Raw genomic sequence first — 216,969 nt, forward strand, 5'->3', positions numbered from 1 at the left:
AGGGCTGTAACAGAGGACTATCTGCCCTGCACGAAAATCACACAAGATGTCAGAAGGGCTGTCACGAGAGAGGTGTCAGACAGCGATCTGTGCGAGAACAAAGGAACAAGTGTCAAAATGAGACTCAACACAGCAGAGCACGAAACTGATGAAGAGATGTTACCCAAGATACAGATGTGCCGTATCTAAAAACACATGTCAAGACATGTCAAGCATGTTTCTATGGGCTTTTCGTCTGAAAAAGGATGGATAGAATCTATGCTCCCCCCCCCCCGTTCGCTGGCAAAAGGCTGTTACAACATATTGTACATAAGATTTAAGCTTTATGTAATTCAAGATCTTATTTAGCAAGTTATTCAGTGTAATTTGAAGATTTTTCCAGATGTGCAGTAGAATCATTAAGTATAGATAAGACATAATAAATAAATTAAGATTTCGATGCAGTACAATCATGTGAGTGATCAGCTGACCATTACAAGCTTAAAAGCTTGATCTGTGCCTGGTGTTTCTCTGTAATCGTACAAAAGAGCTCCTGTATATTTCATACTCTCCTGAAGAAGAACACGTATACTAATATATGGAATATACGTCTTATTACTTACTATAGCTTTACATAATGCCTCCTTTAAAAATATTTTATCCCCACTGCCATTATGAGACTCCATAGCAACAAAGGATGATCTTAAGGATTCATTGAGCTGAGCAGGCACCCAGAACATTTAGTTTTTCATTTCACAGGTTAACTTTTACAAAATTTGACATTTTTACTCCAGTTATCATACAGTATTTACATATTTTTCTGAAATTTTATTCTGGGCAATGTATTGCATTGTGCCACATGCCAGTGAAATACACATTTTCATTAATGCCTGCATTAATAGCACAATACTTTTTTAAATCTTTAATATGGAACGGTTCATTTTACTCCCAATGAGACGCTAAATCCACGTTGTGAATTTAATTTGTCAAAGATTATGGTCAAGACTAATTTCATTAACGTAATCCAAGATCACCAATAATAAGCACCCTTTAGTTTTAAAAAGTAGCCCACTAAAACGACCACTAATGTCTTTTATAACAGCCCAAGATGAGAATGATCTCCATCAGTTACATCCACATGACTGCCACTGATCAACACTCGCCACTAGAGACCGCCAGTGAGCCGTGTGAGACTCGTGGCTCCGGGCGAACGTGAACGGTGAGTAAATGATCCTGTGCACGGGCCTGTTGGTTGTAATGGCATGATGATGATGATGATGAAAGCACGCGCGCTGCCCATGACACTGACACTAATGTAAAAGCTCGACAGAGTCTCAACACGCGATTCAGCGAAGCCCCTACAACTTCTGAAGGTTGTGCGTAAAAATGTGCGATTCTCACACGGATCCTATTGATTATTGATCTCACGGTGAAATCACAGCTATGGCAGTGGACGATACATAAGGGGGCGATTGTGACAAAGCATGAATTCGCGTCGGTGCTGGCCACAGGACCAGATATGTCTTTATACTTGTGGTTTCACGTGCGCTCTTTATTCTCACAGAGCCGCGGCACAGTTCCATACTATAATCTATACACTCCTATAGACTGACGCGTATTGATTATTGGAATCATCTCTCTGTCACAATTACTATTTTTGATCGAATGGAGTGGCTACAAGCAGCTGGGAGCTGGATGCCATTGCGTTTTGGTTGTATATATTAGCGATACTGGCCTTTGTAGAGATGCGAATTACGCATGGCAGCATCCTGATGTTGTTTCTGATGAAATGTGCTGCACATCAGTGTGCGGTGTGGTGTGAGAGTGGCTGCAAAGCGTCCCTGAGCTGCTGAAGACCTCTGGCGAAATGGTCAACACCTCTGAGGGCGCACCGATCCCTCGCCTCAGCTGCGAGGAGACGACCTCCTACCGACTTACTTCACGTCACCCCGCCCGTCTGCCAGCCGTCTCCTCCCTAAAAGCTCCGCCGCGACCATCCCTTTGAGCGACTCAGAGAGGGAGACACACTGAGGGAGGCAGAGGAGGGGAAGAAAGTGAGAGAGACCAAATACATGCAGACTCCCAACATCACCTAGACTACCTGCTCCGGCACAAAACAAGGGGAGGAGGACGCACAAGTGCAGGCGCGTCCATGCGTGCCAGCCGAGCGAGACAGTAAGCGCGCAACATTGGACCTCAGAAGAACTGGAATAAGAGTTTACGCGGAGAACTCTTTTGACAAGAGCACAGCTTGAAGCCTAAATGAGCGCAACACTGTAAGAAGAGTCATGCATCTCAACAGAGAAGAAGACAACAGCAAAGGTGAGGAAAAACAAGATTCCAGCGGCCATCTGTGTAGATGGATAGAGGCTCATTTCAACCCGGGCTCCCTGTGTAGTTCAAAGCTCTCGCGTTGGTTTGCCGGATGCCCTTGAGTGTGTCATGTTGATGTCAAGTGCTGATGCCGAGTGGGGGTCATTCCGGCGAGCCGATGGTGGTGGTGGTCCTGATGCTGATTGTATAATTCCTGTCTTTCACCATTTAAAACCGCACTGGATGGCAGCGAGGAGGTGTTGCATACACCCATCCAAGGTGGCAATGTGTAGTGACTGTGTGTCTGACAGCAGAGCAGCCGCCGGAGCACTTGTTGTACTCCGGGTGGATTCACCGTGGACGCGTTTTTCGCTCGAGGTGACCTGAGCGTGAACGCACAAGGTCATCCATCCATCGGCGGGGATGCTGGTGCTGTGAGCGTGCAGGCTGCCGTGGTTTTGTGCGGTGTTTGCACTGTTGTCTGTGTAAATGAGATGTGTGTGTGTGTGTGTGTCCTCGGTTGTGGTCGGAGGGGAGAATTAGGGAGCAGACGGTGTGGTAATGACACGAACCCCCCCACATCAGGATATACCGGTGGAGTAAATAGCTTTTCCTGCCTCTGCCAGCGCCATACATGGTGTGTTTTTACTCTCATTGTGTGAACCGAGGTCGAGGTCACTGACTAACACCTGATGCTGAAGCAGATGTGCCCCTGGATGTCTGTAGACATGACGCAGCCACTGTCTTGATAAATGTGATTAAATAAAAAGCAGCAGGACTTGACTTGTGTCCACCACACCCACATGAACTAAGTTAAACACAATTTAAATGACAGGGGACGTGGACTAGATATGTAATATGACCATCAGCTGCACTGTTTGACCTGCAGTCTTGGATTTGATTCATCAGTCTATTGCATGTAATGTTCAAACACGCTTTAATTGTCAATGTGAAGGTAAAACAAGTGAGATATCAGAGATATTTTAAAGTTAAAATGGTAAAAACACTGCAGACATCTCTCCGTAAACTCTTCTTTTATGATAATACATTTTATTTTACATTGCTTTTCTAGACACCTGAGGACACCTTACAATATATCATGTAGAAACACATGAATAATTAAAGTAAAACCAAGCATTGAAATCGTATTAGGAGACACAAACCCCCATCAATACAACCAAAGAAAGGTTAAAAAGTAAAGCCAAGAGGCTGAGACACCTAACGGTATGTGAACACAAGATTAAAGTCAAACCATAGGTTAAAAAACGATAAGTGAGGGATAGATGTTACGTGTGCTTGACTGATCTAGACAGATGCGTTGAGTTGTGATTTGAACGGTCCAATAGAGTCCAGCTGGCGGACGTGAGGTGGCAAAGACCTCACATGCTCAGGCCGATAATGATGTGATACCGCTGCCAAGGGACCACAGCATTTCATTTTTTTTATGCGCTACTGTCAAGTTTTATGGGCTGCTAATATCTTTGTTTTTAGCAGCTGTAAAACGTGCTGTTGTTCAGCGAGGAGTTCCCTCATGTGCCGAGCGGTGACCCACACACTGCATCGCCCCTCTTCCAAAATGTCCTGCGACCTCACTGCCAGACGTGTGGATTCACCGGGGACAAAAAGATGAGTCACAATCTGCAACTAGAAGTGATTTCACGATTACATGACAGGTGTGGCTGTGTGTGTGTGTGTGTGTGTGTGTGTGTGTGTGTGTGTGTGTGTGTGTGTGTGTGTGTGTGTGAGAGAGAGAGACAGAGAGAGAGAGATGTGCAAGTGAAAAGGCCGTGGTTAAAAGGTGAAACATTACAGCAGAGTCATCAGAGTCCAGCCACACTGAAGAACACCACAGTGAAAATACACAATACTGGAAAAAACATTGATATTTCAATCCATTTATTTGTGCTACTACTAATGATAATAACTGCAATAACAACTAGAGCCTGACCAATATATTTGTTCATTTGGATGGAATCTACTGATACGAGCCTTTCCCAGACATATTTGTAACTGTTTGCTGATATGAAAACTTTTATTTTCCAGATTAAACGATGCAGAAAAGATGTACATTATGTATTTTCTTATTTCAAGAATCCTCATATTTGGTTGCATTAGTGTTTTCTTATTATTTCTACTTATTTTATAATCAAGTTTACGGTTGAGCTGTAAAATATTGAGCCTCAATTACATACATTTTGAACATATATAGGCTATTTACACGTATATTTCGGTTGGGCTGTAATAACACTAACACTGATCAAATAAAATCATCATCCTAATCACTTATGGGCCGGCCAAACATCCAGCAAGCTATACCACTCAGTTGAACTCAATTCACTCATCCCTAGTGGAGAAAAATATAGCAACATTATGTATAAAATACACATGATAAATATTTATAAGTATGAAATCTATATAGTACATAGGTACAACTATAAGAGCAGATGTTGACATTTCCATGAATTATAAACGCACACAGCAAAGTAATTTAAACCTGACCATATTGTGGTAAACTCCACATCCATAAAACTGACTCATGATGACCTGAAACTTAAATACTTAATATAGTAATAATTCCTGGCTGACACATTAAAGATGTCTGAAGTTCTTTAATGTTTTGTGAGCCTTGGCGTCTTTAGGACTCAAGCTCTCTGCTGAAACAAATGTTTTTTTCATGCTTATGGGCTGTCTGCTGTGTCACAATGAATTGGATCAATACCCCAGATTCATTACCAAAAAATTTATAGCTCAGCCTCCAGCTTCAAGTGTCTTTATGCATTACCCTTCACAGACGGTGCAGAAATAAGTTCGACACGTTTTCCTGCAGACACAATCTACTTAAGGATTAATTTTTAAAGAAAGCATGAAGTTTTTCGTTATTTTTTACCAAGCCATCTGTAATTTATATTAAAATCAAAAGTGACTGTTCATTTCTAAGGATAAGGTTTTATCATGTTATCATTTATTTAGTGGGTGAAGTCATTTTTTTCTACTTGTTGCCCGAGAGACCACGAATGAGCTGTAGTTTTTTCTCCCATGGTAAATTTAGAATACAAGTGAATAAGTATGCCGCAGAAGTTATTAGTTATGTAATTTGAAAAGTTTCATGTTTGTTCATTACGATCAATTGGTATTTGTGTAAACTGTATTTTTAGTGGGGCAGTGATAACACTATTTAGTCAAAACAAGAATAGTGATGCACCAAACTGGAGCTGCATCTAATGATTGTTTTCATGATTTAATCTGTTCAATTGTTTGTTTTTTTCCAAGAAAATGGCAAAATGATTCCAAATCCTGTTTTCTAAAGTACAAGGTGACATTTGCTCTAGAAAAAAGTTCAACTTCATAGATGGGTAAAATGCAGAAAAGCATCAAATCATGAGAATAGAAATCTTGGAAGCAAATAATTTTGGCATTTTTTCTAGAAACAGCGAAACAATGATGACATGCAGGTTATGTTGGTGGGAGAATCTAAATTACGAGAAAATGCGAATATGAGAGAACAGTCTATACGCTTTAGCTCAGTAATGACGACCTGTGTAAAGTGTATCCTGCCTCTCACGAAGCATGAGGTGGGAGAAGCTTCAATCTCTTGTCTCCCAGCTCAATGGAGCTTGGATATAAAATGTATTTGTTTAATTTTTTTTGTTACTTTCCTTATTTTATGGCATTTAGACTGTATTTTTGTTATTATTAAATGTATTATGTAATATATTTAAAAATTGTTATCAGGATATCTGGAGTTGCCGGATGGTGAACTATAAAAAGAAGATAATGTAACAGTTGGCAGCTTCTCGTAGGGTAATTATTATTTATTAGAGAAAGTTAAGTACTTTTAACGTTGGTGTTAAAAATCAAAAGCATTCTGGGAAACATTTTGACAATGTCAATGAATGCTTTTATATTTTGATGCCATACTGTAATGCAACTCCTGTGGTTTCTGAATGGCTCATTTTCACAAATATTGATCATCTAAGGTGTAAGAATGAAATGAATAACCTGCAATCCACAGGTAGTTCAGGTGTGTTTCTGCAGAAGAGCACAGACAGTTGCGTCTCCAGAAAAGTTTGTGATGAATGAGAGGAATGACTGCATTGTGGAGCAAAGAGAGCGATACAGTTCATAGTGTTGTAGTTTGTATCTCCAGGTCTTTGTGCAGCTTTGTAGTAATCTCTCCACAACAGACTAGGTGTAAATGTCAGGTGTCAAGTAGGCCTCAGTGCAAGGTGCAACAGAGAATCATTATTAATCTGGCACATGAACTGTCAGAAATAATTGCTTAATATTAGTAGCGTTCACATTCGGGGAAACATTTAATTAGTATTATGATTCAAACGTAATGGGATGGAATCTTATTAGTAGTTTGAAACAAACTGCAGGAGAGAAGGAAGAGACAGAGCAGTAATTAATAGAGTCGGAAACGAAGGTATTTTTATTCCCTGTTTGACTCAGTGTTGGGAAGCAAGCCACTTGGATTTACAGACTCCAGGGAGCAGACGGTGAGGCCATGAAAAGGAAAATGCTCTGCTCTGTTCTACTTAGCTGCACACATATTTACAACCAAAGAGGAGGATGATAGAGGATCACATCACAAATGATGGCTGAATAGAAAAGTCAGACAGAAGGGCGCAAATAAAATGACACAAATGTGTCACGGAGAAGGACGGAGATGGGTTTTGTTTTTTTGTGTGGTGCGCCGGGTTGGACAAATAAATTCCTCCGCGTTTCAGAAAACTGTCACATCGATTTCTCTTGTGATGTATGATCCGGATCAAAGTCATCGTCCTGTATGTGTAAATAAAAACACCCAAATCATCAAGATGTGAGATTAATCTTACTTGTTTATTCAAGCTGTGGTTGTATTTGTAGACAAAGCTGCGATATTTGTCTTAAAAATATCTGTGTTCATTTATACCCCTTGAGGTTCTCTCATTTGCTTCATTTTCTGTTAAATTATATTCTTCCTCCATTTATTACTCACATATGTGCCGTCAATAGATAAAACCTGATCTATATTAAAACCCCAGCTTCTAAATAAAGATGAGAAAAGATGTGCACTGTGGAGAAATATTCACAGGAGGAACGGTGTGTGTCATACTGCAGGATGACTGTTACAATCTGGAGGTTATGTTTGGCCCATGACGAATGTGAAGTTTGTCCAGGATGAGAAATATATCCATCCTGTTTATCGTGGGTCGTAACGGGCTGGAGCCAATCCCAGCTGGAACTGGGCGAGAAGTGGGGAACACCCTGAACAGGTCCTCAACCTGTCATATGGCTGACATATAGAGACACACACAAGAAATGACAAAGCTATGGACAGAAGAATAAAATCCCTGGCAAATTGGGTCGTATTCACAGTGTTCTCCCAAGAGGAGCATCTGATGTCCCAACAAGCTGCCCGGAAAATAAGTTATATTTAAAAGATAAAGCGCTGTTGGTTGTGTAATGCGAAGGGACAATATCCACGACAATAAAGTTTCTTTTAAGTGTCGGTGAAACAAAAAAGCTCTGTTTGCTTTATTGCAAGCACTTTTGAGACGGTCCCTACCTCAGTTTGCAGCTAATAACGTTTACTCTAAATTGTATTCATATATGTTCAGATGACATTATCTGTCCATTACATTATATTCCTATTTGTTTAAATCCACATCTTAAACCTGTTCAGGGAAATACATTGGGAGAGCTATTGTGCGTGTGTGTATATTTGTGCGTTGTGTTTGCATGTATATTAGATTTGTCGTGTGTTTAGACGTAGGCCCAGGCTCTTACATAACTCTGTTACAGCAGCATGTCCGCGATAAAGACGGCTTTCTAATTGTTCTCTGTGTTCGCTTTGCTGCCGTCTCTCCTCTCACTTGACCCTGGTTGCCATCTTGTCTGGGTTTTTACTTTGTGCCTCACAATTATTGATAAGTAGCGGCGTGAGAGGAGAACAGAGATGGTGCAGTAGGTTTTGTAATCTGGATGAGGTTGCGTGAAGAGAAGTAGCCCACCCCTGTATCAGCAGTGTGGGTTGAAAATGGTTTTGGCAGATATATAAGGGGGTAGGTAGAGAAATACAGAAATAGATAATGGGAGACAGAGACAAAGAGAAAAAAGAGAGAGGCAGTGTAGATTTTGAGTGTATCTACATAATGTCTGTGAGTAGTGAGTACTCTTGAGCAGGAAGTAAAACAGAGAACCAGACATGCACTGTGCCTCTTATTCAGTGAACTCATTGAAGCAATGCTGGTCTTCACACACGGTACACAGAAACAGTGGAGAGCTGAAAGACGGAGGAAAGAAGGACGGAAACAAAAAGCTGAATGTGCCCTGTTTTTGATCCAGGTTGATTTGTATGGCTCTCGAGGATGATGCTCTTCTGTTTGTGAATAACAATTCATTTAAAGTCTCACTCCAGTAGCTTATTTAACCCCGTAAAACTCTTATTTGCTCCTCAAAATAAAATATTCAAAAGCTCCGTCGTTATAAAATCCTCCTCATGGCCTTAAAATGGCTCGGTTGTAACTTTACACCTTCCTTCCTCCCAGTCTCCCCACCCTCACAGCCACCTGCAGTTAAGGAGCCTTTCTCCAGATACTTGGCTCCACCCACAAGTTGTCAGGATTGGTTTTTTCGGTTTGTGACATCACAAACCCTGGTTGTCTGAATCTGTTGTCTTCAGACTGGCATTTGTTTACGGCAGCGTTACAGTGGATCTACTCAGCCTGTGGTTCTACTTTCACTCAAACTATGTCTTTTATCATAATTAAGGCACAGGGGGGAGATATGTTTACAGGTTTAAACACTTGATTTTCACTAGAGGGGGACTTTAAAGCTGCTTTCAGACATGCTCCCATTCTGGACATTCTCCTGACATTTTCCGGAGGGGAACGCAAATGTCAGAATCGGTTGCTCCAGACCACTTTTACTGCCAGCCCCTTAGTAAAACCCAGGAGAATGTCTGAGTGAGCCCATGCGAGAATACAGCAGGATATTGTCTGGAGAATTCACCTTGAGCGAGTGGGCGCATTAATGATGTTTCTAACACAAGACAGAAAAAAAACGGGAAAACAATACAAATATCTCAGGATGAAAAAGGGAAATCATAAAGACGCAGATGTAATTGTCAATTCTGAAAGACACGAGACTCAAGAGCTTTTGGTGATGAGAGCAGAATTTAGACATCACGTGCACCTTCCTACATGCTCTTCCCAGGTGTCACCCTTCACCTAAATGCTCTGGAGATTTTCCTGTTGTTGTTAATGCACTGACTCGGACAATCTCCTGCTTTGTTCTTCATGTGTGAAAGACACATTGTTGTTGTTGAATCTTCATGTGAACCCACCTTGTTTCTGACTTCTGAAAATCCACTAAGATACTCTTTATATGACTGTTACTTTTACTGCAATTTGATTGACTTATTCTGGGGTGACCAGTTCCCTCTGTCTCTAGCTCCCACTCCTGGCCTGGGGACGGTGTTGACCACCTCGTGTCACAGGTTGTTTACCGGTTTTTTTTTTCACCCGTCCGCTGTGAGCCTCACGAGGAGCGTGTGAAGGGATCTGTGTGGCTGCTGGAGGGCTTTGTCACTTTAACGGAAACATGTTGTTTTGGGACACCAGCAGAAACAAAGGATGGTATACAGTTCTTCTTGGGAGTACAGCTTGTTGTGTGTAGACATGTGAGTTATCACCTCCAGATCCTCTCCCCCAGCTCAGAACAGGTGCCCTCATTGTGTGGAAACAAAAAAGATCCTGACTGCCATTTGTTACCTTCATTACAACAGACATCGCATTTTCTGACAGCTGATTGAACAGTGAGGCATATTGGATAAGGACCGGCCCTCTGATTGACATGTCCCGTTGATCTCTTAGCTACCAATGGACTGAATCGACAAACTTAAGTCGTGATTACTTCCTTTTGGTGCTTCCGTAGGATCGGAGGAACAGATATATTTTTGGGGACTCCTGCCTCAAACCACAGCGGTCTCATGTGACGCTGAAAGGCTCTCAGGATGAGTAAGGCAGAGGGCTATTTGTGGTTTGTTGTCCTGCCCAGGATGTTGGCTTGACAGAGGGAGCACTGTCGCATTAAGAGTAGGAGTGCACCTTGGCTCTGCCTGTTTTATTGAACAGGACACTAAGATGAATTCAGTGGTATAGCTCGCTGGATGTTTGGCTAAGAGGATGGATGACTGATGGATGGATCACAACGATCAAGAAATGATCCAGATAAAATATATTTGCACCCCACCTAGACTGAGTGAGGCGAACGGGATATTATGGGAACAGATATCAGCGGTCTAGCCAGGAGCAGATGGTGAGACAGAGCTACGCACAGACAGCATCTTCCTGCCAATACAGGGCTGACAGAGAATGGAGTCAGCATGTACATGCACAAAGACGTACAAACACTCTTGGCCTTACAAAAGCTGTCAGTGATCTCACAGACTGCGTTGCTGTCACCGTCACACCCACAGCCTTTCATTTCCTCTAAGCTCCTTCTTCTATTTCCTCTTCTTTTCAACTCTCTGTTACTCTATCAACCTTCAACTTCTTCCACCAACTCTCTCCATCCACCCTCCACTTTTTTTCCTTATTGTTTCATCTGGGATGTCATGATAACGCATTGGAATACTAACGAACCCTGATGCCTATAACGTGATATCCTGCGCTTCCATTTGATCCAGTTTGGGATTCTAGTTCCCAGCAAAAACATTCATGGTTGCCTGGTAAATTATTCATTACAGGTAGCAGAGAGGCAATATAATTAAATAAGCCAATGCAAAGAAGCTCTCAGGGACTATTAAATGTAGCACAAATGTTTAGTTCAGAGATAATTAGGTTTTACTTTGTCTGATGCACATCAGACATTCTAACCTGAGCGTCACCCAGAGGGCAGAGCAGGAATCAGCCAGTGTCCAGGTAGCTTGTCTTCAGTCCTGGGAGTCCTGGGGGGCCGGTTGTACTCAGGGGTTGAGGACCCTGCTGAGAGAGCAGTTGAGTATACATGCTGAAGAGGCTTAGTATTTGCTTTATAATGCAGGAGAAGTACACTCCTCAGTTGAAATACCAACCTTTCTGCCAAATTTGTCTTAAACTACTCACCAGAATTGGTTTCTGTTAAATCCGGGGTGAGAAACAGGTCACACAGTTGCTGGAACGTGTTTGATTAGCTGTGCAGTACAACGGTATTGAGAATCAGACTGAATCACATCATCACCTCAATTACTCTCCAGTGTTTGCTGTTTGATCTGGCTTTCAGCTGCAGGGGTCAATAAATTATTCCAGACTAATATGGCAAATACAGCGGGGTATTATACTGTTCGATATTATACAGTACGTTTGTAAGTCTTAAAGCTGCTGCGATGGTTTTTATTATCAGTTAATTGATTGCTTGTCTTCTGATTTATTGATTTAGTATTTATTTAGTTTATAGAATGTATGTAAATAGTGAGAGGTGATCACATGTGATGTCCTCAAATTGCTGGTTTTGTCAAAACTCAAAAATACTCAATTTACAATGATAGAAATCAGAGAAAAGCTGCAAATCAGATTTTAGAAGCTATAATCAGTTTGAGCCACAGCGGCATGGGTGGGTGGTCGGTTTGTCAGCCCACTGTTGGTCCAGAATTGGCAACTGTTCACATGCTATCATGCTAAACTAAGTTGGTGACCATGATATACCTGCTTGAGATCATTCACTGTATATAAAGATGGACGACATGACAGCTCCCCAAAAGCATCTGGACCGCTCCCTGTTTGCTGGCTGCAGAGAAGGTCATTAACTCTGCCTCCTCCATGTTAACGGATGGGACATGGACCAAACTAAACAGTGAAAGTACATGTCAAATATTTTTTTCCCCCCAAAGATGTTTTCTGACATTTTAGGTAATTATTATCACACTGATAGGATTTGGTTTTAAATATTCGATGCTATAAAAGCAGGGGTGCAAATGGTCGACCCTGTGTATCGGTAGGACGTCATTACTGTGGCTTCATCCCCTGATCCCCACTGTGCAGACTCTGGCTCCAAATGTGCAAGATGGCGGCGTTTGTTTCAGGGATATTTTGGCTTCATTTCTGGATAGTGGGAGGAAGCGGAGATGCTCCGTTCATCTTTAAATACAATTAATGCTTAAGATAAGCATGTTGAGTGAATGTCATTGTGAGAAATATGTTAGCTTGCTGGTTAGCTTATATCCCAAAGCACTGCTACGCCTACTGTGTCATGGAGTTGCTCACATGGCTGTAGGTTGTCTGTTCGCTTAACGAGTGACTTGTCAATTAATCAATAAATGAATTGTCTCACTCGAGTGAAGCTATCATTTTGCCCTGTTTGCCCTCTCCGGCTCATCCCTGCCATCAAACACTCAGCTGAAGAGGCTGAAGAATACAAAAACCTTCCCTCCTCGCTAGTTCAGACAGAAGCACAATGTCTGACCTGATAATCCACCCTCTGCAGTGTCTGAGAATTTGAGCTACTTTCCTCGTCAACCTTCAGCTGCCAGTTCCACTCTGCTCTGACGCACGCCAACCCTGACTCTTGCTTCACCCCACTGATGGAAGCAGCGGTCTAGGTTGCTGGATGAGGTAGCTTGCCTCGCAGAGAGTCCTCGAGCATGATGTCGGCTGCAGCCTCCAGCACTTGGTCACTGTGCGGCCGCCGTGTCCGTCTCAGGGCCGTCGAGCAGCAGCTGAACATGTGCAGCAGCGCTCTCCTCCTGAGGCACCGAGGGCACGGAGGTGACTCAGCCTCGCTCCTGAAGAACAGACCGGACGGGCTGTTACAGAGGCGGTGAATTATTATAAGAAAATTCTGAGTAGGTTAAACTGAAATTTACTTTTCCCTATTGTTTAGAACATTGCTCTTTTTCACAATACCTGTGTTACAACTGTCTACAAATATAGACTTTATTCTCTTACTCATCATTTATCTGCTCACCTTTGAGCTGTTTTCAGACATGAAATATTCCGTTTGCACATGAAAAATACAGCATGAGGTCGTCAGAGTCAAACACGTTCACTACAATAGATAAATGTCCAGAGCGTTCAGGAGGCAGGACATTAAAACTTTAACAATTATGCTGCGGAAATAATGTGTTTTTGTTTTTGGCACACTGTTTAATAGCTGTTGAATCTCATCTTTCCATGTTGACACCCTCGTCTGCATCCTCTTCTATATTCCACCTCTTTTTCATCGGAAGATATTTGAATTATCTTAGTTTTTTCAGTTTTGCGTCCGTCACTAGTTAGTAACTCCGTTAACATGCCCACTTGCTGTCACTTCCGATACTTACCTGCTGCATTCTCACACTGGCTTGGACATTCTCCAAATATTTTACTCGGAGGGCGGCAGGGAAAACTCCTGCGTTCTCCTATACATCTCCTCCAGAAGAGTCTTGAGTTCCGAGCATGTCTTAAAGCAGCACCGGAGGATAGTTCTTATCGTCTGTAGTTTGTGTGGCCAGTCAGGATTCAGTGGTTTTCTGTTTGAGGACACACGGAAAGCTATATATAAAATTCAAATAGTTATATTAAGCATGTTTAGAATATCAAGTGCTTTTAAAAGCCAGGCGTGACCCAGCACATGCTCCCGGTACAAACCAGTCATACTTTCCATTACAGCTAAACGCCCACCACCTGCACACTGATGGTTGTAATTGCCTCGCTCTCATTACCAGCAATCTATATGTTCTCTCCCCTGGGGAACGAGATTGAGGAATGTAAGTGTGTGTTTGTTTACAATTTGGCATAATGGAGGGTCCCATCACTTTTGCAAATGAGGGTGCACATGCATACTGCAATGATGTGTGACAACCTCCACAATCAATGTTTGTATCAATGTCAAGCTGATGTTTTCCTGCTCCAAAGTCACTTGTGCGCCTCTCTCCTTCAATTTCCCTCCCCCTGCTTTTAATGCATTGTGTATATTTTCCCTGTGTGTCTAGATCCATCGACCATTTTTTTGTAATTCTTGAATTATAGTGATGGAAAGTGGCCACAAATGGAGAGGGAGGGAGAGGGGGGGGACGGAGGGCAATGATGACGCTCCATTGAGACTTTTGGAGAAAGGAGACCAGTCGAAGCAGAAGTGAATTTGAGAGTAAGAAACATGGGGATATATCCGCATTCATCTGGAATGTAAATGTCAAACTCCAATAGCCACATCAGGCCCTCGGCACAATTCCAGCCCTCAAGCTGATTTTTTAATTTTCTACTAATATTGGCCAAGTGCCATTTTGCCCATAATGTGGATATTGCAAATCCTAATGTCCACTGCAACGTCCTGCATGTTCAATTCCCCCAAAAAACCTGCATGTCCCCGAGCCCTTCTCATCAGCACCGTACGTCGCGACAACAGTTAAGCACATTTGTTAGCCAGTCAAAATCAGTGTCAAAAACTAAATGTAGAAAAGGAGTTTTTCAGGAGGTGGCTGGTTGTTTTGTTTGTTGTCACAAGTCAACCTGCCTACATTTAGAAGTTCTGTGTTTGAAATACTTTGGCATATTCTGACCAAAGCACTGTTTTTAACATGAAACATGGACTCGTGTGTGAGTAATTTGCATGTACGTGTGAGTCAAAACATGCATGTCTGTAAATTTCTCTTCAACTAAATGTAAGTCATCTCGATGTGTTTGACTCGGTGCAATGAAATGAAGCTTTTTGTCCTTTGAAAGGATTCGCTGTCAGCGTGCAGATACAATGAGTAAAAAGGAATCATGCAGCGCTCTCTCTTTTCGTGTCATTTTCCACTCTTTTAGATTTGCTCATTTGACTATTACACTTGTTGGGAGGAATGCTTCTTTCAAATTTCACATCTTTGTATGAATCATCATTTATAAACAGGATGTCTTTCAATGAAAAGAAGAAACACTGGGTTGAAAGCCTTGAGTGAATACAGGCTTTAATTGGTTGTGATTCTTTAACACGGCCCATTTAGTGATCGAGTTTGACATTTTGATGTAGAGAATGAAAATATAGAAGAAAAGACCCAGCTGAGACCCTAAATATGCATCAGTCTACAGTATGCTATACAGCAGTCAGCCACCAGGGGCCGATCAAGACATTTTGGCTTAATTTTAGGGAGCTTTCATCACTGCTCAAAAAAATGAAGCACAGGTGATTGTGAATCAATTGTACCTGCTTTGGTGCAAATGAAAGTGACAACAGGTGCAATGGAGGCAAAAGCAAGACAACCCCCAAAAAGGGAATGATTTTACATGTGTAGGCCACAGACTCTCCTTATCCTTCCTGACTGATTCTTCTCCAGTTTTGTGTTCTGCTAGTGTTCTTGTCACTACTGGTAGCATGAGGTGGTACCTGCAGCCCAATCAGGTTCGCACAGGTAGTCCAGCTCCTCCACATCCATGCATGCGGACGCAAGAAGGTTTGCTGTGTCTCCCTGCACAGTCTCAAGAGCATGGAGGAGATACCAGGAGGGCAAGAGGAAAAGTTAGAGGTTGAGTGTTCTCCTTCTGGAAACCATCCATCCATTATGTATACTGCTTATCCTTTAAGGGTCGCAGGGGAGCCAATCCCAACTGACATTGGACGAGAGGACGGGGTACACTCTGCATGGTTTCCAGTGAATCACAGTGCCAACATACAGAGACAAACAACCACTCACATTCATATTCAAACCAACAGTCAATTTAGAGTCTCCAATCAACCTAACCCTCCCACAGTCCACAGTACCTGGAGAAAACCCACACAGACACAAGGAAAACATGCAAGCTCCACACAGAAAGACCCCGGCCAAACCCACATTCATCTCGCTGTGAGGCGACGGTGCTAAACGCCACACCATCACACCAGCTCACCACCTGACCGCCTGACCGTCTGGAAACCATGAAAACCTTTCAATTTGAAGCCAATTCTTCCAATAGTTGTTAGACTATTTCCATCTGGACCATCAGGACCTGACTAACAGACTGACCAACAAATGTCACGAGCTCGGCTAAAGAAACCTGTGAAAGTAGTGTTTTGGGAAGGAGGGACAGAGAGGCAGACACAGTGAGATTTATGGAGAGGTGCAGTGAAGGCGACGTGAAAGGGGTTCGCCTGTTCACTTGTTTGGATTGATTGGTTTGCTGGAGGTTAGAGAGTTACAGGAGAGGAAACTAGACAGCTGGCTACAGGACCAGTCAGTGTTTATTTATAAGTAAATGCTTTGAATAATTTAGATGAGCCATCAACAGACCACGTGGGCTTTTTTTTCCCCCGAGTTGGATTAGCAGGATACAAAAACAAATCCAGAATTTTCATGGTGCTGTCATGTCCTCGGAAAAAAGGTATACACCTGAGGGAAGAGAAGCTGTGTTTGTTCACCGTGGAAAAATATTCAATTTCTCTGACAGAAAACATATCGATTATGAAGAATAACTCATACATCATTAGATTAATTGATCTACTTAAAACTATACAAGACAAGAAGTCATTCATATTGCAATCTCTCCACTCATCAGTTTCCCACCCCCCCGCCTTTCTTTCCTCCCTGTCTCTCTTTGTGTCACACTATCCATGTTCACCACAGTGTGTGCAGTGTTTGATCCTCGTGATGTTGTCCAAGATCGCTGTGGCACTGGGGCCAAGAATTATGAAACAATGGCACGCTGCATGGATCAGACAGCCGACACAGAGAGGCAGAGAGAAATGGCAAAAAATAGCACACGAGAAAGAATGAGTGTGACAGAAAGTGTGTGTGTGTGTGTGTGTGTGTGTGTGTGTGTGTGTGTGTGTGTGTGTGTGTGTGTGTGCGTCACTGGGCTTTTGTGAGAGGGACAGAGATCAGAGAGCTGGATATTATTGTAGAAAGAGAGCAGCCTGTGTATAGAAACTACTGTATAAGACTGAAGCCCCTTTTCCACTGGTCAAAAAAGCTGCTAACACCCGTCTGGCTTTTTGTCTACATTGCGAATGGATACAACCGACATTCATTCATTCATTCATTCATTCATTCCGGGCACAGGTTTTTTTATTTGCTCCTGCTGTAATCGACAGTGATGGAAACATGGCACCTGGGTGAATATGCTTTTTATTTTTATTTTGGGAGACCAGATGCTGACACTGCACCTTTTCCAGCGTGACATTATGTCATGCATTGAACTATTAGGCATTGGCATGTAAATATCCATGGATGTTTGTGTTCTTATTGATTTTTACATCTTTTGAACAACATGCAACAGTCCGTTATTTTTCTTCGTATCGTGCAAGATGCAACACGCGTTGGTTTCCAGGGGGTTTTGACGATTACTCACCTTGGGGGAAATCTTTTTTCCTGGGTTTACCCACGTTTAAAAATCTTGCATATGCCCACTAAATTTGGTGTGAGAGGTATGAGAGATGGGCAAAAGTCAAAGTGAGCTGCTGGTTGTCTTCTCTTTTGGCTAAACTGTATTTTATCCACAGCAGGTGGATGAACAGACATTAAACAAACGAAAAAAGTTAAAACTGCAGATTCCACATTGATCTACAGTAGATTAAATTTAGTATGAGACACACAGACGTCTATATTCAGTACTTTGTTTTCTTGTGTCTTGTCTACCCCAAAACAACTTTCAAATTCTGTCCAATCATTCGTCCAGATTCACTTGATCAAAGCTCTGATGCACTTTATAATTTATTTTGGTTTCACAGACTCAGACACAGTGTTTGCCTTGCCTATGTGATTCACTGAAAACTGTACATTAGTTGACAGAGTGAACAGTATATTGTGGAGGCTGTGTTATACATCTTCCCTCTCTGCTGTGGATTGAAAAACCTATACGGTATTCAGTATTCAGTGCTTTGGTGGATTAACTTTAAAACTGAATGGACGGCACAAGATAAGAGGAAATAAAAAAGAGAAGAAGTTATTTTTCAGTTAAAGGTGATCGCACATGTACTCTTTGACCCTCTGGCACAAAGAGGCTTTACATAAAAAGCCTCTTTGTGTTTAACCCTGTAGATATTCTTTTACAAGATGTACAGATGAGTGTAATAAGCAGAAAACGTCACAACTACAGTAAATATTTCCACCTTGGAAACGCAGTGTACCGATTGCAATCTCGAAAAAACTGGTTCAGACTGATTAAGTCTCACACATCACATAGGGAACCAATATAATTTTATTATAATGAACTAAATTTGACATTAGCATAGTTTGGTTGTTATCATCTCAGTTGGTGTAATTGGTTTCTCAGCCACATTGTGTACATGCAGGAGCCTATCTACATATTTATACAACTTAATAAGCTACTAAGATGATAATAATTTCGCCATTTACAGCTTCATTAAACCCTCCTCAACCAACAATTAGATTTTTTTTTTACTACTCAGGTCAATATTTATCTTCTCCTCCCTCAAATCTTTCACTACTCCATCTCTCCGTCCCGCTGTCTCTTCTCTTTACTCGCTCTCTCTTTATCTCCCACTATCTCTCACGGCTCTTTGGTGAGTCACCTTGCATGTCTGAGTAATTATACGCACCCAAAGGGACACACATGCACAACAATGCAGACATAAACAAAATCAGTAAACAACATATATTCAAAGTGATGGGATAAAAAAAAAAAAAAGTATTCAACTCACTAAATAAAGTTTCATTCTGGAGAAACCTGCATTAAAACAGACATTTTACAATTAAATAGGAATTTGAATATAATCCTGTGATATGAAAAATGTAACAGTATTTATTTTACAGAGGGATCAGAATGTCACAGCGTAGCAGAGTATTTGACGCATCATCCTGCAAAACACCTCATGAGACTGAAAACGGCTATATTAAAAATGCATGGTGAGGAAGTGTTATTTAATTTACTAGTCAGACAATAAGATTTGATCCAGGGAGCTTTGAGTCATACATACATGCATGAAGTAATGAGACAGAAGGTTATTAATGTGGAAACTATGTTTGCACGTTGGGCTGAACCATTTAGAAAAATATTTAACTGTGGTTTTACTTACCAATATTACAACTGAGCTTTAAATTAGGATTTTCCGTGAATAAAACTTCTTCCTTGGTCGCTTAAAACAATGATACTGAAGGTGTTAGGCTGAAAAAGAACATAGTAGGAGGAGGGGTAGTATAGGAGCCAGGTCAACATGTGTTTGTGCTCCTCTCCAATACTCTGTGTACCCCACGATACTTTAGATAACAGCACAGCTCCCCAAAACAGCCTCTGCCAACAGTTCCTTTAAGTTCAATAAAGCTGCACCAAATTCACTCATTAAAACCAATAAACATACACACAGACAGGGGGTGAAAACATAACCTCCCTGACAAAGTTAATGATAGTTTTTACTTCACTTCACAACAAGTAATGGGCATCCCATTCTAATTGATTTGAGACAATCACCTTTGTCATTAAAATACAAAATAATTTGTTTTTGAAAGACGAGACAACTTTCAGTCCTCAAAATCGTGATGAGCATGAAGTGTAAGCATTGAAAATGATTAATTAATTATATAAATATACTTGGATACAGATCAGTGTCAATGTAACAAATTCTTCTTTATCTCGAATCTCTTTAACTGATGTTTTTGTTCCACAATTTGAATATCACAACAATAATAGATGCACCTTTATTTTCCTTTATGTCCAACATCGGTGCCATTTTGTGTCTGTATGGAGCTAACCCATTTCCTGATTCCTCACAGACACAGCTTTAAAGAACACAGAAAATCGTAGCTAATATCCAGCAGCTCCGTGCACTTAATGGCGAGGCACATTAGGTTACCACTGTGATGCCCCCTGGCTGTTGGAAAGGAGAGCTCAGTGAGAAGATCTTGACTTCTCTTATGAATTAGATATGACATATTAGAGACTGCGTTGAATTAATCATGGCGAGGGATTTCAGCTCAATTCCATTTTTTTAAACGGTCTACCTTTAATAATTATTTACAGGGTGCAACAGGGCCACGGTTTTACAGAGCCAAATTCTGACGACCCAATCAAGATCAGACTCTTCTACCTAATGTCTCCCATCACCAGGCTTCTTCTTATATGATGCTTCATGATGTCATCAAGCAGCTTCGCCCGTAATCACAATCTCCTCCATTTACCTTTAATGTTATTTTAACAAATCCCATATTGTCTTATTTTACATCAGCCTGATCCAGAAGAAGCTTCAGAGGAGGCAACAGGAAGTTGGTACAATGCGGCCTACAGATTTTCTTTTTTTGATGAGATCAAAGAAAACAATGTAAATTACTTACCGACCTAATTAAGAAATGGGACAGAATAAGGAAAATGTAACTCTAATCTCACCCCAGTAAAGAGCTGCCAACGCTATGACACATACAACATTTTATAATTACACTTCTGTAACAAATGAGGTCAGCGTGGCTGAGCTGGGAGATGAGTTATCAGCAGGTCTCCCTCCCTGCAGCCCTCCACCTCCTCCTCTGGTTAACCAGGTTGTAGCTTCCTGACAAAGAACCAATCACCGGCCCAGTCAGTCGGGCGGCTCTCCACACACACTTAACGCACAGCAGTAATTCTCATCCGCGTCTGAAATATTTATATTTTTTACTGTCTTCAGTTACGAGTGTCTGGCTCTCAGATGTAAAAATTCATGTACTGTGAAACTCCCATTTTGGAACGAAATTTGTCATCTGCTGATGCAGCGGAGTGAATGAGGGAGTCATTTCAGACGCAGCCACACGCTCAGGGAAAAAAAAACATTTTTTGCAGATCAAAACAAAAGGAAAACACAGCTTTAGGTAAATGTATTGTTGCAAACAGGTCTCAAACTGTTTGTGTCCATGGTGGGACTGGTCGGCTGCAATCATACCTGCATGTGAGGCATACAGGTCTAGGAGGGATGGAGGTTTCCAGCTGATCGACGTCTCTGTAGAGCGAATGATCCGCTGCCCCGAAAACTACAGACAGTACATGTTGAAGGGGGAACACACACAGGACAAAAAGACGCGTAACATTCACTGATGCTGCCTCAAGTAGCAATGCAGCACGAAGAAATTTGAAAACCACAAGTAGATCTTTCTTCATCACAAGCGAAGCAAGGAAGTGTGTATATTTCAACTTAAAACCGAGGAAGGATTTGGCAAAGAAGAAGACAGAGATGTCTGTGTGAAAACTCTTCATCACAGATCACACTCTGCTCATGCTGCCGGCAGTAATCAGATCATGGTGAGTTAAAAATTCATAAGTTCCACGTTGAAACTGAGTGAACCTTGATCATAGTGAGGTATGAATGTGGTTTGCCGTGCTGTGCATCTTCTCCTTCTCCATAGAGAAGCAATGTATCGTGTTGGCAGATCACATGTAGAAGACCTGTCTGTGATGTCGCCTGTTCCTCTCGTGAAATACAGTCATCCGTGCTTGTTAATATCTGGTTATTAGAATAAATACTGGAGGAAAATGCGTTCAAACACCTCAGACAGGCTGCTTCCATTAACCACAGGGCTCACGCTGACAAACTCATTCACACTCGCATTCAAGCAGGTCAAAGATAAATGATTAATACCATATTGGTTCAAATTGTCCTTATGCAGAGACTTTCAAAGTGGGAGGCGGGTTCCTCCCCAGGGGGCTCAGTGAATGGAAGTTAACTTGGAAAAAAGCTAACATTAGTTATTAGATTGTAAAAAAAACCCAATAATGATTGCAAAGGTTTTTACAGAAATTGAGCGAAACTTAGCAAGTAAACTCAGGTGGAGTGAGGAAATGGGTTTTTATCCAAGCTTGTCTGAGGGAAGAGCCACAGCCTCAGAACTGATAACCTCTAATGTGAGGCTGAGGTTTTCGCATCTATTTGTCACTATTGTTTTAGTAAAAAGTTAAAATTGTGGAAAATGTCCGGTTCCTTCATATACATGAAAGGAACAGAAATGTGTAAAGACTGGGACTCTCGTAATTTGAGGTGACACTAATCACTATTCAGCTCATAATGATGATAAATCACTAAATGAATGGTGCTCCTACAAGTGAGTATTGTTTAACAAATGTGGTCGACTGTATCACATGTAGATGATCTTAGGCCTTACCTACACTACTGTGGACATTTTCCCTCCGTTATTAAAACTGTCCACACAACCTTAGTTTTACAAAAAACAGTGTATCTCCGTCCAAATGAAAACACAAACACGACAAGTACTGCCAGGCCAGTAGGTGGCGATACGGTTAACATCAACGATCCGTCAAATACCAGAGAACGTTGTGAGCATGCTCAGTGGGCTAATAACCGCCATGTTGCAGTGGTTTCTAGTGCAGTTTCATTACACAAAGCCACAGTGGGAATGTGCTAAATGTGACGTCATCGTTTCCCCAAAAAGATCTGTTTTACATGTGCACAGAAATCAGAGTTTTTGCAAATATGCACTTTTGAAAGCATTAATAGTAAAAATCTGTGTTTTAGTTATTTAAAACGCTGTTTGCTTGTGGACAAGAGGGTCAAACTCAGAGGAAAAGGTTTGTTTTGCAGGATATCTGTATGAGTGTGGAGAGGGCCTTAGCTCATTTAGCTTTATTACTGGAAACGCCTGGAATAAATGACGTGTGTGTGTATTTGTGTGCGTGTGTGTTTGGTTGTGTGCAATATGAAGGGGTGTTTATCACAGGAAATTATAGGAAAGTACAGAAGTTAATTATTCAAACATAGCTCCAGTCTAGAGAAACTATGTGTTACTTTCCACAGAGAAAACCAGGAGCAGACATATTACTGATGGTTGGTCGGACAAATTACATGCTGTCGACCTGATTAATTAGAGGTAACCACCCAGTGACCGATTTCTCCCAAACTTCAGTATTGATGAAAGTGGGTTCCTGTTAAAGCATTTGGAGATGAAATGAAAATGTGCCTCAGTGCACGAGTTTAAGAAATAAATTGCAGGTCTAAACAACTGTGAATGATTGAGCAATTTACACACACTTTATTGATATAAACGTTAGTATCAGACAATTTATTTTAGGCTACATATGTATGTATATATTTATATAACACCTCAGTTTTTTGCAGTTTTAATCAAAATGCTCTAGTCATGTGAATAATTCAAAAAACTGAAGATTACTATAACATATCATAAAATACAATATTCATGATGCAATGGAAGTACATGAAACCTGGAGGGTAATGCAAACTATTGCTACGCTCCCACTTTTTTCCATTACTTAGAAATCCTGTACAGAAGCTGTGATAGCACTAAATGGATGCTGGGTTCAAACGATGGAAGACCAGCACTGTCTCTAGAGTTAAACCTCATTGAGCTGAGCTATTTGACATAATACAGCACTGATGGATTAAACACAACACAGCATCACCACCAGTCTTTTAAGGGCAGCCTCTAATTCAGGATCAAGAAATATTATGTGGTAAATTTCATTATTATTTACAGCAAGAAAAAGAAAAGAAAACAGCATTCAGTCACAGCTATGCTGCTTAAACCGTTCAAGGGATTAGGGATTAGACGAGATTAAATAACTCAACAAGGCTCACACATTCAGAGGGTACGTCTCGGGTAACAAGCGAACAGAAGTGAAATCCAGTTGGTTGCGAGCAGAGAAGCGGAGTGGGCAAGAAGAGGCGAGAAAGGTGGACTGAGGCCATGAACAGAGGCATCTCCACGGATATTAGATTTGCAAAGATGAAGTCAGTGCACTCCAGTGAAATCTGTGAAGTTTCCAAGACTGTAAGCAGTCGCAGTATTTCAGCCTGGACTGGAAACACCTACTGATTTCTAAAAATACAGTAGGTTGGCAGTAGCACTATAAAGCATATCTAACCTTGGAGCCTCTCACATCTTTAGAGAGTCGTCTTCATGGCACAGAACTGATAGGTTTCACTGGATGTAATGAAGCTTTTTCTGTATAGGCTGAGTACCTGCATAGAAATCGGACTCGCATTTCAGACAAAAATGGGCTGAAGGGTGAGTGGAGAGGAGAGTTATGTATTGTGGTCGTGTTCCATCACTAACTCTTCAGTGATTTAGGCTTTCAAGCAACGGACCTCATACCTTTCTGTCCCAATGATAAGGTGGAATTGCTTTCAGCAAACTGCACCTACACTATTATAATTCTGTCCAAAGACCAAAACCAAACACCACAGTCAACACCACTGCTCTGGAGACAGCAACGGGGAAATGGTCTGGCTGACACACACAACACAGAATAAATGTATGCTGATGCTAACTATAGACTATAAATAAAGATGGACAAAGCATCACCACCTCCTCCCACCATCCAGAAACGAAGTCAAAATCCAGGATAGGAAGGTTGCCATCTTGCACTTTGGGAGCAGAGGCTGTGCAGTAGCCACCGGGAGACCCTGCGGTAGCAAGGTCCTGCCCATACACACGCTTGACCTATCACGAGTCAGTCTCAGCTGTCAATCATGAAGTTTCACCCTGTTTTTATAGCATTAAATAAGGAACTAAAACTAAACTTACTGCAAAAGTGAGGCCTTCGACTTCCATTGGTGTCGTAACAACTACCTAAAATGACAGAAAACTTCTTTGAGAAAAATATTACCTGTACTCTGACCTTTTAGTTTGGTCCATGTCCCACCAGCCTATGATTTCATCTATTAGGTCATAAAACCCCACCTCCTCCATGTTAGTGGATGGGACATGAACCCTAAAAAGTATAGAACAATTAAAGATGGGTTCGATAAGATGATAAACCAAACAAACAGTCCTTGGCATACATAGAAATATTGCTGCTTGGTCAATAGATAATTGCTGGATGCAGCAGTGTAAGTTGGATGGGAAGTCCATCTGTGAAATACATGCTGTATTTTTTTTAGCTTAGAATTGTTCTATTTATAAAATCTTAACTTAAATTCATAATTTCCAGAAGATGTCACACAGTTATTTTGGCGATTCCCTGATCTTTCATCTGGTGACACCATCAAGTAAAAATTCCGCCCCTGACCAGCTCCTCGGTCCATGGCAAGGTATCTCTGAAATGAAGGAATATAAATCCTGTTACTGTCACTGTGGATAGTCATCATCCACCGACGAGTAACCTTAATGTCGTAGGTGACCTGCAGCACTTCCATCAAAATCAAATCACTTTCACTTTTTGACAGAAGTCAGAATGTCACGGACAAATTGCTATAAAACTGACTCAACACGTTTATACTCAGCAGAGGACAAATTCTTTTTTTTTATTCTTCTAGTGATTCTCACAGGACAAACTTTGCATTGTTAGCCTCACTAGTAGTTACACTCTTAAATGACATGAAGTTCAGAATAACCTTGAATCCAGGAAGCGTTTAAAGAATATGAGAGTTTATAGTCTTATTGTGCTTTCAGTCTTTTCCACTTTTCTTTTTGCTGAAAATACAGTTACCTTATTTGTTTTAGGCGACCTCTAGTGGCTGAAGTAATTATGATGGGAGGAGGTGGGGGAGGTGGAGGAAGTCGGGTGACATAGTATATAACATAAGTAACATGGCTGACTGGACCGCTCCCCAAACATGAAGCCAAAGCATCTGGATTTCCCCCTGGTGGCTGGCTGCAGTATAGGTCATAAACCCCCCTCATCCTCCGTGATAGTGGATGGGACATGAACCGAATGAAAAAGTCAAATAACGTGTCAAATAATTTCTTCCAAACATTGTTTCTGTCACTTTAATTAGTTCTTATCACACTGATGGATGTTCATGTGTTCATTATTATCAGTAAGTTTGATTTTAATCACTAATTTGTTGCCTTTACAACGTCATGATTGACAACTGAGACTGACTCACGATTGGTCGAATGTTTGAGTCGGTAGGGCCTCACTGCTGTGGCTACAAAAGCACAAGATGGCAGTGTTTGTAACTGGGAAATTCATGTCGTCCATCTTTACTTACAGTCTTTTGTAGAGGAAGAGACAAGTCTATGGTCGGTGCTTTAGTTTAATGGACGGGTCAATAAATCACAGGATTTTCACAAAGGAGATTTCTGTTTCTCATTTCAGCCCCATGGCCAGTAGCTATATAATTGTTACCATGACGACAAAGGACAAAGAACAAATGTTGTGGAGGTGTGTTATAAGTTGTAGAACCAAAGTTGTGAAGTTTTTATCCATGCACTATAAACGTAATCGACTTAATTTGACATAAACCTTGGTTATTTGTCCTCCTCTTCAGGAGTTGGCTGGGTTTTGTTATTCACATTCTGCTCCCCTTTCAAATTATTTAAAGCTCTGACAGCCTCTTCCCTTCACAGCCTCACTCACTGCACCCTGGCAGTGCGATGTGAGGTCTCTGAGTAAACAGCCACGTGAGAGCCTTGTCACATTACAACATCAGGTTTGTATTAATAGATGTCTTCGGATCTTGGTCGCATTTGAAGACTTTATCTTTATTCGCCTCCTTCATAGACTTGTTTTCTTATGTAAATATCTTTTTATATAAATCTGTACAGCGTAGGTTCTGCTTTTGTGGTCGGTTGTATTCACTGTTTTTCTTTTCAAACAGAACCAATTAACACATCAAATATATAATGTGGCAGTTAAAGGGCTTAGACATGGGATACAGGGAACATAAACAAGGTTAGAATAAAGCTATATGATGTGAAAAAAGAAATATTAACTCAATCTAAAAATAATCATTAGTTAATAGACGGAGCACTTAAGAGATAAAATCTAACTGGCAGATGTGGAGGATATTGTGTGTCATGGGTCTGTGGTGTTTGAGTTGATATATGTTCTCATACAGTATGTGCAGAAATCTCATGGTCCTTTATTGAAGGATCCTTGATTCATCTTTTGACACTGGACTCACACAGATGTGCTGGAGGCTTCAAACAAAACGCCTTTCCTTTGAATGGAGGGATGCCATGCGTTTCCGAACTCCATTGTGGTTCCGTTTAGTCTCGTTGCTCGTGCTGCATGCAGACAGCAGAAGTTGTGCAGAGCTCAACTTTTCGTGTGGCAAAGGAGGCACCTGCCAATCACATCGAAAGAGGAGGCCTGAGGCAGCTGGTGAACGCGTTTAGTGTTCATCTAGTTGTGGATTTTATTTCCTGTGCATTGATTGCACGAAAGCCGGCTATGTTGTGTGTCCTGAGCATGACACTATGATTGTTGTTAACGCATAAATGTGAGTCCAGCGTCAGGCCACTGGTACAGTGATCACCTTCCATTCTGTGACTTTGAACCTTCTCCCCAAACTAAAGGTTGTCTGGGCCCTGTCTGCTTTCACTGCAGGGACAACTTTTAGACAGAGAGGGTCATCCAGAACAATCAGGCTTGTGCAGGATGGGATGTCTGATTTTAAGGATCAGTTTGATCAGAATATTGGGCTGGACCACAATTTATGGAGGAGTTTATCAAAGCTCCCATTCAAAACAATTTGCATTTAATACTATCCCTTAGTTTCACCCTGTGTAACCTTGAGTGGGAATTAACCTGCACTAATCTTGATCGAATTTTCCGAGACATTTTCTTTATAGTTCTTTAAGATGTTGCTCCACTCTGTGAATGAAAGGTCGAGGTCAGCCTCCCACCCTGACTTCAGATTATAGCCATTGATATTGGGAGTTTGTGGGTAGCAGGGAGTAAATTGTTGAGGCTTCATGGCCTGTTTTTAATCACAAAAGGAGTTGGAGCTGTAAAGGAACCGAAGGTTTGGGGGGTATAGGGGGAAAGGAGAACTGGGCACGGGGCGGCCCAGGGGCAGACACCTGTGGATACGGTGCATAGTGCCAAAGACATTATAACAGATTTAAAATACGATGGCCAGTCTGGTCCATCAGCCTTTGTACTTCATGTAAATTAAGCTTTGGGAATTTGTCATTCCAGACAAATGTGTCACAAAGCTTATCAAAAAGTTTGAAATATTTAAGTAGAATTGTAGCTGGAAGTGCCGAGAGAATATATTTGTGCGGTCACAGGTCATTTTCAAAAAATTGACTTTCCCCTTAAGTGATAAGAAAGACCCATCTTTCAATATCTGCTTCAGATTGATTGAGCAAAGGCTCAGCGTTCACCTTTATTGGGTTGGCTAATCTGGAGGGGAAAGCGACACCAAGCTGTTTGAAGCCATTGTTCAGTCAGGAAAAGTTTCCTCTGTGGAACATGGTCTTGAGGCAGAGTGAGGTGAAGAGGAGGGCCCCTGATCTCGGACAGTTAACTTTGTAAAATGGGAGGAGAGGGAATTTTAAAGAAAAGTGAATATGTCTTCTGTGTCAGCTTGTAGAGGGATTGGCCATCTGATATCCTGATGGAGCCAGTCTAATGGTCGTAGCCAGAGGTGCCAGTGCCAGCCCCCCTTCCCCATCTCAAACCAGGGTGCAACCAGATCATTAGTAAGCAATATTTAACATAATGAATTTATCAATAAAACTAAATGACTCCAGGGTCCAGGAAATAGATATATCCACCCAACCCTGTCAAATGGTTTTTCTGCCTCTACTGAAATGGCTGCTTCAGGGTAATGATCATTACATAATTATAACTAGACCACCATCAGCCAAGCAGTGAGATAGGCCTGCGGTTTTAATAATCTGTTGGATTTTTAAACATTGCCGAAACATTTGAGAACTGCTTCCGTCAGGGAGGAGCAGATTTGTCTCTGTGTATGTCTATAAAATTAATTGAGGCAGCTCCATAGTAAAACATGTAAAGCTCGGCCGTAAACCGTCTAGATCTGGAGCGTTTACAGGTGCCAAGGTTTCTCCACCAGCTCCTCCGCAGGAATGGGTGCACCAAATGAATCCTGTTGTTCTGCTTTGTTCAGGCTGCTAAGGGAGGATCTTTACTTGTTTGCCCATTTGCCTGAATCAGGAGCATAGAAGTCAGGATAAAAAAACCTAACTCTAAATGGTCAATGGGCCTCCCTCGATCTCTATTTGCTGGGATGGCACTCATTGTCACTCTCTCTGTTTTATTTATCTAATCAGCATTCTTCCTGCGTTAAATTTTAATGGCGTTGCATTTTAAGGGTGTCATAGTTAAGATGAAAAGATGATACAAAATGTAAACCGACAGGGAACTGTAATGCCTGAATGTCTGTGTCCTCATCTGGATTCATCTTTCTCAAACAACAGCGCTGTCTCTGAAAGGCCTGCTGGCTCGCCTCCAAGTGGCTTTTAACCAAAGAAAACCTGCGTGCAGGGGAGTGCAGTAAAAATGCAAAAGCAATATGAAATGTCAATAGGTGAGTCACCTTTTTAAGAAATGTTGTCTATCTCTGGTGTCTATTAAAATCCAAGCATTGCCTCAGAAATCCTCTTTGGAGATTAAATATTGAGAGCCTGTTGATTTGTTTGAGATCCAAGTATTGAGCGATGTTATTTCTTAAATAGAAAATCACCTTGTATGTGAATAAATTTCAAAGCCTGACAAACCCCCAAAGTGCTTTGGTTTAACCGAGTGGATCAATATGCAGCTCTTGACAGAAGGAAATAAATGAGATATTTTGAATCTTAATCAGTGGACAATGCACTAATTTGTCATCATTATTATAAGTTTGATTCTGTGGAAAATATGTCGATTTGTCACTTTCATACACTGACCGTGAAAATGTGTGCATCACAAAACTCCCCAAACCCACAGTATCACCACATTGCACGAGAATGACAAAGAGCTTGTGGTGCAATTATTCATTAACCGCATCAATGCATTGATTATGAATTTGGTTTATTCACCTCCAGTAATCAGCAAAAAGGGAAATGAGATGAATGATTCTCACTTCGGCAGCAGTCGGTGTAAAACGCTCGAATGAAACCATTGTTGAATTTTAAAGGAACGAGCCAGCAATTGAGAAGTGAGAGATGTGAACCCTTCATATTCAGAAGGAGCACAACTTACCCTGTGGAAACTGCTGTTTAAAGTCAAATGCAGGAGCTTTGTCAAGTATGAGAAAATCCACCAAATTATGTCATCGGGGTTTTATCGCCTTGGGCTGCGAGACTTTGAATTTTTAACAAAGACCCTGCAGCGTGCTCTTTGAAAATTGGGGAAGTTTACCCTACAAGGAATGGCTAATAAATCTTGTTTCTGCTGCTTTGATTTTGAGAATCTGACCACGATATCTCTTCTGTAAGGGGAGACATGCAACTAGGGTTCCTGGTCATCGCAGTTCAATGTCAGCGCCTTGAACCCTGAAGTGACCACAACACCTGGTCCCCCCGGAGAATCCTTTGAAGAAAACACTCTAACTTTTGATGCTGCATTTCACAAACACCAGTAACAAAAACAGTGACCAGCATTTGTGTAGAGTCTTCATCTTTATTGAAACAAGTAAGTTAGGTATATTTACTGTGACACCTTTCACAGAGTAAAGTCACAAAGTGCTTCACATAAATACAATTATTTAATAAAACCATGAAATAAAAAAAAAAAATAGAAGGGCGCTTCTAGAGTGCATATGTCTGCCAAGGCCAACATCTTATATCGAAAAAAAAAGAAAAGGGAAAGCAATTCCTGGATCCGCTCCAACATGGAATGTGTTCTTTGTTGGGTCGTGCCTCAGCCCTCCTCAAAGTTTCAAGGAAATTGTTTTTTGAGAAGTCCTACAGAAAGACAGGCAGACAGTAATGAAAACAAAGCCTCCAGAAAGAAAGATGCAGCAGAAGGACAATAAAATGTAAAATGCAATAACCAGGAAAACAACACTTGACTTTGGTTTTTAAGTTGAAGAAACTTCACTGTTCCTCTAAATGGCCTCTTCGGTTCTAATGGAAAGTGAGCTGGCAGCAGTGTTTTATTCTAATTTGGCATTTTGTTTATTGTTTTATCAATACCAGATATAGTCAGTGTTTACAGTCATGTTTCATTGAGGCTGCACTGTTGAAATAGCTTTAAAATTTCAATGTCAACTAAAGCCACTCTTGCATCGAATCTCCATGAATCTAAAAGCGTCTCTGTTAAGTTCAAGATTGATTCCTCTTCATGTCGCCTCATAAAACTTCTCTGATTGAAATGTTTTCCACTGTTGTGGCTCCAGTGCCATCAGCCTTTGCTTGGTATAATTCAGGTTCTGAGCCACTGAGTGGGTCTGGCTTTGCTTCAGCTATGGTTGTTCAGACAAATGAGGAGGTCACATATTACTGAGTTCCGGCATGTTTAGATATAATAGAAGGTCCTGATTGTTGCTTTTCAAAGTGTGTGTTATAGGACTCTTGATTCCCCCATTCACAGGATGTGTCCATCTTTTTTCCACTCTTTGTTTGTACAAAAGCTTTGTTTTCTCCTCTTGACCTCAAGCCGCCTCTCAGCAGCGAGCACATCATTTCATTTCTTATTGATGCTGTCACTGTCTAATAGGGATTAACCATGACAGCCATAACAACACTGAATCAGCAGAAAAACAGTGGTTAGTCCAGCTCTTGTCTCTGAGTCCGACCTTGAAGCTGTGCCGTGTCGAATCATGGCCGCGTTTAAAAGTGATCCTGATGCCGTGGGTGACGAGGGCGTCCCGAGTGCTTGTTAACGGGTGATAGCTGGAGCCTCAGATGACAGAGCAGCTCCTCCACGAGCGAGACCTTTGTTTGTCACACAGACACAACACTATCTGACTGATGATTTCACTGGTCCTGAGGCTGTGTGGGGTCCGACCCCCTCAACAGCACATCCACAATGACGCACACATCCACGTCCAAGTCTGTCCTCCCCAAAGTAAGACCCCATACCACAGACTGTAGAAGGATGGATGAGATGCCAGCTGCCCAAAAGGAAAAGCCAAAGTGTCCTGATGGCCCCCTGGTGGCTGGCTGCACTAAATCCTGCCTCCTCCATGTAAGTGGACGGGACATGGACACAACTAAAAATCTAAGTACACGTCAAATAAACTTTTTTGAAAGGTGGTTTCGTTTAAGGTAGCATTAATGCATGTTCAAGTGTTACATTTTCAGGTAACTTTGCTTCTCGCTCTGCTAAGTCCGGCTCCATCCCCCATATTCAGAGGACAAATTATATTGATAATGCATTAATGGCTGTTGAATGGATTGGGAGAACATCTGTTCAGACATTCAGGGGCCCAGAGGATGATTCCTGTTTAGTTACCTTGGCCATCGCCAGACATTTTCTATTGCACCAAGCGCTATAGATGATTAATTGTCTTTTTAATATTTCCCCAAATTTAACCAATTTTTTTATATTATTTATTGTTATTATTGTTAATTATTGTAACCAGGGCAACAAACGTCCAGTACACCTGCCAGAGGTGGGCCACTATTTCAGGACACACTTCTGAGAAGGAGAAATTACCTTTTCAGGTTGTAAAGCTTTTTACAGTGGTTTCTCTCTCTCTCTCTCTCTCACACACACACACACACACACACACACACACACACACACACACACAGTGCTCCTGACAGCTCCCGGTTTTCTGCACAGCTGTTTCCAACTTGCATCTGTCTTCGTGCATGAGTCACATTGTAGATTTTTCGGTGTCTCTCCTCAGTGAACAGGAGAGGTCACTGGAAAAAAAAAAAACATGTTGACCCATCAGGAGACTTGGAGCCACACAGGTGGAGATGAGAGGGGCAGTGACAGAGCCACCTAGTCAGCCCCCCCCCAAAGAGACAGTCAGACACAGGGGCCAGCGGAGGTGTGTCCATATGGACGTCTCTGTCAAACCTACTCAGCTCGGCCGTCCATCATAGCGCTGTGGGGCAGGGTAAACACTGTTCTCAGGTTTAAGTGCCAGTAATGAGGTCACAAAACGCTTCACACAGAGACCCTAAAGTGAGGACACTGCCAGAAACAACGACTGCCACCATCAGTTGTTGATCATTGTAGGACTGAGCTGAGAAGGCCTCCGCTGCATGTCTACACGAGGTGACCGGACCTCTGTGCTTTCTTTGGGGGCAACATGCTCCAGCTCGCTCTCATTAAGCTGTGCACGTGGCAGATCAGATGCGTAATGTGTGTTATTGGTCCATTTAAGCTAATTGTAGATCACTATCAGCTCATGGCGCCAGGAAGTTACAAGAAATTGCAGTGCAGAAAAGCCCAAAGCCCAATTTTTGTCACCGTTCATAAATAAAAACTTCCCTTTGTTTATCCTCCTCCAAAGACAATGTCATTTAAAACGTTTTTAGCTTTAATTAATCAGGAAGAACCTTCAAATGAAGCATTGGGAAATAGTTGTGGAGCATCTGAACCAAAATCTATTCATTAAAAGTCTATTAAAATCAGTACAATTAGTCATGGAGCCTGAGTTTTTCTTATCAGGCTGTTATCAAAAAGAGCACGATATGAGGAAGAGGGAAAGAACAGATCTCTGTGGACTGAGTTTGTTACATGAAAAGCAGATGATGGCACTACAGAGTGTTATCTGCATGTATATCCTAAAAGAAAATTGCCTTTTCTATGAAAGGAAAACATTGGTTGATTAAAAGAATATAGGCTCCCTTTATTAATTATCTTGAACAAGAAAACATGGACATTTTATTAGGTCGGTGGAGTGAATCTGGAGATGACTGATGGGCTCCTGCAGGGAGCAAAGTGCAGGCCGAGCAGCTTAATGTACTTTGTACTGTGTTTTAATGCGTGTGCTTATAAATGTGTTTTCTTTATTTTGTATTAAAAAAATAAATTTAACAAAGTGTAAAATTTACAGCTGCAGACTTAATGAATATTGCAAGAACCATTTTAATCACTAACATTTATAATAGCAGATTTATTACTAACTTCTGCTGCCGGCATATTAGACATTTAGAAACCTACGACCCTTTATTAATTATGTTATAAATAACTTGGATATTAGATATGTTTTTTTAAACAACATTTCCCCCCCCCCCCTTTTCTTATTAATGGTGTATAACTGACCTATAAAACATTTGGAAACTATTCATTTACAACCGATTACACGATATGTAAAAAAATGTCATTCAAATGTCTAAAAACAATTAGACCTATGTTATATATTTTGTTGACTTGTGTACTTAGATTAATCCAAAATGTTTCCAAAAAATATCAAACCCTGAGAAATCCCAGTTTTATTCAAGGAAATGGGACGTTTCCTTTTGGTCGCCTTTTAATTTCGTCATATCCACATTACCAGTGGCTTTGCCACCAACTTTTGGGGCCTGACGAAGGAAAAAACTCTGCCAGCCAGTTCTTAATTGATGAAGAACAAGAACAAGAACCGTTTGCTGCATGTTCTGTCACTGAATCTCTCCCAGTACAGCGTAAATGGTAACAGAGGTGAGGAAACAATTCCCATTCTCCCACACTGCTTCACAACACCATCAAACTATGTCTTACGTAATTGTTTTACTGAGAGACCCCTAGTGGTTGAAGTTGCGTATTCCATGTTTAAGTACGCCATAACTTGTGACTTAAAACCACTTTTAAAAGTTGTTTATTAGAAAGTGGTGTAAAATAAAAGTTCTCAGATAAAGTGTAATTTTTGACAGATTCTAAAAAAAATACTGAAATGTAGATATTGGTATCAGTGTCAAAAATATAAAGTTGTACATGCATATGTGTATTTTGTCATCATTTGAAGATCTTGAAATCCTTCAGACCAGATTGACCAGACAGTCTGTCTGACAATCCTCAAGTTCTTCTTCAACATTCTTTGACACATTAGTAGATTTACCGAGTACCATGTCCTGCATTTGTCTGGTTTATAGGCTTCATGATGTAGTGTTATGTAGTGTGTTATACTGCTGTCAGTGGTGTGTGTGTGTGTGTGTGTGTGTGTGTGTGTGTGTGTGTGTGTGTGTGTGTGTGTGTGTGTGTGTGTGTGTGTGTGTGTGTGTGTGTGTGTGTGTGTGTGTGTGTGTGTGTGTGTGTGTTGCTTGTTGTTCCCACCTCCCTGTTGTGTTTGTGTGATTAAGCTGACAGTCGGCGAGCACGGTTTAAAAATGCCAGTCACATTGCTCCTGGGCACACGCTAGTAAGTATTCTACTGAGCAGCTGTTGCTACGTTACCGCTGGGGGAAAAAAGCTGTAGGTGGGTGACAAGAAGTTGACAGAGTTAAACTTGGAGAGGAACACGTTTTCTTAAAGCCCTTTTCAGCCTGAATGCATTCGACCTGACAGGTTCTCTTAGACAAGCAGTGAGTTTAGGACTCCAGAGTGATGTTGGGAAACAGGTAGATGTAGAAAACAGGTTGAGTTAAGTGGTTCTCAGTCAGGGGTTGTGGTGGTTATAGTTTTGTACAGAAACATGTCTGTTTATAGCAATGCTAGCGCCATGGGGATGCCGATAAGTTAGTCATTGGTCTGGACTGAAATATATAAACAGCTGTTGAATGGGTCTGACATGGGGCAGCCGGGAATAGAGCCTCACAACAAGAAGGTCCTGGGTTCGAACCCGACTACTGCCTTGGGCCTACCTGTGTGGACACTGCACGTTCTACCCATTGGAATGTTTTCTGCAGGTACTGCGGCTTCCTCCCACAGCCCAACAACACACAGGTTAAGTTAATTGGAGACTTTAACTTGCCCATTGGTGTGATTGTGTGAATGGTTGTTTAATGTTGACCCTGTGATACACTGGGGACCTGTTGAGGATTTGCACCCCCTCCTCCCTCCCAATGTCAGCTGGCCTTGGCTCCACCCCGGGAGGAAGGCCTTAAATAGACAGGAGCTAAAACCAAACATGTCAGACAGGGGCTGAAAAGAGGAGCTGCAGCATCGAACAGTACGAGGAAAGTGATTTGGCTCCTTTGATGTCCCCTTTAAATACACTGGTACAAATGTGTTTTAACCACAGCCTTGTCTCTGAAGTGACTAAACAGGATGACTTGTTAGTGGGATATCGTTCTCAGGTTGATCTTTTGACCACGTTTTGACCTCTCGTAACTCATAATGGTCCGTCTGTAGCTGTGTGTGCTAAGAAGAGAGGGTTGGGATTGAGGCGCTGCTCAGTAATATTTACAGTAGAGTCTTAAGTTTGCTGTGGGTGTAAGTGTCTGAGGGTGTGGCCTGATTTCTACAGTCATTCGCTGTTTTTTTAATTATTTTTTACTTCCAACATGAAATGCTCCCGGGTGTCAAATCGTCAACACACGGTATGTGTTTACAGTATGTTTGTAGCAGAGTGAAGCGTGTGTGGGCTTGTGGGTCTATCTGTCTTTGCGTCTCTGGAAGATACAGAAGTAGACGGATCAGATAGGAACTGGACAGACAGCGGAAGAGCTGAGATGGAAGACTGATCTTATCTCTGCAGTGATGTTATACTGAGGAGATTAGAATTTGAATCCTGGCTCAGGTCCACAGCTCTGAAAATTAAGGGCACTGGGACGATATTGTGAAAGGAACATGATACAATATACTGTGGAGGAAAAAAAATTCTGTTTTATCCCAGACATTTTAAATTACAGTGGGGAAAGTTGTCGAGTGGCTGTGTAGAAACCAAATCTTACTTTCGAAAAAAGACATTTGTATGCAGCCCCCCTGCCGGATCGCAGTTAATTGAACGCTCTTTTGTGACGATCACCAGTGGTCTGGCTGCTCCATCTGCTCCTCGGCATGATTGACAGCACATATATGTGACTATGTGCAGTGATCCTCCTCCAAAGAAAAAAAAAAAGAAGAAGAAATCATTTTTATTCGAAGGCAGAAAAACACTAGACCAGATTTTACATTCAGAATGTGTGAGCACTGCAGGCAGACCGGCTGGATCCTGTATAAACTTTATCCGTCTTTTTCATTTCGCTGCCTCGACTGTTCCCACATTAAGCGTCTGTCACCCCAGTCAGTTTTTAGCCTCTGAAGGATGGTATTGTTGGTTCTTCGGGGCCTGTTAACCCACAGACAGATGACAACTGAAACTCAATTTCAAAGTAAAACAATAAAATCAAAGTAGATTTTATTTACATATTATCATCAGCTATTTATAGTTATAATAATATTGTTAAGCCCCACGAAGCCTTTTAACATTCACTTCATGTAAAGCCTTGAATTTTAGTTCTGGTAACTGCAAAATCTCAGGAGCGCCCCCAGGGAATCTCTTCAAATTTGGCCTCAAGGATGAACTGAGCACATTGTGGTGTTCAAAGGTCAAAGGTTTAAAGTTATGTCATGCCAAAGTGTCTTGATCGCCATCAGGTGGCTGGTTGCAGTATTTGTCATAAATCTCGCCTCGTAAGGGGATGGAACATGGACCTTAAAAAAACTCAATGAGTCAAAGTAGATCTTTCTCAAAGATGATTTATGTCACTTGAGGTCTTTGTCATCACACTGATGTTTGTGTTCATATATACTGTTAAGTTAGGCATTAATTAGGTTTTTGATCTAATAACAATGTGGTGAAACATCATGATTGACAGCTGAGACTGTGTCATCAATGGGACCTTGCTACCGTGGCTCCACCCCCCACTCGCTACTGCGCAGACTATCGCTCCAAAGAGACAAGATGGCGGCGTTTGTACTTGGATATTTTGGCTTCATTTTTTGACAGTGGGAGGAAGAAGCGACATGTCGTCCATCTTTACATACAATCTATGGTGATTTATTTTTACCCACAGTATTCTTATAGTGGACCTGGTAATGTGAGAGCTCGTCTTTACACACAGTTCATTAATCCTGCGGTAGAAATCCGGTCCTGAGCTGTGACCACGTTTAGAAGATGTTTGTGGGTTGAGCATGTGGATCCTCACAGAGAATATTTGTTCCCACAACAACAGTGGGCCCCTCCAGATAAAGCATGTTGTTGGCCTGGAGGCAGAGCAGAGGCTTTCCTGTTAGGCAAATTCTCTCCACACCAGAGATTCAAACTTGGCTCTGTGCATTCTGTTGCAGTGAAATTTATACAGTCCTATCTGCCAGTCTGCCGGCCCTCTCTCCACACCACACTGCAAATGGATTTATATGGTAAATGCATTTTCTGAGATATATATTTGGCTGTGATGTATTGTATACACAGATCTGCTTTTAGGAAAGGACAGGTCGTGCAAATATTTGCCTCTGGTTGCCACTAGAGAATAACAGTCTCTTTATAGTATATGTGTTTATTCTTAAATTTGGTTTTGTTTGGAGAATTTTTGCTGCTGTTTCACAGTCAGGTGCTGATGTGCTCTGGCCTTTTCACACAGTGAAATGTTTCCACAGTTCACACTATTATTTGAAATTTGAAATATGAGCATTCACTCATGACATTACAATCCTAGAAAGCTGAGTCTGATTGACTTGCATATAATTAAATAAAACATTGAATCAACTTAAAAACACTGAAGTTATCATCACAAAATATGTAACTTTGACTCAATATAGAGAATCAGTTTTTATTCATTACATCCACGCAAACTATTTTCTGAAGTTGGAGCACACCAATTATTTCAAGTTGCCCTAAATTTAAAAAAGTTTTCTTTCCTGACTTAATGTAAATATTCTGTCCAGTTGAACCTGGAATGTTTATAGCTGTGTCTGGACAGAGATATTCTGTAAAATGAAGTGGAAACTATCCGTTGACATTATTCACAGTATTATAGACATGGCCTGAATCACCCTGTAAATTTAGCAGGGTCACATGACCTTCCCTGGTTTTACGAGCGCACAAGGGTGTGATAAGTCTTAAAAAACAATGACTTTTGGGAAACTGCGAGCTGCTAACGATATTCTGGTTGTATCAAGTTGTAGCAGCATTTTATTTCTTGTCCGCATTCGGAGCATTCTATGAAATGGGACAGGCCATGTCGACCCGACATATTCCGTTCACAAATGAAGACTTCAGAGACTCCAGCTCCTGAACTGGGACACAGCGAGAGAATACTAAGAGTGTAAATTGGAGGAAGAAAGAGGAAAGGGAACTGGAAATGTTTTGACAGTTATGTGTGTTATTAATCTAATCCTGGCTTCTTTGTCTCAGTCTGTCCTGTTTAGGTGAAATTTAGGAAAAAGACTCGCTCCACTGGTTTTCAAAATCAAGCCTCGTCTGGGCCAAACAAATGTTGTCCTTTGAGATTTTATTGGATATTTATGGAAATAATATAAACTGTATAGCAGCTGTTAGCTTTTTTATATAGGGTGTACCTCTAACAAGAAAAACTTAGTGTTCAGATGCCTCGTAAATTACTCCTAGACCCTAAAAATTAGGGAATTTACGTAGGAGTTGCTGTTAAATCGTCTGGTTATTATTATTAGCTTTTCTAGAGCACCAGCTAATACTCGTACTTTAAAAACACAGAAACTTTTTATGGAAGTTTTCAGAGTGCATCTGGGAGAAGGGCTCATGGGACTTCTTTCCTTCATTGCTAATGATAAGCTCAAGCTCAGGCAAGTAGGTTGCAACACACCAACTTACAAGTCTGTGTTTTTAAGGGGTTGGAGACACTGAAGTCAGCGTCTCTACCGGGCTACAGGGAATTGTACTCACACGAGCTGCGAGTGCAGCAGAGCCGGCCAGAATGTACAAACACAAACAGATTCATGAACCACAACATAAACCGACATTTATTTGGTGCTGGATGCAGTCGAGGTGCCACAAATTTAAATTTAACAAACTGGAGCAGGATTTTGTGGAGACTGTGTGAAAATAGGGATGAAAAAGGTTTGTGTGGTTTTAAAAAAAGGACTTTTACATTTGTTGGTGTCACACTGCACTGAGAATTAGTTTCATTATTAAAAGAGGATGCGTCCAGTATTGTATTCATGGCATCGGGGTCACATTTTTTTACTAACAGCTGGGGCGACAATGCTGTTGTTTTTCACATCTTATGAATCAAAGTCAATCTTAATTATTGTAAATGCAGCTGATTCCAGCTCCACATTTGCATGAAAGCACAGATTAGATGCTTGATTATATAATTTGTTTTTGCTGTAGGGAAGAGCTGTTCATACTGACTGTGCTATATACCCAAAAGAAAAAGAAAAGGTTATGAGTTTAAAATTTCAATATTTCCTTCATTATAATATCATGTAATGTTTTCTCAGAGAATGATAATAGATGTGCTGTGGGTATCAATGTTAACGTTTACACACACGGCTCGATTTTGAAATCGGACTCAAGCTGTGTCGTTAAAGGTTCAGTCTGTAGAATTAAATAACATCTAGTGGTGATGTTGCATGTTGCAGCTGAATACCCCTCAGCGGACTACTGTAAAAAACATGGCGGCCTCCGTAGAGAGGACCCGCTCCTCATGTAAATATAAAGTATTTAAATTTAAAGGACGCAACTAGGGCAAAGAAAACATCAATTCATACAATTTAGATGAAACACACTAGCGAAAAACATCATTAGGATTATTTGATATTGAATTTTTGCCAATAGATCCCTTTCACCTAAATCCTACACACTGAACCTTTAAGTCACTTTAAAATTATATTTTCATTAAATTTGTGATTATAACTAATATTATTTCACCCAGATTATAGTTTTCATATTACTTACAGCTGAGTGTATATCAGGATTGATGCTGACAAAAATCTTTAGGTTTTGGGACCAATAACAAAGTAATGAGGAGCATTTTCAAGACCCCAAAATATATATTTTTTAAACCCCTGATCTATATAAATAATTTAACGTCAGTCTGTTGTTACTTCGCAGCTTCCCTACCCTGAAGACATGAATGTTTAAACAGCCCATGAAAACACAGTTTCATAAAGAAACTGTAGTTTTTAACAAAGCATTACTCAACAGGAACAATAGTAAATGTGTTGGAGGCTTTATTCAGTGAATCTGGTGAGTAGTTACAGCATCAGTGGCTGCGTTCATTGTAATTAAGAAACTTGTCAACAATGGGGCTCATTAATGGGTTTTTAATAGTTTTCAATAGTTTTCAGAGGGAGAAAGGTTCATTTACGCTGCCTCTACAAAAGAAGATACATCTGTTTCAAACGGTATAATAATAATTCACTGCTCACATGCTTCCATGTGTCCTTTACGTTGACAATACATCCACTAGAGGGCAGCGTAGGGTTGAGAGTTTCTGTTAACAGTAGAAATGGTGAAGGTGGAAGAAGTTGTGATAATGTACTTCTCAAGAAAGTGGCAAAAGCAGTTCTTATCTTAGGTAGTCCAATTTACGAACTCGTAGAGACTCCTCAAAAATGTCTACTATTGTTGAAATTACTTCCTCCTGTCCTATGGTCGTCTCACTATTGGCTACACTGCCCCCTATGATTTCCAGTGGTACTGCTCTTTAACGTCTGTTTTCGTACGTATCATCAAGCTTTCAGAAGGCTAGGGTTAGGGTTTCAGTATACGCATGTAATGTTGAGCATATCTTAGCCTCAAGCTGAATCCCGTCATTAGTTGTTATTGGAATCAATTATTGACGATTTGTTGACAGTAATAAACATATATATTATCACCATAATCATCCTTTCCTGGCTGCTACAGCAATAAAACATTAATGGATTGTGAAATGATTGAAATTTACAAAAGTAAATATATGGTTAACGGTCTGTATTTATATAGCGTCTCTCTAGTCTTGATGACGACTCAAAGTGCTTTGCAGTGCATTTTATTGCCACATAATGACTTTAAATTGCATAATTATATCGCAGTATTGTAACGTGATGAATTATGTTGTGCAAGTACATAAATAATGCATGATGGAGGAAAACAAGTGACTTTTACAATCACACTGCCTCTGATGATGCAGTGTGATTGTAAAAGTCACTTGTTTTCCTCTCCATGTTTCCTGTGTCTGCTCGCACTATATTTCAGGCAGGATTTTTTTGTCTGTCATAAAAATCCCTCACTTTACGAGGGGTTTTAACGGATCCCCAAGAATCCATCTTTGATCCTCTATCTCCCCAGCATCTCCGTCTGAGTCATAATGATTCCTCAGCTCTGTCCCTTCACCCGTAGCCTGCTGTGTCGCACACTCACAGAAAACCTCTGGATCCCCCTCATTACGGACAACAGATCACTGTTCTTACACAAACCCGTTTTGATGGCTCTGCCTGCAGACTGTTAGGATGTTTTGCTCGGATAAACACACCTGCCAGTCAAGTGAATTAGGTTATGAGTCCGTCATGGTGTGTGTAGTACTTCGGCCCTTTGAGACGGCAAGCAGCGGCATGTGTGCTGAAACCAAACACATGGCGCCTTGTGTTTGGCCACTGTAGCGATGAACTTACTAGTGTTTGCGCTTCCACTCTTCGCTCGAACCCAGCGGTAATCATTTGTCTCCTTCAACAGACTTGGGTGTTGTGTATTGAAATAAAAATCGCTGTTTAGACTGGAAAGTGGCCAGTGTGTTGGATGCCCGTCCCCCTGTGGGGCCGGGCTTGCGTAAGAAGCAGGCAACAGAGCAAATACTTTTGACTTTTACGCTGAACGAGTCACAGGGTTACAGAATAACAATGATGGTTTGGCAGGAGTCTAATAAAGTCTGCTCGCGTGCACTGGGGAATGTATGGTTTCTTGAAAGAGGCCGGTGAAATGGAAAGACTCGACTCGCGCTGAACGATATGAATGCAGGAGGGATTTGACGCTTTCATGTCTCATTCAAAAAAAAAGGTGGAAAATACCTCATTGCAATCATGTCTTTCCACAGTGTATGGCACCCTCTAGCCATGTCGCATGGTATTAAGGTATTCCAGTCCCCCCACTACACATTCACAGTAAGACATTTTACAGCCCACCCACACTGTTGTCACTTAAATAACTCCGGTGTTTTTAATGCAGGTTTGCTTTGTGTTTGTTGTGACTTATTTAGCAATAGGGGACTCGTGACTCCGTCAGACAAATGTGTTGCTCATTCAACAAGTCCTCAAAGAGGAAATGATGAAATGTGATGTTCGTCCGTATGTGGCAGGATCGTTTATCTGTGTCCTTCAAAAAAAAAAAACTCTGAAAAATGAATCTGGCTTATGCTTTGACAGGTTTGGTAAACATTAGGCACAAAATGACTGATGAATGTAAGATTTAGGGGAAGAACCTGGTCTTTGGTTAAAATATAGCTTTTACTCAGCAGGGTTACACAAAGACTACTCAACCGATTTCTGTCAGATTTTGTGAAGGGATGGGGCAAGACTCAAAGAAGAGTTTATTACATTTTGGTACGGATCCAGATTAGGGGGCAGACCCAGGATTATTTTTTCATTTTCTTTAACATTGCGAGTTTGGGCGTTTTTCAACATTTTCATTGATTTCTCAGAATAATTCATGGATCTTGATGAAAACCCATCTGGCATGTTTAGGTGACTGATAGTTATGAGTGTGTGCAATTTGGTGAAGATCCAAATAAAAATCCTGAATATTCTAGTGAATTTAAATATGGTTCATAAGGGGGCTGTTGGGCCTTGGCAGAGGTATTGAGTGCCGTTCTATTAATGGTAATATGGTAAGTGGACTGCATTTATATGGCCTTATTGACCACTCAAAGGGCTTTACAGGACAACTCGCAATCTCCCATTCACCCACACATTCATACAGCACTTCTATATGCGGCTCTTTTTCTGTCACACCTCACCTAGACACTGCCGGCAGAGCCATCAGGGGCTGTTTGGGGTTCAGCGTCTCTGGCTAAGACACTTTAGAACTTGCCATGCAATTCTCCAAACAGAGCCCTCCTGTGTTAAAGTCGGATGTTTTGTTGACCCACCCATTCATTCCTCTATAATCTAATTAGATGTAATCTAACATCTGACTTCCTCCTTTGCTCCTGTCATCATTACTGCATCCACTGGAACATAAATAGGTCATGTGGGGACACTTACTGTAACAACTGCTGCGGTTGTTTTCCTTGGAAGGATGATGGTGCTCGTTGATTGGAGTTGATTGGCGATCTCTATCAGAGATCCACCTTTTTGATTGGTTCCTGCCCTTTTGCTTAACCCTTTTTGTTCAGTCTCTGCAGTTGTTTTCTTAGTTTTGGAACAGATCAGAAAGAAATGTTTTTTCTAGCACTAAGAACAGGAAATTAACCTTTTGTCGTGAATAAGAGGCCCACGGTGTTCTGGGAGAGCCTCCAACTCACAGTAAAGGTCACAAAAAGCTGCTGTTCTGGTGGAACAGGAAGAATTGGCACAGGATCTGACCACTGTTGGCCACAGGTGTCTCGAGCAGCTGCCACTTGTCAGTTAGTTCAAGGTTTTATTTGTTCAGTTTGCACCAAGGCATGGGCTTTTTCAAGGCTTCTTAGTGTATTGATCCTTAAATCTGAGTCTCCTCCACATTTGAAGCCCCCAATCTTGAATAAAGCATTTATTTTGACCATCCAAAGACAAGTGATTTATTGTCAGCTGTAAAAAGATGTATGCTGAAGGCTGTGCTTTAGGGAAAAGCATGGGAAGGAATGAGATCCACTGCAGATTGCCAGTGTTTCTGGACAAAGATTTGTTGAGCTGCTGTGAACAAGGAGTCCTGGGGGAGTTAAGTGAAACATAAGTGGTTGTAGAACTAAAGAATTGATCTGTGTGATCTAATACATCTACTGTCAAGTAGTCAAATAAAGGAGTCAATTTGTTTCCCTGGGTGCAGTATAGTACACTCTACAATGTAATTATCAAGCTAATAGTGAAAGTAATTTTGCAGTTGTTCATGGTAAAATTAAGCAAATAAATGATTAACCATTTACAGCACATACAATCTTTATAAACAGACTCTGCATGTGAATATGCAAACTCTATGGATGAGCCTTTTGGTTTCCATTTCTAGTTTGACCACTCACGCTTGAGCAGGCTGTGGTTGCTCGCAGGTTAACAGTCCAAGTGGAAAGCAAACAAGGTCAAACACATTGACCGACATGCATCGGCTGTTTGCTTTTAAATGTATCTCCATGAAAGCTGTTAATAGAGATCAGCCAAAATGTCGTCTGGATCTAAAAAACTAAAAATAGTTACTGTTTGTGTTTTGTGTGGAGAAACATTCGACTCATATGATAAAAGAAAGTAGTTGGACTCTAAACAGTGAATAGAAGACTGCGTCTCGGCCTGGTTATCTGCTGTCGACTCCAGAACCCCCAACATATTGTCCTTTGTTCTCAGAGGGGAATTGATCATCAGACAATAGCCAATGGGCTCAGAGATTGCAGTACATGTGACAGAGTGAGTAAGATTGATCCGGATGTCTACTCTACCTGCAGCTTCCTCCCTCCTCTTCACTCCTTCCATGAATTACGATGAGTAAATAATTTAATCCCCAGAGTTAATGAACTATAACCATTTTCGAAAGGCCCCTATCCATGCAACACAGAGTAAAAAAACCCAGAAAACAGTCTGTGAGGTTTGTGGTCCTTCAAACAGAGACGTTCTTTTCTCTTCATTCCCCTCTGGTTTTCTGTATAATTGAATCCCCATGTTCCTCCCACCGGTCGCTGCTCTTCTGGCAATGCGTCTGTTGTGCCAGTCAAGGGTCACCTCCCGTGGTGGCGGCCCTCTCCACGATGCGCTGACCTACAGCAAGAGATGCTCCTCTGGAGGTCTCCAGTGACTAATAGTGTTTATTCTCTGTGTCGTGCCGGGTGCCAACACCAGGGGCTGAGTGAGCGGAGCACAAACAGATAAGCACAGTAGGTAGAAGAGAGGAGATGCAGAGAGAGTGAGGGGCACATGTGACAGACAGAGACACTGGTGCTAACCAGAGAAGAGAAGCTCGGGTTGAGTTAGGAAGGGCGGTGAGGAGGAGTGATCATGAGAACTGTTGGAGCTTCACCTTAAGGATGATTACAGTTTATTACAACTTGGTCCTATAATTTTGGCCATGCATCCATTCAGTGTGAGAGAGAGAGAGAGAGTTTACACCTGTGAGTTAAGGGAGAGAAACATCTGGATCTTTAGTTTGATAGATGCTTCCTTAAAACAGGGTCGGGTTTTACACGGTAAAACAAGAACGCTCCCCCTTTTGTGGTTTTCATAACCACGGACCTCAGAATCTTCTGAAACCTCCAAGTTCACAAGCTGTGACCAGTGACTGAGAAAGATGGACGACATGTCAGCTCCTAAAAGTGAAGCCACACCATCTGGATCACCCCTCGATGGTTAGCCGCACTATGAACCCTGCCTCCTCCATGTTAGTGGAAGGGGCATGGATTGCACAAAAAATGTACAGTTTATTTAGTTATCATCACATTGATATATGTTAATTTAAGTTTGATTTATGTTTGATTATATACAGACGGATGAGGTCTTTTTTCAGATGAGCATAACTTGTATAATTACCAGATGAGTCTACATAATGTTGTGTTGACAGGGACCCTGCAGGTAAAGGAAGGTGTCTGACAAGAATAACAATTAACAAGAGGATATTAAGAATGAAGCTTCACTCGCCTTCCTGTAATATGAAACAATCTTTGCTTTATGTTTAATGACCAATAATGAATACATGATAACAATAACAATGAATGATGAGTATGTATCAATGCAGTCACTCCAAAGTACACGGAGAGAAGGCGACAGAAAGACGGAGGGAGCGTCTGAGCGACAGCAGCCATACTGCAACCGTCTCTTGTTTATACTTTGAGCCATGGGAGGCACCCAGTGTGATACCAAACACTGCACAGTAGGTGCTGCATCTGGAGCTAATCCACATTCATTAAACCTTCAATGACCTGACGCTACGACATTACACCAGCATTGCATGCACTGTTCAAAGGCGGCAAATCCACACGCCGTAATTGTGTTTTCGAGGGTAAGACGAGCAGCACCATCAAAGTCAGAGCTGACGTTCAGTGCATGGACAGATTAGTGAGGAAAAGTCTTTTTTTTTTTAGCTAAAGCTAATTCTTGATCTTAGAAGTAGTAGTTTGACAAACAATCCCAACACAAGGTTCTCTTACAAGCTTTTTACAGCTTTTAATCATATCACACCATCATCATTAGCGTACAGAGTTTCCTTCAGGCTCCTTGTGAATTCCCCACGTTACAGAGACTGTATCAAGATGTATCTTTGTCATATGAGTTCAAAATCCCTCCTACATCAACCAATATGTCGTACAGTACGACTGTGGAGGCTGCCTGACGCTGACGAGCGCTCACTTGTGGCTCCAGAGCCTCAAACAGTCTTGAAGTTCTCGCCCAGTGGGGTGGTGGATTTTAAAGTGTATGAGCTCATCTTCTGCTTCATCTGGCAAAGATATTCTCCTCAAGTGAGTAAATTGGGATCAAACGGGCCCAGCAGCTGAGGTAATATGAGTGCTGGATCCCAACATCATTTCAAAATGAGAGTTGAACCACAAAGCAATGTTCTGTCCTTCTGTAATCGTACGCTGAAAGAATGATGAGGCTTCTGTAGGGCTGTTTGCCTCCTTCTCTGTGACACGATATATGTTCCAGAGAGAGTAGATGTGTTCATCTTTGGGTTGATTTTCAGAGAGGACATTTCTGACTGATACAGATTCATGGAAATTGTGCAGTGTTCTCTACAAAAGCTGAATGTTGAAACTGGACAACGGACTTGCTGCTGAGCTCCATACAGACGTCACTTTAACATGGGAGAGAATGACCAGCGGGGATGGGTGCTCTCCATGGTGCTGAACTGAACACCTCTCACAGTGGTGTCAGTAGCTGAGAGGGGAAAGAAAACTGCTGAACGGTAATAATATTGTTAACCACATGATGCCGACTCCACCCGGTATTGCGATGCAATCTGTAGCTGGATATATTATCTGGATAATAACATCTTTACACCTGATATTAATTCTCATTATTTCTGTTCCACACCGTGATTACATCTCAATATGCAAATGGAGCTGAGGAACTAACTGATGATTCCCAGGTCCAGAGAAGTAATGTTTCAGTGTGTTCTACTTATTTCTCCTTAAATGTGGACGAGGTTGTCTGTAGCTTTGCGCGAGGCAGCTGGACATAACTTGTTCTTAAACCCGTTGGGAAGATCTTTGCTGTACAACTGAAATCTGATCACAGTATGAGCCAGGCCATTCTAATTGCAATGTTTTCTGAATACATATACAACTTCAAACAAAAGAAACTTGAAGATAAGCTCCCACTACCTCCTAAAACTTGTTTTCTTTACTAAGTGGTTCCGAGAAATGAATAAATGAAACTAGCATGACTGACAAACAAGAACAGCCAGTTTATTCTCTTTATCAAACTTACAAAGATGTCATATTTAGCATTGGCTGGTGTTGTTTCTGGTGTTGTTAATGATGCAGGTCCCAGATTTCCCTTTCAAATTACGTAGATAATCTGTCAGATATGCCACAGAAGAGCAAACACAGAACAAAACTAAAGCAAACGGTGCATTGACGTGATTCCTCATATCTTCTTTTGACAATAAAGATGACAGTCTGTGATATTGCGCACACCTGTTGAAGGTACGTGCACATACTGTTTTTTATCCAGGGAAAGGTTGAATCCACCAGCAACAATGACAACTACATACAAAGGCAAATATAGAGATTGTATTGAGAAACAGAATCACAGGCTTTTCTTGCATGTTCATGATTATCAGTCAGGATTCACCTTGTTGAATGTGGGTGTGACAGGTTATCTGCACTGGGCTGGATATACTAGGTCTTGGCTTGTGTAATATTTTTGCATTTGTATTGGATTAGTGAGTGAAATCATGAAGCTTCCTGCTGATAACACTCCACCAGGTGAAAGTGTGTCCACAGACCGAGGTGGGGCAGCTCTTAAAGGTCTGAAAGGAGTCATTCTTCTTTCCAGCTGGAAACATTATAGCTTCTTCAGCTGCTTCGACAGAGTCGGCTTTCTGTTATTCTGTACACATTGCTCTAAATGCACAAGGAAACACTAATGAGACTCAGACCACTTATCTGTTCACCACTTAAACACATCTGAAAGTGATGCTACCACAACACACCCAGAGCAAGAGGACGTGGGAAGAATTCAATGCTGAGAGCTTTATTGCCAACACATTCTGACATATACCTGATATTTGACTATTTAAAATCAGATACCTCATTAAACCTGCATTGTGTTTTGACGAAACCGTCTGCGAAAAAGAAACCGACTCTTTGATGATTGAGACTCTGGGGAAAGCTCTGATTTATGAAGTCCGGATTCAGGAAGGTGCAAATGCTCATTTACTGTTAGCTCTGTATATACAATATACGTTATTGTATATATTTTGAAGATTGTTCCTTGTGTACTTCACAAAATGCTTAGAATTAAAAAAAAGATCATATCTATTATTAGTATTGTAAGTAAGTGTAAGCGGGCCAATCAGATTTGAGCTGGGGCCAGTTTCCCCCCTGGCCCCGTCCCTGGATCCGCCCCTGGTTTCAGTGTTGCTGGACATTTTCTATAAAGCTGTAGAAGGAGTAGGACGGAGTAATGTGCAATAAAACAGGGAGACTCCAAGTTAGGTCTGTTTGAATCCACCACAATTATGTTGGATAATGTGCTAGAAGTCTTTGTATGAGGAGTGATGGTAATAACTTTAAATAACCTCCAGGAGACATGTGGAAAAACAGTGGTGACAGAGATTAAGTGTCTGGAAAACTTGGTTTAAAAGGTGCATTTAACATCTGAGGGAGATGAGGAGATTAAAAAACATGAGGGAAGAGGGTGGATAGGGACGATTAAGTTAATTAAACTAATCAACTTCCTCTATTTATTGTCCCTATCAAATGTATAAATGTTGAAGGTCCACAGGTCGGGATGAAAAGAGAGAAAATGCGGTTGGATCCATTTTCAGGTAGAGAAATATGTTTCTGTGAGGACAGGGATGTGGAAGTTATGAGCTCATTGTTTGTCGGGTGTTGTTTTCCCAGCATGCCGCTGCGTTTTGAATTTCTTGGCAGACAAGGTGGCTGACAACTGAATGAGCGGCACAGTTGAGAGGCAGTAATTGAAAGACAGAGAGATGAGGACTAGACGACTCTGGAAGAAGTTCTCATCTGTCAACACGAGAACAAAGTTGCTGAAGGATTTACAAGATAGGAGAAGGAAAGCGGATGCTGGTAATTGCACGGCTTCTGGCCCTGTGATATTATCTCTTCCTGACATGTGTGCATCCCCTATTGATACATGCAGGGAACATGAGGGAGTATGAAGAAATGTCTGCTGCTTTGTCTTTTCCCCTCAGTTTGGTTTTCTCTTACTGATGACAGATGCCAGATGGCACAGATGAATGGAGGAAGGAAGGAAAGAAAGAAGGAAGCTGATTATAAGCAATTGTTCCTGATTAAACCTTTTGTATTTGCTTTAAACTGGGAGTTGCAACAGTGAACTTGAGTTCAAATCTCATGAGGGTAAATGTTAACTGCACTAATACCCTCCTCTCTATGTGTCTCTCTGTCTCTGTCTCTCTCCCTCAGGCTCAGTGTCTCTCAGTGTTTTCCTGGTGTCTGTTGCGTTTGTCATATGTGCCGTTTGGCTGGTTGCTCTCTGTGGCGTCTGCACCTGGTGTCAACGTAAACTGGTAAGTTCCCGGGCTTATTTTTCACGCACTCCCACAGTCAGCTCAGCTGAGCCGACAACCGACACGTTTCAACATTTCAACACAGCTGGTCTGAGATAAGCGTGCTGCCAAACACTTAAACCAGTAGATGCAGAGGATCATGCAGTTTCCATCAGGAGTGATATTGATACAGTCGATGAAATGTTAATCGTTTTCTCTGTTGGTTGACTCAGCCAAAATTTGCATAAAATGAATAAATCACTTACTGTCAAGTTGTTATATATCTATCAGGTTGAACTAAAGATTTGAGCTAAATGTCTTGTTGTTTTTTTTAAATGTTTTCGTTCATTTAAGTACATTAAAATGCTCATGTTTGACATAATAACTTATAAAGAATGATTTAACTAAATAACTAATAATACATAATCATTAAGTTATTGTTTTTATTGGACAGATTCTGTCTTCTATACACAGTTTCTAATCTATTTTACCATTTCTTTTTTGTTTGTGACTGACGACGTTTGATTTAATTTAATATTAGTGCTGATATAATGAGTTTTGGAATTGATACTAAAAAACTGTTTAGATTTTAAGTCACTTTGGGCATCATGAAATTATAAAATACCCATTTTCACTATTTTCTGTATTCAACTAACAGTCATCAATGATTAATTGAATAATCAAGACATTAACTATCTCCTAGATACATAATAAAAATAATAGTAACAAATACCAAAGGCATCTTCTTAAAACCTAATATTCTTTAAACACAACTATCTAAACTCTTAGACATTCAATGATGAACAGAACTCTTCAAATATAAAATAAATTATAAATTCGGAAAAGGGGGATTTAAACCAGTTTTCTTGACTTTAAAGCTCTTGATATTTGTTGCTAGAGACACATTGAGCTGGTATGAAAAATGTTGTGATTTAATCCTCAGCTCTGTGATGAGGAAAAGTCTCTGATGAAAACACATATATCATCATGTTCTACCTGCTTCTGAATGACACCACAACATTAAAGATAAATCATCCATGTGCGGTCAGTTTTCTGTTGATCACACTGTGACCTTGACTTCCTTGTACACACTGAGTTCCTGCTCCGTGGCGTTGTTACTGCTGAATGATGTGTTGCTTTGTGGTGCTCTCTGGAACCGGAGCCGCAGAGAGTCAGTGTGTTTGGCCGTGACGGTAAACATGATCAGAGACCTTCATGCTCTCTGTAAACATGGCTCTGTGCATCATGGCTTCTTGCCTCCAGCGCCATGCTAATGATTCATATGCTAATGAGCATCACTCAGAGTCACTGGCTCCAGCTGGAGAAACTGTAATTCCTTCTATACATTCTGATCCGGTGGCATTTCGTACCATTCGCCCTGCTTTCCTACCTCCCTTCCTCGCCTTTGTCCCGCTCCCTCATCCCTGTCTGTCTGTCCGTCCGTCTGTCTGTCTGTCTGTCTGTCTGTCCGTCTATTTGTGTGCTGCAGATTTTAAAAAACATGACAGACGTAACCAAATTTGAATCGTGAAAACTCGCACACTTTATGATCCAGTCGAGATGCAGGAACACACACTTGCAGTTTGACGAGAGAGATTTGGAAACTCACAGAAACTCGTATGATCAAACCTAATTTCAGAATAAAACCAAACATGGAGGCGTATCCGCCGGCATTGTCTGCTTGTTGTTCTGGCTTGTGTAGTGTTGTGCACAAACAACAGGACAAATTAAACAAGCACTCACACTGTTGCCACAATTCTGCAAGTTTGTCGTCCTCTCCTGTTTTCCACCTGGCACGGGAACAAACAGTCTTATTTACGCTGTAGGCAGCCATGTGTGGCTCTAAAAACAAGGACACAACATACGGCTTGTGATGCTTCCAGGTGAGCTGGCTTTCATTAGAGGTTTCAGCTCACTCACCCAAAGTGCTGTTTGCTCCTCACACAATCTGAGGAGACTCCGACATTGGTGCCTTTAAGATTATGTCTGTAAACAACCTCACACTTCAAAATCATTTGACCAGATCAACCGGTCTTTTCTCAGAAGGGATGAATCTGACCAGAAACCAGGTCGAAGGGAGCTGTGAGAAAAAACAAAATTACATAATTTTCTATATACGGTAGCATTTACAATCACCTACTAGATTAATAAAGTATGTTAAGTTATTGATTTATTGATATTTGCTTTGTGTATTTGTCCCTCTGTCACTTTATCTCCGTGTCCTTGTTAAGACGTCACTGATTTCTTTATCCAGAGTTGTCCCTCTCCTTCTCTGCCGCCACCGTGGATTCCCCTTCACAGTCCTTGTCTCTTCTCTATCGTGCCCTTCATTATCTTTTCTTTGTCTTGTGTGTCCCAGGTTAAATAATAAACACCAACGGATAAACTTAGATCTATGTCATTGTTAGATGATGAAAAAGTAAGTAATAATAACTAGTGATTATTTTCATCACAAACAAATCTGCTGATTATTTTTCCCCGTGAAATTGTTGTGGCTGTAAAATATCAAAAAAACGGTGAAAAATTTCCATCACAGTTTGCCAGAACATCAGGGGGCATTTCCATATTGTTTGTTTTGTCTGATTAACGGCACAAAACAAATTTATAATCATACGGGGAAAAAACGTGACCAATTCACACATTAGAGAAGCAAATATTTGGCATTTTTGCTATAAAAAAAAAAACGTAATCAATTTATCATTTAAGTGTCAATAGATTTTTAGACAATCAATTAAACAATTCATCGACTTGTTGCTTCAGCTTTAGTAAATAACCCCCTTTTTTTGTGTGTGTATAAGCTATTCTAGAGAAAGGTATTGTTTTGGGGGTTTTAAATATGAATTTGTGACAAATGTATCACAACAACAGGCAGTTCAGTCAGACAACGCACGTTCCAATGTTTATTGCAGCAGTAGAACAGGTCTAGGCTCCAACTTAATCTCTCCCCCATATGATTACACAGGAAGGATGGGAGTGATGAGCAAATACTTGTAACCCCCCATCTGAGCCTACAGGTGGATGCTGGGGTGGTGGAGGGGCTGAAGCAACTGGTAGCAATACTGCAGCAGCAGTGCGAGCAAAGGGGATGATGGGAAATTTCTCTCTGCTTAAATAGACCACCTGATAAGGTGGGTGTGTATTATAGATGGTTGTGGGCAGTGAGGTATGTCACATGATTGGAGCAGCGCAGCTCGAGTTGGCTGCCTGAACTAGCTCGCAGGCATCGCTCCATTTGTCAAAAAAATTATGCAGAATGTTTTCAAGGAGATAAATACAAATATTAAGAGACAGTGTTCCCAGAGATAGACACAAACTAGTCCAATTAGTTTGACAGATATGAAAAAGGGCAATCTTGAGTATCATTGCAAGAAAACTGGACAAGTAACAAGAGCAAAAGGTCTCTGTTAAAGTAAATGTGGAGTTTGGTATCAAACCAGCTGCTTCCATGAAACATCAGACACATGTTTGTGTCGATTTGTTGTTTTATGCTTGTCGACGAGGGAAGGGGGAGAGAACAGAAACAGCCACAGAGGCCGACTGACAGGCAGGAGGAGAAGGCGCTGCTGAACATCCATGTGTGAGGAGGCTCCAGAGGAAAGCAGGACTACCTCGCTCCGTACAGGGAGCCCTCTTCTGCTTCTCTGACATCTGCAGCATCTCATGTGGCGTCTTTAACTTCCTCTGCAAAGCCTTACCGCCGCCGTTATCCTGGAATCTGTTTCAAACCTCCTCCCGTCTTTGTTTTTTACTCGCCTCTCCACTTTGTCGTCATACTCAGTTGCTCCTGTTATCCCCGTCCCCTCGCTCCTCCGTTCGGTTTCTCGCATCCTCCCACACTCTCTCAACATTGTACCTTCTCCACCCTCTCCTCGCCAGCCTCCTGAAGATTTTATCATTCTGTTTAATGATAGATGAGCTGCACTTGATAGCATATTCTCTACTGCTAGAAATCCATCCTTCTCTGATCCACAGAATCTAATATTATTCTGTCCTCTGTGTATGCACTGCACAGTTTGTGTGTGTGTGTGTGTCTACAGTGTTGTGGCGTAATGTAAGATCACGCCGAGCCTCCAGCTTTGCTCTGTATTGAAAAGGTTTGTGCCGAGCTGGACATACGAGATGCGGCGTGTTAAATAATAGAGTGTATTGTGGATGCATTAGACACACAGCAGGATGCATAAAGAGGTCACCTGTCTGCAGGACACTAAAAGCTGTATTCAGATAAACATTCCGCTCCGGGCTGCAGGCTGCTTCAAATCATTTACTCAGTGCAAATAACACATTCATCATAGAGTGTAAAATTCAACTACATCTTTCTCAACTAAGAAGACATCTTCTAGTCTGATTTAAAAATATATATATATCTGTCATGTAAAAATAAACATGAGCTTTAACAATTCACATTTATTTTCCCTTTAAGCATTTTACACAGAGCAGGAAATGTCGAGAACTGAAAATTGGAGAAGTTATAGAAACTTAAAGCAACCAACTGTATTTCTGATGCATCTATGTTTGTTATTTATCATGTCACATCTCTTGTGTCAAGCTCAGCACAAACATCTTTAATGCAATGTGTTTCTAAAAAGAACCATCTCGGTGGGTGGATAGAGTAGCTGCTCTTCTCCAGCAAAGGTTTGAAGTAGCTTGTCAGTGTAACGCTCAGAAAAACAGGGATGCTAGTATCAACAGTGCAGCATCAGCAAACCTGTTCACCCGTCCACACCGGGGGAAAACACACAACTGCTCCATGAGTGCACGGCACAGGATAACCAAGTCCTCAGGTCAGGAGCAGGCACTTTACATCACTACTTAATCTGCTGTGCAAAGCTCTACTTTGAAATTCAGAAGAAAATAAAGATATAAAATCAATAGAAAAAACAATCAGGCACTTACAACTCATCAAAAAATCAGCTGCAAGAGTTTTAACCAAAGCATCAGTGATTTTAAATCTCTACACTTGCTGCCACAGGACTGATTTTACTGCTCATTTTTAAATCTCTGAGTGAAGCTGCTCCCATAACATGTTAGTCCAACTTAACCCTGTGAGACCCCTGAGATCCATGGGGTCTGCTTGTGGTGCCCAGAGTCAAATCTGAACCTGGAGAAGCAGCTTTGAGTCACTGTACAACACAGAGCTGGAACCAACTGCCTGATGATCTCAGGAAGGCTCCATCCATTGCAATTATTAAAACCAGGTGGAAAACTTTTTTTTAAATTCACAATTGCCTTTAACTAAGATATTTTATGAGCTTTGTTTTCCATTATATTTTTTTATTTTATTGCTCTACACAATTCTATTATTAATTTTCCTACTCAATTTATTTTTTAATTTTGATTCAGATTTATCCGTTTTATTTTCTTTACCTCCTTTAATCTTTTTTTCATCTTTTATTCAACTCCTTTCAACCTTTTATTTTGCTCTAAATTTGAAACTGTGCTTTCAGATTTTAAATTGTTTTCTTTTGATTTGTCTCTTTGTTGTTTTTCAACGTCCCTGTACAGCACGTGGAATCTACCTCCCAGTATGAAAGGTGCTTTATAATCGATCGGTTCCCATTGAAGTCCGGGTTGGATAATGAAAGTCCGGATAAAGTAGCCAATACACCTGAACTATGTTTGCAAACAAGACTTATTTTAATGAAGTATTTGAACTTCTTTTATTTTTTCTTTCATATTTGTAATGTAACACTGTAATTGTATTATCTCTCTACGATGTAGAAAAATATATACAAAGATGCCCTATGGGGAAAAAACTGAAATGCAAACAAGGCATTACAGGCAGTGGAGAGAGGGAGTCTTCTCTGTGAAACTACAGTTTTCTTTTACGTCTGGTTTTCTTTCACAGCAGGATAGAAAATAAAGAGACCGTGTCTTTTTAGTGAGGATTTTACGACTCCTGTGCTCTTCATCTCCTTGTTGTGAGGTCGGGGCGGGAAAACATTATATATGAGTAAAGAGTCCATGTGACTCAACTGGAAAGAGCTCAGCGTTATCACCCTCAAGAGTTCAATAGGGTTCAATAAAAGTAAGTAGTAAAAAAAGGGAAATCAGCTGTACTCTGTTTTCTCAGATTTTTGCCAATTCGGAGCTTTCGTTGTTTCCGTCACCTTAAACTGGATTGATACTTCACACCAGCGTTTACAGGCGGTCCTGCCCGCAGACACCCACACCATTTTGATTTATAGTTCTGCATCTGATTTCACACGCTGATGACAACACCGACACGCGAGAGGAATGTGCATGATCAGACCATGTTCTCCTTCATCTAACGGCACTTTTATCTTGGACTTTTTTTATGCTTTGAGATAAAAAGCTTTTTCTTTTTTTTTTTTTACTGAATTTACTGTATCAACAATCTCTAAACGGCTCAGGAACCTTTCAGGAGAAGACAGCCCCAGCTCTCCAATACTGTTCCTGCCGTCTCTATATGATACCATTTGTATGTTTAGTTTAATTCTGAGGACGAGCACATCAGCTCCAGCGTGTTCTGCAACACAGTGGTTATGTGCATACACTCTGTACCCGAGCCATAAACCTTTAACACACAGCTATAAATACAGTCTGTGCAGGTGTGATAAACCAGGATGTGCAGCTCCTTAGGTTTTCATAAATGTTCAGCTTTACTCGTTTTGAATTCTTGCATTTGTTAAAGTTCTGTGTGGAATCGGATGTAAAGCTTCCAGTGCTTTGTGTTTGTGAATGGGGTCCACCTGTTTGTGTGCAAAGATATGTTTGTGCCTGTGTCATGCATGGGAGAGTGTGTTTTTGCATCTCATTGCGGTTAAGTGGTCCCTCGTCACGTCTCCAAGCCGGCTGCCGTCCTGGCATCAAACCAATTTGTTGCTCTTCCCTCATTCATCATATTTTACGACACGTGTTGGAAACCTGACGGCGTTCTAAAGCCTCCATAATGAGCACTTCAGTTGCAAAACTGCTTTTCGTAAACAGCGATCAAGACACGAATTTAAGATCCTTCTCCCCCTCTCCATCACTGTCTGTCTCCCTCTTGTCTCGTTGCAGGGGAAGAGGAATAAGCCCTGGGTGGAGGCTGCAAGCTCTCCAGAGTCTGTGCGAGGTCGAGGGGAAAATAAAGCCATCAAGTAGGTGTCAAGAAGGGTTGTAGATGGTGGCGTATGGAAATGATCCATGATGTGGTGATATTAGTATCGGACTTTAACAGCCATCCCTGATCAGAAAACTAATCTTGCAGATTGCTACATGGTCTGATGTTCATCCTAGAATGATGCCCTCGAGATTGGGTTCTATGTGATATTTGTCATTTATTAAACGTGTTTAATCTGAAAACTTCTCAACAACACAGTGTAGAAACGTCACTTATATATTCTGTTTTATGTAAATCAGATGTTGGGTTTATTGATATATCTTACTTAAACCTTAAAGTGACAGAATTAAATCCAGATCAGTCCAGAATACACAAGACGTCCGGCATTGAATGACACAGCTAACGATTTGTTCGTCTCATTTGTTCCTATTTCACATATTGTTCATGTCCAATGTTGTTTGTTTAATGCTGACTTTTCTTTCTCCTCTGTTTTATATCACCCTATACAGCATGATAAAAAAAATGCTGTATTTAATGGATGTTTTATCAATCACCAATATTAATGCTGTCATGTTTTTGAACATGTCAATTATCAACGTTCCTCTTTCTTTACTAAATCTTAAATTTTGCAGTGTTGAATGTTCCCTGTAAATGTTATAAAAAAATAGTAAATAATAATCAATTTAAAAAAACAAGATAACATTAAGTTCTTATCTGTAAATTAATAAAATATATATAGAACATATATTATTCAATAGTTTAATGGTCTTGAATGTTAAATAACATTGAATTCAATGTCAAAATACAAAAATACACATCCTATTGCTGATTGTAAATGTTTGTGGTTGTATCTGTACCTAAAATAAATCTCTATTGAATTATGGTTTTCTACAAAAATTTGACGGTAAGTGTTTGGGAACTTTTACTGCCGTACCTGGAGTTGTTTACTGTTTCCAACTCATTTCTTATGAACTAAATAATTCAGTGTCCACGTTGATGCACCATTGAACAATACAACTATACTGACATTGAAATTATTACTTTTCCTTCATTTATCAACACTCTGACTTTTACGTTTATGAGCAAATGTACTAACTTTGTTCTTTTTTATGCTGGTTTCTCTCTTTCCTGTCCCTCAGCTCTTGTAACTGTCTTTGATCGTCTGCTGCTTTTTACCCGTCTCACCTCTGTCTCTGTCTCTCTGGCTACAGTGATCTAGACAGAGACTTTTGGAATAACAATGACAGCAGCAATGTGCAACAGAGATGGAGCTCCTACCCGCCCAAGGAGTTCCTCTTAAACATGTCTCCCTATGCCCCGTACGGAGACCCTCGCCTCACACCCAAGTGAGTCTCACTCATGGCTGGTAAGGGACCCCTCTATCAGGGCAGGGCTGTAGTGAACAGGGGCTCGTCTTGAAAGACATCGTGAAATTGGACGTTATTAGCAAGGTAAAGGATTTCTGCTTGCTAAAATTGGTGCAATTGGCCATTGCTGTACCTGAAATATAACACAGAAATACTAACAATTTATCAACACACCTCTCTGATCAGTGGAAAGGTCACATTTAGTAATCCATAAGGAGGCAGAAAAACTCATTTTGTTACACTATCTGTCCACACGTCTTTTTACAGAAGGCTCCTCTCAGCCCTGGTAATCCTCATGTTTTTGCAGTCAGGCATGTCCTCAGCGAGGTGGTGTTTAGTATGCACTGCTGGCCATGCAGCACCTGATAGAGATGTGTCTAACAAAAGGCATACACAATGAGTTCACACGTCCAAACTGAAAACACAAATCAGGCTTTAAATCACGAGAGAAGATTACACAGAGAATTGAAACGACGCCTCCTTTTTGTAAATGCTACCTGGATGTTAAAGTAAAACCTGAAAACAGAAAAATACATGAGGAAAATAACATTTTATTATTTATTGTTATGTTATTTTGACAGTGCACACGTTGCAAAAAATGCAAAAGTTTAATAGCTCCGTTCCCTGCAGCCCTGCTTGCCTCATCACACCCTCTTACCTCTCACCTGCAGCCCATGGGGTGTTACCATGGAGACAGTCAAACCCTCAGAGAGCAGATCACAGTGTTTCACCTGAACCCTCTTCCCCTTCTCACAATGCAGCCTTTCAACTCCAAATATTCACATCTGCTCCTCAGGATATTGTAGCAGACTCGACTTGAACATACACACTTACACAAGTCATTAAGGTTTCCACACAGGTTTGACTGTTGTTGGCTTTCCTGATTGTTTCATATATATTTGTATGGTTTAATTTGTGTATAACAGTAGCTTTCTGGTGTAGAGTTACATGAGAAGATCAACACCAGTCCCATACAGTATGTTGCATCAAATATTCTGTTAGGTGGTTAGTTTACAATAAAGACTGGAAACAGGAAAAACAGCCAGGCTGGATCGGTCCAGAGGTGTCAACATCTGCCTACTCACACCTCTAAACCAATGACTGTATATAAGAGGGATGACACGTCTCCACTTTCTCCCACTATTCAGTAATGAACGCAGCCATAGTCTGCGCAGTAACAATCGAGGGATCGAGCCGTGCAAGTGCCACTGATACATTTGATAAATCAATCGTGAGCCAGTCTGTGCTGTCAATGATGAAGATTCACTTTGTTTTCATCGTATCAAATGACTAATTAAGACCAAATGTATCCAACAAACAGCTCTTGGACACATCAGTGTCACATGAACGACAGAAACCATCTTTGAGAATAAATTATTTGAAGTTTACTTGGACTTTTCAGTTTGATCTGACACGCTTCGTGGGGATCGACACGCTCTGGCTTTACTTTTAGGGAACCGTTATGCCCTCCATCTATATATAGAGTCTATGCCTTACACTCACTGATTGACACCTTATATCTAATATTTGTTTAATAATTTTTACAAACATTTTGAATTCCTATTTGAGAGCAATAGCCGGGCAACTATGGAGACACCAGAAAGATACTACACCTGGCCAGGAAATAGTCCAACATACAGCAGTAAATGATTGTTTTTCATACAGATCGAGCCAACAACACTCCACCTGCTGATTAAGAAGTGTTGCTTGGTGGATTACCTTTAAATATTTGTTGTGATACGTTTCCAGTCAGTATGCTAAGCTAAGCTAAGCAGCAACTGGCTTTATCCTCATATTTAACAGTCAGCCATGATACTGGTGTGAATCTTCTCATCCAACTCTCCACCAGAATGTGCGAAATGACTGCTCCCAAAAAGTGAAGCCAAACATCACAATTGTCCCCTGGTGGCTAGCTGCATATAGGTCATGAACCCCATCTTCTCATCTTCTCAAATAAGGTTTTCCAAAAATGGTTTCTGTCCTCTAGGCAGTTTTTATCACAGCGATGTGTTTAAGTGGTCGTATTTCCAATAAGATTGTTTTTAATTAGTTATTTGATTAGTTAACCTCATTATTGACAGCTGAGACTGACTCGTCATTGGTCAAGTACATGTATCAGTGGGACCTTGATACTTGGCTCCACACCACGATCACTACTGTGCAGACTCTGGCTCCAAATGACATCACCACCCCCAAGATGGCAGCACCCAACTCCGGGATATTTTGGCTTCACTTTCATGCAGTAGTAAGAAGTGGAGAGACGTCCTCCATCATTATTTGCAGTCTGTGGTCCAACTGTTCCTTCAATGGGGAGGTGTCTGTCTCTCTTTTTGTCACAGTTTTTAATGTGAATGTCCAGTCGCTCTGTGTTATTATTCCTGTCACCTCTTCCTCCACTCACTCATTGTTTTCTGCTCATTCATTATCACTATTCCCACCATCCCTCATGGTCCTGTAAGCACTTGGAGGCTGCCTGATAGCCCCCCCGAGTCTAGTCCACTGAGCCCTGCTCCAAAAAAATTGTGCGAGCCATCCTTTGTGTACAGTGCTACAATTAAGTGTTACAATGGTAAAATGTCTGTTTCATATCAACCTCTGATCCATCACTTGGATGCATCTCACACGTCACTGAGGCATTTCGTGAACCTGTTCAGTCGTATCCTCTCCAATTACATCTTACTCAACTCTTTCAGAACCACAGAGAGATCGATTACTCTCAATCTGTGCAGTGGCGCTGAAACTATTGTAAAATCAGTGAGCAGCAACGATTGTTGTGATTGTGTTGCATTATACTTTTGACATATTATTTAAATGGCATTTAATAGGCAGATGATAGCGGCATTTCTGATATATGTGATAGCAGATAAGAGAGAGTTACTTGTTATTGTGGGAATAATTATGCTTTTAGGCGCAGAGGGCTTTTTAAAATGTTTATCACTTTCAAACTAAGAGGGAATTTGAAGTGTTTTACATGAGGGGAGGAAATGCATTGGAAAATAGATTAAAAAACAATTAGAATCAAACTAAATGATTAAATCCAAAGGAGTAAAGCAGAGTATTAGAATACAGAATAATCATTTGTCAGAGTTGTACGACAGTGGGCAACATAGTCAGGAAATATCTCAATGAGAAATCATTCATTTTACTGTCAGCCCACGTTTACTGTCTAATTGTTGTTGAAGCCGTTGTCCTGGTGTGCAGCTGTGTGTTGTGTGATTTGTCCTCACTCAGTGGAAGGTCTCTGTACTGAAGTCGACGTTCTGTCTTAAGTCATCTCTGGGCCTACATTGGTTTTTTGCAGTCTTGACTGTTGTACTTTGGAAAATGTGTTTTGTCTCAGTCTCAGAACTTTTCACTGCTTATTTCACTGACTGTCAGGAACTATTCCATCAAGTTGTTGTTGTCTGCTGGACACTTGAGGCTGGACTATGTTTCCCTCAAGTGTCTTTCTCACCAGTTTGAAGAACTTTACTAATGATACTTTTGCTCTCCGGTTCTGTACGTCTGTACGTCTGTCTCTCGTCTCTTCCTCTCGCTCTCTCTTCTTTGTATCCTCTCTTGGTTCTCTCTTCTTGTCTGTCCGTCCCGTGTTTCTTTGTCTACGATCCACCCCACCGTTCCTCCCAGTGGGGCCGCGGATAAGGGTGGGCAGGGCGGTGCTGGACCCTCACTGGGGGCCAGCGACAGTGGGGGTGCTTGCTCTGGGACTGGGGCGGGGCCCAGTCGCAGTGACAGCGTTCGAAGCATGGTGACGGGGGGCAGCAAGGCCGGGCCCTGGCAGACGATCCAGAGCCACATGCATGCCGGAGGCCTGCGGTTTAGCAAGTGAGTGGCGCATGGTGACAGGGGGCACGCATGAGGGGCTACAGTGGGCACAACTACAGCATGGTGTGGAAATCGAGGAAGAGTGTGGGTTTGTTAAAAAATCATGAGTGGCACTGTTGCATGTTGCTCTTAAAACATGGAGCTTCAGTTGTTTTGACACGTGCAGACGAAGATGCTGTAAAAAAAGGGCTGAAGTCTGCAGAGACTACCTGTGATGCATAAGTAACCCCTAAAGTCTCTTGACTTTCTCGCTCATAAACAAATAACACTTTTATGTCAGCTGCCAAATATTCACCAGCTGATGTCAGGACAGTCTGCGACAAAGTGCATCCAGACAATGTTCCTCCGCAAGCTGCAATTTACTCAAGGATGTGGCAGTTTTGAGACTTTCAAAAGAAACAGATGCTCCCAGAAGATCTTCAAAAAATAGCTTGTTTATTCATCTGAAGTAACCGCTTTTAATCTCTGACTGGGTTGTTGCATAAACAGCAGGAGAGAATCTTTATTAGGCCGGTGATGCCTAAGACAGCCTTTCCTGCAACATGGCTGAATGCAGTGTAATTTGAACCAAAGCTCGCTTTGTACCAACATCTGGAAACAGCTGAGACGGTGCTTTGTTTTAGCAATTAGCTTAGACAACAGCCTGTCTCACTGCAGGTAGCAAATCACAAAGACTTTCTGTTGGGTTTTAATGATATTCAGGGAGATCAGCTGACAGTGTAAACAACTATAATTGATAATAAACATTATGTGACATAACCAAAGAAAAATTAATAACCTAGATTAAGTATTGCCGAGATTTGTCAAGACAACCACAGTGGTTCTCAAACTTCAGCATGTCAAGGACCTCTATGCTGAAACAGATTATACCATGGGCCACCACTTATAATATTACTACTACTACTAATATTAATAATAAAAACTTCATTTTTATAGCAGTTTTCTTAGCAGTAACACCAAGAAGAAAAACTAATTTAAAACCAGGGAGTTGACTCAAAGGAAACTGACCACATAAGCGACAAAGCAGTCAAAATAAATAAAACGTTCAAAAGGTTTCAAAAAGACTTCAGTGGGCAGAGAATTTGAAAGTGTTGGGGTCTGAAGAGCAAAGGCTCAGTCTCCCTTTGTGACCAACTGTGACAAGATGTTTGCTTTTAGACGTTTTGTTGCAGGACGTGCATGAAATTCAGAACCGAAATAGTCAAACATTCTGACAGTGTGTTACCTATGGAGGAAATTACAGTGAAAATAAATCATTTCCTCTTTTGAATCGAATCCCCTGAAGGACCCACTTTGAGAACCTCTGCTATATGTAGTAGACCCTTCATTTACATAATGCAGGTAGATTAAAACTTGATTGTGTGATATTTTTTTTCCAATTAACCCAAATGACAATATCTATTTGTGACCCCCTCGTCCTTGGTTTATCACAGAGTGCAATTCTAATGAGTTATGGTCAGCACTCAGCCTCTGTAATTTGAATAATTTGTTGTCGGCCTGAAAAGGTGAAAGTGTCAAGTGTTTTCACAAAGAAAATAGCAGTGATTATAGTTGAGCTGACAAAATCAGCAGTTTAGTGTAGCACACACAGATGTAGATATAACCCAGAGAGTTTAAACCAGTTCTTATCATGAAAACTGATCCCAGGACAGGGATCACACAAGCTGATGGTAACAGCACCTCACCACAGTAAAAGCCTGATGTAAGGTCAGAGACTAGACGCTACTATCAACTCAATAAATGCGCTTTATTCAAATATAATCTGTCCCATATGAGTAAGATGTGGAAAAGCTAAAACAAATTCTTGGCCGCTGAGAGCTTCATGTTTTTGGGAGGCTAATGAACATATGATCTGACTGTATGTAAATTGAGGCCCAGATAATCAGCCTGTTGTACCATAATTCATAAACTGTTCATTCATTAAAGTCAGAACAAAATACAGCTGAATAGATTGATTAAAAAGTTTAGCCTGAGGCTCGCAGTCAAAGTCACTCTAGTATTCTTTCATGGTTATAGCCAACTTTGTATTTATAAGACTGTGTCTTTGTTAGGATCAAAACAGATTCTTCTTGATTGGAGTGTACACGTTATAAACTGCTTCCACACATAGAGAATGAATTAGTTTTCATTTTGAGTAAACGATGCAGTGTGTTGTTTTTTTTAACAATATGTGCTTTATTTATAGACATTCAGTGGAATATATAAACTTAAACTTAATTTTGAGTTCTCCTGTTTTATTATTCTTCACTCCTGTCACTCTTCAGTTTTGCTCCCGTTTCAAATCTGCCTGAATTTCCATTTCTCCTCTGGAATTGGTTTCTATTTTGGGCCATTTACTTCTCCCCCTCTCTGTCTTTACCCCCCCCCTCTCTCTCTCTCTCTCTCTCTCAATTTTCCTTAATTATGAAATCATTCAAGGTTTATAGTCATTTTAATTGACTTTCAAGCAAGAAGACATGTGAACATAGCTTCTTAATCAGTCATAGGCAACAGAATATAAATATAGCTCACGCTCGGGGCACATGACTGAATGACTGGTGCCAGGCTGTGCAGACAGTAGATACAGACGGCAGTAGAGATGTACAGTACCTGAAAACGCATTTAGATGCAGCTATCGAGGAAATCGCTGTGAGAAAAGGACTCTGGGTCGGAGAACCTTTGAATTTTTGAAACTCGTTAATTCTTTGCCAAATTTATGACACTGAACAGACCGGCAAAATGTATTAGGACATGAAGTGGCTCCCAGATGTCTGGCTGCATGCCACCATGAGTCCAGCCAGATGTATTGAATTTATTATGATATCAGTTACGGTAATGTATTTGTGTTGATGTGTAATGTCTATGTGAATCAACAGACCTTTTATTTATCCTTTAAATTTATACCTGACTGAATATTTTGGTTCTTTGTATGATGTTGTTACACTTCTATATATTTTATTTCACCTCACCAGAGCTCATGGCTCACAAGTCTCAAGAGATTTCACCAGAGGAATAATACAGCAGGTGAAGAGAGCATTTGTATACTAATGACAGGATTGTCATATATACTGTATCTTACACTTATGATTTTTAAATTTTAAAGTTAAATCCCAGATAAAAATATATTTCAAATATAAAATGACTGCCATTTAAAGACTTCCAACTACATAGTGGTAACACACCTATTACACCTATTCGTAAAAATATGAATAGGTGTAATTGGCTTTATGTATTTTAATTAACTGACAGTGTGTAAACATGACACCTGACAGACAGGCTAATTTTCACCCCCTTTCTACTCTGCGGCATCTTAAAAAACAAACACTGCAACACACTTGTCACCTGACCACCACAGTGTTTAACTGAAATCACCACAGATACCTTATTTTTATATCAAATTATCAATCAAGTGCTGGGCTGACAGGGTGAGTATTGCCCAAAAAATAAGTTTTAAAAACAGACCTCTACTCACAAGGAGGCTCTGACACGGACACAACATCTTGTTATAACCCGTCTGCCTGGCTGGATTATTTATTTGGTTGGCTCTGCTGTACACATGATAACAATATTCAGTTGAGCTCCTGGTTTTGTTTTTGGGTCCAATTTAACTGTATCTGCAGCACAGCTGAGAACACAAAGCGAGATGGGGGGGTGTGGCCAACCATGCAGTTTTTTTCTGCTTGAGATGCTGGTGCTGGTGTGGACTGTGGCTCGGGTCACATTTTTGTGTCCGAACCCGTCCCGGGCCCAATGCAGTTAATGGAAGCTGCACTCAGTTGGTGTTACTCTGTCCATAATACACATGGTTATTGTTTGTTTCACCAATTATTTGCAGTGTAAAAAATCTGCCTTGCCAATGTGATCGACCCAACCTGAACCCACATGGCATTTCAAAAAATGTGTCCAATTCTGGGCTGGCCCCTCAGGTCCCAATTGGGCTTGGGTTGGGTATCCACTCTATGGTCATGCTACATCTAGTGGTAGTAAATTTCATGATATAACTTTCTCTAGTTTTTATGAACAAGGAGCCTAATCGTAGTTCTTGGACTTCTACTCTTCTGTTGTCTATGCAGAATATAAAGGAAACCTTAATTGGCAACCTTTACACTTTGAAACGAAACGAAAACGAAAAGAAATATGTTATTTCACATTATTTGTAGAGTTTAGTTAACATTCTCATCAAAGCCTATCCTCAGGAAAGATTGCTAATGGCGTGCACTCTGTTAGTATGTGTGCATGTATGAGAGAACGCCTGCATGAGTGCATGAATATTAGCGCTTTCTTTTATTTACAGCTTTACTCTGCTGCTCAGGGGGCACGTCTCCTCGCTCTCCAGCAGAGTTAGAGCCAAGTTAATATTGAGGAGAGCTGCGAACACAACTCAGGCCCCCGGCAGTAAATCCTCCCTCACAGCATTAGCTCCAGACAGAGCTGTTCAGCACAAGCTTACAGTCATCAGGCAGGCCAGTGATTGAGGGGAGGATAAGGGGTGAAGCACTATTACATGATTGTAAGAGTAGCAGACCGGTAATTAGGGAGCAGACTTACAGAACAGTGATTTGAGGTGGTGTGGAGATAGATTGATGGGAGGGCCGAGGGTGAAGAAAAGATGAATGGACAGAGGAGATGGACAGAAGTGATGGAGAGCAGCGGAGCTCAGAAGCACAAAGGTAGAGGGGAGAGCGGCGAGGGGAAAACAGCAGGAGCAGATAGGACCTTGGAGACGGACTGGTGGACGTAAAAGGCAACAAGGCAAGAAGGTAGAAGTAGGTCAGGGCTAATTAGGAAGAGAAGTCACGTACAGAAACAATCTAGAGCAGATTAAAATGAAGCCATAGCGATGCTTAACCTCAGCTTCAGGTTTGGTTTTACTGCTGTTTGAAAGAATAATTGATTGTTTACACATTACACGCTTGCCCATCCATATACTCATAACCTGGCATAATCTCCAAATCCTAAACAATTGCTTTCAAACAGATGTTCCACAGTTATCTAGAGCTTTTTGACAACTCTGTTCTTCTTTCTATTCTTTCTTTCACTTTCACTTTGTTTGTTTTGGATGCAAACACTATTTTCACACCTTTTAAGCTTTTCTTTCTTGCCATTTTTCAATATCAATATTGTCATGTGTGACCAAGTTTTTCATACTTTCATTCTTTCTAAATGCTTGCTAAACCTCCTGCCCTGTCCCGTATCACTCAGGTTATCTCTAACTCTGATTTCTGCCTTGTTGTGTCCACCTCTTTGTCCGTTGCTCCCATGTGTCTGCTCAGTTTCGGGGATGCCTCCCTCTCATCTGCGTCCACCTTGGAGCACATCCCATCCTCGGCCGTGGCACGGCCTCGGCCCCTCGTCCGGCAGCAGAGCCTCCAACAGCCCCTCACTCACCACCCCCCTCCGGGTCCCAACGACCCCCCAGTCACATCACAGAGCCTGGGCCAGCTTCACACGGGCCCAGGCGGCGGAGGCCACCGTGGGGGCCCGCGGGGGGTCCGGGGGAGTCCGGCTGGAGCCTCCCGGCACAGAGGAGGAGGAGGGGCAGGCCGGTCAAGGTCCAATCCAGGCAGCTGGGATCACATGATGGAGCAGATCCGGAACAGAGGGCTGGACGTCAAGTCGTTCTTGTAAGTGTCATGACGTTTTCTACTCTGTGAAATGAAAATGAAGCTTGACAGATGACAGACCAAACTGTAGTGACTGGTACTTTTATATCGTAAAGTCTGAAATACATATGGACAATGTATGTTGCATTGCGGACTTTATTTTGAGGTTTCTAGGGTCGACACAGCTCACTTGCCAACCTGCTGCATGCAAACATTCCTGCACTAAAGCCTACTCTCATTTTTGTATGAAACAGTTTTTAAGAGGTGTTGATTCAGCTCAGTTGCCATTTTGGAGGCTGTGCTGTAGTTTGGGTGTTCGCTTTATATACTCACATGGATAAAACTACTCTTTATTACATTGTTGTCACTGTAATGTCAATCTTTTAAGAACTACAGTAACGTCAGGCTAATGGTAGCTATCCAATGATAAGACACAGCAAGCTAACATTAGACAATTCTGATTGTACATACATTGTACATACGCTGTACATACATCTTTTACACACTGACTGTGCCAAGTTCAAAGCCCATCAACTGGCTTGTACGCTAATTCAACAGAAAGAAGTGATTTTCATCTAAGGGAGTTTATGCTAACATTGCGTTGCGTTTTTATTTTGCTGCGGTAACATTAGCTATAGCAAGTGTGCAGCCATGTGTACGAGTTGAGAGGGATTCCGCAACATACTTGTCTTTTTAAACAAGTTATTTTTGTGCAACGTTAGCTAAGGTTAGCTAAGCATTAGCTCCCTGAGTATTTTAATATTATCCTCGGCTCACCGTTCAAATATTGAACAAATTTGGATGTTCTGTTTTTAGTCTGTATTTTACAACCACATGTACTGTGATTTGTTTTTTGGTGAGCACCTCATAGTTTTTGTATGCGAATGATATTATCTTTGCTATATTCTTTCCCACTTAATAACATTGTCGTGGATGTGGGGATTGTGAGGAATGAGTGTTGACTTGCTAATATAATGACTGGTGTGAACATTTTCTGATTCAGGAAACAATTCTTTACACATTTTTTTGGTCCATTTCAATCTTTATGATTGATGTAAGGTTTTTTATTATTTTTGAGACAACAGGCTTGTGTCCAAGTCAAGTCACAAGGCATCGGTGTAAATGCCTAAGTGAAGTTGCAAGACTTTTTGCATTTTGTCGAGTCTTAAGTCATCAGATAGAGTCCACAGCTCTGATTTAAAGTTACTGGTGACTAAACTGTGACATTTTATGTTGTGAAGTGAAAATACAAAGTGGTATGACATTGTTCTTGTGTAGTTCAATTCCCTCAAAATTGTTCTTTGAAACTCTCTTGATAATTTAGTTTTTCCATTATAGACTGATAAATATTACAAAAATGAAACACCTTAAACCTTACCCACCATGGTTCAAAAGAAATGTTCTTTCACCCGACAGTTACCAAGGTCATCATAGTTGTTTTCGGATTCATTCAGTAGTGAACAGATTGTTTGAGGTACAGAGCACAGAGAGCTCTCTTCCTCCATTTGACTTGAATGATAGATTACAGATTATGTGCTCTACAAAGCAGCCTCACGTAAACGCCCATTTCCCTCCTGACCATGAGCACAGACACTCACACACACCCACACACAGCTATACGCTCCTGTACTTTTTGCACGTCTTCCCCTTTAATAGTGTCTCGAGGCCAGTGACATCGCTGCCTATGTGAATCACCATTCAAAGAAGGCTGGGCACATGTATATATATATATGGAGGTGGCATCACCCATTGTCAACTGTTCTCGTGAATCTCACAGGACCAAACACGTCAGTTGTGGACCCTGGAGGGGCCGACACTGTGGGCAGGGGGGATATTGTGCATTTGAAATCAGATCAATGGGGTATGAACAACCAAATGCAGCAGTTCTACCTTCCACGTGTTACACCACATGGCTACTGAGCCACCACACTGTATATTTCAAACGAACAGAGCTGATGTAGGGTAATGATTTCAGCGACCTCCATCTCTAAGATACAAATCCATTCACCTGATCGATGAGCCTCATGTTGGTGGTGTTTACACGTCCCCTGTGGGTCACTTTCGCTAAAGAGCTAACGTGTTCAGCTTGTTTTTTGATTTTGTTCAGCACTACAGAAATAACATGCAGGCTGGGGAAATAGAGGAAATGTGCAGATACAATTTTTCCCTTCCAGATACTGACTACGATATATGGACTTTGCGTATCAGTCAATACGATCCCCAATTCCATACCTGAAAAAATTGTAGCTTATTATATATTATAGAGCAAATTTTGACAGCTGCATGCTACTAACCCTTTATGGAAGTCATGATTGCTATGATTGTTGTTTGACTTATTTCTTCTATTTAACTAGCAACAGTACTGCCACTCCTTGAAACTGAAGTCTTGCAGTTGCTATGGGTCAGAACTATTTTGGTCAGTTGTATGACATAGAGTAATGAAGGAGAAATGGATGAAACTTAGAAATACCATGCTTTAATAAACAGATGACAAAAATTAATTTTAACCTTTTAATCCAATGGAAGTTTGTTCATGTTTGTGCCCAATTAGTCATCAGGATAGATGGATTTAATTTTTCACATTCAATTTAGATTACTGTTTCATATTGCAAGTTTATAACAATCTCTGTGATACATTAGATTAGGATCCACCTCTCATCACCTTGTGAAACTGACTTTCCAGTCACGGCAAAATAAAAGTGAAAAACCAAGCAAAACCTCCTTTCATAATGAAATATTTAGGTTTTAAAGGATGTAAGAGGAAAAATCAGGTTGCAATAGCTCTTTGAGAAATTACTGTGGCAACGAGGATACAGAAAGGTTGTCCTTGGAGCAGCGTGCAGTGTTAGAAGCTGAGGTGGAAAAGGACTCAGCAGAGCCAGAGAAAAAACGTATGAGAAGCAAGAATTATGTGCAACATGTGTTTGTATGTGGGTTGTTATTTTGAGACTTTGAATTTCAAGGTTGGTTGTTGCAGGTTTTTTTTCATGGCCTCTTCCATTTTCGTGGATTTCCTTCACTTTTTCTTCAAATTTTTTCTGCATGTCATCTCAATTACCTCTTATTTTCTCTCTCAAACGATTCATACCCTTCTTTGAGGCTTTTGCTTATATATTTATACACTTTTTCTTTTCTGTGACCCAGATAATGTATGATGATAAAGCCATTGAGACAATAGTGATCCTCTACCTCTCTGCTAATGATGCTCATTTTATTTAAAAACATTTAATGACCACCATTTCTGGAGTGGATAAAAAAAACCCTCATAAGACATTGAATGCTCCCTAGTGCTTGAAAAAGCTCACACTCCTTACTGATGCATTGTTTAACCTCATATATTTGATGATGAATTGTGAGCAAAAGCACCGTATGGATTTTTATGAACGGTTATATATAATAGGGTCACAGATGATGAATATCCCTTGTATTTTAATTTGACACGATGAAACAATAAATATTAGAGGTGCATGTATTCTAATATGATCCATGCGACATCAGGTCAGCGTTAAGTAGCCGAAGAGAGAATTAATTCAGCGTTCGTCAAATAAACTGACACCAAAGCCATTGGTCTCTCCATGCACTCATGCTAATGGTACAGCATAAAGTACATTAAGTAATCATAGGCACTACTCATTATCCAAAGCCTGCCTGAGAATAAGAATATGTACTAATTCAATTGGATGGCTTTTAATGGCACACTCTCAACCTTGCAGAATGGAAAAGAAAAACAACAGCACAGATCCTTTTCCTCACTTCTAATGTAGTCTAATTTACTAAGATAATAAATGATGAAAAAAAAGTCAGATGGCTGAGGATTGTGCTTTAGTTATTTGTGTAAGGGAGATAATTGGTTGTGGAAATGGCAGATTATGTTGTCTGATATATGAATGTAACTGTAGACTAAGACAAAACTGCAATACGTATAATATAATGCCCTAACACTTACTTGCTGGTTACCTTTAACATCTTTAATTATGCTATTGTTGAAATATGCGCATCAGAGGTCAGTGCCAGTCCTCATGCCACAACTGAAAGTAGAATAGCCCCAATAGTCCCCTTATGAAACCACATTTAAATTCACAACACTCATAAATATCAGTCCCGTAAACACGTCGGATTTTTGTCATCAAGATTCATGAATTATTCTCGGGGAGAAATCAAAGAGATCTTGCAGACAAAAGTCCTGGATCCATCTTCTGATCCAGATCCAGACCAAATTGTGTGTGTTGCTCCCTGGACCATGCCCCACCCCTCCACAAGATTTAGTGGAAACCGAGTAATTTTAGTATAATCCTGCAAACTAACAAAAAATGCAGATGTAAATATAACCTCTCGGCAGCGGTTATTACTGAGCGAGAAAGCAAAACTGCCACAAAGATGCATTGTACAATGAAATGCAAAATCATATACGGATGTAGGTTAATGTTTAAAGCTTTTATGTTTTTTTTCTCCATATAAATAAATACACAATAAACCAACAAAATCCTGTGTTTTCCCCTGTTTGGAAAATGATAATGCTCAGTGATGTTAAATCAGCTGTGAGAAACAAAGAGTGATGAGTAGAGATGCATGTATTGAAGTGTTGCTGGAGTGTTAGATGAATGAAGTCTGTGTTGTGTTCTCACTCCACAGCACAGTGGTGTGGTTGAGATTCGCTGCAATGTAAAGTACAGACTGAGCATTTGTTAAAGTGAAATAGTGTCCTCACAACAGTCTACCGCCTCTCTCCCCCTCTCTCTTTGTACATGAAATGAATGTGTGCCGCCTGTGTTTGTGTCACTGCCTTCTGTTGTGTTGTTTTTGTGTGTATGCTTGAGTATTTGTGTACCTATTTGTCTACATACCTGTGTGGTGTCTGTGTTGTGTTTGTCTTTGTGTCCAGCGAGGGGAAGATGGTTGTTCTGTCTCTAGCTATCGGGCTGGCTGAACAGGATGACTTTGCCAACCTCCCAGATCTACAGGAAGCGCCAGACAGCAAAGAAAATGAAACCACACCAGAAAAGAGGTAACGAGAGAAACGGAGAGAAGAATAATGGAGGGAGTGTGATTAGTGAGGAGCAAAAACAAAACAAGTGGCTGCTTGCCGGGGCTGTTTATCTCTGTGAGCATAGAGTGTACATAAAGATGAACGACATGGCAGCTCCCAAAAGTGAAGCCAAAGTGTCTCGATCACCACCTGGTGGCTTGCTGCAGTACAGGTCCTAAACCCAGCCTCCTCCATGTTAGTTAATGGGGGCTGGACCACAATAAAAAGTCAAAGTACACAGGTCAAATGCATTTCTCTCAAAGATATTGTATGTTCAAGTGCTCAGTTTTAATGGTAAGATTGGTTTTAATTAGTTGCTTTAAAAATGAGGTGAAAGGTCATGATTGACAGCTGAGACTTACTTGTGAATGTGGAGCGTGTGTATCGATGGGATCTCGCTACTGAGACTCTGTCTCCAAAACACTACTGTGCAGACTCCAAATGCGCAAGATGGCTGCGTTCGTATCCAAGATATTTTGGCTTCATTTCTTGATACTGGGAGGAAGTGTTGTCCATCTTTAGAATGTCTTTGTGTGTGACCAACCAACAAAAGAAGGGAAAATAGGCTAGCAGCTTAATTTTTTTTATTCAACTTAAAGGACTATCACAAAAAGGTAAAACAGACAGGACCGGCTGCAGTTTGAATACCCTTGTATAATTTAAGAGGTCATTAGCTAACTCCATCCACTGTTTGCATACACTTCTTGGCAATTTTTGAACAAATGACCTCTTCCTCAGACATTAATAATTATTGATGACATGTGATAAGATATTTCACTCACATTAATATCAAATGACTTGATACTAGGGCTGTAGCCAAGAATTAGAATACTGATGTCAAGAGGCCAGATTTTAAAGGGCAACCCTGTCCTACTTACTAGTTAACAGTTTGGTGTTCTGAAGCCTTCTCTGCCACCATATGTGATCGACTGTTCATGTAATTATTTATTTAAAAGATATATAATAAATACATAATACAGATGACATGACATCACACTAAGAGTTATATCAGTTTAGTTTCCCAATCTCTCCACCAATCTGTTGTTCTATGATTAACACTAAGTATTCTCAGTATTTTTTTTTCCTTCTGTCTGATTTCCTCTTCCTGTCATTATATGTTTTCTCCAATTTTTCTCTCCAGCTTTACATTTTCGGTCCCTCTCTCCCATATTTCGTGTCTTCTCCACCCAGATCTTTGTAAATCTGCTCCTCTGCAGTTCTTCGCTAGAGCTTTGATCTTTGAGTCGTAGGCAGAGAAAAAAGGGCACCCTCATTATTTAGAAGTAAAGTTCCTCGCATGAAACACTTGTCTAAAATATGCTAACCTCTCATCCACCAGTGATCTCACAGCGGCTTTCAGAGACGAACACAGTCTCTCAGCTGGTGAACAAATGACTAAACATGCTGCCCTCTTATCAACGTCCGACTGACTGAGGGATAAAGTGTTTAACCCGCTGTTTTGACACTGCTGGGCTGAGCATTAACCTGGTCCCACATAATCCTACATACATTTGTGTAGGATTCTTTCAGAAATGCTTCTTTTTTTAAATTTCAAGAAAATAGAAGATTGTCTCAAAACCTCCCTGCAGTTGCCTCAGAGTGTGCTGTTCTAAGTAGGTCATCTGTGAATTTGTGGTCGATGAAAAATAGCTCTCTTGGAAGAAAAAGACATAATAAATTTGTCTTCTTTATGTTGTTCTTGCAGCTATTATGATCCTTTTTTATGCTTTTAAAATGTAATTAAAAAAACGTCTAGGGTTCAGTCAGGGGATGTGGACCAGCTTACCTCTCGTCCCCCCCCATCAACTGCTCTCCCTCTCTCTGTGTGGAGCTTTGTCAGGCACCCAACTCTAATCACAGGCAGCCAGTGAGCCTCTACCCCAAGGGGTCGCGTGGGCCAAGTTGTCTAGTGTCCTTCCTCACCTAATAACAGCTCTCCATCATCATTTCTGTCCATCTCTCTCATCTCTCTGTCTGTATAGTTACCCCGTAAGCTCCTTGTACTCGTCTCCCGCCTTGCTCCCGGCTGTTTTCATGGAGCCCAATAGACTGAGAACAATGGAACAGAATGATCCCGGCAAGAATATATGTGACAAGACAAGATGCTGTCAGACAGTGGGAGAGACACAGAAGAAGGAGTGGGAAACCTTTGCTCTTAGATTTCTAGAGAAATATGCTACAAGATAAAAATAGAACATCCCATAGAGATCTCAGATTCTCTTGGTTTATTAATGAAATCAAATACAGCTCGCAGCACAAATATCTACAAAGACCAAATCTGGAGAAAAGGGGAAAGAATAGGATGAGAACAAAAGCTGTGTGCACTGTGTATTAGGTCAGATCTATATTTGTTCAGACAATCCTTCTAAATATGGACAGTAAACAAGAATACCAAGTAGCACCCTGTCCCCGTTCAACAGCGTTTATATATTTCACATTTCAAATGAATGGTTTCAATAAACTTTTTGGACACTTGGGGGCAGCACAACAAACTGGAAACATAACATTTGCATCCTTATGGTAAACATGTTGCAAACATTTGCCTATTAACACAACCGCATATAAACTTTGGCATTTATTTAGTGCTGCGTTTGTGTCTGAATAATGTAAGTCTAACATTCACCTCCTTTTTAGCTCTGTTTTGGTCTCCACCAGCTCCTGAGGATAATATAGCCGTTTTCAGACATGAACTAGAGAAGATAGTTGGGTCCGGATGTTTTCTGGTCTTTCTCATTTAAAGTGGCATCTGTGTAGAGCGTGCAGGAGTCAGGACATAACACATAAAGTCTGCTGTGGATATCATGTGTGATTGTTTAGAGCATACCAATACCGTCGACTGCACTTATCACCAAAAAGCTCTCGAATCTTGTCGTCTTTCCAAGTCGAGATTATCTGCGTCTTCTGCTGAATGGCACTTTTCATTTTGAGATAATGTTTTTGGTTTTTTTTATCTGTCGTGTGTTAGAAAGAGGATCAACATGCTCACTCTCTTGCGGTGACATTATCCTGCTACATTCTCATGCTTATGCTCATGGGCTTACTCAGACAGCCCCCATAGTAAAAACTCCAGAGAATTTCCGGAACAACTGACATTTGCGTTCTAAGGTACGGCCCCTCTGGATAATTTGTAGAAAAATATCTGGAGTTCAGTGCATGTGAAAGCAGCTTATTCCTGTACTGATCCACCGCATTCACCAGTTTGTCAAATGTGGTTTTGAGCATGTATGTTGGAATAGTTGCTTCTGGAGACAAGGTTGGTGAGAGCAGCGAGACTGAACCAAACTACAAAGTGTGTGTGCTGTAAAACCCAATCATTGAGATAAAAGAGGCGAAACAGCTCTAATGAGATCTGCACAGTTATTTGACATTATGCAGAATCTTTTGATTCATTGTTAATATAAAAATATTGCTGCAGCTTTACTGTGTTTTTAGGATTTAATCAGTAATTCATCTACATTGCAGTGGCTATGTCAGGAATCGTAATGAGGGTAGAAAGGAAACTGATGAAACTGATGAAAGAGAGAAGTTGTATCCCTCATTACATAAACAAAAAGATGTTTGATTTGTGTACTCGTACAGAATATGAGTTTAAAGCAGATCTGTGGTGATATACAGGTAGATACTGTAGCTGTGTACACTCGGATGCAGGGAGCTGCTCATCAAAGCTTGTAACATGAGGCTCGATCTATTTTTACCTGCTGCCACTCATTTGAAATCTAAGATACTTGCACAGCCAGTTTTATTCAATTACATCTGATTCACATGTGCTGAGGTGGTGGAGATCCAGTGAAACTGCCGCTGAACAAAGTTGCAGAGTTCGATATCGCTAGCGTGTTGTGTTGTGTTGTGTAAGTGCTTTCATGTTTAATCTGTGATTTGGGATACTGCTGCAGCTATAACTCTTGCCTACAAAAGCTGCCTTGTATTTATTACATCCCAGAGATCAAATCCCCTTAAACTCCAATGTTGTGATCACAGTTAATTATATTGTCGTTGAGGGACACATTTTCTTTCTAGCTGATCTGTTCTCTCCAGACAAAGCCTGTGTTTTATTATTTCTCAGTCTGTTTAACTTGAACGGTCCTTTAACCTCTTACATGGAGATTATTGTTATAAGTCAGGGTCACAGTGGTGGCTTGGACATAATCACCCACCTGCAGATATCTATGATGGAAGCTCCGAAGCTGTTTGTGTTTTTATTATCTCGGAAAGCTGTTGTTTGATAGCAAAGCTGCATCTTAATGAGCTCGGAGATTTGATGCAACAGGAAAATGAATATGAATAAACCCAAAAGAGCTCACTGGCCCCGGACAACCTCCACTCACAATGTTGAGTTCGTAGAAGCTGCAAAAAAAAAGCAGTTTCTGAAACATCACCGACTGCTTCTATTCAATCCGAGCCAAGAATGTGTTGTGCCCACACAGACTGTCAATGATGGGATGTTCAAATTAAGAGTGGATCACGCTGAAGGTTTCCACTAAAACATAAAGCTGCATATTTGATAATCCTGTTAATTCACAATTAAGAATGACTTGTTATTAACAGATACTGATGTATTTTATCATGATTTAAGCACTGCTGTGGGTCCTGGTGTGGTATTAACATATATTTCGATTCAAAATCTAAACTGTCCAACAGAACACGACATTTGTTGCAGGCTGTCATACAAACAATGGGCGTGTACATCGCTGGCACCCGGCGGCCTCAGTGGGAATCAAACTTCTAATCTTGGCAGCGCTGATGTGACACTGCACTCGCTGAGTTGCACAATGCAGGACTGTACAGTATTAATCAAGCAGGAAGTTGTTGCCACCCTTTATCAGCTGGCATATCCGACTCTTTCAATTGTGCACTTGAGCCAGCAATCAAAGTGAGTCAAGCCTCCTATAATGACTCTCCCGGCACGGCCACTGGTCCCCACGGCAGCCTCTGGAGCTGGCATTGGCCTGGGAGGAAAGATGATTGGAGAGAAAAAGCGATGTAGGTCAGCACAAACGAGGCATCTTTTTAAAAACCCTGTCAGATCTGAGTCTGGAGCTCATTTACCATCTACCGTGGTCTCGTCTCTTGGCTACAGGCAGGGAGCTGATTTAAGGGAGCCCATGAAAGGAAAGTGAAGGGGACGTCACAGAGAAGGTGACAGTGAGAAGCACAAGAAAGAAAAAAAACGGTAGCGTTCTCAAAAGTAATTTAACATATTTGAAAGCGTTTTTATCTCACTACATGTTTACTTAATGCAGGGATTGACACTCCCTGTGGATAAATCTGGAGGAAAAGGCAGCAGAAGTCTATTCAAAGAACATCATGCCGGTCGAATACTGCCGACGGCTCCATTAGTTGTATTAGCCTGCGTGTTGAGGCGGGTGGTTGCTGAGTGATTTGTCCCTGTTGGTGGGGAGCGCTGAGTGGGCTGACATCGGAGCCTGAGCCTCATCCATCATGGGACATGGGACCCGTATTGTGTTTCGTGGTCTCCTGGGGCCAGCGCATGATCAGCAAGACCCATGATACAGTATGTTTATGGAGACGCACTTCCCTGCTGGTAACCCTCATTCCTCATGTTCTCACCCGTCCATCCACTTCCCCCTTCCTCCCCCTCTCCCCCATCCCCATCAGTTTCCTCTCTACCCTCAGTGGCCCCTTATTTTCTTCCTCGGTGAGACGTTCTCCTCTGTTCCCTCTCCACCTCTGCCTTCTCGCTCAATCTATTTGCCACGCTTTATTTAATTGCATCTAATAAAGCCATTTTCTGACTTTGCCATGTTGTTATGCCTGTTTGTCTCCTTTCCTTCCTCCTTTTTGCATTCCACCATCTCCTTATTCAGCCACTTCGCTCTTTCCTGAGGGCGTGTGCTGGCAGTGTGACAGGATGATGTCACAGCAGCGCTCCTCTGTTAGTGCAGATGACTGTCAGCTGCGCCAGACGCTGATGAATTTGCTTCATTGCCAAACATCAGAAAAAGGAATGAGATTTCCCTGAGGACCGTTTTCATGTACTGATATAGAGTATTTTTGCTCACACACCCACCAGCCTTCTGTAACATCCCAGTATCACATTTCAAAGCACTGGTTGCAACTGTTAAGATTTAACTCTTGGCTCAGAATGTGAGGTTTTATAGTTTTACATGCCACAGCTCTGTTTCTAGCTTGTTTATGATAAGGAAGTCAATATTATCTCTATCTAATACTATTTTTCCACGAGGCCAGCTATAAAAATACATGTAATAAGTCTATGTCACTTTATTACTTATATAGTATCCTAAGGTGTTAACTTAGTTATTTTGGCCTGACTTGGAGGGAATGCTAAGTGAAACCGATAGAGGCTGAAACACACAAAAACCCTGATTTATCTTCTCATTTTACTTTTTCTTTTCCAGTGTTTTTCCAGTCATGGAATTGTTACAGTTTTCTACCACACATAATGTCATAGGGACGATGTCGGGGTGGATGGTGGGTGTTCAAAGCAGAGGACTTTGATTCTGGAGACCTCTGGGCATTTCCATAAAAATAGACTTCAGCCATGGCTGAGGAGGAGTTTAGGTCACAACAACCAGATCTAAAATCTAAAATGTAATAAGGTCTTTTTATTTTGAGACATCGGAGAAGAGTGAAACAATGCAGACTTGTAGCAGAGCTGAGACGCTCTGGCTTCTGTATGTGGCAGAGGTCTGAACTTCTTCTAATTCTTCGATCAGCCTCAGGAGAGTTTGGGGAAATTAAGGGTCCCATAATGTGGAATGAGAGTTTTCCATGTCTTTTATGAAACCAGTGCCTGTTCTAAACCTGCCTGTTTGGAATGGGCTGTTTTTTACTAGGCCTGTATAATACTGGTTGCAGTTTTCTTTTTGAAACTGTAGAAGCGACCTGCAGTAATTGAGCCACAAATAGACCTGCTGCTGGACTCAGTCCTCAGAATCCTGAAGCTGCTCAGGAAGAAGAAGCAGAACTGGAGAATCAGTTGTCATTGCCGTTTTCACCAACGCTCTTTTGTCTTGATTGACAACGTCACTTACGTCGATGATTCCCAGCCGCCACTGCCGCAGAGCGCTGGACGCCTGTTTATTCAAAGTTTATTCATATTGAACGTATCAGTGTCCAAATCGCACCAAATTTCACACTGCACAGCCTGTTTTCAGGAACTGTGCCTTAAAAGTCTCTCACTTCTCATTTCTTCTCATTATCTCATTCATGTCCCAGGGGAGAAATGCAGCAGGACAATGTGGTCACAAAGAAAAAAGATCCGGCTATGACACGTGTGTGTAAAAAACAGTAACACTGATTTAAATCCTTGCTGTACAGAAAAGGCTCAATTGACTTTTACATAGACAATACACACTTGACATATGCAAGTGATGATAATGTCTCTGCGTTGTCCCCTGTGGTGTAATGACTCACTTTGTCCAATAACATAAAGGATGGCTTCCACCTCTGTCCAGAGGCCACAAGGTCAAAAGTCAGATTGGTGTGGTGATTTCTCCAGGGACCTTTCCCCAAAGAATGGCCGTGTGTGTGTGTGTGTGTGTGTTTGTGTGCGTGCGTTCATCCATTTGTTTTATTTTAGAGTTGCTCATAATTCATTTCCCTTTGCAGAGTGAGATCAGAGCTTGTTTCATTCTGATGTTCATGACTGTTTTATTAACAGGGAGAAGAAGGTGTCTCCATAGTTTCTCATTTTTGTCTTTGTTGCTTTGAGTATCATGGCTGGAGGTTCATCTGTTCTTTGTTTCAACGAATCAGCCATTTTCAGCAGGAGCTCACACACACCCACCGGCCCATCGGTGTTATGCTGTGGTGTTTTCACAGGGGGGTTGCAGGAATGTAGGTATGAAGGAAGTCAAAGAGTGTGTTTCAAAGGCTTTCTAAATGTTTGGTCCCTTTGCCCCGTGGGCTTTTTGCTATTTTCAGTATCCGACCCTCTCCGTGGAACTTCCTTGGATTTCACTGCCCACTTTTGAAGGCTCCTGTTACCATGGCTACCCCATGTAAAATACATGATGGTAGTGAGTACAACCTTAAGTGGGAGCACACATTTCAGTAGTCATGGTTACAACAACCTCTAAAGGATGAATTATGTAACTGGTGTTGTGTTTCAGACAAGATAGTGGCTTGCAGGCAGAAATAGGGGCGACTCATATATAGCTACAGATATTTCTCCTTCTGTTTTGGCAAATTCCAAAGTTGATCGCTCCAAGTTTTACTTTCTAATATTGAAAAATGTTAAGTTCATGTCTAGTTTTGTCGCAGAATCCTCAACTGCAGCGGGAAGAATTCAATTGTCTTTTTAGAGACGAATAACTGAAATCCTCCCTCGTCTTTCTCCAGTGTTCCTGCAACATGTCTCATCATTTTCTCCAATCGGATTTCAGGATGTTATCATGTCTGTTTGAGATATTATGCAGCACCAATGCCCTGCTGCAGGCTGTGTGTGTGTGCGTGCATGTGTGCGTGCATGTGTGCGCGAGAGAGGAAGTGGAAGAGTACAAGTGAGTGTATAGTTGACGGTGAGTAAATATGTATATTTGTACGCATGGGTGAACTCACCTCAGTACCACACCCAATTGGTCCATGTCCCCGAGGCCATTGCCGTGTTAACAGTCGTGATTCGAGGACACTCTGAGCAGCAGCAGGTCTTTATTTTCCTCTCGTGTCACCAAACCTTAATCTGCAGTGACTGTGACATGCAGACTCCTCAACTCTACTCGTCTTTCACAAATCTTTTAGGAAAGCTCTACTCATATCAGAGTAGTGTTGTGCTGATGTATCTTTATTAAATGTGTCTGTTTCCCCCAAAACAAATTCAGAAATGAGGAAACACTCCAGTGGTGCAAAAAGGGAGAGAGACTAATCCTGTGTTTTGATCATTATAGAGATTTTTTTATTACTGAGGATATGACGGCACTTAACTTTCTTTTTTAAATGGCATTTAAACTAGAAAACTGCAGCACTGTCACACCTGCAAGAGGATTCATGCAGGTGAAAAGAAGAAAAGACAGAAAAACTGAAAACCGTTTGAAATAAAATGAGGAAATTGTTTATGCTAATCAAGATCATTTTAACATTACAAAAAAGTTATCTGGTTCAATATTCTGATACTTTACTATGCTCTTCAGCCAGTTAAATTTCTGAGTTATAGTTAGTAAAATGTACATGTGTTGTAAAGCGAGAGCAGCTGTAAAATTAATGATGCCATATTTTCAGTTGATTTATTCAGTCATCAACCTGAAGTGAGGTATTACATTACATTGATTTGCCTCCTATTACTCTACTAAAAACCTGAGTGCAGGTTTCATTTCCTACTTTTTGACAGATGTCCTCCTCATCTGGTAAACTGCTGATTTGGATGCATATAATCTTGTTAATGTATTTTTTTTTCATCAGTTATTGCTCTTTATGTGTCATCCAGCAACGGAACACTGTCTGTGTGTCTTAGGTTTGATAGAAAGAGAAGATTTAAACTTTTTCCTCCACTTGTTTCCACTTTTACTTGTGCAACTATACTTCATCAAATTCATGCAAATATGACAAAAGTGCTCTGGTTGTCTCAGGGCTTCATTAGACTGGAGGAGACAGAGCTGTGGATTTATTTACAGTCTGGGAAAAAAGCATGCATAATATATGCAGACCTGCATTAACTACAACAGTTTTATACGCACTGTATCAGAGTATTACATATGCTCTGCAGGACTGAGATGATTTATAACCAAATATTCACAGTAGCATAATAGAATGAAACTCTGCTTTGTAAATAATGGAGTAAACAGATGGCTTTGTTTATGTAAGGTTGATAGTTCAAGATTCGTGTGGTTTCTGTTTTGTGCTGGGTGTTGATTTAGTGGAGTTCAATGAGCTGTCATTTAGCCAACTCCTCCTCCAAGTATGCATTTACTGGGCATACAGTGTGTACTGTATCGGCAGAGAGCGGAGGCCTCTGAAGAGACATCTGTGTAACTGTGGTTTCAATGAACTGAAGTGCGGAGTAGGTGAAACAGGGATACATCTTTTTTTAAACGGAAATCTTTCAAACTTTTAAATGGAAATCGTAAAACTTTGATTGCTGGAATGCCCCCAAAAATCTACATTTTACATTTTGATGCTCTGATAGTGCTACTGAGAGTATCAGGATCAGATTTACCTTGACTGTTTTCAAACGGATCCATTCTGTCTCCACACATATAAATGTAAAGTACGTTTTAAAACATAAAGAGGATGAAACCCTGGCAGATTATGAGTGGCTTTTTAGCATATGATCATTAATTTAACTTATGTTATAGTCAGTAAGTACAGGCTGGGCCCGTGCTACCAGGTGAGCTACCAGGCTTGAGGCCTCCTGCTGCGCTCGCAGGTTTGTTTCAAGACTGATTTCAAGCCTAATCTTAACAAAATAACTTATAGAACTTATATAATAAAGTTTAACATAAAAATAAAATCCTGTTAACTAAACTATGAATAGGGGGTAACATGTTACAAACAACAATAACAAACCTTTTGAAATTGAAATATCAAGTTTTGTTCTTGCAGGCTGAATGAAAGATATAATCTAAAATGTTATGCTTCATAAAACAATATGAAACACTGAAGGTAAAACAGAGGGTTTCAGAGAAAACACTGCAGCTCAGGGGACAGTTGCGTCATCGCCACAGACAGCCAGACAGCCAGGTGTAATGTGTGTGACTGCTGGTGTTATGTAATTATTTTAAGGTAACACATTGTCTCCTGATGTGTTATGCGGGGCTGTTATTAGAAGCTGTAATTGAACCTTATTTTAACCTCCCCTGCAAACATCCTTCATCCATCACCTGCTGCAGAAATGACGCCGTCGTGTTCCAGACGTCCTTATCAGCGGCTACATGAAGAGTAAGCTGTATTTGGCAAGCGTCTGAAACAGAAACCATTACATTTTGAATTCAGTCTGCGCTGCATTGTTAGCGCTCTGACCTGCAGATCACGGAAAATAAATGTAGAGTGACGAATCGATTCTTTTCTCCTCCGCACCGTATCCTTTTCTCCTCCTCTCTGTATTTTTCTTGTTCGCTCTCGCTCCACTTTTGCTTGTCTCTTTGCTCTACAACCCCTGTCCATCTCTCAGCCCTCCTTCTCCAGCCTCCCTCTATTCTGCCTGCCCATGTAACGTGTCAGTTTGCTTCCTCTCTCTGCTCCAGAGCATCTGACTCTTACACCCAAACCAAATCTGGTGTGTTTTATTTCCAGGCCTTCATCCTGTCTCCCTTCCCTCCTGGATTTATCTTACGGCTACTGTGTCTGTGTTCCTGTACTTATGTCTTTGTGAGGACCATATTAAACAGAGACCCTACAAAGTGAGGACATTTTTGGAAAGTGAGGAGATTTTGACTTTTTCAATGGGCTGTTTGAAGGTTAAGACTTGGTTTTAGGGTTAGAATTAGGTTTAGGTTAGGTTAAGGGTTAAGGTTAGGCATTTAGTCTGGAAGGTTAAGGTTAGGGTAAGGGGCTAGGGAATTAATTATGCCAATCAGGGTCCTCACTAAGACAGAAGTACAAATGTGTGTGTGTGTCTCAGTTTCGCATTAATTTGAGTCAGTAACCTCACTTTGTTCATTCTATTTAATCCTCCAGGTCTTAACAAAGACAAATACTCTCCTACTCTCATCCTCTGCGCACAGTTTTCAACTGTATCTCTCCTCCTCGGATAATCTTTCCCACAATACCATCTTCTAATCTCACTTCTGCTTTCCCCTTTGTGTTTAACAGCTCACCTGTTCACTCGCTCACACTGTTTCTGTCTGTCTAACTCCGGCTCACTATGTCTGCGTGTTTATTTCTCCCTGGGTCGTCTCTCTCGCAGCGATAAGTGCTCATTAGTCTTATTTGTCAATACGCAGAGACAGACACTAGTATTAGATCTTTTTATTTTCCATGTCGACCGAACTGTTGCATAATATGAGCAAGGAGCAGTCTTTCAAATTTTCGTATTTCCTTGTTCTCTATCTTTTTTGTCTACGGATTTTCCAGACATATTATTGTTTATTTCTAAAGATCTTGCAATGGAGATTTGATTTTGTTTGATGGTGTATTTTGTCCATGTCTGGGGCTTATTTGCTACTATTATTATTATATTATTTTGTTTCTAAATTACTATTCGTACATTTATTTTCTCCGATACTGTTGCAGTCCACATCACTGAGTTATTCCAACTCCTCTTCTGCTTTAGAGACAAACACTATTTGACTAAAAGTATGTGGACACTGGAACTGCTTGATTCTAAACGCATTAAAGCGATGGTTTACCATTTCTGCAAATTCACTTATTTATTTTCTTAGCAAGAGTCGGATGAAAAGATTGATATGGCTCCTGTGTTTATACTGTAAATATGAAGCCGTTACCAGAACTCTGTTAGCGTAGCGTAGGATAAAGGCTGGAAACAAACAAGATATGTATTAGTGAGCTGTAAAGGTGCTAAGAGACAGATTTCTGGAAAGAGCAATGCTGTTTCCAGCTGTCTCCAGTTTTCAGGCTAGACTAACCGGCTACTGACTCCTGCCAGCCTGCGTCTAATTATCAGCTCCTGCTTCATATTTACATTATTAGATGTTAAAGTGGCTTCAATTTTCACATCTAACTCTGACAGGAAAGTAAATAAGTGTAATTAGTGTGCTTTTGATATGCAGCTCCATTATCTCCATTGGACTAAAGCCGATCAAAGAAATAAGCAAACAAGAAAAGTAAATACTGCTACAGTCGAGAACACAAAAAGCCAACAGGTGTATTTTACAGATTTGTCAAAGATAGTCATGTATGCTTCTGGTGTTTCTTAGAAATACAGTCTATAGCTAGAAATGGCTACTGAAAACTAGCCTTGTTATGCTTTTGACTACCTCCTTCTGTTACATAAACCTCATCTCACAGGCTTTAGTGTTTTCCCACGAGTCTTCCATGTCAGCTTCCACAACACGTAAGACCCAGGGTGCTCATTTTCAGCCACAAGAGTGTGAGACTGGCTGGGTACTCATGTTGGGCCATAAAAACCAGATCACAATTAGTGTTCAAGCTCATCCCAAGAGGTCCCCTCAAATTGTTGCCACAAGCCTTGCTGTGAGTTCAGTGAAGTCTAAATACAGTCTGTTATGCCACCAGGATGAAAGTTCAGAGCCCCCTGTGCTGTTTAATAAATATTTTATCTTCACTGTCAGTAGCAGCAATGAGCTGAGCAGGCACACATCACTTTATTAATCACGTTTTTAATTGCTACGGATCAACCTAATTGTAACCTAACATAGCACTTATTAAATTACTAATACAATATTTGAATTTTGTTGAAATTGTATTATGGGTCATGTATTGTGTTTTCCTATCTACTGTATTTTATTCTTTTGTGTGGCATACACAAGTGAAGGATGAATTTGCATTAATTCCTGCATTATTGGACAATAAAGTTTTGAATCTTAATCCAAAGATTTCCTTCAATTGTAAATGATGGACCAAACGTACAGTACTTATCATGCTTATTCATATTTATGTGTCTCTCTCCATTTCAACAGGACTCCAGGTAACAAACCAGGCAGTAGCCCCAGAGGTCAAACCCCAGATGAGAGCGGACGCCGCCACGATGCCAACTCCTCTGTGTCTGACTTGGCCAACTCAGTCACCAGTGACATGCTCATGGTAAAGCACAATATCAACACAGCCCCATGAGACACCTTTCATTGATACGTCACTAACTCATCTGCTGTGTGTCTTATTTCTGCTTTGCTGAGCTCATCTATATTAAGAGGAGGAAGGCTGCTGTCAGCAAAACCTTTTAAATCATAAAAAATGAGATGGCTGAGAGACTTGAATGGTGCCCTCACATCATCTCTCCTAATCTAAGATGAATGTTACATGCAGACGTTGAGACGAGGAAGTGGAAGATGAGCCAATAAGGGAGAAAAAGTAATGTAAGATCCTCAAAATTGGACTTCAGCTCATTAGTAATTAAACATTGTAAACACACAACTTGAATTAAATTTAGCAAGACATGTTGTTATATCTGTGTTGCTTCGTTTTTAACGTGTTGTGTTGTTTTATGCAGAGAGATTATTGAGCTGGTGAGTTCAGTCTCAACCTTGGAAACAGCAGTTGCAGGTTCATTCACAACTGTTTGACTAGAAACATCCAATCATATGAATGCATAAGTACATGGCAGCCATGATAACCTGACACCTTTTACTATTTCTCTGCTGATACATCAATTCCATCCAAACCTCCTCCTTATTTGCGGGTTTGCAAATCGTTGATTCAACTAAGACTGAATGAGCAGTAAGAGCCTTCCCTGGCAAATGTATTTTACAATTTGATATTTAATGGTAATTTCCATTATGTGTCTCTGAGTGAACTGTGGTTGTATAAACTTGATATCATTTTGAGCAGTATGAGGATATTTTATACAACCACAGTTCGCTCAGACACCTATCATGGAAATTAGCATTAAATAAAAATTGTAAAACACATTTGGCAGAAAAGGCTCTTGTGATTTGCACTTCAGTGCCACCGTAATGTTATTGGCTTAAAAGTTAATGTTGACAATTCATTGAAACCGGCAGGTGACTCCAGATCGAGCTTGTGAACTCACAGTTGAGCTTTTCAGATTTAGCTCTTTTGGATCTCAGTTGTTTGATTGCACGGAAAATGGACGTATTGAAGTGATACTGTAGTTAACAAATACTGACTTTTATTACAGTATTATATTATTATGTCAGTGTTTCAGTTTCTGGGAAAATGTTAACATTGCTAAAAAAAGAGAGAAACTAATGAGGAACACGAGCAGTCAGACAATCCTATGGGTTCTAAGCCAAACACCAACTCAGCCAAACTCAATTGGAATACATGAAATAGGTGTTAAAATTATTTCTGAAACTGTCTGCTGTATAAATCTATTACTATTTACAGACCAAGCTCCTGGTTTCATTTTGAATTATTTCCTTGGACGATCACTTTATTTACTTTGGCGTAAACAGTGTAAAGTTTGAATTTCCTCACTCATAGAAATCAGGTTCAAAGCGACAAAAATAAGTTGCAATAAACCAGACTTATCCTCTGAAAGCATTTTGTATGAAGAATTAAAGTATAGAATTATAATTGGTTCTAGAGAACATGGTGAGAAAAGAACGCCCACGCACTTCAGTTCAATAGCTTGAAATCCAATGAGAAGCGTTTCCTCCACCCAAGTCTATCGTCCCTCAAAAATAACTTTCTTCATCCCACTCAGCTCACCCACCTGTGGATCCTCACAGAGAGTTATTGCCATAAAGTATCTCAGTGAACAGAAACATACAGTAATCATCACCCTGAAGTGACACTCGGGGAGGGGAGGGGGACACGGGCCTTATGCAGCGAGGTTCGGTAATTAGCTGCGAAAGAACACGCAGTGCTGTGGGTGCTGTGAGAATATGGCAGAGATGGGTATGAGCAGTGTGTAATTATGTGGGTCTCATGGTGTGTCTGAGGAATTCACAGTGGAGATGCTTAATGATAATACTCATTCCGGGCAGTTTTGCCAAAGGCGTCTATATGTTACACAACCCTCGTTTTCGTGACACTCGCGCTGCTGAAGGAAAAAGTAATGGTGCTGTATACAGATGCTGTGTTGAGAAAAAGGATGTCAGAGTATACAGTATATATCCAACCCTCTCAAGCGTCTCAGGTGATAAGGGGTTGGCAGTGGATGGGGCGGGGGTCCTGTCAGAATCACATGCTTCTTATCAGGATTTACTCGGACGCTGCTTTCCTTCTGTGTGATGCTGACAGTTCCAGGGACAGTGTGGTGTGAATGTGTCTTTGCTCCTGCGTCATCACACATCCACATGTTTGCAGAGGTTTACATATATGTGTTTTATTTGTTGAACAATAAGGATGGTGATTTATTTTTTTCATTATTGTCAACGAATCACTTGAAATCACCAAAACCATGCGTTTGTCCGATTCTCAATACTATTGGAATTCCCAAGTCTGCGGCATTTGTGGCACCCGGCAAGCCCATCCATTCTTACGGGCACTGTAGTCTTTTTTGTTAGCAAGACTAAAAAGTGTTGTTGCTGACTCTTTTTATGTGGAACGATACACGTTTTGTTGGTATGTATTTGCAGGCACAGGACAACATAAAGCCATTTTCAGACATGAACGCTGAATATGTGCGAAAATTGGGTCTGGGGTTTGTCTTTCACATATGGAGAAGCAGCAGGAGATTTTTCCGGGTCAGATGTATTCACAACAACAGGAAAATGTCCTGAACATTCAGATGAGGGGTGGTCGTCTGGATAGAGTACAGGTGGCAGGATCAAAAAGTATAAAATCAGTAGTTTTTGTTTACAGCACATTCATTTCACCAAAAATCTTCGTCAGCATCTTCTACGTGTCTGGCAAAATTTCTGATTCAATTCGTTGGTCAATTGGGTCTTTTGGTCTTGTATTTGTTGATAATAATAGAAAATAGAAATTAGCATCCTTATCCTTTCATTGTTTGTTACCTTAAACAAATAAAGCACATAACCACATTCCAAGACAACAAATATACAGAGTATCTCTAGGTTTATCCTTGAAAATGTTATGCAGACTGTACCATGTTTTGTGCTCCATCAGTATTTGCATTGACTGCATGTGGGTTGTTTGGTTTTCGGTAAAAAAGAAATTAGAGAAGAGAATTTAAGAATTGAATGGGAAGAGAGGAGAAAAAGAGAGAGTGCCCAAATGCGGAAAATGGGGAAAAGCAATTTAGGCCAGCTGTTGGGTGGAGGACTGCATAATGAAAAGTGATCATATTCAGCATGGAGAATGAGGTTGAGCAGCACCATCAGAAATATGTGGGATAATATGGAATTGGATATTAAATGTCTGGAACTGCTCTTTGAGTGATGCCTCCAGCTCTTCCTCCATCAGATAGTCCTTTTTAAAACTGGATTTGTGTCCCTCCCTCCGTCCCGGCCATGGCACCATCAGTGAGAGGGTCTGACCAACAGATTATCTGCCTCTCATCTCCACACTGCTTCAGACACTTGGTGCCCTGGTCGCACATCGGACACAGCAGCCACGTGACAAAACACTATTCTAGTTTGCCAGTCAGGAACTGTATTTTCAAGTTAAGGTGTAGAATTAGTGCCTCCTGTGGCCTGGAGTCTAAGTTACTTAGTTACTTTGATATATGGTATTACCTGCCAACTCACCTGAAAGGTTGGATAAGTTTAACCCTGTTGTCTGATAAAAATATAGTGCAATTCTTATGGGAATACATTTTGTACACCCTTATATACTTTGCTCCCAGGTTAGTGGGTTCACTTGGTTAAAACCATTGAAGGCATATGTATAAATTTGGAAGCCAAAGTGAAAGTGAAGCCAAGTGTCTCAATCGCCACCTGGTGGCTGGCCGCAGTATAGCTCATATACCCCGCCTCCTCTATGTTAGTTGATGTAATGTGAGCCAAACCTAAAAGATTGGTTTCCCTCAGTTATTTGATGCTATAAAAACAGGGTGAAACATCATGATTGACAGCACAGATTGGTCGATCTCTTTATTGGCGGGACCTCGATACCTTGGCTTTATCCCCTGATTGCTATTACGCAAGATGACAGTGTTCATGTCAGGGGTAGTTTGGCTTCTGGCTTTCCGGATAGCGGGAAGAAGTGGAGATGCGTTGTCCATCAACTGTCTATGGTTAAAACTAATACATCAGAGCTGCAATAAATCCTCCCTCCGTGAAAGTTCAAACGTTGAGCATTTGTTTCAGAGGCGTTGATTCAGCTTCATGTTGGAATCTCAAAATTCACTTGCTTCTTTGGTTGTGGAGCTTTCAACCACATCACACTGTCCATATCACCCGTAAGAGTGTGCTCAGTTCCTATGGAGCTGTCGCTGTTCAAGCCTTTTATAACTCTGAGGACTTTCGTTGCTGCTCATTCAATCATTCACTGCTCTCTGTTATAGAATAATAGACTCTCACTAATTTACTCTGCGGTGAGCAGTAAATTGAGATTTCAGACACTTATGAATCATCATCATTTTGAGTCTTCACCGGCAGATGTATTTCCAGATTAGAGTGATTTATCACATCTTTAACGTGAAACATATTGCAAAATGAGATTGTATTTTTTTACACACTATGAACTTTGACACTCAAATGAAATGTCAGATCATAAATATAGTATACTTGAGTAAATAGGGAGTCATTTTAAACATAGTGTCAGTCTGGACACACTAACCCTTATCAAGCCCCGCTTTTACAACAAAAAATAGAAGTAATATATAATGTATACCCATAAGCCATGTATATGCTTCCATTACAATGTAGCAATAACTAAACCACTGAGAATAAATTAAAAGAAAGTAACCTTGGTTTCCTGTGCCTCTAAGTTGTCTCCAGGTTCCGAGGAAGACGACCACGAGGGTCCAGTGTGTGAAAAGCTGGGTCGTATTCAGTTCAGCGTTGGGTACAGTTTTCAGGACTCCACCCTCACCGTCAAGATCCTGAAGGGCCAGGATTTGCCTGCAAAGGATTTTTCCGGCACCTCTGACCCATTTGTCAAACTCTACCTGCTGCCGGACAAGAAGCACAAACTGGAGACCAAAGTGAAGAGGAAGAATCTAAACCCCCACTGGAATGAAACCTTCTTGTTTGAAGGTTTGATGGAGGAAGCTTGCATAAAATCTTAAACATTAACTGAAAGCTTAAGCTGTTTCTTTTCCATGTGCCTCACTGTGACCTTTGGGGATTGTGCTGTGTCCGTTTCTCTCTCAGGGTTCCCCTATGAGAAGGTGGTCCAGAGGACTCTATACCTGCAGGTTCTGGACTACGACCGCTTCAGCCGGAATGACCCCATAGGAGAGGTGTCCATTCCCCTCAACAAGCTGGACCTGGCCAACATGCAGACGTTCTGGAAGGAGCTGAACCCATGTAGTGATGGCAGCGTGAGTGAGAAAGAAGGGGGTGGGAAGGAAGGAGGGGGAGGAAGGGGGAAGGGAGAGGAGGGGGAGAGCAAGACGATGGGACAGAATGTAACGGGTGATGTCATTCCTGGCTGCTGTGACGCTCCCGGGGGAAATGTGGCAGGGTGCTGGTGGGAGACGGGATGGAAGGGAATGTGGAGGAGGCTGACAGGTAGACGGAGAGAACATAGAAAGCCAGAGATAGACACAAAAAATACACAGTAAGCAGCTGAACGGAGAACAATGGGGGAAAAGGGGACAAAAAAGTAAACAATCGGCTGCTGTTGTGTGTATGATTTCTCCAGGGGAGTCGAGGGGATCTGCTGGTGTCTCTGTGCTACAACCCCACAGCCAACATCATCACTGTGAGCATCATCAAAGCCCGCAACCTCAAAGCCATGGACATCGGAGGCACTTCTGGTAAAGATGCTCCTTCATCTCCCGTGTCCTTTTAACGTTGACCTTCTACATTACCGCAGCTTCAACATAAAAAATGACATGATTTACTTCTAGAAAATCACATCAAGCCCACGACAGCACACATAGTAACAATGCATTAAATTATAGTAAACATGGATGTGCATCTGCCTCTCCACAGACCCTTATGTAAAAGTGTGGTTGATGAACAAGGACAAGCGCGTGGAAAAGAAGAAGACAGTGGTAATGAAGCGCTGTCTGAACCCTGTGTTCGACGAGTCCTTCCCCTTTGATGTGCCTGCCCACGTGCTGAGGGAGACCACCATAATTATAACCGTCATGGACAAGGACAGGCTCAGTCGCAATGATGTCATTGGAAAGGTATCTCCTTCCCACTTCTTCCGTCTTCTTCTTCTTCATTATCCTCATCTTCTTCTTCCTCTACATTATCCTGACTGTGATAGAACATCACCAGCTGATCGCTTTTGATCGCCAGTCTCTACTGACCCCTGCTGGTACATGCAGACCAATCTTCTGAACTGTAAATGAATAAATGTAGCCTACAACAAATGACAAGTCTTGAAAATGCTTCATTTTGCGTGTGAACCAGAGATTTACACCAACGACCAAAATGAAATCCAGGCACAGGCAGGTGCTCGCTCTCAAATGTCATCTCCTAAAATGTATAATTTCATTACATGTAGAAGATGTATTCAAATTCACTCTGAACAATAACAGAAACATTATTTTTAACACAGTGCACATTAGTGTAGTATTGTCAGCTTTTTGCCTGAACATTTCAGTTATGATGAATCTGCTGGTCTCTTTAGAAAAACACATCTATTGCCCTAGAAAAATCCTCAAGGATCAATTGCAAACACCAAGGCTGAGAGAGGCAGAGAGCCTTTGAATGTTTTGGTTGCCAATGTCAGTATCAGCTATTTCTATGCTTAGTTAGTTTATTAATTCTCTAAATTCTTACTTTTATCTCCTGATATACTGTTAATATTTTATAATGTAATTATTCAAACTTAATCCTTCATATATGTTCATCTGTGTATTGCCTGTAGAAAAAGTCACATTGATGCATATTCAGTTGAGCTGCTGTTCACTAACTAATAGTCTAGACTACATTAGCTTAAAGAGGCTAAGTACTGTTTTGCTATTAGCCTAGCTACTCCAACGTTAGCATTAACTGTCTTGTAATCGAGTAGAAACGTTACAGGTTCAACATCAACTTTCATTCCTTTACTCACCTTTACACCAATGTTAATGACGCTACTTCTATTTCAGTCACTTCTTTGTTTCTGCTGAAGTTAGCATGCTGACCAGCGAGCCCCGTCCTGACCAGCTGACCTGTCGCATCACTTCCTGTTAGCGCCCTGTTTGTCTGAAGAAGTAACGCCACTAAGGGGACATATATCTTTTTCCCGTAAATACAACAATGGCTGAATCTCTTGGCGAGCGACCATCACCACCTGCTTCCAACAAGAAACCTGGTGGCGGAATAAGCTTACAACATTTTCTAAATGTTAGCCAGAATGAATTTGAATTTGAAGTGCACCAACTGAACACTGACTACGGTTACATGGACAGCAACATTCTGTCTATTGCCCATATTCTGAATAAAACCTTATTTTGATTGTGATGTTGCTAATAGAATATTCCATTCATATTCCCATTTATATGCGATTAAGACGTACACATGTCCACATAATGCAACTAAGATCAGAATACTCTACATGTCTTGATTATTATTTTTTTTTTCTGAGTATGATCTTAAGTTAATCTGAAAACGCTTTTTACATGACAGTGTCTTATTCAGACTATTGTCTTAATATTGGAATATTGGTGTCCATGTAAACTTGTTCACTGTCTCTGCTTCAGCTGTAATTATTACCAAACTACTTTCTTCTTTTCAGGAAACCTTCCAGGAAATTATTAGATATCTACAGACTCGTAAAATTAAGCTTCAAAAACATTTTAATGCCATTACTGATTCATATATCAGTACACAACTCAGCTCTAAACAAGCCCAGACCCTTGTGTATGCTGATGGATTTGTTTACTTATGACCAAATACCAGCTGCTCTACAAGTATTGATAAATTGTGGCGAACAGAGCTCGACACAATTTATAGTTTCTGTCTGGAAAGACCCCAAAGCTCAAATCAAGTCATTCGTCAGACACTGTAAGCATAATATCTGAGCTGTGTGATACTACACCGTCTATGGTTTTCTATGACATGGACCTGGATTCTCTTTCTACATGAGAATTACCTAAAGACTCTGTGTCTGATCTTCATTAGTGTCAGCATTATCCTCTCTCAGAGTATCTCTGCAAGGGAAATCTCTTCCTCTAATGGCTTTTTTCCCCATCGTGGATTTGAATTGAATTCTGAGTGTAGTTGCAGGCTTAGCGGTGAAAGCAGGGCTAGACTTAAGTCTCACTGAGCGTTTCTTTCCCCGCGTAATACCTGACAGTTTTTTGGCTCTGCTTTTTACAAATAACATCAGTCTCTTTGGGATACTACACGAGTTACACCGACTGTCTTCTTTTCACAGATCTATCTTTCGTGGAAAAGTGGCCCCGCAGAGGTAAAGCACTGGAAGGACATGATGGGTCACCCTCGCACCGCTGTGGCTCAGTGGCACGCTCTCAAGGCCTGAGGGACCCAGCGACCAAACCTGCCTACAGTGTTTTTCCCCCCTCAGAATTCAGCATCCGCCACCAACCCCCCGCCCTCAGCACATATCCCCTACTCTCTAACTGTGGTCTCAGACTGCAGAAACTGTGTGTCATCTCTTTGTTCTCAGGCCTCTTTGATATGTCCCCTCGTGACATCATCCTTAAACTTCACCCTTGTCCAACTCTGATTCCCACCTCACCCCCTTTTATCCATTTGTCTGAACTTAAAAATGCCTGTGATGTCTTGACACACTTCTTCCTTTGTGCCCTTCTTTTTAAGACGAGTCTTTCCTCCACCTTGTCAAACATTCTCAGTGTTCTACATCCGAGCAGTAGCCTACCTCTTGCCACCCATGACCAAAAACGGATCTGACTGATATTCCAGCTATCCTCTATGGCGGCAAGGCGGCCTGCTTCAAACATGCACCTGAGTGTGGATGGCGCTACATCGGGTGTTGCGGTGAGGAATCTTCCACTCTGCTCCTCACCTCTTTATTCAAGTCCTCTTCAGTTGCAGTCACTTTTTCTTACATCAGGAAAACCGACAAAGGCAATGGAAGAGTGATGCCCTGTATTTAAAAATGGAACTGGACCCTGTCACTCAACCCATGTTTGATCTTTTTCACATTCCACTCTTTCTCTGGCACCCTTGTAATAATTATCCCTTGGCTGGAACCCTTCGTCGTCTGTGCGTGCTGTGGGTGATGTGCTGTAACCCCAAATGAAGATCTCCAAATAAAAAAAAAGGACAAGAACAAGATAATTAAACACTGCTCCTGGAGGATGAGTGTAAAAAAAAAATAATAATACATTCTTTCCTATTTTCTTGGAAAAGAAAACCAGATGGACAGAAAAAAAGAGTAAAGTGATTAATGTTGTGATTTATTTTTTGGTTTTTCAAAAAAGAACGTAGAAAATCAACTTGTTCTTCCAGACTGAAAATAAGCAAAAAGCCAGCTTCCGTAAGTGTGTGTGTGTATGTGTGTGTGTGTTAGGGTGTGTGTGTTAGAGTGTGTGTGTGCGTGCGTGTGTGCATGTGTACATGCGTGTGTGCAAGTTTGGACTTGCACAGCTAAATTAAAGATATTGTTAAAAATATGCCCTTGATAATGATGGTGAACATAAAGTATTGTTAGAGCTTGTGGTGTTGATCTTAGCTGAAGACATGGGGAGGTCACAAGTTGAAAGAGTCCGTCCACCCAATATAAATTATTTAAAGGAACCCAGAACCAGAAAGATATCGTTATGTATATGTCGTGTGTTTGATCCCCTGAAATCACTGCTGCCACTTCAAATACAAAGGAAATCTAAAGGATGTCATTGTGGTACTCATCCTCATTTTCAATTGGACTAGAATAATAAGAAAACTACTTCCAAAATCCAATTCCATCCAACCTAAGTAACCAGGGTATTTTTCAAATATATATAAATTTATTTTAAATATATCTCATATTGAAAATTAAGTTTTTATTATTATTTGAGCACATTTCTAGCTTTTTCAAAAGGAAAAAGCCCCGAAGTGGGCCTTGATTTTTTTTTTTTTAACCTCAATTTTCGAGGTTAGGAATGAATACAGAGTTTAGTTAAATAAATGGAGGTGGTAAATGACTTTGCTCAGGGTTGATACATTAAAAAAATCAAAAGTAGATGGAAAAAAGAGATGACTTTCCCTGTCACCCACTCTACAAAGTGTCCAACAGATTCATTATGAGTATTTACCATGGAATAGACGCCTCCGTTTCTTCGTTGTTACAGAGCACTAAGAGTCCATGGGAGTTTTGAGTTGATCACAGGTCTCTATGCCAGTTGTTTGCATCACTGCCTGAATGTGACCTCCCCCCCACCGAGTCCCATATAGACACGTGTTAGGAGGATGAATGAAAACAAAATGAACGAAATAATAACTGGGAGAAAAATCTTTTTACATTCCACTGATTGTTTTTTTTGTCTACTGGCTGTGTGCATGTGTGTGTCTGGGTGGGTGTCAATATTTGAACTTGAGTTTATATGTGTGATTGTATTTATTGTGAGTCCCTCTGTGTGTTTATCTGCACTGAGTTCTATTTTGTCGGTTTAATACAGAACAACATTGTTTACCGTTTTTATTCTGTATGAAACAATCCAGATGTACAAAGAAATAAGTTTGTCAATTCTTTAAGAATCACTACACTTGTCGATGACGATGCTGGAACAAACCTCTCTTCATAGCAGGGTCACTGCTCATGTGTGGTTTTTTAAAAGGCCGTTTGGTTTGAGGGGAATTTGTTATACATGCACTTAGAATGAATCTTAAACCAGCTTTGCAACAACCCCGGATTAAAGCCTGTTTTCTTTGACTGCCATACACCAGATTTTTTACAGAAGCAGCCACTGACATTTTGTGCGATCTGTGCTTTCTATCTGATCATCCAGGCCAAAATAACGAAGGGTGGGTCCCTCACATCGCAGCTGACGTCCCCAAACACCCCTGTCGTGCACACATGCTTTCTGGCACAAAGTGTTCTGTGTGTGCCTTATAAACCCTGCCACGCCTTGCTCCTCACCATATGTGCCCCCTCTCCGAGTGTCAGGGAGGGGGGAGAGAGAAAAAAGAAGGTGACAGGAGATAATCATCACCTCTTGCATCACTGTTAGCTACATCTCAGGTCAGAGCCAAGCATTGGAGCATCCCAAAATAACCAGGAACACGGTCGTCTGTCTGTGCTGATGGCCCTGTGTGTTAAACAAGGCATTACTGAGAGTGCTGCTGACAAAGCATTACATTCCAAAGGCTTAATGAAAGTCACCTCAAGCAATGCAACTTGAATATTGCTTAAATATCCAGTCAGGGTTCGGTATGTTTTAGTTCTAAGGAATGCAACTAGAATCATCTTTCTACACATCACTGGCCAAACACTGGTAAATTTTAGCGGACAAGCTTGTATTTCTGATTTTGGGCACTCTGCTTGAGACAAAGAGAGGTTAACCAGCAACATTTTAATTTATATACTGTACAAATGATTGTGAAGTGTCCTGTATGAAAAAAAGAGAAAAAAGAATCAGTATTTACTGGGGATGTTGATATCTGTCTGTCCTTGGTATGACTCAGTCCCTTCTTTCACTCCCTTTTCTCTTTGTAGTCACACATCTGTGGAGTGCACAATGTTAAATATCGACCATTTATTTTTTGAACTCTGTACAGTGTATATAATATAAATGTGTATATAAAACAAAAATGCTCCTGGTCTGGTCTTGATATGCATTTTTTATAAGCTTGATTTTCATTATATCTTCAGGCCATACATGTATTACATATTACATATAACAGAAATAATTACTCGAGAGTTGCTCCACAGTGGAATCTTCAGATCCTTGGCTTCATGTGCTAGTATCTCACGTTAAAATACAAATTCTAAGTCCTACCTTCAAAATCCTATTCAAGTATATGTACAAAAGTATTATCAGCGTAATATACTCAAAGTTTAAAAATAATCAATGAGTTCTGCAGAAAATACTGTTGAAAATTCATACACAAGATTAATCTGAGGGTTTGTGATATGATTAATCATGTAGGGATAATTATTAATTCTTTTTTGAGTACTTGTTGTCTTTTTTGTTATGAAAAAATAATTTGTAAATTTGTAATGTAAACTAGAATATTATATTATTATTATATAAAAGTAAATCAATATTCAGTAGTGCTAACATGTAGGGCATTTATTTTTATATATTCATATTTTTTTAATAGGCTTATGATTTTATGTAAGACTCTGTTCAGAAAATAGTCAAAGCTGTCTGAGTAAAAGGTTCAATATTTCCACCTTAAACGTAAGGAAAAGGAAATATATGGTAATTTGGAAATATAAAACGTTTTTTTTAAAGTAAGATAACCAAAAACTACTATTTTCAAGAATGCTGTCTAAAACTATCAAGATCTGATATTAAACTGGAGAGTTCACTCAGGTTCACCCAGTTCAGTCTGATTTGAGGTGATGATATCATGAACAGTATTTATAGTAGTTTAATTGCACATACATGGACCAAATAATAAAGCCACATTAAAGTCAAAAGCATTTGTTCTATTTCTCTCCATCTCCATCAAAATCCCAAATATACACATTACAACAGTCAAGCAATGCTCATCATAACTAAAGATGTCCAGTAGATCAGCTCCAAGCTCTTTGACTCTGAGCCTCTTTTGCAATGTTCTTCTCTAACTGCCTCATTTTCAGCGACTTAACTTACATTTATTTCTGTATTTTGTAATTTATATTGTCAACTCCAGCCTCCAACTCTGCTAAAGTTCAACGATTCACCACTTTATTCAACAATTTACCACGATCCCATTAATGGGACGCATCCCTCTGCTGCCACTTGTTGGGTGGTGATGTGGAATCTGCAATCTCCTATAGACTATAAACAATTTATGAGTTAATGGGCTAAGATTCTTCTGCCCCTCCGACTAATTAGAAAGGTATAACAGTTCAAATCAACATTTTAATTGTTGATTATAATTTTTACCCCCTACCTATATATTTAACTTGCTCATTTAAATTATATGTTGCTAAGTGGCCTATTTGCTAATTATATTATTTTTTAATGAAGGTCTCTGTAATTCTTCTTATGTAGGGGGGCGCCACACTATAACGCCTTCTATTCGCCAATAACAACTGCAGCTCAGGCAGAAATAGGACTAAAGATAAGAAGGTATTTAATGTATCTTTAGAAATTATATTGATCTCTGGAGTTAAACAAATTGGCTGCTCTGCCTCCACACACTTTGTTTTACACATTCAACACAAGAGAGAAAAACTGTAAAAGTTGCGTAAAGCTGAGAGAGGGTCTATGTTTGATCTATCAACTTATGTGTAAATTCAAACATGAAAACCTTCCTTTTCTCTCCCAACCAGTAGGAGAAGTTTTCCTAACACTCCTGCGCTCACGCCTCGTCTCCAGCAAACATGGGAAGACATGATGAAAGCTGGGGGATGCTGCTGGTGGAGGTGGAGAGAGAGGATACAAGGGAACATGAGATTGAAATTCCAGGAGAGCTGAAGGTGACGGCAGAGCTGTGGATAAAACAGAGAACTGTCACGACACAGCGAGCAGCAGTGGAGGATGACAGGAGCACCGGGCTCCACATAGGCACAGTGGGTGTGCGTGGGCAATTGATGAATATACACTCTAAACAAGCCTCGGAGCAATAAATATGTGAATTGTGCATCCCCCTGCCGTGGGATCCATAGGTGACTCTTTTTCTTTCTCTCTTAAAGGCAGGAAATTGTGACATCCAGCAGTGGTTCACATACTGTCAAATAAAGAGTAAATCATAGTGCAGGACACTTACACACTGTTGGGTTTCACATTCTGATCCATTTCAGACCTTCAAAATTCCGGGTTTATTCTATGTATTATGATAAGAAAAGAGGACATATATAAATCCTTTACTTATGCCAATAAAACAATGTCAAGATCCATCATAAATAAAAGACGTGCATTCAAATTCCTTCTCAAACGAATGAACAGAAGGTTGAGCAGAAACATGCGAGTAGCATCTTTTTTTGCAAGATAGGGCATTTTTAACATGCCCACCATCTTACCAGGGAATAATTCATGGACTTTCATGGGGAAAAAAGCCATATCTAGAGAACTGCATGTGAAATGTGGCGCCGCTTGATCAAATTGATCTTGGTCTTGAGCTCTACTCATTGCCATTCTAGTTTTTTCCAATGTAAAATATTTAATCAACATTTAATTGTCAAAAATATAATGTAAGGAGTCAAGAAAAAGAAAATTGAAATAATCAAGCAAAGTATTAATACCTTAATAGTGATGCACTTATTGTACGTGCCACTAGTGATGAATACATTTGGTGAGACAGATGGCAGAGGAGCAGAGAACACACAGAGGGGAACCCTTCTGACATCACCTCGCTCTATTTTAGGATGAGATGAAAAAAATAAAAATTGAAGGTGGGGATTCTTACTCATCACATTTTCCCCAAAGGATTTAGAACCAACACACATGACCATTTGTGTCACATGTGTAGGACTGCCATGTTTGTGTAACACCTTGGCCGTATATCATGCACATTATAATTCTACGGGTGTGCACAAGCAGGCTTGTGGTCTGTTTTGAGATTCTGTGCACATCTCCTGGCCAGAGGGCATTTCCCTTATGCTCTCAGTACAAGGTTCCAGTGAACCGACATGACACACAGCCAAGCAAGAAATCGTCCTCATTGTCGACACAAACGCACACACACTGATCCAGTGGAGGAGAGAAATATGACCTTGTGTCAATGGCTGTGAGCAAAAATATATAAGGTTTAATTAAAAAAAAATCTGCTTCACAAAAGTTTTAACCGGTGCTTTGTTTTATCAAAGCCAAGATAAAATACACGTGCCCTTTCCAAGGTTAATATCCCTTTCATCCAATCTTTAGATTTTTGTCTTCATTGCACTAAGATTCTCAGCAGAAGACCATTCAAATAAATATGTCAGCTGACATGTAACCTGCATGAAAGATTTAGCACATGTGAAATGTATGAAGGTTACAGGTGACCTATTTGCCACAGACACAAAGATGAGCATGTGCTTCAGTTTGATGGGAAATAAAGTGATCTGCTTCCATCTGGTGTCCAATAACAGACACTGCAGGCATCAAAAAACGTCATTATGTAACAAGTGCAAAGTGTTAAACATGGCATCCTCCAGTCATGTGACCTGACCCTGTGGTAAAACAAAGAAAACAACGCACACAGGAAACAGTCAAGCATCAACATTTATTTAACAACCCATAATGTGGGTAATAGGCACAGTAAGATCATTGTCCAGCTTGTGTCCATTACTGAAAGCGGGCTTCCCCATGATCCATCCCATTGAGCAGTTTTAATTTACAGTCTTTAAACATACAGTTACAATCACAGGCAAATAAGGCTGCAATATTTTACAGAAACAAGACAGTAAAGTGAGTGAATATTTTGCACTTCCCGAGGTGTTTTCTAGAGGGAAACAACACTGACATCCTCTCAGTGCTCCACCTTAAATCAGTCTCTGAGGAGGTCCATGGGGCCTCAGTGACTTTCCTTCTCCAGATACTCCAAGCTGGGAGCATCTAACCTCTGCTCTTGGTTGCGGTTCTTTGTGAACTCCTTCAGCATGTCCATGATCTCTCCTTCGTAAACTTCAGGAGTGGGCTGAGCTTCTGTAAGCAAACAGAAATCATGTTGGATCATTCTCTGCTGCAAACCGATCCTCTTCAAAAGACTAGCAAAGCAAAGGTTTATTTTCCACAGCAAAGATTTCATGAGACAGAGGGGACATCACATCAGGAGGCTGATTCAGACATGAATGATTTTAAAAAGGAACAAAATACGCATGAACGTTTATATTTGTAATACAGGAATTGGAAAAGGCAACTCTGGGTCCAGGACAAAAAGACAATACACCTCCTCAGTTAAAGACATAAACTCCAGAAAATGTACAGGACATTAGGTCTGGACATTTTCTGGCCATTCACATTTGACGAACGAAGCAGGAGATTTTCTGAGTCAGACGTGTTCACAACAACAAGAAAATGTCATGAACGTTCAGGCGAGCAGTGGCCAGTTTTGTACCATATGTTAAAAATGTTCATCAATAATGCTCACTCACTCGCTGGGAATTTTCCTGCTGTATTCTCACATGAGCTCACTCTGATATTTTCTGGACATTTTAATAGGGGACTGGCAGAAAAAGTTCCGGTAAACATCCGGAGCAACTGACGTTTGCGTTACAGTCCCTCTGGAAATTTTCAGGATAATGTCCAGACTTCAGTACACGTTTGAAAGCAGCTCTACACTAATTCAAATGCTTTCCTAATCACAGTAAAGGGATCTTTCAAGGCCTATTTTAGGAGACTATGTGAGTGACCTTGAAAAGTCTGTTTATTTAGTTTAAAAATGAAAACAACTGAATGAACGTAATGTTATTATTTATCTCAGTGAAGTAAGACTGCCTGTAACTTTTTATTGGTTTGGTTTTCCAGAGTGGTGCTGCCACTGGATGTGTTCATGCTGCTCTCACACTGATTCTGTTGTTCAGCTGTAATACACAGTGAAACAGAAACATAACTGAAGTCAAATTAAGAGAAAATTACAACAATAAAATAGCAAATTATCTTGGTACAATGAATAAGCTCCCGGGGTGAAGTCTGGGGCAAAAGTAACGACTAACAAAGTTCCAGAATTGAAGTTCATTTGTAAGCAGAGCTGTTCATTATTTCAGGACCAGCGACCATGAATGATTGCCAATAAAAAAAAAAGCCTTATTAATTCCTATGCCCACTAGAGATTTCCACATTTAGCCGTGTTGCTGACTGAATTCAAAATGAGAGTGTGTGATTTATTTGTCTCCATTAACGCAAAACAACAAGTCAAAGTAAATATTTGATATTTGCAACTTGAATAAACATGAATATTGCATTAGCCAAAATGTTTTTATGTCATTAAACATTAAAATGTTTTGCAGAGGGAGTATCCAAATTCCTGTTAGTGCCTGAAATTACTCTGGACTGGAGTCTATGTTTATATTTTGCTTTGGTGAATAATGACTGCTGTATTGCATGAGATTGAACAATCAACATCACAGGTTTGAGGAGAAATTGTCGGAGAAACAGTGCTGTTCTCTCACCTGTCGCCCAGTAATAGATGTCCCAGTCGTTGCTCGGTTCATTTATCAGTCTGTCGTACTGCCGCAGCTGGTTGTCACTCATCGTGTTCAGGTATTTCTTTGCAAATAGGCTGTAAGACAGATGGAGGATTCAGTTGAGTCTGAGTCTTTTCTCTGAATGGAAAGTCAAAGATACGGGTAATTATCTGGTCAATTGTCCAACTTAAAAACTTTGAGGGGAACACAGGAAACTTGAAAAGCTAGTTGAGTTTACAACTTTCGTACCAGTTCGCGGGACAAGGGGGGGACAAAATCAGTACAGTTTAACAACCTGAGCAGAATGCAGTTCTCCAGCATGCCCCTCTTGCGACTCTCATAAAGAAGTCTGCGTTTCTTGATGTAAGAGGTCTCGCTTGGGTTCTCCTCCCAAGGCGGCAAAGGCATCTCAATCAGATCCCCCCTGGTGTCATCTGGCGATTCACCACGGTAACCACGAGATGATATTAGCCCTGTGACTGCTGGTCTCAATGCTGCTTGGAACATTCCTGCCACCAGCTGACGGCAAACAAAAAAAAACAAGTTTAAATCAACACCAGTGACTTGTTACACAAACTCATCAGAGTCAAACAATTCACTGTGCAAGATGTTGAAAACCTGCTGAAAATGCAGAACATACAGTTTCTCTCTTAGTTTTTTCCTCCATCAGTTGATAGTTTCGTTTAAGATTACTGAGCTTTTACCTCAAAATGTCTCCGGTATTAGATCAACATGTCAAACTGATACATCATTTGTGTAACTAGGTGCATGTCTGTAAGGGACATACAGACACAGGAGGTCCCTTTCTTCTATTAAATATTATACATTTTATATAATAAAGATGAAGGGTTATAGTTAATGGTAAATAATGGTTTAAAGGACTGTATTTTGCTGTGTTAACTTTATCTTTTAGTGGCCCTGTGGAAGGGACCTGACCCGTAGGCTTGGCACAAAAGGAATAAAAAAATATATAAAACAATAAAATGCTGCTCCTACATCGATGCAACATAATAAAATGTGCATTATACGTCACAGGGGACTTTGTTAAAAAATATCCATTTGGTATTACGTCCCGTGACCTTTCTTTGTTAGCAAATATAACCAACACGTACACGACCTGTCATACAGTTTGCAGACGAATGTGTGTATTAGTGTGGTGTTGTGTTCCTCCCTGACATTGACTGATATTTCTGTCTTTAAGTTGTTTATGGTTTGAATTTATTGACTAAACAATAACAGAGTGTGATTTGCGTCTTCTACTTTTAGATGATGTTGTTCAAAATGTTTTTCCTCTACACAAAAACTTTAAAGTCCAGAGAGAGAGAGAGAGAGAGAGAGAGAGAGAGAGAGAGAGGAGCAGAGGGAGGTTGCATAAACGTCAATCACACGCTGTCCTGTTGTACAACTGTCCTCCAGCGACACACACACACACACACACACACACACACACACACACACACACACACACACACACACACACACACACACACACACACACACACACACACACACACACACACACAGTCTGCACCTTTACTACACTGAACTGAACATTAGCCATTTACAGCATGAATATACAGCTGCTACACCACAATAACATCACATCAAAACATATGATCGAGCGTCTCTGAACAGTCCTTGACGTGCTCTTCACCGCAGCTTTCAACACAATTCACCAGCAAATGTCAAAAATAAATCAAAGGTTGACTTCGTGACTCACTTTTTTGGCGATGACGGACGACAACATTGTAAAACCTCTGTTTAGCGACAAAGAAGAAGATGAAACTGCTCCTGGTCCGTGAACGTGCGGCTCACAACAGTGGGAATTACACAAGCGACTCTCTAGTCAGGGGAAACACACCGGGGGACGATTTATAGCAGCGCACACGTCGCGCCATGTTGATTGGGTAACAGTAATGTTTAAAAGAGAATATAATTGTTATTTTGTATAACAGTTTATTTCTTGGGTTGTATAATTTCATTTAGTAATTAATAAAATAATAAAAGTCCATCTAAACGTCATTAATCGAAGGACTTGACAAAGCGGAACTAAATGAAGATGGTTGTTGTCAGCCGGATCAAACGCCCTGACACACCCCGGCGTTCAGAGTAGCAACATTAGCACTAGCCGAGGAAGGAGCGAACACATACTAGCCAGATAGCCCTCGTGGGTGAACTCACACATGAAATACTGTGGTTTTACTTTCAAAGGTTTCATTAAACATTATGTATTAACTTGTGTTCGATTTTCGTATTCTCGGCTGGTCATATCTAGTAGTTTTTTTTTTTATAATTTCATGTTTTGTGGGCTCGAGCGGAACATTAGCTAACGGTAGAAACCAGGCGAAACGTTAGCAGTTAATTCCTGAACCCCGGCGGTTCACCTGTTGTCCGCATGCACTCATATTGATTTGCAGTAGAGAGTTCATGTTGCGATCATTTAGAAAGTTATAAAACACTGCTGCTGTAGAACTCGCTGCAGAGCCTTCGGTTGGATCGTTCTAGGCCCACGGGATGGCTGCTCCTGCGGCTGCAGCCGGACCAAGCTCCTCCAGGCGGACGGACGTGTACAGTAATATGCATCAAAACAAAGAGGTGAGACCGATGTTTACATGTGCTCGTCGCAGCAGAACGGACGGATGAATTCAAATGCATCCCTTCACCAGACGCCTGTGTGAACTGTCTTGCAGAGAAGGATACGATGCATCTATGTTGCAACAGTGGGCACAGATAGAAAGTGTTTAAAAATCATAACAAAACTACAGTTCATGTCTCCCATTGCAATATCACCACAGCCCGTCCTGTTTAAAGTTGTGCTGCCTTACACTCAGTTGCCAGTTTATAAGAAACACTAAGCTAAAAACTAATGCTGTCTAAAGCGGCGACCTCTTTCATTGGGGTTATCAAGATGAGTTCTGGTTGCGTCATTGTGAATGTGGAGGCTTCAATTCATTGTGCGATAGAACTGCATAATGCTTTAACTTTTTTATCTTGATGCTATTTCCGGCCATATCGCCCATCCTTGTCTTCATAGAAACTGATAATAACCTTTCACGAGGGATTTATTGCAGAGCAATTAGATTCAACTACACTAGTTTTTAACAAGTGTTCCCAGACTAACAGCGTGGTGTTACATTGTATAGTTGTGTTTCAGCCTTTAAGGCCATAGAGTTAGCTCTGATGAGAGCATTGTTACTTCTATTAATTTGGATAACATATCTGTGGTCCCTGTCATTAACATACTATCTAAAATAGAAAATACACTATATCTACTGCATAATGTCAGTATTCCTTTTCTTTGACTTTATTTTCTGCCAAAATTTCTGTGGAAGTCCCAGAAAATATAGGAATTATCCCGTAAGTCCACACTTCTTTCAGCTGAGACCTAGGATTTGTTTTTCTTCTGGTTGCAGTTTGCTTATCAGTGCTCTGCACATTGAGATACACTGCATGACAGCATGTAAGTTGACTTTGTCATTACTTTCTCTCCCGCACAGGATTTGGACAGAATTGCTGAAGCAAATGAACTCTATGATGCTGTCTTGACTGGCTCAGTGGATCAGTACCAGAGCGTCAATAAAAGTCTTGCATCCGAGGAGAATTCAGCTAAAGAGGAGGCACATTTAACAGATGGACAAACACAGAAAGGAGGGAATTCAGAGAAGAGACTGTCATTATATTTTGGAAATTTCCCCTGGGTGAGTAACACTACTGTTGGTTACATGTTTATGGTATTGTACCATGTTTGTTGTTTTGTCCACATGGGCTTGCAGAACATTGTCGACATGAAACAGACCATGGACTTAAAATAAGTAGCAGTAAGATGCAAATATGAAAATATAAACTTGACAAATGGCAATAAAGTTTATGTCAAGCTCAAGTAATCATCAATAAACAGAATGACAAATGATAAGGCGTGTGCATCACCTCAGTACAATAAAATTCTCATTAATTTATGGATAAAGTGATGTTTTTTTACTTGCTGTTACTACAGCTTAGATTTTGCCTAAGCTCAGTACACGAGGACTCTTTTCCTTTAAATCAGCAAAATTTCTGTTTCTGCAACAAATTTACTCTCTGTCTTCCTCATTTTCTCTTCCCCTACTTGCAGTGGACATCTGACAAGGACATCACAGGACTGGCCCAAACCTTGGGTGTGAGGGACATCAAAGAGATCAAATTTGCCGAGAACAGAATTAATGGCCAGTCAAGAGGGTGAGCTTTTAAAAATCAAGTGTGTGTGTATATATATTTATGTGTGTGTGTATATAAAATAAAGATTTTCCATGGTGTTGCCATTCATGTGTTGTTTCTTCTACTCTGTAATGCAGCTACGCGGAGGTGGTGGTGACCTCAGAAGAGTCATTCAAAATATTGTTGGAAAAAATACCCCAATGTAAACTGAATGGAGACAAGCTTGACTGTCGCTTTGCCACTCGACAGAACCTCACCGTGTTTGAGGACATAGCAAATAAACGTAAGAGCGCCGCAATCTGAAGTAAATACTTGGGAGCTTACACTTTATTGCAAAATGCTACAGAGTCTGTCATCTTTGACATCTAACAATATGTTCTCAACAGGTATGCCCCTTCGCGTGAATTCCAAAGATTCCAAGGATGATGCTTCAGAAAAGATTCCTTCATTATTATCACAGGAGCCCATCCCTCCCCCTATACCTCCACTTTTTCCACAACATTCGCATCCACACGTGTTTCCCTCATTACCCAGTCCTTTCCTCGGTCACCCTCACCCACCCCCTCATCATCACCCACATCCTCACCAACATCCTCCCCCTCACCAACATCCTCCCCCTCACCAACATCCTCCCCCTCATCAACATCCCCCCATCCTCATCCTCATCCTCACCCTCATCCTCACTTCCCACATATGCTTCCAAACGTCCCACCACCCATGCCACCCCCTTTATTCCCTCCTCATCCACCCCACATTCATAGCCAACCACCTCCTAGTCTACATATAAATCCAGCTTTCTTCCCCCCGGGACCAGACGGGCACAGCAGCAAAGCTTACAGCCAACAAAAGTGAGAAAGCAAATACTGTTTTTAATGTTAAGCTTTTACTAACTGTTCATTCAAATTAAAAGTTTAACACTATTGTTGTGGAAAGTGGATTGTTAAAGCAGCAAAAGACCAGGATCCAGAGACAAATACAAGAGAATATGTGCATATAATAAAACACAAAGTATAATACAGCAAATTAAGATACAGATTGTGATAGAATTTCTGAAAATACTTAATTATTTTTGTGATGACTTGTTTGTGGTGAAATAATTATGTTAGTCAGTATGAAAACAATCTGTTCATTTTTTTCCAGACACACACCTAAAAGTACAGATGGAGATTTTGAGGAGCTGATGAACAGAAATAGAGCCGTTGCCAGCAGTGCCATCTCCAAGGCTGTGTCTGGAGCAACAGCTGGTAAGTACAGCAGCCGATTCTGTTAAGTGGATGACGGAACACAGAACTTAATAAGCCATGCTGGGAAAGGACTGGTCCTTACTTATGACTGGCTGCCATATGGAGAAAAAATACCAAAATAAGAAGCTGTTTAGGTTTTATGCTCAGTCCCACTGAGATACATGAATGTAGCATAATATGCAAATCACCCCATTTCACAACAGGAATTATAGTAGTTAGTTGATGAATAGTGATGGTTTTCACCAGATATAGAACATGAATGGGTTAATTCATAGAGCTGGCAATCAGAGCTTCATGTGCTTGTTTATTTGTGCTTGTTTCTATACTTTTCAGTAAACTCCAGGTACATGCCTTTTATTCTTGGTGGTTCCATCGGGCCAATGTTCTGTTAAGACCTGCCTGAGGAGATGTAGCAGTGATGATTTCACATGAACCACAGAGCTCAGTGTTTTCTCAGTAACATCAAATGCTGTGTAAAAATGCCTTTCTTTGGCCTGTGCTTTGACACACTTGTCAAACAGAGTGTTCCACAGAGTGGCTTGGACGACATTTAGATTTGTAAATTCTATAAAGACATTGAAATGCTGATCAAAATAAACTATCATGACTAACTGGTAAATGCAAATGAGGAATTCCTGTGGAAAATATGAAGTTCAAATAGTAGCGGAATTTGATATACATTTCTGGATGTTGGTGTCAGAGGAAATGGTTTTCATCTATTTCAGACTGTTACTTCATTGCTGGGTGTGTTCATGTCGGACCATCAGCAATATTTACTTGCAGAAATTGTCTGATGCAAACTCAATGATTTTCGCTGTTAACAGTGTATGTTACTCAGCATATGATAGTTGTCTGATTGGAGTGAAACTTATTTAATTGTCAACATTTTGCTGGAATAAGGTGACTCACAACCAACTGATATTAATTTCCAATCTTTTTGTAGCCTAAGTCCAGATGGAAGTGGGTGCTTGAATTTTCTTTTTGGCATAACTGCACTTACATGTGCAGGTAAATGTCATCGAAGTTTTAATTACAATAAACCAAGCAGCTTTGGATCGCTTAACTACTTAAAAGTAAATGTCTCTAATATCCAATCTTTTTTATTGCTGATGCAGGAGACCTGCGGGTAGCGATGGAGACTCTGTTAACTGCCATTGCCATCATTAAGCAGTCCAGAGTGTACGGAGATGAACGCTGTCAAGCCCTGGTCACCTCACTCAAAGACTGTCTAGTCTCTATCCAGGGCAACTATGGCTACAGGTTTGTTTAATTATGTGTCTAGAGGCTCAGACGCGATGCATTTTGTTGCTTATATAGAAGCTGAGGATGGATCTTCACATCATAAGCTTTCTTACAAGTTCAGATCACACCAACACACATTTCTGTGCAGGAGCAGCAGTCGTTCTGGGGACAAAGGAAGAGACCGCGAACGGGGTCGTGACAGGGAGCGAGACCGTGATAGAGTACGGGACCAAGAAGATTCCTCTGGCTGGGAAGCTGCCGGAATGTCTCGGAGACACAGAGAACGTTCCTGGAGTGGAGAGAAAGACAAGGAGCGCTCGCGGGAACGGGAAAGGCACAGAGATCATAGAGACCGAGACAGAGATCGATACCGCTGACGTGGTAAACTTCTCTCTATTTTATATATTTACTTAATTTGCACTCATCTTTCATCCATTAGAGCCTTTCATTTTTCTATTCTTTGTATTTTTTTGTCTGAGAGTAGTGATCTCTGGGTTTATTGTTAAAGTTTTTAGCTGTATGGTATAAACCTGTGGTTCTTAGTGCTTTCAACAAGCCCAAAACCTTTTTGACAGATTAGTTTATGAAGTCATGTAGTTACTTTTGTGCAACATTCGTACTCTGCAATTAACTTTAAGTCTGCAAGCTATTACATCACCAGATTCTTAATGCATCATCATCACAACATTTTCCATCTTCTCATGTGTCAATGAAGAGGCCTACCATGGATGTAACTCCATACCATAAGTAATTATTGTGGAGTATTTAAGACTGATCTGTGTAAAAAGCATATTAGTCAATGCGAAGTTTATTAGTTACGCATGAACACCCCGGGTTGTTTTCTGTAGTTAAATTAATCACTAATACTGTAGATCTAAGGATTACTACCACACATCTCATTTGATTTTCTTGTTGATTTAAAGTTTGTTTGTCTCTTCTCTTCCCAGACATGTCATGAAGCAGAGCGAAGACAGGACTTTTTGTTTCTGCATCAAGCTGTATAAATTTCTGGACTTAGAGGACTCTAAGGTGAGACTGAAGATTAATCTCCAAGAAGTTATGTACTTTTTGTGTTCTTCAGTCATCTGTACAGACTAGAAATTTTTCTTGTTTTAAGAACAAATGTGATAGGTTTAGGGTTATGTAGATTTGTTGCTGGGACATCAGTCCAACACTTGCATGCATTAAATCACTGTAATAAGTTATGTAATATACAGTTAACATTTTCATCTTTCTTTTGTAATAAATCTGCAAATTAAAGAACATTTCCTGAAAATATAATTTTTGCGCTTTATTTCTGCAGGCATTTATGTAATATATTTTCTTACTGAAGACCACAAATGTAATCCAATTCATATGTAATTTGTATGTTCTCATGCCATTAAAATGGTATTTGAACTTGAAGCAGCACCTAAGTGACTATTTCCTAGCTATTGATCGAGAGTGCACTGCAAAACAATGTTTGATTTATCAAATTTTCCACATTTCTGGTAATGGGTGAGAACAACAATAGTAGTTGAAAGACTGTTGTAAATGAATAAGTCAGTAATGAAGGTAACAAGGTCATTTGATAGCTTTATTTAGAAAAACAAATTAACATTTCAAAAGTCTTCACTGTGATCTTCTGTCAGACAAAAACATAATAACATGACTCTGTCCATGTCACAGCCCCACAAAGTCCCTGCAGTTCTTGGAGGTAGCCAGTAGCAATCACTTCTCCAGTGGAGCATAATTCAATAACTTCTCAATAAGATCCACGTGAGAAAGGAGCATCCTCCGACAGCAGTATCTCTTCAGGCCCAGGGCATCAAGGGCATCACTTAAAAAGGGAGAGAGGAGGTAAAGTCGGTCCTAATGCACGGCACACAGAGCACTGAATGAATAAGTAAAGGACATGGACATTACTGCAGACAATAGTGAGGACAACTCTGCCTAAATGGCCTCCGGTAACTGCCATGATTCATTCCATCATTGCATCTCGTCTTTTATTGTACACAGCACATAACCTGGGAGTTGGCTAAAAGGATTTTGATGTGTAGTGCATTTCTATTTGACTTTTTTTGAATATGTTGACCCAGCTGCTCTGACAGACTCAAACAAATGATCTTGGATTTGATTTGACAATTCAAAAGAGGTCAGGAACTTGATGTAGTAATCTTGAGGTGTGTGGTGCACTGACAGAAACCAGCAGGTATTAACTCACCCCTCAGTGTACTCTGCTTGGAGTAGGCCGAGGTATGCCTCCCACTTATTACCCACGATCTTCCCGCATGTGAAGCAGCGGATAGGGATGATCATTGTCAGACACCTGGAGACAGACAGATCCCGACGTTAGCATCATCAGTTAAAATGAATAATGTCACACGATAGAGAAGCAACTACCTGACGATTATCGATTCATGCAACCATTTTGTTTTCATATGCGTTGGGAACACATGACTTTCTTTAAGTCGTCTGAAAACATGAATGGTTTAGAAGTAGAGACCAATCAAAACGGGTAACTGCAGGGTTTCACTGGATTGTTGGGACGATAATTTGCATCGATTGGTTCGTGCTTTCGTTGAAAATCTTACAGAAAACAGAAATATTCTACAGTTCATGATTGAAGCTCTGCCACAGAATGTAGCCACGAGATTAGCTTGCTAGCACAACAACTAAGGCTAACATTAGCCGCTAGTGACATGCTAACACGAGTTGACATATTGTTGGTTATTTACCGGTCAAAACACAAAGTCTAACAACATGTCGGGTTGTGTGAACTCACCGTCACCAGTCAGGTTCACTGAAAGCTTAAATAATAAGTTATAGAGCGAGAAACAAGCTACGAGGAAGCGATGGCGGCTTCTCTCCACACTGTGCTCCTGCTGCTACCACAATGACTTCCGGCGCCAATCCTTCAAAATAAAGGCATAACTTCCACAACTAACCGCTCATGACACAGCCTTCCCCCATTGATGCAGTAGATGAGATGGATTGAGTATAACACAATACATTACAGCAGTACAACACACCTCAAACCCTCTACTCAAAATGTATTTATGTCAGTTTAAACCCAAACTGGCTATATTTACAAACATTACAACCCCTTTTGAGTTTGACTTCATCAGTTTTAGTTGGGTGTACCTGATAAAATGGCAACTGAGAGTAAATTTGGCTGTAATATTATTATACAAAAGCTGCACATGTGTTGTAACTCTATCAAAGCTACAGATGCCGGTTCTGCTCTTATGTGCAATGCTCGATTTACTTACTGTGGCTGACTAGACAACAGACCTGTAACAGTGTTTGCAGTGCAGACTGTGCATGCCAGAGTTTTGTTGTACTTGTTTGGCCTATGTCCTAAGGATTTGTGCGTGTGTGTATATGTGTGTACTTTTGAAGACCTCAGCAAACTCCCAGTATGATTTATTTCCACAGCTTCCACCTATATACGGAACAAATCAGCCAATTCATTTGTAAAGCCCATATCCAGAAATCACAATTTGTCTCATAGACGGGATAGGATTAAAGAAATATACTGACTGCTGCAAGATATTTTACTGTTGAACCAAAAATGTTGTTGTTGAACATAACTAAATAGTATAAGAGTATAAGTGTTGTTTTATTGTGTTTTTATGTAATTATGTTGTTTCAGCATTCATGAACATGCAAGTTTTCATTTGACAGTGGATGATTATGATTATTATGCATATTTCTCTATCTGTTGTAAAATGCAAAGTCTGTGTCACCAAAGAAAGCCTGGAGTTTTGAAGATTGCTCTTTCTTGTTCATGTAAAGCTTATGGGACATCCTACATTAAATTTTAAATATTGTCATTTAGCAGCAGTAAATTGAGCTCTGTATTCTAATATGTGAAATGTAGATTTGATAAACCACAGAATACATAGATTGTAGTAGCTTTAAGATTAAGATATAGAGTATATCATTATTATTATATTTTATGACACTGTAAATGAATTTATAATAACTCAAATGAATGACTGAATGACAACCAGATAACTTAAAATAAAGACAACACTTGTTATTGAAGAAACACTCACTTGGGCTGGTTCACTGCCTTTAATAAAGTTTGGATTACAGCCTCCTTCTTTTTTTACATTAGCGGTTTGGGGGCAGAGGGGGGAGTGTGCAAAAGGAAAATATTAGAAATATATCAAAAATATACCATAACCATCATTACCATCATCATCATCAACAAGATTACCATCATTACCATCAGCAGCATCATACATCATAATCACCTACAATATTATACATCATCATTGAACTTGCTACAGCACAGGTGCTAAATGATGAGTCCTATCTGAATTATTGCATTTATACGCTGTTGAATTTATGAAAATAGGGTTTTTCCTTTTTTTTGTACACTGTATTGTACACTGGTGAAGTTTGTTTCGGTGTGGGCATACTATCTTTTGGATGTGTCTGGGGTGTTGACTGTGGTGAATGTGGTATGTTTGTATAATATATGTGGTTCCCTTACAACTAAAATCAGGTAATGATATGTGCTAGAATTGTCTTGTAACTATTACATGTGAGTGGACAATAGTGTTTACAGATGTGCAGGCAAGTGGACGCAGTAGGGAAACTGTGACTGCTTGATATTTTCTTTTGAGTAGACTATACAACAGTAGTTCATCTACACTTCTCTGACATTATTAAAGATGTAGGATACGTTCATCCCATGAAAGTTGTACCTTGGTATTAATGAGGTTTTGAAATCAGGATTATTTTCCTAAAGCCACACAAGGGGAGAACAGTGAAAACAGAAACAACTCCCATGTTGGCAGCAGGTTTAAAACCTGATACCTCAACACGAATGGCTGCTACAGCTAAGTAACTACTGTGAGATGGTAACAGATTGAACCAGCACAACTGTGGCTATTGTGTAAGACATAAAAGGTTATTGATTTCAGACATTACAGTAAACTCAAACTGTTTCTTCTTATTCTACAGCAAGACTAACTCCACCATTCGTTTGTGTCACACACTGTACTTGTTATATATATCCAACAACTCCCTATATCCACTTCTTATACCACTGCATGCTTATATATGAATGTTATTTCTTTAAATTGCAGTGGGCCATTCTCTATTTGACATTTTTTGGGAATATGCAGGAACACTGTCTTTCTCCAAGTATTCTGAAGAAAGAGTTAGGCACTGATTTAGCCTCAATATGTGCAAATCATCACAATGGATATTCTCAGTTGTTTTCAGGGTTGTTTTTTCTCTCTGTCTCTCCTCGAACAACTCTGTTGGTCAGAATTAATATCTACAAGTTTCAACAGTTTTTCATAATCTTTTAGCAAAGTAAACCAAGCTAATTTCCTGTGCAAGAATGTTCAAATATTGCACGATTATATCAATATTTGTCCAAACAGGATAAAACAAGATAAAGCAGTTGCATAAGCTACCTGTAGAGAGTTTTAGTTCTTAAGCTCAGTACAGTGTGATTTTTATTCTTAAGAAATTAATAATTACAGTTCAGATGCAGATTTGAGGCATGCGTATGCTATAACAAACTATGCTCCATATACAGCCTTGATCAAACTGGAATTGTTCGATTCACTACGATTGAAAGCAGGCCAAGAAAGGAAAAAAAATGTAATTTGCACAGTGGCTCCCCATCCCCCATATGTACCACGTAGTCTGTGAACCATCAACAACACTAATTTCTCCTTGTCAGTAGCAGCACTCCCAGCAAGATGGCTCCTGCAGCAATGACGGCACCACCAATGAGAAAGGGTTTCAGGTGTTCCAGAGTGTCTGTGCAGGAGGCCGCACCCTCATCACCTGCTGCTGCGGCGTCAGCCTCTGGTTCTCCATCCTGAGCAGGAGGAAGCTCAGGCTCAGGCTCAGGGGCTGCAGGTGCAGGTGCAGGGTCAGCCTTGCGGGCTGGTGCCGGCTCCTTCTTCTCAGCTTTAGATGCTGCCTTGGGCGCTGGAGCTCCGGACTTGGCCTTGGCTTCCATGGACTTGGGGACAAAGGTGGGGTCTGGTCTGAAGTAGTCTTTATATAAGGTCAGCTCTGTGCTGCTTCACTGAGGAAAAACAGCAAACAGACACAACCAGATTATCCTTCTAAATTAAGCTCAGGCATCATGTTATCTGCTCCATTGGGTGTAAAGACACTGACATGTGAGAGAGCCCTGAATATCTGTGTATTCACTGTACAGCAGTGAAGCCTTCATGTGGCAGTTGGGCCTTAAATGTGACCTTGGAAAAAGATGACATTGATGGGAACATTCCGACGCTCAGAAGGACAGGGAATTGTTTATTTTGGTCACAGCTGCTGTGACATAATCTTCGCCTGAATACTTAATGTAACAGCAGCTTCCTGTGTAAGCATTACACGAGACAATCTTTTAGTTTTGTAATAGAGCAATGGAGAGTGGTGCTGTCACTGCAGAGCCAATTCACAGTCTCGGAATGAATCTCTATTTCTGTGACCTAGACAAGAATCTAATCCAGATGCAGTAACAGAAAGAGTGAATCTCTTCCCTGTGTTGATCTGTGCTCTCCCACTTCAAAAGTGCATGAGTCATATGAGCTAAAAATGGAGCACAAGATGGAGGAGAGAAATAAGGACAACAGTGACTGCGATGTAGGAAATCAGTGAACATGCAAATTAGGAAGAAATAAAGGGGAATACATACTTCTAAAATCCAATGAACACATCATTGCAGTTTGCACTGTACAGTATGCAGGTTGGACACATCTTTGCAAAAATGTTTCCTTTAAATCCTGCAGTGATGTGATGAGAGGAAATATGGAGATTACATACCTCTCCAACAGCTTCTGTAGAGATCACAAGAATAACAGATGGCGACGGAACCACCAGAGTCTGGGAGTCAGGATGTCCTTAATATAAGAAAATGAGAGAACGCAGAGAGATGGAGGACACTGAAAGTAGGAGGGAGGAGAGGGAGAGGGAGAGGAGGAGAGACTGGGATGTACCATCTGGTCCTAAAAATAGGGGTAGCCTATCCTTTGAGTACATCCTGGGTTTTGGAATCTTTTTAAGACATTCTTTATCCAGTTTTTATGGCTGTATACCAGTTATTAAGAAGCAGAGCCTTGTGTTTGATTGTCTCTACATTTATCAGATACAATACACATAAGATCTTGTTTAAGTGTTTTTGAAAATTTAAATGTGTCCTGCTTTGGCTCAAGCATATTTGATATCAAGATAAACAATTGCTCAGGGTAAAGTGCTGACTGTCACATTTGTTATGTTTGAGGCTGTTTTTCTCCACCTTGTTCTGTCCATCAGAATCTATGGATTCTTTTCAAAGGGAAAGTGTTGGAGCACAGAGCCAACACAGCAAATATCATACATTATACACACAGTAGGTAACCAGACTGCTTAGTGCAAAGACTAATTCTGAGTCAGTAATTTACTCGTGTAATTTCATTACAAGATCTTGAGTATACATTTACTGTGGGTAACCACATTAGTTTCTCTCTCGCACCATCAATCCATTAATTTTCTTTACCTGCTCATCCTGTGGAGGCAGGACCCTGTTCAGTATGAACAAGAGCTCTGTTTAATATTCCTGGAAAAAACATCTCAGAGGGACATTAACACTGATTGACAGATGGCACTCTCACAGACTGAGACAGTATAGAGATCACAAATGCAATAATAATACAGACAGATCATTATGACATTATTAGTGACCGTTGATATGAGGGTAGGTGATCAAATGAATCATGTTGCTTTCGTCTCTGTTAAGAGAATTTATCTTGCATTAGGTTTGCCCCAGTCTGGGTTAATATGGAGAAATGTTACTTTTCAAATAATCAGAACGATGTCTGTTTTCAAGATTCTAAATTAATCTTATTATCCACTCAGACTATGTACAAATTACATTGCATGTAGATCATGAATGTAATTTAGAATCCTATTGGTTGTCAATGTAGGTATAAAAACAAAAAGTTTAAAAAAAGATAGTGGTTATTTGTTTATAATATAAATAGATAAATACGGTGTCAACACACATGAGAAATATTGCACAAATTGGATCAAATTGCCTATATCAATAAACATGTTTGTTGTATTGTGGATCGTGTTGACTTCTCAATTCAGTTGTCATTGCTGCTCCCTTCATTTCTATAAGACATTTTCTTATGTACAAATACTTTAAATATTGACACTTTTCCATTATGTTACAAACTGTCTCTTCTAATCATTGTTGTAAATACTGTTATTTTGCTGATGTTCTTAGTTACATGCGGAATCTATTGCACTTCTGTCCGTCCTGGGAGAGGGATCCCTCACATGTGGCTCTCTCTGAGGTTTCTACATTCCCCTCCTGTTAATAGGGTTCTTTTGGTAGTTTGTCTTTACTCTTGTTGAGGGTTAAGGACAGAGGATTTCGCACCTTGTTAAGACCTATGAGACAAATTATGATTTGTGAATAGGGATTAAACAAATAAAATGTGATTTATTGATTTGATTGATTACAGCCTTTATTTCCTCAAACACTATTTAATGTACAAAATAAAACCTGTTGCAATTGACACACACTATTCCAGGCTGCTGTGGGTTTATTTTCGGACCTGGGGCCCTGAGGTCAGCAGTGTTGACAGCCGGCTGTGGGAAAGTGATCATGTTTTTTATTCCTCATTCATTCCGTCTCTTCAGTAGCGTAGTGGCTGCTCGTGCTTGTTCTGCTGCTGCTGACAGAACAAGATACTACACGTTTTTCCATGTGTGGATTTTCTGACGTGACACCGATCCACGCCCAGTATACGTCCAGCCAAAGAGAAGCGCTGTGTCAAGATAGTGATCGGAGATGTGTGAACCTGTCAAATGCGTCCCGGGTTTCACGTAAAAGACGCTGTCAAATCATGTCAGATATTAATTAACCGGAAATCAAACATGAAGCCCATTTTCATTTCGTGCCAATTGGATATGTTGTATTGATGCAATGTGCAGAAACTGGTGTTTTCAGCGAAATAAATCAATTCACAGCAATGGTCGAGGACTGGAGATGTAGTGACGCATTCATTCAGTAAATGTAGCTCTCAAACAATAATATGATTTGCGTCTGTTACGCATAATCTTGTCAATATTACGTTTATTAACCTTCCTTAAAAATCCGCGTTTATTCTCCGCACAAACACGGGCGTGTTCCGTCGCCGTGGTAACGTGCGTTCCTTTGGGGTATTCCGCTAAACTGCGCATGCGCGGTCCACCACTCGGATCATCACGTCACATTACCGCCTTTAAATAAAAAATGAAGCTGCATTCAGCGACATGCAACCCTCCGTGATAATGTAATGATAATGTGATGGCCGAGCAGAGAGCGTGTCAGCCCCACGCAGCTCCCCGGGGTCTCTGCGGCTGAGTGGACAAAGGGGAGCGGCAGCCTCTCGACAAACGCTGCGCTCTCTGACCGTGATTCCTTGATATTCACAAACCACCGGTGGCGCCCTTTTCTCCGCAGGACCCTCGGTCCTCCGTGAGCAACCCACCCGCCCGTCAGGTGTACGTAAACAATACGGGTTTGACGCTGCCAAACGCGGAAGGGTAACATCCACCTCGTTCGTGTTTTTTTTCCCCCCTGTGGGAGAAATGTCCGCGGGGAGGGGCCAGATTCCCGTGAAATGCCACCTCCGTGTAGCCGCTCTGCGCGCCGGGGTTCGGGAGTTGTCCGGCTGAGGGCTCACTCTTCAAGCCAGTGACCACCGCGAAGGAGGCTCGCCTTGTCTGGTCCGACACACCGAGGGAAACTATCATCTGTCTGCCGCGTATAGGAACCATCATGCCCGAGCGGCTCCGACGGGACGACGTGAGGCTGTCAGTGAAGCACCGCGGCTGACGACGTGTTGCAGGGAAGCGGAGAAATCGGGAGTCTCTAGCGGTTGGAAAACGACCGTGTCGTTCTCGATAACCGCTCCGCACCGGGCTCGCCTGTCACCCGGCGGACGACCGAGAAGGATACAACTGCGCCGAGTCCGTCCACACCCGCCTGTAGGAATGACGTCCGCACGGTTCTTCTGATTTCCAGCGGTGAGACATTAAATGAATCCCCCCGCCTCGACACGGACTCAGGGCTGAGGCGGGTCGGCAGTCGGAGGGATATGGGAGAGCGAGCGGAACCGATGCAGTGGGTCTTGGCGAGGCATCGTCAAAATACAGGTGAGCGGCAGAGACCGGCTGAGATTTACCGACCTGGCTGATAATTAAAAAAAAAAAATGCCTTCAGCTGTGTGCACATGCAGGGGGAGCCGAGCCGAGCCAGGACAGTGGGACCCGGCTCTTTCAGCTCGTGTTGTAGTGATGTTTCACACACATTCTCTTAGGCCACATTCTCCGTTAGCTAGGCCCGCAGGATGCCACCTTAAGCAGCTGTCCCGATTAAATGAGATTAGACACTACGCTGCTGCTGCTGCTTCTCATCGGTTTGTAGGAATCACATGTTCGGATGCTGCTGCTGCACATGTTGGCACACAGGGCTGCAGAGAGCTGGGGCTGCACTGGGGTTTCTTATTATGTCACAGGGAGTATAGACTGTGTGCAATGTCAGGAATAGTGACAGATGCACGCCACAAGTTACAAAGTGATGTTTAACTCAGTAGAAAATGATTGACCTTTGCTAATTGATCAGTCTGCTGGTCTCTTCATGACCAACGAGACCAACCACACTCATACGTACATGATCATATTTATACATTGTCCAGACTCGTGTGCTGTAAGTCAGGCAGGAGATGGAACACATCCCCCTTTCAAACAAGGACCTGGCGCAGCCACAACAGGAGGAATGTGACACCTGTTTATCACCCACGCTGGGAATATTTCCCTGATAATTTGTGCCCCCACTTGTCTCACAACTTCCAGCTGTGAACACTCTAGTGTCAAACTGCAAATGTGCAATGTTTGAGCAGAGATGGCTGCAGGTGACATTTGGAGTGATGGGATGAATAAGCACCCGAGGGCTGTGAGGAATACATGTTTTGTTTTTCTATGATGTGACACCAGGTGAGTTTGTCATGTGCAGGAAGGGCTGATGTGTTTGATACACACAGAGAAGCATTAGACAGCTTTAACAATTTGTATATTTATTTTAAATTGGATTCTACTGTGTCCTGGCTCTTGTCTTAATCATAATTATTATTATAATATTAATAATAACTCATTTCATTTCCATAGCGAATGTAACAGTGCTCAAAGAAGCCTTACATAGGTTAAAAAATACAAATAAAGGCAAATAACTGCAAATATTAAATGCATGTTATAATCGCACATTAAAAGCAGTTTTGAGAAGGTGCTTGGTCCTGAGTGGAAATGACAGGACGTACAGACAAGCCTATAATATATTACATATTAGATCAAAGTTTAAGATTACAGAATAGATATTAAATTACAGTAAGTAATCGTGTCTTGCACCTTTCAACCCAAACCCCCTCATCTGTATTTATAATCTGTAGTGGAATAAAAATTGTTAAAATTATTTAATGTGGTTTTTAAATTGTGGAAGTCATGGTGTACATCAATCATTCTTTGGCTTCTGAAAAAAAAACTGACCAGCCTCACGTTTAGTATGGACAAGTGTAAAACAACATGAAACTGGGTTTTGGTGTTAGTTATTTTTCTGTTTCTGTGGTGACTAATATGTAGGAAACATGGTCACTGTCCTGAAACCAAGTTGAATTTGTTGCAAGCAAGGACATGCACAGCTTTGCAGACCAGTGTTTACACCCGCTTCACTGGTTTCTCTCTAAGCTTCATCCCTGGTGGAAACCAAGTGCCTCCGGTGAGTTCTGGCAGATATGTTGGCTCTTTGTTTTTCCCCAGTCAGGGTGTGAGAGAGTCTCTCATACGTCACCTACTCTTGTGCCAGAAAACTGGTTTCTCTTTGCCACTGCACACTTAATCATTTATTATAATTTAGCAGGATGCAATGGCGGTGTTTGGGTCTTTACTGATTGTAAAGAAATGTCCACTGCTTTTGCATGAAGCAGCAGCAGAGAAGTATATTTTGCAGTAATGAGGGAAGATATGTAGACATTTGCTTTGTTCCAGTGTTGCTTTTGAAACTATTAAGAAATTGTTTATTTCTCACGTTTGCACATTTTACAATTTTACGGCTTCATACAGCAAATTAATATATTTTATGGAGTCTGTATGAATCAGGGATGGTTAAATGAGATCAATAATTGTAAGTATGTATAGTACAGGGTTTAATGGAACAGTTAATGCCTATAACGTGATATTTTTGTGGAATACAACACAACTGCCCTATGGTCCGAAACTATAATTTTCTAATTGTTGATCTGCCGTTAAATCCGTCTTCTGTCAAAATTTGGTGAGTTATGAAGTTTTCTTTAATTAATTTTGTCCTCTTTCTTGTCAGGCTTCATTATACGTGTCATGTGCATGTTATTGCATTAAAAAAGCCACATTTACATTGACATCTATGTACTTACATACACCCAGTATAAAAGCAATAATAAAAGTAGAAGTTATGGACTCACACTGGACATAAATTTGGCATCAAAAGACGTAGGCTTATAAAATCTGAACAGTTCACACTCCTCTTTATTGTCACGATTGCAGCTTACACGTTCTGAAGGTGCGTGCCTGTGAGAGGAGAATATTGTTTTTAGGATGTTTAAACAAAACCACGAAGACATTTGATCACATTCATTTACGTTAAAACGTAATTTCAATAATTACACATTGCTCACATCAGCAAAACTGATATGGGTTATGAGGGGAAACATATTTATTTTATCTCTAAATATTTACTTAAGATACAGAGCTAACTGTATTTTGTAAACTAATTTTGTTGTGTGCACAGAGAATATTTCAGTAAAACTGTATCGTATGAAACATGTTGATTGGAAAACAGATCATTTAACAACAGATGATTCTTTGAAGTGAGCTAAAAGTGGATTATACTCAAAGCAGTAACGTACAGTTCTTCATAACATCATTTGGAAAGATTGGAAGCAAGTTCCTGTAACATATTTGTTTTTATTTGTCAGACGGTGCTTGAAATGCAAGTTGACGAGAGATTAACTGGTAAACATGTTCAAGTTTGCAGCTGCTGACAACTGTTGGTAATATCTGACTGTGATTTATTTTGATTTATCTTCCCTGTGTCTTGTGGAGACGAAGATACCATAGCATGCATCTTCATTTTATGCATCATGAGACAGATGATCTCACACCTTTTACTCCACCAGTAAAAGGTGTGAGAGGTCTCTCTCTGACAATATCTATGTGAGAGTATTGATGAGCTGACAGTTTCTTTGCAGGGAGGTGTTTGTGTGTGTCCCCTTCTGAACACGTATGGCTAAATCAATAAGCTGCAGAACTGAAATGGTGATTCTGCATCGAAGCCATTTATAGACGACGGTTCAATACAAGTGTGAATGAAAAAGGCCAATTTAAACTACTGCTATACATTCGGCACACTGAAAACCTATGGCTGCAGTGGTGTATTGCTGCTGCAGTTATTTTCAGTATCTGACCAGATACGATCAATAGATAGGTTTGTGGGATCAAGACAGGTTTCAGAACACATATGTTACCCCCTCAACAACACAAACCAAAACATTCCTGTACGTGCACAAACACACATCTAAACTGCAGTGCACATACTATCACATCAATTGAAAGAAGAGAAAATTGAGTGGGAAGAGGTGAAAGGGATTGAGTGGGTGGCAGTGGGAGAAAAAGATGGAGAAAGAGGCAGAGGGAGAGTAGGAGTGAGTGGCACATGGCTTTCAGTCTAAAAAAAGACGAGCAACGCGAAACCAAAACCAGAATCTGGATTAGCAAGATAAGGAAGAGGAGGGGGACCGGGGAGGGCTACTGGAGAAAATGTAGGTTTCCTCTGCACCGAAAATGGTGCAGATGCACACACTCGATCTCATAAATGTCCTCTAATATGAATACTGAATGAGTGTGTGGGCAGAGGGAGAAGAGGAGAGAGCATGAGGACGGGAAAACGGAGGATGAGAAAGGCAGAGGGTGTGATGGAGAGAGGATAGGGTGAGATTCTTCAGGACGCACAGAATGCTGCTGTATAGTGTGACAGAATCGGGAGAGACAGGATCATTAGAGGCAGCAGGAGCAGAGCCAGGGATGTGACAAGTGCTGAAGAGAATCTTGATCTGAGCAGAATGTAACTGTGACCCAGGCAGAAAAAGAGAGACTGGAGCAGATGGATGTATGACGGAGAGCAGAGGAGACAGGGATTTGGGACCGAGCTGCTGTCGTGCCATCATGACAACCCAGTGTGACCTCAGCATTTTCTGTAGATTGTTTGTTCAGGATTATGCTCAACACCTCACTACGTGTCAGGCCCTCCACAGCCTCCCTTCACTGTCCCATCGGAGCAAATATTTTTCCTTTCTTGCTGATTCCTATTGATTCTGTTGCCATTACAAGAGCTACCTTCAGAGCAGTTAAGTCACTGTATACCTGAATGTGTGCCCAGCTTCCATTTAATTCAAGTTCACCAACTAGGGGTGCAATAGTTGAATAGCCCTTTAAAACAAACTTCCACAGTAATTTCTCATGACATTTTTCGTTAGCCAATCCTAAGAAAAGAAATTTAGTGTATGCCCTGTTAAGGTAGACAATATGATGGCTCCCCAAAAGTGAAGCCAAAGCGTCTTGATTGCCACCTGGTGGCTGGCTGCAGTATAGGTCATAAATTCAGCTTCCTCCATGTTAGTGGATAGGACATGTAACAAACTAAAAAGGTCAAGGAACACGTCATATTGAATTTTCTCAAAGATGGTCATTTTAGGTAGTTATTGATTGATACATACTGATGTATGTTAATATTTCCGGTAACATTGGTTTGAATTTGTTATTTGATGTTCAGGGTGAAACCATTTGATTGACAGCTGAGGTTGACCCATGATTGGTTGAGCAGGTATATCGACGGGACCTTGTCACTGCGGCTCCATCTCCTATTCGCTACTGTGCAGACTCTGGTTCCAATTAAGATGGCAGCGTTCATACTCGGAATATTTTACCCTCATTTCTGAATAGTGGGAGGAATTGCAGATGTGTTGTCCACCTTTTATATAGTCTATGTGCCCAACGCACATTCCTCCACATCACCAAAGCCACAACTGAGCATATAGACAATATGGTATTCAAGACATTGTTCCGTGAATGTACAATATAGATATTCTGAGCTATTTTGAAACATACATTTTTAATTCAACAAATAAACATGCTATGTGAATATTCACATCTCGTCGATTAGCAGAGGACACCCAGACTTGCTGCAGAAATGAAATGCTGCAGTGAATGTCAGGTCCAGGATGTTTTAAATTTGATTCAGTGTGAGCTGAAGTCTGTTCATGTTTTTTTTAGACACACCTTTTTTTACACAGATTCTCTACTCAGAATAACTCCAGTATGAATCGTGTTGAGCACAGTCAGGCTAAAGGTATTACCAGAGATGCAATCTAGCTTCTATTGATAATTAAAAGTCCAAAAGGGGTGTGTGTGTGTGTGTGTGTGTGTGTGTGTGTGTGTGTGTGTGTGTGTGTGTGTGTGTGTGTGTGTGTGTGTGTGTGTGTGTGTGTGTGTGTGTGTGTGTGTGTGTGTGTGTGTGTGTGTGTGTGTGTGTGTGTGTGTGTGTGTGTGTGTGTGTGTAAAGCAGTGACAGGTGCCCATAATTGCGTTTTCTTTGTTACTCTATGGCTGTTTACTTAGTCGCTGTCTAATCCTCTGTGCTGAAGAGACTGTACAGAGCTTTACATGTTTGTTTGTTCAAAAATAAAAATACACACTAAATTGTATCACTGTTATCAATACATTTGTTCAGTTTGGTGTATTAGACCAGTATTTATGTGTTTGAAATCTTTAAATGATCCTGACTCGTTAAAATAGTTATTAAGTTTAATATATATTTTCCTTCATGAAAACTGGACACCGTTCATGTAACGAACAGAAGTCAAGACGAGCACAGTTTGACCATGAAGACACAGCAAACTTTGTACAATGACCTTTAATCTCAAGTGATTGACACTCTATAGAATATTCTATACTGCAGAATATGGCTGGATTCACTTTGAAAGGAACCTTGTGATAAGGTTTAGCTATGAATGTTTTTCAGTCTTTTAAAAACAAGTCTTTTTTATGATATTTTAATTTAAACCGTTGACAAATGACTAAGATGCAGTAACATATTAATCAGAGGTAACAACAGGTCATTGTATTTCTCTGTGATGACAATGGGCTAGTATTTCTCCGCTGTTTGTTTTCAAACCAGTTTGTAACATGTGCTCTCATCTGTGGTTGTGTGGGGAGATGATTATTAGGCAATGTAAATATTCCTCTTGAGCTTCGTTACAATAGTAGTAGATGAAAAGGTTACACGGGGATTAAAGCGATAGAGAACAAGGCTTTAACCAAGAGGCTGTATCCTGTCTTGGCTTGATGCTGCAGATTGAGTGAGATGGAAGAGTAGGAAACTGAAAGACCTGTATACTAGATCAAACTGGTTTATATAAAACCAGGGCTACAGCAGTGAGTTCAGATGGGACTTGAGACTACTCTGTGTCTGTGGCTACCTCAGGGGTGATGTATTAATATAGTGACAGTGTTCTGCGTTCCCTTTTTAGCACTGAGATCAGGTGAGTTTGAACTTTTATTACCTTTTCAAGCAGCGAGTGCACTGCCTTGTAGAATGCTGGTTACAGCTTCCTTTCTGAAACTGTAAATGTGACCTGCAGAGACTGAGCCAGGACAAGTAAAGACCTTCAAACAGTGCCACCGCTGTTCCACAAAGTGCTGCTCACCTGTTTATTCAAAGTCTGCTGAATCTTGCCTCAGTATGCAAATGCTAAACCTGGAGAATCAGTTGTCGTTGGTGTGAAAGGGCCTGTCCCAGCCATCGCTGCAACAGAGCACTGGTAAAAATGTATTCATATTGAACATATTGCATGTCCAAATCGCACCAAATTAGTTGCTAGGTGTCTCCTTGGGCCCTTAACAATACACATGCCAAGTGTGAAGCGGATAAAATGAATGGTACTTGAGATATACGAGCTACATACAGACAGATGGTGAAAATATGTGATTGAACATAAAAACTAGATTATAGTCCATGTAGAAGATGCATCAGACAGTCTAAAAGATGCTGTGCCGCATGCCTGTGCCCTGTTTGTGTCAATAAGTCCATGTCAAAGACAAAAGCCATGATGACGGACGGGGAGCCCTGTCATTGTTGTTACATCATTGTTGTTGCATCACGTGGGTACGGGACTGTGCCTGGCACACAGAAGCACGCTGTGTGGAGCACAAAAGCATTGCTCACATGCAGGAATATGTCACAGTCTTTTCACAAAACACATGTCATTTGGATTCAGACGGCGTCACAAGCTCAGGATGAGAGAGGCAAGAGTTTGCATGAGTCATGTCGTATGCAGAAAAAAATCTCTGCAGAACCAGGGGCAGCAGCTCAGCCTTGGACTTATTAACACTATTAATGAAGCACTGTGGGACTACAGAGAGGCCACATGCTACAAATCATATTTTTTAGAGAGCAGGCTTGTTTGGTACAGAACCCAGCAAGAAAACCATCAAATAATTTTTATATTTTTATATTAAGTACAGCTAATATCACAATTTGAATATATGTCAAATCTAAATCAAATGTTTTGCCTGTTGTTCATCCCTAGAGATTTATGTGGAGTAGAGTTGTTGTAAAGGTCAGTTTCTAGACATTTAGTGTGCTCTTTTGATCTCAGGTTACAAACACTGCAGGGTGTGAGGTGTGTGCCAGCTTCAGGTGCTGGAACTGAATGTTTTATCACTTGAAGAGGTTTAAAAATACAAACTTGTTTAATATTTCACAAAAGTTACAACACTGGGAATTTTCTGTACGATTCCCTCAGCACTAATAAGGGATTAATTTGGAATACACTTTTTTTCCTCACTGCGCAATTTATAGAGGGTATCCTTTGATCCATTAGAAAAATGTGTCTCTTTGTATAGTGGAATAAAATATGTGCTCTCATTCCTTATATTATCATGAATAGCTGTGAAGCGTATGATAAATTGCTCTGCCGAGTTTATCAATGTTTTTTGGAATTCTTAAATTTGTTTTTGTGGTTTGACACTAATCAGCATTTTTTTACTTCAGGGTAAAAAAAACAACAAACAAACAAGGGACATCCTGCACTTTATTATGAAAGATCCTACAATAGATTTTACACCAGTGAGAACATGTCCATTTGCAGCATATAAAAACACAAATACAATTCGTGTGGAGCTTAAGTCTTATTACATGCGGAACAGGAATGGTCTTCATACGATGATCTATAGTAACACAGTGAGAATCATGGTATGAAGTGTATGCAGACTATGTCTTGTAAAGTGAATATATGACATCCAGTTGTTTATGTAACCAAAACTTAGCTGTATGTTTAAATGTGCTGAATCAGACCAAATTAATTTAAAATCTGTTACTGTTAATGAATTTATATCCTTCTCTATTTTCCTTCTAGTTTTTGTGAGCTACTATCAGATTTTTCAAGGTTTCATCACATTAAGCTAAAATATTCAGGTGTTGCTTCTGCTACTGATAATTATGGCTTTTTGTGTGAAGCTATGTGTGTCACAAACTGTTGACTTTTGATTTGTTCCAGTTCACAAGTAATCATGTTAAATAATGATCTTTTTAAAAACCTATTGCACAGAAAAATATGATTTAGTCTTTTCTTAATAGGATTTCGCAGCCTTTGTGTGCATTGGTCTGTTTTAGATTGAAGGAGATTGGGTATACTTGACTTTCGTCAAAGGAGCTATTTCACACTCTTAAATCTAGGGTAGGTAAGCCTGGAAAAGCTAGCAAGAGCAGGCTACACTTTGAAAATATGCAAACGATACATCCCACTCCCTCCCATTGTTCTTCCTGTCAAAACAATACCCCTAAAACACATGAATACACACTTGCAACTTGTGCGCGCAGGCAGGCAGGTCTGTTAGTGACAGATAGGCACACCATTCGGTCTGAATGAAATGATTGGTCATGTTACAGTCCTGCAACGGCCACAGACACATGCTTTTTTCTTTTTTTCAGACAGGATTATTTATTGACGGCTATCGGGACGTGAAGAAGATTTCAACAAATAAGATAAAAAAATGTTTCAGAAAAAAACGTACCAACCCTACACTAAGTTGCTCATATAATGTTGCATGTGTTTATTTTCCGAAGATATTCTAATTGTGAACATGCGTCATAGCTCAGAAAGGAGCATGATCATCTAGTGATCAAAGGGTTCCTGGTTTGATCTCCGGCTCCTCCCAGACTGTATTGAAGTGTCCTTGATGAAAACACCGAACCACTGACTGCTCCTGCGGTGTGCAAATGTCTTTATGAATGCTTGTGTTAGTGGATGAATGACAATTATCATAAAAATAAATATCTTCTTACTCACCCACAATGCAGATCACAGTCGGGATGAGCTTGAACAGTAATTTTGTCTGTAATAAGTAATCACATTTAAAAATGTTTTAATCTTTTTTTTTTGTCAATCAATAGGCTGGTGTCCACATGACAAAGATGAATGTAATGCAAATATGTTGTGCATTTTACTGTGGTGGGAAAAAAACAGTCTAAATGCATCTACTAATGTCCACAATAGAATCCCAACAGCACCACTAATAGGCTAACATCCTCAGGGTGAGAGATGGGAAAGCCCCTGAGGAGGGAACTGCTATTAGTGAGGTTGCTGCATTGAGACTTGCACTGATGGCCAGAGTCTTGTTCCATGAAATGCAGCAGAGTGGATCTTGTCAGAGGTCAGCGCTGAAGAGCTGTACACTGGACTGATTACAAGAGGAACAGGCTGGATTTCATGGATGTCACTGTGCAGCTTGATAGATTGCTGGTACTAAGATTGTTGAGCTGGTGTCCTCTACTGTGAAACTTTTATTGAATGAAAATGGCAGTTAAACTTAAAATGCCCATCAACATGAAAGGGAGATTTCGTTCTCTGTTGATAATTCCTCAGAGCTGTGCTCATCCAGGTCGTTCTCAATGGGACTTGGTTAGCACACTGATAGTTAAAGGCATTTTGAGCCCATTGATCTGCCCATCAAAAGCACTGCTTGATCTTTAATCTGCGGTTACTGGTGTTGCCTGACAGTGACCTGAAAAGAGAGAATACAACCTGAGCACAGATTGAGTAAACATAACATGGTTGTGTTAAATGAGTTATGACATTAATGACTACATGGCTCCAAAGACAACCGATAATTATTATGGCACTAGTAGCAATGCTTGTCTAAAAGCAATGTACAAAGTGCTTAATGGCTCATAATTGCTGAAATTATTAATGGATCGATCAACAGATATTTGCTCCACATCCGTTTTGAATTATTTGATTGCTGAATGCTTGAAAGCTTCCTGCAAGTGTGGATTTATTGCTTTTATCCTGCTTCATATCCAACGTATATAACATATCTTTGCACAAAGCAATCCATTTAAAAACCCAACCCTAGGGTGGTGTTTTCATGATTCACCATTAACAAGAAATCTGTTTTGAAAATAATCATTAGTAGGAACTTTATTCATGACCAAATGGAATAAACAATCTGTAAAAGGAACTAGCAAGGACCACACAGTCAAATAAATAAATTGGAAAAATCAATTTTTTAATGGTTAATCAGTCATGATGCTCTTCTTCATACAGCCGTAGTGTTGGTAATGAATGTAAGAAAGCAGTAGTTTGTAATAAATAAACATTTATAAAGTGCTTCATAATACAATCATGTTCAAAATGCACAATAAAATGAAGCAATAAAACTGAACACATTACAAAGCAAACTAAAATGTCATAACATAATTAATGGACTCACTTATAAGCAATTAAAAAATGATAGATTTAAAAGACAAGACAGTTTTACCGCCCTGATCTCCTCAGGCTGACTGCAAAGGCTCGGAAACATTTGTGTATCCATCTGAACTTTGCAACAATAGGGAACAAATGCATCCAATGATCAAATTATTATTATTATTATTATTATGATGATGAGTGGGAAGGGACATCAAGCCATAAAAGATCTGATAAATAATCTGGGGAAAAGTCTAGGGCGATTCGGAAAATAAACAAAATCTTAAAATAGTTATCAATGAATGTGCTTTATCCTAGCAAGCGATCGAGGGCCTAACTCTGACCACCAGTCTCTATAAGGATATCTAGTTTGATGGTAATGTTAGTTTGAATAGAATTGCACAAATTCCTATTCCGCAAAACAAGTAGAAAATAGATGCATTTGCTGGAAATTACGCCACCCAACCAGAATTCTTACATCACCTAAACAAACTTTACTGAGTAGATTAACACAAAGACAAGGTCATACTTACCCTCCAGTCTCATTTGATTTCTAATTGTGTCATTATATTTTCTCCATTGTCTCTGCTGGGAGTTTAAGCCTTATTGTCCCAACAGGCCTGGGGGAGAGGGCTGATAACTGTGTCCCTGCATTTAAATGATCTGCTTGATTTCACTGGCCTAATTGTTCTGACCTAAATGAGATTCGGGCAGAGTTTAGATCTTCCTTTATTTCTTTCCCCCCTCTTTCTTTTCTCCCCCCCATCTTTCCACTGTCCTCTTTAATGTTGTTTCAAACTGGATAGAGTTTGACAAGTAGCTGAGATGTGACTTCAGTCACATGAACCCGTTCACATGCCTCTGTTTCCTTCACTCTATTGCATTATCTCAAAGCAGAGGAACCACATTGTTGGATAAATACTAAGAACTGGAATCTGTAGGTCAGAGTTGTCAATACGGTTTTCTCCTTAGAAACTTTCTTACAAGCTCCACATTGTGGTCTTCCATCATTTGCTGTGAAAGACGGTTTGATTGCTGATTCCACTGTGTTGTTTGTCCCTTTTGGATGATGATGATGATGATGGTGGTACCAATCAGTGAAACCACCCACCTGCTGTGGTGCTTTGTGGTGCGTGTTGTTTGACCCCAGGTAGTTGCAATCACCTGCCAACACAGCTCAGTTGAAGTTGGATTAAAAACCCATTTTGTGTCATTAAAACACTGAAGTCGTTAGCTTGCGTGAAATGTCCTGTAATATTTTTGCCCAGGCTGTAAACATTTGCACAGTGTTATTCAAACGTATCAAGTCGTTTTGAAGTTTCATATTATGCTCCCTTTTGCCTCCACTGTCTGAGTGTGACAGCTTCAGTGTGCCAGCTGCTGTGCTGTAGGGTTTTGAGTGGTATGAATGAATGCCCCTTTCACACAGGTCCATGTCAAGGTTTGAAAACAGGAATGCATGAGATAACAGAAATGTCTGTAGAAGCCTGACAGTTTTACAAAGACTGCTGGGTGTGTGAATTCAACTCTACAGCTGTGTTAGAGCCTTTAGTTTACTGTGTCTTTCTGTCAGTGTTGGTGAGGATCTAATTGTTGGGACTCAGCATTTTCCACATTAAAATGGAAGTTGAGTTGACCAAACCTCCTTACTGCTGAATGTAAATTTTCTTGGAGCCATAACGTGGCTTTCACAGTCAGGTGAGTAGTGGGTGTTTGCTCGATTGAGGTCATTCACATTCACTAGCTCCATCTTTTCCTCTCGGTACAATATTGATGTTAATCTTTGCCTGTTGCCCCGTGAGATATAATTTACTTTTAGCTGGAGACTGTGCTTGTTATTTTGTCATAAGATCTATTCAAGCCCATGATGTGTGCAAATAAAGGCCATGGGTTATTTCCAGCTCAGTAGTACACATAGAAGGGCTTAGTTATATTGCCATAAAAGTTTTTGATCTCAATAAAAGTTCCCTTTTTGTGAAACCTCGGGACCTAACAAAGGTCTCCAGTGCATTTTCTTCCTCAGAAAACATTTGCAAAGCCAGTCAGGGGTTCAGATAACATCCGAGTGTGAAGCCATTAGCAGTAATGTGTAAGTAACGTGTGCTTCCCTTAAGTGCCTCTGCTCCTCCCAAATCATAATATTGTAAAAACATCAGTGTTTATGATGCACAACATGGTAATCTGATCGACAAATAGACAAACTAAACAGAATAAAGTTTATGTCGTGAAATAATCGAGGTAACTCAACAGTCTCAGCCGTTTATCATGACATGTTACTCGGTTTTTATAGCATCAAATAACTAATTAAAGGGGACATAGCATGCCCATTTTACCACAAGTTGATATGGTTCCTTGGGGTCTTAATGAAATGTCTGTAACATACTTTGGTCAAAATACCACAAGGATCATTTAAAACAGCACCCTTTTTACCCTGTATAAAACAGCCCTCCACAGAGTGACCTGTTTTGAGTGCCTGTTCCTTTAAATGCTAATGAGCCAGCTCCTCCCCTCCCCTCTCCCCATGATTTTAAACAATATAAATTACATATTTTATATGATTATAAATTATCAAATATGCATCCCATACTTTGTATTCCCTTGTTGTCCTGGAGTTTTAATTTTCCCAATCACATAATTAAATGTCCCCTCTGCCCATCCACTACAAGCACACAAGCAGACAGACAGAGAGAGAAAGAGAGGTGGGGGGCTATGAAGACCATCATTTACCCCCGAACCCCGACATTCAACGGGTACAACAACAAGCGGAGAAAGCAGAATCGCGGGCTGACCTTATATATACAGTCTATGGGGCTGACCAGCGGAGAAATGCTCGTCCCGTGTGAACAGCCAGGCGGCTGCTCGGCTTGAGAACGGCGCTGCGCTGCCTCGCTGCGGCGCTTCCGCGTCCGGTGTACCCCGGCGTAACTACTGTAACCCGGCGTAACTACTGTAACCCGGCGTGCAGTAGAGCTGAACACTGCGGAAGTCTTCCACACAGCTGGCAGTGTGGAAGACCGCTGCGAGCAGCGCAGCGCCGTTCTCAGCGCGCAGCCGCCTGGCTGTTCACACGGACGAGCATTTCTCGCGCTGGTCAGCCCCATAGACTGTATATATAGGTCAGCCCGCGATTCTGCTTTCTCCGCTTGTTGTTGTACCCGTTGAATGTCGGGGTTCGGGGTTACAGTAGCGCTGAACACTGCGGAAGTCTTCCACACTGCTGGCTGTGTGGCGCTGACACAAATTCCAGCTCACGCACGGGAGAAGCGGTCGCTCCCGAGCAGCTGCTGCAGCCTCCCAGTCCCAACGATCCAGACAAATGCCACATGTGAGTGAATCGCGGGCTGACCAGCGGAGAAATGCTCGTCCCGTGTGAACAGCTCGGCTGCGCGCTTGGGAACGGCGCTGCGCTGCCTCGCAGCCTCGCTGCCTCCGGTGTAAACCCGGAAGTAACGAGTGTGGGGGGACGGGGGGGGCCAAGACCATGTAGGGAGACTTCCAGTTCCTTGTTACGACACAATACCCAGGAAGCGCAATCGAGTCGCTCAAGCATGACGTTTCTGACTTAGAGGAACTATAACAAAACGCGCGAGTGTTTTTTCCCCAGAGTTTTTGGGTTGGTAGACATGCCAGATACCCACATTAACCTGTAGAAGCACTAACAAAGTGGAATTTGCATGCTATGTCCCCTTTAAAATCAAACTTACCTGAAAAATAAACACTTAAACATGCATCAGTGTGATAAGAACTACCTGAAATGACACAATCTTAGAGAAAAATGTATTCGACGTGATCTTTAATGTTTTATCTCGGGCTATTGGGCGGCGGCATGGTGATACAGTGGTTTACACTGTCACCACACAGCAGGAAGGTTCCTGGTTTAAATCCCTGCTGGAATTGGCTCCAGCCCCCCTGGTGCATATTTGGTCAATATCCCGCCTACTAAAATGGATGAGGTGGTAATTATGACTGCAGTCAACCACCAAGGAATCAAGATTATTTGGATTCACTTAAGGAGAGCTGGCATGTCATCCGTCTTTATACAGTCTGATTGAGACATACTACAAATAAGTGCAGGTGTTTAGGCTCAGTATGCAGGCGCTTGGGAAATAAAGTCAGACATATTATGAATTTAAATATCTGTAAACTTGGCATGAAGCTGGGAATCGAACATACAATAGAATAGTTATTTTGGCAATGCAGAGGCCCTGGATTTTGAGTGTTGGATTTTGTCCAGTGAACTTGGGGTTATGGGAATCTATTCTGACAACAAGGTCTCCAGTGTTTGTGTGTGTGTTGTCACAGAATAGAGAATGTTTTGTAAAAAAGCTACTTCTGCACCAGATTTGCACAGAGGAAATGTCAGTGTTTATTTGTAATACTCCGCACATCCCTACTGAGAGCTATGTAGGTGGTAGCACAAATGTCTCAATGAGTTATTTTTTTCTTTGCTTGATTTCTTACTTCTGATGTAATTAGGTGCATTCTTGCTCCAGTACAAACTAGAAAAAAATAGTGGATGATCTCTTGTTACTTTTCTTAATCTAAAGGCCACGTCAAAGACGACAAACACACTGCACCCAATGGTGAATAATTCACATTAAGTCCAACACGATGTAAACAATGCAGTGATTAAACAACATGTAGCGATTAAACAATAAGGTTAAAAAGAGTCACACCTCTGGAAAGCGATGAATCATCATCAAGCAATGATGACCAGGGGCTCCTTTTACTTAATGACGAATAAAACAAGATGAAATACCTGGTATACTGATGAAGAGAGAACTGGTGAGTTTCAGTGCTTGGTTCAGGAGCTGAAACTCTACCACTCCTGCTGCTGGACATGTTTCAGGAAGTCCGTTAGACAGTTTGAAGAACTGCTGCAGCAGCTGGCACCAAGATAATAGGTTTTTCCTGAATATTTATTTTTGAGTGAGGGTCCTGTTTGTTCTTAAACAGTCCCAGCTGTGCATATTTGGTTCATTCATCTTCTTCGACAGGAGTTGTCTTCCGTTGTTTGATCCTAGCTTCAAGTCGGCAACAGTAACTGTGAGAAATGGCTGAAGACAAATATAATAAATAAAACGTCAACAATGCCCATTCGGATTGGTTAGATGTGTCCAAGCGAAACTTTGGAAAAATGTAACTGGGTCTGAACATTTTAAATCTGCAAAGTCGCTGAGCTATATTCCAGAACTGATGAAGCTTGCATTGACTTGTACAGATTCAAAACATAATAATAATGTGCTAATTAATCGCATGAAAAAAACATGCCTTAAGAGACTGTGCTGAGTTAGACTGAATATGTGTTGTACATGTTTGTGTAGATGATCAGAGGTAAGTCTTATGTAGATGTCATGCAGATATGTTGTTTATCTCCTTTTCAGAGTCTGTTTTTCATCTGTGCATCTGTCATTATTTTGGCAAGAAGCTCTTAGTGCACACCACCTCTGTAAAAGGATGCACCGGACATTGTCAACTTATTGTTCTATGGGCAGATAGTTTTGTACAGCTTTTTGTCAGATTTTTATCTGCATTTTTTTACACTTATATTTAAAGCCAATGATTAACTTGATGGCATTGCACAGCTGATGCAGCGTTGATACACACCACACGTTTTTTTATAGAGTCCTAGATTAGCCTTTAACCAGGATATGATACAATTATCTCTTGTGCCATTTTCTGCAGACACAAGACTTTAACAGCCGTAGTGACCGTCATGGTCAGCTTCTCAATAACTAAAAGAATGTGGAAGGAATGTTTTTACACAATTCTTAAATGCAGAGGAGTGCTGGACAGTGACTATTAATATTTTTTCTTGTTGCTTTATCTGTTGCTAAACTTACCACTACCCTATAGCTGGATTTTATTTATATTTATGTTTAATGGTGTTGGCAAGATAGACTGCATACTTTTGTGACAGAACCTAAAAAGACGTCCTTCAGCTTCCAGCCATATTTGCAGGAGCAGGGCACCATAAAGGCTGTATCAGCCTGTATCAACACCATAAGGCCTACATCAGCCTCTCTGTGGCTACTTCTCTCGCTGCTGTTTCCTTCCTACCAGGCTTTTTGCAGTTCATTTGTCTCGCCCAGAGGCAACTTGAGTAAACACTCAGTGTGTTTTCAACGAGAGAAAGAATGGACATAGTGACGTAAAAAAAAAAAGCTCTTTCCCCAGCACTGTACCATCATATATCAAAGCTGGTTCTCTTTCTTTTCTTCATTAAGTGGTGCTTTGTAGCTCTGCATCCATTCACCCACTTATTCTCATCCCTCCTATTTCTTTCACCCTTTCCTCTGTTTGAATCTATTTCTGTTCCAATCCCTGCAGCCCTCTCAGATTTAGCATATATAGAATCATATACATAGTTTAAGAAACAGAAATTGAAATGCTAATCTACATCTGATGCGTTGCTTGGTCCAGAGACATCTGTGCAGTATGATGCACTGCAATTCGTTTTCTTTCTGTCTTTTGACGTTTTGAAGCTCTGTCATGTACAAATGTGATCCATAGCATATAAGACATTGGGTTGAATAAATAAATGAGTTTCAGACAACGAGAAGCAAAGTCGCAAAGAATGTAATTTGTTCCTGACAGTTTTTCTCTGCCTTTCGTTTTTCCACAGGGCAGTGATGCCTGGCATGGTGATGTTTCGGCGGCGCTGGTCAGTTGGCAGTGATGACCTAGTGCTGCCCGCCCTCTTCCTTTTTTTATTGCACTGCGTCTGGTGAGTCAGTTTTTCTTTCACGGCATAATTTTTTTTTTTCTTTCATATTTATATTTTAGAATTATCACTTTATCTCTGAAGGAACATATATTTATGTTTATTATTTGTTTAATTTTTCTCAGGTTGGTGGTTCTCTCCGTGGTTCTGTTCGGCCTCCCTTATGGATCAGACCAGTCCTGTTCTGTTACGCTGGTGGACCATGGCCGAGGGTACCTGGGAATACTGGTCAGCTGCCTTATCTGTGAGAGCGCCATCATGTGGCTGAGCATGAGAGGCAGCATTTTGTACACACAGCCCAGGGAAGCTGTGCAGTACGTCATCTATATACGATTAGGTAAGACATGCAGGCACGCACTTTTTCACACCTCCTTGCCAGTGAAGGTAGTAGATGGAGGCAGTATTGTTTTGGGTTGTCCGTCCACCTGTCTGTCCGACTTTCATGACCAAGGTATCTTGTGAGGGAATTCGAATCTTTACGTTCTCTTGGACTCAAGGATGAACTGATAAGAATTAGATGGTCAAACGTCATCGTGACCCCACAGTAGGGCGATAAAACAATAAAGATAATTATTGCGATATAACTTTTCCTTGATAGCAATATAAGACATGGTCGATATAACATCAATAGAACTCATTCCATCCATATTTTGACACACAACACGAACAGCCAATGATAATGAGAATAGCGCTGCGCTGAACCAATCATGTGGCTGGAATAGAGTCACAGCCACATCAGGTTAGGTTGACGCACACAGCACAGAGTGTAGGAGGAGTAGCAGCACACATGCTAATGTTTGGGCTCCTGCATAGACGTGGATGACTCTGCATCGATGCAGTGACATAATTCATTCATGTTTTCCGTTACGTTCATTGTTTTAGAGGTTTTCCACTGCTGAATAATTATACCATTGCTGCTTAAGGACAGATGCATATTAAAGGTCCGGTCGTCCTGTGTCTCCTTCCTCCTCACTCCCCCTTTGACCTGCGCTCGCTTTACACTTTACCAATAAACACCATCACTGATCAGAAGTTATTAGGACACGTACAGTACTGACGTTTACTTTGTGTTTGTTTGATTCAGTCTAGAGTTTATGAGACACATTTTTAAACCTGTTACACAACAAGAGATGTAACGTGACGTGCACAGACAGGACATCAGTGTTAAAGTGACTCGGAGCGATCTGGAGTCATGATCCGACATCCTCTATAAATAACTAAATACATGTGATTATCAGTTCGTGTGTGAAGAGTAACAGAGACGAGCACGCACGCACGCACGCACGCACACACACACACACACACACTCCTGCAGACAGAAGAGAAGTTCTTCCCGCAGTTTATGACGCAACACTAACTTCATTGTTGCAGAATAAGCAACACCCCGTTTATCATGGAACCTAAATATGAATTCAGCAGGTTTTTATAAAGATCACTTCTGTGTGAGTGATTAGAAAAGAGCAGAGGAGCAGAGTGACTTGCTGACCTGCGCAGAGTTATGCATCTCAGTGCAGTGGCGCTGATTTATATTGTGATATATATCGATATCGACTGATATAAAATACATTCTCGCGATATGATTTTTTTCCATATCGCCCAGCCCTACCCCACATCCCACATTTTTGGCAATAACTTAATAATTATATGTGCTTATTATGACAAAATACACATTTTATTAAATTCCTTCAAAATCTATGCTACGTATATATTATGAGTCTGGACAAAGATGTAAACTGCAAAAGGGAGAATTGCATCTTAATGCTCATTAGGTGTGAGGAAGATGTTTGTGAAGATGAGTTGTTTCAATATAAGGTATGAACACAGATTACATTGATGGGGCACATCGTGATCATTATGCTGCTCACTCCCTCTTGCTATTTCTCTCTCTTTCTCTCTGCAGCTATTCTGTTGGTCGAGCTAGTATATGCTGTAGTGGGAATTGCCTGGCTGGTCCAATATTACCAACCATGCTCTGATGTCACAGCCAAAAACCTGGCGTTGGGTAAGTGAAAGAAGTTAAAAAGAGGGATGGAAATAGACATATACAATTAAAAGTGTTTTTTTTAATGTTATTTGAACAATGTTTTTATATTCTCTGCAGGAATCGTTGCATGCAACTGGCTTGTGATATTCAGCGTTTGCATTACCCTCATGTGCACCTTTGATCCTACGGGTCGGACGTTTGTCAAACTGAAAGCAACAAGACGGCGTCAGCGCAACCTCACAACATACACGCTCAGGTATTAACAGGTCCTTAGATTCTCTCTGATTTTTGTCTTTGTCTCAAACCTCAACCAAAACACAACATCCATTCATGAACATACCATTTTTTTCCCAGACAAATTCAGTCTTGACAATATTTGTTGACTTTTCCTCTCTATTAGACACAGGCTAGAGGAAGGCCAAGCCAGCAGTTGGAGCAGGAGACTCAAGTTCTTCATGTGCTGCACAAGAGCCCAGGATACACAATCAGTGAGTGACAACACACATTTACCCGTGTTCTCTCTGTGTCTAGAGGCAAACAGAAAGGAATGTAACCAGGAATATATCATTAAAATGAGCTCTGGCAGGATTAATCAAGTCTGTGACACAACGGAGTTCATTTCTCAGCTGCTTACGAGTGACATTTAAATATTTCATGTAAAATATGAATAGTAAATTATTTCATTACAGGTTAAATCAATTTTACAAGCTGGCTTCAAAAATGTTATGCACAATTGCAGTCACACAAAGATTTGGAACCACCATTCACTAGAATAGATTTTCAAATGGAAGCTATGAAAATAATCAGAAAGATTAATCTGCTTTATCAGCTTTTAGCTAATATTTCATTGTAGTTTCTGAGTAAATTAATACAAATACTTGAGCAGGACATATTGTCCTCAGTAAATTGGTAAAACTCCGAAGGACATACAAACCCACTGTACTGTAACATCCAGGCAGTTGTGATTCGTTGATCATTGCAGCCATGCAGGGCAGCACGGTGGTAGAGTGGTTTGCACTGTTGCCCTACAGCAAGAAGGTTCACGGCTCGGCATGGCTGGCGTCTTTCTGTGTGGAGTTTGCATGTTCTCCCCATGTCTGTGTTGGTTTTATTATTATATACTCACACAAAATAGTAATCGATATAAGGAGAAGTATATATTTGTAGATTTGTTATCAAACAGAGCACAAAAGAGTGTTAGGTAAACCTCCTGTGGTTGAGTCCTTTAATTATTAATCTGCTTTTCCAACACGTGCTGATTTCTGCTGCTTTCCTGTCCAGGATGCTTATTCAGAAGTGGCAAGCCTTTTCGCAGAGTTCTTCAGAGACCTGGACATTGTGCCTAGTGACATTATTGCCGGTCTGGTACTTCTCCGTCAGAGACAAAGGTCTAAGAGATCTTCTATCCTGGACCAGGTATCACTGTCTGTAACACAGATGGTAATGTCTTTATTTATGTATTTGTTTATGCATGTCCTGTTATGAAAAAATAATTCATTTTTTCTGCTTTCTGTTCCTAAGGCCAACAATGACATTTTAGCCTTCTTATCTGGAATGCCTGTAACTCGTAATACAAGATACCTGGACCTTAAGAACTCGGTGAGTTTCTTCTGTGTGATGATCTGACAGAGCCATGGTTGACGTTAGTTTATATCACATGTGAAACCAGTGAAAACTTAAAATCAATGCATTTGAACTAATTGTTAAAGCAAACTAAATCATTTCAATTAATCAATCAATAACATTTTATTTGTATAGCCCATATTCACAAATCACAATTTGTCTCATAGGGCTTAACAAGGTGCAACATCGTCTGCCCTTAACCCTCAACAAGAGTAACGACAAACTACCAAAAATAACCTATTAACAGGTGAAAAAACTTAGAAACCTCAGTGAGAGCCACATGTGAGGGATCCCTCTCCCAGGACGGACAGAAGTGCAATAGATGCCACATGTAATGAAGAACATCAGCAAAATCAGAGTATTTACAACATCGATTAGAGTAAACAGTTTGTAACATAATGGAAACTGAATTAATTGAGGAGTTATTGTCAGCAATGGTAGAATATGTGAGTAGGCATATTGTATATCAAGCAGTCTTGTTTAAAATAATAGTCAATGATCAGCTGCCACCACGATCAGGATCCACCACCACAATCAGATGCCATCATAATCCACAATCCATCTTCATGATCCACTGACACTATCGGGATCCACCATCATCGTCCACCATCACTTGCCACCTCGATCATGGTCCACCACCACTATCCACAATCAGCTACCAATACGATCAGGATCAGCCAATACGTTCCACCAATATGATCACGATCTCTGATTCACGATCCACCATCATGATCCACGATGTGGCCACAGCTGCAGTCCTGGATCTGCAAACGATAAAGCACAAGGACTCTGGGGAATAAGTCAAGTCAGTAACATGTATTGATGAGACATTAATGTGATAAAGAGGGAGAAGAGGAAAGGGAAGCTCCATGTGTCCCCCGACATTCTAGACCTAAAGCAGCGTAACTAGGGGCAGATCCAAGACAAACCTGACCCAGTTCTAACTATACTATATATTTATCAAAAAGGAAGGTTTTAAGCCTACTCCTAAAAGTAGAGAGGGTGCCTGCCTCCCGAACTTTAACTGGGAGATGATTCCACAGGAGAGGAGCTTGATAGCTGAAAGCTCTGACTCCTACTCTTCTTTTAGAGAACAAGGGACAACAAGTAAGCCTGAATTCTGGGAGCGCAGTGCTCTAGTGGGGTGATATGGTACGATGAGCTTTTTAAGGTATGATGGTGCCATATTATTAAGGGCCTTGTAGGTGAGGAGGACAATTTAAAATTATATTCTAAATTTAACCGTAAGCCAGTGTAGTGAAGCTAATACAGGAGAAATGTGATCTATTTTCCTGGTTCTTGTCAGGACACGTGCTGCAGCATTTTGGACAAGCTGCAGAGTGTTTAACGACTTACTGCTGGAGCCTGATTATGAGGAATTCCAATTATCAAGTCTGGATGTAACAGAGGCCCGGGCTAGTTTTTCTGAATCTTTTTGAGGCAGGAAATGTCAGATTTTTTTTAAGTTGTTACGTAAGTGAAAGAATGTAGTCCTAGAAATTAGTTTTAAGGGAGAATTAAAAGATACAAATCGTAATCAAAGATAACTTCCAAATTCCTGACTGTTTCACTGGAAACAAGGGCAATGTCATCTAGTGCAGCTATATAATTAGATAATGTATCTCTGAGGTGTTTAGGGGCCTAGTATTAGAACCTCTGTTTTTATTAATAAGAGAAAATTGACGGTCATCCAGTTTTTATGTCATTGAAACATGCTTGAAGTTTAGTTAATTGATTACACTGTTCTGGTTTTATTGATGATTTAACTGGGTGTCATCCACAAAGCAGTGGACATTTACAGAGTGTGTCCTGATAATGTTTCCTAGCGGAAGCATGTATAATAAGAATAGAATTGGGCCGAGCATAGAACCCTGAGGGACACCGTGGTTAACTTTGGTGCGCACAGATGACTCATCATTAATTTGCACTAATTGGATAGGTTAGGGCGGTTCCTTTAATGCCAATTTACTGTTCTAGTCTATGTTATAATATGTGATGATCAATAGTGTTGAACGCTGCACTAAGATCTAACAGGACGTGGAGAGACACAAACTCTTGATCTGAAGCTATTAGAAGGTCATTAGTGACTTTTGCAGAGGCTGTCTCCGTGCTAGGATGAGCTCTAAACCCGGACTGAAAAGACATGAAAAAGATAAATGTCATGAGAACCTTCAAGTCTCATCAATGGTTGCAAACTATACACAGAGGGCTCAGTTGTACTGTAGCTAACAACAATTTCACAAGGCCATTATTTTTTTCCATGAATTTTACAAATTACAACATGAAAAAGGAAAATATGATTAAGTACGGAAAAACCATGAAGTTTACAAAGGGTCCTTACTGATTTATTCCATACAAATGAGTTTTGTGCATATCTCACACATTGCATACAAAATAATGATATCAGATCCAACAATTAGTCTAATGAGAGCTGTTTTCTGCAGTGGTGTAGAGTTTATGTCATTGCTATTGGTTTGTGATAACATGCTTTTATGTATTCAGCTGAAATAATCTGTGCAACCTTGTGTGTGTATTTGTCCTTTCCCAGGCCGAGATGAACATGTACAAGGATGTGTGTTATTACATGCTCTTTGCCCTGGCTGCATATGGCTGGCCCATGTACCTTATGAGGAAGCCTGCCTGTGGGCTGTGCCGCCTCGCCAGCTCCTGCCCGTAAGCACTCAAACACACACCCGCACACTTTTGATCTATTTGGCTTTTGTGTCTCTTGAGCCTCTCCACTGCGGATCAAATTTCACATGCGTCAACACTTGCCAAGTGATAATCCACTGAGACAGTAGCACTCTAGTTGGACCCACTCACTGACACAACAATGTTGAATTAATTACACGCTCCCAGCGAGATTGCCTGCACTGGGATATTCAATCTTACCTGTTCACTGTATATATGTCTCTTGTGTGTGTTCCACCTACAGTTCCACACATAAATCTGACATTTATTTTCCTGTCTCATTCCAGATGCACATCAGTGTCAGGCTCTCGATTGTCTCAGTCTGTGACAGTGGAAGAGGACAATTGTTGCGGCTGTAATGTCTTGGCCATACGCAGACACTTCCTGGATCGGGACCTCAAGCAGGTTCACGTTGTCTACACTTCCTGCCACGATGCTGTGAGTAATCCGACAACAAGCTAACGTGCATTCAGAGATGTCTGGGCTTTATTTCCAAAATAAACCAATGGATAGGTATTGCATTCCAGTTTAACAGCATCAGGCATAGGTAAATTTCTTTATTTGCATAACACAGTGTCCTAGAGGCCTGGATACAACGTTATGCTTGCAAATTAGACAGTACTTTTGACACGTCATTTTAAGACAGCGACAGTGGCAGTGCAGCACATCTACAAACTAAGATCCAGTCTGATCATTTAGTGGCTTTATTTGTAGTTTTGGGCGTCATTCGTATCGGTTTTGATAACACTATACTCACCAGTTTAGTTCCTGAGATATGGAGAGCTGAGTGAGAGCTGTGTCCACATCCTTGGCAAAAAGTCAAGTGTGTTCTCTGTAGGTGTTGGACTCTGCCAAGGCTGTGCTTTGTCAGACTGTTTGTGATCGCCATGAACAGACATCTTAGGGTGGAGGGGAGGCGGAAGGGACAGCGATCACTTTGGAGACCGCAGGATTTTATTTCTGCTCTTTAAATATGAAGCAGGGCGGCTGGTTTTGGGTACATAGTTCAGTCATGTGAATGCATTACAAAACTGTCACTGCGGCATGGCACACTATGGGCGCCCCCCCGTAGAGATGGGGACAAATATATTTGTGTCATTGCATGATTGTAGTTTAATTTTGAAGAGGAAGGTTATGTTGAGGACCAGTTTTAAACCTATGTGACTTTGCTGTTGTCTTGTCCACTTTTGTTTCAGAGAGCATTTCCATAGTGTTTCGAAGTGCTATTACTGTTTTCACAAAGATTGACATTGTTCAGTGCTACGATAAAGATGGAGTAAAACACCCAGTTGTAATAATAAGTAGATGGCTTTTGTTACTTATTGATGGAGTACAATTAATATATGATGCCAACTTAGAGTCCGTTTTTAATTCTCTTACGTCCGGTCTTCCAAAATCCATCCTCACTTTCTTAGCTTCCTTAGACCACACGACTCTTTAATTTACTGGGTAGAGTTTCCACAGTTTCTCTATTAATTCCACCATTCGCTATTTCCGCTACCTGGGTCAAGCTACTAGGAGCGACCAGGGAAAACGAAAGTGATATCCTCCTCCTCTTCTATGTGATAACTTAAGCCCTCATTTCTCAGGAGATGTCGTACCTGGTGGCAGATAGAATTGCATTTTCTTCATAATAATAAGTTAAAGACAAACAACTTTTCTATCGCCATTGAATTTAATAATTCTATCTTATGTCAAATTTCAGCAGTCACAATTGCACTTGAGCCACACAGTGGATGATCTGTAAAACAGAGCACCTCTTATTTAGGTCAGCCAACACTGAGTTTCCATCTATAAATCCCTCTCATAAAGTGACTTACGTATTTGAGTGCACTGTGCCAAGCTGAGACATGTATGATGACAAAGACTCTAGAAGTGCTTACCTTGCTGGGCTGCAAATGAAACCATCTAGTACTTGTCCACTCTTCGTCTTCCCCACGTTCACACATCTTCCTCACTTTATAACCGTTAACTGTCAGCTCTGCATCTTCCACGCAGGTTTATGAGACTCCATTCTTTGTGGCTGTGGATCACGGGAAAAAGAAGGTTGTCATCAGTATCAGGGGGACACTATCGCCAAAGGTGAGTTTCAGCTTTTTATGGTCACATTTTTTCAACCCTCTCTAAACGTTAAATGACCCTGAGGGGAAATCTCTTTCTTAATTTCCCCTTTTTCACTTCATCCGCTTGGGTTCTCTGCTCCAAGCTATCTTTTTCTACTTTGTTTAAATTTGTGTTGTGTGCTCCAGGACGCCTTGACTGATCTGACGGGGGATTCTGAACGTTTACCTGTAGAGGAACAGCATGGAACTTGGCTCGGCCACAAGGTGAGACATTGTCTCCTGACATTTTCCTCTTTAAGTTTCTTTGTATCCTAAACTCTAAAGGTCATTTCAGATGTTAATAGTAGAATAATTGTTGAATAAAAAATTAATAATGCAGATTTCCTGTCCATGCTTCTTCCCCTCTCACCTTCCTCCTTTCCACTGAATCTCTTTCTTTCCTTTCTCTCTCAGGGGATGGTTTACTCAGCAGAATACATTAAGAAGAAACTGGAACAGGAAATGATCTTGTCACAAGCCTTTGGAAGAGACCTGGTACATGACTCATTGTGCTGAATAAAGAATGACAGGGTTGATGATGAACACTTTCTATCATTTGTACTGGGAATTTTTTATTGACACCACTGTAGTTCAGTGATCCATACACACACTAACCCTAACCCCACCGCATATAAAGAATTCTACAAATAGCAAGAGTCTGTGTAAACTGTATGCTGTTGTGGGTATAATGACTCTGACTGTCCCTCACAGAACAAGGGCACCATGCACTACGGGCTGGTGATAGTCGGGCATTCTCTTGGTGCAGGCACTGCTGCTATCCTCTCCTTCCTGCTGAGACCTGAGTACCCCACACTTCACTGTTACTCTTACTCCCCACCCGGTGGCCTTCTTAGGTGAGTCAGTCTTTGTGTGTGTGTGTGTGTGTGTGTGTGTGTGTGTGTGTGTGTGTGTGTGTGTGTGTGTGTGTGTGTGTGTGTGTGTGTGTGTGTGTGTGTGTGTGTGTGTGTGTGTGTGTGTGTGTGTGTGTGTGTGTGTGTGTGTGTGTGTGTGTGTGTGTGTGTGTGTGTGCAATATGCAAATGACTATCAAAGAAAAGATCAGTCATCCTGTTTGAGTACGTTGTGCAGGATGTTTTTAAAAGCCTGTCACACATGAATCCCATGTTTGTTTATATATATATATATATATATGTCCAGCACACGTTTAACTCAAATGTTATCATTTCTTACAAGACTACTTTTACAGGTGATTCCCTGGTCTCAAGGTCTTTACTGGAGACCTGGCTGTGTTGCTCAGTAAACATCAGTTCTAAACCTCAGAGTGTTACCAATTATAATACCATAGTATTTGACTGGTTGTGCTTTACTACTTCAGAAATGCATGGCCATTATAAATATCTAATATAACGAAGCCAAGCAGTGAGGTTTTTTACCCATTCCATCAATCTGAAAGGAGAATCGTATATCCTTAGATGTCACACAGAGTTAGTTTTCTAAAGTTCTTTTGTGTTAAATATAATTAAGTGTGTAAAGTAAAGGGATGTAAATTATGCATTACCCCGAAAAGACATTTGGACCCATAAGCTGTGTTTTGCACTTTCATTTGTCTTTTCCTCTCAATAGATTAGTTCATTTATGGTCCAGTGGTTGAGTTCATTAACATTTTGTCTGACTTCACTGGATTGATATCCAATACTCTACAGTACAGCTGTCTGCAGTGTTAACTGTGTTTGCTATTCAAGTCATGCTGAGAGTCTGTACCAACTGCTGCAGTGCACTTTTGCGGTTTCATTGAAATCAAGACAAGGTAATTTTTCAGACATTTGTTGAAAGATAAACAGGTGACAGAGAAAATGAGTGCAGAAGCATAATATATTTAGATGCCTCATGCTTCTATACAGGACACAAGGGATTGGAATATTAAACAGCACTCACTCCCCACCACTATCGTAAAACACTAAATGAATGTGTTTTAAAAGAATGTTTTTTCATTAATGCAGTAGATTGTAAAATCTATGGCAAGGAGCCCCGAAGCCAATCTCCTGGTAGCACCACTTAATGTTGTTTTTTTTCAAACTTTTAAGTTATCAGCAATCTTCTTCTTTGTACAGTCAATAAGTGAAGAAGGTTAATCTTTGTACAAATACTGTTTTCAAGTTTATCCCAAAGGTGTGTAATGTCTCTGATCGTTATCGGATGATTTATAAGTAGCATCCTTTCACCTGAATGTACTAGTAGCACTATGCTGAAAAGAACCCTCCTTAGAAGCAAACACTAGCTACAATAGATGCACATTGTATGCTGTGATTTGAAGGTATGCTCTGGCGTCAAATGTGTATTAATTGCTCCACTGAAGGCCATATGAATTTCCCTAATTAGTCTTTGCATTCCTCCACTGAGCTGTTCAGTTATGCTAACATTGCTCAATGGGATCTTTGCATCTTGTTTACAGTTCTTTACTTGTGTACAGACACAACTTTGGCCTTGTTCAGACATGGTATTAACATCCAGACTGGCAGATCTGATCATATGTGGATGGTGTTAAGTTTATATCTTGCATAAAAATGGATCATGAATGTGTCTCTTGTGACTCCTTGTGATCGGATCTCATTTCCCCGCTCTATATTCAAATACACGTTTGTCATTAATGTTCACAAAGCCCAAATGAAGCTTTTTTTCTCCCGAGTCTCCATGAAGAAAGATTTTACCCATTTTAAAAAATACATTTGATTCATGATGAAAATAGCGAGTCAGAGGAAGTCAGCTGAGAAGTTGACTTCCTTTATTTGAATGTGGTCTGAGTACTAACCACTTGTGATCAGATAACTCAAGTCGAATGTAATACCAAGTCCTAGCAAGGATAAAAGCAAATGTGAGATGCTTTGAACCTCTCTCCGTTTTTTTTTGTCCTTTTCAAAAAGTAGGAATAATTGAACTGGCACTCTCCTTTTCTCCTTTGCGTCTGTGAGATCACACTTGCTTTCATCATCCACTCACGTGATAGAAATTGAGTTTTCATTTGTTGGTGAACTTGTACATAATCTAATAAGAAGCATTGGTCCAGTTTTTTACAAGGGCATAGTTTGATATCTTTTCAAAATTCAGTGTAGTGTATAGTCTATCAGACATGATTATTGGTTTCAGCTTATTTATGTTTTAAGCTCTTTGAATTTATAAAAATGTCTATTTGATGTCCTTTGGAAATGTGTGTTACCTTTGACTTTCACCCACTTGTAATGTTCACATGTTTGATCAGTTTCTTTGTTATTATTTTCTCAGCGAAGAGGCCATGGAGTACTCCAAAGAGTTTGTAACATCTGTGGTTTTAGGAAAAGACCTGGTACCAAGGTAAAGCCTATACTTCATCCAGTATTCTGTGATAAACTTCACTTCACTGCTGCTTTGCCACAGTAAAAGTATCTGGTCTTGTCTCTCGTAGGCTTGGCCTTTCTCAGCTGGAGGGTTTCCGACGCCACCTTCTGGAAGTCTTACAGAAGAGTAACAAACCAAAGGTGAATTAAACTCTTGGTACTGTAGATAAGATGACAGTTGGAGACTTGTGGTTTTACAAAAGCATGAAAAATAAAAAGAAAGGATTGTGTTGCCATTATCAATCTGCGTTATAATGCAATAATATGAGGGAATTCCTTATCATCCAAAACAGATCTGTTCAAATCCTAAAAATAAATAGTGATAAAATTGATAACACATTTGCATTCTCAACTATCAACATAAAAAAAACAGAACATCGAGCTTCTGTTGCATCGTCCAAGTTTATAAACAACAAGCTTCCTCAACCTCTAACAACACTGCAGTTATCTTTTCTGTAGATACACATCATTTTGTTTACTCCTGGCTCTTGCCATACATTAAATATACAGATGATAACTATAGATTCAGATGTGTCATGATCTTATATACTGCATTTTCTTTGCAACAGTGGAGGATCATTGCGGGAGGCACTAAATGCATCCCGAAATCCGAGCTTCCACTGGAGGATGATGATCCTCAGTCTCAGCCTGCGGCGGCGCCCCCCAGCAGTCGCCTGTGGCTCCACCCCAGTGACCTCAGCATTGCCCTCTCAGCCTCCACACCCCTCTACCCTCCTGGCAGAGTCATCCATGTAGTGCACAATCATCCCCCAGAGACATGGTGAGAAAATAGATTGGAAAGCTGTGGGTAGTTTATAGCAATCAAATCCCAAAATGTTGTTCTGTACTTTTGCGGTTCCGATTTTTTTTCCCGCAGATTCCACAAGTGCGATCGGTTACGGGTAATTGGTGCTTGAAGCTTGTCTTTTTACAGAGCATACACTTTACATCTTTACACTGTGTTTCTCACATAATTAATTATATCTATGGCGGTAACAGGAGTGCACGTGCACACACTCAAAGGTCAGTCTCACACGTAACAGATTCCGAGGGACAGGTACACAGACTAAAGTGTGAAAGAGAAGTTCTCACATGAGAAAAGGAATTGCATTGATGCCTTTCTTCCTGTTTTTTGGACTGTCCTTTGAGTCCTTCTATAGTTTATATATATATGTATGGTATATATTCTGTTTTTCTAAAATAAGCTAATTTGTAAAATCCTGCACAAGGTATCCCACTCATTGTGAAATCTTGAATTATTCCCCTCCCACATGTTCTGTGTTGTAACTGAGGGAGGCTGTTGCTAAGTCGACATGTGTGTTCAATTTTTTTCCCCTCGTGACTGACAGGCTGTCTCTCTCTCTTTGCTTCTCTGTAGCTGTGGCCAGGAGGAGCCGACCTACTCGGCTCTGTGGGGGGACAACAAGGCCTTCGATGAGGTCATCATATCACCAGCCATGCTTAATGAGCACATGCCCCACATGGTGATGGAGGGCCTTAACAAGGTTTGTTTTATCTGTGTGCGTGCTCATGGATTTGGTGGTGGAGTGTTTGAAGCTGCGGTGAAGTGGCTTTTTAATTCATTCCTCATTTCCAACTCTGGGTGACTGAAATGATGGATGACGAGTGAGTGAGTTTGAATGATCTTAAACTTTAAAAAAAAAAAATTCAGATGCATTCACAAATATTCTCAGCAATGGTTCATAAAGGGGGATAACGCTGTTTAAACTCTACACAGACAAACAAATTAAGTCATTTTCAATGAAGTCTACAGACCAGCAACATTTGTTTATGCTTGAGTTGTAATTGTGTTTTCCTCCATGTTGTGTTGGGATAAATACTGTACCTACAACAAATAACATTAGTTGGCTACAGTTAACCAGAGCAACGTGAAACACTGAAAATTCACCAATACCAACATGTGCAATAATCTGGGATCAAATTGCCACAGACAGATTTTTATTCTGATCAGCTTTGCATATAAATTTGAATTTGATTTAAAAACAAAAAAACATTCTTCTAAAACAAATACCTTCAGCATTCAGTGGTTATATAACAATATGCTAATATACATATTATAAAACTATCTATGTTTTTCCACAGTTGGCAGATAATGGACAGACGTGTGTCTGGTATTTAAATCTCCTCATTAAATTGTGCAGAAGAGCTTCAAACGTACAAGCGATATTCACCATCTAGTCCTATATTCTGAAAAGAAAAGTCCGATCATGAATGAACTTTCTAAAAATCAAAAAGAGTGATGTATTTCATTGTACTAAAAAAACACACACACATTACAAAGGCAAACAAAAAAACAAGTTTAAAATGTTATACAGTGTTATTCCCCTTAGTTGATGAATCACAAATTCTTTTTGTGGCATTTTGGACGATTGATGCATGTGATCCTGAACCTACAACTTAACACATTTAGTTTGTTTTCTCTACACTGCATGGGATCTGGTCACTCCTGGTTGGTTTCTCGGTCTCCTCTGGTATTTATGAGCACTATTCTTCATGAACATTAAATATGTGATTTGATAACAGGCTATTTCTGCGTTTGCATGTGACGGATCCGCTGTGGGGACTGCACTCTCTTGTGGCTGCAGAGTTGAAGTTTTTTCCTCCCTGTGTGCACTGTGTGTGTGTGTGTGTGTGTGTTTGTGTCTGCTGTGCCTAGTCTGTAGTGTGATACCTCTGGTGTTTCTGCAGGTACTGGAACCCTTTTGTCCCCTGTCTGAGCAGGAAAACTCAGAACCAGAGGAACTGGATGTCAATCAACCTACCTGCAGTACCACAGTGTTCATACCCTCGCAAACAGAATTAAACTCTAGTCTTCTTCCCTCTGAGTCTTCCTCTCCCAACCACAAAGACCAGTCCTGCACTACCTCCCTCATAGAGACTGAGGCCACCTCCATCTCTCACATCGCCGCTGCTCTTACCCCATTTTTAAATGCAGATTCCACTGTTCCTCCTCCTCCTCTGTCAGACTCTACCTCTGCCTCACAGCCATGCTCAGTGTCTGTTCCCCCACTTTCTAGCAGTCCCTGTGACTCCCACTCGGAAGCACTTTCAACTGGAGATGATTCATCCATTCCACCACAGACCCAATCAAACCCAACCGAGTCTCACCCCTGTGTGGATGTGCCTGTTCCCTCCCCTTCTGAAATCCTATTTGAGTCTAACTCTGCTCCTCTCAAGATAACATCCCACAGCTCTCTGCAAAAAGAGGAGCTCTGTAGTTTACAAGTGCCCAACTATTCTTCTGATTCTGTTGTGTAGACTCAATGACACTCAGTATTAGACCTTACCTTCATTAGCCACGATGCATTACACAGTTATTAGTTTAAATGTCTGTTATAGGCATGATTCACTCATACTTGAAAATGTTCACTGCCACTGTTTATACTTTGTGTAAGTGGTGAGGTTAAATGAGGTGCTGCCATGGTCGTAAAGTTTAACAGTCGAAACGTTTAGCTTTATGTAAAACTCAGGATTTGGTGTCAGTCTCTGGAGAAAGGCCTCAGAAGACTGACGCTAACAATTGCAAATTCATCAAAGAGGACGTGAATGACATCCGTAAATAGTTCCAGGGATGCGTCACAGGTTAATGGTGTATTAAAAGCACAAAAAATGTAATCTCTTTAATCCAAATGGTTTAAAAATATCCTTGTCCAGCCCGGCAACCCACCTACTTCCTTTTCTCCTGTTAATGAGATTCTCTATCCAGCTTCCCTTAATTCATCCTTTCATTCTTTTCCTCTCATAGCTACAGTACATTTGGTCAAGTGTAGTTGCGCGAACTTGCTAACCCCGTTCCTCGAGCTAACAAGTTTTCTTTGTATTCGCAAAGTTTCCATGGTAACCTCATTTCTTCCACATTAACTGCTCTTTCTTTCTGTCTTGGCTGGGTTCTTCAGCAGCAGCAGCTCTTCTCACTAAATTTAATTCCCCTTTTTGCTATTTCAAAGCACATATTCAGCTTTTCCTCAATTATAATCCCTTCAAGCAATTTCCAATTACTCACCATCAGCAGATGGAGTAACACGGGGGCACAAATGTGTAAATATGGAGTGCGCTGAAAGCTGCTCCATTACTCTGCAAAATTGCTGCTCACTGAGTCTGACAAATTTCAGATTTCTAATTTCCTATAATTCTGGACTCGGCTCAGTGGAGAGCTGTTTTTAGTCTGGCTCAGAAAACTGGAATTATAGTTTTAAGTTCTCTACTGTTCATTTCATTGTGCCGTGTCATAATGTTCCCATATGGATCTATGGCTACAGGGGATACATTATTGAATAATACAAAACTCCAAGTATAAGCTGCATGTATAAACTTCAATTCAGTCTGCAGTCTCATGGTTCATTTTGTTCTGATTAGTTTTTCTGTGATAAATTGTTGATTGTTCTGTCTACAACTGTAGGCGATATGTTTGGTATTTATTTATACCAAAGACGTGCTGTAGTTAATCAACTGCAGCAACGTGTCCGCGTATCACACTCACCCATGTAACACTGTCATGTTCTCATTTGTGAGCCATAACCATCAGCATAACCCAGACATGATAAACATGTTTATTTAATGCCATATTTTTATAATGACATTGTTTACATTCAGTTCTGCCATGTTGTGTTCCATTGTCATGTCCTTTTTAATATGTTGTTTTATGTGTTTTCTTGTTCCGCTGGCTTTTATGCATCAATGTGTGTCCACTTCATTAAAGTTAACCAAATTTAACCAAATACATGTAACTGTGTGCTGATGTGATTTGCAGTTTTGTGTTTTCTCACATTTTTAACCATTAACACAACACAGTTGCTTTGCGGGTGATTTCATAATGTTTTTTCTTGAATGTTATTGAAGTTGCATATACAGCTCTGGTCGGGTTTATGTATCATACTGTAGGTCTTGCGTAGTTCTTGCTCCATTGTGGGTGTTTAATGTCAGCTGAAGTAGGTGTAAGCTCACCTTTAGATCGCACTTACATTTATGTGAACTACACTGTGCTTCTTTACACTATAATAATAGATGTAATCATAGCTGCTGTTAAATATAGAGGTTGTGGTTCTCTTGAAAAATGTAATTGAAAACAGTCATTTAACTAAGTGTGAGCTAATATTTAACTATACCTTCTCTTTCTTGCATTTATTGAACATGTAGCAGATAAATTACATGTTTCTATGGATAAAGACTTGTTTCCTAAACTATTAGTGAATTATATATTGATATTTAGATTTTTCTACACCTTCTGTTTTTTAAAGAATACTTTAATATAAGTCTCACAATATATAATTCTGAATCTTGTATGTTGCTTTTTGAGAACAAACTATAAAAATATTGAAATTAAGTTAATGGGGTTAATTGTTTAAAAAAGTTTCTTTAATGCCTTTTGTCCTTTTGGTGTAACACAATGTCACAATGAGATTTTTATCCACTTAGAATTGAGCTTTCACATCTTTCTGTATCTAACAACTATTCTATTGATGTTTATTCCCAACACCATTATACTTCCTCCAAGCTGTCTTACTCTCCTCGTACCCGTTTCTATGAAGTCATGTGTCTGTGTGTACCTTTGTGCTTACGACAGGTGCTGGAGAACTATAACAAAGGGAAAACGGCTTTGCTGTCGGCAGCCAAGATCATGGTGAGCCCCACAGAAGTGGACTTGAATCCAGAGACGATATTCATGGAGGCATCGACGAATTGTCAGCAGCCGACGCCTACAGCCCACCACCGCAGGAACAGTAGTGTTCGGTTAGTACAGCAGGAAACCCTGTGGGTGTCTTGGCGCTTAAAAGAATATATGAAACATTTAGTTTGATCCTTTGTATATTTAGTTTCCCCTTGAACTTAAAACACATTGGAGGAAACCTCTTCCTAAACTGTAGGGCTAATCATGGGGACATGTCTAATTGTTAGCCAGCACTAAACAATACTACTGCTACTAACTGCTACTTTATTGTTTTCTCAAAACCATCGTTTTCTGTCTGTTCGTTTGGTTTAAAAAAAACAAGACAGAAACCAATGTTACGGTAAGCAAAGCATGCTATTACTAATTTTGCATAATGTGCTCCCTTCTCTCATGCATGCATGCACGCTGTGTGACCACAGAGCAGTTGCGACGTATGGTAGTATTCAGTTCCCACCTCGCCCTCTCTGGTTTAGTCCCTGTCCAAAGTCAGTGTGAACTCCTGCTAGTGTTTGATTTACGATCTTTTCTCACCTGTAGTGGATGCTAACACAAGAGCAGATGTGCACTCGGTTAAACTCCCAGTCTCTCCCTTTCTTCCATCTATGTAATGTTAAACTGGTGTCACCTCGTCCGTAGAATCTAGATGTGGTTTCAATACTAAACCTTTCCCGTTTTTCCCTTTTTAACCCTCTGTAAGTTGTTTTGACCCATATTTTCATGTGTGTCTTGTGTTTCGGATCCCCTCTCCCCTCCTCTCCCTGCCACCACTCTCCAACCCATTCTTCTCCTCTCCTCTAGTTCATGTGCCCAGTCTGAAATATCTCTGGATGGTTTCTCTGAGTGCCCACCTCCCCCAGTGCCTGTAGTGCTGCGTGGAGCTCGGGAGCGGCTGACAGTGGAGCTGAGGGACCGAAAAGCGCCGCTGGCTGTCATGGAGAGTCTCTCAGACGCCGAATCCCTCTACAGCTTGGATTCTCGACGCTCCTCAGCTGCGCTAAGGGGTTCGCCAATGCTGAGTTGCCTCCCGTTCCCTTTGGATGCTCCGATTCCGGAGGAGAACCCGTCTCTCAGCTCCCGCACTGAGTTACTGGCCGCTGACTGCCTCTGCCAGGACACCCCAGAGCATATGGGCGAGGTTGGGCCCTTCTTTACCCCACTGGAATCCAGATCCACCTCGGATTACCCAATGGGGCTGTCTCCCGTCACACCTCGCTACGGTGGACACCATTCTCCAACTCTGCTAAACCAGAGCGCTTTGGCTCAGCCTTTCAAGCCAGAGCTCAACGCCAACCCAACAATGCTTCCTGATGAAGATCACCAACAGATTCCTGGTGTTTACAGCCCAGGCAGCACTCCCAACACTCCCCTCAGCCCTCAGATTGGTTCTAGACCAGTGGATGGAGAAATGGAAGACTGGGAGCTGGAGATGGCAAAGAAACAATTAAGTGCAGACACCAGACCGGCAGCTTCTACTCCTGCGAACCAACTATCCAATGGAAACCCCAGCCAGGCAGTGCTGGAGTTCGCCCAGTACTTAGACTCTCTATTCAGACTGGACGGCAGCAGCTCACCGCCTCTGGAGTTGTCCGACGGGGAGTCAGAGTCAGGCCGAGGCTCCTTTGGGCAGGGCGATGGACAGCAGTTTGACGACAAACAACTTCTGGCCAGAGCAACACTGGAGCCGAACCTAGTCCCCAAACCTCCACGCACTTTCGCTGGATCTGCTGATCCCTCTTCAGGCATCTCTTTGTCGCCATCCTTCCCTCTCTCTTCGTCTGAGGAGCTCAACGACCTTTCCCCTGGCGAGGGCGTCTTGCCAGCCATAGACTCGCTACGAACATCCCCCCCTTGCCACTGCCCCGAAGAGAACACACTGTCATCTATGGTGTAGTGTGCTTCTAAGTGCAGTCATCCAAATTTGAAGACATATCACAGTACATGCATGCAAAAGAATGCAGTCACTTATCAGAGATTCAATGACAGAACTTGACTATATCAACCCACAAACTCCCTTTGAAGGCTGTTTATAGCATTTTCACACTATTGCAATGACTAAGGAAAAAAAAGATACCTCTCTCTGCATGCCAGGGGGCTGTGCTGCTTTTGGGTGAATATAAATAACTGTAGCTTCACCATGCCATTCCAAAACAATGCTGTCTCACCCAAGTAGGGACACGTCAGCGTTACATCACTTCCCTGACTTAAGAAAATCAAAGGGAGAAAAAGTTACCTGAGCAGGGATTCAAAAATAAAACTAACACTGTAGAATAGGTTAGCATAGGCACATCATCGGGATTGATGTACTGTACAACTTCCTGCTCCCTCAGCAGCTACGGAAAATTTGTCCAGTTTTTATTTCGTTTTGTTTAAATTTTTTTATTTTTTAATCAGGAATGTGAAAAATGGACATTGTCAATAAGTAGAGGTGAAAAGACATTATGAAATGTTCCTCAGGTCTGTAAAGAATTTTACAGTTTGAGAAAGCGAGTAAGTGTGTTACATTGGTGAGAATTCATGTGTCTTAAAAAGTTTCAGTGATTGTGACAAAGTTATTACAGACGCCTATGGATGTTTATGAGTCTTTTGGTTACTCTTTATAGTGCATGACTTTTTTTTTTTTTTTGAGGAGAAATTGTCACTAAGCCACTTAGATTGACATTTGTGTACTCTTGCACACATCATATTGCTCAATTTACCCCCTTTGCCAAAAAAAAATGAATACATCGTATTGCCAAATGTATTTATGAGATGTAATTTTGTATATGTATATGAATATTGCTTTATTTAAACACAAGCTAAGTACATTATCTCCTCCCATTGCCACACTGATGGTTCCCATGTAGACTGTTACACAGCAGCACCACCGAAGAGATGTCATCCTGACCTGAAAACACTGCCATGGCTTTGATTTTGAAAACACGACGTCTGAACCAATAAGGAACTTGCTAACAGTCCTAGCCTCATAACTACTGTACCTTTATATCTTTGAAGCACTCTTAGCAATGTACCGATGTCAGGGTCTGCATGCTTTACGCATTTCAGAGTAGCATGGCTGGTATAAAATAGGTTTTGTCATTAAGTCACAGCAAATAAGCTCTAAACATCTTTTTCTTAAAGGCCCATGGTCAGCAGACGGGACCAAACTGTATCCTAAAACGTTTCCCGGGATATATCTCTTGTTCTCAAGGTGCTCTCCGTCATCTTGGATATAAAGGTGTTTGCTTCCCTTTAATCTGGTTCATCTCAAACATCTTTGAGGTGAATATGCCAATTCTAAACACTGTATGTGGTGTACAATCTTCCATATCACTCTGGGTGTAAACAGGTGGCTCAAGGTTTTGCATTATTTATTACTGTTACTGTTTTTATCACTTTTCTTGCTGTATTTGATGGTATTATTATCCTTATTGCGCTTTCAGCAGATTGGTTTGATGTCAGTGGTTTTTATCTCATTTTTGGGACAGTGTGGGGGAACTTTTTATAAGACTTTCCCAAATGTAAGGAGTAAATATATTTCAGCTTTTTTTCTGTCTGAGTGGAAAGATATGTGACATTCTGCCATGGCATGGTGACAATATGCTCTTTTTTTTAAATTTGTTTTAGTTTTTTTTTTACAAATCTTTCATAGTGGTGGTGTGACTTGCTGCCGAGTGACAGCCTCACAGTGACTCTTGGTGCAGTCGAGCCCGGAGTCACCATTCCGATCCGCACAGTCTCTATTTGGAGTAGGATTTGCTGTGGTTACTCACAGCAGACCACTCCAACCAGTTTACAGCCCGACACTAACCATCAAGCCGGTCCCAGTCGTCTCTCCATAGATATAGGCTGGGTCGGGCATTTCCTACGTTCAGTAGCTTAGCTTGAAGCCGGTCATATAACACTTAACACTGCTGAAAGACAGCACTATAATACTTTCCACCATAATGTGTACAGCACCATCTTCTATGTGTAATTATTTATGCAGATGTCTAAGAAAATATGAATTCCAATAGTCATGTAGAAAATAACTATATAACAATAAGGAGATAATGACTATGTTAAAAGATACCAGTATTGATATATATGAGAAGAAAATATTTCATTTGAGAAAAGTTATTTATTCAAATTATTGGCAGATTTACAAATTGGTCTATACTGAAAGAGAAATAAGTCAACTCTGTCTTGTCCATGTTAACCTGGTTTGCTTCCCTTCCTTTCCTGCCCCACAACGAGAATGTATTTAACCCCTTCCCCTGCCTGTAATAAACTACAAACTATGAAAATAAATATGAAGCTGTCACATTTCTTTCAGAATTAACTGCTAATATACTGTTTAATATAATTATTTTGTAGTTTATTTCAGGTTTTCCAGGTCCTTCAACAAATCTTATTTATGAATGTGCGTAATCAATGTTCTGTTGAGTTCTTTAAAAAATATTCTAAATATTATTGGCACATTTAGGCAGAAAATGACTCATTCTATTAGACTTGGCTCTTGTGTGAAAGCAAATGGTTTTAAGCTAATGGATTTTGATGCCAAGTACCCTCTGATATATGGAGGGACTATTGCCAAATGCACTCATCCTGAAAAAGTGTGTGCTTTAGGTTTGATATGGAGAACAGGCGTCTTCAGTTTTAGAAGTGCTGAGTGTGGACGGATTTTGAGTAAAGATGTCACGAGCTGTTCACGGCTATATTTAAACCCAAGTGTAGGTGCAGTGTGTTATGAGTGTACAGTAGTTCTGCCAGAGATCAACATCTACTTTTGAGCCTTGTGAACAAGTTATGGGTCAAATTACACAGCGTGGACGGAAGATGTATATCTGATAAAACTAGTGACGCACATTGGTCTTATATAGTTATGTTAAAATGCATATTTCAATTTTGAATCCATCCAATAGAGACACCGACGGCAAATCTGATCTGTATTTGGCACTGAAAAAAAAGAGTTGGCAACTTTTTGCAGAAGAAGCAACTGCAATTGCAACATCTTTTTCTTCTGGAATTTGTTTTTTCAAACTTTATAAGAAGTTCTGTATTTCTCAGTGTGGCTGAAATTGCTACAACTTTGAAGCATCTTCAACACAAATGAGGAAGTCTAGGTTTCTTTTTTTATCTCAGTAGAGGAAGTGGATTGTTAACAAAGAGCAGTCGGTCGCCTTGATTAGTTTTTTTTTTTTTAGGTATCTTGTTCTGAAGATGTACTGATTTTTGACAGTTGATTCATTCCAGGGACTCAGAACTGGTTGCAATCAGTTCAGGATCTTGTATGTAAATGAAGTTTGATGATTTTTTGCAGGTATTTAAGTTGGTAGGTAGTTTTCATTCATTCATATGTCCACACTCATCACATGCTCTAGTATTTATACCATATATAGTATGTATGTATCTGTCTGTCTGTCTGTCTAAATGATATATTATTACAATTTCGTCATACCTGAGTATGGTGACAATAGAGATCTTGAATCTATATTTTGTCCCAACTGGTTTTATATACCCTGAAAGTCAAATCCTTAAAGACGTACATCTCTGTTCTTGCCCCAGCAGACTGTGTAAATATAATATTATATAATATTATATAATATTATATTTACACACAGCCTGTGGTAAATCATGTTTAGTTTACCTCCACTGCCACCAGAGGGAAGCAAAGTATCCTTATCCTGAGACACCCACAGGACAGACCCAAAGAAGAATGACTTCCGTAAATCACTGAGACGTTTCCTGGGGTGCTAGTGTTAGCTTGAAGCTGGGTTGGTATTAAAATTGTGTTATTTACTGTCGCTTGTTTTCATATCGCGTCTTGTCGAACCTCTCGGGAGGGACGACATTCCTGTAACGTTAGAAAATGACTCGTTTCCTTTCATTTCACAGCGGTAGATAACGACTGTTAGTGAGCTAAGCTAGCATGAATGTTTACACAACTGCCTCAGCTAACGGTTGCGTTAGCCAAGTTAGCTTCCTAGTTAAGTCAAGTGAAATCATTTTGATCTTTGTTCGGACAGTAAATCTTGACAGTTGAGTTTTATAACCGCGTCACGGTGAATATATTTGGTTTATTGTCACTGACTCAGTGGCAGTTACGGAGATGTGTGTTGTCTGTATAACTGACTGTGCTTATCGCTGATGGCAAATGTAATGAAATATATAAATGGGTGATAACTGTTAATCTAAAAATTGCACCGCAGTCTTGACATAGAAATAATGAGATGTTGGGGGACCTGTGTGTAACCGTACTCTGGATCACTGTGACACACGGAGATTGTGTGTGTTTAATATGTTCGGCTACGTAAACTACTAATTAGCCCATAAACTATTGCTGTCTACATGAAAAACAATTATTTTTCGTCATCGATTAATCTCCCGATTATGTTCTCGATTAATCAGTGATCCTGTTGTCTCTCAGACTCAGATAACGTGTGTTGTCATATCAACAGTTTAGAACCTAAAGATATTCAGTGAATGATATTGTACGAGAAAGAAAAACATTGTGTTCTTACATTTGTGAGGTAGAACTAGACAAAGAGACATGTTTGCTGAGTTGGTCAGTTATGAAACTAGTTTCTGTTTAGTTTTCTAATCGTTGCAGCTCCAGTGTAAACAGTGAATGGCTGTGACTGATCAGATGCTTGTCTTCACAGTGGCTGGTTGGACAGAGAGGTGTCAGGCATGTATGCCTCTGGGAAATACAGCTCGCGGGGCCCAGCTCTTATCCCACGGATGAAAACCAAGCATCGCATCTACTACATCACCCTCTTCTCTGTGGTGCTGCTTGGATTAATTGCCACTGGGATGTTTCAGTTCTGGCCCCACTCCATTGAATCCACAGCTGACTGGACGCTGGACAAACGCAGCGTCCACGACGCGCCTCTGGTCCGCCTCCCTTCCTCCAGTCCCATTCCTGAGAGGGGGGACCTCAGCTGTCGCATGCACACCTGTTTTGATGTATACAGGTGTGGCTACAACCCCAAGAATAGAATCAAGGTAAGTGCATTTTAAAGCAACCCTCTCTAAGTGTTTCCCTTCAATATTTCATGGTGTTCTTTTTTTGTTCAAATTATAAACCGTTGTGGACATGGTTTTCCTCGTAGGTCTACATTTACCCTCTGCAGCGGTTTGTGGATGAGTTGGGGGTTCCCATCAGCAACACTGGACTGTCACGAGAATACAATGACCTGCTTAGTGCCATCTCTGATAGTGATTTCTACACTGATGACGTGACCAGGGCCTGTCTCTTCATCCCATCAACTGATGTGCTGAATCAGAATTCCCTGCGAATCCGAGAGACTGCCCAGGCTCTGGCAATGCTACCTAGGTAAATGTTTAGCTACAGTCATAAAAAATGTAGTCTTAGTTACTTTTAATCATGCTCTTTTACTGCTTTGTCACCTCCTCTTCATGAACCTGTTTCTCAAATTGTTGTTGTCATTGTTGTTAAAACTCAAATGTGGCTTTTTAATTCCCAAAAGATTGATCTAAGTCACTTAACCATTTGTATTGTGTAGGATAGCAACTTACAAATATCTTTTAAATATCAAATAGTGGGTTGATTAACTTTGATTTTCCTAAATGTCCTTTCACAAGAGCCCAAAATGTCCCTTGTTGGAGCAGTATTTTTAAGGGATTTTAATAAAAAGCAACGTTCAATGAAGAAAAACAACTAACCAGGGAATGTTTAATATTTTTATTTAATAATTACTTAGAATATGAACTAATTAGCAACACTGCAATCATATTTTTTCTGTTAATTTTTCTGTTTAATTAATCTATCATTCTTGTGTGTGTTTTGGTAGATGGGACAAAGGAATGAATCACCTGCTTTTCAACATGTTACCAGGAGGCCCCCCAGACTACAATACTGCCCTGGATGTGCCCAGAGACAGGTAGTTTTAAATAAAGCTTAAAAGTCATCTTAGTATTTTAAGAATGGTTAATTATTATCTGATAATTATCTTTATTAAATCTGAAATTACCAATAATAGGACACTTCCACAATTACAAAGCACTTTGTAACCTTGATTGGATAAGTGCTATAGAATTCAAGTTGTATTATTATTTCTATTTTGATATTCTGTTTACAGGACAGATGCACTTTTATACAACCATGGATTATGCAGCCTTAAGCAGCATTTCCCATTCCTCCAGCCACTCTTCAAATGTATAGAATATTAATTTGAGGAAGATATTTAAAATACAATATTTCCTGGGGGCCTTGAGGATACGTTTCAAATGTGGTTGTGTTTACCAGCAAAGAGCCCATGTGTCTCAAGATGTTCTATAGGCTGATGATTGAGGGTGAAAGAGCGTTGGTTTATGAGCATACAGCCTTGAGACAATGAACACTATCTTTAGCTGTAAGGAATTTCCTGGGCTCATCCAGCTGGAGTCCATTTGTGATGGAGCCTCATCAGAACCAGGTGTGTGACTAACAGTGTGTTTCCATTTTATATTCTCCTCGCCTGAGAATAGAACTGAGTCCGAAATACGTGTTGTCATCTAGTGGACTAACCAGTGATGAATTAAGCAGGTCACTGAGCCACGTTTGTTGCCACTTCATGTTTCACATCGGCATCATTGGTGGCAAAAGTTCTCACGGGAAGCAAATAAACCAATTCATATGTTTGTATTTCAAAGTGTGTTCCTGTAGCTCGTCGCTGTTGAAATCCCCAGTGTGTTGAAGCATTACTACAATCAGATACATTTGTTTCAGAGCGCTGCTTGCTGGAGGTGGTTTCTCTACATGGACCTACAGACAAGGTTATGATGTCAGCATCCCAGTTTACAGCCCACTTTCTGCAGATGTCGAGCTGCCTGAGAGACAGCCTGGGTGAGCACATCTCACATGTGGACTCTCATATTTTGTTGTCATGATCAAATAACTTTATTACAGACAGTGCTCCAAGGAATCAAAATAATGCGAGATATTTAGATTGGTTCAAAATATACATAATTTTGGTTTTATGCTAGGCTTGATTAAGCAATTGTTTGATCAAAGTATCAACAAACTAAATTCTGTGTGACTTCATTCTCCCAGGCCACGGCGCTACTTTATTCTATCTTCTCAAACTGCCATCCACCGGGAGTACCGCGCTGAACTGGAGCGCTTGAAGGAAGAAAATGGAGAAGCGTTGCTCCTCCTGGACAAATGTAGCAACCTGTCCCAGGGCGCCGCCTCTGCACGAAAACGCTGCTACAAGGGGCAGGTGTATGACTACCCACAGATCCTGCAGGTAGGAAACATAACTATCAAAAACATTCAAGATAGAAATTACCACCCTGGACTTAATCTAGAAACTTGGATATTGTTGTCAAAATGCAGTTTATGTTCCATTACCAGCGACAGTTTCGATAGACAATGGCTTAGTGTAACCTCCTTTTAGTTTCTCTGTACAATGCATAATTAAATGGCTCATTTTACCCCCGTGTTTCTACAGGAGTCTTCATTCTGTGTGGTGTTGCGGGGGGCACGTTTGGGTCAGGCTGCCCTCAGTGACGTGCTGCAGGCTGGCTGTGTCCCCGTCATCCTCGCGGACTCCTACATCCTGCCATTCTCTGAAGTACTTGACTGGAAAAGGTCTGAATAAGTCCCGGAACAGTTAAAGTTAAGTAGTTTGACAGCCGGACATTTTTTGTTCACTAATTTAATGTTTCTTTCTCTGCACAGGGCATCTGTGGTTATTCCAGAGGAGAAGCTGTCAGAGATGTACACCATCCTCAAGAGTATTCCTCACAGACAAGTTGAAGAAATGCAGAGACAGGTAACAGTCACAAGGTTTTATCTGAAGAAAACATCTCTCAGCCAAATGTATTCAAAGGGCCTCATATTTAGCTGCAGTTGGAGAGCTCAGATTGACATGGTGGTCAAAGGTGCTCTCGCTGTGGTTGGAGAACTTGCATGTCGTGTCTAAGATGCTTGTACCTTAACCAACCAACCAGACAAGTTTATGGCAGACAAAATAAATGTTATGTGTTGTGCGACAGACAGGAATTTGGATTCCATCCTTGCTTTTTGTCAGTTTGAATTTCCGTCCTTGTTCGGTGTAGATTTTCAAAAAGCTTTCAGAAGACTCAGCTATGTTGATATTTGCTTGAGTGTAATGCACACAAGACGGCTGATACTCCCTTCCCATTTGATATTTACATTGAGCCACAATAAACAAAAGTGAAAGCAGCTATGAGAGAAGTACACCATTTCAGCTGCTCTTCATTCTCTTGTATCAACTCTGGTCCATTTACCAATTATACTGGCCAAACAGACATTCTAGGCCAAGGGCTCAGAGACGGGCTTGGGGTTGGATTACACCAGACAAGCTGAAAAACATGGCTCGCTCTTGGGGCGGTGGTGGTGGTAGTGTTGGGTGGGGGTGTCCCGCTGTGTAGAGCTCACAGCTATCACAGATCTGATATTATTTAGTTATCCACTGGTCACAGTGGTCCTCTGCCTGCCCTGATGTTGCTCAGATGGACTGAATTGTTTGCAAGTTGATTCTTCTTCTGAGACATTTTCCCTAGTTTGATGATACTAATGGTGAATCACTATCTACAGTTAACATATACAGTGTGCTGTAGTTATGCTCCTCTTTCGTCAATATTTTCCTCTACTGTAAATAATAATTGAAGTTTGTAGCAAAATAATGTATTTTTTCTGTAATATTTTGTTGACAGACATTTATATTTTATTATCGCTATTTAAAAATCTAAGAAATCCTGTCTGTCTTGTTGTAAATAGAAACATAACTTGAGCACTTCTATCATATTTTAATGACTATCTCACCTTTACATTGGGGTTTTAACATGAAGAAAGGCTCAGTGCCTTTCCTCTGATTGGATGATTGAGTGACGCACAGCCAGGCAAACCTCAGGTAAAGGACTGTAACCTGGGTTGGTAAATCTGAGAGAACTCACAGTCAAATTCAAACAAAAAAGTTCTGGCTGTTTTTGGTGTGGAGCTACACACCGGAGCCTTTGACCTGGTTCCAGTATAAACCCCTGGATCGTCCGGCCACATCTGGATGTGCAGCTTCCAGGTCCAGCTTTGGGGTGGTGGAGTCCTCAGCTGCTTTACTCTCCAGTCAGACTGTTATAATGCCAGTGTGTACTGAGGTCAGCCAGGGGTGTGTGGCTGCAGAATCAGAGACCATCAGGAGCATCAGGGGGTGAGTGATCAGACAGGTGGAACAGCAAGGGTTGAACATGGCGAGTGGATTATAAGGAGAAGGAGCAGTCTACTTTTCCATTGCCCTTGTAGAGTTTTAAATGGGGATGATTTGGACTCCACACAAGACAGACTGTCAGCGATGTTAAGGAGAATGCACAGAAGGAAAGTGGACTAAGTGTACTGGCCGTGGCTTATAACAGGAAATGCTGGTGGAAATATGTATTACCTGAGCAGCAGCTACGGCATCAAGCAGCTTGTCCTTTTTTTGCTGCATGGACTCCTGGCGATGGATCTCTTTTTTGTGTGAGTAAGCAAGTTTGCAATCACAATTGATTTAATTTGTTCACATTAAAAGCTGCAAGGATCGTTAGAGAGGCTAAACAAAGCCCTATTAACAGTCCTTAATAAAAATTGAGAAATATAGCAGATTTCGGATGAACACTCCAAATTCTGCAAGGTTAGACGGTGGGTCTGTGTGGGCTTTGCTGAGGGTAGTGACTGTTTGGTTGTGAGTACGGGCTTTTGTGTTTTTCTCAGTTGAGAGGCATCTTAACAAATGGTGATGAATTTAAAAAGGATGAAGGGAGATAAAATATGAAGTTTCAGTTCAGTCACATGGAGAAATGAAAGGGTTAGTGAACTGTGTGTCTTCTTTCCTCCTTCCATAATAAACCTAAATCTTTCCCTGTTTACCAGAACATGGAGCACAACTTTGTTGTATCCGTGTTTAGGCTTTGAAGAGACCATTTTATTGTGATGCAATGTCATAGAAGAGGGTCTAAGCATCAAGAGTCCAAAGTGCAATGCATGGACAGAAATTTATTATCCAATGATAATTTGATTGGATTTGATTCGACACAATAGCAAACTATTTTTAACCAAGATACACTGTTTTATCTTTAAGGTGCATTTAATTTCTCTTCTACTTTGGCCTGAGATTTTCCACACCCACATTTTCTCCTCTTGGATTCTTTCTACATTTTCCGTTATAAAAGATTTTCAACTATAGTCTTCCTGAGAAAGAATTTACAACAAAGGGTCTGATTTCTTAAAGTAGATGTGATAGCAAACCTAAAAATTGATTTCTCTTTTTGACGTGGTTGAACCGATGTATTTCATTAGTTTGACCAGCAGATGGCTCAGCAGATTTTGCTTTCACAGTGTGCGTCTTTGTTCTCATGTTCTGTGACTTTTGTGCCTTACAGGCAATGCAAATTTACCTCAAAGGAAATAACTCCGAATTTTATATAACTTAATTTAATTTTAGCTTTTAAGTATAGATTAACGTTTTTGAATTTAAATTATTTGTTTAATAGCCAAAGGACTGAGGTGATATTAATTAAATAAAAAGCTGATTCTATTAATTAGGAAATATTGAAAGTTTCGGTGATTTGGTTCTCAAATTATTAACTGAATAGATTATATAGATTTACTTTTTCAGTTATATAGATAACTTAAAAAGTAAGCTCATATTTGGATAGGTTACTGCTCAGCCTCCATCAGTAGACTTGTTTCAGACAGCAAAGCTCTTTTTCAAATTTAAGATTATGTAATAGCATCCATTTAAGTCACTTTTTGAAAGGCCACATACTAAACTGCTGTGAAATGTCAACAGTGCTTAAGTGAGACCACTGAACTCATGATTATGACTCCCATGAGCCTTGTTTGGGTCATACCCTCAAAATAGGTCACATACATTACAAACCTTTATTAGATTAGCATAATCAAATAAATTCACTTATTGAATTAGAATATATAAGATGGTAAGAGGGAGTTATTTGATTTTCAGATTGATTTCAATTGACTTTTCATCCTTCGTTCTGCCGTTGACTTCAGCTTCAACTTGACAACAAGCTTTTTGTTTTAGAATGTTGAACATCTCCAAGCTTTGTTGTAGCTTCTCATACTTGTATACAGTCTGTGTAGACTCTGCAGCTCCTCACCATGCAGAACAGTACGGCTGGCTACTGCTGATTTATAGAAGTCTGTCTGCTCCCTCCCTCATGCTGTGTGCGTTTTCTTCAGTCTTCTTTTTATGTGCTCCCTCATATGGAACTAAACCATCAGTCAGGAGGATGACAGGTGTCAGTTGCTTTCTGGTCCGTCAACAGTGTAATAATTATTGTTGCTTAATCTTTCCCACTTGAGTTGCAAATTTGATTTCTTAGAGCAAATCCGCACGTCCTTGAGTTATTTAAACTAAACAGCCTATAAAATAAGGGCTGGACGTTATAGTGAAATTTTAAGTATAATGGTTGAACAGGAGAATACAAAATACAGTCCCATGGTGAGCCTTTGTCTTACTCTGCAGAAACTGTAGGGCCTCACAAACTAAGATTGGGGGAGTCTGTAATCCAGCAAGCCATGGGTCTCACTAGTACAAAGACTGTAATCTCACATGTAACCTGCTGCGAAAGCTGTGGTTGTCAGGCCTGCTACTCTTTATTTTAGACTGATTTACACCTGGGAGACCAGGTAATTTATATATAAATATGTGTGTGTGTGCATGCATGTGTGGAAATGTTTTGATCACAGTCAGAAGCAAAGTGCTAATAAATCTCGTGCAAAACAATATTCCCAGCGAGCAGCTCCTATGATTGAAGCAGACTTGGTTTCACTGCTGGTTTTGATTTTGTTGAAAACACTAATGATTGCCTGGTTCTGTCCGCAGCTCACTGACTGCCAACTATGGTCTACGGGTTGAGTCTTATGTCAGGGACTTGACAATTTGCACTGAGTTAAACAAAGTAATGCAGACAACTGGAATGACCTGTGTTAATTATTTTTAATAACAAAAGAGCTGCTGGGGAACTCCTCTAAACTAGAAGGAATTGAGAAGATAATTCTGTTTTAAACAAGCATTCAATTGGATGAAGGTTTGACTTACAGAGTAATATATTTTGGACCTGAGTCGTGTGATTGTTTTTATTATTTCTCAATATTTGCAAGAAGGCTATAGTTACAATTTCCTCTTCTGCAATGCTGTCTCTTCTTCGCTACTCATAAAAATTCCTGCAGGCGTTGGGAGCAGGCGGAGGGTGCTGGGACGGGCCCTCAGGCCAGCACAGTTTGCTTTCTGCCTCCCCCCAGACGGAAAAGAAACTTTCATCACTGGCTGATTTATGGGCCGTTGGGATTCCCCCTTGAGATTAGAAAGTCTTTTTGGAGTCTCCTCATCCGCTCATTTTCTCTGTTGTTGTACAGCTCCAATGCCTCATCACATTCACAGACATCGGTAAAATTGTCACATGTTGTTCACGTGCCTCCAAGGACTGTCTTTGTTAAACAAAGAGCACACACATTAGCGAATAATACATTTTTAGTGCATTTAAATAACAAGACCAGATGTACAGCTCCCAACTCCATAAACAAACTCTCAAATCTTCATATCCTCTGCTGTGGAACTGTGGGCCATTGAGGAGCTGGAGGGGTGAGGTCGGGTCAGGATAGCGTGGTGCCTCCTGGCAGGAGTCAATGTTGTTTAAAGCTTCATTAACTCTCATAGGGTTTTTTTCGCCTCTCAACTGTCCCTTGAAGTTTCTTGATAGTACAGGGGGCCTGCAGGGAGAAGGAGGCTTGACATGTGTATTGCGGTTAGTCACACCACTCTAAATTGATCAGTTCATTGTACCTTTTAATATATTAAACAGTCATAAGAGAGAGTTCATGGACCCTATATGTAGAATCTTCGGTTTGTTCCATTGGTGCCTCTTAACCTTCCCGCCTCTCTATATTTCCGCCGTAAAACGATCTAATCCACAGGTATCTGTTCTCATGCTCGTTGTCTTGGCTGAAAGAACAGTTGGAGATGAGTATTCCAGCAGCCTGTGTGATAACATTAAGATGTGGGTCAAGAGTTCACTTATCATTTAGGTCTGCTTTGCACATCAGAAGTCTGTTGAAATAAAACAGACCCAGTCAAAAGAGTTTTCAAAGGAGATGTTGAAGAGCATGAAGCTGGAGAGGCCTGCAAAACTCTCTTTAATGACGTGGACAAGGGAGGGAAACCTGGATTTTACAGTTATGATTTCACGCTGGTGTTATCTTCTGCCATGTGACAGCCAACAAATGAGAAAAGTGGGAATAAGAAGACAAGAACTGTTATATAAGCAATAACATGTTCATGAAATGCTATCTTGGCTCCAAATGCTCAAGATGACAGCATTCGTATCCAAAGTACCTAAGATTCATATATAGATAGTAGGAGAAGGTGTGCCACATACATGAATGTTTTATTTTTTTATTCATTCACAAATTTTACACATCTATATTGTAACTGCAAAGGGACCCTCTCTTAAAGATGAATAGAAAGCTTATGTTTAGTTAATACATGTTTTTGTAAATGTGCTGTGCAAATGTTCTGTATTTGCTCTTATTTTTCCATTCTTGTTTTCCATTTGTCCCCAGGCTCGCTGGTTCTGGGAGGCCTACTTCAGCTCCATGAAGGCTATTGGCTTGACAACCCTCCAGATCATCAATGACCGTATCTACCCGTATGCTGCACGCACTTATGAGCAGTGGAACAATCCACCTGTGGTGGTATGTCACTGTCTACACTTGATGTATATTTTAGGTTTTAACCATTGGTTAAGAATATCTTATTATAACTGTGTCATGGTTTTTCCTGCTTTGTCTCTCAGAATAATCTTTTATTTATGTAGGCCCTTTCAACAGACAGCTATATATCTTCTATACAGCCTGTGCTCTACTGTGCTGAATCAGTCAGTTGTATTCCTAGATTGGTTTTTATTGCAGACATATGAACACCACCCCTCCACAACGGAGCTTTGACCATACAGATGTTCACAGGGCCACATAAGCTTCCGAAATCGAAGCCTCTGTGGCAGAGTGACAGTAGAGGCCTTCCTGCTTTCTGGAGCGCCACACATGCAGCACTGCATAGTTTGGTATACACCCAGCGAGTTCTGAGGCCGTTTGTGTCAGCACTTCTGCACCAGGAGGATGCCTCCGCTGTGGTGAAAAATAAGTTCCTGCATGTCTGAGTCATTGTGTTCATAGAGAGTAGGCTGAATGTGAAGAATGGTGTGTGTTAAGCATCCCTGTGGTTGTGGGAGGTTGTGGCTGCAGACAGCTTGGCTGTGCGACCATCTCTCAGGGGTTGTTAATCAGCTGGGTCTGATCTCCAGTCTCCTCCGTGCTCAGCCTATATGGAGTAGAGGCATAATATGGTGATGTATAATAGTGTTTTGCATATGTGCACATTATGTCTACAAGTATCCTAGTATAAGCAGATGCACTGAAATGCTGGCATTAGAAAGGTGGCGGTCACAAACAAGCAGCGCTCTGAAGGGTGTTTGCAGATGTTCTCCATTTTCGCTCCGCTCAGATCTGTACAGTAATTCAGGACTGAGAGGTTGTCGGTCAAGCAGCTGCTCACTCTTTTGACCATGTCTGTTTTCCTCTGAGCAGGTAGCTTGTTAATCAGCAGCTACACTTGACATTACCCACTTATGTCAAAGGTTTTGTCCAACGCCCAGTCCAATCGATCAGTATCACTCGGGTCTTACGGCCTGTCCAGACCAAGCGGAGGTTAATTATGTCAGGCTACATACCTTTGGCCATTCCTCCCTGAGATGCGAGATGAAGTGTTTTCTCAATGGCCTCGGTGAATGGATGGTGAGAAGAACTTGCACAGAGCACTAAATAAATCAGGCAGACATTTTCCCCCTCTCCTCCTGTAGTTCTTTAGGCTGGTAATTGAAAGCACATTTCCTGGGATTGCTGGTGCCTTCAGAGGGGGTTTCAGAACAAGGGACAGGCTGCTTTTGTGAGGGATTTGTTGGTAGAGGGCAAACTTGTTCGAATTGAGGAGTTCGGACTTTCACATTTGCCACAGTTTCAAAACATTTTATGATGATTGGCGCCTGGGCATATGACAGCCTGACTTATCTCAATGTTGTTTAAAAGTTATTTTACAATCTTTAAGTGTTTGGACATTTAGTTTGGCCTCTTTTCTCCTGCACAAGTTGTTTGCAGATTCTATCAACAGGAAGCAGTTCAATGACCTAAAATCAAAACTGTGAGCAGCAACAAGCAGGTTTCAGGCTTGATAAAGCTGAGGGAAGTCCCCTCTTCATCCGATTTGAACAAAACCTGATGTGCATGTTCAGGAAATGGAGCAAAATGTTATCAATGAGTTTATCAAGATTGCTTAAAATTGGAATGTCACGAGAACTGATACTTCGGCACCAAGTCGATGCCAAAAGTCTAAAAACGTCACGGTACGGTTTTTTATGTTGCAACTATTGTATCATTCAGCAATAAATTTAAAGATTACATTTAATCCGAACTGTGCCTCTACATCTGCCTACATTATTAAAACTGAGAAATATATATGTTGCTATTGATCATTTTATCTTGTCATTTTACCTTTGTTCGAGTGTCTTAGATTAATGAACCACTCAAGCAGTTCAAAAAACCAAATAAAAGTGTAAAGTATAAACACGTAACTCCCTCAGATCTGCTGGTGACATACTGAGCTGTGGTTTTCTTTTCATCTCATTCACACTGTTTGACAAATGGTTTAAGTGGCCTCTGCCTGTTTTATTCTGTTTTAATGCATCTGTGCTGCTTATATGTGTGAGTTTAATTATTTCCCCCCTCGGCTTGAATAACAATGTGAGAACAGCCACAAGGAAGTTTCCACTTGCCAGTAAAGTGGATTTTTATTTGTGGAGGATTGACTGATGTTGTGCAAAAGACGGTGTCTGTGTGTCTGTTGACACACTCGTGTTGATGCTGTGGAAGGAGCCACATAATCACTGTGTGGCCTCCTGGGACCAGAGGAGAAGCAGGGTTTATATGGACTTCAAGAAGCCCACAGATTTACTGTGTTAGATATGCTCTCTTTGCTTCTCTCAGACTGATTGAACCTTTCTGTCGTGTTTGAAGTCTATCACGTGAAGCCTCATGCTCCTTTATATACTCTTAGGGAAGCACATGCTTGTAAATGAAATACATGAGTTGTTTTTTCTCTTTTCTTTTTTGAAGTTGAGAAAAAAAACCTTGGTTAAAAAGAAAGAAAGTTATTGTTGCAATATTCTTACCATAGGACTCAAAGTTGTCTCTTTAGGTGTCACTTTATTCCAACTGACTTTAACATTTAAAGTTAAGTATCCAGCACACAAAGCATTAGAAAACTGTCCTGTGGCTTCCTTCATTTAACAGCGTCGCTTGATCTAAGCCGGAGTCAGAGCTGCTCCAAGGATTTACAGGCCGTTTTAATGGGGAAGCAGTGAAAGAGAAGCCAAGTTCCACACTCATGATAGACGGCCACTATTCACAATCTGACAAACTCCACTCCTCTCCCCCCTTCCTATTTCACCCACACCCCAGAGGAGTTTCACCTTCACAACAGCAGTAGATACAACCTGTCTTGTTTGCAGACTCCCACTCTGTCTTTTTGTTCTTCTGTCCTGCTGCTTCTGTTGGGTTTTCTTTGGCGTTCTTGCAGAAAGTTTTTGACGTTCTCTGCCCTGCCTCTCTTACCCCTTGAGAGACATTGTTGGATGATTCTTGCTCCTTAATAAAAAACATAATCTAGTAATGATTTCAGGTGAACTCACTGTCCAGAGAAACATCATTATAGTGCATTGGAAAACATGACAGACAGGACTACTGAGCCTAGCTCTACTCTAGAAATGAAAAAGGTGTTTGTTGCTTAAACAGTTTGCATTTTTTCTTTTCTTTCTTCCTTGTGTAGAAGTGGTCCAGTGTGAACAGTCCTCTGTTCCTGCCACTTATCCCACCAAGGGCACCTGGGTTCACAGCAGTGGTGCTGACCTACGATCGTGTTGAGAGTCTTTTCCGGGTCATCACTGAAATCTCCAAGGTACCCAGCTTGGCGAAGCTGCTGGTGGTTTGGAATAACCAGAACAAGAGTCCTCCTGAGGGTGAGTATAATGGATCCTCATTGAAAACAGGAATGTTCATGAAACTAGATCGATTATTGACTGTTGCGAGTTAATTGCGTAAAACAATAAATCCATTGTTTGTTGAAGGCTTTTATTTAAATATTTTTATAGTAAAATCCCGTCATTGTAGAGCTGCACACAACACATTTATTCACTGAGTAAAAACTACATAATTGTGTCTTTTCAGGCACAAAATATGTGTGTGTATTTTCATACATGAGCGGGGAAGTGAGATATTGTTCCTTAACATGTAGAGTGGCATTCTAATGTCAGGTGTGAGCTGAGCTGTCAACTAGTGATTGGATCACTCAAGACATATGAGCTGGGCCATAATATAACAATCAGTAGTATTTTTTTCTATGATCCACAATCCATTCACAGTTGCCACAGCCATCAAGGGCAATTTTGGGCTCAGTATCTTGCCGACTTTAGAATGCAAAATGGAGGAGCAGGGAATCAACTCTCTCTACCTCCTGAGTCACAGCTGCTCATTTTTGTTCAGACTTTTTCTGTACAGGCACAGGCAGACATATTGTCAGATCCCAGTTCTGACTGACCAGCAGTACTATGTGTAACCTGTATTTTTATAGCTGCCAATCTATCCCTGTTTTTTCTCTCATTACTGCTAGTTTGTAGTTTTAGACTTCTTTGGTTGAAGCCAATCAGAGATGTGTCATTGTAAACTCATAGAAGTCGTTATTTATTGCATCTTGCACTGTAATTATTTGCGCTAATATGGCAGTTAAGTATACAACAGCTTATCGTGCCTCATACTTTAACTCAGACAAGGATGGCTCTGGACCAGGAAGTAAAGTGACCCTGCTGCTGTAAGAGTTGACTAATGTCATGAAGTAGTGAGGTGACTTTGAAGTGCCCCCTTATGGCTCTGAGTTGCCTTTTCATTATAGGCATCTGTGGCGCCTGGTTTAAGCTTTGTGACCCATTAGAATTAACAAGTGGCCATTGATAGGTTAGTCCAATATGAAGGCAGGATTCTTCCCCAGTCGCACTAAGCCTTGATCCGATGTATTCTTAGGCTCAGTGTTTGTATTTTACAAGATGTGGACCTTTTTCTTTTTGTCAGAACACCATGTTTTGCTACAGAATTAAATGACATCTTGTTTATCAAATTGTCTTGACCTGTTTTCAGTCTTTATCTCTTATACAGCAGCCGAGATAAACTGCCACACAGCTGCGATAAATGCAGAAGACTTAGCGTGAAGGCCACAGCTTATTCTTCAGAAAATATAATTTTCTTGAATACAGGTTAAGAAGTCACAGAGGAATTAGCAAGTGTGTGCATTTTGACTCATGTCATGGTGGGGCTACGGTTTTAGAATTCAGATAATGACATATAATCGCTTCACTCCTACTGTCTCTTTCCAGCCTCGGAAATAAAAGAAGGGTTGACAGCAACATGGACTAAGTGAAAGATGAAACTCCGGGTTTTTAACATAGCAGTTTTCTTGACAATAGCTTTTGACAGGAGACTTCAGACGTGGTTAGGAGGACCTGGAGCTCTTCTCATAGGCTGCCAGGCCCCAGTTACCCCGTTAATGAGTCGGACACATTCTGTGTGATCCGTCTGTGCCATAGTCCGTGCCATGGATCCTGCCCAAGATCTTTGAAACGCTCCCCTGAAAAAACACTTTGTTGATCTGCTTCATGAAGAATTGTAGTGTGGTTAGATTTGCACGTGCTTGAGGTTAGCATAGCGATACGAGTCAGTGAGTGAAGTTAAACTCCCAGAGCACAGTTTTCCACTGCCAGGACACACTTCAAATATCTCTGTCAGTGGTAAATGACATCATAATTCCTCGCCCATCTTCAGACACTGAGAGTGGCCACATTTATAATTTTGTTCAATCCCTAAAAATGAACAATTATAGTGTCTTACTCTATGTACTGTACGTATGTATGAAGGGCAGCAACTAACTAGTGTTTTCAATTAATTTATGTGAAGATATTCAAGATCAATTATATGACTGATTGACTAATGATATGTCAGAAAATAGGAAAATACCCAAGAAATACCGAGAGCCAAGTTGATGTCCAGTGTTTCCCATTAATAACCAAGGCGGTTGCGGCCCAGTCTAATTTATCTAATGATCTAATTTGTCCTGCCACACTGACTTAATTTACATAGACAGCAATATTCTGACTATTTCCCTTATTCTGAATAACAAATTATTTTGATTACAGAATAGAATATTCTATTAATATTCCTGTTATAACGTCAAGGGCTTGGTTATGACCTCAAGGGGCTGGTAACTGGTTTACATGTCGATATTGCAAGATGCTGCAATAACTCCAATAGGACATTACAATGCGATTAAGACACACTTTGTATTTTATATTTTAATCTGTGATAAAGATGTGTTTTATATTTTGAGTTATTCGCTTTACTTTCTCTGTTTTTTTCTAAAGTATTGTATAAATAAAAGGTATTATTATTATTATTGTTGTAATTATATGTCTACATACTGTGACTAAGATCAGCATGCTCCACGTCTGAATTCGATTATTGCTTATTACCAGTATGACTTTATCCAGGTTTGGGTAAACAGAAAATGCTGTTTATTCAGTCACTTGTCTTAAGCAGGTTAATATCATTATGTTGCTGTCCATGTAATCATAGTCAGTTTCATAATAAACAAAAACAATCTCTCCCATAATAACATGTAAGATCTCAAACCTAGTGTTTTTTGCACAATTGCTTCATTATAGAATTATGTGCAGCGTCTTTGTGTCCCTCTCGCTTGCTCTCGGCAGCACCCAGAGACGTCCTGCCACATCGGCCGTCAACATTTTTTACCGTCCTCCTTTCCCATGCTGTGTTGTGCGAGAAAAAAACTGAGTGCTCCTCAATGTTCAACATTATGCTCAAATATTTACTAATTAATCATGTGAATTATTGCAGCTCTGTATCTTTCTGCATAAAACTAGAAATGTGACCGTAGTATTTTCTCCCGACAGAGTCTCTTTGGCCAAAGATCGGCGTTCCTCTCAAAGTCGTGCGAACCAAAGAGAACAAGCTGAGCAACCGCTTCTTCCCCTACGACGAGATCGAGACAGAAGCTGTGCTGGCTATCGACGATGACATCATCATGCTGACATCTGATGAGCTGCAGTTTGGCTACGAGGTGAGAAAAAAAACCTGTTCAAACCCTTAACTGTTCCCTTATTTCCCTCTTCTTTGGCAGGTATCACAGGCAACCATTTCAAGTTGATCCCAGAGTTTAAAGTCGTTCAGGGAGATTACGGTCTCACTCTCCGCTAGTTTGAGATGTGACTGCCTCCCGGATGGGTGTGTGTTTGATGTGTGAGGAATGATGACAGGTCGAGAGCTGATGCTTTCCATGCCCGCATACCTGCCTGGACCCACTTAGACGGCACACTCACCTGAATCCATTTAGAAGCCGTTTAATAAAATTGTGCTCAGTTTAAGGATAATTACATGGAATTACAGGCAGGATAGAGAAGCTGTCTGTCTCACTAGATGACAGTAGAAGGGTCAGACTAGCTGCTGGTGTCGAGCCAGCCGAGATATTCGTTCAATCACAAAGCCACTTTTATCCCCCCAAAATCTTTGATTCTCAGTTGTGATTTTTGTCTCTGACACAAGAAATATTGTGAAATTTAAGTTAAAATTTTTGGTTCACTTTTAAATACCAACAAAAAAATTGGTGTCTTTTAATGTAAAACATCAGTTCTCACCCTCAGTTTTCATCTGAAAATGTCTGACAGTCCATCTTCTCGTCTGCTCCCAGGTGTGGAGGGAGTTCCCAGACCGGCTGGTGGGTTACCCAGGCCGGCTGCACCTCTGGGACCATGAAATGGGGAAGTGGAAGTACGAGTCGGAGTGGACCAATGAGGTTTCCATGGTTCTAACTGGAGCTGCCTTCTATCACAAGGTAACTCAGGACTGAAACTAAAGTAACTTTGGCTTCTCTAGCTCTGCTCGCTGACACAAGTTTCCCTTATATCCTCATAGATGTTAGATCTATGGATTAGTAATACTTTGCACAGAATCACTTGTACAAAGTTGGAATATCCTTACGCGGATTATCGAGTGTCGCTGACACAAGTTTCCCTTATATCCTCATAGATGTTAGATCTATGGATTAGTAATACTTTGCACAGAATCACTTGTACAAAGGATTAGAGAATATCCTATAGACCTTTTTGGGTAAACGTAGGATACCGAGCACGAAGATTAAAGTGATGGACGAGCCGAGTGTCACAGGAAGAGCAAGGTTATCTGACTTCTACTTAAAAGCTCACACACTCATTTAAGTTCAAAGTAAACTCTTGCTCAGCGGTTCCTCCTACATACTCAGGGTCATCAAACAGAGTCTGCATTATTGTACACGACAAACCTGCAGGATATATTTATATGACCACTCCTAATCCTCTCTTGTTTTTAAACTGTTTCGATTTCAGTACTTCAACTATTTGTACACATACAAGATGCCAGGAGACATCAAGAACTGGGTGGACGCTCACATGAACTGCGAAGATATTGCCATGAACTTCCTGGTGGCGAACATCACAGGCAAAGCCCCCATAAAGGTACATTCATAGCTCTGACCGGCCGGTGTGCTTTAAGCTTGCAGGGGGAGGCTGACGCAGCGGAACACCATCTCTGGGTCTGATCAGCTCGCACCCTTCGACTTCACTGCCTCTCCCCCTCCCCATCAGTGTACCCAGGTGCAGGGGCCTGAGCTAAAGCCCGGCCTTAACCTCCCTTATCTTGGTGTCACTCACAGGCACTCCCCCTCTGAGCGTGTTTTCCTAAGCTCACCGGGGCTCATGCACACCCTGCCATCAAAATCACCGCCTGCACCCGTGCTCCCACCTCCCTCCATATCTCAAACAGGTTCCTTCAGAAAACACACCACCCCACCCGATCTGTCCTCCTCCTCTCGGTGTCTCTCACTTTATTTTCTCCTCCACACAGACGTACATTCACAGGTCCAGATTGTTTGGGTGCAGGAATGTGTCAGGTTGCACATGTGATGGAGGCAAGACAGAGGAGAACCATATAGCATGTATTTCTCTCCACCTCCAGCCGTATATCATTTTACTCACTGATGAAAATTTAGACATATTTCACCGCACGATGCTCAACAAAAGTTCTTATAAGACGTCACAGATTTATTTAATCGGATGTGATGTTTTATTTGCTTCTGTCTGGGCTGCTGAACTTTCACAAACAGTTTAAATGAGTGACCTTGTTCTGCTCCTGTTCAGGTGACTCCCAGGAAAAAGTTCAAGTGTCCTGAGTGCACTGCCATTGATGGACTGTCCCTGGATCAGACGCACATGGTGGAGAGGTATAGTGCTCACATTGTCTTTTAGAAAAATCCATGAGGACTCGTGTCCCCACAGGAATAGTGAAATGAGTTTGTGTGTGAGTCAGTCTGTGAACAAAATGCAACTGGAAATAGCTTGTTCTTCTTCTTTTGCCTGTAACTAAAGCATGCAAACTACCACTTTATATTGGTATATTATATTCAGAATTTAAATCGTAAAATATTTGTATACATCATTATTTTTGCGTAATATTTTCTATAAATAATTGTTAGTTTTATTAAAATATGCATAAAATTAAAAAGCAGCAACCCTTTATTTGTAATTATTCAAAAATCACAGTAAAATCAGTGTCTCACTGTAAATAAAAGGTTTTGTTCTTTTACCTTTTTTGACTCCAGTGCATAATCAGATAATAACAATCTTTGACCAGTGACACAAAATATGCGTGAAACAAAAGTAATGTTATTTTTTAGAACCTACTATCAGTAAAATATTATTTAGTTTTTGTGAAATTTGTGAAAAAAGTAATCGCACAAGATACTTGCCAGCAATATATAAAATATAGAAATATATTAAAGATAGGAAGGATTCCTTAATAATGAAAAGCTACAGACCTAATCCATGCACATCATCCGAAAGCATTTTAATTCAGAAGCTGCCAAATATATACATGTTTTTATCTTACTATTGAAATAACCAATTGTTTTTTTAATCCTTAGATCCGAGTGCATCAACAAGTTTGCGTCAGTGTTTGGTACAATGCCTCTGAAGGTGGTGGAGCACCGCGCAGACCCAGTGCTCTACAAAGACGACTTCCCAGAGAAGCTCAAGAGCTTCCCCAACATCGGCAGCCTCTGACTAGCCACTAACAGATGCTTTGACCTGGTCACTGCCTCAACACTTTAAGATCATCGTCACCATCGTCATCTGTTAATATCAAGACATCAATACTCAGAGTGAAGCGGTGCATGTTCTTGTCACATCTCAGTTTAGTGACTTCAACTACATGAAACCTAAAATGCAGAACTGTGAAGGACATGAATTTAATATCTGAAATGACAGAGGACACTAAAATCTGGGTTTGATGAGAAGTGTGATGAGAGTAATTTGTCTATTGACCTTTAAAGTAAGATATTTGTAACATTACACAACAGCACTACATTTCATGTTACAGAAACGGCTACTAATAATATATATATATGTTTTTGCTACTTTCTTTTTTGCTTCTTCTCAAACATTGACAAGGACCAGATTCTTTTAGCTCTACTTTATAAAAAGAAAAACCAACAAATCTTTAATATACATTGTATATTGTAAATGATTGAATCACATATCTATATGTTGGCTTTAACTATTAGTCTTGTAAATGTGCTAACACACAGCATGGTGGCTAACGCATGATGTACAGTTATTGTTTCTGTTTGACACAATAAGATTGGACTGACAAAGTTAACCCCATGAATCTCTTGGAGAACTCTTAGAGTAACTGCAAATTTTTTTTTTAAATGATGCTGAGCTACTGGATCATCTTGAATTATTTTATACTGCCTGAGCAAACCTTTCCTCATATTTATATAAATATAAGAAACGCAGTGGAGCGAACTGACGCCTCCACTAAGTCATTTCATGGGTTGTGTGTACGAGTACAACACACGGGTAGAAGTAGTTTTATTGTCTGACGTTCATTTGACGACTTACTGTAATGTGAATAATAGACAACTACCACATCCACATTTCTCAAACCAGATATGTATAAACTGTTGATGCAGTGCTTTGGTGTTTTATTTTGTTTGTCTGTTTTTTTATTATTATTTTACCTGTTGTGCGTCTTTATATTTTTTCATGTTTTCATCTCTAGTTGTCCCAGTTCCAGTATTCAGGCTGTAAAATTGTAATATTTAAGTCTCTTAAAATGTTAACATTGCCTTTTATTTTCCTTTTTTATTATTTTCATGAGGTCAGTGAAATTGTTTTAAATTTTTTTGACTGAGTTTATGTATCTAAGTGTATATATAACTTTGATAAATAAAGACCCCTCTATGTCTACTATATTAGTTTTTTGGTGGTTTTTTGGAAGGAAGTTGAAGTCGTACATTTATTTTTTCATTTCTCTCTTTCCTCCCAATCCGTGAGCGCCCAGATCCCCGACCCTCCGTGACACACGGCCGATCCACTGTTCCCTGCAGCCGTCACCTGTTGTTAATATACGCGTCCTAATCCTCCCTGTTCAATGTCAGCAGTTCAAAAGGGCGCAGTTCGTATTTTTGTCAGCTTCAATTAGTGTGATACTCTTGTGGGTTCTGCGATCTCATTTCAGCACTCGTGTCCCTTCAAAGGGCCTGAAACGCACGGGGATTTCACAATGCGACTGCAGGGATGACACAATATTCTGGCAGAGTGGGGCGCTGCAAATTCGGTGTGTTTTTCTAATACCAGCGGACAAGACTTTTCACAAGTTGTGGCTGAGCAGTGAGTTAAGATGGTGGTTTGAAAGGCTTTTTTGAAAGTGGAGACGACTTGAGTGAGCTCTAAATGCTGATCGGTCGATACTCTTGATTTTCTTCTGTACGTTGTGGTAAACAGTTGGTCCGCTGAAGAGCTGGAGGCCCCGGCCGTCACAATTCCCCTGCAAGACTTCGTCTGCTGGGTCTTCTGCTGCTTTAACCTCATCCACTTTGTTCCACTTTCAGATCAAAGGAAAAATAACGATTCCGAATAGAAGTGCAATAACTTATTGTACTTTAATCACACACACAAAATATAACACAAGCATGAGTAAATTCTTACACTCATTTTCAAAAGTCAGCTTGAAGCCACAAACACTTAAAAAAAAAAAGTGAAACTCATAAGAATTACATGTCATGAGAAAATGTTCAAACACAACCTTTTGAAAACAAAACTTTACCATGTACCACCAAATTAACGAAAACAAAGTGATAGCGCTTGACTGCTTGACAAATTGTCTCACAAAATAAAACATCTAATTAGTAATATATCCAAGAGTTATATCCAACACTTCATTGAGCATGCACAGCAATGCACACAACGGCACACATCATATTGATCTATTTACTCCTGTACTGACTGTCTGACTTCAGTAGTATTAGAAAATGAGAAAAGTGGCACAGAGACGGACTTCATTCAGGAAGAGGAGGCCTTTGATGTAAAGATAGTTAAGGGTCTTGGTGGAGGACGACATGATTGGAGATTTGGAATAAAAAAAAACAACCGAAATACACAGAAAAGAGTGAAAACGGTGGGTGACTATTGTGTAAAACCTGAGCTACCACACAGTCGACATTAAACCGAGCAGGAGACAGACGGCCGTGTCTGTCCTGACACACAATACTGCAGTGCACATCCTCCACATGGCTGTGTTAATTAAAAAGCCTTCCTGGGTTGGCTGTACCTCGGACCCTGCGATGGGGGGGCTGCAGCTTTTGGCCCCTTGGACGTGGTGGAAGTGAGCAAAAGGAGAGACAGTGCGATGTGTTGAGGTGGGTGATGGGGGTGAAACTTTGAAAGCAGAGCCATGACAGCTGAGGGGGAAGCATGTGTGAGGCATGTTTGTTTTGCATTTACCCCTTGAGCGCAGCTGTGTGCACTGTCCTTTTCTCAGAACACCGGAACACAGCAGACGCCCTCACGACTCGCCCTCCGTCCAACCCCTCAGCCGGAGCAGAGGGGGGCCCCCGCCTGAACGTTCGCAAGGAGCAAGGAGACCCTCTCATTCTAGAGACATGTGCTCTTTACTCCCGATTAATGCATGTGCCTGGAATTTGGAGCAAAAAAAAAAAACTGCATGTGATTTGGACGACTCCGGGGTGATCTGCTCTGCTGACAGGTTATAGCCCCCCCACCTCCGCTTCTTGTACCTGCTACACAAGGAGGGTGAATGTGGTTCAGTTTAGCGAATTAGCAACGGTTGCTCTGCCTGAAGGTGTGCTACAGGGTATCGGGTTCACTTTTCAGAACCATGAAGACCTTTGTTATGCTTCTAGCCTCAATCAGGCCTCGCAAACAGAGGAAGAACGAGCATTACGTCATCCGTTGACCTCATCTGCTATTTCTGTCACTGGAGGAGGGCGCTACCGGCGGAAAACAAGCTTCGCTGTTTGAATATTTAAATGATGTGAGGATGTGCTTTGTGCTCAGAGAGATGACGCTGAGCTCTGGCTCCATTTAACCTCAACCTTGCCACCATCTTCGACTAAGAGACTCTGTTTAGCTAAAATGCATCAAAACTGATATAATACCAATATCTTCTGCTTCTCAGCCTAATTGTCATTTTTCAAACATGACCTGATGAACTTGTTTGAGGTTAAGATTTGCCGTCGGGCCCCCGATGCCTCCACGTTCCCATCAAGGACGGTGAACGCTGCCCAGTTACAAGTGGCAGAAACCAGAGCGTCAGAAACCAAGAACCTCAAATTTGTAAGTTATAAGATAACCAAAAAAAAACCAAAACAACTGATGTGCAGTGAGTCTGGGAGTTTGGGGTCAAAGGTCAGCTGCCCACTGTGCCTGGTTTGTAATCAGGGCTTTCTAGTTCCTCAGCTGTAACATCATTCCTGCAGGAATCCTCTGGCCTCTTCCTGTTGCCTCTCTCACACAGACTCAACACCATCGCTCAACATCCTCCAGATATGTCAGTGTACAGACACAAAGGTGTGTGTGTGTGGTGAACAGAAGCAGTTTGGTTATATCACAACTGCCTCTGAGATGTCATTAAAGCTCAGTGTGGATTAAAGCTGTTGCTCTCTGGTCGGTGGCCTCCTCTGTCTGGTTTTGACGCAAATCATGAAAGAAAAAAAGAGAAAGGCAAACGACGTACAGTATACGCCAGTGCTGCCATGAGCGTTTACCTGTCGGCCTCGACAGCCGGACCCAGTTGAGTTTAAGTCCAGTTAAAAGCTGCTGAACACTGACTTCCTTTCAGTGCTGCGAAGTGTCAACACACTGCGGAATCTCCACCAACCGCCTCTGTTTCAAAGGTGGCGGCTGCTGGTTTCGGCTGTTATTTCTGGCAGTGTGTCTGACTGACTGGTAGGCACTTCTCTCTCTGAAACTCCTGAGACTGGAAACGCACAGGGCACAGTCATGTCCACTTCGGATTCTTGTCTCGCTGAAAACAGAGCTGGCTCTGTTTTGGAGGCTGGCGCTCCCAGGCTCTTCAGCCCTGAGAGCAGCAGGCCCGCTGTGCCCCTCTCACACTCCCACACACACTTCCTCCTCCATCCCTTCCTCCGTCAGTGCGGCAGGTGGATGCCTCAGTCTGACCACACTAAAACAAACTGACTTCTAAAGGCCACAGAGGGGAGAAACACTTGTAACGTTCTCTAGTGAGTGAAACACAAGCCCAGAGGTGTTGGTTCAGAGTTTTGAGATGTGACAGATATCAACAGTTTTCTTTGCCTCAGCACCAGCGTGAAGATTGTCTTTTACAATAATACATACATGGCAAACTAAATTTGAATTTCAGGATGGATGCTGAACTTTATGTTGAATCAAACTAAGCAACAAAACGACAGGAGGGAAAAACACAGTAACACTCAAAACTTAAATAACACGGTAAGAATAAAACAGCACCTGAACAAAGAACTACACTGACAATGAAAGCACTGTACACAACAGAATTTCCTGTATTTTAGCAAATAAGTGCATGGATTTGTTTAAAAACTTTTTCTAAACCTTTCTCTCCTTCGCTTATAATCAGTAATACACTGCAACATCTGTTATACAGTACAGCACCACCTCCCACCAGGCTTTCCACGAAGAGAAATTTGGCAGTGCCATGACACTAATCTTAACAAATCTCTTGTTCTTGTCTCTTGGAGTATTCTTCATCCATCCTTGTATCTGCATCATTATTTTATTGCAACATATATGAAGGTAGTCACTGTTGCCTTTCGAATTTTCTATTTTTCGTGCCCCTCACGTCAAGCTGGGTTTGTCGAGATGTTTCTGGCGTCCAGCAAATACCAACACATCATGTGGCCCAGGATATGGCCGCACTGTGCTCTTTGGCCTTCATGCGCAAGGCGGCGATACTGGAGGACTTGCGGTCCGGGTCCATGTTGAGATCGTACGCGTTGATGCCGCCGGCCATGCCAGGAGACCCCCCGAACAGGCTGCCCATGTGAGCCTGCCCGACGTGACCTCCGGGGCTTGGCACGCCCAGAAAATCAGACATCCCGCTGGCAGAGTGGGGGTGAGGGGTCATGCAGGAGGTCACAGTGTCGCAGGGCACAACGCAGCCCGGCAGAGGAGACGCTGCGCTGCCGCCGCCGATCCAAGAAGGGTTCTGGATCTGGAATATCGACAGGAAATCAGTATTGTTAAAGAGTGATAGAGCTGCTGCTTTAACCACACTGCCTCTCTCATCTTTCTTATCAGACACAAAGACTGTACTGGTTGTACTGGCTGCTGGAGCCATACCTCAATGTTTCTAGTCTTTATGCTGAGCTAAGGCTCGATTCTCATATATATACAGGGCAGTGATATTAATCTTCTAATCTCACCCTCTGCAAGAAAATGAATAAACATCTTTCCCCAAAAATCTGACTAGTCCTTAAAAAAGAACATTATTGACTGAAATATGAGGGCTATTATATGGTCAATGGCCAGAATCAAAACAGTTTATGGCCTCAACATGTACGTGTACTGCAGTACTGATGATGTACCTGTGCGTAGTTCTCCGGACGCGTCAGAAGCGGCAGTTCATAAGCTGTGGAGAAGTGTGTCCGGACCTGCTGCATCTGACCAAAACGCTCCCTCTTCCTCCACTTCGCTCTTCGGTTCTGGAACCAAACCTGCAGAGTGACAATGTCCGAACGTTACACAACAGCCAGTTTATCTGAGAAAACCACAGGTCGGCACTTTCATTGGCTCAGCATCCAGTCTCGTTTGAAGGTGAGATGGAGAAATCGAAATTCAGAAAATGGAGAATCACATCTTGACCTTAAACAGGAAATACTCTTGAAAAGATACAAATCTAAGTTTCCCTTTAAAATGGAAAAATGATCCCATTGTGGTACTTCCAAAAGACCGAGAGGGTGAATATCAAAACCATCCGCAGGCAAACACAACCCAAAGGTGTCTTAAGTTATGCAAATGTTAGCTTAACTGAAATAATTAAAAAAAGGAAATTGTAAAGACAAAAATAAAAGTGACTTAGCCTGAGAACAGTTTTCTGCAATATTTATTGATCTAAATCTGAAGCAGTTGTTTATTGAAAGTAAAAAGAAAAAGAAAAAGAAAAGTAATCTAAATACATTTTAGATGAATGGGATTTAATAGGCTTTAGACGTAATGTGCCATGACTTAGTTCAAACCCAAATCTTAAAGGTTTGTTAAACGACTCTTGATCATAACTACCTGACAACAATGACATTTTCTGATTTGATTTATCTTTTTTATCAGCTCTTTGCTCACACTTCACTATAGATCTGCGGAGGCAATATGGGAGATTGAAACATGAGACGGGATTATAACTGGGGTTTGTTTGCATTTTCCTTTTTAATTTCCTGAGGCCTAAAGCTCCGGCTTTGAGTTGCTGTCTCCCTCTAAATTAAAGAAGCACACAGAGCGGAGGACATAATCCTTCTTTCCTTGATGTCTTCGTACATCCTCCGCTGCGCTGCCTTACTCAGAACTCACCAACCCAAAACTTCATGTCCAGGGATTCTTGAGAAGTGGGATAAAACAGGTTTCCACATTGACTTGATGTGTTTAAAAACTGCTTCCAGACTGTGTTTTAGAGCGACCTCCCACTTTTCAGATCACCATTAGGTTTCCTGTCAACACCATCACCACCAACCAAGGAACGGGTTTCATTTTCAAACAGGCAGTTCAGCAGAGATGTTATTTACCAGAACCGTCCTGGTCCTGTTGCCCTGAGTTGACAGGACACTGACGGGTTTGACATTATGCATCAGAAAATGGTAAAAGTATCATTTTAGTTATTCAAATATCATAAATCGAACGCAACCATTTTAGAATATAGGACTAGATGGTGAATATCTCTGGTACGTTTGATGGTCTTCTGCTTAATTTAAGTTACCAGCTACCAGTAGATGTTAGGTTGAACTGTAGGGTACTCTAACTCTCTAAAGGTAAATCTGACTTGTATGGCAGTACTAGGAAAGTTATGTAAAATCAAACGCAAACAATAACTAGAATGTCACTCAGTAGAGCACAAACCTCCACCAAGGCCCAACAGTCCCTTTATGAAACCACATGTAAATTCACTAGATCCAGATTTTTATTTGGATCTGCACCAAAGTGCACTCACGCATAAATATTAGTACCCTTAACATTTCAGATTTTTATCATCAAGATCCTTGAATTATTCAGACAGACAGACAGACAGACATATAGATGGTAGATATAGATGATAGATAGATAGATAGATGGATGGATAGATAGATAGATAGATAGATAGATAGATAGATAGATAGATAGATAGATAGATAGATAGATAGATAGATAGATAAATGCATAGATTGGTTGGTTGGTTGGTTAGTTGGTTAGTTGGTTGGTTGGTTTGTTGGTTGGTTGATTGATTGATTGATTGATTGATTGATTGATTGATTGATTGATTGATCGATTGATCGGTCACACATAGAGAATGGCTCTATGACACTTTAAGGTGAATGTGTGCTGCAGCCGGCTCAATGATTCTTTGTCACATGTCAAATTTCATGCTGGTCAACCTTCCAGGCAGAAGATACAGTAAACGGTCTTCCTCTTCACACACGTTGCTGGTATCATATCATCAGAACCCTCCTCACATCATGTACTGTGGTTGGTGTCATTTGGAAGTAATCTGTAGACGTTGTGCAGGACATTTTCTCCTCAGCTGTGTCTCAACATACAGTGTCACCACCAGCTCTCATCTGCTCACTCTGCTTTGTGGAAGGTCTGTTGGCCATTATACCAGGAGAACATATTTTTGTGTTGCACACACTGCGTCCTGACAGTAATTGGTAAAGACCTTGACAGCTTAAGTAGCTGGTGGACTTTCAATGAGGCTTTATTTATGTTTCAGCCCCAGAGAGAAAGAGCAGAGAAATGCCAAACTGGCCCCAGCAGGAGAGCTGTATGGGGCTGCGAACACTTTGAAGTGAGAGAGTGGCTCAGAGGATTGATAACCCGCCTCCGCTGTCACTCATGTCAGCTTCCACACCGAAGGAAAAAAGAAATCCACGGCTGAGCCTGGCTTCGCTTTTCCAACACCCCCAAAGTACTATTAATATCATGGAAACACCTCTGCCCACGGTTGTAGTTCATTAGAAATAAGTTTGTTCCCTTTTTCCCTGAAGTCCTCTGCGGCGTGATTTCATAACTCCTGTGCCAAATAAAGGTAAAACCAGGACACTAGTGAGGGGATTCAAAGAGAAATGTCCCAGAGAGTGTGAGATCTGACTTTATGTTATATACGTGTTGGTATATAAAAGTTTGAGATGCAGTTTATTCATTATAAACGCATGACTTTAATATTAAAAAATAGTTAACAGTCTAAATATTATGAATGTCGTCTTCTTTATGTTTTTAACCATTGATCTGATTATATGGATAATGAGAAATGTGTTACCACCACTAAGGAGGTTGTGTTCTCATCAACGTTTGTTTGATTGTTTGTTTATTTGTTTGTTTGTTTGTGTATTAGCGGCATTACTCAAGAAATACATGAACTTCAGTGGAAGGATGTGATACGTGTCAAGACAGAACCCATTCAATTTGGGTGTGGATCCATATTAGGAGGCGGCTCCAGGAAATAAAAGTCACTATATTCAACATTGCAAGATTTTTTTCCCATTTCCCAGGAAATAATTCATATAAAATGGATTATATTTACTTTATCATTGCTTCATCTATAAACTGTGTGAACATAATAGAAAGTCACAGTTTCTCAGACCCTGAGGTGACATCTTATGTTTTTTCAACAATCAAAAATCATTAAAAATATAAGTTAAGTATGAGACAAGACAAATGAAAACAGCCAATTCTTTCAATCTTGAAGACGAAACCATTGATGATTTGTATTTTTTACTTAAAAAAAAAAAAAACTCAATTGATTATCAAAACAGTTCCTAATATGTTTCTGGGACATAATTTCCTCAGTTAAACATGTGACCAATTTATCAGACTCACATATAAATGGCTTGTGCTTCCTGAATTATATACTGTATCAAAGCATATTTTTTTATTGCCTTTTTAAAATTGTCTCTCACATGGACTGAATTTAAAGGCTCCCAAAAAAGTGAAGCCAAAGCATCTCAATCGCCACCTGGTGGCCGTCTGCTGGGTAGGTCATAAATCCCGCCTCCTCCGTGTTAGTGGATGGGATATGGGCCAAACAAAGTCAAGCACAATTCAGATACATTTTTCTCAAAGAGGGTTTCTGTCATTTTAGTTAGTTCATATCACACTGATATATGTCAGTGCTCATTTTTCCGTTAAGTTTGGTTTTAATTAGTTATTTGATGCTATAAAAATGGGCTGAGACATCTTGAACAGCTGAGACTAACTCGTGATTGGTCGAGTGCACGTCTGGCTCCATCCCCCAGTTGCTACTGCACAGACTCTTCGTATCCAGGATCATTTTGTTTAATTTCTGGATGGTGGGAGGAAGTGGAGACGCGTCGTCTCTCATCAATCAGAGAATTCACTTCCTCTTAGTCGAACAAGTAACTTTGTTTATTTGTAGAATGATGGGAATGACTTGACTATTTCAGCATTTCTCTGATTTAGGCGCGGCCTCTTGCAGGAACCAGCGTCTCCTCCATCTCTCGTACAAATCAGCGTTTCCTGTTATTTCATCTCCCGTTGACTGTTTGGATCCATAAACTCATGCTGACACCTGTGTTTGCCTGGTGAACTCCACATGTCAGATGCCATCTCGGCTCTCGGAGCTCTCTGGCCCAACACAACGGCAAATCCGAGAGATGTGATGTTTTTGAAACCCCGTAACCTCTGACCCCTGACCCCCACATGTATCTGTTGTGCATATGACTCAGATCTGAACTTTCTCCCTTTGAAACCCAGAGAATAAAAAAAGCAAACAACCCTGAGACCCTCCGTTTTTTTAACTGAGAGCTGATTTTTTTTTCCTGTGCGTGTGAGAACCATCAGACAATGAGGTGTAACATCACACTCCACAGATTATACTCTCTTTACCATCTTGCTCGTCCATTTCAAAAGTTAAAGCAAACTTTTGCAGCGGTAAAGATTTTTTTTATTGACTTTTTTCTCCGTCCAGATGCAGAATTCATGAGCTGTGAGTCGGTTTGCGTGTGAATGAGTGAATGAGAGCAGATCCCTGCTCTCTGACTGACAAGGCATCTCATGTCTTTTATCTTTTCAACTTGAGTGTTTGAGAGGGCCGCTGGGAGAGCCGAGGGCTGTAAAGCTACATCCATCTGAGGCAGGCAGTTCTGTGATAGTACGAGCAGCAGCGCAGAGCGGAGCGGAGCAGCATACCTTCAGAGGTTTGAGTTATAACCCTGTGGCTGCACAGACTTCCTGTGTTTCCCTGCAGACCGCTTCTGGCCACTGTTCCAGCTCATCGTGTCGAAGGTGACTTTTAATAGTTTCTTATCTCGTCACATCGCGCACAACATATAACAACGCAGCCATGTTTGCATTCATTTCAGCAAAAACTGGAATATGATTCGCCTCGAAATTCTGACGTGACCTCGTAATATCAACTTGCTCAAAAGCCCATGGGAAAGGTTTCACACCTTCCCCCCGGAGACCACAGCAGGGACACATTCTTGTCTGGACAGGATGTTAATGAAAGAAAAACACAGAAAATCCCGGGGCTTTAGTCGTCCACGGTGCACGCGTACACGCCACACAAATGCAGAAATGGTGGAGGTCTCGTTCTCTGTTCGCCGGGGTTGGAATGCATTACAGCAGCCATGACTGGTTTGGATGCAAATCAGGGCCGGGAGGTCACCACAGGGGTTCAGCCGCAGAGGTGCAGTACACCTCGGGCTCGACCAGCACCTGAACTGAATTCAGCTGGAAAGGCCGTTGATACCATACCAGGGAAACACATCAGAGCCGAACAAGTCTTGTCACATGGTGATGAAAGCCTGCTCCCCTCCAACTGCACATATGAGGCCCAGGCTGCAGCTTGAAACCTCAGCCCCCCCGGGGCCCCCTGGCCTCTGTTAGCTCCCACTCCCCCACTCTCTCCCCACGACTCCCAGATAAATCTCTCGTGTTGTTCTGTGAGTGACGTTATCTCTGCAGAGCTGCAGATGTTGAAGGATCCATGAGGATGTGTTGTTTAAACATTGTTCCGCTGCGATGAATAACTTTTTTCTTTTACTTATTGATGTGACGGCCATATGGTTTCATGAAGCTGCTGCAACCATTCGACTTTTAGTGTAAATAGAACGTTTTTAAATTAACCTCCCTCTGTGATGAAAGATCTGAGATGTTTGATGGTTTGTTTTCTTTCCTCAGAGCAATTTGCTATTTTTAAACCAATTTAGCTCCACATGAAGTTTCCCTCAAACGCTGTTGTTGCTTTACCTGCACACGGGCTTCAGTCAGGTCCGTCCTCAGCGCGAGCTGCTCCCGAGCGTACACGTCAGGATAGTGCGTCTTCTGGAAAACCTTCTCCAGCTCCTCCAACTGGTAGCTCGTGAAGGTCGTGCGGTTACGTCTCTTCTTGCCTTTGTTGCTTTCGGCGCCATCGGCTTTGTCCATAGGGCTCGATAGGTCGGTGCCTGGCAGCCTGTCAGAGGCCGGCTTGACACCTTGATCCTTCAAAGTCAGGTAGCTGGTGTCCATTCCAGGTGGGTCGGAGTCCGGGCCCAACTCGGTGTCGGTCAGACCTGAACCGTCTTTACCTGCAGAGACAGGGAGGAGAGGAAACTGTTAGAATTTCATCAGGATTGGAACAATGGACTCAAACCAGATCTGTCTGGATTTGTTGCCCTCTGACCAAAGATGAACGTGAAAATAAAGGGAAGTATGAAAGTCATTACAAGATGTCGAGCAGAAAGTTGTGTAATGACTTGGCTACGAGAGACACAGCCTCTCACTATGAGAGGACAACGTACAGTGAGATAAATGAGCATCATGATCTACTGCTATTCTTCTGGGTTTTAGGCTGCATGGCACAGTGAACTGATCTGAGTCATGTGTCTGGATTCTCAAGATGAAAACGACAATAAAGTACAAGAGGAAATCTGTTAATATTCAGACTTCAAAGCTCTTTAACTCTCTCTCTCTTTAGTGCATTGCTCAAAGTTGGTGGAACTGGATTTTTACTGTACTTTTCTGGCATTTTTTCTTTTGGGAAACATCTCAAGTCTCCACACACACAAAATGCACGGTTTCATCCAGTGTTTTACCCATAAGCAGCAGCTGCTGGAACAGAAATGACAACTGACACACTGCAGTGCTGTTTCTCAGCTTTCTGCGAGGATCTTAATCTCACATCCAACAAGTCCTGCCAATTACAAGACAAATGTGTCAGAACAACACAGACACTGGGCAGATTACAATGGAACTTGGTGGAAGGATGTGATATGGGCCAGGGAAGGTTCCATTAGGCTCCGGATCAAGAGGCAGATCCAGGATTTTTTTTTACTTTCTTTAACATTGTGAGATTTCTCTGATTCTCTGAATAATTCATGGCTCTTTATGAAAAAATACAGACATATTTATGGGGCTGGTATTGATGAATGTGATCGTTTTGGTGCAGATGAAAATCCAGATCTAGAGAATTTAAATGTGGTTTCATGAGGGGACTAGGCGTTCGAGTGGCAAATAAACAGTAATAATGATGATACTTATCCTTTTCCTCTGGCAGTTTATTCCTCTCTGGTGATACATTTGTAGGATCATTGCTGAGTTTGTGTGTTGATTTGTTTTTTCTAACTCGCTGTGTAATTGATGCATGACCTGGATCACCGGCTGCTTCTAGGACCCAGTTGCTGTAGTTTGTGATTTGGTGGAACAAGACACCCTGCCCTTAATTTTGAGACTGGCCAAAAGTTACGGCTTTTTTTATGTTTTACAACAACCATCACCAACCTCTGCCTCACACACACACACACACACACACACACGCACACGCACACACACACACACACACACACACACACACACACACACACACACACACACACACACACACACACACACACACACACAGACAGACAAACACCATCCTTTCCTCCACTCAGACTCTGTTTATCAGTCTTGCATGTGATTGAGGTTAATCAAGTCCGTAAAACACTCGGTCACCTGGCGGCAAGACCGTCACAAGTCATTTGCCGGGGAGTAAACTGTAGCCATGAGAAAAATGAGAGCGATCATTGTTCACTGTCACACACGCGCGCACACATGCTTGTTTCATGGCTGCAGCTTAACAGTAAAACCTCAGGCAGCTCTCTGATCATAAATTTCCATAGCCGTGTCTCTGCCAGTGTTCTTGTCTAAGCTGGCAGCTCTTTTCTCCCCACTGCTGCCCTTCACTGCACTCACCAGTATCTCACACACACCTTTGGATTAATACACATTCCCATCATGTGTACAGGACATGCTTCCACCCTGCCCAGTTTGGCCTGTGAGCCGTACTTTTTTCCGTCTAATGACGACAGCGCCGCACCTTCCTGCTCCTCAGTACCATCTGAGGTGAAGTTATTTTCAGGGACGCTCATCTGCCCATCCTGCAATTTGTCAGGTTAGAACCAGGAGGTGTGTGCTCTCATTTGAGCTTGGTGTGCAATTCTCAGCCCAAACACACACACACACACCCAGTGACCCTAAACCACAGCCATGTTGGGTAATGTGCTGCAAGGTGAGGTGATAGAGTGTCTCACAGACACAGGCACAAAATGGCAATAATAACAGCATCAACCAAAACATCTTCGACATAACCATAAGTTAGTTTGACATTATGTTATAAAAGCTGAACAGAAGCAAGAATAATTATTTATTGGGGACATGTTATACTGACTTATTGTATTGAGGAGTGAGTGTTAAAATATGTCAATGCAAAACTTGGTGTTGATACGGTTAAATCTGTCTTTTGGTACTAATTCTAAAAAATTGTTGCTCTATGTACCTTAATTTGAGGAAATGACTCTTATTTTACTTTACAAAAAGCCCAACTATACATAAATGTTGTCCAGATACAAACAGAAACATTTTAAGGTCAGATAAGCAACTGAGTGAATCTGAAAAATGTTTCAGTGTCTTTGGTTTTTGGTTTTGGTTTTTCGTTGGCACCAAGAAAACTACAGAGGTTTTACTGACACATGGTGCTTGTATCTCAGTCAGTTGGGGCCTTGCTGAAATAAGTTATATGCACCGTCTCATATGAAGCTGCTGTTTTATTTTATTCACCCTTGCAAGGAGAGCGTAACCCCCACTGGTTGGAGACCCCATACTGCACACAATGCAGATATTATATTGTATCACAGTAATGTATTGTTTAACGGTGACCAGACCAGATGCTATTCATCTCTGCGAGATCCAGTGAGCAGCGGCTCTCTGGTTTCTGAGATGTTTACTCAGCAATGCTGGAAGTGGATTTGGGCTGAGGAGCCATGTTTTGGTGGCAGACCTCTTGCTCGGGGTCTCAACCCCCGCAGCACTGCCTCGCTGTTGGGTTTGAAATGGAGCAAATGGGCTTCACCCGACCAAAACCCTCCCTGGATGTTTCATCCTATTTCCCCAGCGCGGCACCCACAGGCCCCACAAGGCGAGAGCTGTCAGACTGTTTGAAATCATGAGGCCTCTCCCTGATCAAAGACCGTTGTTTATATCGCATGTCACTAATGTTTTCTTGGCAGGAGTGGAATATTGTGACAGTCTCCTGCTTGTTATCCGTGCGATCCGCTGTAACTGTGAGGCTCCCCAGCACTGCCCAAGGTGAACAGCGTCGGGCCCTCCTGCAGAGAACTCACCATATGTACCATGAACATAAGAAAGTCTTACTGTAAACAACGCCTGTCACGATATCATCTCTGTGCAGAGAGACTGAGAAAAACGTGCTGCATCAAAAACAATCTCACTGTTGAAATTCAAAAACAATCACGATTTGCTCTATCTTCAATTACACAAGCGACAGTTTCAGCTCACACCTGCACGTCTCCGTCCCGACAATATTCCAGCAAACTCACGACTAAAATCCATTTTTTACATTTTCGGATTAACATGCCACGCAAAATGTTTTGTGTTGCAACCACAGAATGTTCTGTTTCAACTGCAGAGGGTTCAACAGTCAGCATCTGTTCAAATTACCCTGCACAGTGCGGAGAGCAGGGTCGGCAGCTCTGTGCGGTGGGCTCAGAGAAAGTTCTGCAAAACTTCAATACACACAAAAGTGCCTCAGAATAAGCTGAGCAGCGATTTACAGTTTATGTCATGTGTAAATTTCCACACACGGGTTTGTAAACAGGTCTAAATTTTCACATGCAGCGTACACAAGAGTGAAATATTTATCTGGAGTACGTCACAGTGTGTCTCTAATGGCGTTGACATCAGAATCAAAATAAGGATTAGCTTCCACCGGGCCTCATTTTAATATCGCGAGGTGGTTCCCGTGAGGATATCGGGACAAAAACAATGTTCTCCTGGGTCAGACATTCAGCGCGGGCGGCTCTCGACCTAATTCAGAGTTGAAAACGAGGGGGCAACATCAAAGTGTAATTTAACTGGCTGTAAAGTGACAGGGCACCATCCGTGCCTCTTTATTGACTGGGACGACTGGGGTCAGCTCATAGTGTTAAGAGGAAACACTATAAATTACACAGCGCACGGCAACTGAGAGAGACTTGTTCCTCAAACTCAAAAAAAAAAGAGACGAGGAAGAAAAAAGGTAAACGTTGTTTAACTAAATGCCGAGAACGGAAGAAAGGAAATGTCTGAGCAAAGTATTTATTTGTACGTGTTTTACCGACTTAAAAATGGATTAGGATGTAGCGTGGAGCTTCGAGCTGTGGATTCCTCTTAAGTCTTGCTTGGCTGCAGAGACAGAGGCAGACGGAGACGCTGATTCTGTGTCGGCTGAACAATCAAGTCAAGACAGTGGAGTCAAGTATATACGGTGAACTTACAGTTACTTATTAACACGTCCGGCAGTGATAGAACAACATCATCATTAATTTAGAGTCGTGTTTCTGGTAATTTGATGAATATATGAGCAATGTTCACTCTATTTTTGCTCTGATTTTGGTCTCTACCGATTCCTGAGGGACTTCTCTGACTTCTTAGCTTCTGAATGCTCCACAATGTTCCCCAACTCGTCAATAAATATGTCTCTCTCTGCCATTTGATGACTGAAAACTGCTGTCAGACATGCAACCAACTTGGGACATTTTCCTGAACTTACATGTCTGAGTGAGTTGCTCCTGACATTAAATATACAGAAAATGTCAGGAAAATTCAGCAGGAAAATGTCCTGAAAATGTACAGCAAGTGAATGTTGATAACATTTAAAAAACTTGAGGTATGTAAAATTGTAAGAATACAAATATCTCAGGATGAAAAAGAGTCTGACGAAGATGCAAACTTGGAAAGACAATGAGACTCATGAGCTTTTAGTTATAATGCGGATGCTGCATGTGAAACGCTGTGTGTGCCTCATGCTCTATACCCACCCCTCACCTGCAGTGTGTTCCAGAAACGTTCCTCCTGCTACGCTCTCTGTTTCTACCCAACTTTCCAGTATTTTTCCTGAGTGCATATCTGTAAACGGCTCATGACAACAATGGCTGTGAACTCAACAGAACATATGACCCAGACAGCTCAACACAAACTACTGAAACATCTCTACAAAGCGAAGGGGAGCTGCATTTTCAGATTATCACTCTCTTTAGCCTTATTACTTTGAGCTACCACTTTCACATTGTGACATTGTTTACACGTCGACACGATAAATGGTTATTTTGTATAATTGTTAAATTATAAAGAGATAAATTTAAATCTTAATATTTATTCGACCTCTGCTAAAGATACAGACAAGTCTCTTCTAGAAATGTAACCTCATCTCAAATAGCACGACCAAGAACTTGCTTTGTGTGGTGTCAGGTGCATGTGTCAAAAATACACACACACACACACACACACACACACACACACACACACACACACACACACACACACACCACCCATAGATATAATGTGTTTTGCACACTACTGCTTTGATTTGGAAACAGTTGATGTGTCTTACAGACCGAACCTCCGCGAATAAATCTATTACTTTTTTTTCTTTTCGTGATTCCGAACCATTAACTTTGAAATTCAACACTGTTGACTGAGGAGAGCGATTAACCATTTCAGCCGGCTGTGCAAAATTCACATACCAAACAATAAAATCCATAAAGTCTGAGACAGATAAATCAGCTCTCACACTCTTTTCCTCGCGCTCTTCCCCCCGGTGTCTCTCTCCCCCCCACCAGCTCTCTTCCAAATGTTTCCCTCAGACCTTGGAGCAAAACAGAGTTTCCCTCATCTTGTGTTTTTGTTGTCTGATCGGAGGAGAACATTCCATCTGAGTGGGAAAACGCTCTAAAGAACCTTATTTTTTTTGTTGCATAGAAAAATACTTTGCTGACAAACTGACTTAACAACATCGTTTCTTCCAGGCAAAGGATTCATGGACGGAAAAATCTGAATATTCAAACATTAGTCTGAGGACACAAAATGCAATTTTCACCAGCTGAGATATGACTCCCAACAGTGCTGCAACAATTCTGTAAAGGTTTGAGAAACACAACTCTCTGTGAGGCTCATAAGAAATAAAAAACTGTCAGACAAGGAAATCAAATGAAATGGTCAGTATCTTAAGGCCTGTGAACCCAACAAACTTAATCCCAGGAATTAGAGTTGGTTTGGAAAGTTTAACGACTAACAGCTATCGGCTAAATGTATTGACGCAGCCTTGGAAACTGTTTTCCTGAATTTTTAGACGATGTGTGTTTAGATTCTACTTTTAGAACTTTTCCCTCTTCCTTTGAAATGTTGCTTTTCGATCGGTGAAGCCATGTGACTTTGCACAAGGAGGTAACACTGTAAGAAAACCTCAACCATGTTCTCTGAAAAACTGTCGTCCATGACTGTTGAGAATGCACATAAAAAAAAAAGGAATCTGCACCGGTGTCATTTTACATGAATCGGTGACAAAGAGACCAAAGGAAGTCCTGAGCCGCTCGGCCGTGCTGCTCTCACTCGGCCATGCAAACTGAGCCTGATGTAAATTGCCCTGCCAAACTTCAGGCCAAACGCTGAAATGAACCTGAGTCGGTGTCACCTCCACTCAAGTCACTGACTGGCTGAAGTGTGCCCCGCTTGTCTGGGCGTCTTGGCTGGTTCCCATTACTCCCTGCTCGAACCAATCAGTGCGGACGGACGCCACAAGAGGCTGAAACGGTCGAGTTGTTGGGGATAAAGACGAGGAAGGAAGAAACGGACAAAAGAAGAGATCTTCATTTTGGGCTCGGCCTCACAAAGCAATGCAGTCACACCTGAATGTTGGTCACCGTGGAGATAATGGAGATAACTGGATCTAATTCCTGCTTAGCCTGAAAAGCAAGTTATGGTTTGAGCTGCAGCCTTTTATGTTTTCACATTACACCAGTGCTGTTGTTGTTGCTGCAGCAGCGTCATTACCCTGCACATCTCTGTCTCTGTAAAAGACTGAAAGTGACAAAAGACACGGCCCCGTTTTCATCAGGCCTACGAGTCCCCACACATCCTCTGTGTCATTGGAGCAGTGAAATGTTTACTGTGTAAAACTGGACTCCGAATGTTGCAGAAAGCTCTGCTCTGACACCAGAGACGTACAAATGGCTGTTTCGAATGGATTCTCTCTACTGTGTGTGTGTGTGTGTGTGTGTGTGTGTGTGTGTGTGTGTGTGTGTGTGTGTGTGTGTGTGTGTGTGTGCGCGCGCAGAGGAACTCGCTCTCCTCTCCAAACAGATGAGGGCAGGGAAATGGAGCTAAAGGTCAGCACCCTCAGACACAGGGACATCATCAAAAGAAGAAGGGTTTGGTCTCTGGAGGTTTATGAAGACATGTGATGCTTGAAAACTTTCAAACTAAGTGAGTGAGTGAATCTTGTTCAGAGTTTTATTATTTCAAACAAGGAGCTCCTTTGCCAGTTTTATATTGATACAGTAAATATATTTATATAAATATATTTTTCATCGTTTGGTGTCCAGTCTGTTTGTTTCTACAACTTCAATGTACATTTTTAGATGTGGTCAGTAAATTAAGAAAAACTTTGAGGTACTTCCACTTTGTGGTTCTTCAACTTTATAGTACTCCACTTTACTTTACTTTACTTGGGTATTCCATTTCTACAAAAAAGAATGAAAGATAGCTGTTGTTATTTACTACATTTATTCATTTCATTTCAGATTAATATTTGATACAAAAATAAATTCATCACCTGTGACAACATGCAAAGTTGATAAACTACAATATTTAAATGCTGCTTGCATGTTAATTCATGGGAACGTTCTGCATGAGTAATTTGAACTTTAATGACCTATATTCAGCCAATAAGTATATTTTTGAATTCAGGATTTTACTTATACTCACGCTCTACATTGTTGTTTTGATATTTATACTTGAGGCTATTCGCTGAGTGCTCCTTCTAGCTGTATGTTTTAGTCCGTTTGATTCGTGGAGTTTTGTATTGTTGAAAGGCAGCTCTGACTCTTTCCTCTCCCTCTGCTCTGTGCGCCTCTTCCATGCTTCCTTCATTTCAGTAACATCCCCAGCGTCGGTGTGTTGAGTGAGAAACACAATGAACCTGTGTTTTAGTGACTTTAACGAAGGTAAATGTTTATCAGACACCTCTGTTTCACATCCCAGTCATCACATCTACTCTGACAGAACAAATCAAACCACGAATAATAACGATGAAACAAAATACTTGGACAAAAGAAACGAGTCAGGAAGTAAAATACTGCAGCATTTTCCAATAAAGTCCATAAAGACATCAGGAATCATTTCTCATCCCGTCTCCAGTCAATTCAGCAGATTTTACTGCTGAATTCAACTCAGTGAAAATACGCGTAAATACATCTTCACACGACTGACACATGAAAGTGAAGTTTATTTTTTAATGCACATCGTGATAATTATTATAATTAATAATTAGTAAAAAAACATTGAGTCACATCGCCGACATGTTTTTTTTCTACAGTGTGAATCCGGTTTTTATTTATTTAATAAAACAATAAAGCATAGACAAGCTGCACTGACATATTTCAATCTAAATATACAGATTGTAAATATTATAAATTTGCTCTTCCTATATCAACAATCGATTGATCTCTGCCTATTAGGGCAGTAAATTAAATCAAAAGAAGGCGGGAGCTGAAATTAAGTTTAAAATCCTTCTTAATAATATAGGGATTAGAGGGAATTCTTTTATATAATAACATTTTTTCGTTTGGACTAAATATTTTATTTTACTTTATTTAATCTTGACCGGATCTTTGTCAAAGTTAAAAGGTAATAAAAACTTAACAGCCTTTATAAAAACACTGTGGAGAAAATGTTGATCTCCGTCCTCGACATGTCGGAGCTGTAAAAGTAGTTTTTTTTTTAAAAGGCTGATTTTCCAGAAAGCGTCCAAACATCTTTGAACTAAATCTACTAAACATGTCAGAGTAACAGTGACGGACACGCGGCTCTGTGGCTTCAGTCAAATAAAAACACAGTAAAAAAGAAACGATTCCGTCTTTTTACACAAGGATGTTTTTTTATTCTTTTTTCTATGTCATCTAATTTATCTGATGTTATTTTATTGTTGCGGTCGTAACTCATTCTATTTGGGGTTCAATTATTTACTGTGTGTTTGGACGTGATAACGAGGCGTAATGTTTACACAGCAGCTCGAGTCATTCTGAGGAAAAGAAAATGTGTTTGTTTATTTTTTTGTTTGTTTGTCTGACTTGTGATTTCTGTGCCTCTGTTCTTTACAAGTTGTTTATTAAGCTGAGCGCATAAATACACTTTGGATTAAAATATATAGGACTCACTCTCAGTATAGCAAATATTATGTGAGTGTGTCCACGTTTTATTTTGTTGACACATCTAGTTCCTCCGCTTTTTATTGTGTGTGTTTTTGCAGTCGATATTTCCAGGTGAGTGTGTTGCTGCTGCTTCAAAGTGGCCTCCTGCCTAATGAGGTGACCCTTTTATTTACACCCCCATCATTCACCCATTACAGCCGCGTCCCCGCGCAATTACGTCTAATTGGAGCCAATCAGGGCAGAGCAATGAAATGAAAATATTATCAGTTTGGAGCTCGCTATTTGTGCCATCTGAAAACCTGTTAATTCAATTGTCCGACTCAGCTCCAATGTTGAGGATTGTAATGCAGATTATCGCATTAAACGCGCCCTAATTTAATTTTGATGGCCAACGGGACAATCTGATAGCCGGGAAGATTATGGCTCTTCTCTCAACTGTGTTACGCACATAAGTCCCGCACGGGCCACGTCGTAACGAGCTGGGATGTAAGTGTGTATCCCGCTGCTGCTGCTGCTGCTGGAGACAAAAGGTTCACGATGCGCTTTTACGCACGGAGGTTTTCCATCGTGGAGGAGAATTTGAGACAAAACATAGAAGTTGAACCTCTATAAATCATTTTTGGATACGTTCTTTTACCAGTCGGACAGTTAAGAAACAACTAACGTGTAAACTAAGTTTTGTTGGTTCCCTAAAGGAACCACAAATGGCCTGGTTCTGCGTCATGCGCCATCATTTGCGTCCGGGAATTCCTAACCGCATAGTCAGGCTCCATCTGCGGCGTTTGTGGGTAGAAGTTGAGAAAGGAGCGACCACTGACAGGTTACAAACTCTTCTGCCCGTGTGTTAGATCATCAGACATATAATTAATGTTTCACAGAAGCGCACGGCTCTGAGAAACCCTTCCCATATACCAACTACTGGTGCATAGACTATAATTCTTGTCATCCATGTCTGCTGCGTAATGAAAGCTTGGCACCTTCTCACCTTTCCATCTCCAGCACACCCCTGCAACTCAGTCATCTTAAAGTTTACTTTTGTATTCTTTGATTTCCACTCACCGTAGCAGGGGATGAGCCCTCCGTTGTGTCCCCTCTCCGGGTGCAGCTTGCCTTCCTCGGAGGACGTTTTGCAAGACGACCTCTGCATAAACAGGTGGTATTTACCGAAAGTGCCTTGCCCAGCTGCGGCGGCATCCAATGACTGGCACTCCTGCTGGAAGGGGCTCCGGGACTTCTCTCCGTACGCCTGACCTTTGTTGGGCAGGAAGGCGGTGGGGCTGTATTTGGTGTCAGTGGCCGGGAATGTCCTAAAGTGGTCCGCCTGGTGATCCCTGCCTTGCGCTGCTGCAGAGGGGCTATAATATGAATCCATGGATGTCATGTCGCTGTATGAAACGCAGGTCTCGGTGTCCATGCCTATAAAAAAAGTGAAGGAAAGAAAAATACCAAACTCTCTCTCTCACTCTTTCTCTCTCTCTCTCTCTCTCTCTCTCTCTCTCTCTCTCTCTCTGCAGACGCCCCTTCCTCTACCTCTACACACACACACGCACGCACACACTCACGCACATGCACGGAGAGAGAGGCTGCGGCGCGCACCAGAGCGCAGCTGGGTTTGGTTATAAAACGATTCAGATCTTTTCTAGGAACCACTATCGTTGACCAAACACTCCAAACTCCCCGCAGGTTTGAGGAGAGTTACACAAACGTGTCTGCGCTCAGAGGATGAGACTCACAGCTCCCGGCTCTCTGGACCTCTCTCTCCCAAACTGATTAATGCTGATGACATGAACGAGTTGGGCCACTTATTAGCTGGAGGACAAAAAAAGGTTCACAAAACAGGGGCGGGGGGCTTAACACATGACATTAATGTAATTTGGATATGAATATAGCCCCATGAGTGATGGCACTGGGGCGGAGAGGGCACAATTTTACGCTTCATTCGCAATGGTTCATCAAGGGCAGCTCAGACTCAGTGTTCCTGCTGCTCTGTGGTGAAACAACAGTTAAACATGAAGAATCGATCATTTCTTTTAAGTATGGGTCTTTTATTACTTTTGCTTCTATTCAATAAGGAGTAGAACATTTTCTAATGTTGATACTTATATTAAATATGACTTCTGAACGCTGTAAATATTTATATTTGATCATTTTCCAAAGAACACTTTGGATCATCAATTCTATATTTATAATTTTCATTTCATTGAACAGTTTGGACTGCTTTCACAGTCTGTGAATATTTCAACATTGATGTTTAAAATTTTGCTTAGCCTGTGTATAACTCTTGATAATAATATATTGTAATTTTACAGCTTTTGTGTCTCAGTGGTGAGCTATTGAGAAAAATGATATTTATGTGCGTGCAAACATTTAAGAAAGCCTCTCTCTACTATTCAAGACATTATTTAGAGGCTTGACACTCTGCAGACTGGAAAAGTTAAACACCCTGAAAAGAAAATCAACGTAATTTCTTTGTAGACAAACTGTCTACAAATTCCTTGGGAGACAATCGTCTTCAAACAAATGACGACATTAGAGGTCAATCCATTATTGGCTATAACTGGAAAGTTGTCCACAATAACAAAAAACAGTATTTTTTGAGGCCCTGTGTATTGTACGGCTCATGATGCTGAAATAACTAAGTACACTTGTCTAAATTGATAATACAACAAATTGCTAGTTCATTTTTTAATATCTTTGTATTTGTCTTGGTTGGAAATCAGATTTTGAAAATCTCACTTTTTGTCTAATTCTATAGCTTTGTTTCCCATCCACCACCTAATACACTTATTAATATGTAAATAGGCCCTTAAAATGACAAAGACTATGAAATACAATTTTATTTCAATATAATTCATGACAGTAAAATTTATTTTAGTACAATATATTTAATTGAGTTTTATTTTAAGCAAAAAAACATCTATTTAAAGTGAATTGTCTCCTTAAAGGACAATATTTTATGTCCAATAATATTTTTGGATCTTATGCTTATACAGTTGTGATAAACCATTGATTTGAAATGTGAGCTCATGAAATTGACTGAATCAATTACTTTCATGCACAAATAGTCTACTGCACTTAATTTGCTTTTGAATTTATATCTATAATATGATTTATAACAGGCATTACATACATACCTCTGTTTATTTGAAAAATAAAATGTGATGCTCATACAGTAATCTGCCTGAATAATGCATTAAGTCTATGAGAAGATTTCAGATCCATGTGGAAAAACTGAACTTTTTAATAATTTAAGTTGACCTATAGGAGATAAACCACACGCAGTTGGACCCGGTCAGTTAACGTGTCTGTGCACTGACACTCACGTGTAACACAAGTTTGTTGTTAAACTAAAAACGTAGGATAAAGCGGCTGCACTCACGGAGATCTTAAAAAGTGACAGACTAACGGCTAAGATGCTACACATTGTGTGCTCATACTGCTATAAACAATACAAATATATTCATACAGTCATGCACACATGGCCGACACATGTACGTATACGAGTACATGTGTGTGTGTGTGTGTGTGAGTGAGAGAAAAAAAAGAAAGCAGCTGAGAGACGGAGGAGCAGGAATCCGCTCCATCGTACATGATTGGATTTCAAGTGAAGTCCATCAGGCTGAAAGGTGTCTGCACTCATTCTGCACATCTGAAGTCATGTTCATGCTCTGAAAACCTGGCTAACACTCAGCTGTAAACTGTCTCAGGGGGGAAAAGATAAAATGACTTTACAACAGTTTATGTTTCATCTAATACAGTCAGACAAATATCTAATTACTCTGAACTCTCCCTCCATATGTCAGCAGCTCGCTGTATGGCAGTGAACCAGACTTAATGATTACTTAGCCCACTTTCCAACCTGCTGGAACACTACACCTCGGACTGGGCTATTCTTAGCAGTCAGCTTATGAGGTAATGATCCTGTAATGTTATAGCCTTTATACAGATTTACCAATTTAATGAGAGTATTTGATAATTGCATTAATAAAATGGTTTATTTGTGGCTTTCATCAGGAAGCCCAGTGTGTACCTGCAGGCCTCTGAATTGATATATATGTCTGGATGTTGTCTTATGTGTTTTTATCACCGGTGAAGCCCCAGGAAGTCTGCAACTGCTGTAAATAAAGACGGAATATAGTGCGTTTAATATTTCCATTGGCATGTTTAGAGGCCGCTGAATCATGCTTTGGCCACAAACAGGATTTGATCTCCTTTTATTTCACAGGGAAACTGTGTCCCCAGTTTTACTAAGTGTAATTGCTTTATTATGAGAACCATGCAGCGTCCCTTTCATTTGCAGCATGCGATGGTCAGAGTGAGAACGTGAGGAACTGTGTTCCCGACTGTTGAGAAGTTATTTACTTGTCAGTTTTCTGGCACGGCGAGTGAACGCTTCCCTTTAGCTGCAGACCCACCTGCAGTGAATAAGGGAGCTTGGAAACGCACACATGAGTACATTACACACCGACTACATTCATGCATACACATAGAGAAAATAAAAAAACCTGGCATCATATTTTACTTCCAGAAATACAACCTCCCTTTGTTTTTATTAAGTTACACATTTACAGTCACAGTTGATGACAGAAGATGAATATTTAAATTCACTGACTGTTTTGATTACGAGTCAAATTAAGTCATATATTTTATTTGTATGTTTTTATTCCCCTGTGTGGAGGCAACTGGTTTAAATCTGCTAGTTTATAAGACTCACATGATGACAGTCCCTTGATGATGAAATATTCATGTGATGAAATCTATTATACGTTTAATGGACTCAGATTATAAAGACAAATATGTTTGTTGGTAGCAAAAAATTCAAGCGATTGGTAATTCTATATATTATCCATCGTTTTCAGTTGTTGTGTATTTCTAACTATCGCTCACAATTTGACATTTCAGTGGAGAAGGAAATTGGGGTTTATCAGCATGAAATCCTTCTTTGTGGTCGATTATATACATTACATGAACTCCACTACCACCACTACATGAAAACCCTTTTTAAAATAGATAGGGTTAATAAGTTTAACGGACATTTAATTAAGACCTCTCAGGAAGAGAAAATGTCAGCAGACAGTCGTCAGCTTCTTCTCAAATATTTCTCATCGCCGGATACTTCTAAACTAAGACTGTATTGACTTATAGACGTGACTAATTTTTTAGGAAGCCCTGCGTAATTATGTTTTATTTTCTGAATTTTCCGCTCTCTCAGTGATATACATGAAGTCATTGTCCTGATGGCACAATGAGTAAGACTGTTGTCACAGTCAGTGACCCTGAAATGGCTCTTTTAGTGTGGGCTGTCTTCAGATGCCTTGTTCCACCGGCCAGACTCGCAAGATATTTGTGAATGTGGGGGTTAAACGCAAACACAAGGAAGAACCAAGAGCCCACATCCTCGCTGCACTGGCAACATTAAACTTCAGCCTCTCCAGTTTGACTTTCGCCTGTGGCAAAGTAACTTGATTGAGGCCTTTGATGGGCATTAATACACCGTGGAGAGACATCTTTGTTTGGGAATGGAAATGAACATAAAACGGAAAGCGGAACAGGAAGGACAGAGGCCCACAAGATGATCTTATTTAATTTCACATAAAAGAGACATTCCATCTCCACTGGGTCTGTTTGGGCATCTCAGCGTACTTCATTCTTAACATACTGGGGATCATACGCTGTGTGTGTGTGTGTGTGTGTGTGTGTGTGTGTGTGTGTGTGTGTGTGTGTGTGTGTGTGTGTGTGTGTGTGTGTGTGTGTGTGTGTGTGTGTGTGTGTGTTTGGCGCACAGAGGAGAGGTTTGTCGAGCATTGATGAAACCAAAGCAGCCTTTTGAACACATCGAATGTGGCAGCAGACTGAAATCACATTTCAGTGGCACGGCTCAAATCATCATCAGGGACTGTCCTGAGCCACTAACCTCCTGGTCCTGGAAAAACATCTGAAATGACTTCTGGCCACATTCTGTCTTTTACAGTGTATGAGGTAACCTCTGCTTGTGTGTTTCATGTGAATATCTGCAGTGTATCTGACTGAATCAAAGATTACTCACATGTCAGAGCCTATAACAGGGTTTCCAGTGGGGGACAACAGTCCTGCAGCAGCAGTCATCCTGGACTCTTTGATGATCACTTGACTCAACGCAGGTCGTGTATTTTTAACTTTGGTAATTATAACATTTGGAAAAAATAACATTTCTTCTTTAATTTAATATCTATTACATATGTTTTTTACATTTGTCTATTTCTAACATTCATCAATTTGTATAAAGTTTTTATTAATCTTATGCTGAGACATACAACTCTTATTTATTGCTTTATTTCTGCCTATTCTGTTATTGTATTTATCAAAACCCATATTTTTCAAATGATTTTTCTTTACCTAAAACCATAAAAAGTCAAGTTGAGAGCAGTGTATCAGCGGGTGAGGTTTTCAAGGAGTCAGCTGAGTCAGTGGAACTGATTTGAGGATTACGACTGAAGACTTCTGAATCTCAGATTTAATGATACACTCAAACAAACAAGACATGGACCTCAATATGTTTCACAGACGTCCTCATGTGGTAAATTAGAAGAAAAAGAAATATCGCAGCGCTTATTGTGCTGAGTTCATTTTCAGTGCAGATGGTGAATGTACTTTTACTCTCACGTGTAGATATTGCACATGATGTTCATTGGTTTCTAGGCTGTAAAGTAAACAGGACTTTTGCGGAATCAACAAATATTAATTACATCATTTAATTTGGGTACAATTTTCAGTTCAAATCAGAACGTCTGTCAGGAAAATCTCCAACTGAAATAATGAGTTGAATGAGTGTATCCCTCAGTGTTCAATCGACTCATCGAAGTGTAAGGAAATCCCATTGAAGTCAAGCCGTTGTCTTCGATTTTCCAGGTTTTCCTTCTGCACAGTTTCTTCATGAGTAACAGTGAGTTGGTCACAATGATGATCGGTGTGTATGGATCACATTAATCTGTTTGCTGGTCTGCTTTTTCCAGTGGCACGCACATATCGTCTAAACGGTTGTTTTGCTCGTGTGCGTGTCAGCCTCCGTGAAAGTGTCAGCCCAGTCACTGAATGTGTGAAAAAGCTTTTCCTCCGTCTCGTTGTCGCTGTGGTGAACGGTGGAAACGCACCTGCAGCTTCACACATCTGCACGTGTGTGAGGATGAGCTGAAACTCTGCCAGTTCGAAGCTCTGCAGCAGATTCATATGTGCCGCTGAAATTGTTTTCACATGAGTGGAGGACTGCTCTGCGTCAACTGTTTTTCTGAGCAAATTACACGAAGAAAGAGGGGAAAAGCAGAAATGGTTGCACTTATCTGGAATTGTTTTATTTAAAAAAAGACTCAAGGAGAGGAAGACATAAAAAAAACATTCTGTTCTTGCTTCATTCCAAGTTAGATGTAGAATTTTGATGATCACAATTTGCACACAGTGCCAGTGAAATGTGAAGAGCGCTGGACTTCCTGTGGAGTAGCTTTAAACATTTGGTCCTCACGTCAGGTTCAAAGTAAACAGGTAAAGTCCCACAGGACCTCAGTGTTTCTGGTTCAGCTTCAATAAATATGCTGCACATGTGATGTGAACATAATGTGGAGTCACCAATTAATCTGATACAATTTTACATCATTGCTTTAATCATTGTACCTGTTACCTGTCTCCCTCCCTCAGTCTTCTGCTAGTTGATCGAACCACCGACCCTTTCGATTCGTGGACAACCCGCCGTACTTCCTGAGCCACAGCTGCCTCTCGCGCCATTGCGGCACAGCGTGGATTCAGTTCAGAGTTATTATTTTCCATCTGCCTTCTTTAAAACCCTCCTTGATTTCCCGGCTGTGCAGAACTCGCAGAGGGCCCGGAGATGGTGCCCAGCCCATCCAGACCCTCAACGTACACAACATTCATGGATGAAAGTTTATTAGGATCTGGAAAAATGTGTCCCATATGTGGCTCCCTCCAGAATCTGGTGTTGATCTTGAGATGCCTCCTTTACTGATATGATCAGTCGAGAGAATTATCCTGCTTCATCAAATTCAGAGCACACCCAGCTGACACACATAGCACACAGTACGGGGGAGGTGTGTGTGTGTGTGTGTGTGTGTGTGTGTGTGTGTGTGTGTGTGTGTGTGTGTGTGTGTGTGTGTGTGTGTGTGTGTGTGTTGTGTGTGTGTGTGTTGTGTGTGTGTGTGTGAGTAGAGAGGTTAAAGTCAGAGCTGGCAGGCTGCTATCTGGAAGATATTACTGATCAAACTGAGTAGTTTCATTCAACAGTCAGCGTGCTTCCACAGAGAGCGTGTGTGTTACTGTACTGAATGTTTCACTCTCCACTGCATCCTTTACTGTGTCCGTGTGGTTGTGTTACTGGATGAGAGATGTTGGTAGTAGGAACATTGTATTATTGACCTCCGTGCTTTAAAGATCAGAGGGGGAGAAAAACAGAGCTGCTCATGAGCTGCTGATTTCTCTTTACCGAGCTCTCAGTGTTTCATGTTAATGATATATGCTTGTTTCTTATTGTCTAATACTGTGAACTGTGTGTGCTGTGTGTACTGTGTGTACTGTGTGGCTCTGTTGTTTGTTTCATGGTTTGGACACAGATTATGGGGGTAAATGTGCAACCCACCAACCCACCAACCACCAACCAACAACCAACCCAAGCAAACCCAAGCCAACCAACCACCAATCAAACAAGCCAACCAACCAACCAACCAACTAACCAACCCAACCCAACCCAACCCAACAACCCAAACTTACCAACCAACAAATCCAACCCAACCAACCTGAAGATAAAAAATAAGCTGACCTGAGCTATTGCTGCCTTTAAGTGATCAGTACCAATAGTTCTGGGGCAGCCCTCATGCTGAAGTGAATACATATTAAGAATAAGACGGATTATGATTTAAGGGTCACCCACTGGTATTTAAATGGCTAAAGCTCTGTGTATTCGGTAACGTCTCTCGCCTCGTGTGTGCCCCTACCTATAATTTAGATCCCAAGAGCAACCGTACTGGCTCTACTGGGCAGGGAGCTTGTAGGGAGGTCTTCAATTGGCCTCACAGACTCGGGAAACCACAGCCACAAATATGTCCGCAGGGCTCCTCGGAGGATAATGACACTTGAACATGGTGATTGCGCAGCTGACAGCAACAAATGTGATGGCAGTGTTTCAAAATGTGCTACTGTATCATCAGGACAACTTATTGTATTGTAGGCGGCTGTGGACAACAATAACTTTGAGAGAATAGAGAAAAGAGGAAACTGTCATCTGAGGAATAATCTGGAGGCATGGAAATTATAGATTCTTTGTTTAATATTGTTTGTGGGATACCTACAATGAGAAAATGCTTTTAATACTTTCCAGTGTCAAATGCGCTGAAGTGCTGCCAATACAACTGAAGTGAGACGCATTGTTAAGTTCCCCAGCATGTTTTTTTAAGTTAAAAAACAAGCAGCAGAGACATGTGATACTAATGTGAACCAGTAAGAAGAGGCTTCAGAGATGCCGCACTGGCACCTCACCCGACTCCGACCACTTCTGAGAGATAATGCTGTGCAAATAGGTTGCAGGCCGCAATCTAGAGGGCACCGCACTCTGAATAAATTACACAAATGTCCAGCAATTTGTTATCTCCCTCCCTACCACCCTGTCTTTTTAAATGTCCAGATGCTGGAGTGTTGGCTGATGCTTTCGGCTTTTTGGTTCCATTGGCTCTTTTTTAAATTTTGTTGCACATACATCATACATCTTTTTGTTCTTTGAAATGTATATATATATATACTTGTGTATAAAAGATAGCTTTGGACTTTCTAGACAAGAAAGATGGAAATTTCAAACCTGAGTTGCTTGAAGCACAGTTACAGCTACAGTCTGGTAAACCACTGACTGATGGTAGCTGCCAAAAAGTAAGTTTGAATTTTTTATGAGCTTCACAAGGTTTCTTACCAGAGAGCTCCCGCCTCAAAATAAACCTCGATCTTATTACTAACATTTCAGTGCCCCATCGTGAAACTCAAAAATGAAATTTGATATCAAACCATAATTTATCTGGCCCGGTTTAATAAGGTTTTCCAACTGACTTGTTTTAATAGCAAACGGCCTAATACATCAGAAAACCTTATTGGTTTATAGCAGTGTAATCATATGAAGTAGTGTTTTCAGATTAACCACTAATTTTCATATTTCCCTGACATCTGCAATAAAACCCTCAATATCTCCTCTTTAAAGTTGTACTGAGAGCATAAAGTAGACAAACTCACTGTCTGGCTCTTTGATATAAAACAGAACATCAGCCTATGGTATATTTATAAATAATGTGCAAACAATTATACTTCTCAAACACTTTCACTGTTCAGCCCAGGTCTCTCTGTTCCTGTTCTCCCTGCGTTAGCCTGGGTTTCCTCTCGGTACTCCGGGATCCACTGACATGCAGACTGGGGTTCGGTTAATTGGAGACTGTAGATGTGAAAGTGAGTGTGAATGGTTGTTTGTATCTGTATGTCTTCCCTGCATATTGCTGGGTATGCTATACCTGTCCAGCATGTACCCCCTCGCCCAATGCCACATGGGACTAGCTCCAGCTCCCCCCACGATCCTCCAAGGACATGAAGTACAGATAATGGATGTGATGTCTTGTTTTTCTTTTGAATTTCTCTGTGTGTTTCCCTGCTCTCCCCTGTTTGTCTCTTTGTGTATAAATGTGTCATGGGTGCAGCTTTCCAACTCTCGACCTGATAATCATCTCATCAGCTCACTGCTGATGAACCCTGACTGTGGTTCAATCTACAACGTGGTTGTTTCCTGTGGTTCTTGTGATTACACTGTCTTTTTTCCTGTGCCAAGGATTCCTGCGCCGGTTTACCAGCCACCCACCTGCTCCTACGTCGCTCCAGCTGCACATCCAACCTGATCGACCCCAAGCTGCATCCATCCACATTTCCTACATCACACTCCTGCTATGTTCCCATGTCTTCAACATCCGCTTCAATCCCTCTCCCTTGGCATTCCTCCTTAAGATCTGATTCTACTTTCAGGGGCAAAATAACAATACATTCTATTCTCATACTTTTCCTTCCCTTGGTCATTGCTGAGGTTTTTGTTTTACATCTATTTTTATTTATTTCACACACATGGAACAAATGTGTTTTTATCTCCCTATCGTCTCTGAATAATTTGTAAATAAAGATAGATTTGGTCAATCACTGAATTTCATTTTGTTTTATGAAAATGTTTACAAAAGGGGGAATCTGAAATCCAATGTGTTTTCTAAGACAATGACAGATGTGGATTGTCATGTAATTCAGTGGAGCTGATACATATTCAGCTCTTTCACTGGTGTCACGGAAATGATTGGCAATTCAGTATTTAACCCACAACCGCCCAAAAGAGAGAAGAAATGACTGATACGACTACCGAAGAGAAACTCTGATGTGTAAGCAGGGAAACACAAACAGGTAGTGGAGAAAGGCTCCTCAAACAGGAGTCCAGCAAAGGAAAACAGTGAAGACTCTCCTTCCTTCCGCTGGAGTAAAGCCACGTTCTCTGGAGCAGTGTCGCTGAGATAAAAGTTGACTGTGATCTCCCTGCTCGACCTTTGACCCCAACATTATTTAGGTTAGAGGAGGCAGGATCCTGTGCATCTTTGGTGTTCAATCTCTGCGCCTCAGTCAGAGCTGGACAGGGGGATGCTGTGGGAGGCCCGGAGCGGACCCTCCTGTGTTTATTTTGGTGGGCAGATAGGAGTCTCGCAGCAAGGTGCTCGCTGTCATCGCAGTGACCTACGAACCGGGGCCGCCGGACATCACCGAGACTCCAGAGAGGAGGGCCGCAGCAGCATGTGGGAAGGGGTCAGAGGGCAGGGCTGCTGCTGAACATGTGCACAGATGTCAAGAAATAGTCTCACTGACTTTTTTTTGACTTAGTCCGGCTTTTTCAAGAGGGTTAGAGAAGCCAGCTAATTGAAAAAAATAGCCTGACAAGGGGGAAGAGGAAGCTGGGAAATATGATCTATATAACTTCTATCTATGATTTGTAGATATTGTTTCAGGCATTTTGCCTTTATTGATTGGACAGTAAGCATGAAATAGGGAGAGAGAGAATGGGGGAAGATATGCAGCAAAGAGACAAGTCAGAACAGAACTAGCGTCCGCTGCAGGAGGACTCCAGCCTCCATTTGTAGAAAATGAACACACTATGTCTTTAATCTCAAGCTAATCTGTACAAAATATATATTGAGCTGATATCAAATTCTACATTTTTGTCATGTGGAACATTCTTTAGTTTTGGGAACAAATGCAATCCTAATGTTCATTTACTTTCTCTTTTATCATTATCGTCTTTCTTGTCCCCGACTGGGTGAGTCAGGGAAAATCGATGAAATTGGTCGGGTCATCATGTAAGATCCACATACATGCAAATGGCAATGTACAAATTGACATATAGTCATATCTACATTGGGATAAAGGGTCTGAGGTTTATATTTCAGAAATCTTAGAGTCACAGAGATTTGCTGCTCTCGTAAACATGTCAATTCAGATACTCTGCTCACAGCCGCTGCAGGAAATCCTTGTGTCCACGCTTCATCTTCCATTACAGAGACTGAGAGGCATTGGACTCCGGCACTGAACACTTTAAAGTTAGTATTTTTGTTTGTCTGTGCTGAAACAGAGCAAAGGTAGTGGTTTCAGAGAGTTCATAATAAAATAACAAGAACCTTCTTAGTGTTAGAATAACAGAGAAGAGTTCAAAAGTCTGTCAGTGTTATAAGAGTTAGAAGACGGCATCTTAGATCTGAACTGTAACAAGAAAGAACTTAATTTCAGCTTAATTTATTCACAACTACGGAAAAATATCAAATTGCTAAACTTTAGAAACCAACATGACTTAAATACTGTTAATATTTGTTTAGTTTTTTTACATGAACAACAACAGTGTTATTATTAATAAAGTAATAATAATAATAACTTGAATATAGATTTCAATATATTATATATATATTTAGGAAAAAACAAAAAATCTAGGTCAGAAAATAAGAAGAGAATAGTAGTAATTGTAAAAATATTCGGAATATTGAGCTGAGCGCATGTGTTCAACTATAACTAGACCCTATGACAGGGACTGGTGGTTATTGTGCGGCCACCGAGACACTGAGATAGTGAAACAACATTGACGACCAGCATAAAAACCCCACTGACCTTTTTTTAGCAAAGGTCAGCACCAAGCGAAAACAGAGAGCTCACTCACTGGACTAATATCCTGGAATGTCCTGGAAGCTGCGAGGAGAAAGAAAAGTCCTTTCAAACAGGATCTTAATCAGAGTCATGTTCTTTATTTAATTTGAGAGGACGTTCGCACAGACGCAGATGCCCCTTTCTTCAGATGGTCATTTATCCACTTAAGGAATCATGCAAGAATGAATGGTTACTATTTAAGAAAAGATAAGAAAGGGCTTTATTAATGCCCGAGGGAATATCTTGTGCCGTCAACATGTTCAATGCAACAGATACACTGGGTAGAGAAAGACATTTCTTTGTGAAATTAAAGAAATGTGGACAATAAGTACAAAAATTTAACAAATACATTTACACAGAACAGTTGTATATGTGAATCTAAATGTCAGAAACTGACCTCTTCTATTAATATTGAAATAAGAAAATAATTTGATTGCAATCACTGTGGTACTTTACTTTACCTTCTACACATATACTGTCTGTCCCAAGTATTTCCTGACAGTGGATCTAAATGTTAAAGAAACTCATAAGAAAAACTTACTGAGTTTGCACTGTCTGTTTTGTGGTTGATATTGTATATGATACATGAAATTATTAGAAGGAAAACTACTACAGTACAGTAGTAGTAGTTTGTCTGTTTTTCTTATAAACACAATGTTACACTTAACAGTTTAATTTATACATTTGTTTCCCCCCCTGTGTTCATTATAAGTACATGTGCAGGCGGTGTAGTGGAATCTATTCCCCTTCTTCCACATGTTTTTGTGTATGTGTGTGTGTGTGTGTGTGTGTGTGTCTGTCAACCTGCTGCATCTGTTACATCTGTTCCCTGCAGGTACCACCAGATCACTAAGTCACTCAGTGTTGTGTGTTGTAACATTACAGGCAAACTCACCTAGTTTCAGACGCATTGTTTGTTTCAGTTATTCATGTTTACTGGTTGTCTCAGATTCAAAATTCATTCTGCACCACTTTTTTAGCCTGATCCAGCAATGTCCTCATCTGGCTGCTCAGAACTCCAGCAGGCTCATGACCTCATTTGACAATAAACATCTTAAACCTTCTTGATTCCATCCTCGGTCACTTGAGTCCAGACAAACTAAAGAGCAAATGAAACAGTAACACAACAAGGTCGGTGGTACTAGTTTTTCAAATTGGTGTTGAATGTGACACTTCCATGACTATGCATCAGCTCAGAAGCAAAAAACTTTAATCATATTTTCAGTGTATATCACACTGATCCCAACACAATCTTTGTTGTAGCTGTAATTCACAAAGCATCAGCCACAGTTTGGGGGTTTTAGGAAGCGTGAGAAATTCATACAGTTTTTGCAGTGCAGCCACCTCCTTGGAGATATTTGTGTCAGGTTGTGTGTGTGTGTGTGTGTGTGTGTGTGTGTGTGTGTGTGTGTGTGTGTGTGTGTGTGTGTGTGTGTGTGTGTGTGTGTGTGTGTGTGTGTGTGTGTGTGTGTGTGTGTGTGTGTGTGTGTCAGGTTGTGGGAGCTGCCAGGACGTCAACAAAGCTCAGTTCATCCTGCTTCAGGGTGACCAAGTGATTCCAATTAAAGCTGCATGTGTTGTTTACTGAGGCTGGGGTCGTGCAAGTCAAACATGAAGGAGTCTGATCAGAGGAGTGGGGAGCAGAGCCGTGTTCACTCTGTCCTGAGTCTGTTCACACAAACACTGAGATGTGCTGTCTTTTACTCTTTTAATCGGGCGATTAAAAAAGTCTGTTGGTCT

The 216,969-nt window shown here is 40.9% G+C and overlaps 7 protein-coding genes and 1 long non-coding RNA gene across 14 annotated transcripts; 4 read left to right on the top strand and 4 right to left on the bottom strand.

Moving 5' to 3' along the window:
- The first annotated feature begins 1,801 nt into the window (after positions 1 to 1,801).
- syt7b (synaptotagmin VIIb) lies at positions 1,802 to 98,505 on the top strand. 4 transcript variants are annotated; one of them, XM_035164691.2, is made up of 13 exons: positions 1,802 to 2,301; positions 50,303 to 50,406; positions 57,406 to 57,485; positions 58,660 to 58,794; positions 62,443 to 62,640; positions 67,893 to 68,243; positions 73,105 to 73,227; positions 86,763 to 86,886; positions 91,604 to 91,871; positions 91,989 to 92,158; positions 92,482 to 92,596; positions 92,775 to 92,974; positions 95,158 to 98,505. In XM_035164691.2, exons 1-13 carry the CDS (start codon positions 2,268 to 2,270, stop codon positions 95,260 to 95,262), a joined length of 2,007 nt encoding a protein of 668 aa, XP_035020582.1. In that variant the 5' UTR covers positions 1,802 to 2,267; the 3' UTR covers positions 95,263 to 98,505. The 4 variants fall into 4 exon arrangements, with proteins under 4 accessions (XP_035020582.1, XP_035020575.1, XP_035020591.1 ...); XM_035164684.1 differs by lacking the exon at positions 95,158 to 98,505 and having other exon boundaries at positions 92,775 to 93,364; XM_035164700.1 differs by lacking the exons at positions 73,105 to 73,227; positions 95,158 to 98,505 and having other exon boundaries at positions 92,775 to 93,364.
- Positions 98,506 to 102,025: 3,520 nt separating this feature from the next.
- On the bottom strand, positions 102,026 to 105,825 carry sdhaf2 (succinate dehydrogenase complex assembly factor 2). Its single transcript, XM_035156545.1, has 4 exons — positions 105,668 to 105,825; positions 104,243 to 104,466; positions 103,933 to 104,042; positions 102,026 to 102,466 (listed from the first exon to the last, which is right to left on the bottom strand). The coding sequence occupies exons 1-4, from the start codon at positions 105,692 to 105,694 to the stop codon at positions 102,336 to 102,338; spliced, it is 492 nt and encodes a 163-aa protein (XP_035012436.1). The 5' UTR covers positions 105,695 to 105,825; the 3' UTR covers positions 102,026 to 102,335.
- Positions 105,826 to 106,032: 207 nt separating this feature from the next.
- LOC118109448 (cleavage and polyadenylation specificity factor subunit 7) lies at positions 106,033 to 111,908 on the top strand. The gene is made up of 10 exons (XM_035156570.1): positions 106,033 to 106,542; positions 107,445 to 107,645; positions 108,059 to 108,162; positions 108,279 to 108,424; positions 108,528 to 108,702; positions 108,825 to 108,989; positions 109,282 to 109,385; positions 110,501 to 110,645; positions 110,776 to 111,008; positions 111,575 to 111,908. Exons 1-9 carry the CDS (start codon positions 106,462 to 106,464, stop codon positions 111,002 to 111,004), a joined length of 1,350 nt encoding a protein of 449 aa, XP_035012461.1. The 5' UTR covers positions 106,033 to 106,461; the 3' UTR covers positions 111,005 to 111,008; positions 111,575 to 111,908.
- A 281-nt stretch (positions 111,909 to 112,189) lies between these two features.
- Positions 112,190 to 113,542, bottom strand: polr2l (RNA polymerase II, I and III subunit L). Its single transcript, XM_035156555.2, has 3 exons — positions 113,392 to 113,542; positions 112,831 to 112,935; positions 112,190 to 112,446 (listed from the first exon to the last, which is right to left on the bottom strand). The coding sequence occupies exons 2-3, from the start codon at positions 112,923 to 112,925 to the stop codon at positions 112,338 to 112,340; spliced, it is 204 nt and encodes a 67-aa protein (XP_035012446.1). The 5' UTR covers positions 112,926 to 112,935; positions 113,392 to 113,542; the 3' UTR covers positions 112,190 to 112,337.
- Positions 113,543 to 114,671: 1,129 nt separating this feature from the next.
- On the bottom strand, positions 114,672 to 118,724 carry LOC118109454. Its single transcript, XR_004696819.2, has 2 exons — positions 117,414 to 118,724; positions 114,672 to 116,670 (listed from the first exon to the last, which is right to left on the bottom strand). It is a non-coding gene; the product is annotated as an uncharacterized LOC118109454 (long non-coding RNA).
- Positions 118,725 to 119,840: 1,116 nt separating this feature from the next.
- dagla (diacylglycerol lipase, alpha) lies at positions 119,841 to 159,862 on the top strand. 4 transcript variants are annotated; one of them, XM_035158239.2, is made up of 21 exons: positions 119,841 to 120,776; positions 138,078 to 138,179; positions 138,302 to 138,513; positions 140,077 to 140,178; positions 140,278 to 140,416; positions 140,561 to 140,648; positions 141,442 to 141,600; positions 141,682 to 141,759; positions 144,332 to 144,456; positions 144,762 to 144,912; positions 146,473 to 146,556; positions 146,724 to 146,801; positions 146,991 to 147,071; positions 147,288 to 147,430; positions 149,816 to 149,884; positions 149,976 to 150,048; positions 150,477 to 150,688; positions 151,286 to 151,412; positions 155,492 to 155,658; positions 155,919 to 155,936; positions 156,395 to 159,862. In XM_035158239.2, the coding sequence occupies exons 2-21, from the start codon at positions 138,085 to 138,087 to the stop codon at positions 157,485 to 157,487; spliced, it is 3,294 nt and encodes a 1,097-aa protein (XP_035014130.1). In that variant the 5' UTR covers positions 119,841 to 120,776; positions 138,078 to 138,084; the 3' UTR covers positions 157,488 to 159,862. The 4 variants fall into 4 exon arrangements, with proteins under 4 accessions (XP_035014130.1, XP_035014138.1, XP_035014147.1 ...); XM_035158256.2 differs by having other exon boundaries at positions 119,842 to 120,776; positions 141,442 to 141,576; XM_035158247.2 differs by lacking the exon at positions 155,919 to 155,936.
- A 1,377-nt stretch (positions 159,863 to 161,239) lies between these two features.
- On the top strand, positions 161,240 to 182,032 carry ext2 (exostosin glycosyltransferase 2). The gene is made up of 15 exons (XM_035156007.2): positions 161,240 to 161,328; positions 162,217 to 162,559; positions 162,667 to 162,890; positions 163,369 to 163,458; positions 164,286 to 164,402; positions 164,610 to 164,805; positions 165,010 to 165,149; positions 165,240 to 165,333; positions 171,141 to 171,272; positions 174,457 to 174,646; positions 177,644 to 177,810; positions 178,438 to 178,581; positions 179,111 to 179,239; positions 179,921 to 180,003; positions 180,703 to 182,032. Exons 2-15 carry the CDS (start codon positions 162,245 to 162,247, stop codon positions 180,839 to 180,841), a joined length of 2,160 nt encoding a protein of 719 aa, XP_035011898.1. The 5' UTR covers positions 161,240 to 161,328; positions 162,217 to 162,244; the 3' UTR covers positions 180,842 to 182,032.
- A 1,445-nt stretch (positions 182,033 to 183,477) lies between these two features.
- Positions 183,478 to 203,465, bottom strand: alx4a (ALX homeobox 4a). Its single transcript, XM_035156047.2, has 4 exons — positions 203,065 to 203,465; positions 192,530 to 192,849; positions 186,667 to 186,795; positions 183,478 to 186,293 (listed from the first exon to the last, which is right to left on the bottom strand). The coding sequence occupies exons 1-4, from the start codon at positions 203,417 to 203,419 to the stop codon at positions 185,973 to 185,975; spliced, it is 1,125 nt and encodes a 374-aa protein (XP_035011938.1). The 5' UTR covers positions 203,420 to 203,465; the 3' UTR covers positions 183,478 to 185,972.
- Positions 203,466 to 216,969: the final 13,504 nt, after the last annotated feature.

Source organism: Hippoglossus stenolepis, chromosome 1 (assembly GCF_022539355.2).
Source record: "Hippoglossus stenolepis isolate QCI-W04-F060 chromosome 1, HSTE1.2, whole genome shotgun sequence".
Classification (NCBI taxonomy): domain Eukaryota; kingdom Metazoa; phylum Chordata; class Actinopteri; order Pleuronectiformes; family Pleuronectidae; genus Hippoglossus; species Hippoglossus stenolepis.

Bases quoted from the DNA above. Each gene is read 5' to 3' on its own strand.
- LOC118109448 (XM_035156570.1), top strand. From the start codon at position 106,462: ATGGCTGCTCCTGCGGCTGCAGCCGGACCAAGCTCCTCCAGGCGGACG. The intron at 108,425-108,527 runs GTAAGAGCGCCG...TGTTCTCAACAG, and splicing joins TGAGGACATAGCAAATAAAC to GTATGCCCCTTCGCGTGAAT. The intron at 110,646-110,775 runs GTTTGTTTAATT...ATTTCTGTGCAG, and splicing joins CAGGGCAACTATGGCTACAG to GAGCAGCAGTCGTTCTGGGG.
- alx4a (XM_035156047.2), bottom strand. From the start codon at position 203,419: ATGGACACCGAGACCTGCGTTTCATACAGCGACATGACATCCATGGAT. The intron at 192,850-203,064 runs GTGAGTGGAAAT...CTGTCTCTGCAG, and splicing joins AGGGCTCATCCCCTGCTACG to GTAAAGACGGTTCAGGTCTG. The intron at 186,796-192,529 runs GTAAAGCAACAA...GTCACTCTGCAG, and splicing joins TGACTGAAGCCCGTGTGCAG to GTTTGGTTCCAGAACCGAAG.
- syt7b (XM_035164684.1), top strand. From the start codon at position 2,268: ATGCATCTCAACAGAGAAGAAGACAACAGCAAAG. The intron at 50,407-57,405 runs GTAAGTTCCCGG...GTCTCGTTGCAG, and splicing joins CCTGGTGTCAACGTAAACTG to GGGAAGAGGAATAAGCCCTG. The intron at 57,486-58,659 runs GTAGGTGTCAAG...CTCTGGCTACAG, and splicing joins GGGGAAAATAAAGCCATCAA to TGATCTAGACAGAGACTTTT.
- polr2l (XM_035156555.2), bottom strand. From the start codon at position 112,925: ATGATCATCCCTATCCGCTGCTTCACATGCGGGAAGATCGTGGGTAAT. The intron at 112,447-112,830 runs GTGAGTTAATAC...TCCCTTTTTAAG, and splicing joins CAAGCAGAGTACACTGAGGG to TGATGCCCTTGATGCCCTGG.
- ext2 (XM_035156007.2), top strand. From the start codon at position 162,245: ATGTATGCCTCTGGGAAATACAGCTCGCGGGGCCCAGCTCTTATCCCA. The intron at 165,334-171,140 runs GTAACAGTCACA...ATTTGTCCCCAG, and splicing joins TTGAAGAAATGCAGAGACAG to GCTCGCTGGTTCTGGGAGGC. The intron at 178,582-179,110 runs GTAACTCAGGAC...TTTCGATTTCAG, and splicing joins GAGCTGCCTTCTATCACAAG to TACTTCAACTATTTGTACAC.
- dagla (XM_035158239.2), top strand. From the start codon at position 138,085: ATGCCTGGCATGGTGATGTTTCGGCGGCGCTGGTCAGTTGGCAGTGAT. The intron at 140,649-141,441 runs GTGAGTGACAAC...TTTCCTGTCCAG, and splicing joins GAGCCCAGGATACACAATCA to GATGCTTATTCAGAAGTGGC. The intron at 149,885-149,975 runs GTAAAGCCTATA...TGTCTCTCGTAG, and splicing joins GGAAAAGACCTGGTACCAAG to GCTTGGCCTTTCTCAGCTGG.
- sdhaf2 (XM_035156545.1), bottom strand. From the start codon at position 105,694: ATGTTGTCGTCCGTCATCGCCAAAAAA. The intron at 104,043-104,242 runs GTTGTTAAACTG...TCTGTCTTACAG, and splicing joins GAGAACTGCATTCTGCTCAG to CCTATTTGCAAAGAAATACC. The intron at 102,467-103,932 runs GTGAGAGAACAG...GTTTGCTTACAG, and splicing joins CATCTATTACTGGGCGACAG to AAGCTCAGCCCACTCCTGAA.